The sequence below is a fragment of the Microcebus murinus genome, chromosome 1, assembly GCF_040939455.1.
Source record: "Microcebus murinus isolate Inina chromosome 1, M.murinus_Inina_mat1.0, whole genome shotgun sequence".
Lineage (NCBI taxonomy): Eukaryota > Metazoa > Chordata > Mammalia > Primates > Cheirogaleidae > Microcebus > Microcebus murinus.
In genome coordinates this window covers 5,847,971-6,136,328 of record NC_134104.1, presented here as the reverse complement: position 1 = coordinate 6,136,328, position 288,358 = coordinate 5,847,971, and the positions used below count along the sequence as shown (strand labels likewise).

The 288,358-nt window shown below is 42.7% G+C and overlaps 2 protein-coding genes, 2 non-coding genes and 1 pseudogene across 6 annotated transcripts; 3 read left to right on the top strand and 2 right to left on the bottom strand.

Moving 5' to 3' along the window:
- Positions 1-136,972: 136,972 nt before the first annotated feature.
- Positions 136,973-145,551, bottom strand: PSMG1 (proteasome assembly chaperone 1). Of its 2 annotated transcripts, none has more exons than XM_012781776.2 (7): positions 145,350-145,551; positions 144,416-144,522; positions 143,382-143,533; positions 142,635-142,697; positions 140,409-140,607; positions 139,388-139,524; positions 136,973-137,184 (listed from the first exon to the last, which is right to left on the bottom strand). In XM_012781776.2, exons 1-7 carry the CDS (start codon positions 145,481-145,483, stop codon positions 137,110-137,112), a joined length of 867 nt encoding a protein of 288 aa, XP_012637230.2. In that variant the 5' UTR covers positions 145,484-145,551; the 3' UTR covers positions 136,973-137,109. The 2 variants fall into 2 exon arrangements, with proteins under 2 accessions (XP_012637230.2, XP_020140348.1); XM_020284759.2 differs by lacking the exon at positions 145,350-145,551 and adding an exon at positions 145,194-145,216.
- Positions 145,552-145,961: 410 nt separating this feature from the next.
- On the bottom strand, positions 145,962-273,522 carry BRWD1 (bromodomain and WD repeat domain containing 1). Of its 2 annotated transcripts, XM_076000182.1 has the most exons (42): positions 273,351-273,522; positions 273,182-273,240; positions 273,023-273,052; positions 272,845-272,904; positions 263,748-263,898; positions 261,566-261,664; positions 261,051-261,211; positions 259,684-259,905; positions 250,365-250,465; positions 248,708-248,778; positions 247,403-247,503; positions 246,292-246,332; positions 245,208-245,306; positions 241,662-241,812; positions 241,215-241,349; positions 236,921-237,049; positions 236,520-236,745; positions 231,637-231,822; positions 225,719-225,902; positions 221,980-222,073; positions 219,356-219,487; positions 207,167-207,261; positions 203,847-204,036; positions 202,311-202,436; positions 202,101-202,208; positions 199,028-199,152; positions 198,276-198,358; positions 195,016-195,127; positions 194,097-194,158; positions 185,608-185,763; positions 185,274-185,394; positions 184,266-184,391; positions 179,790-179,862; positions 178,803-178,844; positions 175,805-175,951; positions 174,636-174,788; positions 168,357-168,523; positions 165,188-165,414; positions 162,858-163,025; positions 161,719-162,618; positions 159,048-159,965; positions 145,962-149,388 (listed from the first exon to the last, which is right to left on the bottom strand). In XM_076000182.1, exons 1-42 carry the CDS (start codon positions 273,397-273,399, stop codon positions 148,997-148,999), a joined length of 6,972 nt encoding a protein of 2,323 aa, XP_075856297.1. In that variant the 5' UTR covers positions 273,400-273,522; the 3' UTR covers positions 145,962-148,996. The 2 variants fall into 2 exon arrangements, with proteins under 2 accessions (XP_075856297.1, XP_075856299.1); XM_076000184.1 differs by lacking the exon at positions 145,962-149,388 and having other exon boundaries at positions 151,977-159,965.
- LOC142875441 (uncharacterized) lies at positions 195,622-195,769 on the top strand (annotated as a pseudogene).
- LOC142875344 (U7 small nuclear RNA) lies at positions 212,654-212,715 on the top strand. Its single transcript, XR_012922730.1, has one exon. It is a non-coding gene; the product is annotated as a U7 small nuclear RNA (small nuclear RNA).
- LOC142875381 (U7 small nuclear RNA) lies at positions 258,342-258,400 on the top strand. Its single transcript, XR_012922754.1, has one exon. It is a non-coding gene; the product is annotated as a U7 small nuclear RNA (small nuclear RNA).
- Positions 273,523-288,358: the final 14,836 nt, after the last annotated feature.

Below are 288,358 nucleotides of genomic sequence, written 5' to 3'. Positions count from 1 at the left end.
CCGGTAGAGGGGAGGCAACTGACACCCGGGAGGCTTGGGCAGGTGGGGCTCGGGTCCCAGCTCCCCTTCCCACCCCCATCCCTCAGCTCTTTCTGTGGGGCTAAGTATCCGGCTCTTCCCTAGAAACCAACGCCAACAGCCAAGACCCTCCCGTCCACGGAATACCCCAGCTTCTTCCACAGCTAAAGAGCTCCTGATGTAGTAGGACATAGTGACTTAAATTTGTTTCCATTTATTTAGATGTGGCATCTAAAATGTCCAAAAAATGTGCACTGGGGGGCATGGTAGGGTGGGATGCAGGGATGTCAAGCTTGACTTTGTCCCTACTCGGGGCCCCACTGCAATGCTCCCTGGGGTCTACTGAAGCTGGAAGAGACCCGTTCCTGCAACGTCCGCAGCCCCCCTTCCCCAGAGACTCAGCCTTGCACGGAATGCTCAGCAGCCAGTTTTCCAGTCTTGGGTTGCTGAGTGCTCTGCCGCCAGAGTGACGTGAGTCTCTCTCCTGGAAGTCCCTGCAGCCGGGGTCAGAGGTCCTGGGTTTTATCATATGGGACAAGCCCATGGGTTCCTCGGCCAGAGTTTGCCCCTGGGCATAGGGAGAGGGTCACAGCTCACAGGGCAGCCCTGTGACTGCCGATGGGGACAAGTGCAGTGAGAGGTCTCCACCAGGGCCACACCCCATGCCACCCTTCCTTATCCCGAGTTAGCAGAAGGAACCAAACGCCTGTGGAGATACACTCAACGGGTCAGATGCCAGCCCTCCCAGCACAAGTGTCTTTGCGAAGGGAAACCCGAAGAGCAGCTTGGGCTACAGATCACTCGGAAGACACATGGCCCCGTGTGGTCGAACAGGTTCAAGATTCCAATTTGACGAACAGAGTCAGGTTATGAAGGCTGCTCCTGTTTTCCCACTGGGTTTGGTCAAACAGCGGGTCCCCCTCTTCCCTCCTGCCTCCCCCCGTGGCGAAAGGATGCCATCGGTCGTGCACTTTCTGTGTCCTCGCTCCCGCCAGCCCTGCGCCTTCCAGGGAATCCTCCTGCCCTTCGGCAAGATGACACCCGATGAAGAAAAAGAATACCGAGTCCATCCGGGCAGCACGCGTCTGTCTGCACAGCGCAGCCAGCTGTCCCCAGGGGACCTCTCACCTCCCTCTGCACTTGGAACGCTTCTTTTTTTAACCTCAGCTAAAGATAGGAGCCAGCCAGCAGAACAGAATAACAGGAAAGCTCACCCCGAGCCCTGGAACCTCCCACCCTGTCCCACCCAGCGTCCAGCTTCCGCCTTCCTCCGCCAGGATCCTGACGGCCTGGCCCGCCCACGGAAGGCTCTGCAGTTCCCAGCAGCAGATGGCAAAGGCTCAGAGCCTCCTGCCGGAGCACAGCTGGCCCCAGCGGCGTCACACCTGCGGGGCCTGGGCCAGCGGGACCGCACGGGCCATGGCGCTCAACCAAGAAGAGCCCAGGCGTGTGTGTACTTCCTCGCCACCCTGGAGGGCGTCCGAAGAACTCGAACCGTTTCTGCTTTAGGGTCACGTTTCCTACACAGGTTGCATTCCATGGGCTGCACATTTTCAAGAAAAATGTTTCAAGTTTATATTTTCACTTTAACGACAATGTAAATATTAAAAAGTATTTTAACCTTCGTAAATCCACAATTGCAAGTTTCGTAGAATAAGACTCACTCGGTGTTTGGACAAATGAGAGGCAATTCATGATTTCTTTTCCCTTTAAACGGGATCTAAGAGTTACCCAAGGTCGGAGGGGAAAAGAGAAGAGCAGTACGAGAATATGATCGCTAACCCGGCGGTTCTCAAGGTGTGTTCCCCGGACCAGCAGCAGCAGCACCACCTGGGAATTTGTTAGACGTGCAGATTCCCAGGCCCCACCCAGATCCTCTGATTCAGAAAACCTGAAATCTGTGTTTGAGCAAGGCCTCCAGGGGATTCTGATACAACTTAAGCCCGAGAGCGGCTGCAATCTAGTGAGTATTCCAACTGTTATGCTAGAACCTGGAGCGCTAGCATCTCTTACCACGTATTTTTAATTGAACCTGGAGCATTTCTGCACACACTTTCACCCGCCACCCGTTTCACTTTGGAATGGGTCCCTTTTGACCAGTCGCATAAAGCCTGGGATCCCAGGAGAGGCTTCGACACAACCCCTGGTGATGCTACAGGTGGTGGTGACTTAGTCACAGGGCTTGGGTCGTTCCCGGGGCACTTCCTAAACACCAGGCACTGTGCAAATTCATGTAATCCTCCCGACTACCTCTGAGACTTAAAATCACAAACCAAAAAAAAAAAAACAACAAAAACCTACTCTTATCATTTCACACATGAGAAAACTGAGGCCACAGAGGTTGAGCAACTTGCCCAAGCTCACATGGCCATTGGAGACAGAGTTGGAGCTGGAGTTCACGCTGCCCGGTCCCCTTGCCTGCATGATGTTGAACCCACCGGAAAGAACCATAGTCTGGGACGCTTTCTAGACTAGGACAGACACCGCTATTTCAGGGCACTTCAGAGACAATTAAGTCCGATCCCCTCGTCTCCCGGATGAAGCTACGAAGGCCTCGGGGTGCAAGGCGATGGCACAGGGTGTCCTGCCAGGACATGCCCTGGGGTCTACTGTGTTTCTCACTTAGAAAGCCACAGGTCCTGGCTGCCAAAGGAGGGACGGGGCATAGGTCATCGGCCCACAAGGACTTCGTTCCACTTCAAAAGCTTTTGCAGTTCCCGAAATGTCAGAATTACAGCCCAGACTTGCTGAGAACAAAAGGCTTTTGAATTCCAATTAATAATGAGCCAAATCAGTATCTTCGTTGGAAGGAGCACATTTTAGCAGGAATAAGGCAAGCTCTAATAAATCAGCCTTTTCAAGGAAGTCATGACTTTTCCCGGCGTGTCAGATCAAAGAGGATTCCTGCTCTTACGGTTAGAGACTGTGCCTGCTCCCTGTCAGGCCAGGATCGAGCTGTCCCCCCTGGGAACCCGTCGTTTTTTTTTTCTTCTGTCTTCCTCTGCCACCTTTTACTTTTGTTTCTCCAGGTGCTCTCTGTCCCCCCACCTGACTCCTGCCTCTGCACACCTTCTGCTTTTACAAGGGGTGAGTTTCCACTTTTTTCTTTCTGGAATATTCTAACACAATGGGTGTCTGTGCCTCTCCCTGTGTCCAGGACTAGTTTTGAGCTCTAACCATCTTCACAGGTCTGCCCACGTTTCCTTAACAAAACGTACCTGTGAGTGAAAGGCCCCATTTGTGCCCGCCTTGGCTTCACAGACGGTCGTCTCTCCTTGTGTGACCACAGAGTGGCTGCCAGCAAGACATTTGTTTTTCCCAAAACACTTGGACTCCGGGGGTCCAGCCCCTCTGGCGCTGCTGGGGTCATGGCTAACAATACCCGGTGTTGTGCACCCTCCCACACACGGCGAGGTGCCTGCTGCCAGCAGCGTCCCTGCGCCCCAAGAGGCCGTGCAAACTCCCCGGGTCGCAAGACAATGTCGAATTCAGGAGCATAATGCGCTCACTGAGTAGCCTCAGGGCTTCCCGTCCTGGAGCAGCCACAGACCCGGGGCGAGAAAGCCCAGAATTACGACAAGGGGTCCAGGAACTCAGATGACAAGCAAGCATTTATCGTCTGAAAGCCGAATAAGTCTGATTGACTGAGTTGCAATCGTATATAGATGCTATTGGCAAGACCCAAATGCCTTAAAAAAAAAAAATCTGGGAATTTATAAAGCCTTTTTGACACTAGCTGTTTTCTCGATTGAAAATATCAAACTCTCCCATGGAGAGTTTCAGATGTGTTGACGTCACTAAGGACCCCCACTCCAAACACTGGGAGCCCCGGGTCCAGGCAGTCGGTGACCCCAACAGGTAAAGGTGTGGGGGGCCACCCCGGCAGGGCTCTCTAGGGGAGGGGGCTTCGGGTTTGGCCCCTGCACAGGGAGCGGGGGTGGGAACAGGACTTGGATGCTGGGTGGCAAGTGGGAGAGGCCTGTGTTCCCCAAAGGGAAGTGCCTGAGGAAAGGTGTGCAGGAAGACACAGCCCGACCTTGGCTCTCGTTTGTTCTCTCTTGCATTTTCTATTAGCATCTGAGGACCAGAAAAGGGCATTGTTCTAGCTGCATGCGTGGGCAGAGAGCTGAGTGAAGGCGGCTTCCCCTCACCGTCCCCCCAGGCCTGGCTCACGTCCCACCTGGCCGGCCCAGATGGGCCAGTTGCAAATACAGCCCTGGAGCCCAACGTCACCTCCGAACACAGCATGGAGGAGGACAGCCATGCACCCGGGCTCAGAGTGCAGACTGATCCCAGCCCAGTCAAGCCCACGCACACTAAGGGAAGCAGACCTGCTGTGTGCAGCTCCCATTGTGTTTTTGGGGGTGGGAGGCAGAGATTTGGAAAGGAAGGTGAATGACCTAAAATGCAGCAGACAGACTTACATTTGCACAAGCTATGGCAACATGCTGGGAAGGACTTCTTTTTGCTGTGAAAGCATTTTGATCCCATAAATAAAACGGTGCAGTCCCGATTGCTGCAGTCCCAATTGCTGACTGCCAAGATGAGACAGGTTGCTGAGAGGCCCACTCCGTGCACCCCCAAAATAAGAATATTCTCCTGAAATATTCAGATGTAGAGACTGGCCGTCGGGGGCCGGAGGGGGCTCTGCTGCTGGAGGCAGAAGCCAGTCCAGGCTGGGCCCTGTGCCCTCATTCCCGGCACAGCCTCTGCCTGTGGGGCAGTTGGGACAAGCCGGTGCTGTGCCAGGCTCCGGCCTTTGTCCGCCCCGACCTTGCAGCCAGGGCCTCCCCCAGCTCCAAGGCCCAGTGACACTGGCAGTCACCTCACCGCCGGGCGGCCCGCTTGACACCCAGGCCACTTTGGGCTCTGCTGTTCCAGGAGTTCCTGAACTGACACCCCTCATCCTTCAGACTCCATGGATCCCTCGGCCACTGCATGCCTGTCAGTGGCCCCGGCCCGGGGGTGGCCGCCGGGGCAGGTGTTAAACAGGATGGAGCCACTTGGACAGATCTCATGGGGGTGAGTCTGCCAGAGAGACGCTGAGCAGTTACACACATGGCTATTTAGTGACAACTGGTATCAGCGCTACCAAGGCAAAGAGTGCTGAGCTGCAGGAAGACAATGGTGGCTGGGCTGGGGCATGGGAGAACACACAGGGCCGTCCTTCTGGAACATTCTGATGGGCATGCCACATGTGCTTCAAGTTTGCTCTGGCAGCCCCTGGAAAATGGGTGGGAAGGAGCCAGGACGGGCACCAGGAGGACACTGAGGCACTCTGCAGCTGTCCAGGTGAGCGGCAAGGACCGGCTGGCCCTGGGGGCGCCATGGAGGCTGAGCCCGGAGCACAGAAGCTGTCAGTGGAGGGGGAGGAAGGGGAGTGCGTTGTCAGGGGCCCCAGAGAAATAGAATGAATAGGGGACATACGGATGAACAAAGAGATCCATTATAAGGAATTGGCTTGCACGAAATCACAAGCTCTGCAGCGGGCAGACTGGGCACCCAGGAGGGCCGGTGGAGCAGCCGCGGTCTGAGCCCAGAGGCCTGAGGACCGGGAGCGCCCGTGGCGTAAGCTCCAGTCTGGAAGCTGAGGCTCGAGACCCGGGAAGAGCCCCTGTTTCATTTTGAGTCCAAAGGCAGAGACATGCCAATCCCCAGCTCACAGGCCAGCAGGCAGGAGGAATTCTCTCTCCCTCGGGGGAGGCCAGGCCTTCGACTGATTGAGGGAGGCCCACCCTCACCAGGGAGGGCCATGTGCTCTGCTCAGTCTAGTGAGTCAAACATTAAATCCATCCGGAAACACCCTGACGGAAACACCCAGAACAATGGTAAGCCAAATGTCTGGGCACCCCGAGGCCCAGGCAAGTTGACGTGGAACGAGCCATCGAGGGAGAGACGGAGTGCTGAGCAGCAGGGCCCTGCACCCGGGAAGGGGGGCGGGACTGCGCAGATGGTCTGGCACGTCCAGTCTGGCACACAGGCGTGGGGCTCAGACCAGGGGACGAGCAAGGCAAAGCTGGGGCGGCAGCACAGGTGTGTCGAGGTTTGGGGGGCCCCGGACGATCCTGAGCTCCCCGAAGGAAAGAGAGGCCGGAGCTCGAGGCACGCCTGGCACTGGGCCCTGAGGAGCTGGGGACCCCACCGCAGGGAGTCTGAGCAGACGGGAGGGGGCTGATGGCGAAGATGCCTGAGCAGACTGGGCGGGGTTGGCCCAGGTGGCCACAGCCTCCCCTGGGGACCCTGCGCCTGCCCACCTGCCTGCCGACCCCTCCCCCATCAGCCTGTCCACTCGGCAGGACAGTCCTAAGGGGTAGCGAGAGCCGGCACGGCCGCGTGGCAGGTCCGCCTCTCCAGCTGCCTGTCAGCCCCGGGCCTCCCCAGACTCAGTCTAAGGCAAAGCAAACTGACGTCCTCTATAAGATGTGCCTGTGAGGCAACGCAACTCGCGGCGTACGGCAAATCCCCCAGCAGCGTCCGTGCATCCGGTGAGCGTGCCCGGCCAGGCCCTCAGCCACAGGAACCCCGAGCCTGTGGCATTGATGCAGCGCCGGCACGAGGGGCTCCTGCTTTGCGAGCCGCTCCACAGGGAGTTTAGGTGACACGCCTGCTGCAGCCTCACCCCACACACACTCACACACACTCACACTCACACATTCACGCACACTCGTGCACACTATGCACACTCTCATCAACGTCCACAGTCTCACTCTGACGCTCATGAGCACACACATATGCACTCCCACGCACGCACTTGCACACACGCTCACGCTCACACACTCATGCACACTCGTGCACACTATGCACACTCTCACCAGCGTCCACAGTCTCACTCTGACGCTCATGAGCACACACATACGCACTCCCATGCACACACTTGCACACACGCTCACGCTCACACACTCATGCACACTCGTGCACACTATGCACACTCTCACCAGCGTCCACAGTCTCACTCTGATGCTCATGAACACACACATATGCACTCCCATGCACGCACTTGCACACACGCTCACGCTCACGCTCACACACTCGTGCACACTATGCACACTCTCATCAACATCCACAGTCTCACTCTGACGCTCATGAGCACACACATACGCACTCCCACGCACGCACTTGCACACACGCTCACGCTCACACACTCATGCACACTCGTGCACACTATGCACACTCTCACCAGCGTCCACAGTCTCACTCTGACGCTCATGAGCACACACATACGCACTCCCACGCACGCACTTGCACACACGCTCACGCTCACACACTCATGCACACTCGTGCACACTATGCACACTCTCACCAGCATCCACAGTCTCACTCTGACGCTCATGAGCACACACATATGCACTCCCACGCATGCACTTGCACACACGCTCACGCTCACACACTCATGCACACTCATGCACACTATGCACACTCTCACCAGCGTCCACAGTCTCACTCTGATGCTCATGAACACACACATATGCACTCCCACGCACGCACTTGCACACTCGCTCACGCACATGCACACAGGTACACAATCTCAAACACTCACGCTCACACACAAACACTCACGCTCACACCCACCCTCATGCACACGTACACAGTACACACATATGTTCTCAAGTGCACATTCACATGCTCACTCATATACTCAAGCTCAGTACACACATGCACACACTCACATACATACACATACACTCACATGCACGCACACCCACCCTCATGCACGTGCACACAGTACACACATACATTCTCTCAAATACACATTCACATGCTCACTCATATACTCAAGCTCAGTACCCATGTGTACACACCCACATGCATGTGTATGTATGTCTACATGCACATACACTCACATGTGCACACACACACTCTCTCCTTGCATCTTCGTCTTTTCTGGCCGCACCTGCCACTCCTCACTCAGCCCCTTTAGTCTGAGCGCATGTCTGGAGGAGCAGGGCCTCCCCTGGGCACAGGTCCGGGGGCCGAGCCACCAGGAGACGGCTGAGATGACCCTTCAGAAGCAGCGGTGGTGCCACACCGGCCTTATAAGAAATCACATGGGCAGCCACCAAGCTACAGACAAAGAAGGGAAGGCTCTGCACACTCTTGTGGTTTTTACTTTTCTGGAACGTTTACTTTGCACATTTTTAAGTCGTTACATGACGCTACATTCGTAAGCAAAGTGCACTCAGCACTTTGCTGAGGGTTTCTGCACTATGAAGTCCACTGAGTGTTACTAAGTACATTCTTCCTCCTTGAATGAAATTGTCCTTCTTCTCCCAGTTAGGTTTCCTCATCAGAACCATTTCCTTCCCTACTCGGAGACTTTCCACTAAGGATCCAATTTATCTGTCAATAAATTACGCAGATTCGCAATCCAGCAGTCTGCTTGCTTCCTTCCAACATTTGGAATGAGCTACTTCCTGGTCTACTTCCCGTCTCTCTCACATTTACTGGATCTTATTTTGGGGGATTAACCAGTTGCCTAAACCCACAAGCATCTCTCAATTGGGTTCGCTATGGCTTCTTTTTTGAACATCAACAAATAAACACACATACACACAAATCATGTTAAGGTGAATGTTTTACCCAATGGCAGAAACCTGTGTTACTCATCAAAACTTTGAGATGGCCAGGTTCCCGGGACCTAGATCTTCCTACACAAAGTAGCAGAGCAGCTGATCAAACAAGAGTCAGACAAGCACGTCTCACTGTGGGATCAATCAATGGTGTAGGGGCTGGACGTGGACCCAATCATTCACCTTTCCCCTTTGTTCCCCAGTTTAAAAAACAACAAATATCTGTGAACAACCACCTGGGGTTTCCTGAAAGGTTCTCTCATTGTTGATGTGAGGGTTTGTCTTTGTTTTTATTTCATGTGCCTAAAGAGAAGTGAGCCAATCTCAAGAGAATGTACCCCCAATGGGAGCACCTGCCCAAGAACGTTACGGGGAGGAATAAATGCATAGGTAGGGCTACGGGTTCCTAGGGACGGACGCTCGGTAAGTATAGTACAGGCCACATGATTATCAGCGTGAGAGTGATGACGACTATGTGACCACTGGTGACTACAGCATTAATTTCCAAACAAAGATAATAACAGGCTAACAAGTTAAAGGGGGGCAAGCGTGGCTTGCCTGAGAATGCTTTGTCATCCCACCAAATCAACACTCGATGCAACTTCTTGACTTTTCAAAGTCTGCTAGCTTCAAGATGCTTTCCCTGCCTTTCTTCCAACACCTGCCACCTAATCCCAGGCAAAATTATCTGTGGAGGGTTTATCCCATCAATATATGTGTAAGTCATTTCAGGACGTTAAGTTTATTAAGCTTAAAAATACTGTTTTTCCAGAAAGGCGGGTCAATACAAAAAATACCATCGCAGGAAAAAGAATCCCGTGGTCCAGGGCAGAGGCTAGGAAACTTTTTCTGTCAGGGCTGAATAGCACATATTTTCAGCTTTGTGGACCATTCGGTCTTTCTTGCAACTACTCAACTCTGCCATCGTAGTGCACAAAAGAGCAGTAGAAGTAAATGAATGAGCATGGGTGTTGTCTTAGTCTACTTTCTGTTGCTTAGAACCAAATACCTGAAACTGAGTAATTTATAAAGAAAAGAAATTTTTTTTACAGTGGTGGAGGCTGAGAAGTCCCAGGTTAAGGGGGTATGTCTGGAGGGAGCCTTCTTGCTGGTGGCATTCTCTGCAGAGTCCCGAGGTGGGCACAGGGCCCCAGGTGGCAAGGTGGGAGAGAAAGCTAGCTCAGATCTCTCTTTCTCTTCTTAGAAAGCCAACAGTTCCCCTTCAGTGATGGCCTATTCATCCCTTAATCCATGAATGGATTAATCCCAATCACCTCTTAAGGGTTCTGGCTCTCAAAACTGCCACATTGGGGTTGAAGTCTCAACATGAGTTTTGGAGGTGACATTAGCAAGAGAACTCCAATAAAACTGTGTTTATGGATGCTAAAATTTAAATATCATATAATTTTAATGGGCCATTATGAAAATTTGTAGAAACTCTAAACGAAGCAATATTAAGATAAAAATCCTGGTGAATTACCCATGTATTCTAGAAGACTCAAATCAGGAACACAGAGGGACATGGAGGGCCAGCGCTTGGCACCGAGTAAGGCCGAGTCCCTGCCCCCTGCCCAGGTGGCACCCAGCTTCAGCAGTGATCTCGGCTCACGGGGGACCCCTTGTCTCCAGCGGATCCTGGTCCCTGGTCAGGAGAAAACCGCAGCCTTTCTGATCCTCCAGGCCTGGCTGGGGCAGGACAAAGGCTGGGCTCGACTCCCAGATACATTCCTCTCTGCTGTCCTGCAGAGTGCTAACCGCCCACAATGAGCAAATGACAATAATCAAGGACAGTTGCGCAAAACCTGTGACTGAGGTAGCAATCCTTCACCCTCGAATTGCAAGGCCTTTCCTAAATATTAATTAGAGGCCACCCCAGCCACCTTAGCCAGGGCAGGGCGCTCCCACTTTAGAGATGGGGAAAACCGAGGCACAGAGCGGCCCATTTCTTTACTCCATTACTCGAGACAAACGTGCACATTTTAACCAGTTTACTTTAAATCTCGTACATCATCGATAAGGGGCTAGTTAATTAAATCGTTAAGCCCCTTTGAGGAATGGTAGGTAGTTGTAAAAGTTCATGTTTTCGAAGACATGGGAAAATGCTTATTATGGGATTTTAAATGAAAATAAAAAGGATGGAGGCTGCATTCGTAGAGGATTCTCAGTCGGGTGTGAAAATGTGGGTGCCTGTCTGCGTGGCTGTGGGTATCCGAGTGTCGAAACCGGACCGGCATGTGAACATGGGTTAGCAGTTTGGGGCAGAATTCATATGACATTCTAGATTTCCCTTTGCACTTTTCTGTCATTTCTAGATTTTCAGCAGTAATCATTTGATCTTTTATAATAAGGAAAAAGATAAAGGTTTTAAATAATTTTACAGATTTTTTTAAATTTAAAAAATAAAGATATTTTAAAAGACTTTTCTATTCTTTTTTAAGTCAGCCCCGCTAGTGCTCCCATATCAACTCTTCAAATGCACATGGGATGTTGACTTTGCAATCCTCTTCTCGAAGTGACAACAATGCCCCATCGCCTTTACTCGACGTTTGTGGCGATCTGCCAAGCAGGACCCCGTGGGTGGGACTCTGGTCAGTCGCCAGCTCCCTGGAGAGTTTGCAAACGCCCAGCAAGGCCTGGAGACGCAGCTGGGGCCAAACCCCAGGTCTCAGCAGACACCGTGCAGAAGGGGCCCAGGACCACCCACGGGCCCTGCTTGGAGCCCATGGAGTGACCTTTGGTGGCTGAAACGGCCATGTGTGCCAAGTGCCTCCTCTCGGCCCACCCAGTGCTCTGGTGTCAGGGAGAGGGGAGACAGGACAGCCCCAACCAACATCAAAGACATGGCAACTGCCTGGTGACATCCTGTCCAGCCAGCCGGGGGTGTCAGTGCGAGGCTGGACCCCGCTTCCTGCTGCGAAGGCAGCTGCCGTCCTCTTGCCTTCGAGGTGGGGCGGGGGCGACAGGCTCGCACCAGCCTGCAAACACCACTCTGCAGCCTCTAGCATCCACCCACGAACAAAACGGCAACCGACGGCAGGAGGCAACACTGAAACCCACAGGCAGTGTGGAAGGACGTTTGCCCACTCGCAAGTTTTACCCACCGCACCTGGAAAGGAAAGAGCCATGTCCCCCCTGAATCGCGTTTGGATTTGCCCCCAGGTGCTCCGGCTGTTGGCCACTGCAAGGCGCAGGGACAGGGAGCCAGGGAGGCCCCGCGCTGCTCAGCACCTCTGAGCACAGGCTGACTGTCTCTGGGCAATCCAGGGAATGTGGGCGCACTGGGGTGGGGTGGAGGACAGCAGTTCACGCTGGGCAAGAGCAGCGGCCTCGACTCGTTTCTGGCTTTTGACTCTGCAAAGAAATCCGGGCATGTTTGATTTATCTTCGTGGGTATCGGAGACTCGGAGCACCGCCTCCTGCTGCCCGTCACTGCTCCTGCAGGGCCGTGGCACGTCTCGCAGGGAACCTTGCACAAAAGTCCCGTCTTCACTGAGCTGTGCGTGGACCGCAGTTTCGGGTGGGAGCGAGGGTGCCTGGGGCCGAGGAAGGCTGGGTGGGCGGGGGCTGGGGTGCTGGTGGAAGGGGGCAAGGTGGTGGGCAACCCCCTTACAGGACCCTCCAGGGCAGAAGAGCTGTGGGAGCCGGGGCCTGGGTGCAAAAGGGGGGACCGGCCAGGCGACCCCTGAGGCAGCCCTGAACACACCTGCAGGGAGGGAGGAGGAGGGAAGGGACAGACCTGGGGCCGCCCTGCCGAGGGCTGAGCTGGCAAGGGAGCAGACCAGGAAGGAAGCCAGGTCTGAGGGTCCGGGGGGTCCCACCCTCTTAGCTGCCTCCAAAAATTCCCCGGACTCCCTTCCCCCTCCCGCCCGGCCTGCCAGGGTTTATTAACAGTGTCCTGTGTGAAGCTGCAAACAGGAGAACACCAAGAGACACCAAGAGGCTTGCTGGGGAGAACCCCGCATTTTGAGGGAAAATGAAGATCTGCAGGACGGTGGAGAGGAATGTGGGGTCCCCCCGTCCAGCCCTCCTTTTCCCAGGCTGTGCCGAGCCCAAGAGCCTCCCAAGGGCCGCTCCAGCCCCTCACACCTGGCTCGTCTTCCTGGTAGTGCTGGTTCTTTCCTCCACCCCATCTGCCTTCCCCAGGACCCGCCAGGGCCCCGCCTGCAGCTCGGCTGATGGAAGCGGCGGTTTGGCTCAGAGAGCCCCCGTCCCACCCCAGGAGCCCCCACCCCGGAATTCAGCCAGGACTCCGTGGTCAGACCCATCTGCATCCTACCCACCCCGTCCCCAAAATGGGCTGAAAGGGCCCAAGCGGAGAAAGCAAGGTCCGGCCTCCCAGCTGGACAGGCATGTCCGGTCACCGGGGGAGGACGTCAGTAATAGCATCTATTGGTATTAATCCCACAGACAGGTGACAGGGACAGAGCGCAGAGTTGGGAATCTGGGAGGCTCGGCTTCCCAGCCCCCGTTCTGACTCTTGTCACTGCGCAACACACGATCCAGCCTCCATTTCCTCGTTGATCAAAACGTGTTGATGAAATACCTTGGAAATTCATTGCAACTGTAGAATCAAAGACATGATGATGACAGCAGGCCATGTGCCCTCAAGAACTGCTTCCTGGGCAAATGCACGCTCCCGCTCTGTTAGCCATGTGCTCCCCTCCCCCTCCTACCCCCAGCCTCCCAGAGGGGGCTGGGTGAGTGTCTGGTGGGGCTGAGGCCGGTCACCGAGCTGGGAGCGGGTGAGCCACACCCCCGCCAGGGCCCCTGTCCTGCGTCCCAGTCTATCAGGTACATGAGAGAGAAACCTCTAAGTGCTAATCTACAGGTGCCTGAGAGGAGAATATAAGTCATAGGCCAGAGATACAGAAATGTCTTTTCCAGGGAGAGACAAGCCACGGCAGCCCCCTCCGGGGCCTTAACACCTCCTTCCTGCCCCTACGGTGCCTGGTGCTGTCGGAGGATTTAACCTAACAGCCCAGCCAAGACGGTCAACTCGGCTCAAAGTCAGTCCAGGGAGAGAAACTGACCAAAGAAGAGGGGGAAGCCGGGGGAAGAAAAATCATCTTTTTGTGCCACCAGAGAACACCCACGAACATGACGATGATGCCACGAACCAGGCGGTGAAGATGAGCCGAAGTGGCGGCATGAATCCAGTCCCGGCTGAATCAGCCACGTGGAAACAATGGTGCAGATTCCCCCCAGCCTCAGAAGATCAAGGCTTTGGGCCATGAAGGCCACCTCCACAGTGAGCTGCACGCTCCCGGGCTCCAGTGTCAGGAACAAAAATGACAGCCCAGAGTTACTGAGGTGCGGCGGTTCCAAGGCCCATCCCAGGGTTAATTAATGCATGCCTGCATGCCTGAGTGTCGACACTCCGGCTGAACTCCGAACGTGGGCACTGAGGACACGTGGCCAAACGCGGAGGAGGAACGTGAGGCTGCCCACGCGGCCACCGAGAGCTGGAGGAGGGGACGTCTTTGGATTCCATTCCTCCAGAGAAGACTGCGCCGGCCCGGGCTGGGGGAAGGCCAAGGCCCCTGCCCACGGTAGCCCATGCAAGGCTAAATAAAGCACAGCCACGGCCCCTCCTCTCAACCCCAGCTCAAACCCCCCGGACACAGGGCTGAGCCGGGCTGGGTCCCTGGTCAGCATGACGTCTTCCTAAGATATGAGTTTGTGTGTCGTGCTTGCGAGAATACAGACTTGGAGTCTTGGTTAGTCTCCGAGGGCTGCCACAGCAAAATGTCACAAACCGCGGGGCTTAAAACCACAGAAATTGATAGTCTCGCAGCTCTGGAGGCCAGGAGTCCCAATCCCAGGTGTCAGCAAGGCCGTGCTCCCTCTGAGACGGGGTGGAGTCCTCCCTGTCCTCTGCCAGCTGCCAGAATGCCCGTCTATCCTTGGCGCTGCTTGGCTTGCAGCTGCCCCACTCTGGTCTCCACCGTGACACTCCCTGTGTGTCCGTCTGCCGGTGACATTTTCCTCTCTAGATCCAGTCGTGTGAGATTAGAGCCCCAACGACCTCATCTTCACTTGATTACATCTGCAAAGACCCTATCTCCAAGTAAGGGCTCTTTCACAGGTACCAGGGCTTAGAACTTGACATATCTTTTTTTTTGGGGGGGGGGGACACAGTTCAGCCCACGACAAATTCCTAATCCTTTGGACTCAAAAGAAACAAAACATCACAGCTCAAACACGTTTACAAAATCACCATTATTGCTTATAAATATATGGAAATAATCTGAAGGTGCATGATTTGGAGCTCTTATTTATTAAACTATTATGGAGGGCTGGGCGTGGCTCACACCTGTAATCCTAGCACTCTGGGAGGCCGAGGCTGGCGGATCGCTCAAGGTAATGAGTTCGAAACCAGCCTGAGCGAGACCCCGTCTCTACTAAAAAAATAGAAAGAAATGAATCGGCCAACTAAAAATATATAGAAAAAAATTAGCCGGGCATGGTGGCGCATGCCTGTAGTCCCAGCTACTCGGGAGGTTGAGGCAGGAGGATCGCTTGAGCCCAGGAGTTTGAGGTTGCTATGAGCTAGGCTGACTCCATGGCATTCTAGCCTGGGCAACACGGTGAGACTCTGTCTCAAAAAATAAATAAACAAACAAACTATTATGGAGTCATTAAAAATGATTCCTGATTATGACAAGATGTGACAAGATGACAAAATATTTCTAAAAGTGTGAAGCGATACCTATGGTGACAATCATGTGAAAATACATGTCGTGTGAAGGGTGAGTTCTGGGAGGACAGAGGAAACCACCGTGCTGGAGGTGAGGGACTGTGGGCAATTTTTCTCTTTGCGTTTTATCTTAAACTTCCCTTTATTTAATATATTTCTACACTGGAAAGAACGGGGGGAGAGACAGGTTAGAGTCACCTCTAACCCTCGCCAGCCGCAAGATGTGGGGAAGGCGTTTAATGCCTGCACTCGGTTTCCTAACAGCACGCTGGGTGGAACGTGTGTCCCTCTGCCTCCGAGAGTGGCCGGGGCCTCCCGCAGTCAATGTGACGCAGGGATCTGCAGCCCCGGGTGACTGTGACGTCGGAGCGTGTGATTAGAAGACTCGGATGAGTTTCTGTCGCTCTGCGACCAGTCAATATTTCTGTCAGTAAGGAAGAGGAAGAAGAGGAGGAGTCAGTGCTATAAAGAATGAAAAATTAAAGTGAGTTCAACTGGCAGACACGGGTGTCATGGGCAGAAACTTCCAGAAGTTTGGTTCAGTGTCACATAGTGTCCCTGCCACAGGCTCAACTGTAAGTCTTCGAGCTGCCCCCAGATCTCCAAGAAGAGCCGCACTTTCCGGGCACAATTTCACTGGTCACCAAGTCCCACCGCGCTGGAACCCGCAGAGCCTCCCCGCTCTCGTCACCCACACGTGACCCACGGGTTCCACGCTGCCCCGAGGAGCGTCCGCTCCAGGGAGGCACGCCGCCGGGGGCAGGGCAGGTCGCAGGACCAGAGTCCCTGCTCTCTGGGCACCTGTCAGCGTGGGGGAGACTGACGGTCAGCAGAAAAAACGTTCCAGGTGTGTCCGGGGCCATGGACGCTCAGAAGGAAAGACGAGGCAGGACGGGAGCCCAGAGCCGGGAGACCTCTCCGAGGAGGAGATGTCTGGACAAGACGCCAGGCAGTGAGGACACCAACATCCTCGTGCTGGGCAGAAGAAGACATCATCCGGAGGGTCAGTGAGCACAAACAGGACAGCACAGGACGTAGAAATCACTGAGCACTGGAGGGCCCTGGGGAGGGTTCGTGGAGGGGAGGCAGACAAGTAGGAGGGGATCGGTAGGAAAATGTGGCAAAAGGCAGGTGAACTAGACACTCACACTAGCAACTGTAAACATGTAGAGTAGGTATCACCGATTTCTGAGTTCTTCATATGAGCCAGGTGCTGTACTAGGCTTAGAATTTACCACCCTCTGTCCTCGAAGTCACCTCCCTGAGGCAGTATCGTCCCCGTCTTGCAAACCAGAGAACTGGGGTTCCTGGAGGCCAAGCCACTTGCCTGAGGCCACCGGGTCAGGAAGAGGAAGATGCAGGACTGCAGCCAGCATGGTGACTCCAAAGCCAGTGCTCCTGCTCCCTTCCTTCCTGGCACGCTCGTAAGGACGTCCATGCTTAAAGTCAAGGCAGAGAGGCACTTGCACTATGGCTGGATGGAGTGAGAGGTACGTCATCACTGCCCCCGGGGAGTGACAGAGCAGGGGAGTCTGACAAATACGGTCTCTGTCTTAGAACTCTGCAAAGATGCCCTTCTGCGGCTGGCTGCCAGGCCATGGAGGTAGAAGAAGGGTGAGTCATACACACCGGGTCAGAGAGAGCTGCAGCTCCTGCCTATGGCAGAGAGGTGCCCCAACAGAGAAACCTGGGGCAGAGACTTCCGTCCAGGAAGACTGGAGGAAGACAAAGGAAATGGTCACCTCATCCCCTAGTCACCTGTCCCCGGGGCCACCACCTCTAAACCACCCCTGGTGCCCACAACTTCATCCATTCCTTCCTTGTGAATCCACAGGTGTCCCGGGCATGCTTCCGTGCAGCGCTTCAGAGCCCCGGCTTTAGGGCCAGAAAGTCTGAGGCTCCCAGCCAGGATTTGCCACCCTTGAGCAATCTGATAAATCTCCCTACTTCAGTTTCTGGAAAACTTCTGGGGGTTGGGGGAGGGAGATAATGCAGAAATGCGTACAGAAAAAAAGGGAATGAAGCAGACCTGGAGAAAACTTGCCGGCCTGGAACAGGGAATGGACATGTCTGCTGGGCAAGGCCACCCACACACGATGACCAGTTACCCTGAACTCTGAGTCACAGATTAGAATTCGGGCAGGTCTGGGCATTAGAACGCAACTCAAAGGTGTTGAGCTGGGTTTCCGGGGAAAGCGAGCCCAGCAGACGTAGACTCTTTGTGTGAGATTTTTTTAGGGACCCTCCCTGCACTGCTGTACCTCCTGCCCACCAGCCCTGGGCTCACAGTGACTGAAGGGCTCTGCTCAGTGGTGCAAGACCAGCCCCGTGTGTTCTGAGGTCTTCGTATCCACTAGCAGCCGTAGCTTCTGCAGCAGTCTCTGCGCTCCTTCCCGGTAGCAAGCCACAGCGAGGGCGAGCCCAGAGTCAGACACAGACGCAGCTGCAGCCAGTGACAACGTCCGTGCTCGTACGTGGACAGCCACGGCCCCTGGGTGTCTGCATTATGCAGGATTTTAAACTCTTGCTGGCTTATTTAGTAATTTTTTGAATTCTGTATGATTGTGTTCCATTTGAAATAAGAAAAAATTCTTTAAAAATAATTTTTTTAAAAAAAAAAAAAAAGGAAGTTAAGAAAGAACATAAAAGAACCCGGAAGGCAGTAATTACCAAACCATACTACTGGGTTCACGGACTCACAGGCGTCTCACCCGCAAAACACCTGAGGTTTTCTTTGTTTGCTAAATTGTGGAGCTTTTGCTAACAAAACGCAGAAGCACACTGTAGGCGAGACATTGACATGAAGGCCTTTCAGGGCCCTGAAGACACAGAGCCTAGTCAGCTCCCCTCTGTCTACCGAAGGAGGCTTTGCTGGGCTCTTTGGTTTAAAATAACCCAGTGGATGGCACTTAATTTCGGAAACTGTTCTCAGCACATGGTTTCCCAGCAGGACAGAGAAAGCAATCGCCGCGGAGGCAGGGGGAGCCGGGGCCTGGTGGCCTCCGTTCGGCCGCAGCCTGTGGTCACTTCTGAACTGTGCCCCGACCTGCTGGTCCTCATGAGAACAGTGGCCGGTCACACCCGCTCCAGGTGGTTACAGGAAGCTCAGCCCCTTCCAGATGCCACTTCCCAGTCAACCCTCATTTAAAAGAAAGAGAGCACAGAACACAAACGTGCTCCGGGGGGGACGGGGACGTTCCGCCAAGCTCAGCCACAGGTCATCGCTGCCCGGCTCCTGGAGATGACAGAGAAAGAGCACAACAAGAGAACTAACAGTAAGCTCTGCTCTGCCCTGCTCAGGCCCCGCCTTCCTGGTAGCGACTCCTGCCTCTTCTGTTGCTCGCCTGCAGGGCAGCCACCTCCAGCCACCTCCCCCGGCCCCCTGCCCTGCCTCACGCGGGGCCCACACTGAATCTTTTACGGAGCGAGTCCGGTGGGAACAGCCCGATGTCCATCACCTGGTGAACGGATACATGAGCAAAGTATGGCCTATCCGGGCACGGACTGTTCTGCAGCCCTGAGAAAGGGTGAGGTGCGAACACGCGCCAGGACGCCCATGAACTTGGAAAACACTCCGCTGAGTGAAAGAAGCCGGCCACAAAAGACCACGCGCTGCAGGATCCCTTCACATGAAACGCCCACAGCAGGCAAATCCACAGCGACGGAAAGAACTCTAGATGGCTGGTCGCTAAGGGCCGGGGGAGGGAGACGTGGCCGCTCACGGGTTAGGAGGTTCTGTCCGGGGCTGATGGAAATGTTCTGGAATTAGAAAGTGGTGACGGCTGCACCACATTGTGAATATACTAAAAAACCAGTGAATTACACGCTTTAAAATGATTAAAGTGGTGAGTTTTATTGTATGTGCCTTTTATCTCAATTTTTTTAAAAGATTATAATTCAGACCATGACATTACGCAGCCTAAAATCCACCAGCCCAGATGGGCTCCCCATCTCACCCCAAAGCCTCAGCGGGTGGGTTCCCTCCCCGGCCACCTGCCTGCCAGGTCCCCTGTGCCCACAGCGTTCCAGCCTCCTTCCCCATCCCTGACCTGCCCACGTACGCCGCTGCCCCAGGGCCTTGGCACGAGACGTTCCCTTCTCTGGAAACCTCCTCTGGTCTGCCGTGGCTGCCTTGTCCATCGGGCCACCCCTTCCCTCACCTCCTGGGCTGAAACGCCTCCCACCCCAGGCCCGTCGCTCTCTCTCCTTGCCCGCTTTCTTTTCTCTCGGCACCAGCCCTGCTGAAGTCCTCCGCTCGTCTCCCCGACAGGTGTGTGGAGCAGGGCCCAGGTCTGCTCTGCCACCGCAGTGTCCTAGGTGCCCAGAGCAGTGCCCAGTGTGGATGGACCCAGTAACACAGTGCTACTGACTAATAAATACAAAATCTATTAATGTATTGATTTTTAGTGTCAATAGTACCAAGCAACCTAGTCTGCACCACCTTCTCCGAGAGAGCCACAGACACGAGGTTAGAGGGGCTCGGGTGAATGAGCGGCTGTTTCCTCCTGGGCCCGAGGGTGGAGGCAGGGCAGGGTAGAAGCAACGCCACGTGGCTGGTGTCACCAGGCTAAGGCAGGGGACAAGGGCCACCTCGCTCACATGGGCAGCAACATGGGGGAGCGGCCCTTCCCTGCACACCCTCGCTGGGCCTGGCTGTGATCAGCTTTAGGATGACTTGCCGATGTATTGGGTGAAAGTGGCATTTTGTACTAATTAACACTTCTTGGCTGGTAAAGTTGACTTTTCTGTTCACTGAAGCATCATTTACTATACAAAAAAAAAAGAAAGAAAACAACCTAAAAATCCAACAATGGTAAATTTGTTATATCAATTATCTGATGTGATATTATATGATAAATAAGGTCAATTAAAATTATTTTCATCAAAATGACTTTAGTTACAATCACTTTTTTCACAGTTGAATTTCACCATGAGTTAAAAAGTGCAAAATACAAAACACATCCTCTACGTTAGCCCAACTTAGTAACGCTATAAAAACATGGACACACCACAGGGGGAAAAAAAAAACAGGAAGAAAATAGGCCAAAATGTTAACAATGGCAGAGTAGCTGGAGATTTTTATTTTCTTCTTTACACTTCTCTGAACTTTCCATTTGCTTCACAATGCATTTCTGATTTTTCTACTCAGAAAAAGGCACTGTGGGGTTTGTGGCTGTTGCTGTTTAGTTTGGCAGCCAGTTTTGTTTTTAAAAGAAAAATGGAGTCGGGGCAGAGCAGCACTGCCCATTTATAGGGTGTCTGGGGAGACTCCCGGGAGTGGGGTCCCTTTTATTCTTGTCTGCATGCTAGGAACAGAGACATATTAATATTTTTACTTCTATTTTAACATCACCCTGTGCCGGCCTGGAGGTTGGAACTAGCTCGACGGTGTCCGGTTTGTTCCAGTGTGGCAGGCACGTCCCTCTCCACCCCCACTGCGACTTGGAGTCGCTTTTGTCTGTTGCAAGCTCTCCGTCAGCTGCATGTCCGAAACGGCTCACTCACAGGGCAGTTCGTGACGCCCAAGTGAGATGGCTCTTCAGCGTCGTTGCTTGACTGGGAAATCTTAACACTCACAGGAGTCGAGCCAGCTGTCTGTCTGTACCTTCTGAGTCCTTAGAATGTGCCAAGCACACAGGCGGAGAAACAGTGTAGGTGTAGCTGCGGGCGAAACGCACAGGCCTGAGTGAATCAGCACCGGCTCATGCCCTCTGTGTGACCTTGGGCAAGGTACCGAACCTCTCTGTGCTTTGGACTGCTCAGCTCCCAAACAGAACAGACAACCTGCCGCATAGCTGTGGTGAGGGTAAAATCATTGAACACCGTAAAGTGCTCAGAACTTGGCCCGTTCTGAGTGCCACCAAGGGTCAGCGCCCGCCATTGCCTTGTCTTGATGACTGTCTGTATCATCGTTATTATCCCCATTTCCCGGCAGTGGGAAGGGAGGCTCACGTCTGTCTGATTCCAGAACCCCTGTCTTCCCCTCTCCACTCAGCCTCTACCAGTGACACCCTGGGGGTGGCCCCGGTGTGACATTGTCCAACTCCACACCTTCCCCACCACCCCCTTTCTTCCTTTTCTCTCTCCCAGCCCCGCCCCCCTTTTCCATCTGTAAACCAGAACACTAAGATGCAGGGAAAGTCAATAATGAACAAACGTCACCCACCTGCCAATTTGTGCCTCCAGCTAATTTGTGACCTCGCTCGGAATTCCCCACGGGTGTGCTTAACAGCGAACCCCACGCCTGGCCTCAGCATCTCACGCTGGAGGCTGAATCCTCGCCACGACATCCTTCTGGATTTAAAAGGGGATTAGAAAATAACACCCAGACAATGGCATAGTATTCAGCAATAAAAAGGGATGAGCCATCAAGCCATGAAAAGACGTGGAGGAACCTTGAATGCATACTGCTGGATGACAGAAAAGTCTACAGTCCACGTGCTGTTCCAACCATATGACATTCTGGGAAAAACAAAACTATTGAGACAGTAAAAAACAAAAAATTCTGTGGTTGTCAGAGGCTGGGGAGGAAGGAGGGAAGAGAGGATAAGTGGACGCTGGGATAGCTAGGACAGTGGAACTATTCCGTGTGATGCTATTAATCATTAATGTACTATTTATATAATGGTGGCTACATGTCACTATGTATGTGGCAAAGCCCATAGAACATACAAACACAAAGGATGAGCCCCAATGTAAGCTAGAGACTTCAGTTAGTAATATCGTACCAATACTGGCTTGTCAATTGTCACAAATGTGCCACACCAATGCGAGACGTTCCTAACAGGGGAAAGTGGGAGCAGAGCAGGGAAGGAGTAGGACAGTACAGAGGAACTTTCTGTACCCTCCATTTGGTTTCTCTGCAAACCTGAAACTTCTGGAAAAAAAAGTAAAAAGTCTATTAATTTAAGTATGCATATATAGTAATTATAAAATCTACCCCCCAAATGATGCAGTATGCATACAGCACTATTGTATATGTTAAAATGAATAAGCTAAATATGTCAATGCCACCAACTGGATTCGCAGCCCATAATATGCATGACTGTACACTGAGAACAAAGGCTTTGAAAATTCAGACCGCAGGGGTCTGAACTAGGATTTCTGGCATAGATTAAGGGAGGCTATTCATCTTCAAACATGCACGGACAGGACGAGCAAAAATATTCAGTAAAATAAAAAAAAAAAAGAAGATAAATTTCAAAAGGAAAAATTCCATTGAAAGTTGAGTTAAAATCAAACCTCTCTGCACCATCGTTCTTGACCTCCCTAATGAAATAGAAAGAGCAAAACAGGGGTGAACCCCAGGCGGTGGCCAGGGGGTGGCCTGCCATTCCCCTGGGGCATTTCTGCTTGAATAGACGCACTTGCTTACTAATATATCTTCTCTTAGACTGAGGATGATGCCTCAGTAAAATACAGAATCACATTCTCAAAACTAAAGCTACCTCCAGGTGAAAATGTAAATGCTTGCCTACTATGTCCTTTGAAATTAAAACTCCTCACACATCCCAAGAAAAATAGAAGGGCGTCTTCCCTGGCGGCTCTGTAGAACACACTAAAGGTTCTACTTCAATTCCAACCTAAACACAGTATCCACTTACAATCACTGAAGCCATTTAAACACTAAACATCCGCAGTCAAAGAACACGATGGAGCCAAGTTTGACTCACCTTACCTGGGGGCTCGGTTTCTCTGACTCCGAGGCCCCTCCTACGCCAAGAACAAACATCTCATTCCAGGAAGATTATAAGCCAATCATCAGACAACTTTTACAAAAGTGCCCCTGAGCAGACAGCCTTTATAGAAACCCAATCTATAAAAGTGTTTTTATTTTATTATTTATTTGCTTATTTTGAGACAGAGTCTCACTCTTTTGCCCTGGCTAGAGTGCAGTGGCATCATCATAGCTCACTGCAACCTCCAACTCCTGGGCTCAAGCAATCCTCCTGCCTCAGCCTCCTGAGTAGCTGGGACTACAAGCACACGCCACTACACCCGGCTAATTTTTCTATTTTTAATACAGGTGGGATCTTGCTCTTGCCCGATCCGGTCTTGAACTCCTGTGTTCAAGTGATCCTCCCACCTCGGCCTCCCAGAGTGCTAGGATTACAGGTGTGAGCCACCGCATCCAGACCCCCATGGAGTATTTTTATAATAAAAGGAAATAAAATTTGAGAATAGCACACTTCTGTTTTAAAATACATTCAACCTGATAGGTTCTTTTTTTAAAAAAAGCTATAGTGGAATTCTGGTTCTAGGCACAACAAGGTAAGTGAAGAATGGCTGCGTAATTTGGGGGCCCTTTGCAAAATGAAAATGCAGCACCCCCTGTTCAATAAGGAAGAGGTTCAAGGCAGCAACAGCAGAGCACCGAGCCAAGCGTTGGGCCCTTCTTTTTTTTTTTTTTGAGACAGAGTCTCGCTTTGTTGCCCAGGCTAGAGTGAGTGCCGTGGCGTCAGCCTAGCTCACAGCAACCTCAAACTCCTGGGCTCAAGTGATCCTGCTGCCTCAGCCTCCCGGGTAGCTGGGACTACAGGCATGCGCCACCATGCCCGGCTAATTTTTTTTTTATATATATATCAGTTGGCCAATTAATTTCTTTCTATTTTTATAGTAGAGACGGGGTCTCGCTCTTGCTCAGGCTGGTTTTGAACTCCTGACCTTGAGCAATCCGCCCGCCTCGGCCTCCCAAGAGCTAGGATTACAGGCGTGAGCCACAGCGCCCGGCCTGCGTTGGGCCCTTCTGAGTACAGGGTCCTGAAGGCCCAAACAGGTGGACACCGAGGACAGGTAGCCTTGGACTCACCCTCGGGTTTTCGTTTGCTGCTTGTGGGCGCAAGACAGCTGCTGACTCGGAGCAGCGTTGCAGGTGTCTGTGTCGTCTTGTCCCCCGTCTCGCTCTTCAACGATTCTGTTACCCGAGGTCAACTAGTCCCAAAATATTAAGACATTTTGAGAGAGAGAACACATTCATGTAACTTTTATTCCAGTATGTTATAATTATTCTATTTTATGATTAGTTCTTATTATGAATCTCTTGCTGTGCCTAATTTACAAATGAAGCTTTATCATAGGCATGTATGAATAGAAAAAAAGCACAGCAGGTACGGGGTTCAGTACTATCTGTGGTTTCAGGAGTCCCCTGCGGGTCTCGGAACGTGTCCCCTCGGATAAGGGGACTACCGTACTTGAGAAAAAGAAAGTGCATGAGGGAAGATGTCAAACTTTTATCTCCTCATTAATTAAACTAAAACTTTGGCATACATTCACTATGTAATAGCACAAGAATCATGTTTTTTAAAGCATTTTGAAAATGATGCTTTTTTTTCATTAACCAACACTCTTCTCTCCTGTTATGTTCGAGATGTCTCCAAACCCATGTCCATACCTCACCTGCATTTAAAAAGCCACTGTGTAGCTTCTCTACCCATTGTTAACTGAACAGGGTCCCAGAGACCTGCAGCCAGCCAAGCCACCCCGAGGAAGCTAAACAGAACCTCCTTCTTGCAGAGTTCTTAATTAGGGGCACCTTGGGGGCCAACCCAATGGATTTGCACAATCGGGTACTCTCTCAAGGAGTCTTCACAGCACATGAAACCCTTCCAAAGAAAACCATTAAAATTCCACCCTCTATCCAACATTTCTGAACACTTGGTCTCTCTGTTCCGCTCCTGAGAACCCAGCCAAAGAGACGAAACACGAATCGACATAGGTTTGCTTTGCTGAGCCAAAGAGTGAGGACTCTGGTTGGCGCCTCTCTGCATTTATCCTAATGATGTGGTCATTAAGTGCGACATTTGTTAAAACTAAAAAGTCATTAAGCACAGTGGCGGGACTGCCCTGGTTTACGGCGGGGCTGTTCCCTGTCTAGAAAAATGAAGGGGCGTGAATAAAAAGGACGTGGCTTGCTTTCTGTCTGGGTTTTATTTCCTTTTTATTAGTTTATTTTAAATGTATTTCATGTTTAGACAGGTAATACATTTACATGGCATCAAAAGGTGTAAGAAGGTGCACATCTGAGCATGTCCCTCCTGTCCCCATTCCATAGTCAAGTTATTCCCACCCATGGCCCATAGGTTTCCGGTCTCAGTAGATGGTTTTATATTCTTCAAAGGTTATTACACAAATACCAGCGAATAGACACTCTCACCACTACCGGCCCTTTTTACACAAAGGGTAGCACACTATGAACCCTGTCCTGTGCCTTCCTTTTTGACTTAACACTTCTTAGAAATCTCCCATCGTTGGCACATAAAGGCCACACTCCTTGTCTATTTCAGCCTATTGTATTCCATTGTATGGAAGGTCCCTGATATACTTAACCAGCCTTCTCCGAGAGGACAGTTACATTGTTGCCAACATTGTGCAATTACAAAATTACCCAAATCTGCTCCTCAAGTGATACCTGCTCACCAGCGCCTAGCACAGTGCCCGGGGAGGCCATCAAAAGGATGAATAAATGACATGCAATAGTGCAGGGCCCTCACGAATGGGGTCTCAGCTGTGACAAGCAGATTTCCAGCAGGTAGCACACAGTGTTCACTCCACACAAGCTTAAGCTAGAGATTTTTCCCATGATACAAGAATGGATGGGGACCACAGGTACCACAAGATCACAGCAATCGGGACAATTAAGGGGCTCACCAGCACCTTTAAATTCCACTAACATTTTATGCTTTTTACTGGAAACCCTTTGTTGCATCAAGAGGCAGCAACTTGCAAAGGATAAACTAATTTTAGCGAGAGAAAGCACCTAGCAAATGCCTATCCCATAGGAAGTGCTCAGGTAAGTCATAGCTAAAGATCAATGAGCCAGCCACCTCCTGCTTCCTGCAGTCAACGAGAGAGCAATAAAAAAAAACAAACTCAAAAGATACAAACAAACATGCAAATTAAAGTGCAATGCCTGCAGCCCGCCACCAAGTTTCCCTACCTCCGATTTCTAGGTTAATGCTCTAAAATCTCAGCCAGACATCTCTTCCCATCTCTGTCAGTTTTGGACATTATAAATATTTTATCCCAGTCTAGGGTGGGAAACCTTTTAATGTTGGAGGCCACACACATTAACTCAGCTGTAATGAAATAAGGCCAAATTCAAGAAGCTTCAATTAAATATAATTTAAAATATACATTATTTTGTAAAACTCTAACTACCATGTACTTAATAATTTCAAGAAATGAAAACTGTTTGTTAATTTTAAAGTTAACTAACCTGTTAATGACTTTGTTGTGTCTGCTTTTTGTTGGAAAGCATTTGAATATTTGGTTGTAGTGTGGAGGTCCCCGGTTTCAGTTGATCTTCTAGATCAGTATCAGCCATCTGTGACCTTAAGGGCGTCTTGATTTGGGTTGGGTAGGAGAATGTAGAGTCCCAGCAATAAGTGCTAGCATTTTTCAGGCATGTTGCCAAAGGTGTAAGTATTCTACTGCAGTTTTCCATATTTCAATATTGATCCCTTTGTGACTACTTTATTCACTTTAATGTCCTCAAGGTTTGTCCATGTGTCAGAACTCCCTTCCTATTTAAGGCTGAATAATATTCCACTGTGTGGACATACTGCGTCATTTTTATTCATTCATCCGTTGATGGACACCTTCCGGCGACTGTGACGCTGCTGTGCACAATGGTGGACGAGTACCTGTCCACATTCCAGACACTCCTCCTGGCACCTGTCCCTGGTCTCAGCCCTGGGGCTTCTCCCCATATTTGTGTGATGTTCTCTAGTGACACTGATTTCTGGACATCTCACCTAGGTCTCAAGAATACCAGTGCTGACTTTGTGCCCTTTCCACACCCCTCTGTGCTTAACTGAGAAGGTGACTATTCCAGAAAAATTTCAGAACAATTCTCTGGAGAAGCCTTAGGGCTCTGGCATCTGGGAAGGGGACCTAGGTCTCCTCTTCCTGAGCAAGTGAACAATATTTCAAGGAGAGAAGTTCAGACAACACAACCCCCCACCTGAGTGTCCCAGGGAAGCCATTGCTTGTGTTTTTTGCCAGACAATATTTTGGGGACCTGTGTTAGTAGGACACAGCATTTTTCCTGGAAGTTATTAGCAGGTGTAGTGCAATACAAACATCAGGTAATAGCGTCCCACTCTATAAACTATCTGTGTGTGCACATGCGTGCGTATATGTTTCAGTAACATAGACTAATACCCAGCAGCATGAGTAGAGGGAACAACCCAGAGTTTCCTAGACCCAAAGTCAGACAACTTCTAAGCAAGGGATCTCCATGCAAGCCTGGGCCACCAGGCCACAAGGCCAACCCTCTAGGGACCACGGGTCCCAAGACTGAGCTCAATGCTCCTCTAACTGGGCAATTCACACCCTCCCCTGGGCATGGGTCAGGATACTGCACCACATATTCCCGGAGCAAAGATTTGACTTGGAGACCTAGGGATCGGGGTAAAAGATGGTGGGGGGAGCAAAGAGTCACGTGTTTAACTGGCAATCTCCCTGGAGGTGAGCAGGGAAGGGAGGGGAGGAAGGAGCTATGGAGTAAAGGAAGAAGAGCCAAACCCCCTTGTCCCAGGAGGCAGGGTTTCCACCCGCAGCTGGCCCTGGGAAGCAGAGACACTTCCGCTTAGAGCCAGGTGAGGAGTTTTGATGAGTGCATTGGGCTGGACACACTAATTACTGAGACGAGACTGAGGGGAAGGGGCACCCAGAGAATTTCTGATGATCTGAAAGTAACCGGCAGAGCCATGGAACCTGCCCTGATTTCGATCCAGCTGTCGGGGCAGAAGAGCCCGTCTTATGGTACAAGATGCAGAAAAGACTCCAGTGGCTTCCCTGTAACCTGCGAGTCCTCTCATTCATGGTGGCAGCTCTGGGCCCGCAGGCTGGTGGACAGGCTGTCTGGAGGCAACCAGGGAAACCCTGCAAGGTGGGGCATTCAGAGAACTGGCCCCCGCTGGGCCTCTGCACTAAGCCGCGGTGATTTAGCCTCTGGTCCTAGGTAGGCTGGAGTGGTGAAAAGACGATGATCCTGCGCTGGAATGTTTCTCAAAGTTGTTCTCACGTGGCCAAAGTGCACTCACACATGGCGTTGCCAGATAAAATACAGGACACCCAGTTAAAGTTGAATTTTAGATAACCAATGACTAATTTTTTTAGCATAAATGTGTCCCACATATTGCAAGAGACATACCTATACAAAAAAATTAGTCGTTGGTTCTCTGAAATTCAAATTTAACTAGGCAGCCTGTATTTTTCTACAGCTTAATTGAGATATATATAATTTACATACCATACAATTCATTCATTTAAAGTGTACAATTCAAGGGTTTTTAGTATATTCACAAAGTTATGCAGCCAACACCACAATCGATTATAGAACATTTCCATCACTCCCAAAAGGATGCCTACAAGTAGTCACTTCCCATTTCCTACGCCCAGCCCCACTAATCCACTTTCTGTCTCTGTGGAGCGGCCTACTCTGCATATTTTATATTAATGGGAGCATACAATATATATTCTTCTAGGAGTGGCTTCTTCGATTTAGCTTAATTTTTTTCAAGGTACATCCATGTTGTGATATGTATCAGTTCTTCATTCTTTTGTACTGCCAAATAATACTCCATTGTATGGAGTATTTTATTTTATTTATCAGTTAGTGAATGTCAGTTAGTGAACATTTGGGTTGTTTCCACTTTTTGGGTATTATGAATAATGCTGCTATAAACGTCTGCACAAGTTTGTAGACATATGTTTTCATTTCTCTTAGATATTACATATTATACCTAGAAGAATACTTGCTGGGTGGTATGGTAACTCTGTTTGACATTTTGAGAAACTGCCAACCTGTTTTCCATATCGCCTGCACTACTTTTATAATAATCTCTCAAGCAATGTACACGAGTTCCAATTTCTTCATGTCATCACTACAATTATTAGTTTCTTTTTTTTTTTTTTTTCTTTAGTTATAGCCATCCTGGTGGTGTGAAGTGGTATCTCCTTGTGGTTTTGAATTTGCATTTCTCTCATGGCTAAGGAGCATCTTTTCATGAGCTTATTGGCCATTTGTGTATCTTCTTTGAAGAAATACCTATGCAGATCCTTTGCCTATTTCTTAATTGGGTTGTTTATTTTTTTTATTACTGATTCTTAAGGGTTTTTTTAAAATACATTCTGAACACTAGACCATTATCAGGTATCTGACTTGCAAATATTTTCTCCCATTCTGTGGGCTGCCTTTTCACTTTCTTCATGGTGCCCTTTGAAACACAAAACATTTCCATTTTGGTGAAGTTTAATTTATGTATTTGTTGTTGTTGTTGCTCATGTTTTTGGTGTCTGATCTAAGAAGGCTTTTGATAACCCCCGGTCACAAAGATTTACTCCTATGTTTTCTTCTAAGTGTTTTATAGCTTTCGCTGTTATATTTAGGTGTTTCATCAATTTTAAAATGGGGGGGGGAGGAGATTCAACTTCATTCTTTTGCATGTGGGTATCTACCTGCCCAGCACCATTTTTTCACCCATCCTGTATTTTCCTTTGTGAAACCTGACAATGCTGGTCAGAGGTTTAGCAACTGGAACAGGGTAGGGGCCCTGTATTCCTCAGTGGTTAGAGTTGATCTTTTCCAGGAAAGGAGTTCATTTCCTTCTTTCCTTTAAGCAAGAAGTTACATCTTTCTTCAACTCTTGGCCTTAAACCCTGAGTGGGGTCTGGAGAGGAGAGACCACTGCCCTCAGCCCCCAGCAGCACGTGAGGACGATGGTAGAGCTGTCAACTCTGCAAAGTTGATGTGGTCCTTGCTGGGTCCAGCTCTTGGCCAGGATTTTATTATCTGCACTCCTCTGTCATTCCAGTTCAAGTCTGGAGCTCTAACTCCACAGCCACTGAAACTCACGAATGTTCCTTCTTCCTGCAACCAAGCCCCAGACCCAGGTCTCTTACAAGGTTTCCATGTTAAGGTGCGTACTTTTCGGAGCTGGCCAGCACCAGAAGGCCTCTCTTCTGCCCAAGCCCTCTGAAAACTGCCAGTGGCCACCACCACCTCAGTTCCCCAAAATCCTCTTCCAGTCTGGAGGCCACGGCCCAAGTGCACCATGGATTCTGCCTGTGACAGCCTACAGAGACCCTTGCTGGACGGTGTTCCCCGGAGCTGTGCTGAGGCTGCTCGACACAACGGCTCTCTGTGCCAATTCCCAGCCCCGGGAGCCCCTGCTGTCCCCCGGCCCGGCGTTCGGCCCAGAAGCCAGCGAGGTGATGACTTTAAGGCTCAGACCCGACATGGCACTTAACATTCTTCTAAGCCCATGAAGTCACTTCTCCAGACCTGCTCAGCCGTCTCTGCACGATGACTTACTCATTAGCAGGAGTGAGTAATGCCTGAATGCACCGCTGGGGTTTCCCGCAGAGCCCTGCCGGGTACGAGGACACGGAACAAACTTGCCTGCAGAGCTGAGCGGGGCGAGCGCCAACGACGCCTCTGAGTCTCTTGATTCATAGGTACGAGTCACGAGTGGACACCTCTGCCGGGCTCACCCGCCACAGCGGGGGCTGGGCGGCGACCAGCACGTTTCCGAAGGATTTGGGTCAACGGAAGCCTCCGCGTCTCCTAATGACCCTCTGGGATGAAGGCAGAGAACTAAGAACAGATCCACTTCTCCACTAAAGACCGATACTTTTTTCTACCTTAACAGTGGAAAACACGCCATTGCACTTCAGCTTTATGAATGACATTTTTAGACCCCAGTTTTGTCCTACCATGTGTATCCTTCAAGATTCTATCAGAGGCCGGGCGCGGTGACTCACGCCTGTAATCGGATCGCTCGAGGTCAGGAGTTCAAAACCAGCCTGAGCAGGAGCGAGAACCTGTCTGTACTAAAAACAGAAAAAAATTAATTGACCAACTAAAAATATATATAGAAAAACTTAGCTGGGCATGGTGGTGCATGCCTGTAGTCCCAGCTACTCAGGAGGCTGAGGCAGGAGGATTGCTTGAGCCCAGGAGTCTGAGGTTGCTGTGAGCTAGGCTGACGCCACGGCACTCACTCTAGCCTGGGCAACAAAGTGAGACTCTGTCTCAAAATAAATAAATAAATAAATATAAAATATATAGAAAAAATTAGTCGGGAATGGTGGCATGTGCCTGTAGTTCCAGCTACTCGGGAGGCTGAGACAGGAGGATCACTTGAGCCCAGGAGTTTGAGGTTGCTGTGAGCTAGGCTGACGCCACGGCACTCTAGCCCAGGCAACAGAGTGAGACTCTGTCTCAAATAAAAATAAAAGATTATATCAGAGACACAGATCAGTGTATGTACATATACACTGAGATATATATATATAAATATATATATATATATATGTGCACACCCACACATTACTATAATGTGTATAAATATAGTACAAATACACATAATATATTTTATAAATATATATCAAATGTATATATATAAAGAGAGAGAGAGAGATTGATCGATTTCAAGGGACTGCCCAGCGACATGGTTGTGAGGTCGCCGGGCAGGAGCCGGCGCTCTGGTCCCCAGGTGGAAACTCCTCCCACAGGGAAGCCTCAGCTTTGCCCTTAAGGCCTTGCAGCCAAGTGTTGGGGCCACCCAGGTTAAGAAGGGTCATCATCTCATTTACTTAAACTCAACCAATCACAGGTGTTCACACCTACAAACGCCTCCCTAGTAACACGGAGACCAGGGTCTGGCTCGGGCAAGTAACTGGCTGCGGTAGCCTGGCCAAGCTGACACCTAAAAGTAACCGTCCTGCCCCGAAACGCTTCTCTGTCGTGTGGTGCGGTGCGGCAGCGCTGGTATTTTCCAGTCAAGGAAGCTGAGACACCCACACGGGGTGAGGAACCTGCTAACTGACCCAGGGTCACACAGACAGAAAAGGGTGAACTTGGGGGACTTGACGGGGTTACGAGCCAGAGCCCTGGACCAAACCCGCAGAGATCTCAGAACTGACTCAAGGGTCCTCAGACTGGGGCCAAGTGTCAGCTCCCGAACGTCTCCAGTGATCCCACCTGTCTCAGATCTCCCCTTCCCACCCGCCGCCCAGTTCTGATCCCATCTGTCCTTGCTGAGAAACCCGCCCCCCTGGTCCCCACAGTGCCTGCTGGAGAAAGCCCACGTACCTGTGCGTGCAGCGACACCCTTCGCCTTGGCCCTGGCCTGCCTCCCCAGCCCCTCTGCTGCTGAAGTTGGGCCCCCTTGACTGAGGCAGTGACACGCCAGCACAGGTGCCGGCCCCACACACTCCAGCTCTGCCGTGTCTCAGTGCCTTTGCACATGCTGTTCTGGCTTTGATCTCCTGGAACTCCTAATTTATCCTCAAAACCCACCCCAAGCACCACTGCTCTTGAGTAGCCCCCAGACTCTCTCTCTCCATCCTCCAAGTCTTTTCACCCAAACTTAGCCCCATGTGGGGTACAACAGGTGCCCCGCCTTTGTGCTCCACTAACCCATCCCTCTGTCCATTCTCTTCTTACCGCAGCGTCATAGAACTTTGCTTTTAGACTCAATAAGCTATTAAGAAGCATATCAGTGCCCCTTTATTAATATTTTTGTGGGGAGAAAGCTACTACAGACCAGGAATTGGCAAACTACAGCCCGCAGACCAAATCCAGCCCACCACCTGTTTTTGTCAATAAAGTTTTATTGGAACACAGCCACAGCCATTCCTTTAAATAGTGTCTATAGCTGTTCTCATGCTGGAATGGCAGGCGTGGGCGGTTGCCCAGACGGCCAGCAAAGCCTACAAAACCGACTGTCTGGCTCTTTACAGAGCAAGTCTGCCAGCCCCTGCTACGGACTCCCCGTGGAGAAGGCGCTTCTCCTGCCGTGCTCAGGAGCCGCCGGCAGGGCAGCGTGCACTGTAATTCTGAAACTCCTTGCACCGAGGGAGTTAGTAAGCGCTGTGGGGTTTCAAGGTCTGCTCACTGACACGTCCCCAATCCCGGCCGCTGTCAGCAGGCGTCTGCCCGGGAAGCAGCCGGTGCTCGTGGCGATAACCCCGGAGGCAGAGCCCGGGCTCAGGGAGCATCCCAAGGTCTCTGAAAGTCTGTGCAGTATGGTCAAACCGCTGGCTCGGTTCTTACTGACTTCTGGGCCTCCGGGAAACTCTAGAGAAAACGCTGCACTGACCTGGAGGCTCTGTCTTAAAGACTTTGAGATTGTTGAAAATCTGATGACGAACCAGGTGCATGACTGTTTCCTGGTGCTTGATGCTCTGCAGAGGGAGGCTAGGTGCTCACTGCTGAGAGAGAGATCCGTCCACAGAGGGTCGAGGAAGAAATGCCCAAACTCCTTTTTCCTCTCCCGTCTTCAGAGGCTCGAGTGTCTGGAGTGGACGTGCCAGGCCCTGGGCTTGTCTCTGTCTTGGTTCTCCCTCCAGAAACCACAGGCCCACAGTGACAGTAGCCAGAATCCAAACACAGAGCCGTGGAGGCATCATTTCCCCCACCGGAAGGGGCTCTTCTTCCCAGAAGACTCAGTAACTCCAGTCATCACAAGTCAGAGCAAGAGCCCCAGGGGAAGGATTCTTCTGGATGCCATCTCAATGCGATTGTAGTTGAATCCCGACTTACTAAGGTTCCAGCGGTGGCACGGAGCCACGATGGCAGAGGGTGGATCCGAATAGAGAACTCAGCACCCCCAGGGCTGAGAGACTGGGTGACATCCTCCACTGAACACGTCCACGTCAGTATCTGCCCTGTCCAGGTGTGCAACTGTCATCAAATAGCCGTGTGCCACAGTGCAGATCCCATTTATTTCCAACTATCTACTTCCCTGGGAGGGGGCGCAGCCCTCACCTCCCAGCCGACCCAAGACAGTGTCCCCAGGATTTCAAATTATTTGCAGAGCCGGTCTCTATCCATCACACGGATGCCCTCTGCTCCGAAGCTTCGCGCGAGGCAATCTGGCAAAAACCACACACTGCTCAAGAGTAGCAGGAAAGATTCCATCTTCCCCCTCCCCAAGGAAAACCAGAAATGACACTTGTTTTGCCCAAGACACCCATTCCAGAGGGGTTACAAAGGACCCAGAGAGATTTCTCATCAAAGGGATTCAAGACAATGGCAATTTACAGCAGGACTGAAATTGCAACTGCAGGAATAACCGATCTGCTGTTCAGAACTGTTTAATTGCCTTGGCTGCTCTCTACCCTTGCTTCCAGTAATTTTATTATTGTTGTTTTAGTTGTTTGGTGTTTCTTTTTTTTAATTTTTTTTTGGAAAATGTGTCAGTGTGTTTGCAGCAGTTGTCATGGAGAACTGGCATCGTAGGGACTTCCTGGAGAAAAACTACTTCAAAGGCTCATGTCCTCAAGACATGCACACACACACACACACACACACACGAGAATTTTGCAGGAGAAAAAGGAAGGAACTTCGAGGACAAAAATATTGTGATATGATGTGCAAATTCATTTCCTTCCTTGGCACTCATTTGGGTCCTTACCATCTGCCATCACCTACGAATTATTGGCTTTTATTACAATGTTATGATTATACATGACAGCAAAGACAAAACTTTAACAAATTGACAAAGCATAATTAACACAGCCGATAAGTGATTGAGAAACAGCTGCAAACAAAAGCTCTAATGAGTGAGGAGAGGCACCAGAGAGCACGTCAACTTGCAAGTGTTTGGAAACATCTGTGTGCCGAGACCGTCTGTCAGCTCAAAGGCACAGGCTAATTACCAACATCAAGAGACCTTCCGCAACTTCTAAGCAGTTCTAGAGAGAATGATTACTGCCTAATCCACAAAGTCACTCAACGAGGACATAAAAATTCCACAGTGGGTATTAAGACGAAGCATTCTGCCTTTTGCACACAGAGATACACGCATAAAACATTCAACACTGTTTCCTTCAACCGTGAGGACCATCTATCTACTTGAAATCAGGTGAAAAACGCACCGTATGCAAAGGCACAGTGAACAAAATGCACCAAGACGCCACGCTGTAGAAGGGAATGTCAGCCGTGCTCCAAGACGCTGAGACCTAAATTAGCGAAATCACTCTTCAAAAAGTTTGAGAAAGAGGGTGCATTCATTGCAAAAGCCATTTGTTCTCTCTGACGTGAGGGGGCTTTGAGGAAAGACATCTAATAGCAGATGAAGGATCAGAAGGGGAAAATCAAACAATCATGTTGGCGAAGCATCCATCCCTTCTCGGGTCTCTCTGACATTTGCGGGAAATGCCTGGCCGTCCTCTTTTCACCCCATTTCCACCCATCCACCCCTGGGCAGGGGACACGCGTCACCGGCAGGTTGCAATCTCTGCTTTGGGGACCCCCTTCGCTTCCATCCCTTCCCTTCCCATCTCGTCCCACCGTCCCTGCCTGTTGCCTAACCTCCTTTCTCATTTCGCTTTCAGTTTTTTCTCTTTCCTTCCTTTCAGATGCTGCTTGAACATTTCTTCTTTTTGATATTCTCCTTTTAGAAATTTTAGAACATTTGCCTTTGAAGTCCCATCTGCAATTATTTTCCCTCCTCATTAAGTTCCGAGTCCCACTGGAAAGCCGAGAGGGAGAAGCAAGGGGGAGGAGCAAAGAATATTAAAGAGGAAGTGGGGGCAGCAAGAACACAGCCAGGAAAATCGAGCTCATGCAAGCTTCCCAGATTGCATGCCTCAAGTTGAAGTGAGGCAATGTGGAAAGCCACAGACACCTTGCAAAGGAAAGAAAAACCCTTTGCTCCCAACACAGGGAGGGGTTGGGTTTTATGGAGCCTCGGTGCACCTGCGTGCTAATGTAACTGCTCCTTCCCCGCCTGTCCCCATGCCTGTAGTCCCAGTTACTCGGGAGGCTGAGGCAGGAGGATTGCTTGAGCCCAGGAGTTTGAGGTTGCTGTGAGCTAGGCTGATGCCACGGCACTCACTCTAGCCTGGGCAACAAAGCGAGACTCTGTCTCAAAAAAAAAAAAAAAAAAAAAAAAAAAAAAAAAATACTCAGCACCGTGGAGGACGATGGGCAGCACAATGGCTTCTGGCTCCACTTCAGCCTTGCCTGGAAATCTCCCCAGAGACTGTCCAGCCCCCGCCCCTGCCCCTGCCCCTGCCCACCCCCAGACACCCATTGCCCCTCTTGTCCATCCTGCAAACACAGGTGTTCAGGAGCACTGGGCAGTCACCACCACGAGGGGCGGCTTCCCAGTGGGCCCTTCTCTCCTTGCCAGGTGTCTCGTTGCTGCTGCTAGAACAGGTTACCACAAACGTGGTGGCTTAAAACAACACAGATTTTTTATCTTGCAGTTCTGGAGGTCAGAAATCGGAAATGAGGAACGCTGTCAGCAGGGCTGGTTCTTTCTGGAAGTTCCAGGGGAAGAGCTGTTTCCTTGCCTTCTCCAGCTTTCTAGAAGCTTCCTGCACGCCACGGCTCCCTCCCCGATCTTCAACGCCAGCAAAAACAGAATCACAGCAACATGAGTTGGCACTCGAGGAAATTATTTTTCGGATGGCTGGTATTTCCGTGCACATAATAACAGTTTCCATTACAGTGGAGAGAGTTGAGGGAGGCCCTTAGTTTCTGATTTGGGCAGCTGAGGGTACGTGATATCCTTCACCGAGACAGGGACGTGGGGGAGAAGGGGCTTGACGGGAGTAGATCACAATAATAGCGAGCATTTACTCGTTTGTTCATTCACAAATACTGACTGAGGATTCTAGGTTCCAGGAAGTGAGTAGACAGTAGAGAACAAGGCAGATAAAATCTCTGACCCAGAAGTCTCATGTCTTCTGCCCGTGGTGACCGGCACGTGGGCCCCAGCGTGGACCATGCTGGCCCATCAGCACAGGCTGTCCTGGGGCACAGGCCTCGGGAAGTCCACTGACGGCCACGGGAGCCCAGAGACGGGGCTCGGAGAAGCAGGACTGCCCGGGAACAAGGCACGGTCGCCCGCAGCTCGGCCGCCGTCACTCCCGGTGTTTTCTCACGGCACTCACTGCCCGCCCAGCCCAGCCCCTGCCTCCAGACCCCGAGAGGGCTGGAGAACCTTTGGCATTCCACACCAGAAGTTTGGCTGCCTATACGGGGAAGCTTGTGACCAGTGTGCCCTCGTTGAACCACCACCTGCCCCCCGCCACGCTGAATTTAAAGACACCTCGCTCAGAAGTGGCTCAAACCGACTTCCAGTGTGCCCAAACTGGAGGAAGATGCAACTGATGTAACACATTTGGGGACTGTCGTGAGGTTCAGGCAGCAGAGTCTGTCACCCCATGGAGGAACCGGTCAGCAAGGCTGGAGAACAAAGCCCTCGTTCCTGGGTCAAGTGGACATACCCAGCCCTCGTCCTCACAACGGGAGCAGCTGGTACAGGGTGACCTGCTCTGTCCTCATGTGGGTCAGGGCACCCCAGCTCTGCCGGAGACAGGGACACACTGGTGTCAGCACGTGCAGAACTGCCGTCATCTGAGGGCGCTACCCACCCCTGTGCTCGGCGTCCACACTGTGGTTATTTAACTCCCTGCACAGGGGGACCTCACTTTCCTAATGAGCCTGAGTCCCTTGGGGGCCTGGCCAGTGCGGCCACTTCCCAGACCACAGCACTGGTCAGACAGAAGGGGTCATGAATTCCCAGGCGAGGGGCTCGGCTCTCCTTGTCCCCGTCACCTGTCCCTCCCCAGAGCCTGGGGAGCCTGCAGGGCCACGGCCCTCCTCTAAGAGGGTCCTCATGACTGAGTTTATACAACTCCACCCCTGGCCACCCCCAGGCAGGCATGAAGGCTGACCAGTGCCCAGGAGACCCTGGCATGAGACCATGGCCCACAGGCACACAGGTGCGGGGGAGGAACGGCGGCTGCTTGGATCCTGTCCCTGCAGAAGGAATCTGAGACGCTCGGACAGGCACCTGCCATAGGGCAAGCAGAGCTGAGTGGCGCATGGTGTGGGCAGGAGCTACGCGGCCGCAGGGCCCAGCAGGGATCCTCGTGAGTGTTCACTCCTTGCTCACGCCTGAGGCAGAGGACGCTCTGAGCCGCAGCCCCAAAGCGGTGAGCCCAAGGCGGGCCGGGCTTCCAGAGGTGGAGAAGGCAGGGAGGCCAAAGCAAGTGCTCGGCCCCCAAGAGCTGCCAGCTTCCGGGACAAGAAGATCGGGGATCTGGAGAGGCCACATGCCAGCATGATCATCCCGCTCTCCACGAGACCTGGCTGAATCTCTCCCGCCGAGAGTTCCTGACCATCAGCCCCTGCTGGGCCACAGCAACGAGCAGCTGCCTGGCCTCACCCTTCATCCAGCCCAGCCCTCCCTGCCTTCTCTGTCCAGCGCCCGGGCCCTCACTTTCCCCAGGCGTGACTTGGACAGCAGTGTCCTCGTCCCATGAAGCTGTGCTCCAACCCACCTCCCCAGAGCCATTTCACGTTGCTCCACTCCCTTCCTTCCCTGTCCCCAAGCATGTGGCACCAGCGGCAGTCGGGGCAGCCACAAGGGGAGCTGGCTGTGTGGACAAGCAGCAGGGCTGCAGGCTGGAGTGTCACAAATCACGCACGGTGGCATCCAGCTTCTACCCGCAGAGCCAGTCAACAACGGCAACCAAGAGCCAGCAGGTGTGATGCCCAGAGACAAAAACAAATGGCAGGAAGAACCGTGGGAGCAAAACAGAGTAAGCCAGCATCCACAGGGGTATGAAGGAATTTGGAGTCTTCCGAGCACGAACAAGTGAGGAGTCATTTCTGTCTTGCACCAGCTACCTTAAAATATTGTAACAGGTGTGTTCAGAAAGAGTGGAGAGCCACAGACACGAGTGCTGCCGGTGAGCCTTAAGTGCCATGCCCACCTGTGGAGCCAAGGATCAAGTGATGGGTGTGGCCAGATTGTGGGCTGCAATGGCGTCATGCTCCAATAGTGAGATACTGACTCCAGCAGATGGTGGGACGATGGGAAGTGTGTATGAACAGTAGAATAAACCGTCTATTGGCCCTGTAGATATTAGCCAGGAGTGAGAGGATATTGCTTCAAATCAGATGCTGCAGAAGAGGTCAGGAGAAGGAAGAGGAGCTGATTTCAGTATTGCTCATAATAGAGAACCAGAGACCATAGGCAAAAAAAGAAAGAAGAAAGAAAGAAAAGAAAGAAAAGAAAGAAAAGAAAGAAAAGAAAGAAAGAAAGAAAGAAAGAAAGAAGAAAGAAAGAAAGAAAGAAAGAAAGAAAGAAAGAAAGAAAGAAAGAAAGAAAGAAAGAAAGAAAGAAAGAAAGAAAGAAAGAAAGAGGAGAGTAATGGCGTTATACATAAGTATTAATAAAAAGGTAACCATTGGAACAAAAGTGTAAATTTTGTGGTGAATTAAAGACAGCCGTATATTCTTTTACTCCTTCCATCGACAGACGGGATCTAATTTCCATCTCCTCAAATCTCAGGCTGGCCTGAGTGACCTGCTCAACCAATACAATGCGGTAGACGTGACATGCTGGGACTTCTGAGGTTAGGTCATACAAAGTCTTGCACTGCTGTGTGGCCTCTTTGGGCCCGTGCTCCAGGAGCCCTGAGTTGCCGTGGAGAAGTCCAACCGCTCTGCAGGTTCTCTGCTTGAGTCCCAGGTGAACCTCACCTTCCAGCAGCCACTTCCGGTAACCAGACAGGGGAGCAAAGCCACTGGAACCCTCAAAACCCACCTACTCACCAGCTGAATATCACTAAGTGACCTCTGTCCATGACTCCTGGAGCAGAAGAATCACCCGCCAACCCCTGCCCAATTGCCTGGCTCAGAAAATAGTCCATCAGGATGAGTTCATGATGTGTTTTATCTCGAAAGGAAATATATGCTCTCTTTAAAAATATATATACTGTCCACAGAAAAGGCCTGGAAATACACAATCACCCCAGCAGCACTGAGCATCTACAGTGCAGCCGTGGCCTCTAAGCACCATCTGTCACCAAAAAAAAAAAACAAGGCCGCTTGGAGGAGTGGCTGATTCCAGATCTGAACAGGAAACACACAAGACGAATCTAAAATTTTGTTATCCAGAAATCAAAGCAGCTACCGAAAATTACCAGGGACATGTCAAGTGAAATGGAGAGTTCATATGAATAGACTCTTACCAAAGATGGTGCAATTTGATTAAATCCGTAAGTTCACAATGATATTAAAAGGCTTATTGGTCACAATTGGGAGATACTGTAGCAACGGAGCACACCCCTGCTTTGAAACTGACAAAGAGAAAGGATCCGGCATTTCCTGTGCTTTGCCTTCACAACACGGACTGCGGGGTAGCAAGAGAATTGACGAGGAAACGGATTCCAATTAGCCAACAAAGAAGGAATGATCTCGTGCCGCATTTTGAGACTCCTGACTAATTTCTGTATCCAGGCGATGGTAATCACAAGAAAAAAAGAGAGAACCTGAGATGAAGCACTTGCCCCGATGGAGGCTCGACACCACCTGTGAGGTTGTCGTGACCCTCCCCAAAATTTGAACCTGAATCTGATCACACCTCTAGCTCTAACTACTAAATTATAGGAAAAAGGAAGGCTGGAGAAACATGTGAGACAAAATCATGGGGACTGAGTCGGCAATACATACACGGATAGGAAATCACAAGGCAAATGCATCGGTTTCTTCAATGAGTAAATGACAGGTCAATACGAGAGAGACGTAGGAACCAATCTAAATGAACCACCCTTGTCTGGATCCAAATTCAAACACGCCATCAAAAAATTCATAAGACAAGTGGGGAAATGTAAACACTGACTAGTTATTTCGTGATATTAAAAAAATACTGTTTTTACATGAGATAATGGTATTGTGGTTGTTTTTAAGTTCTTCATTTTTCATTATCTTTTAGTTACATATTGAACTGTTTAGAGATAAAAACTATATGATCCTTGAAAAAATGCTTCAAAATAATTGAAGGGGTAGAGATTAAAGGGTTAGAAAAAGCAAGATTGGTCACGTATTGATAATTTGTCAGGCTGGGTAGTCAGTACATCGAGTTCATGATAAACTACTCTGTAATTTAGTATATGTTTTTTGTTTTTGTTTTTGCTTTTTTGGTCTTCTTAAATACCTCAGGATCATTGAGTAGGTATATGATTTTATTTTATTTTATTTCCATAATAAAAGAGGTTTTTTAAATCATGCTTACAGATAATTTTCTGTGACACAGAAAATTCTTATGATATAATATTAAGTAGATAAAGGCAGGAAAAATATCAATAAAGTAAGATCCAAGCTATGGAAATCAATATGTTCTATGCCAAAATGTTCGCAGTAGCTATTTTGGGTGGTGGGATTATTATGGTTAAATTTAATTCTTTACATTTTAATTTTCCAACTTTCCACAATGGGCATATATGACTTGCGTAATTAGGAAAAGCATGTATTTATTTTAATTTTTAAGAGTAGATGAACTACGAGCCATTTGAAATAATACTCTTGGGTCTTGAGCGATATGTTGAGGTGGCATTCTCTCAGGAAGGGCTGGTGCCATCCGTGGTCATCTCAGCACCTAGAATTCACATCAGGCACAAGATGGTGAGTTAACCTGAGGTGCCACATCATGGAACGAAGGATGGATTTATTTTCGATTCCAAAGTTCCATTAAGTACTACCGAAGGAATGAAAAAGAGCCCAATCATTTCACATACTTGCCTCTCCGGATATCCCCAAAGGAACAGAGCCTGGCAGATGATTATTATTAGGTAATAGATTGTTCTAGAAACTTCTGTGCCAGGGATGACTTGGGCATTTTACCTTTTTTGTTGTGGTGAAAGACATGACCCAGGGGATTCCACACATTCCTCTCACGCCTTTCCCCGCGGGAAAGCAGACGTGTGGTCCTCAGCCTGGGTGGGACTGCCTGCAGGCGGCGGTCTGGGCAGGTCTTTCCTCAGAGACCCAGAGCCCGGCCACCGCCTAGCAGCAGGGAGTTTATTTTCCAGTGGAGCGTTTGCACAGAAGGGGTTTTTATGCCAGTGCCTTCTGAGGGAGCTTTTCTAAAAATCATATAAAACGAATGTCAATACGGATCCGAGCAAGGCTTATGTTACCCATCAGCCTAGAAAGTTCCGGAAGGGTTCAAAATGTTAAGGCAGCTGTCATCTTCAGGTATTTTCTACTCTACGGAGTCATTTACACCCTGGGAGGATCAGGCTGGATAGCTTTCTCCACAATCTCTTGGATTTCTTCGTGGGTTTGTTTTATTTTGTTGTTTCTCTTTCTGCTGTTCTGCCTGAGGGTGATTTGACCTTTCTGGTAAAATCTTAATTGGGAATTTCTTGGATTTCCTGCTGGGAGGTTATCACCCCGACATCTCCATATCGCATCCGCACATGTGCCTCATTTCCAGCATTTGTACCTCATTCCTTCACTCCCCGGCGGCTCTCCAATGTCTTCTCCATCTCAGCGAACACCCTCCGGGGCCGTGGGCTTCGTCTCATCCGTGGGAAAACACAGACACCAAGAGGACTTGCTCAGGAGCGAGGCCACCCCGGCCCGTACCCCAGGCTGGGCCCCCTGGGCGCCCACACTCACACTCCACGTGGACGTCTAAGGAGGCCCCTGCTAAGACACTCCCCGTCCCCACCAGGCTTTGTCCCCAGCCACAGGCATGTCCGCTGTGGCCACGTCTGCCCCCGAGATCAGCAAGGGAGGGGGTCAAAGTCACAGCACTCGGACTGACTTTCAGAGAAATTTCACAAGACAGAATTGCAATGTGCAGGGGTCCAGTACGTGGAAATCTAAACTCGCCCGTGCAGGGGAGAAGAGCTAACCGTCCAGTGGAAGAAGGAACAGTGTCGTCGCTCTGCAGCAAAGCAGAAGAAAAACTTAGGCGACCTCCCTGACTGAGCCAGACATGACGGATGCCTCCTGCCTCAAGGTGAGGGCCGAACAGGTGATCCCTGCAACAGAGCTGCTCAGAATGCACCCGATCATCTGAGTGAAACGCAGGTGCTGATTCAGCAGGTCTGCCAGGGCCTGAGACTCTGTGTTTTAACGACTCCCAGCCGCTGTGGACGCCGCTGGTCCTCACGGCCCACGTTTGAGTGGCAACAGTTTAGGGCCAAGCTCTCCGGTATAGTGGCTGCTGGCTATTCGAATGTGGCTAGACGGAATTAAAGTGTGCTATAAGCATAAAATGCGTGCAAGATTTCAAAGGCTTAGCATGAAACAAAGACTATAAAATGGTTCATTAGTAATTTTTATTCAATATATTGAATATATGGTGGGATGATGTGGATATATGGGGCTACATAAGCTACATTGTCAAAATTAATTTCACTATTAATTTCTAAATTAATTTCTACTTTCTTAAACAGGATTACAAGAAAATTTTACATTGCAAAAGTGCTCCGTATCTTTCCTGGGCAGTGCTGATCCACAGGACTCCCCAAGCTTTAAGGCTACGCTTCTGGTGAGTGCTCTTAAAGACCACTTTAGACATTTGCCTCCTCCTTGAAAATACACACAATTTATCAGCCTGCCAGGAAGGTCATGTCTGCCTACCTCTTCTCACTAGGAGGTAGCAAGAACTGATGAAAACCAAATATTTACCTCTCACAAATTGTCCCACACCATGGTCAAGACGTCCTTTGAATATTGTCATGGGTGCTTTTGGTTTAACATAGTCAATTCTGGGTATGGGAGGCCCATCCTTGTTAAAATGACCATCAAGTCCATTCAACATAATATTATCTTGAGACTGACTATCACTCTAGTTTCTTTTTTCTTTTCTTTTCTATTTCAGCATATTATGAGGGTACAAATGTTTAGGTTATATATATAGCCCTTGCCCCACCCAAGTCAGAGCTTCAAGTGTGTCCATCCCCCAGACAGTGCACATCTCACTCATTACGTGTGTATATACCCATCCCCTCCTCCGCCCTCCCACCCGCCCGACACCTGATGAATGTTATTCCTATATGTGCACTTAGGTGTTGATCAGTTAAAACCAATTTGATGGGCACTCTATAAAAAAGACATCCGCACTCGAATGTTTATAGCAGCACAATTCACCCCAGTTTCTGATAAAAGCAGCAAGTGTGGTTGGACCACCCCAGGCTGGTGGTTCACTTGGTCAACGCCACCCAGTAGGCATTTTTTCCCTAATGATCCTTTCTTCTGTCTCTGGCAGTTGAAAACGTCTTTCTCATTAGCAGACATTTCTGAAATAGAAGCGTTATTTGTTCAAGGCTTCAAGACTGAGGCAAATATTTGTTATAAGGCTCCAAAGGATTTTGCAAATAATTTCCATCCAAGATTTCCAATGCCAAAGGCTGCTTGTGTAACATTTGTGCAAAATGCGTGGGCTGCTCCCAGGAAGCTAGCATTTCGGGAAATATTTACTTTGCAGAAGTAAGCATGCATGTTTGCCACTGCGTTTGAAAACTTCCACATGTCTGTGCAACAGTTGGAGGGTCAAGTAAACATTCCATGGATGGCCCTGGCCTCTCCACGCCTGTTCCTCTGCTGAGCTGCCCTCTTGTGACCTGACACCTCTCTGTTTACTGGGCTGCCACCTCTTTGAATAGTCATCAGTTAAGACTAATTACGCAAAGGTCGGGTAGAGTTGGGTTCCCCGGCTCTCTAAACGTGACCACCGCACAGCGCTGAAGAACAGAAAGCCCTGAGCAGTCCTGGGACTATGTTATGGGTTGAATTGTGTCCCCCAGAAAAGATATGTTGAAGTCCTAACCTCTACTATCCAAGACTGTGGCCTGATTTGGACAGAGGGTCTTTAGAGAGTTAATCAAGTTAAAAATGGAATAATTGGGACCCTCAACCAATATGACTGGTGTCCTTATAAAAAGGGAAAATTTGGACACAGACACAAATGAAAGAAGAACTATGTAAGGAGACATAGAGAACCAGCACGAATGGAATTTGAGGCTCCCTGAAGCAGGGAGAGAGGTCTGGAACAGACCCTTCCCCTGTACCATCAGTGAGAACAGGGCTCTGCAGACACCTTGAATTCACTCTGCCCCCCAGAACAGTGAGAGAACACGTCTCTGGTGTTCTAATCCCCCAGTTTGTGGCACTTTGTTATAGCAGCCCCAGGACACTAATACAAACTCGAATTCTGATGTTCTCATGACTGGTTCACTTGCCATCACTTGACACGTCAGCCCACCTTGGTATCCCAATCTGTGTCCATGATCTGGAGATGACCAACGGTAGTCTCAGTGTCTTAAGAATGCATTCGGTGTAGGTTGCCTGATTTATTGCAGAAAAACAGAGGATGCCCAGTTCAAGTTGAATTTCAGATAAACAACACATAAAATTTTTAGTGTAAGTATGTCCCAAATATTTACCTAAAATTCCACTTGAACGGGGCATCCTGTGCTTTACCTGGCAACCCTAGATAGACAGCATCCTTGAAATACTTTAAGCTCCCTGGAAAAGACGAGGATTTGATGCCACGAGGCAGGCTGGGAGAATTTCCATGAGGCTGGGCCAAAAGATAGAGTTTCTTGCTCGGCATCAGATCACTTCTGCTCCCAGGATGAGGGGCAGAAACGTAATTGCCCTAGTAGAAAGCTTGTTTCTGGCATTTTCTAGGCAGGTAAAACATTTGTTGTTGCCATGCGCCTAATACCTATGTTGTAGTTCAAAATGTAGCATCCATCTTCATGCACGCCCATGACTGAAATGAGGACAACCCTCCTAGACCATTCAGAACCGACAGGCCAGCTTCAGGGGCACACGATGTGCAGCCACACGGGGCCTTGCACTCTGAAGGACCCCACGTTCCATTCAAAATTCTCTGTCACCACGCTGAAATTCCTAATAAGTTTTCAGCAAGGGGTTCTGCATTTTTGTTGTGCACATCGGCCCCTCAAATGATGTAGCCGGTCCTAGGACACGTGTTCTTCGTAACATGCAAACTGCTGCATAAAATGCTTGCATCGCTGAAAAATGATAGGTCCGTCGGTCTTTTCTTTGCTGAGCTCACTTCTAGCAACTCGGGCCCTTTGGCCTGGCACCTCTTCTCAGCCACATGCTGGTGTTTCCTGCACTGCTCTCATGTAATCAGTGTCTGGCTGGGTCCGGAGATTGTTTTTGATTCTGTCTGTGTGCACTGTATGAGCTGTTGTCTGGATCCTCTTCCAACTTGGCTTCGGGAACGCCCAGTGTCGAATCTGCTGCCTTTGGCTCCACAGGACTAGGGTTTTTAAAGGACAGTTGTTGCTCGTAGCAACGTGAAGGCTGGGTGGAGATTTTCCTGAAACCGCCTTGAACCACCCTATTTGGGGTATCTGATTTCACTCCGGCAACTGGCTCTCAAGCTGTGTTTGTGTGGAACCAAATCTCTGCCATCAGCTACTTTTATTGTCTAATCTCCATTTTTCCCTCCATTTTCACACACAGGCTTTGGCTTCCTTTCCCCTCCTTTGAGGCTTTCCTTCTAAATGTCCTTGTTTGTGTCACATGCATGCTTTTCCTTGTTCTCTTCCTGGTTTTGACCCTCCTAGTATCCCACCAGGCCCCTCGCTGACCCACCTTTTTGCTCAGGTCTCTCTGCAAGGAAGATAAAGCAAAAGATGAAATTCAGATTCATTTTGCTGCTCGTTAATGTCCCTTTTAAAGGTCCTGACAAGGGCGCTGAAGCCAACAGCTAGGGGGAGAAATTTCAAAGGTTCCATTCCACTTCTCCACCAACCACTTCAGCAATCACACCACCCAAAGAGCATCAAGAGAGAAGTACAGATTTCTGTCCGGCTGGCTGTCGCTGCTCTGTGACTTAGGGTAAAACACTTAACCTCTCAGGGTCTTGGTTTCCTCATCCATAAAGTAAGAGTGTTAGATTACACAATGACCTCATATGAATCTGTAATTTGAACATCAGAGTTAGAACCATTAACTATCCCACAAAGCACAGCAGGCATTTTGCAAATCAGAGTCTCACGATCGATCTGTATTAATCAGCAATTGCTGTGATAATGCCACATAACAAATAATCCCAAATCTTGCAGCTTAGAATAACAAACATGTATTTCTTCTCCACTCTGTCTCTGCAGGTTGGCTGGGGCAACTCTGCTCTGGGCTGCAAACCAGATCTGATGGGCTCCATACATCTCTCTTTCTTAGGCCAGGCTCACCTGCCAGCTGCTTATGGGGCATGTTCTTCTCATGGCAAATGGCAGGTACACAAGAAGCCAGGCTAACCACACAAGCACACACATGGCCTCTGCCTGTCTAACATTAACTCACATGCTGTCAGCCAAAGCAAGTCATGGGCCACGTCTAACACCTACGGGGGCAGGAAAAGCATCCCACCCCAGGGAAGCCATGGCAAGGGCCAGAAGGAAAGAAGAACTGTGGGGGGAAAAAACACTACTCTCCACCACATCTAGGCTCTCCAAACCTTCTACATTTTTTATAATTAAGATGAAATCCATGTAATGTAAAATTAACCACTTTCAGTTGAACAATTCAGTGGTATTCACCACCTCTGCCTAGTTCCTAGTTCCAAAACATTTTCAGCACCCCCAAATAAAACCCCATACCTATTAGGCAGTCACTCCCTATTCTCTTTCCCACATCTCCCACCGTGACCCCTGGCAACCACTAATCTGCCTTCTATCTCTTTAAATTTCCTTATTCTAGATATTTTAGATAAACGACTTATTGTATGTTTTTGAGGGTCAACCATGTCGTAGCGTGTGTCAGAGCTTTAATGGTCCCACGTACGGATGGACTGCATTTTGCTTGCCCATCCTTCCGCTGGCGGGCATCTGGGCTGCGTCCACTTTTACCTAGCGCGCATAACGCTGCTCTGAACCTTTGTGAACAACTACCGGTACTTGTTGAGCACTGGTTTTCAATTCTCTTGGGCACACACCTAGGAATGGAATTACTGCACATCCTCGTCATAATATCAGCTCATTTTTTTCAGCCTATACCCTGGACCTTTCTACTGTGGATCAAGGGTAAGCAAACTTTTCCTGTAAACGAATAGATAGTAAATATTTTAGGCTTTGTGAGCCATGTGGTCTCTGTTGCAACTACTCCACTCTGCCCTTGTAGCATGAAGCAACCACAGACAACCCTTTAACAAGCTTACTGTGCTCCAGTAAAAGCTCGTTTACAAAAACACGCGACAGGCCAGCTTTGGCCCGCAGGCTGCAGCTTGCAAACCCCAGCTCTAGGACAAGCCCAGGAGGGTGTAGCCTCTTCCCAATGCTCCACGGCACAGCGGCTGCCCCTCCTCCAGCCCAGCTTCTACCGCCAGAGAGGATGAGAAGGGAAACAGACGTAGCTGATGGCAGAGGGGAACTGAGGCACTACCTTTAAAACACCCTGATTATGAAATATGTGAAACACCAGGATGTGCTTCTGCTGCGATCGCCTGAGTGGGGCTCTCTGTTGATTTTTAGGAAAGTTAGGTGGGTTTGAGAATGAAAGGCTGAGGAACACTCTGACCAATCCCTCAGTGTCCTTTCTAATATTCACCCTTTCTGAGATTTATCAGGGGAGAAAAGTCACTCAAGTCAAAAGCTAATTCATCTAACAAGCATGGACTGAGCCCTTACTGTATGCAGGCACTATGCTAAATCCTGGTCATTCAAAGCGATGCATTCTGAGAGGTTTTCTTGCGAAAGCTGGCTTGGATGCCTCCAATAATGGGGAGCTCGTTACCTGTACAGGGCAGCCTACCTCATAGCCGGACAGTGCTTTGCTTCCTCAGAGATGCCTAAGCCTCACCAGCATGATTATAGACCTCCCTCCAACCAGTCAAATAGTAACAGGCATCCCCCCACCATACACAGGTACAAAGAGAACAGGCAAGGAAACAGTAATCAAAGGAACGATGACTGCAGCTTTTATCATTCCTGGCATTTCTAAAAAGCAAAACAAAATCAATTGTACATCCAATGGCATCTTCAAAAGTTCCCAAACTTGGGCAAAGTTGACAACCAAATCCTAAGGAGCCGCTTCCCACTAAGAAGAGCATGTCAGGAAAGGGCATGATCAGAACTCTTCACTTAAACCAATGAGAGAGGGGACGGCACAAGATTAGCAACGCAGGCCTCGGGGCCAGGCAGTGCTGGGTTTTAGCTGCGGGACCTGGGTGTGTCATTTCGCACAGGAGGCAGTTTCCTCAAGTGTAAAACCAGGTTCTGACAGTACCGGGTTCACAGGGCGGCTACGAGACAGGATAAGACATGGCATCTTAGTGGCCGCCCAGAGCCAGCTACGAGCTGTTAGTAAGCCCACGCTTCCCCACCTGGCTGCTGTCTTGCAGCTAGATGGGAGACAGTGCAGGCCCGGGCCGAGGAAACCCCACGGAGACTGCTCAGAGGAGCCGTAGGAAGGGGCTAGGGATTAGGTTAAAAGAAAAAAGAAACAGAGGCTGGAAGAATGGAGACAGGCCGACGTCGGGGCCAGGAGAACAGGGGAGGAAGCCCACTGAGGCACCCGAATGCAGAAGCCACCGGAGACAGGCCACCTCGCCCCACCCGACCCTGCGAGAGCCTCCGAGAAACTACTCGGCTGTAGCGGCAGCAGGCGTCGCCTCCCCCCGCCCACGCCTGCAAGACCCTGTTCCCAAGCTGCAGTCTGTTTATAATGTCGCAACCCGGTAATAAGTTATGAAATCCACTCAGACGGCCACAGCCAGCAAGTGATAAGATGAAACTTGAACAGAACAGAACAGAACAGGTCAGTCTACAGCATAGGTAGGGGAAGTGCTGAATTGTGTTAAACCTTTTCAGTAATGCACACATGCACACACCTGCACGTGTCATCTATAGATGGATATAGGCGTACGTACATACACTGGAATCAAGTGTCAGCGTGCGGCAGGCACGGTGTAAGTGAAGAGTATTGTTTGGATAGACCTTTCTATTACAGGTTTATATTCACGCATATATGTTTAGACAATGTATATACACATACATTCATACATGCATAAGTATATATGTATATACATATTTTGCTAAACTGTTTCTGGTTTTACATATATGTCTACACACACGCACAACAGGAAATGGGTGTCTTGCTGTGAGTTACCGTGAGGAGGTTTGAAGGCCTCTGTCTACCCCATCCTTCGGGAACAGCTGTGGGGGTGGGGTCCCGCAGCCACTGAGGGGGAGAGCCTGTGGTCCCATCTTGTCCCACTGTGCTGCCAGGGAGGGCGGGCAGGGCAGGAGCAGCCCAAGGCAGAGCCGATCAGCAAGTGCTTTCCCCATGGAGAGCAATGGGATGTTAACTTATTTCCTGAAGAGACAAGGGCATGAAATTAGTTCTCAAGGTAACAATTAAATTCTAATTAAACCAATTAAAAAATGTGAAAAGAGGGCTGTAACAGGTACCAACCAGCGCTTCTTCGCACCCATGAGATTTTCTACATCCCCTCTGCAAAAGTTAGAAGCCAGGCTTGTGCCCAAGAAAGTTCTGCACTTTCATGGCACTGAGTCAGAAGCTCAGGAAGCAAAGATTAGAACAGCCATGCCAGCACAGCTCACAGCACAACGGAGGGGGTTTCAAACTGCAACAAATCCTGTGACATATCACCCCAGAGAATACAATCCTTATTTTACAATACTTAGACAGAGGTCCCAAAACATTTACTTTAAAAATGCAATCTATAAAACAGTTCTAGTCACCAAACAGCTTGTTAGAGCAAAATATCTGGGCCACAGGATCCCAGATAGACTCCATGGCTGGCCCGAGTGTGGTCAGGAAAGTGGGGTCCAGGGAGGGTGGCACCGAAGATGCCCTCTCAATTCCAGTCCAGCCATCATGCTGGCAGTTTTGTGGTTTGACTCTTTATATCCTTTTTTTTGAGGGTCTCGATTTTTCCCCAAGTCGCAACATCCTTTTAAGTTAATTGTTAAGAAAATAAAAATTGCCAGGGTTCCATGTCCCCCTGAAGGTCAGGCTTGGAGCCTCTGCCTCCCCGGGGCCAAGCGTCCCTCTCCTTTGCTTGTCCATGAGGAAGAGGAGAAGAGCACAGCACAGGTGTGGGACGCCGAGCAGACACCCCTTGCAAGGGAGCTGTCATTCCAGCATCTTACTCAGGCGTCCACAGACCTCCAAAGGGGCTCAAGTCAGAGGGTCTGGAACTTGCAGAGGGAAAAAATGACATTTTTTTAAAGTTCATTAATCTCTAGCTGAAAATTAGTATTCACTTCCATCATGAACGTACACAGCCACCACAGAAGCAGGGACACTGCCTGACACTAGGTCATCCATCAGAAATCACAGACACTTTCACAAAACATCACATTTTCCCCCAGAAATCTCAGGATAGTGTTTACGTCCAACACTACGCTGAAATTAGAGTGCTTATCAGAACAGTTACTAGGTCTTTCCACAAAATGCACAATGTTTTTTTTTAATACCTGGATAACCGTGTGTCAGTGTAATTGATTTCCTTTGTAATCCAGAGTGTTTTATTTGTACATTTAAAAATACTCTCCTAACAAGGAGTCCACAGAGCTCATGGCTCAGCCTAAGCGGAAGCTGGGGACACACGGAGCTGAGGACACACACAGGGGACCCCAAACCGAGGCCACCCACATGCACTATGGGGGAGGGGTGCAGAGTCTTAGGGAGGCTGTGGGGAGAGGGCTTTCCATCAAAATTTTCACCACATTCCTACTTTATGATAACTACACTGACTCGAAGCCCTTCTGTGGAGCCGAGATGGCTGGTTATAAATATGTTTTATTCCCACGCAACAGTTTACAAACAGCATGCAAGCCACCGCGCTAGAACCCCGTAACTGCCAGGCTGGCAAGCTGGGTATGCTGCCACTTTTTAAACAACAAAGCTGAACTCAAATAAATGCAATGCCTTGCCCAGAGTCACTCAACCCATCTGCCGGTGGCAGAGCGCAGTGTGGCGCCTGCCTTCCCAAGGCAAGTCCCTGCACGGCTGCCTGTGCACCTGCTCGGCCCACGCATGCGCTCTGTGCTGGCCCCGCCAGCCCCGCCTCCCACACCCCCTTCCTCCGCCCCCAGCTCCTGCCCAGCCCCTGGGTCTGAGCTTAGGTGCGTGGGACGGCGTGTGGCAATCAAATGTGCACTTGCTTATTGGCCTGCGAGTCCCTCTGCGCCTCACAAACTTTGAGTGCCATACCCCCATCCGCTGCCCGAGTGCCACTGCTGAGAGTACCGTGGCAGGCCACATAAGGGAGAACAGTAGCACCAGAGATAATGCTGTGATGGAAGCGCCCACGCCAGCCACCCACACCCTCCACAATACCTGTAAAAATGTATGTCAAAGGTCATGAAGCACCCCACTGGCTGCTGGGGTTAGAGTCCCGTTGCTGCTTCATACATAATGAGTGAGATGTGCACCATCTGGAGGATGGTCATGCTGGAAACTCAGACTTGTGGGGGGAGGGGGGAATGGGCATTTATTGAAACCTTAAAATCTGTACCCCCATAATATGCCAAAATAAAAAAAAATGTTAAACAAAAAAATAATAATAATAAAATCCAATGCCCTGAGAGGCAGGGCTCCGGCCCCTGGCCCCTGTCACAGGGCAGGGCCACGTTGGTGATGGTAACCTTCCTAGGGAGCCAGCTTCATGCTCAAGAATCCTCTCAGATTTCCCTGCATGGGGAGTAGGAAAGACATTTCCCCCCATTTTACAGACTCAGAAACTGAGAGACTCCACCAGGAGCCAGCCCAGCACCTGGTCCCCATCCTGAGCTCACCCACCCTGACCTCTTGGTTCTGTATAGGACAGAGAGAGCTCACAGGCTCCATGGCTTCTGGATGAATCGATCATACTTCCTCGCTGTTCCACAGCCCCTAAACAGGGCCCCTGAGCAAAAACGGCCCTTTGCCCCCTTCCCTTGTCCTCTGACCTCTTAAATCTCCCTCTAGTTTCTGGGACTTCTCTTGGGGGAGGGGGGAATCTCCCCACACTACCCGTCACAGAATTGCATGGGGTGGAGCTGAGCATTTTTGCTTAGGATGCAAGGTACTGGTTAAACTGCACTGTGTTTTGCAAGCTTGGGTGTTTCGCATCAGTCTAGCTCCTGACAGTGTGGGGGCGGGGCGGGGTGGAGGTGGCGTGACTCACTGCAGCAAGTTGCACAAGCCTCGTTCACGCAAGACGAGTATTAAGGAGCACGTATTCGAATAAGCATCTGCACCTCATCAGCCCTTGGATAGCATCTCTGCTTTCTTGGGAGATCAGAGGTAAGGATCCAAAATGCTACAAACAGGCTCCATGAGTCTCCTTGCAAGGAAAGAGTCCACAGCAGCTAAAAGTTGGTGGGACATGGGACAGGGGACATTGTGAGGTTCAGGACCTGGCCCTGTTGAGCTTGAGCAAGGCCAAAATTTTCCTGACAACTGCTGGGTGTTTCCACAGTCGAGAATACCAAATGGTATGGGCAGCCTGCTAGGAGCCAAGCAAAACACAGTGGACAATGGGCGCTTATTGGACCCACACTAGTGGCTGCACTGCTGAGTGGCCAGGCCTGGCAGTGGGAGGTGGAACAGACACTTGCTCCCTGGGGAAGGAGTAGCCCCACTCCCACCTTCTCTCCACCTGGCCAGTGTCCCTAACATGCTCAATTCAAGTGTCACCAGGAGAGCTTGCTGAGAAAATAGGTTCCGGACCTTGCCCCACAGTTCCAGAATCCAGCTTCCCAGTGGGATGGTCTGAGAACCCACCCCACATGCCCACGGCCCTCAAACATTGATATGTATCCAAATTCCCAGGGACACTTTTCAGAATGCCTGCACTTCCCAAGTCCGTGGCAGGTTTGCTGAATCAGAACCTCTAGAAACTAGGCCCTGATGATTGTCAAGCCTCCAGAGTTTGAGATCCCATCTTGCATGAGTGGCTTTCAAAGTGTGATCCTCAGACAAGCCACACCAGCATCACCTGGGATCTTGTTAGACATGCACATTCTCGGGCCCCACCCAGACCTGCTGAGTCAGAGACTCTGCGCGTGGGGCCCCGCCCGCCAGGTAAGAACCACTGGCATAGACTGCGAGCCTCCCAAGGCCATGGACTTGTCCTGGCCATAGTCGGCACTGGGGCTCTCCCTGGCTCCTAAGAGAAGTGAGAGAATGTTCCTTGCTGCTCACAGCCCAGGAGAGCCCACCGGGCCTGGAGTGAGCTGTGTACTCTCTCCAGCAAACACACCAGCTCCTTGCACAGTGTATCTGCAGGGCAGGCTGCTGCGTGGGGAGGGAGCAGGCCTCGCTCTCTGTTTTGCTTGCTTCTTGCAGACTACAATTTGGTCCATCTTGCTCTGCAGCTGCTAAAACACTGCTGAGCCTTGTGCATTTAGCCTTGGAGTCCCAGGAATGCGAAATTCAGTGCTGGGTGTGCTTTCTGTGCTAGTTTGAAGCGTAAAATAAATACCCCACTCCTCCCGCATGCACAGGATGGCTAACTCTAGTGAGGCTCTGAGCAAAATTGGTGATGCCCTTTAAGTTGACTTGGACGCCTGCATATCTGCTCCAGGCTGACTTGTTGACTGATAACCAGTGCACGCGTGGAGCCCTGCAGGGCTTTGCCTCCCCTCCTCCCACCCTTCCCCTCCCCTCCCCACCCAGCGCTGCGTCCCTCACCCATGACACGTGTCCAGACCTCGCCAGCCCGGCTGACCGTCTGCGCTCCAGACATGCAGAAGCTGCTGCCTTCAGTGAGGCTTTGGCACTTTGGGGCTCTCTTGAAGCTTTGTCACATTTCCCCACTACGAATGCCAGGCTGATGAGGCCACGGTCAATATTTATTGTTTTATTTTCCTTCCCTCAAATTGCTCAGCACCCAAGAGAGTTTTTTTTTTCATCATTAAGGTGCTCAGTAAGTGTTTGTGGGGGGACCGTGTAAAAGGCCGATCATGGGAAGCCCATGGCCACTGTCTCTGGTGAGGGGCTCTGGCTCTACGGGCCCTCCAGGGTGCTGCCAGGTCAGCTGGGCATTTGTCCTGCCACCTGGGAGGGGGGCTCTGCGTCCTTTACAGACACAGGAAGGCAGCAGTGTCCCCGGAAACCGTGCCTCACAGCTGACCTGCTCCAAGGGGTTCGTGCAGGCCCCTCCCACCAGCTCTGTTCAAGGAATAACAAGCACCTGGCTGTGGCACCAACAGGCCCGGGTTCAAGTCCCAGCTTCACCACTCAATATTAATATCAATATAACCACTAACCTTTGGGCAGCCTCAGCCACTCCCCTCCTCTGGCCCACTCTGGGGGAATCTGGCTCTGCCCATTTCTCTCCGTCCTGCGCTCCCAGGAGGAGAACTGGAGGTGGGAGGGTCAGGCAGAAAGAGCTTCCTCACAGCCAGAGGGAGGCGTTGGGAGGTCAGGAGAGGCAGCGATCGGAGAGTGCGGGCAAATCAGAACGCCAGAGAAAAGGGGAAACAAGGAGGCCTGCCGGGAATTATAAATCGGAGCCCCTTAATGTCTTTCCAGAGGCACAAATAGAGGACAGAATTTCCTTTCCATTGATCTTTGATGACCAATCGGTGCTTCTGAAATGCGATGACTCTCTGGGACAGTCAAGGCCTCGATACGGTTACAGTGTTGACCGTGAGCCTGTCCTGGTGGTGGAGCTAGCTGTCACATGCAGTCACCCCTGAGATAGGCTCTGTTGTCATAACCGCCTCACCGGTGGGGAGAGCCCGGCACAGAGAGGCTAGGAAACTGCTCTAGGCCCCACAGCGGGTCGTGGCGAAGCTGAGAGTAGACCCCCCACCCCCACCACGGTCGGTGCTGTCAGACACTTTAGTCCTGTCTTTACCCAGAGGCCTGCAGCCCCGAGCCGGCCCCTCCCCGTGCAGGGGTTCAGCCAGGCCCTCACCCGTAAAAGCGATCCAGACCCCAAAGCACGAGGCGCCAGCCTTGGACCCTGACGCCCACGTTGACATCAGAGGCGCAATTCTGTCCCCCCAAGGGGCCAGCGGGGGGTCTGAGCCGGGGCTCGGGGACAGAGCCGCTGCGGGCTCTCCACCGGGCCAGCCTGCAGAATGGAAACTGGACGGGGGCTCCGCAGGCCCAGGGGCCCGCCGGCCGGAGGGTCTGCGATTAATTAAGACAGGAGGGAGCTCTGAATGCCCCTTTTGTGCCTCAAAAGCTCCCTGTTGGAACCCAGCTGACAACGCCAGCAGAACTGGCTTCATGGCTTCTCACGGGAAACCGGCAGCACGCGGAGGACTGAAGAAGCGCTTTGTTCGGCCCCGCGCGTGAGCTCCAGCGATCCGGATTACAAGGCATGGCCTCGCCCCGGCCAAGGCTGCCCAGGTGTGGAGCAGCCAGAAACAACACGGCACAGCTGGGGCCGGGGCAGCGTGGCCACGGCGGCTCTCGAGTGGGCTTCGCTTACCGAAAAAGACAGGCCCCCCACCCCCGTCAGAGCAGGGCCAGACCAGACCCTGGGCGCAAACCTCACTCAACCCTCCCCCAGGTGCACGGCCACCGGGCCAGTCTCGGGCTAAATTCTGCTGTCGTATAAAAGGCGACAGAAAACACAAATGTGGCTTTGCAGCCTGCAGCCCCGAAGACTCCCCGTGCCAGGAGCCCAGCCCCGGGACTTCAATGCCATTGCCGTCGGGATTTGTGAGACCTGCCCGGGGCTCGTGCGTTGGATGGAGTCCCCCACGGGAAGATACGTCCACCCGCCCCTCAGAGCGTGGCTCGATTTGGCATAAGGGCCTTTGTAGGCGTCACTAAGATACGGATCTCTGGATGAGGCTAGGCTGGGTCAGGGTGGGCCCTAAATCCAAAGACGAGTGTCCTACTTGGGGACAGGAGAGGAGCAGGCAGGGAGGGGCCCTGTGAAGGTGGGGGCAGAGATTGGAGCGATGCCGGCACGAGACAAGGACGCCTGGGATGGTGGGGCCGCCAGACGCCACGCAGAGGCCTGGAGCAGCTTCTCCATCACGGCCCCCAGCAGAACCGCCCCTGCCGACACCTGGAATTCAGCCTCCAGGACGGTGGGAGAATACACTTCCGTGCCCTGAGCCACCCAGTTTGAGGGGCTTCGTTTCAGCAACCCCAGGAAACACCAGGTGGACGAGGGTGGGCGCTAATCCACTCCGACTGGTGTCCTCGTACGAAGAGGGGATGAGGACACAGACACGCACAGAGGGACGACCACCTGAGGACACAGGGATAAGACGGCATCTACAAGCCAAGGAGAGAGGAGGCCTCAGGAGGAACCGGCCCTGCCAACACTGTGAGCTTGGACTTCCAGCTCCCGGACCTGTGAGGAGACACACGGCTATTGTCTACGCTCCAGCCTGTGGTGTTGTTATAGCAGCCTGGACAGACTCACGCACACTTAGTGCTTGTCATGGGTTATATTATCTGATTCTCGTGGCAATTTATAAATCATGGTATTATTCTTTTTTTTTTTTTTTTTTTTTTTTTTTTTGACACAGAGTCTCACTCTGTTGCCCGGGCGGGAGTGCAGTGGCGTCAGCCTAGATCACAGCAACCTCAGACTCCTGGGCTCAATCAATCCTCCTGCCTCAATCTCCCGAGTAGCTGGGACTACAGGCATGCGCCACCATGCCCGGCTGATTTTTTCTATATATTTTTAGTTGGCCAATTAATTCCTTTCTATTTTTAGTAGAGACGGAGTCTCACTCTTACTCAGGCTGGTTTTGAACTCCTGACCTCGAGCGATCCGCCCATTGGCGTATTTTAATTAAGAAAAGATACCTTCACTTACAAGGGGGACTAGATTCTAGTTACCATTAATAACAACAATACTACCAACACTTTATATTAAAATAGGCTAGTTTTCAGCATTTTTGCCACAATTCAGGCTCAGGAAAGTCTCTACTCTGTCTCTGTAAACCAGGGATGACACCTGCAGCCTCCCGAGCCACAGGGAGAACAAAATAAGTCACCAACACAGAGCACAGGCACAGTGTCACCAAGTAGGTGCTCAGTTAAAGACCACAATGATAATGTGCCCAAGGTTTTAGCACCAATTACAGACAAAGTCAGGACCAGTCCCCTGGATTCTAGAACTTTCTGTACTGAGCACAACACGTACTATACCCCACCCTTTTTAGGAAGTTGATTCATGAATTCAAACACAGCCAGGCTCAGGCAGACAAACACCATGTCCTTTCCCCTCTCTCAGCCCCAGCCCCTGGACACTGACCACCCCCACTCTGCTACCCCTCCTTCCCCCTACCCTGCCTGGACAGGGGGAGCCAAGGGAGGGCAGTTTCCCCGGCTTCTGGCTGGCTCCCAGGCCATAGATGGGACTCCTAAATGTTGGTTGAATTATTTCATGAATGAGCAACTACCCCGGCTGATTACTATGGAGGTTCGGTTTTTATTTTAATTTCTGTGTCACATAGTTAGTATTGCCGGTGAGAAACAAAAGCCTCCTTCATAGATTAAAACACCAATAGATCTTCTAGGGCTAAGTAAATACTCATCCGTGAACACGAGATGAGCCTCGTTTATAGCGGTAAAAATCGCTGTATGAACAACAAGAGGCTGAATGTATAGACCGAAGATAAAAATTAATTCCATACATTAAAAAAGTAAGTCACATTGAGGTAATAGTAGAGCAAAAGATTTTAACCTAGAAAGATGTTCACAGTAAATTGGTTACAAAGTTATGTACTCAAGGGTCCCTTCCAGTAGAAAAAGATCCGCCCCAAATCCTTACCGGTCTGGCAGAGAGTAATGTTGGTGTTTTTCCGTTCCATCAATCTGTATTTTCTACGATGAACAAACGCTCACCCTTCCCTAAGAAAACAGCTTTCTTTAAATAAAGTTAAAGACAATAAAATTCTCCCCACCGTCATTTGCTGGGCCCCTGGGCTCCCCAGGGGCCTGTCAGGGGAGGGGACCTGGAGCCCAACAGTAGTCAAAAGGCCAGCCCCATCTCTGGGGTCCACGTTTGAAGCGCAGCCTTGACCAAGAAGCCAAAGGACAGCCACGCCCCTGGCTGCACTTCCGTCCAGACCCAGGTCACCTGGCGTGTCCCGCCCGTCACGCTGCAGGGGCATCGCCCTCTGGCCCAGAAGGCAGTGCCCACCGGGGTCACTGCAATTCCCCGTGACCCAGTGGGGCCAGGTGTTGTCACCTGATCCACCTGCAGAGTCCTGGGAGAAGGCTGAGGGGTTGGGAGTGGAGACCGGCAACAGGGGCAAAGGCTTTCTATACACCAGGCGCCTGGTCTCTTGTGGCCGCTCGGTGACTCCTCAGAAGAACGTCTTCGAATGCATGAACTAAAACTCCTGGGGTTCCACGGGCAATCCGTGACACCGAAACACGCGGTGTCACCAGAGCAGCGCTGGCGTTTCTGACGTAGGAAGACGCGGGTCATTTCACCACACTGACTAGCCAGAGCCAGCAGTGAGCCTGGTGAGGGGGCATTTTGAGGTAGGATTTCTAGAAATCCTGGACACCATGTGGCGTTGGCAGGGGTTCCTGGCATGGGTGCGTGGCAGGTGCTGATGGTGTCGCTGTGTGGTGCTTGCCCTCCGTGGACCGGTGCGCTAAGGTCAGTGAGAGGTTAGAGTTCAATGAAAAAGAAGCTGTGCCTTGTCCCCGTGCATGATCAAGGGCCTTGAACTCGCTCACCCAGGAGGGGAGCCAGAGCCCGGTGTACCTCCTCGCCTTCTTCCTGCCTCCTGTCCCCACACGGGCTGGCATTCCTCCGAGGCCTGGCTGGACACACACACACGGACCCAGGCGGAGACTCCCAGCCAGGTACTGGGTGCCGGGCTGTGGGGACACACCTTCACGTCACATCGCCTATGAAACGTCACCATGAGACAGTGGTGGCTAAACCGTAGCCCGGTGCAGTCGGCGTCTTGCACAGAGATGTCCCCCGTCTGCGCCCCACAGCCGGCTCAGATGAGGCGACGCAGACCTTCTTAGCCATGCGGGGGCCCGGCAGGTGCCGCCTGCTGCCTTCTCCTCCCCGCGCCGGCCACGGTGGCAACAAAGGAGCAGCCCACCTTCCCGGTAACCCGAGAAAAACCTCGGGCGCTGTCCCCAGGAAGGAAGAAACTGCCCGTATATGGAAGGAAGGGCACCTCCCCACTCCCATGGGCACAGCCCGGGTGTGGAAAGTGGGCAGCGTCCGCTCCGGACGTCCAGCTTCCCTGGGAGGGAGGGGCCCACCCTGGGGACGAGGCTGTGGGAAGGGGCGGCCCATCTCGGGGGGACCTGGGGTGACAGAAATGGCAGGCGCCGGCCTTGAACTAAACTGGGTGAGCAAAGCCACGGCTTCATTCGAAGTCGCGTACGAGGCCCGGCACTCTCCCAGCTTCCCTTCGAAGTTCGTTGGGCCTCGGGTCGTTCCCACCCCCAGCCCCAGCTCTTGTGCAGGGAAACAGTTTGTCAGGGAGTCGTGTCAAACACAGAGCAAAAGGCAAACCCTACCCCCAAGGAACTGAAGATGACTCCTTATTTCCTCATTTCATTCTTAAAAAAAAAAAAAAAAAAAAAAATCTCCATCTCCTGCCGAGCACTGTTCCTATTTTAGAAGGCTGGCTGGGGACAAGTCACATTTCTCGAAGCAGTGTCTGTTCTTTTCTTGAATGGAATTGTTTTGCTTGTTTGTTTCACTTCCTCTTTGGGGACACCAGGGAACAGGAGGGCCCCTTTCCTGGTATCAGAAGTGCGTCAGTTCGAGTATGAGTAGATGAAAAGTGAAGGGGTAGGAGACTGGCGTGGCTGGTTGACCAGTTGCATCTGCAGTGGGATTTGGGGAACTCTGCCTCACCAGCAAACTCACCATTGTTTGCTTCTGCATCATTTTCCAACGTGTCCCCAGAATGGGAATGAGTCTCTCGAGAGGCGTCCGTGTGCCCGGCAGTGGGAACAGAGAAGCCAAGAACACAGGGGGTCTCCGGTGGCTCCGTGGCCTGGAGACATGCACAGGCTCATCCTCAGGCCGAGGGAAGAGCAGGAACAGTCTCCCATCAGTGGCGGACGAGGGTCCCAGGCCACGCCAGCCCGCCAAGCCTCATGGCCTCGCCGTGGCCAGGCTGTGCACGACGGCGGACAGACGAGAGAGCTCGGCACAGCCGTCACAGCCCTGCGCCCTCTCTGCGCCCACGGGGCTGTGGCACCTTCCCAAGGCTTTGGGTGCGGCAATGAAGTCAGCCCATGAAGAGGACCACATCTGGTCCGTTAGTTTATAAAATCTCAACACAATTCCAAAATAGATTTAGCAGAAAAACTTGATGTCACCAGACGTAAATGACATAGATTTCTTCCCTGTCCCGGGGCGTGCCAACAGAAGGGCCACAGACATGGCCGCAGAGCGGGCAGATGAGAGAGTCGCCTCCCAGGGAGCTCTGCGTGACGCACCCCCCCCCCACGCTCTGTCGCCACGCAGCCTGCAATGCTCGGGATTTCACGCAGAACCACAAATGGCCCTCCTGGCATCTGTCGCCTTCTTTTTCCAGAATGGCGCCGACCTCTAATCCTCCCTCACCAAGGCCTTGTAATTGGGCCTTAGAATCTGTCCCCTTTGACGTCTTCCCAAGCCCCCTCCGCTCTCCGCGGTGGAACAGGCACAGTTCACGTCAACTATTCCAAAAAGCCGGGCACTCCCTGCTCTGACCGCCGGAGCTTCCCTGGCAGGCGATCTGCCACTGCGTGTTCTCCTCCTCGGCACCCGTCTCTAAAGAGGCCGAGGGTGCGTGCACTCAGGACCCGGGACTCTCGTGCGTGCAGCGAAGGGCAGAGTGAGGACCAGCAAAGAGGCCGAGAGAAGACCCGGCAGCCCCGCCCCTTCCTGGGTGCCGTGGGCAAGGTGGGCTGTCACTTTGCTTTCTCTCTGGGCTGTTGACATTGAAGGAGATCACAGACTAAAGCACAGGCTGCTCTTTCTGGCCCAAGGCAGGACTCAGTCACCGTCAGTTGCCCCCAAAGCCGAGCACTAGCATCAGCCCAGGGCCCGCTCACGGCATGAGAACCAAGAGCCCCGCCAGACGCCGGACGGGTGAGCGTGCCGTTGCAGGGGCCCTGCTCTCCCGGGAGAGCCACTCTGAGAGCTCTTCTGGGCCAGACCTGAGGCTGTTGACATTTGAGCCAACTGCAAAAACGTAACCGCAGACCTTGGTCGCCTGAGAAGCCACTGTCTTCTCCAGGCGGCAGAACCACACACGAGTCCTCCTGGAGTGTGTCTAGAGCCTTCAAAGTCTTGCTCTGTGCAGAGGCTGCCAACAAAAATGTGTCCCCACACACACATACGGAGTGGACTTCAGAGAGAGGTAACTTGATGCACGGACCACCGGCTGGGGAGCCACAGCGCATAAAATGAGAGGTTCAAGAGACGCATGGTGAAAAGTGCCCACGGGGAAATTGCGACGTTGAATATTTAAATTGCAAAGGATTCGAAGCCCAGATAAATAACGTGAGCTAATATCAGCCAAGGAAAGTGTGATTCGCTCAGTGAAAATAGGCGAATAGTTCACATCGATGCTCATAAACAGGCCTTTTTAAGAATTTCTCCCCAAGGAAGAAACTTGGGGGATGGTTCTCTGTGTGGCCCACAAAGTCAGGAGACAGCAGCTGATTGAAGTCTCCAGGCCTCCAGCAGGCAGAGACTGTCCCGGGGGTCCGGGGAGGCCCCGCAGCAGAGCCCACCCGGGTCTCGGGAGCTGGGCCACCTGCCGCTTCTGATGTGACAGCTGAAACTCCCAGGTATTTCGTTTCTGGCGCAGCCTTCACCTACTGTGTTTTGTTTTTTTGAGACAGAGTCTCACTCTATTGCCCCAGCTAGAGTGCCATGGTGTCAGCCTGGCTCACAGCAACCTCAGACTCCTGGGCTCAAGCCAACCTCCTGCCTCAGCCTCCCGAGTAGCTGGGACTACAAGCATATGCCACCACGCCCGGCCCACCTACTGTGTTTTGAAAGTGAACTTTTGGTTTTGGTTTCTCAAAACTCTGCGGGAGAATCCCACCCCGAAACCCATTTGTTCCTCCAGGTGACACGTGTCGGACACCTGTCACCTGTACTTGTGTGCACCAGAGAGAGGAAGGGAGAGGAAGGCCCTGCTGCCTCTGGAAGCCGGGCAGGGCCAGGACGCCAGGCGGAGGCACAGGCCAAGGGCCCCCAGTGCTTCCAGAGGAGGAGGGGACTGCGCTGGGTGGCCAGAGAGCGAGCTGTGGTCTGCCAGTGAGTGCGGCTGCTCTGCGGCTGAGCGGGCCGTGGGGTATTCCGGGTGGACAGCGCAGCGCAGACCATGAAGAGGCGGCTGTACAGACGGGTGTGTCCAGAAAACCCCCGGGGCCTCGTTAGCTGGAACCTGGGAACGATGTGCGCAGACAGTGGAGCGGGGGCCCTGCAGACTGGGGGCCGATCTCGGGGCTGTGTGTGCCGGGCCAGGGGGTGAGTCCCAGCTGGGTGACAGTGGGAGCCCCTGAGCTCTTGGAGTGTGTTTACCAGCCATGGGGCTGAGCCCACCTTCCTGGCGGAGGCCCTGGGCTGTGAAAGGGAATTTCGGAAAAGTCAGGTCAAGTCTTGGCCCTGAGGAGGCCGTGCTCATGCACAGAGGACCTGGGTGCTGGGCAGGTCCTCCCCTCCCTGGAGCGGGCAGGAGATGGAGCCCTGCCTCCAGTCCCCATGCGGCCTGGCCGTTGTGTTCAACATCAAGACGGTTAAAGCCTTTCTCCTGGCCGGGCGAGGTGGCTCACTCCTGTAATCCTAGCACTCTGGGAGGCCGAGGCAGGTGGATGGCTCAAGGTCAGGAGTTCAAAACTAGCCTGAGCAAGAGCAAGACCCTGTCTCTACTAAAAATAGAAAGAAATTAATTGGCCAACTAAAAATATATAGAAAATTAGCCGGGCATGGTGGCGCATGCCTGTAGTCCCAGCTACTCTGGAGGCTGAGGCAGGAGGATGGCTTGAGCCCAGGAGTCTGAGGTTGCTGTGAGCTGGGCTGATGCCACGGCACTCTAGCCCGGGTAAGAGTGAGACTCTGTCTCAAAAAAAAAAAAAAAGAAAAGAGCCTTTCTCCTGCTGCTGCTTTCGGCTGACTCCCCCCTCCTTTCTCTCCCCACAGCCTGCCTCCCCGGCCCCCTCCTGCTCTCCGCTGGCCCTGCGCCCTCCTTCCTCCCCTGCAGCGCCTCCCCTGCTCTGCCCCCCCCCCCCCCCCCCCCGTGCCACTTCCTCTGCCCGTGTCTTTCAACTCGAAGTTCCTCAGGTCAGTTCATGCCTCCATCACGGCCCGGAATCCTGTCACCCCGGCCAGCCGCGTGTGCTTTTGCAGAAGATGACCTTTGGCAAAAAAAAATAAAATAACAATTTGTTCCTTTTCCTGTGGCCTTAGCACCACATCAGGGAAGCGAGAAACACAGCTGGGCAGCGAAGTGGAAGTGGACGGAGAGGGGCTCGGACAATACTGGCAGGGCCGGAGCCGTCAGTGTCGGGCACGACTGAGCCACGCTCCGTCCTGGCGACGGTGGCCCGCGCTGCGGGGCTGGGAGACACGTCCCCCTGGAGATGGTCTCCCCCGTCCGTCCGGTGGGTCAGGACAGTCGCTGTTAGGCCTCCGCAGCAAAGCAGCGCCCTCCAGTGCTGCTCTTCCCGCCCCGAGCCAGGAGGCCTGGCCCAGGCCGACGCTGCGGGTGTGGCTTCTCCAATGGGGCACTGCAGGCCAGGGTCCGCTCTGCCAAGCGCTGATGAAAGAATCGCCATGGCTGCAGAACAAAGCCAATAAAAAGGCAGCTGCCCTGTGCCCGCAGTGGCAGCACTCCTCCCGCTAATGAGGACTCCTGCCACCGCGGCGTCCCATCTGCATCTGTTTCTCATCAGAGGCAGAAGCGTCGGCCCGTTTCCACCGGGGCCGGCTGGTCACTGCGCCTGGGATCAGAGCTGTCAGGAACGCCCGGCCGCCTCTCCTCCTGCTAATTACGGTGGCCGCGCTGGCCAGGCCGGGCCGGCCCCTGCACCCCGGGGTGACCGTCTAACAGGGCGCCGTCTGGAGACCTTCCTCCGCCACCTACCTACACCAGGGCGCGGGAGTCAGAGTGTGTGTGACATTGCACTGCCCTCCGAAAAGTCGGGTCACGCTGAAAAGTCCCCCGCACGTTGATTTGCGACGTGACGGTGACCCTCGGTCCAAAACCTGTCTCCCTCTGAAAGCTGCAGGGAGATCAAAAGAGGCGGAGTGACAGGCTGGGCTTCCCCTTTAATGCAGGGGCGAAAAGGAGAGCTTCTCGGAGGGGGGCGGGGGGGGGCGAGCAGGTCGCCAGCACGTGCGCAGCGTGGCAGGAAACTTTTCAGTCCCGATTTGGCCTGTCTGCGCCAGGAAGCCCGACTCTGGATCGTGTCGTGGCATCCTTGCACCACTGCCCCCACTCAGGTTCTCGGAAACCTGCAGATGCTTGTGCGTGGTGGGGACCAGCGTCACTGACCAGAGGCCAGCGCGGCCCACGTTAGCCCCAGAGTGGCCTTGGGCTCCCAGCCGCAGGCCCCGCTAATGACTCCTGGTGGCGGCCGACCCAGCGGCACACAGCGAGGCATTGTGAGTCAGTGACCCCTAGGAAAAGGACGGGGTCAAAAGTCAGCCCAAGAGGAAATTTGGCCCCAGCAGCCGAGGACGCCCATCTCTGTCTCCAGGAAACTCACATCTAACAACTCAGATATTAGTGCCGTGACCCCTGCGTGCCGCTTAACCTCTGAACTTATCAAATGACACCAGCAAACACTCAGAGCCACTTACTCCTAGGTTACCCGGGGGAGGCTAAAAGAGGAAAAGCGAGAGAAGGAATAGAAGGATCTCGGTGGACATTTTGTGGGCATATTTAGTTGTTTTTAGCATCTTTACAGCCTCAAGACTGTCATTATGGTCACAGATGGCTTTGCCTTTAGCTGTTCAATAAATAAAAGGGCTTTTTAAAAAAAAAATTTTTTTTAATCTCTTTTAAGCTTCATTTCAATTATCTTAGGGGAAAACGTCTCTATTGCATTGACCTGCCCTTTTAAAATAGATTAATTGACCGTGACAAAGTTTTCAACGTTAGGCTCAGCATTCACAGAACACGTAATCCTAACCACGGCCAATGCTGGCTCTCTGAAAAGGGGCATGACATTCCCAGAGGCTCCCAGGATTTGCCAGCACACGTCTTTCTTCCACAGGGAAGGGAGCAGCAGTCTGCCTCCTGCAAAGAACTGTTTTCCTCAGGAGCCCGGGGATTCGCGGGCACCCAGGTGCGCCCATCGGGAGGAAGTGCCCTGTCTCTCTCTCAGTGTGTAGGATAACTTGGAACTCGTTCACTGCCTACAGCACCTACAAGAGCCAAGCTTTCCCTCATCTGTTCCTTCTTCATTCATTGATGCCTCCAGCAATATTTGAGGGCTCGCTCTTGGCCAAGCACGGTGGCAAGTGTTCTGAATACGGTGGTGACCACAACCAAGTCGCTGCCCTCCTGGAGCTCACGGTCTAGTGACAGAGACCAAATCACATTTAAATATACATGTAATAAGGCCGGGCACGGTGGCTCATGCCTATAATCCTAGCACTCTGGGAGGCCGAGGCGGGCGGATTGTTCGAGGTCAGGAGTTCAAAACCAGTCTGAGCAAGAGCGAGACCCTGTCTCTACTATAAATAGAAAGAAATTAATTGGCCAACTAATATATATAGAAAAAATCAGCCAGGCATGGTGGTGCATGCCTGTAGTCCCAGTTACTCGGGAGGCTGAGGCAGGAGGATCTCTTGAGCCCAGGAGTTTGAGGTTGCTGTGAGCTAGGCTGATGCCATGGCACTCACTCTAGCCTGGGCAACAAAGTGAGACTCTGTCTCAATAAATAAATAAATAAATATGTAATAAATATCACATCAGGTAGCAGAGAAAAATAACGCCATGAAAGGAGAAAGAGAGAGCCATGGACAGGGTGACGAGGGTTCTTCGGGTGATCAGAGAAAACGTCTCTGAGAGGTGACATTTGAACAGACACCTGAATAAAGGAAGGGAAGAAGCCAAATAAATATCTTGGGAAGAATTTTCTAGACAGAGGGAGCTGCAGTCCTGACTTCAAAATAAGCTTGTGGGTGTTCAAGAAACATCCAATCAAGAAAGCTAGAGTGAAAGAATAAGGTAGAGGCTGGTGATAAGAGGAACTGAAAAGATAGAGCCAGGTTATGTAGTCTACGTTGGCCACTGTTAGGCAGTCAGATTTGATTTTTGGTGTTTTCAGGTTTTCCCTTTGTCTTTGGTGATCTGCTTTTACTGTGATACTGCTAGATGTGATTCTCTTCATACTTGTCTTGCGTGGGGTTCAGAGTCCTTCTGAAATATGTGGTTTGATGTCTGTCATCAAGTTTTTCAGTCATTATCCCTTCAAATATTACTTCTGTCTCAATTTCTGCTTTCTCTCTTTCTGGAACTTCAAATATTTGCTTGTTAGACCTTTACACTGCATCCTTATGTCTCTGACTCATTTCTGCTTTCTTCTATCTGTGCTTCCTTCTGGGTATTTTTCTTGTTCCAGTTCACTAATTTTCTCTTCATCTGTGTCTAATCCGTATTAATCCTTGGAGTCTTAATTAGGTATTATATTTTTCATTTCTAAAATTTTCTTTTGATTCTCTTTTATACTTTCTAGTTCTCTGCCAAAATCCCCAACTTATGTTTATTTCCTTAACTATATTAAGCATAATTATTTTAAATACACTATTCTGAGTACCTGTTGGCTTGTTTTTTTGGAGTTTTTTTCTGTTTTGCCTTTAAATCTCTCTCTCTTTCTCTCTCCACTCCATATCATTGTCTCGTCTCCTCATGCACCAGGTTATTTTGATTGAGTGACAGACACTGTACATGAAATACATAAAGATCTCAGAGGATGTTACTTTTTTCCCAGAGAAATTAAATTTACTATGGGCACTAGCAATGCCCAGTCTCAATCCCATCTGGGATTGGAACAAATCAAAGCTGGGCTTCATGTATTGTGAGGGCCAGACTATTTCTGGTCAAGCCTATTTCAGTCTGGCTTACTCCCAGGCTGTAGCTCTGCGTGGTTTCCCCAGCCCAAATACTGAGAGCGCTGGAAGGAGGAGAGTCCAAAACCTCCAGCTCCTTGCAGCCCCTGACAGACAGCTGCCGTCTGTCCTGTCACCTCTGTGGTCCACCAACCTCCGCCAGCTTCTCACTCTCTTGGCTGCCTGTCCTGAAGGAGGGTACCCAGGGGAAATGACTGCCAGCGCCGGCTCACCTTTCTTTATTTTATTTCACTCCCGGATCTTGTCCCTAAAATTCCTCAATTGCCTTGTTAACTATCTAATGCCTTCAGATAGTGCACATTTTCTTCATTTTTAGCAGTTCTCAGGAGGAGGGTTGGCTTTTATTCTCTGCGTATAGGAGAATTGCTTATAAAAATAACCCAGATTCTCCACCCTCCCTCTGTCTATACACATACACGCACGCACACGCACGTACACATTATTTATAGTCGGGGCTCACAGAAAGATATTTCCGTCTACGGTGCTTTGGAATGGCAAGCACTTTTGAATGAAAGGAAATCAGAAGGCCCTAGAAGCTGCCTCACAGCAAAGACTTTCTAACCTTCTCTTGTTTCTTCCCTTCCCCCAGCTGCAGGGAAGAGCTTTCTCTAGAATTTCTTCGTCTGGGGACATTTCTTGCTAAAATAAATGCAGTTGTCTTAAACTCCTTCCCTAGGAATCTCATCAAATAACCAAGAAAGATTAACCACAAGAGAAGAGACCGAAATTCATCACCACACCCGGCTAGACTTTTCTTCTACTGTTCTGCTGAGACTGTAGCTACGTAGTGAGACAACCTTTGCTCACCGTGCGGTTCCACCCCGCCCCTTCCCGTAACTTCCCCACAATCTATTGTTTGTCCTTCAGCCCCATTCGGTGTCCAGAGAAAATCATTTGCAAACCATTGTCTGGGCGTCAGGCCCACTGATTTCCCCCTAAAAAAAAATCACTGACTACCCTTCTCAAATTGCCTGCAGCTCCCCGCTCCCCTCTCCCGTGGGAGCAGGGTGCATGAGCTGCAGCCGTCTGGCGTCTCTTTGCATCTCATGTTTGTGTGGCTCGCAAGTGTGTGCGTGTTGGTGATGTGTGCGCCTTTCTCCTGTCACTCTGCTGTCGGCTCGTTTCAGGGACACTTCAGAGCACAGAGAGGAAGTTTTCCTCTTCAGCCCTGCATTATAAATTAGACCTGTGCTCTGTTTTAATAGCGTGGTATGCGCCTTAGAAGGTGTTCGGTATGCACACAATTAAATGGCTGGAAGGATGGGGAAAATGAGTAAATCTAAATACTCCCAACACCGCAGGCCAGGAGCAGCGGGAGCTAATGGCCGTGGGGCAGGATTGAGGGCAGGAGAAGTGGTGGATCCTGAATGCACTTTGAAGGTGGAGTTGAGAATGCACTTTGAACGCGGATCTGGAGTGTAAAGGCAAAGGGAGGGTCAAGGACAGATCCTGCATCATGACCAGCCTGGATGGGCATCAAGAGTGTGTTGCCCGCCGTGGACAGACCCACAGACCCTGGGACCCAAGTTAGCAGCCTGGGACCACCAGAGGTCCCTTCCACCTCAGAGTTGGGACTCCCCAGCGACATGGCAGAAGGCACTTACCGCGCAAGGGGGCAGGACTGTTTTTCAAGGGGAAAAGTTAGGCATCTCCCTCTAGCTGAAGTTGAACCCATAAAGAAAGTTGTGTGAATTTAAATTCCAGCTTTTCCAAAAACCTCACTTGAATTCCTCCCACCACTTCCAAACTGCACCCCCAGTGGCAGCGTTAGTGCCTCTGGGCCAAGATTTCCCAATGTGGCTTCTTCAGAATACCCAGCCTGCAAGTGAATACACACTTGTAGTGAGGAAGGAGGGATGGGAGGAAGAGGAGGAGGAGGAGAAGGTGGAGGAGGAGGAGAAGGAGGAGGAGGAGGAAAGGAGGAGGAGGAGGAAAGGAGGAGGAAGAAGAAGAAGAAGGAGGAGGAGGAGGAGGAGAGGGAGAAGGGAGAAGGGAGTAGAAGAAGAAGAAGAAAAGGAAGAGTCTCATGACCAAGTTTGGGCAATGCCACAACAAACAGCATGAACCTGTTGAACATGATTCTCTCCTGCAGGCCTTCTCGGTGCCTTTATATGCTATTGTACACTGCAACTCTCTAACTACGATACAGGGTATGGAGCAGTCCCTGAAATTATTTTCTCTGAATGCCTCTTAACCGCTCATAAACTAATTTTGTTCTACTGAGAAGTTCAGGAGATACTGTTCTAAACTAGGGGTTAACAATTATAGTCCACAGGCTAAATTCAGCTTGCCGCATCTTCCGTATGTCTAGCAAGCCAAGAATACCTGTAACATTTTTTAATGATTGGGAAAATTCAAATGAAAAACATTATATAAAATTCAAATGTCAGGGTCCCTAAATGAGTTTTATTAGAATATATCTGTCTTAGTCAGCTCAGTCTACCATAACAGCATACCATAGGCTGGACGATTCAACCAACAAACATTTATTTCTCACGGTCCTAGAGGCTGGAGGTTGGAGCTCAGGGTGCCGGCGAGGTCGGGGCCTGGTGAGGGCTCTTTTCCTGGCTTGCGGACGGCCGCCTTCTTGCTGTGTGCTCCCACGGCAGAGAGAGAGAACGACCTCTGGTCTCTCCATCTCCTCACAAGGTCACTAGCCCCACCCTGGGAGCTCCACGGTCATGGCCTCATCTAGACCTAATTATCTCCCAAAGGCCCTTCCTTCAAAGCCATCATGCTGGCGGTTAGGGTTTCAACGTCAGGATTTTGAGGGGACACGTGGAGTTCATAGCAACAGCTGTGATCACTCCGGTACGTATCGCCTAGGGCTGCTGTCGAGCTTCAACGAGTAGCAGAGTTGAGTGGCTGCAGCAGACACCATGTGGCCTCCAAGGCCTAAAATATTTACAGTCTGGCTCTTGGCAGAAAATGTTTGCCCACCTCGCTCCAGACTTCCCCCCACACACACACTACGGCATTGGATTGTGCGCGCCCTCATTCTGAATTTCTTCACTGCTAACCCTTATCTCCTCAGCTCTGTTCACGGCCCCGCCGGCAGGAGCCAGCCGCGCCCCGTGAGTTTCTGTCTGTGGCAGAACCAGGAGCCGTTCCGAGCACAAGACGGTGCTCAAACGTCCCTGCAGTGGCTTCCTTGCCAGGCATCCGGGATTTGTTAGGAGGGGGCATTTTTCAAGCAAGGTCACCAGGAGACATGTGGAGAGTGACAGCTTTGAGGGGAAACAAAGCCACTCTATGCTAATCAAGACAAGCAAGAACAGTTTGTGGCCTGGAGAACACCCGGCACTGAGTGTACGTCGGCCCCTACGCAGACGGGGCCTTGACCGTTTCTCTTTTAGGAAAGAAATTTAAACTACGCTATTGAATCATGTGATATTGATATATTAGCTGATATATTAGCTTCATATATAATATTGATATATTAGCTTCAGAGCATTCAACACTGTCAACTAGGAATCATCGTCACACCCGAGAATGCAGTTGATTTGAAAGTTAAGTGAGAGCAATCGAAGGTGATAATAGAAATAAAAACCGCTTTGTCGATGGTTAAGGTGCTGTAACAGCAACTTACGCAAGGCCCATCTTCACACTGGCTCGGGGCGTGTATAAAAAGGGAGGCCCACAAACCACACGCCTAGATATTTAACAGTCATAAATCAAGCTAGCAAACTGTTCGGTTGTGTCTACCTTGGTAAATACACCTTATAGCAACCTGGAAACCCCAGTTTGAAGGCAGAGGTCTTGGGTTCCCAGGACAGCGCAGGAATCTGGTGGCTTGGGAGGAGGTGGCCCTTGTCCACTAGCCGGCATCCCACCCCCTACTTTCTCCCTTTCTCCTCCCCCCACCCAGCTCTGTCCCGCCTCCTAAGACTTCTCACAGGCACCTGTGGGCGTCCAGCTCTCCAAACTCCAAATCCCACCCCCCTCCTCACACACGGCCACCCCATGGCCACCCCCGGGCCTAAGGGTGCACAGCTCGCTGCAGCTTTGCCCATAGGAGGGCAGACCCCGGGGAGAAGCAGGCTTGGGACCACCGGGTGGGAGTCCCACAGTCCCAGCTACCAGGAGTGCGGGCTGGAAGGGAGGGGTGGGGCATGTCCCCTCAGCCCCACAGACTCCTGACCCCACGGGAAGCCAAGGCAGGGACTTTATTGTCCAGGCCTCAGGGCAGGACCGACTGTGACATGAGGGACAGCTGTTTTCATTAGCAGTAATCAGAATGGCAGCCACAGCTACCGCTGAGTGCTCCGTGTCTGCCAGCCACACGTTCACATGTGCCTTACACTTGGTATTTTACTTAACGACAAAGTCTTCCCTCAACTGCGCTGTCAGGTGGGACTTTTGTTTGCATCTCAGCAGGGCTGTCCCTTGAAGGCCAGCTCTCACTGCGGGGACTTCTTAAGTTCCTCGGCACACGGGGACCGAGCAGAGGAGCCTCAGCTCGTAGGGATTGTCCCTGGGGTAGGAGGGCTCCCTTCCACGGGGAGGACCCAGCGTGGCTGGGAGACATTAGAAACTCAGCACCTGCCTTGTCTAACCACAGAGAAGGGAGCGCAAGAGCCAGTGAAAACCTGGTTCAGGTGTGGCCCGCCCTTGAAGGCTGGGGTGCAGGGCCTTTAGAACCCTCCGGAAATATATCCAGGAGCCTAGAACATCAGGGCCAGCAGGCTGCCCTCCCAGGCATCACGTAGAGGAAGTTGGAGGCCCCAAGGAAAACCCCAGCCCTCAGCTTAGAAAAGGAAGAGGAAGAAGAAGGGAGTACCTCGCAGGTGTGAGCTAGGTGAGCCTGGGGAAGGGACCGCCCTGGCCTGTGTGCCACATGCAGGGGACCCGGTGCCCCAGTGAGGGACCATGGGTAGGGTGAGCGTGCAGGTGGGCTTGGGAGAAACCTGGGCAGCAGCTGCAGTATCTAGAAAAGTTTTCCTCCCTGATGAAGAGAGGCATGTGAAGAGAGAGAGGTCTGCCTGAAAAAGGGGTTGAGTATGGAGTGATGGCTGGAGCGGCAGCAGCCTTCTTCCAACCAGGAGACAACAAACCTACAGAGCGCCCATCCCAAAGAGGCGGCCAAGCAGAAAGAGGGAAGGGACCCTGGTCCTTGATGACACTCCTGGGCCATCAAACCCCAGAAGTGCTTGTTTTTTGTTTTTTTCTTTTTCTTTTTTTTTTTTTTTTTTGCTGTTTAAGTCTTTTTGCTGGAATTCTCCATGGCTCTCCACCAAAGCTTCAGAATGAAAATGAACCCTTTCCTGCTCAAATGTGGAAAGTTTCTGTTTTGCAAAAGCAAAGGCTTAACACCTTTGCTTTTCCTGGAGAAGGCAAAGGGAAGGCAGGCAGACCCCCTATAACCACCAGCATGTTTGTGAGAAGAAATTGCTTAAGTAGGAACTGTTCTTAGGAGAGAAAAAAAAAAATACTTGAAAGTATTTGATAAAATAAAGGCCAGCTGGTTTAGCAGCAGTTTTGACGGAGGCGGCAAGAGACAGGCAGTGAAGAAACGAGGAAAGTGAACATGAGGGTGCACCCCCGGGGTCAGGACACCCCTGAACCAAGTGCGTTGGAGACTCAGTTTCCCTTCGGAGCCCCGGGACCAACGTGCTGAGGGAGCCCAGGCAAGCCCAGTAAGCTCTCGGCTGCAAAGGTTTCATCTCCAAATTAGGATCAATTACAAAACCTGTCCTGTCTACAGCACGTGAGTAAATATAACGCGACAAAAGAAAAAAGGTTTCTCAGAGCCTGTGGACGTGGAACTACTAATTGATAATTTGCACAAACAATCCCAATCTGTGCCCAAGGGCCGTGGGTGTTAATGCACAAAACCGCTTTGGTGAGAAGGATGAGAGGAATGAGGAAGGCTTCCCGCTGCTTCCTGGGCACAGGCCGGACTCCGTTTCCCAGCGCCCCCTGGCAGCTGAGCGTGGCCGTGTGGCCAAGCGCCTGTCCGTGGAAGGGGGTGAGGGCAAGAAACCACATCCAGGCTGGCCCGTCAGAGGCTGCGCAGAATCCCCTTTCCTTCCTTCCTTCCTTCCTTCCTCCATCCCCCGGCTGGCAGCGAGGCAGCCCGAGGTCCTGGGGCACCACGGTGGCAGCAGGGGCCACCTTGCCAGAGGAGAGATGCATTCGCACCTTGTAAACCTCCCAAAGGGGGGCACGGCCTGTTCTAGCAGTGGGCATCGCCTTAACTATTTCAGGCTTCAGAACAGTATTGTCTGTGCCCCAACACCTAACGACGTTTTTAGTTAAATAATAATAACCACAACTAATATTTACTGGGGACACATGAGTTCCCAGCTACTGGCCAAGAACTTTACCGGGGTCATAGTATTGAAATGTCACGAACCCTCCTCCCCGCCCCGGGACGCAGGTATGTGCTGTGGGTATCACGGCTGCCTGTCCACACCCATCCAGATCCTTCCAGTGGGGTTGCAGTCCTCTGGCCAGGATGGACTCGACCCTCCCCCTAGCACCAAAGACGGACCCCGATTGCGTCAAAGGTGGGCAGCACGTGCCCTAGGGCAGTTCACCCAGAACCAAGCTCAGGAGCTCTGCCTGCGACGGGGGAGGAAGTGCCCAGTCTCTCCCCGAACACTAACAAGCGTGCGCGAAGCCTGCGTGCTCTTGGCTGTCATCTTGCGACCCGGAGGGAGGCCGACCTGAGCACAGAGCCGACTCGCGAAGCTGGTCGGGGCAGAGTCCAAAGAACCACCGAGAAACAGAACCCGAGCCCGGTACGATGACACCTCGATCCCAGTCTGGCAGAAGCAGGTGGCATTTAGCAAACATTCCGAGTGCTCACCTAGTGCATCAGTCTGCCAGGACTGCCTCGGCCAAGCGCCACTGACCAGGGGGGTTAAGCAACAGACATTCACTTTCTCACCGCCATGGAGGCTGGAAGTCCTTGCGGTTAGATTGGAGCCGCATGGCTGGGTCTGGCCAGTGAACTCTGCGTGGGAGTGGCGTGTGTCACCTCTTGGCTGAAGCAGGTACGAGCCTGCCACGCCCCCCCCTCTGCCCCACCCAGGACGCTGTTGGTAGCCAGGTGTTGCGAGGGGGGGCAGGCACCTGGATCTCGGCGTCAGGAGTGGAGCAGAGCCCCACCCGGCTGCCACAGATTTTTGGCGAGCAACAGGTGTACGTTGTGCTGTTCTGCCCCCCTGCTATGGGTGCCCGTAACCCTGCTTAATACCGCCTCCCTGGCCCTAAATTCAGGACTCCTAGATTGCCACGGCCAGTAAAATCTCATTATTGTTTAAGCCAGATAAATATGGGTTTGCTTTTTTTTGTTACTTGCAGCTGAAAGCAACCCAACTCATATACCACTGTCACGCGTTTAAAATTTAGAAACTGAGGTTCAGTAAGGTAGGGTGATTTGCTCAAGCAAGTCACCCAGCTAAGATGGGACAAAACTGAGCTTCCTACTATCTCTGATGCTATGTGTCACAATGCTCCGAATCATTTGGGACGCACATTAAAAATGCAGATTAGCTGGCTCCATGAATACTGATCAACCCGTCTCAGGATAAGGCCCCAGGCCTGTGTGTTGTCACAAGCTCCCGGGGACCCCTGTCCACTCGAGGTTGAGCAGCTGTGGTCTACAACTCAAAACTCTCAGGGGACACAGTGTCATATGTGGGGAACCGGGTAAGACAAATCCATTCCAAGTTCAGACACCAGCCAGCTGGCTGCTATCCATGCCACAGTGTGTTTGCTGTGTTTATAAACACGGTTGAGAAAAAGGTCACCAAACTTCATAGCCCGTGGTCGTTGAAGTAAACAGGGATCCTCTCCGCGGGGCTTTATTTTTATCTTTCCCATCAAGAGGGCAGCAATCTTAGTTGTAACCACCGATGGCAGCTTTCATGCTGGATTTTGTCTCATAGCCCCCACGTCATAAAATCCGTGTTGAATCAGAAATCAGCTCATCCAGAAAATATCCTATACGTCATACAGAGATGCAGAAGACAAAATGCATTGCCCACGAACCAGAGTTTGTGGGTGTTAGGCACGTGGCTGATGAGCAGGACAGGCGTGGGTGGGTTGCAGTTGCGACAGGCAAACCCACGCCACCCCCGGGACTGACAACGTAAGTTAAGCTAGAGGCACTCGGCAATTGCGGAATTTAAAAATAAGTAAATAAACAAAGAATGCATTAGTACAGCCAACTCTCTTGCCATGCACCATCTCAGACTTTTCAGGAAGACAGACGGGTGGGGGAGAAACAGCAAGGCTGATTCATTTCATCTTGGGTCTGTCTTGCTTTGCTGTCCAAATAATACAAGCTGGACTTACAGGCTGTACAAGAGCTTGGAAAGGGAAGGGAAGAAAGAAACACCCTTGGACAGAACTTCAGCGGCCAAGCTGATGTGCTGAGCCATGTGCGTGTCTTTGTGTGGGCTGAAATCTATTTTCTGTGGGTTCGATGGATCGTTATAGCACCCAGCGTTTTCCAAAACACGTCAGGCAAGGTTACCGCAGCAATTAAGCTGTCTGCCATCTGCAAGAGGCTTGGCTGAAGGTTTGCTGAAGTTAAACATATTTTGCAAAGAAAAAATTAAGACTTTCGATGTTTGGCCTATCAGTCACGCTCAACAACATTAGGCCTTGGAGACTCTTAAGGGAGAATTATCCTCCCTCCAGGAGTAGTTTGGCATGGGCAAGCCGAAGCTTCAGAGCCCAGGAGCAACACCACTTCTAAAGTAACGTGCTCCCTGAGAAACGCTGCACCTCATCTTGGAGTTGGCAGAGTTAAAAGTTGGCTGAGAAATTCAGCCAAGCAATCGAGATTAACACTTTTTATCACCTTCCCAAATGGCAAGTTATCTTCAAAAACGCAGACCTGAGGATGTTAACTGAATGTCACATTCCTGCCCCATGGTTTCTTTAAAGCAAATAAGTGTCAAAAATGATAACAGTAAAACTTATGGTTTAGAATTCTGACGAGTGTCTGCAAAGCCTTGTATTTTCTCAGCCAGATTTCCCGGCGGAACCAAAGCTTTCAGGAGAAAGGAGAAGGAGGACGGGTTGTCTGTCTTCTGACCGCACGTGTGCCTGGAAACCTCATGATTATTTCCAGTTGCCCGGCGTTAGCCTAGAGCTACTGCTTAGTCTTCCTTGAGAAAAAAAGATTCCAGGAAACAAAAAGCATAGTTAAAGGGGCAGGAGATTAATGTGTCTTCCTCATTTCTCTCCAGGAACGAATGCTGGGAGGGTTTTCTCATCTTAAAGCAGTGGTGTGCTGGCAAACCAGCTCTCTGAGAGGAAAAACAAAATCCTCATTTGCAGCATTTGCCAATTTCTGAGGTGTAAATATTCCCACCACGGCCGATTTCAAGCTCTCGATCCGTTTAACAACCAGATTGCAAAACTCCTGAGTATTCAGCAGTCATTTCTCAGAAGCCAGCTTCAGCTCGCCACTCTCTGCAAGAGAGTTATCATTTTTGCCCATGATGTGTATTATTCATCCTGTAGATAGGTAGGTAGGTAGATAGATAAACTTTCCCAGGCACTGATAAAATTCCAAGAGAAAAGACAGACCACAGAAGAGAGCCATGCCATTCAGAATCTTACAATTTAGCAAGAGGGAAAACACACAGTAAAGTTCTCTAAGAACACAGATGCAGAGAGCTCTCTTTTTATATTATATCAATTTGGAAAATTCTCTTCCCCTCTGGACACAATCTTTTAAGACAGCCCAGGGCGGGCAACCAAGACGGTGCCAGGTGTTGAAACCACATAGAACTGGGACAGTGTGGGAGCCGGGCACTCGGTGTGGGCTAGAGTTAGGGATGGACGGGACAGTTCTTTACCAACCCACGACAGTGACACTGGAGTAGGGGTTAGGAGTTACCTTTTGCTCCAAAGACTAAAAACTAGATCTGTTGGGTGTAAAACATTAGGAAGCATATTTCTGTTCAAAATAATGGAAAACTTTCTTAAAAAACAAATTTTGCTATCAGAGGAGATAAGACCATAACAATAATAATAATAATAACCTCTTACAACACTTGCATCAGTTTGTATTATTCACGCCTATTCTTTTGTGCAAGTCTCCCAAAGACTTCCTGATATAGGTATTAGCTACCCCTTTATAGATGAGGAAACCCAGGCTCAGGGAAGTCACACACAGAAGCAGGACTCAAACCGGGTCTCCTGATTCAAGTGTTTGTTTCTAACTCTCCCGAATGATTTTGGAACGTGCCACGTCGAAAGATGAACGGCTGGTTAAGGGAATGGATGTGCGTTCTCCTGCCAGCAGTCCCCGGGCCAGGCACCACCCCAGGCACTGGGCCAGGGCTCTGAACACGACCCAGGACCCCATTCTGTTCCACTTTAGATTTCTGGATAGGAGCACAATGTGAACAAAAAGTGAGTTCTCCTGCAGGTGGTCATATTGACCTATCTAATTTCTGAGGGCGACACTAAAAGGCAATAATAGATGCTAAGGGAGTTCCACAGACCACCTTGAACATACTACTGCAGGCACAGGGAGGAACAGATGAGTCCACCAGAGATGGCTTGGACCCCATTTATCCCACTCTTGGGAAAATGGCATGGCAAATACTCTATATATTGAGCCGCAATTCAATTCCAAAAATGAAAGTATTATTCATCAAAGATCATATGACATAGTGCTGAGGGGAGTGATGATTTCTTCTCTGGGGGTTATTAAGGGTCATGGAAGATTCAGAAGTGCCCAGAGCAAGGTAGATGTTCTCCAATACGCACGGGTCCACCACAGCCCCCTCAGCCACCTGCCGCCCAAGGTCTGCACTTAACCCGGGACTCGGGGAGGCCATTGACACGGGATGGCTTCTCAGGAACACGATCACTTTGCAGCTAGAAATTGCAATCTGCAAACCATAAAATCCGAAAAGGAGAAGACCTTTCAGGATATGGGGCAGATGTTAGATCTTTTCTGGGTTGCCCCTGAACCCAAGACGCACCAGCTCAGCCATGAATTCATTTGCACGGCTCCCTCCTTCCCTCCCCACACTGCCGTCCCCCGAGTGATGGGAGGCACAGCTCCTCGTGAGGGGGCATTCCAGGCCAGCAGTGATGCTGCAAAGCTTTGCTACCTCGATGCAGCCCCCGGCCAGGGAGCTGTCGCTGCGGACACCGCGCCTTGGACGTGGCCTCCTGGTGGGGCTTGCATCTGCCAGCCCACCCCCGGACTGTGGGCAGCATCTCAAGGGTTAACTGTCCCGTGAGCATCTTATGCGCTCAAAGACACAGACGTGTTACCCTGCAGCTCCGGGAGCTGCGGGCCCTTCGAGAGTGGAGAATGAAACCTCGCTGCGAAGGTATTGAACAGCCTCCAAGTTGCACAGCAGGAACCAACACGGAAAACCAGAGTGTTGTCTGTGCACACTCTGTGTGAACCCGCAGCCGGCTCCTGGGGGTAAATCAGAAACCCACGCCGCACTTTGCCCCGGACAAGGGTTTCCATCTCTTGCGATTTGGGCATCCGGAGATGACCCCTGCGAGGCCTTTCTCACTCGGGAAGACAGAGGGGCAGGAACGCGCCCTCCCACAGAGAATCAGAACCGCCCAGGGTCCTGGGCTGTGCACCGTCACGCTGGGCAGGAGGGGACCTGCAATGCATCCTGTACGGGCTGCGGCTCCGCCATCCACACGTCCCCTGAGGGCGGAGGGCCGGCGTCTCCCCCTCGGCAGTGCTAACCTGGGCAGGCTGCGCAGGAGAGAACGGCCCCTCTTGGATGACTGGGCTGCAGAACTTCAAGGGTGTAAAAACTTTGGGTGGTGACTGGAGACCCCAGCATGTCCCAGGACCTTGCAACACAAAGCTCACCCTGCCAGGCAGCCCCCGAAGGTCCTCGTCTCTCCACACGTGGCCCACGGGGCCCCACTGTGGCCAGCTCCTTTGTAGAGCTTTTTTTTGGGGGGGGGGCAGAGTCTCACTTTGTTGTCCAGGCTAGAGTAAGTGCCATGGCGTCAGCCTAGCTCACAGCAACCTCAAACTCCTGGGCTCAAGCGATCCTCCTGCCTCAGCCTCCCGAGTAGCTGGGACTACAGGCATGCGCCACCATGCCCGGCTAATTTTTTCTATATATATATATTAGTTGGCCAATTCATTTCTTTCTATTTATAGTAGAGATGGGGTCTCACTCTTGCTCAGGCTGGTTTTGAACTCCTGACCTCAAGCAATCCGCCCGCCTCGGCCTCCCAGAGTGCTAGGATTACAGGCGTGAGCCACCCCCGCGCCCAGCCCTTCCTAGATCTTTGAACTCAGATTCTCATGTTAGGACAGAGCCGTGGAGTCAGGAGCCACAGTTAACAGGCTTCCCTAGCCCCAGGCCCTATGCCACCTGGGGGTCACACCAGCCTTGCAGCTCATCCTGCGTGAGAAAGACCCTGACCCCCGCCTGTCCTGCCTCCCCGCAGCACCACAGGATGAGCCAGGTCCAAAAGGGGAGTCCAGACTCCTGTGGCTTCTCCGCATTCACATGGGCCCTCCCTAAGCATCCAAGCACATTTCGGAGCAAGGCCTGGAATTCTCGATTTGTTGGTAAAATGGAGCACTAGTGGAGCCTGCCAAGGACGCACCCACGCAGGTGAAGCAGGTGATAGCGGAAGTGGACAGATCTGACAGACCAGCTGTGAGGAGCCCAGGGGTGCCGCTGGGGCTGCGAGGAGCAGGTGGGGGAAGGTCACAGGCCAGGTCTCAGTGGGGGCAGGGAAGGCCGATTCTCCCCCAGGAGCAGCCAGGTCACTTGGAATCGGGGGCTGGCAGACATTTCCGGTTCCCTGTCACACCTGCATTGCTCAGCCGAGGACCATGAGCTGGACAGGACACTCAAGGTACTCGGGACCCCGTCAAATGGAGGGCGCAGAAGAAACAGCTGCTATGCACACCCACAGCCAGGGAGCCGGGGTGCAGCATCCCAGGCAGCCCTGTGTGGACGGCAGGTGTCGGAGCCCGCCGGGGTGACTCCAGGCAGCTCTGGAGCCAGGCTGGTGGAGCCCTGAGCAAAGCCTGCCGTTCCTAGCCGTGCCCCAGGCAAGTGGCGGGAAGGTGGCTTCCCAGCGAAGAGAAGTGCCTGGAAGGCAGGGGCGATGGGGAGAGAGGGCTGGGGCCCTATCAACACTGGAACCTTCTGTCTTCCTGCATCAGGCCCTGAAGGACCCCAAGTCAGGCCCAGCCTTTTACCCCAGCCCTAGGGAGACAACGCCAGCCAAACTCCCTGAGCGGCCCGGTGGGGTGGCGGGGGAGCCCACGGGAGAGCCTCTGAGGGGCACAGTCCCTAGTGAAGAGAGGAAACACCGTGGAAACAAGCTTCTCCAGAATAAATAGAGCTAAAATGGGGGCAAAAAAAACCCTCATAATGCACATAAGTGACACCCCAGGGAGGTAAAGGAGGATCTTGGAAACACCAGGCGGAGGCAAACGGAGAGAAGAAAGGATGGCCGATGGCAGGTGTGACACAGGATTGCGGATGGGCGGGCTGAGGAGAGGACAGACTGGGCTGAGGAGTGACTCCGGCCTGGGGTCGGGAAGGCAGGAGAGACAGAGAGGGTGGAGCAGTCGGGTGCTGTGGGGAACAGGTGCTGCAGGGAACAGGTGCTGCGGGGAACAGTGGACAGATCCGGGGAACAGGTGCTGCAGGGAACAGGTGCTGCGGGGAGCAGTGGACAGATCCAGGGAACAGGTGCTGCGGGGAACAGTGGACAGATCCAGGGAACAGGTGCTGCGGGGAACAGTGGACAGATCCGGGGAACAGGTACTGCAGGGAACAGGTGCTGCGGGGAACAGGTGCTGCAGGGAACAGGTGCTGCGGGGAACAGGTGCTGCAGGGAACAGGTGCTGCGGGGAACAGGTGCTGCGGGGAAGAGTGGACAGATCCAGGGAACAGGTGCTGCGGGGAACAGTGGACAGATCCAGGGAACAGGTGCTGCGGGGAACAGTGGACAGATCCGGGGAACAGTAGACAGATCCGGGGAACAGGTGCTGCGGGGAACAGTGGACAGATCCGGGGAACAGGTGCTGCAGGGAACAGGTGCTGCGGGGAACAGTGGACAGATCCGGGGAACAGTAGACAGATCCGGGGAACAGGTGCTGCGGGGAACAGTGGACAGATCCGGGGAACAGGTGCTGCGGGGAACAGTGGACAGATCTGGGGAACAGGTGCTGCGGGGAACAGGTGCTGCGGGGAACAGTGGACAGATCCAGGGAACAGGTGCTGCGGGGAACAGTGGACAGATCCAGGGAACAGGTGCTGCAGGGAACAGGTGCTGCGGGGAACAGTGGACAGATCCGGGGAACAGGTGCTGCAGGGGAAGGAAGAGGGACGTGGAAAGGGTGCAGGGGAGAAATTGCTCAAGAAACTAGTGAAAGTCTCACAAATTTTTTTAAAAGACATACATGTGTAAATCCTCAGATTACAGGATTCATGGAGTGCTGCCTAAGGAAGACTAAAACCCACGCCAGCTAGACAGTAGTGAGAAGATAAGAATTAGGAATAAAAACTAGGCGACCTACTGTGTTAGTTTACTGCGGCTGCCCTGACAAGGGGCAGTCCCAGAGGTGGGGGACGTAAGACCACAGAGACTTGTTCTGTCACAGTCCTGGAGGACACAGACCCCAAATCAAGGTGTCAGCAGCATCATGTGCTCTGAAGGCCGCAGAGTGTGTCCTGCCTCTCTCGCAGCGATCCTTGGCTTGTAGACGCCCCACTCCACTCCCGCCCCCATCCTCACGCGGCCTCCTCCCCCCATGTGTCTGTCTCCACGTCTCTCCTCCTCTTCTGTAAGGACACCAGTCACATCGGATTAGGGACCCACCCTCCCCCAGCATGACCTCACTTTTAACTAATTACATCTGTGATGACCCTATTTCCAAATAAGGTCACATTCCGAGGTAACAGAGATTAGGACGTCAACATCTTCAACCCACAATACCTACAAAAGAACAAAAACAAGATTTTTTATCATTCCATAGGACCCAAGAAAACTATGGAGTAATCGTTTAAATATTTTGAAAGACAAGCATTTTTAACCTAAAAGAATGGATCTAATTTATTATTTAGCATAAGGAAGTAATATTTCCATGCTCATATATATTAATATAATGGTTTCAATGAATTTGCGGAACAAGTTCTTGACTCTGGCAGGAGGAAAAAAAATAAATTCATGAAAAAGATGTAAGAATCAATATAAAATTTAGCAAAAAAAAAAATTTTGGCCGGGCACGGTGGCTCACGCCTGTGATCCTAGCACTCTGGGAGGCTGAGGCGGGCAGATTGCTCGAGGTCAGGAGTTCAAAACCAGCCTGAGCAAGAGCCAGACCCCTGTCTCTACTATAAATAGAAAGAAATTAATTGGCCAACTAATATATAGAAAAAATTAGCCGGGCATGGTTGTGGCATGCCTGTAGTCCCAGCTACTCGGGAGGCTGAGGCAGGAGGATGGCTTGAGCCCAAGAGTTTGAGATTGCTGTGAGCTAGGCTGACGCCACGGCACTCACTCTATCCTGGGCAACAGAGTGAGACTCTGTCTCAAAAATAAAATAAAATAAATTATTTTTTGTTTTCAAAATTAACAATGAGTCAAAAATATTAGGTTTCTGGCGGGGCGTCAAGATGACTGACTAGACGTATCTGGTGCTCGCCTCCTCCACAAAGAGCCAAAACTGTGAGCAGATAATGACATTGTGAGCAGATAATGAATAGATCAACTAAGTGAGAATGCTGGAATTCAACAGAGAAGTGACAGGACATACCTAAAGCAAGGAAGGACAGAGAAACAAGGCCACCTTCTTGGCTGGGATCAGCTGAGAGCCCCAGGAGGGTCCCTAATGTGGGAAAGCATAAGTGAGTGACCCCCAGTAGTCCACATTCCCACCACGGACTCCTGCGCCCTCTCCACGAGAAAGCCCCTAGACCCCCGCAGTCCCAAGACTAGCAGAGAGAGCTGCCTGGAGCTCACACGCTGGCAGTGCTGCAGAGGGGAGCTCACTCTGCGTCCCACACACCCCAGCCCTAAGCAGCTACAGCAAGGTGCCACATCGAGAGCCCAACCCCCACCAGACTGCATCAGCCCTGGGGCCCAACAGCTGCACCTCCACATCTCTGGAGCCCCTTGTGGACATTCCCCACCCACAGCCACTGCAGGGACTGGCTGCTGCTGCCGGGGCTGAAGCACAAGCCACTGGCAAAGTCCCTTGCTGCCCTGAGCAGTGAAGCCACTCTGCATTGTCACTTGCCCTGAGGACAAACTCCCCTGCCTGCAGCAGCCACTGGGACTGAAGCCCAAGCAGAGGGTATGCTCCCTGGGTACCTGCATATGGCTGTTGCCACTGAAAGCAACCTGGCCCTCCCCAGCAGCAGGGCCACAGCTCAGCCACTGCCACCCCACCCAAGCATTTCACCTTGGGCCTGGAGATTACCCCACCCTGCCTACCCCAACCTGTGTACCTGCATGCACAACAATGGGGCCTGAGGACCACCTAGCCTAGTCCACCACCATTGGCACCTGGGCACTTTTCCTGTAGGCCTGAGATCAAGCCCACCCAACCTGTTGCTACCACTATGGGTGGCACCCACCCACGTGCACCACCTGTGGGCTGGGGAGTGACCTGTCCAGCCCATCACAGCCACTGCCAACAGCAACATGGGTCACTTGGGAGGTAGAGGTTTGTCCTGCCACTGTACTGCCATCGCCCATGCCATGCCTGCTGCCTAAGGGCCTGAGAACCTGCCCACCTGCCAGGCCTACCACTACCACTACTAGCACGTAAGAAGGCCACCTGAAGACCCAAAAAGCAGGCCATCTGACCCTGCTAACACTGGTGGAAGCATGTACCATCCTGGGCCCCAAGGAAAGGCATGCTTGGCCCACTGCTGCCACCACTGGGACCCAAGGACTAGCCCACCTGGCCACCCCATCCCCAGCAAAACTTCACCTCTAATAACCACGCCCTTGGCCAATGAGGGAACCACAGACATCATTGATGCTGCTTACGGCTGAAGAAGTCACACACGGAGTACACTACTGCACACACCCAGAACTGGAAACCCAAGTGCCCTACTCACACAACGCCATAGCTACACCTTCAGGAAAAAGTGTTCCCCTGTAAAAGTAAATTCAAAAAATTGGGAGAAGTGACTGTTACATCAGATGTGCAGATATCAACATAAAGACAGAAGAAACATGAAAAAGCAAGGAAATATGTTACTGTCAAAGGAATATAATAACTCTCCAGCAACAGATTTCAATCTAAAAGAATTTTATGAAATTCCAGAAAAAGAATTTAAAATAATGATTTTAAGAAAACTAAATGAGATACAAGAGAATACAGAAAAACATTACAAAGAAATAAGAATCACAATTCAGGATACGAACAAGAAGTTGACCAAAGAAATAGATATCATGAAAAATAACAAAACAAAAATTATGGAACTGAAGAATTCATTAAATGAAATACAAAATACATTTGAAAGCTTCAACAATAGACTAGATCAAGCAGAAGAAAGAATTTCTGAACTTGAAGACAGGTTTTTTGAAATAACCCAGTCAGACAAAAATAAAGAAAAAAGAATAAAAAATAATGAGCAAAGCTCACATGACATTGTGACACCACAAGGGACAAAATATTCAAATTTTTGGTATCCCAAAGGGTGAAGAGAAAACAGAAGTGATAGAAAACCTATTTAATGAAACAATAGCTAAAAATTTTCCAAATCTAGCAAGAGATGTAGACATCCAGATACAGGAAACTCAGAGATCCCCAAACTGATGTAATGCAAATTGGTCTTCTCCACAGCACATAATAGTCAAACCATCAAAAGTCAAAGAAAGAATTCTAAAAACAGCAAGAGAAAAGCATCTAGTCCCTTGTAAGGGAACTTCAACTTGACTAACAGTGAATTTCTTAGCAGAAACCTTACAGCCAGGAGAGAATGGGATGATATATTCAAAGTGCTGAAATAAAAAACAAAACTGTGAGCCAAAAAATATTATACCCAGCAAATATGCCCTTCATAAATGAAGAAGAAAAAAAACTTTTCCAAGACAACCAAAAGCCACAGGAATTCATCACTACTAGACTGACCCTATAAGAAACACTTACAGGATTGCTACCCCTGCAACTGAAAGGATAATATCTACCATCATTAAAACACATAAAAGTATAAAACCCACAGGCCAAGCAAACACACAAGAAAGAGAAAAGACCTAAGTGTTACCACTACAGAAAAGTCACCAAACCACAATGATAAACAATAACAGAAAGAAAGGTACAAAAGATATACAAAATAACTGGAAATCAATTAATTAAATGACAAGAAAATGTCTTCTGTATGACTATGACATTTAAAAACATTTCATCTAACAGCTACAAACTTTACTTCTTCATTTATGAAGGGAATCTTTGCTGGGTATAGTACTTTTGTCTGACAGTTTTTTTTTTTTCTTTCACGTATCAATAACATTGATAGTAAATGAATTAAATTTTCCATGTAAAAGATACAGACTGGCTGCGAGAATTTTGTTAAATGACCCAACTATGTACTGCCTACGAGAAACTCATTTCACCTGTAAATACACATATAGACTGAAATAAAGGAAAGGAAAAACATTCTTTGCAAAAGGAAACCGAAGGTGAGCAGGAGTAGCTCTACATATATCAGTCAAAATCAATAAAAAGAGACAAAAAGGGTAATTTTCTAATGATAAAGAGATCAATTCTAAAAGATAACAATTCTAAACACATGTGCACCCAACACTGGAGCACCCAGATAGATACATAAGGCAAATATTATTAGATATAAAGGGAGAGATAGACATTAAAATGATAATAGTTAGGGACTTAAACACCCCACTCTCAGCATTAGATAGATTATCTAGATGGAAAACTAACAAAGAAACATTGGATTTAAACTGGACTTTAGACCAAATGGATCTAACAGACATTTACAGATCATTTAACCCAAAAGCTACAGAATACACATTCTCATTAGCATGTGAATCATCCTCTAGGATAGACCACATGTTAAGGCACAAAACAATTTTTAATAATCAAAATCATACCAAGTATATTCTCAGACCACGGTGGAATAAAACTAGAAATCAATACCAAGAGGAACTTTGGAAACTGTGCAAATACATAGAAATTAAACAACATAATCCTGAATGGACTGCTGGGTCATGAAAGAAATTAAGATAGAAATCAAAAAATGTCTTGAAACAAATGAAAATGGAAACACAACATATAAAAACCTGTGGAATACAGCAAAAGCAGTAATATGAGGGAAGTTTATAGCAATAAATACCTACATCAAAAAAGTAAAAATTATTTTGAATAAACCATCCAACGATGCACCTCAAAGAACTAGAAAAGCCAGAACAAACCAAACTCAAAATTAGAAGAAGAAAAGAAATAATAAAGATCAGAGCAAAATTAAATGAAATAGAAACTAAAAAACAATGCAAAGTGTCAATAAAATAAAAAGTTGGGATTTTTTGAAAAGATAAACAAAATCAATAAACTACTATATAGATTAACCAAGAAAAAAACAAAGAGAAGACCCAAATAAATGAAATCAGAAATAAAAAGGAGACATTACAACCAACACCACAGAAACACAAAAGATCATCAGAGACTATTATAAAAACTGGATGCTGACAAATTGGAAAACCTACAGAAAATTGATAAATTCTTGGACACATACAACCAAGATTGAATCCGGAAAAAGTAGAAAACCTGAACAGACCAATCATGAATAATGAGATTGAGTCAGTAATAAAAAGTCTCCCAACAAAGAGAAGTCCAGGATTGGATGAATTCACTGCCAAATTTAACCAAAATTTCAAAGAAGAACTAACTGAATTCTAAAACTATTTCAACAATCAAAGAAGAGGGAATTCTCCCTAACTCATTCTATGAGGCCAGCATTATCCTGATAACAAAACCAGACAAGGATGCAACAAAAAAGAAAACTACAGGCCAATATCCCCAATGAACATAAATGCAAAAACCCTCAACAAAATGCTATTAATAACAAATCAAATCTAACTGTACATCAAAAAGATAATACATCATGATTGAGTGGGATTTATACCAGGGATGCAAGGATGGTTCAACATAAGCAAATCAATAAACATAATATATCACATCAACAGAATAAAGGGCAAAAATCATAGAATCATCTCAATAGATGCAGAAAAACCATTCCATAAAATTCAACATCCCTTCATGATAAAGACTCTCAACAAACTAGGCATGGAAGGAACACAACTCAGCATAGTAAAGGCCGTATAGGACAAGCCCACAGCTATCAACATAGCTGTGGGGAAACCTGTTTCTCAAAGAACTGGAACAAGACAAGGATGCTCACTTTCACCTCTCCTATTCAACATAGTGCCTGGAAGTCTTAGCCAGAGCAATCAGGCAAGAGAATGAAATAAAAGGCATCCAGATTGGAAAAGAGAAAGTCAAATTGTCCCTCTTTGCAGATTGTATCTAGAAAAAACCTAAAGAATCCACCAAAAAAAACTCTTAGAACTGAGGAAAAAATTAAATAAAGTTGCAGGATACAAAGTCAACAAACAAAAATCAGCAACATTTTGGTAGAGCAATTTTAAAAAGCTGAGAAAGAAATCAAGAAGACAATCCCATTTATAATAGCTAGCCCAAAAAAAAAAAACTAATAATAAATTTAACCAAGGAGGTAAAAGATCTCTACAAGAAAAACTATAAACCGCTAATGAAGAAATTGAAGAGGACATAAACAAATGGAAAGACATCTCATGCTTATGGATTGGAAGAATTAATACCATTAAAATGACCATACAGCCCAAAGCAACCTACAGATTTGATGCAATCCCTATCAAAATACTAACATCATATTTCACAGAAGAAACAATCCAAAAATTCACATGGATCCAAAAAAGAGCCCAAATAGCCAAAGCAATCATGAGAAAAAAGAACAAAGCTGGAGGCATCACACTACCTGACTTCAAAACACATTACAAGGCTATTATAACCAAAACAGCATCATATTGGTATATTAATAAAAACAGACACATAGACCAATGGAAGAGAATAGAGAACCCAGAAATAAATCACATATTTACAGCCAACTGACTTTAGACAAAGGCATCAGGAACATACACTGGGAAAAGGACGCCCTCTTCAATAAATAGTGCTGAGAAAATTGTATATCCATATGAAGAATAATGAAACTGGGCCCCTTGTCTCTTGCCATATAAAAAAAATCAACTAAAAATGATTAAATACTTAAACACAGGACCCAAACTATAAACCTACTAGAAGAAAACATAGCGAACACACTTCAGGACATTGGGCTAGGCAAAGGTTTTACCGACAATACCCCCAAAACAGACAACTAAAACCAAAATAGACAAATGAGACTGTACTAAACAGTTTCTGCATAGCAGAGGAAACACAGAGTGAAGAGACAGCCTGTCAAATGGGAGAAACTATTTTCAAACTATTCATCTGACAAAGGTCTTATATCTAGCATATACAAGGAACACAAACAACTCAATAATGAAAAAAAAAATAATCCCATTAAAAAGTGAACAAAGGACATGAATAGACCATTCTCAAAATAAGACATACAAATAACCAACAAGTATATGAAAAAATGCTCAATATCACCAATCATCAGGGAAATGCAAATCAAAACTACAATGCGATATCACCCTACCCCAATTAGAATGGCTACTATTAAAAAGACAAAAATGAAGAACAAAAATGACAAGAATGTGGAAACAAGATAAAATTAGTACAGCTGCTATGGAAAACAGTATGGAGATTTTTCAAAAAGCTAAACGTAGGCTGGCACTACACCTTACACCAGTAATTCTAACATTTTGGGAGGCCAAAGCAAGAGTATCACTTGAGACCAGGACATCAAGACCAGTCAGAGCAACATAGTGAGACCCTATCTCTACAAAAAGTAGAAAAATTAGCCAGGTATGGTGGCATGTACCCATAGTCCCAGCTCCTCTGGTGGCTGAGACAGGAGGGTCAGTTGGGCCCAGGAGTTTGAGGTCGTAGTGAACTGTGATGACACGATTGCACTCTGACCCAGGCAACCGAGGGAGACCCTATCTCAAAAACAAAGGAAACAAACAAACAAAAAAATAGAACAACCAAAAATGATCCCGCACTCTCACTACTAGGCATTTATCCAGAGGAAATCACTATATATCAAAGGGATACCTGCTCTTCCATGTTTTCCACAGCACTATTCACAATACCACAGATACGGAATCAACCTAAATGTCCATCGACAGACAAACAGGTAAAGAAAATGTGATACATACACACAATTGCGTACTGTTCAGCCATAAAAAAAGAATGTAATCATGTCAGTTGCAGCAACATCAATGGAAACGAGTTAATTATGTTAAGTGAATAATCCAGGCACCAAAAGACAAATATCACACCTTTTCACCATATATGGGAGCTAGAAATGTTGACCGTATGGATCTAGAGAGCAGAATGATAGATATCAGAGGCTGGGAAGGGAATAAAGAGGTTGGTTAATGGGTACGAACATACATAAGCAGAAGGAATAAGTTCTGATGTTCGATAGCAGAGTAGCATGACTACGGTTAACAGTGTATTGCATACAAAATAGCTGGACAAGAGGACTGGAAATATTCCCAACACATAGAAATGATAAATACTCGAGGTGATAGACACTGAAAATACTCTGCCTTGATCCTTACACAGTCTGTGCATGTAATAAAATATCACACGTGCTCTATAAATACATAGAAATATCATGTATCAATAAAGTGTGAGTGTGTGTGTTCCTCATGTTTTAGGTCAAGTTCTGCAGAAGCAGAGCCTGAGGCAAGGATTCTTGTGGAAGGGATTTAGGGCAGTGATGGGACACCAGTAGTGTCCAGTACCAGAAATGAACCCCAGGTGAAAACCGTGGTGAGCAGGTAGAGACGGTTTAGGGGGAGGAAGTAGGGAAAGGCAAGAAAGAGAGAGAGAACAGAGGGAGAGGAAAGAATGCTGAGATTCTTGTCCCATTCAGAAAAAGCACAACTGTAGTAATAAACTTTAAAGAAAAAAGCATGCAGAGGCAGGGAGGCTTACTAAATTAAGGGCGATGAGCACAGGATTCAACCAAGGAGAATGCCTAACTTCCAGACCAGCTGACGCAGGATGGTCTGAGTCAGTCCTGGGCGGGGACCTCCTAATCCTTTGTCAAGGTGGGGCCGGGAGCTCTGCTCCAGGGCATGTGTGGAGGCTGTGTAAAGCCAGGCAGAGCACACCCTCCCCGAGGGACCGCGTGGGACTGTAGACACTCGGGCTGGCCTGCGCCCCACCCATGGTCGAGCGTGGCCAAGGCAACCCCTTGTTCATCGGCTGTCCTATGCCAGAGGACCACCCTGAGCAACAGTCACCAAAGGCCCACGAGTTCTGTAAGGACATTCACTTGAATGCTCCCTAAGACTTGGTCGTTTTCTAACAGAAGCCTTAAATGTATTCATGCTCTTAGACTCAACAATCCTACTTCCAGCAATTTTTTCTAAGGAAACAATCACAGAGGTGCTCAAAGATTTACGTGCGTGGAGTTGCACTGTAACGGTATTTATAATATTAAAATGAAACCAGCCTATGTGTTCAATAGAAGGAACTTGCTTACGTATGCAGTGGTGGATCGTGTGGGGAGGAAGAGATGGTCGGGGCGGGTGACAGAAAGGGACCAGCCTGGCCAACCCTGGAAACCTACAGAGGGGCCCAGCAGGTGAGGGTGTCCATCCTTGGCTCAGTGGCCAATAATGTCCCCTTTTACCAGCCCTGTGAGTCCCCTAGACAAATTCAGTTCAATCTTCTCTCTGCAAAATGGGGACAAAAGTCATACCCCACCCCCCCAGCTCCAGGCCTGTCTCTCCCATTGACTGAAGCTACAAAACCAGAGAAGAATTTACGGACCAGCTCCTTGGGAGCCCTGAAAGTAAACGGCAACAGAGGGGTGATGGGAGAGAAAGATCAGAACTCAAGGGGCCACGGCACCAGCGGGGGGCTTGTCATTCCCCTCTCCCGCCAGTGGCCTGAACTCAAGCAGCCCAAACCCCAGAAGGGCTGGCCATGAGGACAGAGAGCTGCAGGAGCAGAGAAAGCGGCCTCATAACGCTTAGAGAAAAGGAGAGACAGGTTTTCTTTTCCTTTTTTTCTTTTCTCCCTACTCTCTGGCCAGTCCCCAAGCAATCCCATGTCCCTGGCAGCAAGCAGCTGGGGGCTGCAGGAGCCTCACACCCCAGGACTGGGAGAGGCAGGGGCGTCAAGCCATGCTCACCCCAGAGCTTTGCAGAGGCTGTTCCCCCTCCTAGAATGCCCTTCCCCAATCTCCCAGCGGCTCCCTCCTGTCTTCATCAGGTCCCTATGTAGATGCACATTGTTGGAGAAGACGTCCCTGCCATCTTCTCTAAAAACAAAGTCACTACCCACTGCCACCTGCCTACCTGAAAGATTCTCAGCTCCGGGTGTTCTGAGAGTCACCTGGAGTTTTCACAACATCCACACCTGGAGTTTGGTTCGACTGATCCCAAATGGGCCCTGGCTTGGTTCTGAAGCTCCACAGGTGGCTCCAACCTGCATTCAGGTTGCCTTATGGGCACTCATCGCCACTTGCCACAGGCTATTATAAGGTCGTACTTGTTTATAACCTGTCTTCCCCACCCAAATGTGAGCTCCTTGAAGACAATACCCGTGTCTATCTTGTTCTCTGCAGCCCCACGGCCTAAAAGAGGGTCTGGTACCCAGCAGACATTCAATAAATTACATGTATTGTTGGGATTTTTAAATAAGCATTAATTGATTTTATAATAAAAAGTTATTCTGAAATAAATATTTTAATCTCAAATTAGCAACAATAATTAAAATAATAAAATCTAATATTCAAGAGTCACTGGGAAACATGGATTTCTATATCCCACATGATGCTACAAATATAATCTTTGTGTTTAGCAAAGTGGCAACATGCAATGAAAGTATAAAGGTATTCACGCTATGCTAGGACCTCAATGACATAATCTAAAACAAGGAAAAGAGAGTGTGTGAAATGCTACAGTAGCTGGTTTTTAGGGCAGTGACACTACTCTGTATGATAGTGTAATGGTGGATTATATATTTATCAAAACCCATAGAATGTACCACACAAAGAGTGAATTAAAGACTGAATTCACAAAGAGTGAATTACAGCCCCTACTGTAAATTAGGGACTTTAATTAGTAGTAGTGTATCAATATTGGCTCATCAATTGTAACAAGTGTACCACACTCTTCTTGCAAGGTCTCAATGATGGATTAACAAGGGAGAATATGGGAACTTTGTACTTTCCACTGTTTTTCTGCAAACCTATTAATAAATGTGCTCTAAATAATAATGTCTATGAATTAATTAAAAAAAAAAAATCTAAGCCACAGCACTATTTGTAACTGTGACCAGCTAGAAATAAGTTGAGAACTGAATGTTAGGAGGAATGATGAGGGAACTACTAAGATGGAATAATGATGTTGACTTTGCAGAATATATGACAATTTTTTAAATCTCATGCATACTGACTCTCAGCGACTCTAAAACCCCAAGGAAGGTGGGATTAACACCCCCTCATTCACAAAGGAGCAGCAGCCTCAGCTGAAGTGATGGGAGGGGACGGGACGGTCCCCTGTTGGTCTCCACTGGCTCAGGGACTCAGACCAGGTGTCCTGTCTCCAAGTCAATGAGATCTGTCCACCCCATCACCTTGTATGCAAAAAAGCACCTAAGTGGATTGTGCTGCTACATGGAGAAGAATATAGCACTGAATTAATTATGAGAAATAAATAAAGCTCCAGGACTGAAGGAGAATATTTAAACTAAGGTCCATTTGCCGGTTGTCATGACTGTTATAAAGTTGGCCAAGTTTAGAACAATTACCTTTTAAAGACCAAAGCCAGGGTCCAGGATGGCATTTTTACTAGTGCTGAAATGCCTCGAATTTTCAGCAACTTCTGTGCTGTCTTTTCTATCCACATGGGTCTGGACAACAGGCAGAGGGGCAGGGTCCCAACTCTGAAATTCTTCTGCGGGTGTCGTCCCTCCCTCAGCGTGAGCACTGCCCCTCCAGCCGGCATTGCCGCACCAGTGAATAAGGGATGATGACGACAGTTTGCCAGAAAAGGGCTCTTTAAAAATGACTTTGGACCGGGCGTGGTGGCTCACACCTGTAATCCCAGCACTCTGGGAGGCCAGGGCAGGAAGATTGCATGAGGCCAGGAGTTTGAGACCAGCCTGAGCAAGAGCTACATCCTGTCTCTACAAAAACTGGAAAAATAGGCCAGGTGTGGCGGCACATGACTGTAGTCCCAGCTACTCGGGAGGCTGAGGCAGGATCTCTGGAGCCCAGGAGTTGGAGGTTGCTGTGAGCTATGATGATGGCATGGTACTCTACCCAGAGTGATAGAGTGAGACTCTGTTGAAAGAAAGAGAGAGAGAGAAGGAAGGAAAGGGAAAGGAAAAGGGGAAGGGGAAGGGGAAGGGGAAGGAAAGGAAAGGAAAGGAAAGGAAAGGAAAGGAAAGGAAAGGAAAGGAAAGGAAAGGAAAGGAAAGGAAAGGAAAGGAAAGGAAAGGAAAGGAAAGGAAAGGAAAGGAAAGAGGGAGGGAGGGAGGGAGGGAGGGAGGGAAGGAAGGAAGGAAGGAAGGAAGGAAGGAAGGAAGGAAGGAAGGAAGGAAGGAAGGAAGGAAGGAAGGAAGGAAGGAAGGAAGGAAGGAAGGAAGGAAGGAAGGAAGGAAGGAAGAAGTCTGCTCCGGGAGCGGGCCACGGCCTCCCGCGCCCCATCCCCAACACACATGCACACGACACATATACATGCACACACGGTGCGTCTTTCCCGTCCCTGGCCCTGAGACCCTCCGGCACCCAAGCAGGACCCGGCCTGGCGAGCAGTCGCCGGTGACTGCGCCGCGCGGTGCGCTCTGAGAGGCGGGGCCCTCGAACCTCAACCTCAGGGCTCCGAGCCCAGGCTTCGGTGTCGCCAAGGGTACGGAGGGCGGGGACCCAGGACCCCGTAACGTCCGAGGGAGGCGCCCATTGCTCATGAGGACTTGGGCAGCTGGGGCGCGGTGCTGGCGGGGTCCCCACGACACCCGGAAGCGCTCAGGGTTCCCCTGCGACTTTGACCCTCTGCTGGGAGCGCGAACCGGCTCGTCACTTGGGGAAACTACCGGGCACACTGTCTATGCAGCTGGAGCACGCGCGGCCCCGGCACAGCCAGCCCCTCCGCCCCTGGCATGTCCCCAACACGCATGCGTGCGTAAAGACCCCTGCCCGCCCCGCTTGCTGAAATGAGAGCCTGGAGGACCCCAGCCCCCCCCCTCCCCACATCGCAGGTGGTCCCACGCTCTCTAGAGCGGCTGTCTTCACCAGGGATGACTGCGCCCCCCAGGGCTCAAATGGCAATTTGGAGACACTGTTGGCTGGCGAAACTGGGGGAGGGGCGTGCTGGCATCTGGTGGGTGGAGGTCAGGGGTGCTGTTCGCCACCCTACGGCGGCGCACAGGACGGCCCCTACCTGGCCCCTAATGTCAATAGCAGTGAAGTTGAGAAATTCTGCTCAACCATGGAACAGTGGGTGCAAATTATTACTACTTTAAAATAAGTGGGCATTTTAACTAAAGATCTGGAATAAAAAAACAACTCTACTAAAGGAGAACTAGGTCATAATGTAGATGCATTCATCCCGTGTTTAAGAGGGCAAAGCTTGCCTAGTTAGTGAAAACGGCAAAGAATGAACCCATGCACTTCCCCGGCTGTTGCTGCACCTTTTGCTACTTCCGTTCTCAGCCTGGGGGGCGGGCTGCCCTGTCTCCTGCTAACACCCTCCTTTCTCCAACCGCCCTTCCTTCATGGACTTGGGAGTGCACCCAAATCCAACGTTTTTACGCAGAACCACTGAGAGATTTAAAAAATACATTTCTGCTCATTCTTTTCTCCCCTAAAGATAATGTCTTATTTAATGTTCATTTTATCCAAGTGGGTAATTTAATTATTTTTAACTGTAAGATTGGTGGCTCATATTAAGGCCAACAGCATAGTCAAAATGAACTAGTGATATGATCTGTGATAATGAACATTAGCTGTGAAAATTGTTTGTGGACCTACAAGCTACTCAACACAGATTGATTGAGCGCTGACTTCGCGGTAGCTGGAATTTATTGAATGTCATGGGAGGTACAGTCAGTACAAGAGAAGGACTCTATATATTCATTGTTTGCCAAATGCTTACTAGACTGTTGCTCTATTTGTTGTTCTGGAAACTCTGAAGACTGTTTTACCAACTGCTTTACATGTTGCTTAGATTCGTTCAAATGCAATGCAACTAAATTTTAGATTTTACTCTCGCTGCTCTGCTCTTAAAGAAGTGTTATACTTTGGAAAACAGAGTTTTATAAAAGAAAGCAAAACGCAACAGCTCAAAACATCACAGCAGAAACCAACATAAGTAATCAATATATTCCTCAGTGGCTGCCCCCCCCCGAGTAATTTTGGAAATCAACATTGAAGGAAATATGATCAATAATTTTTTGCTTTAAATTTAAAAAGATATGTACATCATAAACTAAAAATTCCAAACAGTACCAGAAGGTATATGATAAAAAAAAAAAAAAACTTGGCTTCCCTCTCATCTGATTTCCTAATCTCTGTATTGTCAACAGTTTTGTGTGTGTTCTTTCAAAAATTCCTCATGCATATAACAAACAAGTGTACACATTTTTATAAATTATAGTTGTGCTACGTAAACATCAGTTTTAGAAGTTGCTTTTCATGCCTTTTTTATTGTGAAAAAATACACACGACATAAAATCTATCATCTTAACTATTTTTAAGTGTACGGGTCAGTGGTATTAACTATAGTCGTATAGTAGTATAGTCATCACCACTATCCATTTCCAGAACCTTTTTCATCCTGCAAAAGAGAAACTCCATACCCATTAAACAATAACTCCCCAAACCCTACTTTCTCCAGCTCTGGCAACCACGATTCCTTCTGTCTCTATGAGTTGACAACCCTACCTGGTGTATGTGGAATCATGCAGATGTGTCTGTTTTGGACTGGCTTGTTTCACCCCGAATAATGTCCTCAAGGTTCATCCATGCTGTAGTGTGTGTCAGAACTTCCTTCATTTTTAAGGTTGAATAAGATTCCATTTTATGTATCAGGGAACTTCAGAAGTTCATGGAAAACTGGAATCAAAAGATAAAAATAAAAAATAGAAACTTTATTTCTCAACATAAGCTCCATCAAGATCAAGACATTTTGCGAGAGATGATACCATTTGGCCCATTTGATAGCCATTGGGTCCATCCATAAAGAACTGAGAGTCCTGGGAAATTAACCACGTCAATATAGTCTTCCTTACATTATTAACTAAAGAAAAAATGGGTACTTGTCACCGATTTTTTGAGATTAGAAAACAAAAAGAGGTCAGAAGGAGCCAACTGGGGACTGTCAGGTGGATGCCTAATGGTCTCGCATCAAAACTCTTGCACAATTGCCCTCGTTTGATGACAGGAATGAGCAGGAGCATTGCCATGGTGGAAAAAGACTCTCTGATGAAGCTTTGCTGAGAGTGTTTCTTCTAAAGCTTCAGCTAATTTTCTAAAAACACTCAGAATAAGTAGACGTTCTTGTTCTTTGGCCCTCCAGAAAGTCAACTAGCAAAAACCCTTGAGCATCCCAAAGAACTGTTGCCATCACTTTTGCTCTTGACTCATCCACTTTTGCTTTGACTGGACATTTCCACCTCTTGGTAGCCATTACTTTGATTGTGTTATGTCTTCAGGGTTGTGCTGGTGAAACCATGTTTTATCTTCTGTTAAAATTTTTCAAATAAATGCTTCAGAATCTTGATCCCACTTGTTTTAAATTTTCATGGAGAGCTCTGCTCTTGTCTGCAACTGATTAAGGCATAACAGTTTGGGCAGCCATTGAGTGGAAAATCTACTCAACTTTAGTTTTTCATTCAGAATTGTGTAAACTGCACCAGTTGAGATGCCTTTTGTGCTGTTGATTCTGCTGTTAATCATAGGCCCTCTTCAATTAGGGCATGAACAAGATTAGTTTTTTCCTGGCAAACTGATATGGATAATCTGCTGGTGTGGGCTTCATCTTCAACATCCTTTTGCCTCTCTTAAAATGAGCAATCTATTTGTAAACTGCTGATTTCTTCGGGGAATTATTCATATGTTTCATTCAATGTTTCCTAAAGCATCAATAATTTCAGTATTCTTCCACCAAAGCTTCACCATAAATTTGATGTTTATTCTTGCTTCAATTTTAGCAGGATTCATGTTGCTCTCATAGGAGTTATTTTCTGACTTCTTATCCCCCTTAGTGCCCCAAACTAGATCCTGTTCAGACACGTTATTATAAGTTAGTGGGAGTTTATTTTGGTGCGAAAAACTTTTAAAATCAATGCATAGTCATTTCATGATATACATTTCCCATGAATTTTTTGAAGTCCTCTCACATATAAACACATTTTGCTTATCCAATTCATCATTGATGGGCACGTGGGTTGCTTCCACCTTTTGGCTATTGTGAATAATGCTGCTATGAACATGGCTGTACAAATATCTCTTCTTTGTCTTCTTTCGGATATATACCCAGAAGTGGAATTGCTGGATGATATGGTAATTTAATGTTTAATTCTTAGAAACTGCCATACTGTTTTCCACAGCATTTGTACCATTTTACATTCCCACCAACAGTAGCTAAGGGTTCCAATTCCTCCACATCCTCACCAACACTTGTTATTGTCTATTTTTTTAATAGTAGCCATCCTAATGGATATGTGGTGGTATCTCATTGTGGTTTTGATTTCTATTTCCCTAATGATTACTAATGTCAAGCATCTTTTCATGTGCTTACTGGTCATTTGTACATCTTTTTTAGAGAAATGCCTATTCACGTCCTTTGCCCATTTTTGAATTGGGTTGTTTGGATGTTTGTTGTTGAGTTTTAGGAGTTCTCTATACACTCTGGATATTAATCTCTTATCAGATATGTGATTTGTGAATATTTTCTCACATTCTGGGGGTTGCCTTTTTACTCTTTTGACAGTGTCTTTTTGATCCACAAAATTATTCATTCTCATGAAGTCCAATTTGCCTATTTTTTTCTTTTGTTGCCTGTGCTTTTCATGCCATGTCCAAGAAATCATCACCAAATCCAATGACTTATGTTTTCTTCTGAGAGTTTAACAGAAGTTTTATTGGATCTTTGATCCAATTTGAGTTAACTTTTGTGTATCGTGTTAGGTAAGGGTCCAACTCCATTCTTTTGAGTGTGGAGATCCAGTTTTCCCAGCACCATTTTTTTGTTATTAGCACCACACTCTAACCGACTGAGCTAAGTGGCCACACTCAGCACCATTTTTTGAAAAGACTGTTCCTTCCCCATTGTCTTGTTGCTCTGTTCCCATTGTCTTGTTGCACATGTAAGGGCATGTGCACAATTGCCTCATTCTTTTCATGGCTTCATAGTATTCCATCATCTCTTTTCAACCAGTTCCCTGGTAAAGCCCCAAATTTCCTTCTGCTTTGTTGATTACTGTGAATAATGCTGGAGTGTACACTCTTATTTATGTATGTGTGTATGTTTGTATGCACACACATATCCACATGTGTGCACATGTGTGAGCATATCTGTGCCACAAATTCCTACCACTAAAATCTCTAGCTCAAAAGATAGAATCATCTAAATCACCACCAGCTAATTCTTTTGCATTTTTAAAATAAAAATTCATTGTAATAAAATTTAAACAGTCAAGAGAGATTTTAAATGAAAAGTGAAGATACTCTTCACTCCAGCCCAATACTTCACTCATCGGTGAATAGACCCTGGAAATTCGCTTCCAGAAGAAAAATGGTTATGCATATACTCAAATACATGTAATTGTATGTTTTTACTTTCACACGAGTAAGCAGACTACAGACATTGCTATATGCCCAGCATATATTTTAGTACTCTGCTTGTTTCATGTGTGTATATGTGTCTTTCAGAACTTTCAGTTACCCAAAATTACATTTCTACCACAGAATTGTGTATGAAAAGGAAAGTTTCTTTACACCAGTGCCATCACTGGGGGTCATCAACATTTCAACATTGCAAATTAGATAGGTAAAAATTATATGTATCAAAGAAGATAGGTGTTACTTTATTTAATATGGTGGAACAACTTTTTATCTTTTTAGTAGCCATTTATAATTATTTTCTTGTAAAGAGAGAGTCCTTATTTATGCTTTCATGATATGAGTCTAATAAATTAAAAAGAACAAGAAAAAAAGAGTCCTTATTTTTCTTTTGCCCATTTTTATTAGGTTGGTTTTCTTCTCTTCTTGAATTGTATGTTTTATTTCTTGAGGAAATTAGTTAAGCTAGCTGCTGTAACAAAAAGACCCCACAGTAGGCCGGGCACTGTGGCTCACGCCTGTAATCCTAGCTCTTGGGAGGCCGAGGCGGGCGGATTGCTCAAGGTCAGGTGTTCAAAACCAGCCTGAGCGAGACCCCGTCTCTACTATAAATAGAAAGGAATTAATTGGCCAACTGATATATATATAAAAAATTAGCCGGGCATGGTGGCACATGCCTGTAGTCCCAGCTACCCGGGAGGCTGAGGCAGAAGGATCACTCGAGCCCAGGAGATTGAGGTTGCTGTGAGCTAGGCTGACGCCACGGCACTCACTCTAGCCCGGGCAACAAAGTGAGACTCTGTCTCAAAAAAAAAAAAAAAAAAAAAAAAAAAAAAAAAAGACCCCACAGTAGCTCAGTGTCTTAAATGATATAGATGGTGGTTTCTCTCATCTATAATACTCCGAGGTGGCTGGGAGCAGTGGCTCACGCCTGTAAGCCTAGCACTCTGGGAGGCTGAGGCGGGCGGATCGCACGAGGTCAGGAGTTTGAAACTAGCCTGAGCAAGAGCAAGACCCTGTCTCTACTATATATAGAAAGAAATTAATTGGCCAACTAATATATATAGAAAAAATTAGCCGGGCATGGTGGCGCATGCCTATAATCCCCGCTACTCGGGAGGCTAAGGCAGGAGGATCGCTTGAGCCCAGGAGTTTGAGGTTGCTGTGAGCTAGGCTGACACCACGGCACTCACTCTAGCCTGGACAACAAAGTGAGACTCTGTCTCAAAAAAAAAAAAAAAAAAATACTCTGAGGTGGATGTCCCAGGGAGGCAGCAGGTGGCTCTGCCACACGTGGCCACACACACATGGTGAACCAAAATTACATTCGGGTACCCAGGTCCTTTCCATCTTGTTTCTCCCCATGACCTAAGACATTGTTCTCCCCAACGTCAACACTGGGGTTCAGGCACGTCTGAGTTCTGCCATGGTGAAGGGGAAGGAGCGTGGGCAGGAGGCATCCTCTCTCAGACCCCTGGCCCAGAAGGGACCCACATCACTCTGTTCACAGCCTGTGGATTAGAACTTAGCCAAATGCCACATCTCACTGCCAGGAAGGCCAAGAGACGCAACGTAGGTGGGCTGTGGATTAGCTGTCTGTTCTGCCTCATGGTATTAGCACTAACTTATGGCTTAAAACTAAACATTTCTTATCTCACAGTCTCCGTGGACCAGGAACTGGGCCTGGCTGAACTGGATCCTTTGCTCGTCTGCGGTTGAGGTGCCGGCCAGGGCTGCCGCCTCATCTGAGGCTCCGCTGGGAAAGGATCCGTCAGATTGTTGGCAGAACTCAGCTTCGCACAGTTGTTGCATTGAAGGCTTCAGAGTGGTGCCTGATTGTCCATCAGAAGGTCCCCTCAGCTCCTAGAAGCCGCCCTCAGTTCCTTGCCCTGTGGGGTTTCCCCAAAGCCAAGAGAGGAGAGAGAAGCCCCAGCAAGGTGCATGCTGCAACCCTATGCACATCATAATCACAATCACAAAGTCATGCAAATTCTGCAAGCTCTGCCACGCTGGGTCGGTTGGAAGTCACATGCCCCACCCATACTCGTGGGAAGGAAGCTATTCAAGGGTATGAACACCAGGGTTTGTGGGGGCCACCCAAGAATTCTATTTAGGCCTCCCCAAAATTCCATTACAACTGAAGAAAGAAAATAGATTTCAGGGGACCGCTAAGCTATCAGTCTCCGCCATAATGTGCTGCAAGCGGAACACATTACGGTATGTTCGTAGGGGTGGAAAATTGCCAGATTGAAGAGTGGCTTCATATTTTAACTCGATTGTTGCTTTGTGGTTGGGTATTTTACATTTGCTTATGGTATTCTTGGCTTACAAAAGCTTTCAATTCGTCCGAAGTCAAATTTATCAATATTATCCTTTACAGCTTCCGGACTTTGTTATGATTTATGGCATTTCGTAAAAAACCAAGATTAGATAAAATTCCTTCCACGTTGTCTCCTAAAGTAACTCACATTATTATGGCCAAGCATCCCATTTTTTCAAACATTTTCTTCACTGCCAGGGTAATTTGTTTATATAAACTACTTTACCGCTGACTTGCTTGGAAGCTATTTGTTCACAATTTTGCTAATCAGTGACTTTTTAAGGGGAAGAAGTGGGATTTCAGCAAATTATTTCACCCTCTAATATACAATTCTTAGTACAGCTCTAAAGTAAGCAATAAAATTTCACAGAAAGCTGTTTTTTGATGCAAAATCAGCATCACTCACATGTAGTCAATGATACAGTTTCTTCCAGCTCTTGTGACCTTTCCTATACAGGGGACAAATTTTTGTGGTCTCAGGTGTTGACCCTCAGAGGTCACTCTGCTGCTGACTGCCTGTCTACTTTCACATAGAAAACTGTGATCGTGCCTACGAGATGTGTTCACCTACAGCTGCCTGCCTCTCAAACAAAGGCTAAATTTCTGGGAAATCCCAAAGAAACAGAGCACCGGCTCATCCTTCAGCAGATATTCAGTGCCCCCCTGCCCTAGGCAAAGCACTCAATGCAAAACGGGTACCTGCTAGCAAAAAAAAAGAAACTTTGAAAATTGCCACCAGTAAAGGCAACCCATGTTTTAGTTCTACAGATTTTACATTTGTGACTCTATTCCAGGATTTAGCATCAAGACCTTCAGACATGGGCAGCTAGGGCCCTGGTGGCTGGGCTAGAGGGGAAAAAAGATGGTAGGAAGGGACCAGCCCAAGCATCTGTGTATCTGCAACATTTTCTGAATCTGCAATACCCGGTGTTCTGACAGAACTGATGTCTGTAAGTGCGTGTGTAGCAGACACAGATGTCTGTCGGTAGATGCAGACGTGTGAGGGATGCAGCAAGTGTGTGCATTGTGCCATCGCTGGGCTGAATTTCAACTACGATCTTCCACTTTCAACGGCGAAAGCCAGAGCTCAGTGCACTTGCCCGAGCTGCAGCTGAGCGGCAGGGCACGTGTGCATCAGTCTAGTCTTGGGGACAGCCTGAGGCGGGCCGAGGGGGTCGAGATCCACGCTTGCCCCTCTGAGGTGACCTCATTGCCGGCGTTCACTACCCACCTCGAAGCCCCGGGGCTCCCAGGTGCTCTCTCTGCGTGCGCCGCCGACGTTCCGCTCACGTCTGCCCCAGCCAGGGTCTGTGCACTGCTGTTCTTCCTGACGCCCCCAAGAACTGGGCTGCAGACTCCAGTTCCTTCTCTTTCTGCTGTCTTGTCCCTTCCCCGAGACAACCAAAGTCTACCTAGGCGAGGGTGAAAGGGAAAGCATGGAGTCAGCGTTTCTGAAAGATACCCCGACACCTGCCCTGGGCTGGGGGCTACTGGGAGGTTCAGACTCAAGAAGCGAATTGGGCCAATCAGCCTCAGCCAATCACAACGCAGGACGCGCCTCCCTACAAAGGGAGCTACGAAGTGCCCCCCTCCCACGTGCTGCAAGGCTGGGCAAGCCCCGATCTAGACAGACAGGGTTAAAGTAGCTCTCGAGAGACACCAAACGCGTATTGTCTGACTTACAGTACGGGCTCGTGTTAACAAAGCCGTAGCCAAAACCCTACTGGTTATTCCTGTTTCTCTCACAAACCAGCCCAGGCTCTGTTTCCTTCGAGCTCCTCGTTCCACCGCAGTTGTGGCTGCAGGCCCTCTGGGGAAGGAAGGAGAAGGGAAGGGGCCTGACCCCTGGGAGGGCAGGACTCTAAGGTGGTGTGACTGCTTCCCTCCCCGGGGCCACACCTGGGAGGGCAGCTGGGGAAGGTAGTCCTCGTGTTGCCCAAAACCAGGGCTGCTATTGCTACAGAAAATGGGACAAATGGAGATTAAAGGACAATCGGTGACGTTCTTATACAATCTGTACCATTCATATGGCAGTTAACCTTACACGGCCTCTTCCTCCTAATCCGGCCCCGGAATCTCCTCTACACCCCAACGTGACAGCTCAGGTGACAGTAGCCACCTTTACCTTTCCTGCAGCTTGTAATGTTGTTTCTTCCCATGAAACTGGTCTTTGTATTGAGCTCGGTGGCCAACAGACACCTGCCATTACCTGCCCAACACGCACTCAACGCACACACACACATTAACACGCACACACATTAACAACACACGCTTCTCTGCTAGCAGACCCCCACGTGGTCCAAGGCAGCGGAGGGGAAGCCCCCACCCAGTGCTGGGCCCTGATTGGTCCAGACCAGGTGTGGCCGATCCTTTCCCCTCTGCCACCCAGAGGTGGCCGCGCCAGCAGTCAGTGCTGGCCAGAGAGCTGCGGCGGACATTCCCTGCAGGGCCCTTCCAGGAAGCCCTTTGCTTTCTCACCACGAAGGGCACCGTGGCTGGCAGCACCCTCTCCTGCACTGTCCCCTCCCACCCCGGGAGAAGGCAGCTGCCCCCGGGGGCCGAACCGAAAGAGCCACAGAGCCGGGTCCTTGACGACCTGGTGGAGCCCCACTCAGGGCTTCCTGACAAATCCGACTATTCGATTATTTGGTGCTAAAAACGAAATGAGCTATCAAGCCATAAAAAGACATGGAGGAGCCTTAAATGCATACTGCTAAGTGAAAGGAGCCAGTCTGAAAGGCTACATACTGTATGATTCCAACTCCATGACATTCAGGAAAAGGGAAAACTTTGGTGACAGTAGAAAGGTCGGTGGTATCCACCGGTTGGGGGAGGGAGGGATGAATAGGCACAGAAGATTTTTAGGCAGTGAAGCTATTCTGCAGGATACCATGATGGTGGACTGTCATTATACATTTGTCCAGACCAATAAAATGTGCAAGACCAAGAGTGACCGTAATGTGCATTAGGCACGGCAGGCTGACAGTGAGGTGTCAGCGTATGTTCGAGTGTGACACATGTACCCTCTGGTGGGGAATGTTGAGGGGAATGTTGAGGGGAGGCTGGCCGCAGGTAGAGGACATATGGGAAATCTCTGCACCTTCTGCTCAATTTTGCTGTGAACCTAAAACTTCTCTAAAAAATAAAGTCTATTCATTTAAAATATGTACATGACTATTCGTGGCTATTTGTTTCTGCCTCTGCAGTCAGGTATCTGTGTGATGCCTGCAACCAAACGTGCTTCCAACAGACAATCTGCAATCCGCCTTCCAGCACCTTCTCTTCCACCACCGTTGCAAACTCACAGAAACGTCCAATTGCCTTCCCAGGGGGAAAATCCGGGGGGGAAAGCACCCGAGTCCACGAGCACCACGGCTCCTGGTGGCCCAGCACTGCCTGCACGGCACGGCCCACGGCAGGCCTGGCTTTTGTGGAGCGGGCAGTCAGCTCGGTCCCCGCCAGGCGGCTCCCGCCTACGAGTGCCCGTGTGACCGAGATGACCCTGGGTCCTCTCCAGGCCGGCAGTCGTCCACCACCACCGAGTCACAGTGGGGTTGGCTATGTGGCCGTCGGTCCTGGAGGGCAGGACTCCGTGGGGCCTCAGGGCGTGATGCCGGGCCTGCCCCCGTGGAGGAATTCCCTCCGCGTTTCTTGGAAAGAAAAGCCAAGACACACCTCGAAGCCCCCGTGGAACTCTCACCTGGCCAGTCGGCGCGCCTTGACTCCAGTGGTCTCTTCTTGGAGACCACATTCGGTCTCCTGGACTCCAGCTCCCAGCTGTCCCGGGGCCTCCGTGGCCTCAGCCCGAAGGGAAGCGCCAGAGATCCCGAGAGCACCGTCCAGGTCGGCAGGGGCTGCAGCAGAGCCCGCCTCAGGAGGCGCCTGCTGGGAGCTCTGGACAGGCCAGGACAGCGAGCGTCCAGAGAGGGCAGCCCCTTCCCGGGTGGCTGTCCGTCATCCCGAGCGTGGGCCACATGTGGAAACCACTTCTGGGGAGGGGAGGCGGGACTCTGGAAACGAAGCCTCGGCAGGGGCTCCGGCCACCCACCCAAGAAGGGAGGCCGAGTGGACGGGCCCACAGCCGGCACGGCCGTGGGGGAGGAAGACGCTCAGCTTGCCGGCAGCTGCAGCGAGACTCCTTCTAAAGGGACGGTGGAGAAGCCCGGGCACTTGCGGTGTCCATAGATGTAGTGACGCCAGGAGAGACCGGGAACACCAGTATGGAGAGGATGTGGCAGGGCCCAGAGCACCGAGGCCTGAATTTGGAACTCGCAGGGGTGGACACGGAAAATCAGGAGTGTGATCTCCGAGAGCCCTCAGTCAGCGGTCCCTTTAACTGGTGACAGTCTCCGCTCCAAAGAAACTGAGGCAACCAACCATCTGGAGCTCCTGATTCAGTAGGTTTCCCCGCAGACGGGTTCCCCTCGAGGGAACAAAACCTCCCGAATCTTAATATTATTACTATCTGCAGGGCTGAATGTTCTAGCACTGCTGACAAGAACAGCATCTTCCAGGGAAGAAGGATTGCTTTTTTTTTTTTTAATGTTTGGTAGTAACTATGATAGCCAGAGTCTCATAAAAATTGTGAAAGAAAAAAAAAATCCTTAAAAATATATATTTTTAAAACAGCAGACATTTTTAAAGGCTGATGCATACAGATTTCTTTGATAGGTTTTTTTAATTGCTTAAGGGTCTTTGTAGGGAAAAGAACAGAGAGTAGTATTTACACACACACTTTATTTAGAAGAGCAAGTTATAACTGCAGGTTATAGACCAGCAGCAGCAAAGAATCTTTGTTGAACAATACTGCCCCCTTGTGAGCAATCGTTGCTTAACTCTTCCTCTAAGTGTAGCTGATCGCACATTCTGATATACAACTTGTGTGCTTTGCACCCCTTTAACACTTGCATTCCAGAGGGAAGCGTGCATATGCCATATGACCTCTGAGTAAGAAGAAAGTTGACTTAAGGGAATTGTCATCAAGTATTCACGATGGAGTTCACAGCAGGACTTAAGAAAATGTGGGCCGCTGATGGGTGAAGAAAGCTTCACTTCCATCCCAGTTTTTTCACTATTCCCCATGAATAAGTGAACTGCAAACGTCCAAGGGAGTTTAACGTGTAAATTCCTCCCAGCCCATGTAACTGACCTGCTGAATTTTTTGCAGTAACAAGAGACTGCTGTTCAAAATATTCCCAGTGACTTTTAAGACTGTCTATAAAGACAAGCCCACACTGGTCATTTCTGCCCTGTTTATGGGGTGTAATCATTGGCACCATCCCACACTGCCTTAGTCCTGATCTTCATCAAATATTTACCCAAAAGCATCTGCTAGATGCCAAGTTGCAGGCTGGGTACTCCATGCCCCGGCTACTCAGCCCCGAGCTCCTCCCACCCACAGCAGCTGCAGTACCTGGGGTGGTGTTGGAAATGCAAAATCTCAGCCCCACCCCAGCCCCACCTGGTTTGAATCTGCATTTTGACAAAATCCACACAAGATGCACATTAAAGTCTGAGAAGCTCTGTGCTGGTTCTCAGCCTTGAGCGAGCATCGGAATGACCTGGAGTGTGGGCTGACTCGCAGATTGCTCGGCCCCACCCGGAGTGTCTGATCCCATGGGTCCAGTGCATGTGTCTAACAGCTGCCCAGATGACACCGTGCAGCTCATCCATGTGGGATGGGCGCTTGGTCTATGTGCACAGCATTAAGGAAAAGTCACTCTCTTTGTTTGGACATCCGTATGGAAAAAAATCCAATGTCTCTATGTCAACAACATCAAAATCCAATTCTGAGTGAATTACAGATATGAAGGTAAAGTCATAATGGGTCTAACAATAACATACAAGGAAATCTTCATGACCTTGGGAGTCGGGAGAAATTTCTAGAACAGGTCACAAAACATCCGTCACAAAAGGAAATAATTGATAGGTTGATTACGTTAAAATTGAGAACTTCTGTTTGTCAAAAGATGGAATTAAGAGAATGAAAAGACTAAAGATAGTGGGAGAGTCTATCTGTAACCCATATAACCGACCAAGTACACATATCCAGAATATATAAATAATTCCTACAAATCAATAAGAAAAATATCCCCAAAAAGATCTTTTTAATGAGATAAAGACTTGAAAAGACCCTTTACAAAAGAGGATATTCAAATGGTCAATAAATATACAAAGGAGTTCAACCTCATAAGTCATCAAAAAATTATAAATTTAAACCACAAAAATGACATATCATTAGAAACACACCAGAATGGCTGAGAGTGCAGAGTGATAGTACCAAGTAGTGACAAAGTTGGGGGCAACTGGAACTCTCAGGCCCAGCTGGTGAGAATGTAAATTAACACACCATCTCAAAAGGCCAGATGATGGGCAGGCACCATGGCTCACGCCTGTAATCCTAGCACTCTGGGAGGCCAAGGCAGGAGGATTGCTTGAGCTCAGGAGTTCGAGATTAGCCTGAGCAAGAGCGAGACCCCCGTCTCTACTATAAACAGAAAGAAATTAGCCAAACAACTAAAAATAAAAATAAATTATCCAGGCATGGTGGTACGTGCCTTTAGTCCCAGCTACTCGGGAGGCTGAGGCAGGAGGATTGCTTGAGCCCAGGAGTTTGAGGTTGCTGCGAGCCAGGCTGACTCCACGGCACTCTAGCCTGGGCAACAGAGTGAGACTCTGTCTCCAAAAAAATAAAAAGAGGCTAGATGACCATACATACATATCCCACAACCCAATAAGTCCATTTCTAGGTATATCACCAACAGAAATGTGTATATAAATACATTAGTTCACAATGGCATTGTTCTTAGTACCCCAAAACTTGAAACAAGCCAAATGTGTACCAGTAGACCGTGGATAAATTGTGGTATATTCATTCAGTAGAATACAATGACAACAATGAGTGAGTTACTGTTACACATACAGCATGAATCAATCTCCCAAATACATATTGATTAGGTCAAAGAAATCAAACATACTAGGCCATTCCCATTAGATAAAGTCCAAGAACCAGTAACACTAATCTACAGAATCAAGATGGTGTTCTCAGAGGGGAGGAGGAGGAGGAGTGACCAGAGCTGGCATAGAAAAGTGTCTCACCATTTTGGGACAATGTTTTGTCCCTTTTTGTCTTGGGTGGTGGTTATGAGAATGTGTCACTTTGTGGTTATTCACTGAGCCGTATACTTTTTTTTTTTCAGTATATTACGGGGGTACAAATGTTTAGTTTACATATATTGCCTTTGCCCCACCTGAGTCAGAACTTCAAGCGTGCCCATACCCCAGACTGTGCACACTGCACCCATTAGGTGTGAATATACCCATCTCCTCCTCCCCCTTCCATCTGCCCGACGCTCGAAGAACGTTACTACTGTATGTGCCCTTAAGTGTTGGTCAGTTAAGTCAGTTAATACCACTTTGCTGGTGAGCACATGTGGTGCTTGTTTTCCATTATTGGGATACTTCACTTAGCAGAATGGGCTCCAGCTCCATTCAGGATAGTACAAGAGGTGCTGGATCACCATTGTTGTTTGAGCCGTATAGTTGTGATCCATGCCCTTGTTTGTATGTGGCAGCTCCGGCCACTTCTGCCCCAAGCTGTGTTCTCCTCCTCAGGATGGCTAAAAGAAGACTTTCGTGAAGGTCAGATTCTGTGCTTTGTGAAAGAGAAGACTCTGTTGTGTACGTAAGTACTCTGGCTTTTAAATCCTAAAATCTCTCCTGGGGCTTCCCCACAAAGTGCCTGGTATTTACCTCTCTCCTGGCTGCGCTAATGAAGACTATCTAGATTTGTACGACAGGTGCATATGGTAATTAAGTACAGACAAACTCACAAAAGCACCGGAAATCAAAAATAGACTTTTCCAATACAGTCAGAATTAAAATCCCTCTTTAATGAAAAAAAAATCTTTCTAAAGAGACAACAGAAAACTCAAACTGATAAAAATGTAGAATGCCTTCACAAATTGTTTGGGAATCAGATCACTACATGACCTGGTTATTCCCATTTCAAGAGTAGGAAAACAGAGGTTAAAAAAAAAAAAAAACACCAGGGCTTAAATGCTACTTGCAAGTGGCTGGCATCAAAGCCTCCCATCCACACCCCAGGCAAACGTCACCTGTCACCGCAGCCTGCGCCTTCAGCCTGCAGGACCCGGCATCCGCAGCCCGAGTGACACGGCAGGTAGCCCCGGGGCAAAGAGGCTCAATCTTCCACCAGAGGAGCTTCCCTGCCACAGGGCTGGGTGAGCTGCTCCGGGTTTTCTCTTGAGAACACACTGTTTGCAGCATTGACGGGTATCACTGTGCCGGAGCGACCTGGTCCCTTTCTACCTGCCCGGAGAAACACAGAAATGTTCATGTTTCACATCTGGACCCCTCAGAGCCTCCTGGCTTCCAACCAGCTAGGAGGAGACCCGGGCGTCTTCGGGGAGTGAGGGGAAGGTAACAGAGGGCAAGTGAGCCCAGAGAGGGTGCAATCATCGCCGTCACCCTCGTCACCCTCGGTTCTCTGCCAGAACCCGGGAATCCAGGAAGGCAGGAAGACTCAGGACTAGCTGAACCCAAGTTCGAATCCTGATCCTGCCACTCGCTAGCTGGTGATGGGTAAATTACTCCCCTGATCTGCAGTTTTCTCAACCATATGGAGTTTTCTCTCCATAGCTTGGAGACTTGTTCTGCGTATTAAATATATCTGGAACGTCTAGAGCTTGGCTCACGGTAGACACTCCATTGGAGCAGGTCTTTTTCCCACTCTCTGGTGACAAAGCAAGCAAACCGACAACCACCAGCAGTTCTGAGAGTCGCAACATCTCTTTCAGGATCCTTCCAAGCTCAGAACCCTGCCCCCTCTACCCTTATTCCACACACCCATAATGACTGCTGCAGCCCTGCCTGCTGTCTGTCCTGAAACTGGTAGAACTTTCTGGAATCCTGGACATGTTCTATATCTGCACTGTCCAAAAGCCACATGGGGCCACTGGGCACTTGAAACATGGTGACAGCCACGAAGGAACTGAATTTCTAACTTAATTCTACGCAATGTGAGTGTAACTGGGCACATACGACCAGTGGCCACTACACCGGACAGCTCGGTCCCAGAGACCTTGGCTTACAAACGCACGGTCCCCGGCAAGGACCAGACTCGTTCCAAGCAGGGGCGGCCCGTCGCTAATTAAATTAAGCAGCCCAAGAGCTGCTGGCAGGATCACATGGGCAGTATCCAGAGCGACGGCCACACGAAATGCCAGCGCCTGGGCTGGGATTGTGGAGCTAAGACAAATATTTGTCTTACGCTTGTACAGAGTAAGCAATCCTGATCGAACACAAACACAAGTCCCAGCTGAGCCCTTTTTCTTTGTCAGGTAATCGTGTCTAAGTCATTTTTGTTTCTCTCTTCATTGTTTCATACCTCACGTGCCCACCCCGCACCCCACACACACGCACGCACACAAGCGAAACCCTGTGCACTTAGTACTCGGGTGTGCCAGCCCCCAACACCTGCTCTTCCCTGGCGGCCAAGTCCCACGGTGAGTGCTCCAGCCTGGAGTTGCCGAGGAGAGCCCGCTCACGGTTGGCGAGCTCGGGGAGAGTCTGGTTGCGCTGCTTCCTTCTCCAGACCCACAGCTCCTGTGGCCTTCGGGGGGGCTTGCCCAGGGGCGGGTCTGCGTCTCGGGGACTAGAGATTTTATTTTCTTTAAGACCAGCCAGTTACTGGCTACAAAACAGAAGGCTCAAACTCCAAACCGTCGGTGCGTTCGGCAAATCTTGCGAGCCGAGCACGCGTGGACACTGTTCCAGGTAGTGGCATAGACACTGTTCCAGGCGGAGAGTGCTCAAGCACGAAACCAGCACAGACCGAGGCTTCACTTTTATGAACCTTCGTTCTTGGGGAAGGAGAGGGACAGACAGATAAACAAATAGTGGATTCGAGGCACCGATTAGAGTTAGGACAGAAAATAAAGCGGGCAAGGTGACAGAGGATGGCTGGGTGGAGTGGGGTCTCAGGCTGCTCGGGCTGCCGTGATAAAATGCCCTAGACCGGGTGGCTGAACCAGCAGACGTGCATTGTCTCACAGTTTCTGGAGGCCAAAGTCCAAGATCAAGGTGCTGTCAGGGCTGGTGTCCTTTGAGGCCTCTGTCCTTGGCTGGCAGACGGCCACCCTCTTGCTCTCTCTGTGTTTTCTTCTTCTTTCTTCTTTTCTTCTTTCTTTCTTTCTTCTTCATCTTCCTTCTTCTTTCTTCTTCTTCTTCTTCTTCTTCTTCTTCTTCTTCTTCTTTCTTCTTCTTCTTCTTCTTCTTCTTCTTCTTCTTCTTCTTCTTCTTCTTTCTTCTTTCTTCTTCTTCTTCTCTTCTTCCTTCTTCTTCTTCTTCTTCTTCTTCTTCTTCTTCTTCTTTCTTCTTCTTCTTCTTCCTCTTCTTCTTCTTCTTCTTCTTCTTCTTTTTTCTCTTCTTCTTCTTCTTTTCTTCTTCTTTTTCTTTCTTCTTCTTCTTCTTCTTTCTTCTTCTTCTTCTTCTTCTTCTTCTTCTTCTTCTTCTTCTTCTTCTTCTTCTTCTTCTTCTTCTTCTTCTTCTTTCTTCTTCTTCTTCTTCTTCTTTCTTCTTCTTCTTCTTCTTCTCTTCTTCTTCTTCTTCTTTTCTTCTTCTTTCTTCTTCTTCTTCTTCTTCTTCTTCTTCTTCTTCTTCTTCTTCTTCTTCTTCTTCTTCTTCTTCTTCTTCTTCTTCTTCTTCTTCTTCTTTCTTCTTCTTCTTCTTCTTCTTCTTCTTCTTCTTCTTCTTCTTCTTCTTCTTCTTCTTCTTCTTCTTCTTCTTCTTCTTCTTCTTCTTCTCTTCTTCTTCTTCTTCTTCTTCTTCTTCTTCTTCTTCTTCTTCTTCTTCTTCTTCTTCTTCTTCTTCTTCTTCTTCTTCTTCTTCTTCTTCTTCTTCTTCTTCTTCTTCTTCTTCTTCTTCTTCTTCTTCTTCCTTCTTCTTCTTCATCTTCTTCTTCTTTCTTCTTCTTCTTCTTCTTCTTCTTCTTCTTCTTCTTCTTCTTCTTCTTCTTCTTCTTCTTCTTCTTCTTCTTCTTCTTCTTCTTCTTCTTCTTCTTCTTCTTCTTCTTCTTCTTCTTCTTCTTCTTCTTCTTCTTCTTCTTCTTCTTCTTTCTTCTTCTTCTTCTTCTTCTTCTTCTTCTTCTTCTTCTTCTTCTTCTTCTTCTTCTTCTTCTTCTTCTTCTTCTTCTTCTTTCTTCTTCTTCTTCTTCTTCTTCTTCTTCTTCTTCTTCTTCTTTCTTCTTCTTCTTCTTCTTCTTCTTCTTTCTTCTTCTTCTTCTTCTTCTTCTTCTTCTTCTTCTTCTTCCTCTTCTTCTTCTTCTTCTTCTTCCTTCTTCTTCTTTTCCTTCTTCTTCTTCTTCTTCTTCTTCTTCTTTTCTTCTTCTTCTTCTTCTTCTTCTTCTTCTTCTTCTTCTTCTTCTTCTTCTTCTTCTTCTTTCTTCTTTCTTCTTCTTCTTCTTCTTCTTCTTCTTCTTCTTCGACAGATTCTCACTCTGTCACCCAGGCTAGAGTGACGTGGTGTCATCACAGCTCACAGCAACCTCACACTCCTGGGCTTAAGCAATCCTCCTTCCTCAGCCTCCCAAGTAGCTGGGACTACAGGCATGTGCCATCATGCCCGGCTAATTTTTTCTATATATTTTAGTTGGCCAATTAATTTCTTTCTATTTTAGTAGAGATGAGGGTCTCGCTCTTGCTCAGGCTGGTTTTGAACTCCTGACCTCAAGCCATCCTCCCGCCTCGGCCTCCCAGAGTGCTAGGATTACAGGCGTGAGCCACCGTGCCCGGCCCCTCTTCCTCTTCTTATGAGGACACCGGGCACAGCGCAGGGAGCCCACCCCCGCGCCTCTTGTAACTCGATCGCCCCCCTTAGAGGCCCCATCTCCAAATGTGGCCACCTTCTGATGTGCTGGGCGCTGGGTTTCCAACACACGGATTCTTCCCACCATGGCAGGTTTGTTAGGTAGCAAGTGTTTTAGACGGTGTGCGAAGAGGAGGGGCACGTCAGGGCGCCATGGACCGAGGAAGGGAAGAGGTCAGGCTGATTTCTGACCTGGACGTCCTGCAAGTAACGTAAGAACAGAAAGAGCCAAGCACTTGCTGGTGGCGTTTGTCGGCTGAGTCCCTGAAGCCAATTTGTTCTGTACCTGGAGGGAGATGGGTGAGCCACAGCCCAGTGCCAGGGAGCAGAAAGTCGGAAGGGGGAGGGGCTCCTCCGCCACTGGGGAGGGCACGCACAGGACACAGGACACGGCCTCCTTCACCTTTGCCAGCTCTCGGCCTAAGGAAACCCGAGTGGCCCTGAGCAGTGAGTGCCGCCCTTGGTTAAGTTTCCTTATGAAACGCTTCACTCTAGCAGCCAGCACTAGCCGTCCGAGAAAGGTGCAACTTCCAGATGCACCAAAGAAAGACCTAGAACGCTGCGGGGAGAGCCAGAGAAGCACCAGAGGGAGCACAGAGAAAGCCGGTCTTTGCTAAGGCAGGGCAACCTCGCCCCCGAGGGGGGAGGGACACCATGGTGGAGCCCAACGGGCATCTGTCTCCCCAGGCGCCCGGAAGGGCAGCCCAGAGGAGGTGCCTGGGGGACCCCCGCCCCAGTGGGGAGAAAGGAAGCGTCAGGCCTCTGTGCTTACCTTTGGGGAAGAGGTGGTGGAGAAGACGACAAGCAACCAGATACAGCTGGGGACTCCAAAACCCCAGGGGGCTAAAGCCAAACTGTCGTCCTCGCGATGTCCCCGCTGTGGGCGAGGCAGGAAGCACAAAAGGCTGCTCAGAGTTACCAGGTGCAGGAGAAACTGTTGTGTTCCTGGACATCCACGCCCTTTCCCTCCTCCAGGGCTGGGGTGGGCAAGCCCGCCCCGCTGTCCTTGGCACGGGGGAGGCGTGAGTCTGGCCCGCTGGCAGAGCAGCAGGAGGGCGAGGGCGGAAGGGGCGCCCAGCTGTCTGCAGAACCTCGTCCCTGGCGCCTCTTCCCGACCCCTCGCCCCTGGGAGCTGCCCCCCACGGTTCCTGCTTCCACCCCAGTGAGTTGTTTGGGCCAATGCGACAAGAGTGTGTCAGAAGCAGAAATCGAAACAAATTTTCAAATTTTTTCCCTTGGGCTTGCCCTGTTTTGTGGCTGGTGTCGCTTCTCCTGCTCCGTGTCACTGCCCGAGGCTGGCCTCTGGAGGGGAGGCAGCGGGGCGAGGCCCGGCCAGCCCTGCAAAGGCCCGAAGGCCCGGGTGAGCCGGCATCCTAGACCCGCCAGCCCCGGCCCAGGAAGTCCACAGAATCGTGGGAAACAATAAGTATGTCTTGTTTGAAGGTTTGGGGTGGTTTATTGAGCAGCAGATTCTAATGCAGCCATAAAAACGCCCTGCACAGCCTCCCACGTTTGCTCCTTCCCCACCCGCAGGGAAGGAGCTCCAGGACCTAGAGGACGGAGGAGCTGAGAAAACGGAAGGAGCCCGGTCCCCGAGTGACCGCGTAGAGCAGAGTGTCCCCTCCCCCTCCCCCACCCACATGGGAATGTGACATGGACAAGCAGTAACTTTGCACTGGGTTGGGGGTTGGGCTGGAATTTGAGGGGCCTTTGCTGTAGCGGCCAGCCTATCTTGACTCATGCACCACCCACGTTCTAGAAGCTGCAATCTGCCAACACACTTGTAGAAGGCGCTGCCCCGCCAGGCCACAGGCCCCGGCAGCCAGCGAGGGGGAGTCCCCAACCTCCAGACCTGCCTCCGAGTCACCTCTGTGTCACCCTGGCACACTCCTCCATCCACTGCTGCAATGCGTGTTGGTCGCCAATGACTGCCAGTCGCACGGTGCCAGCGGCCAAGACTAGCACGGTCCCTGTCCTTGAGGCATCTGTTTGCAGTCTAGGAGGGGACTGAGGCGGGAGGACATGCACTAGGCAAATGACCCCACTGAAGGCTCCAGGAGGAGGAGGAGGCCGGATCCCTTTTGCACACAGTTGCATCCCCAGCCCCTGCCCGGTGAGAGGCACAAAACAGGATTCAATAAATTGTCACCGAATGAATAAACCGAGACCAATACTTAATTACACGTGGTGATATGTGCTTTGAGGGCAAGTCTAGAGAGCCGGGGAGCACTGCAGGAGGGGATCAGAGCCATGTCTCTGGGCCAAAGGAGAGAGAAGGAGGGAAGGGGAGAAGGAGACAGTGGACAGGGGGCGAGGGGATGTCCGGGCACAGGAAGTGGCAGGGACAGCGGCCCTGAGGTCAGAGGGCCCAGGAGACCCACAGTGAGGGCAGGGGTGTGGTAGGATGGCGGGAGCCGTGGGCAGGATCTAGTACACAGGTCCTGCAGGCCAGGCTAGATTGATTTTTTAGCAGCTTTATTGAGGTATAATCTTTATTGAGGTAAAAAAATTTACACACTTTGATAAATTATTCAGTGAGTTTTCATAACTGTATACTCCACTGCCATGCAACCACCAACACAACCAAGCTTTAGAACACTTCGGTTCCCCCCCCAAATTTCTCTGACGCCTTTTGCATTCAGTCCAGACCCCCACCCGACCCGAGGGACAGCAGGTTGCCTTCTGTCTCTGCAGTTCAGCCTTTTCTAGAATTGCATAAAAATGGATCCAAACAGCGCGTAGTCATTCGGGTCCGGCTTCTTTCACTCGGCATGATCACTTTTTAGATCCATCCGCGTCATTGCACATATCAGCAATCTGTTCCCTTCCTGTAGCTGAGTCGTAGCCCGTTGTATGGATGTGCAGCACCTTGTTCGTGTATGTCAGTTAACTGACATTTGGGCTGTTTGCGTTCCTGGCCACTATGAATAACGCAGCCATGAGCATTCATGTGCATGTCTTTCTGTAGACGTATGTTTTTGGTTCTTTCGGATACATACCTAGAAGTGGAATAGCACTGGTCATAGGGTAAGTTTAACGACATAGGAAACTACAAAAATGTTTTTCTGATCATTCTGCATTCCCGCCAGCAATATTCAAAGGTTCTGGTTGCCCCACATGTTTGCCAAGGCTTAGTATTTTAATTCATTTTAATTTTAGCTATCCTACTAGGTCTGTAGCAGTTTCTCACTTGTGGTTTTAATTTGCATTTACGAAAGACCAATGATGTCGAGCATCTTGTCATGTGTTTACTGGACATTCATATATCTTGTTTTGTGAAGTGTCTTTTCAAACTATTTCTCTAATTTTTGAGACAGGGTCTTGCACTGTCCCAGGCTAAAGTGCAGTGGCAGGATCACAGTTTGCTGCAACCTCAAACTCCTGGATTCAAGCAATCCCCCCACCTCAGCCTCCCAAGTATCTAGGACTACAGGCATGTGCCACCATACCTGGCCAATTTTTAAATGTTTTTTGGAGAGACAGTGTCTCACTCTTCCTCAGGCTGGTCTCAAACTCCTGGCCTCAAGTAAGCCTCACACTTCGGCCTCCCAGAGTGCTAGGATTTATAGGTGTGAGCCACCGTGCCCAGTCTATTTCTCCATTTATATTGGATTATTTTTCTTCTTATTATTATTGAGCTGTAAAAACTTGCCTTTTTATTTTTTGCTTTTGAAGTCTAATGTATCCATTGTTTTCTTTTAGGGTTCATGCTTTTTATAACCTATCCAAAATAATCTCAGCTTACCTCAAGATCACAAAGATTTTGTCCTGTGTTTTCTTCTTGAAGGTTTATGGCTTTATCTCTTATGTATAATATGTTTAGTTCTATAATCCATTTTGAATTTATTTTTATGCATGATGTGTGATATGGATAAAAGTTTATTTTTTCCCACATGGATGTCTGGTTATTCCAGTACCATTTATTGAAAAGACTACCATTTTTCCATTGAATTACCAACATATAGAAATACAATTAATTTGTATATCGATCTTGTATCATTTGTATATGATCTTGTACAGCCTTGCTACGTTCACTCATTAATCCTAGTAGCCCTTTTGTAGATACATTAGGAATTTCCACATACATCATTCTGTCATCCACTAACAGAGACAATTTTACTGCTTCCTCTCCAATCCATGTGTGTTTCTTTCTCTCTTGCTTTATTACACTAGCCAGGACATCCACTACGATGTCAAGTAGAAGTGGCAACAGTGGACATTTTTGCTTTATTACCGATCTTAGGGGGAAAACATTCAGCCTTTTGTCATTACATTTTGTGTTAGACACAGCTTTTGCCTAGATGCTTTTTACCAAGTTGAGGCATCTACCTTCTACTGCTCATTTGCTGAGAGTGTTTTATCATAAATAGATGTTGAATATTATCAAATACATTTTCTGCATCTATTAAGAGGATCACGTGTGTTTTTCTCCCTTCGTTTTATTGATATGGTATGTTGCATTAATTTTTTATTCCTGGGATATACCTCACTGGGCTATTGTATATTATCCTTTTTATATATTTGTATATCGCTAATATTTTGTTAGGAGTTTTTGCATTATGTTTGTCTTAGTCCATTCAGGTTGCTACAACTAAATAACTTAAACTGGATAATCTGTAAACAGCAGAAATTTATTGCTCACAGTACTGGAGGCTGGGAAGTCCAAGGTCAAGGCACAGCGGATTCGCTTCAGTGTCCGGAGAGCACCCATTCCTCATAGATGGTGCTTTCTACGTGTCCTCAGATGGCAACAGGGGAAAAGACTCCTTAAAGTCTCTTTTATAAGGGCACTAATTCCACTCACAAGGGCTCCACCCTCATGACCTAGTCACCTCTTAAAGGCTCCATCTCCTTCTGGGGGATGGTCACGCTGGAAACTCAGACTTGTGGGGGGAGGAGGTAAGGGCATTTTTTGAAACCTTAAAATTTGTACCCCCATGATATGCCAAAATAAAAAAAAAAGGCTCCATCTCTTAATACCCATACATTGGAGATTAGATTTCAACACATCAACTCTGGAGAGATGCAAACATTCAGACCATAGCAATGCTCATGAGGGACGTCGAGTTGCAGTTTTTTTTTTTTAATTGTGATATCTTTGTCTGAATTTTTTATCAAGATAATACTAACATGAGTTGGGAATTTTCCTTCCTCCTCAGTTTCCTTAAAGATTTTGGTGGGATTAGTATTACTTCTTCCTTAAGCGCCTGGTAGGATTCACAAGTAAAATTCTCTGGACTTGGACTCTTCTTTGTGGGAAGCTTTTTAAATACTAATTCAACTTTTTAAAATTTTTATAGGGTTATTCATATTTATATTTCTTCATGGATTCTATTTTCTACTTATCCTTCAATAAATTTTGGTAATTTGTGTGTTCAAAATTTGTCCATTTGATCTAGATTGTCAAGTGTATAGGCACAAAGTTGTTCATAGTATTTTCTGATTATTCACGTAATGCTTATAACATCTGTGGTGATGTTTCCTCTTTCATTCCAAATAGATAATTTGCATCTTCTTTTTTATTGACCAGACCAAACTTTTGTCAGTTTTATTGATTTTTGCAAAGAATCAGCTTTGGCTTCATTTATTTTTTGCTATTGTTTTTCCACTATATATTTTATTGATTTCCATGCTGATCTTTATAAGTGTTATCGCCCTTCTATTTGCTATGCATTTAATTTTCTTTTCCCTTTTGGCTTTCTAATACGGAAGTCTAGTGCAATGATTTTAAACCTGTCTTTTTTTATAACGTAACCATTAAATTTCACCTCTAACCACTGCTCTAGTTACATCCCACAAATTTGAATGTTTTCATTTTTATTGACATATTTTCTAATTTCCCTTCTGATCTCTTCTTTAACTTGTAAGTCAAATGTGTTGTTTAATTTCTTCACATTTTAGAATGTCTCATATTTTTGTCTATCTTAGATTTCTAAGTTATTTCCATTGCCATTAAAAAGCATGCTCTGGGTTGGGCGTGGTGGCTCATGCCTGTAATCCTAGCATTAGGCCGAGGTGGGTGGATCCCTCAAGGTCAGGAGTTCGAAACAAGCCTGAGCAGGAGCGAGACCCTGTCTCTATTAAAAATAGAAAGAAATTAATCGGCCAACTAAAAATACATAGAAAAAATTAGCCAGGCATGGTGGTGCATGCCTGTAGTCGCAGCTACTCGGGAGGCTGAGACAGCAGGATCACTTGAGCCCAGGAGTGTGAGGTTGCTATGAGCTAGGCTGATGCCACGGCACTCTAGTCCAGGCAACAGAGTAAGACTCTGTCTCAAAAAAAAAAAAAAAAAGGCATGCGCTGTGTGATTTCAACCTTTGTAAATGTACTATCAACCAGCATATAGTTTATTTTGTGAACATTACATGTACATTAAAAAAAAAAATAGGTATTCGACTGTTGTTGAAGTGTTCTATAGACATCAATTACATCAAGATGGCCAACAGTGCTATTCAAGTTTCCTATATAATTATTGTGCCTACTTCTTCTATCAATTACTGAGAGAAAGATATTGAAGTCTTCAACTATAATTGTTGATTTTTCTATTTTTTTTTTCAATGCTGTAAGCTTTTACTTCATGTACTTTGCAGTCCTCTTACTAGGTACGAATGCATTTACAATATTTCATTTCTTTCTGCTGTGTTGACTCTTTCATCATTATGAAATGTTCCTCTTTGTCTCGACTAATATTCTTCTTTGTTGTTGTTGTGAACCTAAGTCCTATTCACTGTTTTTATTTTATCTTACTTTATTATTTTTAATTGACAAATAATTGTATATATTTATGGTGCGCACCATGATGGTTTGGTATATGCATTGTGGAATGGCTAACTCAATCTAATTAACACATCCATAACCTCACATACTTACCATTTTTTTTGTGGTGAGATCGTTTCAATCTACTCTCTTAGCAATCCTCAAGTGTGTAATACACTGTTATTAACTATAGTCACCATGCTGTACAATGAATTTTTTCTTTCATCTAACTGAAAAGTGTATCCTTTGACCAAAATCCACGCCCCCCAAGACACACACCACTTTACTCTCTGCTTCTCTGAATGCCACTTTGTCAGATTCCAGATATAAGTGAGATCATGTGGTAGTTGTCTTTCTGGGCCTGGTTTATTTCACTAATGATAACGTCCTTCAAGTCTCTCCATGTTGTCACAAATGACAGGATTTCTTTCTTTTCATGGCTAAATAGTATTCCGTTGTGTATACATACTACTTTTTCTTTATCCATCCATCGGCTGTGGACACTGAGGTTGAGCCCCTGTCCTGGCCACTGTGGACAGAGCTGCAGAGAGCGTGGGGGTGCGGGGCTCTCTCTGACGTGCTGGCCCCTTTCCTTTGGGCGTATCTGCAGACAGACTCACGGGGACGATGCCTAATGGAGCCGGGGGGTGAAGGCCACCGCAGAGACTCTCCACTAGGGCGATGTCTAGTGGAGTGGGGAGAGGAACGTCCCCACCAAGACCCCAGAACAGCAGAGCCACCAGCAGGCAACTTCAGCCTGGGAGACTCACAGGCACAGGACTCCCAGGGGCTTTGGGTGAGTGTCCTTTGGCCACAAGATGAAGGGGACTGGGGGCAGGGGAGGTGCCCAGTGTAGAGATGGGCCAGCATCGCCACCAGTGCCACAGCCCAACGAAGAACGCTCCAGACCACAGTTTCAGGCTGAAGGAAGAAGAGAGACTCTTTGCCTTTCAAAGAGCTCCCGCACCTCTCCAAACCTCTGTATTTATTGCAGAGAAAGGCAGGCAAGGTCGAAGCAAAGAACATACAGAGAGAATATACAGATAAAATCTCTGGTGCCAGTAAACACATTATTCTAAAGGAATCTAGTTAGTGATATGCTACATATCCATATTGATCTTGGGATTCCTTGTGACTCCTTAAGGCTATGAACAAAAGGGCAGGGGCCCAAGATCAGTCACAGCCCCTGCATTCCAAAGCCTGCTGTGTGCAGCCAAGTCCTGTTTGCAGGACGGCCAGATTTCCACCTTTCTCACAGTCCCTTTACCCAGGCCTTTGTGCCTTTTCTAATATCCTCTATGCCCAGGCTGATGAAAAGGCCAGTGTAGTGAGGAGGTCAGGGAATGAGGAGGGGAAGCCACATGGAAGTGATAAAAATAAAACTCTCTACGATGGGCTAGGCGAGAAGCGCGCTCAGGTACGTAGGAGGCGCTGGCACAGGTGAGTCAGGATTGTGTCATGCACCTCTACAGAATGTTCTTCCTCCTGGACTGTTCTTCCTTCCTCTCTCTACAGGGGAACAGAGGACCAGAGAGAGGACAGTGGCTTCAAGGAGTGGCAGGACTAAAAGATGGCTGTAGATTTCTAGGACAGGAGAGAAGCAGGCATGCTGGCTGACAAAGGACAGAGTCCTATAGAGAGAAACAGGCCAGGTGCAGTGGCTCGCTCTGCAGAAGGATTGCTTGGCCGAGGCAGGAGGACTGCTTGAGCCCAGGAGTGTGAGGTTGCTGTGAGCTAGGCTGACACCACAGCACTCTAGCCCAGGTGACAGAGTGAGACTCCTTCTCAAAAAAAAAAAAAAAAAAATCCTATGGAGAAAAACAGAATGAAGATTTGGTCAAAAATCTAAACAGGTCATGAATCACAAAGTAGAAATGCTTCGGGGGTTAGAAAGAACACACCATTTTTTAAGCAATAAGGATTTCATCTCTTAAAAGTCCAAATATCTCTGTGAACTTGCAATGATAGTTGCATATTTTTAATCCTTTTCTCAGAATATCTTTAACGCTCACTGCAGCCATGAGCATTCAGATGGAAATTGCTGTATTTCCTTTGAAATCAGTATGCTTTGAGCTATTTTGGTAGCCGTCGTGTTTAATACCAGCTTCACAATGTACGGATGTAAATATATGAATAGCCTCACATTTTCCTACTAACACGTTGACCAGATGGCCACGTTACTAATACGTGGTGTAACCCAGCACTGCGGCCATCTGAGAACATGGACCCAACCTCTGGGCATCACCAGCAGTGCCTGGGGGCCGGCAGCCACAGGGCAACCTGAGAAGCTGGTTGTTTGTTACAAACCTCAAAGCCCCACACTTGACCCAATGGAGACACCCCCTATTCAGAGCACTTGCAAATCAAGACCACCATGGTGGAACTCAGAGGCCAGCAGTGGCCCATGGCCTGGTGAGAAGGCCTTGGAGGTGCCCCAAGCCCTGCCTAGCCCACAGGTCCCACCACAGGCCGGCTCTGGCCCAGTCCCCAGGGCCTGTGCCTAGTAGACAGGGTGGGCCAGGGCCTCTGTCCGGGTGTAGTAGCTCTTGAAGTTGGAGTCATCATGGGACCATGAAAGAAACTCAACCTCTTCTGGGACAAGCCCAAAACCCATCTGAAAGGCCAGGCCTGCCTAAAGGCAGGGGTTTCTCTTGGCCGGCTGGACTGGCACAAAGCATTCTCCATGGGAGTTATCAGCCAGGCCTAGCAGGTGAGACCATCTGGATTCCAGCGTGGTGAAAGGGCTGGACACTCTATGTGCCCTGCGACAGTGCCTGGCACTTGGCAACTCCTGGCTGGGCCTCAGCTCAGTCAGAGAGGAGCTGACACCCCAGAAGACAGGCTTCCAAATGCCAATTTGCTGTCAAAAGCACCGTTCTGCGGCCAGTTCTCCAGCTTCCGTTGTATCCTACTCTTAACCAAACAACAGCCAAGATCCTTGGTCTAATGTGCACTGAGCCACGACCCAAATGACCTGGAACTTCCTTGCCATTCCACCTGAGTGCAGAACCTAGAGCCTTGCTCTGCCAAGCCTTGCAGGCCAAGCCGCTTGCCCGGTTTTTAAATCAGCACAGTAGGAAACAGGTTCTTGACAAAGACTCTTGAATTCAGACAAAAGGGATAAGTGTCTGGAGAGCCAGGCAAAAAATTCACAGGACCTGTGATCAGGACACACCCGCAGAACTTGGACAGATCGTAAGTCAGCAGCCTCATCTGACGCCAGTCTGGCTGGCCTGGCTCCAACTGGCCTGGCAAAGTCTGGCCCCTGTGCCACGCCTGTCCGCAGTGACTCGAGATGCTGAGACCAGCCAAGGCAGGGAGTCTTGTCCTGTGGGGCCGTCTCCCTTCCCTGTAAGGCTGTGCCCAGTCTCCGGGGTCCCCAACGTTTCTGTTCCTTCTGGGTGATTCCAGCTGTGAGGGCCCCAGAACCTTGGCATTCCCTGTGCTCTCAGGCCGGAGAAGACCCCATGTGTGTGCAGACCACCTCCCCGGAGAGTCACACCAGCCTCGGTATGTGACCGAGGTCGGAGCAGCCAGCTGGCCCTGCAGGCTCGCACGAAAAGCAGAACGTGGCCACACAGACCTGGGTCTACATCCACTCCTCTCTGGCGGTCTGACCCTGTTATATTTAATAATATATAAATATTATTATATACGTGCAGGAGCCTCGATGTCCTTGTTTATAAAACAGGCCTCATTTCTAGGCCTATTTTAAGAATGATATTGAAGGGGGCAGAATGTGCCATCCCAAAATATGCCACTTTGGCATAAGGAGTATTTTTGAGCTAAAGGCACTTAAAAAAACAGCAGGTGCAAGAAAGGCCGTGTGACCCCCCAGCCCCCACCCCACACACTCGATCGCTTTTCTTCCTAAACACAGGAGACAACTCCTGTGGGAAAGGCATCCTCCCTGCACCCGGAGGAGAGAAACATTCTTATCACCAGGGATGGGGAGTCCAGGCCAAGAGAGCTCTGCACAGACTTTGTTAAAATAACTCTTCTCAAAAAAAAAAAAAGAAAAATAACTCTTCTCTTCCTTTGGTCTCCCCACTTATCTTAGTTACTTTTTCACAATTGCCTCTTTGTTCAGCCACGTAAATAAATAAGCACGTGGCTTTGGCCACTTCTCTGTGTCTTCGCTTTCCAGTGGGGGCTCCGTACACGTAGAACCCTGTGCTTTCTCCTGTAGGTTGATCCTTCTTATGCCAATTTAATTCCCAGGCCAGCCAGGGACCCCAAGAGGTCAGAGGTAACGTTCTGCCTGCCTGCCTGCAGTATGAGATGACAAATCCCAAACCGTGGGGACACAGCGTCCAGTGCACCGTGGGGTCGTAACAGCCATCGGTTGCCGTCCCTTCTGGCTAATCGCAGCGGCTCCCTCCTAGGACGGGATGCAGGCGACAGGGACTCACTAACGCACCACAAGTGGCAGTGAAGACGCGGGAAGGAGAGGGAGGTTCGCTTGTGTTGTTTGTTCTTTTTCCAAATAAGCAAAACTGGCATTCCTGGCCGTCGAAGTCATCGTTTCCTGCACCTAACTATATTGGACCGGCTTCGCTGCCAGCCTTCCACTGCCACTCTCTTACAGGTCTGTCACAGCGCAGCCAGAGTCAGCACAGACAAGCCTCCAGGTGACGCCGGTGGCTTTTATGAGCCGTGTTCGCAGTAAGCAAAAGGACAGGACTCTCTTCTCCCCTCATCTGCCTTTCAAAGGTGCTAATGAGCAGCAACCTTGCCCTGGAATTCTGCTGGCGATAAAATATAATACGTGGAGTGTGCTGAGACAGGCTTCTCCTTGCAGTTGTAACGGAGTGTGTTTAAGCAGCACCAGAAAGTTCCTGAGTTAAATAGGTCACCAGACAGAGGCCGGTGCTATCTGTCATGTCCGAAAACACTTGTGGTAATCACATTTGATGTGATGGGAGTGGACCGCAAATTGGATAACCAGCACTGGGGTATTCTAAAATCAGCTTATTAATTCAAGAAGCTACACAGAGTCAGACGCAAGGCACGCAAATCGAGTTCCTTCTGCTACCAAAGGCTCCCGACCCAGTCCGATCCATCGGAGATTTTCCTGAAGCCTGACTGACCAGGCAGGCCCAGTGGGAGCCCGTCCTTCCTCCCTAGGAAACCAGAATCCCAGGCCACCGTCGATGTGCTCCTTCTCCTTCTCCTTCTGTCTTTTTCCACATCCTCCTCTTTTCTGCCCTTCTCCCAGCCCAGACTAAGACTGCGAGACTGAACACAATTCAGAGATGAATCTCCATTGGCCCGAAAAGGAGGACAGTAAGAAAGTAAAGGTAACCATTTCTCTCATGCATCTTGTGCTTCTGTAACAGAATACCTGAGACTGGTAACTTACAATGCACAGCAATTGTGGGTGTGCGGCTGGGGCCGGGGAACCCCAGCACTGGCGGGGGAAGAGGTGGCCTCGTGGGCGGCAGCTGGGCTGGAGCGCCACTTCGAAGCGCTGGAACACATGGTCTGACCTGTGGTCAGATGGTCACCTGGCCTGTTACAATGACCAGGCTCAGCAGGGTGGCAAGGATAAGGCCCACATGCCAGAGGACCACGTCAACATCCACGGGGGCACAAATGCTGGGGTATTTGGCCTCCAGATGGGAAGCCAGAAGAATGCAGATTCCTGCGAGATGGGAAAACCATCCGTGTTTGTGCAGAAGGCCTGGATATTTGCACTCCAAGATTACAGGACAAACAGCCACTGTGGGCCCACGGTCGTGTGGAGGCCACGCCAACCCCTGAGCAGCCCTTGATGATGACCCATCAAAGTGGGTGAGGCATTCCCACCAGGGACTTGAGCCGTCTATGCTGGGGGCAGGCACGAGTATGCTGCACCCACCAGGCCCCACAAGCAGGTCTTTAGGGACAGCAGCCTGCCCAAGTTGTCCTACACGAGCGGTACCGAGATGACGACAGCGATCTGGAGCTGGGCATGCTGGCAGAGTGGCCACAGGCATGGCCTCGGGGTCTCTGCTCTGGGTCTTCTAGAGCCCTCCAGATCACGCTGTGCATACCTTCTCATAACCTGTGTGCAGTGACGTGATTTTCAGGGCATTTGTGTATGTGACCACTGAGATGGGTTCCAACTGTGCTGCTCAGCTAAAACACGGACTCTGGGGTCACTGGCTCGTTCCAAGGGTTTCCTTAATGGAACTCTCAGAATACCCCATTTGAACACATCTGTTTTGAAAGGCATTTCCTTTTCAGAGCTAGGTATAGTGCTTGAGGGATAATTTACTTTTACATTATGCCCATAATACAGTGATGTCTGAGTAAGTGAGTGAATAGGGCAAGAAAAACTGCAGCTTCTTTTGGATTAACTTTCAAACCTCAGACCAGAATGGGCCACATGTCACCTTCAGAGTGATGGGCTGGTCGGCCCCCGGACAGCTTCCCTGGGGCAGAGGTGTGACAGCCCCAGACCCGCCCTCTGGGGTACAAAAAAGATGTTTCAGAAACTTGCGTAACTGTGGCTGCTTTTTCTCGTGTTATTCTCGTATGTTTTGGGTAGTGGTACTTGGAAAACATCCCAAATTAGAAATTGATTTGAGCCTCATAGTTTTCATAAAGATTGCATTGAATCTGTACATTGCTTTGGGCTGCATGATCATTTTAACAATATTAATTCTTCCAATGCATGCACGTGGGATGTCTGTTTGTTTGTGTCCTCTTCAATTTCTTTTATCAATGTTTTGTAGCTTTCCTCATAGAGATCTTTCACCTCCTTGGTTAAATTTATTACGAAACTGGTTTTTTGGTGTTTGTTTTTTTTTTTTTTTTTTTTGGTAGCTATTGTAAATGGGATTGTCTTCTTAATTTCTTTCTTAGCTTTTTATTATTGCTGTACAGAAATACTACTGATTTTTGTATGTTGACTTTGTATCCTGCAACTTATTGAATTTGTTCACTAGTTCTAAGAGATTTTTGGTGGATTCTTTAGGTTTTTCTAGATACAAGATCATATCATCTACAAAGAGGGACAATTTGACTTCCTCTTTTCCAATCTGGATGCCTTTTATTTCATTGTCTTGCCCGATTGCTCTGGCTATGACTTCCAGCACTATGTTGAATAGGAGGGGTGAAAGTGAGCATCCTTGTCTTGTTCCAGTGCTTAGAGGAATAGCTTTTCTCCATTCAGTATGATGAGTTTGTCCTATGCGGCTTTTATGAGGCTGAGGTGTGTTCCTTCTATGCCTAGTTTGCTGGGAGTCTTTATCATGAAGGGATGTTGAATTTTATCTAATGCTTTTTTTGGTCCACTGAAATGATCCTATGGTTTTTGTCCTTGATTCTGTTGACGTGATATATCACATTTATTGATTTGCCTATGTTGAACAATCTTTGCATCCCATATAAATTCCACTTGATCATGTCATATTATCTTTTGATGTGGTGTTGGATTTTTGTTTACTAGTATTTTGTTGAGGATTTTTGCATCTATGTTTATCAGGGATATTGGCCGGTAGATTTTATTGTTGTTGTTGTATCCTTGTCTGGTTTTTGGTATCAGGGTAATGCTGGCCTCATAGAATGAGGAAAAATTGCCTTCTCTTCAATTTTCTGCAATAGTTTGAGGAGGGTTGGTATTAGTTCCTCTTTATATGTTTGGTAGAATTTGGCAGGTGAATCTCTCTGGTCCTGGGCTTCCCTTTTTGGGGAGGATTTCTATTACTAGTTCAATCTCATTACTCGTCACCGATCTGTTCAGAGTTTCTTTTTTCTTCCTGTTTCAATTTTGGTAGGTTGTATGTGTCCAATAATTTATTGATTTTCTCTAGGTTTTCCAATTTGTCAGCATCTAGTTTCCATAATAGTCTCTGATGATCTTTTTTTTTTTTTTTTATTTTTTTTTTTTTTTTTTTTTGTTTTTTCTTTTTTTTTACTAGATGGGAAGATCAATCTGATGATCTTTTGTATTTCTGTAGTACCCGTTGTAATGTCTCCTTTTTCATTCCTGATTTGTTTATTGGGGTCTTTCTTCTTTTCCTGGTTAGTCTAGCTAGTGGTTTATCAATTTTATTTATCTTTTTGAAGAACAAACTTTTCATTTCATCGATCCAGTTTTTGGTTGGTTGGTTGGTGTTTTTTTGTTTCTAGTTTGTTAAGTTCTGCTCTGATCTTTCTTTCCTTCTGCTAATTTTGGGTTTGGTTTGTTCTTGCTTTTCCTGTTCCTTGAGGGGCATCATTAGAGTGTTTATTTGAAATCTTTCTACTTTTTTTGGTTGTAGGCATCTATTGCTATAAACTTCCCTCATAACACTGCATTTATTCTATCCCTCAGTTTTAGTATGTTGTGCTTCCATCTTAATTTCTTCATTGACCCAATGGTCATTCTGGAACATGTTTAATTTTCATGTATTTGTATAGTTTCCAAAGGTCCTCTTGGTATTTTTTTCTAGTTTTATTCCACTGTGGTCTGAGAAGATAGCTGATACGATTTCAATTTTATTTTTAATTTGTTGAGACTTGTTCTGTCTTCTAATATATGCTCTATCATGGAGAATATTCCTGGGCTGATGAAAAAAAACATGTTTTCTTCAGTTATTGGATAAAATGTTCTGTAAATGTTTGTTAGGTCCATTTGGTCTAAAGTCCAGTTTAGGCCAAGTGTGGTGACTCCTGCCTGTAATTCCAGCCCTTAGGGTGGGTAAGGCAGGAGGCTCGCTTGAGACCAGGAGTTAAAGACCAGCCTGGGCAACATAGCAAGACCTCATCTCTACAAAAAAAAAAAAAAAATGTAAAAATTAGATGGGTGTGGTGGCATGTGCCTATAAGCCTAATTAGTGCGGAGGCTGAGGGAGGAAGATGCTTAAGCCCAGGAGTTTGAAGTTGCAGTGAGTATGACTGCACCACTGCACCCCAGCCTGGATGACAGAGTAAGACCCTGTCTCAAAAAAAAATAAAGTCCAGTTTAAATCCAATTCGGTGTTTTTGATTTTCTCTCTAGATGATCCATCTAATACTGAGAGTAGGGTGTTGAAGTCCCCACGCTATTTTTGTATTAGAGTCTATCTCTTCAGATCTAGTAATATTTGCTTTTTGAATCTGGATGCTCCAGTGTTGAGTATATATATATTTAGATTATTTCCTCTTGATAGCTTGATCTCTTTATCTAATATATCTTTATATAATGACCTTGTTTGTCTCTTTTTGCTGTTTTTGGCTTAAAGTCTGTTTTATCTGACACAAGGAAAGCTACTCCTGTTCATTTTTGATGTTTCCGTTTGCATACTTGCACAGAGTATATTTCTTTGGCCTTAAAATTCAAATGTCTAGCTTCTTATGTCTTCACATTCATTCTCACAACTGATGTACTCTTTTCACATACAGACTCATATCTTTCTTCACTTAGAAAGAATCTTTGTTCTTTATAATTAATTTCTGATTTTGTTTGTTCTTGCTTTTCCTTTTTCTTGAGGTGTATCATTAGATTGTTTATTTGAAATCTACTTTTTTGATGTAGGCATCTATTGCTATAAACTGTAGACACCACTCAGCCTCTTTCAACAGCAACCCGTCGCTGCCCAATGGGCTCATGAACAAAGTGGCCGTGGTGGCAGGGATGGAGGTTACACATGGGCTCAGCAACATGGACTTCCACTCTCCAAGGCCACCACAGCTGACCTGGCTGTGGCCACAGCTGAGTGCCCGATCTGCCAGCAGCAGAGACCACCCTGAGTCCCTGATGTGGCACCGTTCCCTGGAGTGATCAAACAGCCACCTGGTGGCAGGTTGATTACACTGGGCGGCTCCATCACAGAAGTGGCAGCATTTTGTATTACTGGAATAGGAACTATGAACACAGGTTTGCCTTCCCTGCACCCAACGCTTCTGCTGGAACTACCATCCGTGGACTCACGGAATGCCTCATCCACCATCACAGTATTCCACACAGCATCGCTTCTGACCAAGGAACTCACTTCCCAGCCAAAGAAGTGCAGCGGGGCCCACGCTCATGGAATTCACTGCTCTGACCATGTTCCCCACTGTCCTGCAGCTTTTGGCTTGATGGAACAGTGGAATGGCCTTTTGAAGATCCAGTTGCAGATCCTCAGCCAGCTAGCTGAGGATACTTTGCAGGGCTGGGCCAAGGTTCTCCAGGAGGCTGCCTGTGCTCTGAATCAGCATCCAGCATGTGGTGCTGTTTCTCCGACAGCCAAGATGTGCAGGTCCAGGAATCAAGGGGTAGAAATGGGAGTGGCACCACTCACCGTCACCCCTAGTGACCCACTAACAAAATTTTGTTTCCTGTTCCTGTGACTTTATGCTCTGCTGGCCTAAAGGTCTTCATTCCAACGGGAAGAATGCTTTCACCAGGAGACACGGTTCCATTAAACTAGAAATTAAGATTGCTGTGGTATATGTACACCATGGAGTACTATTCAGCTTTAAGAGACACCTAGCACCTCTTGTATTTTCCTGGATAGAGCTGGAACCCATTCTACTAAGTGAACTATCTCAAGAATGGAAAAACCAGCACCACATGTACTCACCAGCAAATTGGTATTAACTGATCAACACCTAAGTGGACATATAGGAGTAACATTTATCGGGTGTCAGGTGGGTGGGCAATATACGTAACCTTAACATTTGTACCCCCATAATATGCTGAAATTTTAAAAAATGAAAAAAAAAAAGAGAAAATTGTAATCCTAAAAAAAAAAAAAAAAGATTGCCACCCAATCACTTTGGGCTCCTCGTGCCTGAGTCAACTGGCAAAGTAGGGAGTCGTGGTGTTGGCTGGTGACGGATCCTGACTACCCAGGGGACGCCGGATGCTGCCCCCTGGTGGAGGTCAGGAAGAGCACGTCTGGAATACAGGAGATCCCTCAAGGTGTCTGTCAGTATTACCATGTACTGTGGTTAAGATCAGTGGAAAACCACAACACAATCCAGGCAGGACTATGAATGACCCAGCCTGGGACACTTAAGGAATGAAAGCCTGGATCACCCCACCGGGTAAAGAACCACAACCAGCTGAGGTGCTTGCTGAAGGCAAAGGGAACACAGACTAGTTAGCAGAAGGTTGTTGTAAGTGCCAGCTACGACCACATGACCAGTTACAGAAATGAGGACTGTGCTCATCATGAGTGGCTCCTATTGTGTTAATAAGCTTCTGTGTATATATACAAGGCCCACATATTTGGTTCCTTTTATTCCTTTATCATGTAACAGAAGATTGACTTTATATCAGCATTTAAGTATTGTTAATTGTACATCATGGTATTTAAGTTATGGGATATCAGAAGAGTACCCATCACCAAGGACGTGACCTCTTTTTGGAAAGAGATTAGTGCATTTTCAGTTGTACTAAATGCACTAGTTGTATCACGTTAGGTGAAACTATGACATTGTTGCCTCTATTTGGAGATTAAGTATGGTTTAAGGAGATGCATATGGGTGCCAGATGACAAAGGGATACCTAGAGAGCTGGCAAAGCATTACTTCTGGGTGTGACTCTGAAGGCGTTTCCAGAGGAAATCAGCATGAGTCGATGGACTGAGTGGGGAGATTCTCCCTCAATGTTGGCAGGCACCGTCCATCAACTGGGGGCCTGGACAGAATGGTAAAGTGGAAGCTGGGAGCCGTGGCAGGTGCCTGTAGTCCCAGTCACTCGGGAGGCTGAAGCAGGATCACCTGAGCCTAGGTGTTCAAGGCCAGCCTGGGCAAAAGATGAGACCCATCTTTAAAAAAGAAGAAGACAAAGACAAAGGAGGAAGAGGAGGAAGGAAGGAGGAAAGAGGCAGAAGAAGGAAGAAAAGGAAGAAAGAAGAAAAAGAAAGAAGAGGTAGGAAGAAAAGAAAAACAAGGTGGAGAAAAGCTGAATTCTCTCTCCTGTAGCTGGCACATCCTTCCTCTCCTGCCCTTGGACATCAGAACTCCAGGCTCTCCAGCCGTCACTCAAGACTTAACACCAGTGACCCATCTCCACTCCCCTCTTTCTCCCTGGGCTCTTGGGCCTTCAGCCTAGAACTGACAGTTACACCATCAGCTTCCCTGGTTCTGCGGCTTTTGGACTTGGACTGAGGCACGCTACTGGCAACCCAGGGTCTCCAGCTTGCAGACGACCTGTTGTGGGACTTTTCAGCCTCCGTAACCGTGTAAGCCAATTTCCCTAGTCATGTATACAGATAGATAATACAGTCACGCATGGCTTACCAACAGGGGTACAGTCTGAGAAATGCGTCGTTAGGTAATTTTGCCATTGTGCAAACATCACAGAGTGTACTCACACAAACCCAGATGGCACAGCCCACAACACACCTAGGCTGTATGGTACAGCCTATTGCTCCTGGGCTACAAACCCTGAACAGCATGGTACTGTACTGAGTACTAAAGGCAACTGTAACACTACACTAAGTATTTGTGTATCCAAACATGTCTAAATGTAGAAAAAATGCAGTAAACATACAGTATAAAAGATGATAAATGGTATGCCAGTATAGGGGACTTACCATGAACAGAACCTGCAGGACTGGAAGTTGCTCTGGGTGAGACAGTGAGTAGTGAGTGAACGTGAAGGCCCAGGATACTACAGTACACTACTGCAGACTTTATCAATGCTTTATACTTAGGCTATACTACATTTTAAAAATATTTTATTAACCTTAGATTCCTGTAACTTTTTTACTTTCAAATTTTTTGAACCTTTTGACTCTTTTGTAGTATAACTTAGCCTAAAACACACATTGCAGGCCAGGCGGTAGCAGTGGGGGCCCAAAGAGGGAGGATCACTTGAGGTCCGGAGTTCCAGACCAGCGTAAGCAAGTGCAAGACCCTGTTTCTACTAAAAATAGAAAAATTAGTCAGGTGTGGTGGCGCATGCCTGTAGTCCCAGCTACTTGGGAGTCTGAGGCAGGAGGATGGCTTATGCCCAGGAGTTTGAGGTTGCTGTGAGCTAGGGTGACGCCATGGCACTCTAGCCCAGGTGACACAGTAAGACTCTTGTCTCAAAATAAACAACAATAAAAAAATATACATTGTACAGCTGTACAAAAATGTTTTTTTCTTTGTTTCATTATTCTATAAAAGCCTTTCTCTAAAAAAATGCTTAAGAACATTTTGTTAAAAACTAAGATACAAACACACACATTAGCCAGGCCTACACAGGGTCAGGATCAGTATCAGTCTTCCACCTCCACACTTGGTCCCACTGGAAGGTCTTCAGGGGTAATAACACATGGAGCTGTCATCTCCTATGATGATAATGCCGTCTTCTGGATACCTCCTGAAGGACCTGTCTGCGGCTGTTAAACAGCTCGCTTTATACACACACACACACACACACACACACACACACACGAGATGTGTATAAGTAGAGGAGATGTACTTTTAAATGATAAAAAGTAAATACATAGGTCAATAGCATAGCTGTTTACCATTGCTGTCAAGTATTACATACAGTACATAATTGCATGTGCTGTATTCCTGTGGGACTGGCAGTGCAGGTTCGCCTACACCAGCACCACCACACACGTAATGTGCTGTGCTGTGACCTCATCATGGCCACAGTAAGGTGATAGTGATCTTCAGCTCCATTATAATCTCACGGGACCACTGTCTACCTGCACTCTGCTGGCGTGTGGCACATGACTGTATATATCCTACTGGTTCTCCCTGGAGAACCCTAACACGTTGGGTGCACACTGTCTCATTGTTTGTTATCTATTTCCGTCCTTCTGCGTCTTAAGACGTCATCTCAAGTTAGTCCTCTACACAGTGGCTTTGTACTATTTATATATATATGGAGAAACAGAGAGAGGGAGAAACATTCTGGACTGCCACAAAATGCTAATTTTAATTCTAAAGTTGAAGTTTTGCTTCTTTCAAAATCCCTCTTTTCTATGCAGTTTTAAAAATTTCCTTTCAGCTAGCTTATCTCATACATCCTCATTATTTACTTTTGGAAAAATCAAGCATTCCTAATTTGTTTTAAATATCTGTTTCCTATAATAATATTTCTCAATAAAATGTTCTTCCTCTGTATTTTTAATGTGTCTCTATCCTTTACGCTGCTAGTTCTCAGGTATTCCCTTTTAAATAAGAAAACTGTCCAAGCCTGACGTTCACCCATAAAAAGGATGTGAGTTCACCCTAGCTCTCTCTGAAGTCTACTAGCTCCCCACCCTCCCCACCTCCCCCACTCTCACTCCCAACACTGAGGGCTATTGACACACACACCCTCTGCCAAGTTTCTGGTATCCTGGTTTTTTTTTAGAAACAGGGTCTCACTATGTTGCCCAGGCTGGACTTGAACTCCTGGACTCAAGCAATCCTCCCGCCTCAGCCTCCAAGTAGCTGGGACTGCAGGCATGTGCTTTCGCATCCAGCTTAGTAACCTAGCTGTAATGAGGCTCTGCTTCCGTAATGTGCTGCCTGCCTCCTACCACAAGAGGTTTATCCTCGACAGTCTGAGCAACTGTGATTCTTTCCTTACCAAAATGATGAAAAGCTACAATGCCCAGAGTTAGCTGCTTCCACAGTTTTCCCAAGATTATTCCTGATGAGAAACTTCTCTGCAGCTACTTCCACTCCTCGCCGCTTCCCGAAGCCGAGATGCACGCTTCTGAGGGCAGCACGAGGAAGCACTAGAGAACACAGCTCCGGGGCGGCCAAAGCAGCGCCTGCTGCTCCCGATTTCCGCGTCGCCAAGTCTGCGTCTTTGAGATGAGGTATACGAAGGTGTGAACGTGGAAATACCATCCTGCTTCTTCAAAAGCATCTTTATATTTTTATTCTCGTAACAACCCAACAAAGCAAGCAGAGAGCATCTTCTTCATTAAGCAAGTGAAAAACTGAAACCCAAGAAAAGTAGAGGGAAGTGACATTTACTACACACTTATGTGAAATAACCACCCAGTGAGCGAAGTATTGTCTCTAGCATTACCTGCAATTTACAGACGAGAAAACCAGTGCTCAGGGAGCTTTAAGGCATCTGCCCAACGTCACATGGCCCATAAGCACTGACCTGAGATTTGACCACAGTCTGCTCTTCCAACACCACTCTCCCTTCCTCGCCACGCTCACCGTCGGGACAGGAGGGGCTCTACCTCCAGCTGGGGCCCGGTCCCAGGTCTTACACTTGCTCAGGGCTCTGCAAACACACTTCTGAACGGACACGAACTTTTGTAATGAGGGAAATGCTTTGATTTCTGCCACTGGTTATGTTCACAAATGCACCATGCACAAGACTTCCAAAACTTGACTGTGCAAAGGAAACCAAGTTTACTCAAGAAGGAGTCAGAAAACAAGAGTATCCCTTATACCAGTTCCAAGCACTACCAAGAAAATATAAATGGATAAGTTGTCTAAATCTATGACTCAATAACTAAAAAGGGGAAAAAAGAAAGCAGCACACAGATAAGACATATTTCTCAACTTTGCCATTTTAAAATTTATTTTAACAAATGCAGTCTAGTGTGTGGTTTTGTGAAGTACTGTGGATGCATTTACATTGCTAATGGTAAGACTTACTGCAATAGAACAGGTCATAACCCATACAGCTAACCCTGCAAGAGAGCCCTGGGAAAGTCTGGTGAAGAGACTGGCTGCCAGATACTACTAAAAAGTGAGACCACACAAATCTCTTTTTGTTTCATCTTGAGCAAATATACAACTTTGTTACCTTGTCCTCAATTTTTACCCTCAAAACAAAAAACTGTAGAACTCCTAAAATATCCAGAAACTTTCCATATATTTAGAATCACCAACAGGTCAATGAACATTTATACCTAATTAACTATACTTTGCCTTATTAATACATCTTGTTGATAACTGTAGCTTTTCAAAAATGTAACGTATTACCTTAAAATATTCAAATACAATACCCCCACCTAGTGGATAAGAGAAAAATGTGTAGTTTATTTCAGTTGTGAACAATACCACCATAAATAAATGAATTCAAACTACAATTAACTTTTTACAAGTTTATTCTATTTTGTCACCCACAAAATATACCCCCCCCCAAAGAAGTAACCTACAAAACAGTGCACATTGCTCCCCTTAAAGGAACGGACAGGTAACATACATCATGAAAAATTCTTTGGGATCACGTATAGATGTTACTCTGAATCTCATTTGTTGTCATCAATTTCTTCAGTATTTCTGTGCTCTGGGGGATATTCTGGAGAAAGAGAAAAAAGTGAATAATACAGTGAGAACAAGAATTCAGGTAGAGGCAACGTGCACGCCCCAATCCCCGCCTCTCGAGACTTAAAGAAGACAGTACCAGTGGAACAAGTGCAGCCGTTCCTTTCCTCTTTCAAACAAAAGCCAAGGAGGTAACACGTGTCAGCGCGCCTTGCCTTGCCCAAAACCCTCTGACAGGGCCCCCTAACCCAGCTCATGTCCCCCACGCGATCCCTTCCTCCCTTCTCAATCACACCACACTCCTCACGGCTCACCTCAAACCTCCCACTCTGTGCTCACTGCTTCCCTCTCCACATCTAACATGGGTCCGTCTTTCAAATCTAGCTGAACTGCCACTTTCTCCGAGAAGCCGTCCCTTAAGTTAACCTCTTGCTCCCCTTGCTGTCACGCAGCGTGGTGCTCTTTACACAGCACTGCGGCCACCAGCACCACCTCCCAGCCACGAGCTGACTCAGCCCTGGGCGCCCCACCGTGCCATCCTGTAGGAGACACTCAAGGTCATTCCCCATTGCTCAACAAACAAATGGACACAATCGATGAACTAGCTCAGGATAATGGATCTGGTCATTAAGAAAACAGCACTTTACAGAACAACCATCTCTCCCTCCCATAAATAATCTTTAAAGCAAGAGATGAAAACAGTAAAAATGTTATTTACATTTCCCCTTCAAAGGATATTCATAAAAACTGAAAGTTTCCTTAAACCCTATATGACACGTGATTTATCATTCGCAGAATAAGTTCAAAGGTTTACAAAGCACCTGTGTGCTGAGCGTGGTCCTAGAGCAGTGAACAAGACAGCCCCAGCCCTGCCTTCAGGGCACTGGCTGCTAAATTAAGCAGGATGAGCCAATAGGCTAACCGATGTAAGCAAACAAAACTATTAGTTCATACTATGAAAGGGATGCTAAACAAAAATAATTCAACGTGTCAGAAAGATTATCCCTGACTCTAGCAAATTTGAAAGAAATGCCTGAGGTATACTAAATCCGAGAGTTTTACTCTTCAGTAATTCAACAAACAGTTGCTGAGGCCTTTCTTCTACATGCCAGGTATGTGGTGAACTCGGGATACCAAAATAAAAAAACATGGTCCATTACCAAAAGGAGCTGAAAATCTCCTTAAATTAGTAAGAAACTAATTTATGAGACCTGTGAAATAAGCTAACTCCTATAAAACTATTAAAAGTCTTCTTAACACTGATGATCATCCCAGAATAAAACAGGGATGTTATAACCTCTTTCCTTGTTATAACCTCTTTCCTTTAAAGAAGCAGTCCTTAAACTAGGGGCTGTGAACTTTCGGAAAACCTTAGAAAAAGTAGGGGAGTCCCTAAACTACCTGAAATTACAGGCAAAATTTTGTGTTGGATGTGTTCTAATTTTTCTAGAAAAGAATCGTATAGATATAAACTAAGGGCAGGAAACAGGTTCTTTATGTAATTCTCCCATCTTTACACTTCTAGTCCCCTGCAAACTTAGGTAAATTTTTTTTTTTTTTTGAGACAGAGTCTTCCTTTGTTGCCCAGGCTAGAGTGAGTGCCATGGCGTCAGCCTAGCTCACAGCAATCTCAAACTCCTGGGCTCAGGCAATCCTGCTGCCTCAGCCTCCCGAGTAGCTGGGACTACAGGCATGCGCCACCAAGCATGCCCAGCTAATTTTTTCTGTCAATTAATTTCTTTCTATTTATAGTAGAGACGGGGTCTCCCTCTTGCTCAGGCTGGTTTTGAACTCCTGACCTCAAGCAATCCGCCCACCTCAGCCTCCCAGAGTGCTAGGATTACAGGCATGAGCCACCAAGCCCGGCCAAACTTAGGTAAATAAATGTTACAATAATTTCATCCATACTATACTCAAAAATGCCTTTTCAAAAATTATAACCTTCCAAATTAGTTACAGAAACTTCTTGAACCATCTGTCCACACAGACATTTGAGATTTAATTGTACTGCATTAATCTATTATACAAGAACAGAACATTTGTTTTCTGTCAAGTTATGGAAGTATATGCGGAAGAGACATCACAATCAAATTCAAACTGCCAGATTAGGAAGCTTTAGTTTGAAAAAAAGGATGTCCAAGTGTTGTTTATGGTTCAAGTTATCACCATACGTTTATGTTTGTTATTACATTCGTTACAGTAACTCAACTATTAATTTAAATGAGTTAAAACCTTACCTTAACCAAACCTTTCAAGGTTCTGGAAGAAAGTATAGGCTTAAAAGCTTCAACTGTAATTAGGTCTAATTTCATCACATCAGTATAACACAAGTACAGAACTGCAGGGATCTTCCATACTTGGCAATAACTCAGAACTATGGATATACAAAAAAAAAAAAAAAAAAAAAAACCACTTAAGTTTTCTATTACATGATTTTTAAATTAAATACCTTTAAATAATAAAGTCTGCTTTTGAAAATAGTCATCTGTTGCCTCTTTTAAGCGAGGAATTTACTGCCATTTTGAACCAATTATAATGTATATTTTCTTTCAGAGCCAATTTATTTTCCTAATAATCTCTTGCTTTTGCAAACATTATATTTATTTTGCATATCCTGAACATACTGTGGAGACAATTTTAAGTAGCTGAAAGATTAAAGTTTTACTGACTATAATAAACATAGTCAATATATGTAAATAATAAATAAATATATAATGCACCATGTAAAATATTTAGCCACTTCTCACTCTAGTAAACTTAACATTAAAGGCAAGAAAAAAAGTATTAATATAACACAGTAACACTGAAAAATAAATGGCAATCTATTTTTCACTTGATGGTAGGGTATAATTAGTGACAGTAATAAAAAAAATTAAACCAATTATCAACATTCAGAACGTTTCATTTTGATAATTAAAACATATTTTACCAACTTGTCACATATCAACAATTTACATCTAACACTGACTTGCATTTTGAGTTATCAAAGACCAAAAAGAAACAGTGCAACTCTGAAGCATAACAGTTAAGAAACCTGAGCTGCTCATAAGATAACTGTGTATCTGGAAAATTTTAAAACTCAAACCAAACACACTGTACTTGTAACTACAGACACTGAGGATTAAGAGCAATATATTGATATCAATCATCATTAACAAACTATCAAAAGAGATCAAAAAGATCTCTGATAATGAAAGTAGTAAGTATCAATAAAGCAGTAACAAGATATACTGTAAATGTTATGAATTTCAATACCACCTGCTGCAGGAAGATCATGCACGATATTTGGTTGTTCTAGCAGTGAACAACATACAGGGTCTTTGAAATTTTGTGTTTTCAGGGCTTTCAGGAAAGGAGAAGGAAGGCTGCCCGTAGATTCTGAGGTTTTATAGTCAGTAACATGGCGAGACGTGAGAATAGTTATCTGCATGTTCTTCCTTGGACAAGAGCCAAAAACCTAACACAAAATTGATTTCAAATTAAAAAAACATACAATGTTGTTACAGAATGGAAACATTCCTCTAGTCACCCACCTCACACCCCAGACAGTAAGACTACATGCTGCAGGCTGAGAGTGTGCCATGGAGAAACAGAACATATCCTTTGCTGCCCTGACCTGGGTCTGACCTCGGTCCTGCTTTCTGGTTGAGTGACCTTTCCGAAGTCTGGGAACCAAGGTCAGCACCACCTACTTAAAGGGCCTGCCAAGTGAGGTAAATGAAGTCACAAGAGCACCAGAGCAGTGGCTACAGGACTACTGTCCAGAGGAAATGTGTCACCACTACCCACCCAACATCCACTTCCTCTCCCACCCACCAAAGACACCTGAAAAAGGATTCCTGTGAAACTTACTTTTTGAGTTACCACCAACTATATGCAAGTTTCAATCACTCTAGACCTCAATGTCCTCTTCTATAACTTGAAGAGTCTGGATTTGATAGATTTCCAAGAACCCTTTTACCTTTTAATAAAATCTAAGGGGATGGCCGGGCGCAGTGGCTTACACCTGTAATCCTAGCACTCTGGGAGGCTGAGGCAGGTGGATCACTCGAGGTCAGGAGTTTGAAACCAGCCTGAGCAAGAGTGAGACCCTGTCTCTACTATAAATAAAAATAAATTAATTGGCCAGCTAAAAATATATAGAAAAAAAATTAGCCGAGCATGGTGGCGCACGTCTGTAGGCCCAGCTACTTGGGAGGGTGAGGCAGGAGGATCACTTCAGCCCAGGAGTTGGAGGTTGCAGTGAGCTAGGCTAATGCCAAGGCACTCTAGCCTGGGCAACAGAATGAGACTCTGTCTCAAAAAAAAAAAGAAAGAAATATAACATTACTCACAAAACCTATTTTTCTCCTTATAAAACTTATAGTGTGAATCCACAATACTTGAGAACTCTGTTAGATTGTGTGTAATTATCAGGATTATGTGACTGACATGACTAAAAACATCACGGGGACCCAAAGAGTACCCCTAAGGGAAAAAATGCTGACTAACAATTTTGTTTTGGAAATACATAATTTTACATTTTTTCAAGTCTAGAATACATGTTTGTTTGTTCCACAGCACAAAACTATTTTTGGCATAACAGTCATGCTACATAAATTAAAAAAACAGCAACTTCCAAACCTTAGAGCTGACCCGCCCCCCAGAAAATTATAGAGATACAGTGAATATAAAACCATGTATATAATTATAGGATGGTTCACAGATCTTCTTAACTCATTTAGTGAAATGCATTTAATAACTTTTAGTAAATGTTTCCAAGTGTGCCAACTTGTTTAAAATAGGCATATACCAAATTTCTTATTTCAAATGAATTTTATTATCTATATAAAAATACAGCTATGATTTACAATGAGATGCTGCTAAGAAGCAAATAAGACCTCAAGGGTCTGCCTCATTTAAAAATAATATGCTACTGCTCAAATTATTATTTTTCTCTAAAATTCCTAGTCAATTTAAAATTTTATTTTACCCAATAAAAATTTGTTTTATTGGGTACATACTATGTGCACAATTTTCCCCCAAAATGAAGACTCAATCTATTCATGTCTAAAGCTAAGAAAAATGAATGTAATATTCTGGAGCCTGGAGCGAGCAGCACACCTATGCCACGCCTCCTCTCCCGGTGTGTCTGCCCACCTGCATCGTCATCACTGTGGGTTTTTACCCTTGGCTGTGACGTTGTTCGGTTCCATGTGGGAAGCTTGTATGTCTTTCAAACAAAATAGTAAAGTGAGTGGGAAGAATCCAACAGTGTTTCATACTTCTGTGACCTACAACCTTTAGCACAATGCTGATTGTATTTGTTAGGTTGAACATGTTAAATAAGTTCTTGTATTCTTTAATTCCATAACAAACTCCTATGACGGTTTTAAGAAAAAAAAAATTCCTTTCCCACATCACTGTTTGACTATATAGGTTTAAGTGAACCCTTAAAAAAACACAAATCCTGTAGTGTAGCATTCACAGGTGTTCATTTCTTACCTTTTCCAGCCACTGATACTGTTGATCTTCAGCAACGTAGCAACTGCACTGACAAAGGAAAACCTGGAAAGTCAAATTCCAAGTTTTTTGTCAAGTCAAATAAATTTTATACACACCCTAAAGTGCCAGCATACCTGGATCATGTGAATCCTAATATAACATTTATACAATATAAAATATTATACAATACTTATTTTCCTAACTCTGCTATTGGCCTTTTTATTTCTTTTTACAATTTAAAAGTCAAGCCACTACTGGCAATTATTATCAGAATAAAGTGCACATCGACAGAGCAACCAAGAGATTTGGCATATGAGATCCTGAGTATACTACTGGTAGATACTAGGTTAAGTGATGTTGAACCACTTCGGTACGGCGCTCACCAGCCTCGAAACCTTGCCCACAGCTGGCACTCATAGTCTGCACGATAGTTTGTGCGGTGCAATAATGACAAATCCATTTTGCTCTTATGTGATGAGGAAAGCTTCAAAGCACTGAAAGATTGTTTTACTTTACAGGCAGCTTTACTTGTAATGCAAATCAGAATAGGTAACATATATATATGTATGTTTTCATTATGTTATTTTTAAATGTTCACAGTTTTATTGATAAAGAAAAATTAGAAAAGTCACATCACAGCTGTCAGCTAAAGTCGCCCTTCGCGTTCATCTGTGGTTATCGACTATAGTCGACACTGGTACCAAAGTGGTTAAATTACTACTTTTCAAACATACAAGTTCTACCTACCGAAGGATTGGATTTTAGATGATAAAACACACAAAAAGCCTCTGCAGGGGACAGATGTATAGCGTCAGTTGTTCTACACCATTCATTCCAGAGTTTAGCACAACCAACTTCTTCCCAGACTCCTGAATTCATAACAAATGATGATAAAAATGCTGTGGAAAAAAAATGCACATTAAGTTAGTGGTTGGCTCTATAAGCTGCATTTTCTATTCAATAAAAAGTAAACTCAAGTTACTCTAGTATTTTAGAACTAAAAGTGTCATTCAAGACCCTCTACCTAATATCACCTTTTGCAGAAAAAGAAACTGAGGCCCTCAAGGGCCCTCATTCCCCTAAAAATATAAAGGTCTATGGGTGCACTCGGGCATGTACATTGTTGTAGCTGAACTCTATATACTGTTTTAACTTTAACCCACCAAGTGAATTAATATATGCAAAGACCTCAGAAATTAAGTGCTCAAAAATACTGGTGATTATTATTATTATTAATGGAGTTCTCATTATGTTATCAAAGAAGTCTAATAACTCACAAACATCTAAGTAAACCTGGATACCTCAACACACTAAAATAGTTCTTTTGAGTTGCAAATTCCTGAAGCCAAGAACATTTTCCTTAAATCTTATTTTTTAAGCTTCTTGAAAAGATGGTACAACATGATCAGGAGATATATTTTACTCAGAAACAAAGTTACTCTACTGTGACTTCTTTTTTTATTGGTTTTTTTTTGTTTGTTTGTTTTTTGGTCTCTGAATCATTGTTTTGTTTTTTTTTCCAAAGTATTGCAAGGGTACAAATATTTTTGGTTACATGGATCATTTTTATAACGCTTGAGTCATGGTTAGAAGTGTGCCTGTCACCCAGATAGTGTTCGTGGAAGCCATTAGGTAGGCTTTTGCCCATTTCCTTCTCCCTCCTGGTTTGTAACTTCTTTTTTAAAGTAATAAACACTTGAGATTTTTTATGAGGGAAGGAAATAATGACTTCATATTTTTTTCTTTCAACAAAATGTCTAGTCTTCTGCATCTTCACTTACCTACTGCATTATTTCCTATAGCAATTATAAACTTGGAGCAAGGATATTTTTCTAGCAGAGAAACTTCCAAAGATGTTTTTGTCTGTCTTCGAAGGAGCCGCACCTCCCTAACACAAGAAACAAGACGTTTGAAACTAAAGCAACTTAAATATGATTAGCACTATATTATGACAAAAGGGCTCTATGGGTATGATTCTGTATTAGGTAAGACACCCACTTTAAATTTATGAAGAACATAATTACAATCCTTAAAAAAAATGGATTCAGGCAATGATTACCAACAGATAAAACTAGAGTAATTAGATTTCTCATTTCATGCACAGCAGCCCCCCCCTTCCTCTTTTATCCCTGCTGACAGACTGGTTGTCCGGCCCTGTGTCCCAGTCTGGATTTGTGTGACAGCTTCCTTGTGGTGTCATTTAACATGCGTCCATCATCTGCATGTCCTGGAAAAGAATGTTCATTTTGGAGGCCTGGTCACATTCACATCCAGGATTTGGTCGGCAAGAAACGCTCTGAAGTGGTGCTTTCTGTTTCTCATTGCATTTCGTGCCCGGTGGGATGCTGAGAGTGACTGATGAGCGGGTCGGGTGACTCAGTTCCCCAGGGACTCCGCACGCAAGTTGAAACCAGGACTCCGGGCGTGCTACAGGACGCCTTGGAGGCAGTGTCTCTAAAGGACAATCTGAACCCAGCCCCCCACACACAGCGGCTTCAGCCCCGCGCCCCCACCGAGACACTACTAGCAGAGGGGCGAGCACGCGCACACCGGACACACCTAGGGGTGGCGCCGACGCCGCGAGGATGCGCGGGGAGCGGGGCCGCGCAGCTTCCTCGGCCGCGGGCTCCGTGGAGGCCGCCGAGCCCACGCGCTGCGCTCCGGCGGGAGGCCGGGCGTCGCGGGCGCTCGGCTTCCCGCGGCCAGATGCCTCACCTCTTCCGAGCCAGCTGCCGGCGGACCTCCCTGTCCTCGGGCGTCTCCCGCCTCCCCTCCTCCTCCTCGTCCTCGTCCTCCGTCCCGGCTCGGCACGGCGCCTTGACCACCTCTCCGAAGAACGTGGCCGCCATGGCCTCCCCGGGACCCGCCCGCCCCAACCGCGGCGCCGGGGGACTGCGCACGCGCCCCTGGGCGGGGCCACGCCCCCCGCACCTCCTCCAGCGCGCCCCGCCCATAGTACAGCCACGCCCCCCGCGCAGCCTGCGCGCGCCGCCAAGCCCCCGCCGCGCCAGCCCCCCGCGGCCGCGGAACCCCAGCGCCTTTTCTCCCGCGGCGTGAGCCCCGCGGGGAGAGCGAGACACAGGCGGACTGCGGGCTAGAAGGGCAGGAAGCGAGCTGGAGGGCGGGTCCCGTAGGTGCCGGGCGGGGCCTCCTATCCCTGCAGGTAACTGACCCGGGAAGCGGAGGGACTGACCACCTTCTCCCCAAGTCTGGAGCGCCTCGGAAACAGCACAAACCGCAGGCCTCTCCCGCCTTCTCTCCATTTCCCTTTTCCTTCTTTACGAGTGACGGGGTGAACTCTGCACTTAAGCACCTTCAAACACCGACGGCCCAGGTAGGCGGCGGCCCTGGGGCACTGCCGAGGGCTCGCAGGCCGCGGGGCGCAGGGGCCAGGCGTGTCCTGGGGACCGAGGACTCGGTGCGGAGGAACGGGGCAGAAGAAATACAGTGCTTCGTGGTGGTATGAAACTGAGACCTTTACTCTGGCAATAGGAATTCACATTTCAAAGGCTGATGATTGTCAAGCTTATCTAAAAAACATTTTTATGAGAATGTAAAAATAGTTTGCTCTTTTTTAAACTTGGCCATTTGTAATACAAAGACGTTTTTAAGTAGCCTTTCATTAATAAGTATGTGATAGTTTCTGATTGGTTTTCTTTAAAATATGTTGGAAGACAAGAGTTCAAGGAGCACTATCCCAAGCAAGAGAAAAAGGGGAAAACTACCATAAACTTTACTGAAAATGAAAATAACCAGTACTGCAACGAGAAAAGAAAAGAGTTTCCTATTTAGTTGTGCTGAAATACACAGCAGTGCCTGCCTTTTGGGACCCTGTCAGTAGTCGCAAAGGAGAATTCTATTACGGGGTCAGAGGGAGCCTCTTGAGATTTGGGGAATAAAAAGCCTCAGAGTTGCTAGAAACATCTTGTTTTAAGACGTGGAGAAATAATGATCCACAAAATCACTTACATAAAATCAGTATTTACCGATTTTACATATCTATTGCAAAAAAAAAAATGGGTTTGGGTTTTGAAGCAAAATTTGAACATTTACGAATAAACAAATTAAGACCAAATTGCTAGCCTGTAAGAGCTTAGGAAACTTCGGGTATCCTTAATGAGACAGAACATACAAGATTAACGATATGATATTTTAAAACTACGTGAGGACTCCCGGGTTAATTAGTCTAATATAACTTAATTGCAGAATAAAAAGGTTGTTTGGCCACCACTTATCTTAGTCCTTTTGTTAAATAATTTGTCATTTTTACCAATAAGATCTTCAATTTGATTTCAGTTCCAGTATGAAGAAATATTTTCTGCAAAGCTGATTAAAATTATAGTAAATAGTAGGTAATAATACATTTGGCCATGATTTAAATTCTGTATACATTTCAGAGACAACAGTTTTACAAGAATGTTAAATTTTAAACAAATGCTTATTTCATGCAGTTACAATAAATTTAGGCCAGGCACTTAGAAAAATAAAGGCAAATATATATTCAAATAGTAAGCCAGAAAAGGGATTCCATTATGAAAAACTGATGATACAATTGCAAATACTAACAGAAAGTAAGCCCACCACGGTAAATTATAAATTCAAAGCTTAAATTCTTTCATTACACTGAAATTGCCAAAAAAACTTTGCATAAAGTAGTCTTCACTGAGACTTAAATATTTTCACTTTATGGTATTTGCTGATATACCGAACAAGAAATTTCTGTTGTAAATTTAGAACTGGAAATAAATTTAAGCATTTCATTAGAACTCAAAAATCAAACCTCATGCACCTAAAAGTAATAGTTTATTAGGAATTCTTCCCTTTCTCACCTGTACTAGTAACACAAGATACTGGGGAGCAGTAGTTCAGATGAAAGTATACTACAAAGAGAGCAAGAGACACAGACTCTGTAAATTAGAATATTCTGGCTTATGCTACAAAAAAAAGAAAAAAACATTCACACAAATAAGGCCTTTTTAAAAACAGACATGCAACCACACACAAATTTGTCAAGTAATCTAGACACTTGGTCCATCTATATAACCAAAAAATATGCATTAGACTTAATAAAAAAGGAATAGAAACCTCTAGGTTTCTATAGTTTACTTTTTCAGATTTATACATGCAAATCATATATTAATATTCACAGATTTTAAATGGGAAAACAACTTCTATTTTTTCCAATAACATGTTACTATGTTATAAAGATTTGACAGTACATTCATTTCATCTGGTAATCTTAATTTCAACACATACCTATTAACAAATTAAACCCCATTGCAAATAAATTCTTTATTGTACCATGACCAGATTTTCTAATCCTAGCAAAGGCCACAATGAAATGGACCAGACATGCTGCCATTAAAGTATGTTGGGATGAAACTAAATTTGCTCAAAGTGTTCAACTTTTAAGGTGCTATAAAGAAATGAGAGGATTTCACTGTATCATCTAAAAATATGACTGTTTTGATCTTAAGTTATACTTTCTAAGACCTGCCTCTTAATGAGGCACATTTTGGCATTTCTGTAAATGCTATGTAAAAGTAGAAATAAGGAAAAGCTGTCCCATTCATATCTTTCATAGAAAAATATATATTCCCTGAATTAGTCATATCAAGTGGTCATCATTCAGTATGAATTCCAGTATTATAAACAAAATAAGACATTAATGGACTTCCTCTAATTGCCCATTTTCAACACTACTTCAGAACTCAATAATCAACATCCCCATCCTTGAATCCCCTGGTCCTTCTAGTTTAAATTTTTTTGACGTTTGGGATGTGAATTATAGGGACTGGATCTGGATAAAATTTTTGCTTCACTCAAAAGTCAAAATAGGCTCACTGTACTTCCTTTGAAAATATGCCCAAATTATTTTTTCCTTCTGATTTCAGTAATGAAACCATAGTCATGATGCTAAATTTTTATACTCTAATGGAGAACCCTTAAAATTACCATCAGGTTGAGACTTTAACATTTTTTCAGTCCTTGGCGTTTTTCCTACATACCCTGTACACTTCCGATTATTTTCTTCCTCTAAGGAATCAAGAGATTTCTTCAACACCCTTACTTTCTGAAAAGAAATAGTAATCTTATAGCAAGCCATGTGACCTTTCTTTCCACCTCTCCAACTACAGGCTCCACAATCTATTTCCTCCTCAGAATCCCCTGTAGTGCTGTCTGTACAAGAGCTGATGGGGAGAAAGCCTTCCTCCCACTTTGACCCACTGGATTATGGCTTTTAGAAAATTCCTTGAAAGATGCCAATAAGGAATTGACTTTAGAGCTAGGAGCAGAATGCAACTGCCAGTTTACTTGTGGCCTGATTGTTTTCAGACACCACTTCTACATTCTCATAGTCACTATTGTGCTTTTTCTTTCCAGGAACTGAACCGTCTTAAAAAAAGCATTTTGGTATTAATATCTTCTAGCTCTTTTTCACTTTCAGAATTTACAGTTGTATCATCCTCTTTATAAACATTCAGTAATTTTTTCTTAGCCGCAGCAGAAGCATTTCGATGGGGCAGTTTTCTGCTACTCTTCCTAATCCAGACATTTTCTGGTCCTGAAATCGTTTCTTTTAGATTACTCATTATCTTTATTTTATTTGCAGCAACAGTAGCACATCTGCGGGGAACTCTCCCAGGTACCATTTTTGCTTTCAGAGTTTCACTAGGCATTTGCACTGCATCCTTCTCATTATGCATACATGTTCTCATTTTTGTATTGGGTTCACTGTCTCTAGGAACAGATTCTGAAAAATGAGTGAAAGTTCATGTAAATGCAAAAATCTTGTAACACAAGATTTTACTACTACATTCCTCAATAACACTCATATTCCTAAATTTTAAAAAAACATAGCTAAATTAAAAAACATAAGTGATAATACTAAAGCTTTTTGACATTGATATAACCTTACATTTCCTTATCTATAATCTATAATAACTGTCCCTTAAAACAGCAGATTTGTAAGAATGGGATTAAAAATCCCTTCAGCATCATAAAACCACTCATCTAAAACCACATTAAAATCCAAATTTTTAAAATAGAACCACATATGCTTTAAATTTTTGGTATCATTTCTAACCCTCTACTTTGAAATATTTAACAGAAGTCCTGAAATAATTTCTTTAGAAACTAAACATGAAGAAAATGCTACCATGACTGATGACACAGCATCAGCTCTGGCTTCAAAAGATCCTTAAGGTTTTAATTCCAAGACCAGTATTTCTTTTATTCCAAAAATTGGTAATTCGTAGACATAAAGAATGTGTAAGTTGATTTTATATAACTGAAATGTGACATCTTAGATTTGTTGCTTCAATTATTTCAGTATTTTTATGACTAATTATTAAATCTTAATTTTGTTGTTATTCAAATATTTTCTGACCTAGCTATGTGCCACACACAGGATTAGGATAAAGATTCTAAAAGTAATTATACCTGTATACATATTAGTTGCTTTAAGGAACTAAAAAATACAGAGTGCTATGAGACTATGTACTGGAAACCTAACCAAGCAGCCTAAGGGATCAAGGCAGGCTTCCCTTGAGGAAGTGTTATTTTAGAGCTAACAATTATGAAGGGATTTGCCAGCCAAAAGACAGAACAAAAAGCACTCTGGAGAGGTTAAGTCTCCTTCGTGCAGACTGAGGCGGTTTTCAGAGGGTGGTCTGAGATCACACTGGAGTTGTGCAGAGGAACCTCATGATGCCAGACCTACTATTGCACGTTTACCAAACTTAGGAAAGCTCAAATATTTTTATTTTTGCCAATGTCTCAAAGCCAGATTTTCAAGTTGCATAAACAAGTCTAATTAGTACTCTTCTAGACAGAAGTGGCATTTCTTGTATGCATCTGAAGTTCACTAGCCCCTGAACTTTAGGTATTATCTGTTGACAAGCTAGTCTTGCAGCCAAGGAGAGCCAAATTATCTAAAACTGCCTTGGTACACAATAGTCTTGATATGAGAGTGTAAGATTCTACCTCAAGTTTCCAGGCATGTTTCAGTCAATAAGGACAGGCTGTAGATCACTAAAACAACCACAAGTGATAGTCTTGCATCCACATTAGACTTCTGAGGACTCCACCATATTCTTTTCTTTACTGCTAAGTATTAGAAAATATGGGCTTTTTTGGTCAGGTACTATCAAGAACAGTTATTCTGTAGCAATGAACTACCAACTACCAACCTTAGTTTTTTCTTTTGGAGATGTTAACCCTTCTGTTACACCAAGCTGATGAAAGGGCAAATGAAAGTACAAGTAAAAATTGCTTCTGTGGACATGTTCATGTAGCCTGAATTACAAGGAAGTCCTCTACCCTCACAATGAATGCCCTTCAGATTTTCCCTTAAGTCTGTGAAATTTAGCCTTCTCTAAGAGCTCTCTTCAAAATAGGTTAGAAAATACTACTCTCAGAGCAACTCAACACACCATCAGTCCTTTTTACCAGTTAACTTATGTGACTCACATGCTTTTGCAGTGAAATTCTAAGGACACCATGTTTTGTTCAGTGTAAGTCACCAGGCATTGTAAATGGCATTTTAGTAAGCTAAGATGATCATCATAGCTTACTCCCATGCAGCATGCCCTTCTCACCTCCCTGTGGGAAAGAAGTGGCTTACAATGTCTGCCACTTCAAAGGCTTTTATTTCCTTAGGAATTTAAAAACCACGAACTAGTACCTCCAACAAATCAACTCTATATCCAAATAAATCTTTTAACATATTCAATCAATGTTAGGCAAATGCTAGAATATAAATTAATATACTACAAAAAGTAAATGAAATTATTTTAAATATATAGTAAAAATAAGGTGAAATTTGTAATTCACTATAGCATGAGAATTAACTATTATCTACTATCTGCACTGTTTGCATGTTGAGAAAACATTAGACAACCAGTTTATCCCCAACAATATATCCATCCAGTTGGATCGTATAAATAAAATCCTATTTCAACTAAACATTTGTAACAAAATGATTTAAGTTGAGGCAATTATAGAAGTACCTATACTGACAATCTAGTAATACTAGCTCCAAGACATTTTAATGTTTATTTGTAACCTAGAATAAAGGAAAAGTTAAGATTCTGCCGAAAAAAAACTAAAAAAAGGTTTTAAAAAATATTTTTTAAAGGAAATTTGAACTTCAAATAAAGAACTACGCTCAGAGGGAGAATTTGAAAATAATTTTGCATACATTGATTCCAACCTGATAAAGCTGTATCTTTTAAGTCTTATGTGGTATATTAGTAAAACAGGAATTTCACAGAATCCTAAAGATAGGAACAAACTGAGGAAGACAGAAGAGTGACTGTGGGGAATTAAAAAAATACATACTTTTAAGTCAGTGTTAATTTTATTACTGAAAATTTGGCAAATTATAAAGTGCTTTATTCTCCTTGAGAAAACTACAAACAGTTTTTAGAAATATATACAGGATAATTCAGAGAAGGCAAATGTGTTAGGGTACAAGCTTAAGAACTTTGGAGGATGCTGCTCTAACAATACATTTGTTAACGGTGTCATTTAATACTAAGTAGTCAGTACAATCCCACAAATCCTACTTTCCTGGTGGTCTTCTGTCAGTCACATGTTTTGGGAAAGTCACTGAATGCTTAAGGCATTGTTGCTTTCCTGTAAATGATTCCTATTTAGGTATGGCAAAAACACATCAGTAGTGTAAGAATTTCCATCCGTAGTAGCACTCCATTGACAGTTTACCTGAATGACCGCTTTCAATTAGAACTCACAGATATCTTTGTGTGTTCTAAAATGGTCTGTGTGAATAGAAACTTCCGATACAGTTATGATTCAAAACATTAATCTCTAATTTCTACATTTTAAGGATTACTTATATTCCAGTTATGGTATTTCATCATACAGAACTGTTTTCTTAAGTCCAAAAACTTCACATCATTCCTATAGAAGCATGGAAATTTTTAAATCTGATCTTTATTTTTTTAAATTGAAGCATTTAAAGCAAATTTGAGAATGAGAAAATAATGTCTACAAATGAAAATGTACTGTTTCACACTCTTTTGAAGTCTTGACATTACTGGTTGCTGTGGTTGATGGATAAATCAAATCCACAGAGTGGGTAAACCTTTTAGTTGAAAATTATAACCTCCCTTGAGCAAGCCTTTTAATCAGAACTGGTCCAGAGATATAGCCTCTTTTCTGTGTCTGCCCTTCACTGAAGGGGCAGTAAAACGATCCCAAAACTCAGAAAGCAAATAGCATTTATCAACGATGGTCATTCTCCTAAAACACAAATTCCTGATAGGATCCCATAAACTGGAGAATGGCCATATAAAAAAATGGTTTCTGTAACTCAGCAGGTTTTTAAATACTTTTCTATTTTCTAGGGGAAGCAGGTAACATTGTAGTCTTAACTTCTATGGCAGCATCAAGTCAAGAAACTGTCAGAAATAATTCAGCAATCTAGAATTGTTCTTCTCTAGTTTAGTCATTTTTAGGGTTTAATTTACAAGATGGGCATCATACAACCTGGAAATTTTTTGTTTTGTAATTACAGCTAATCTAGCTCATCACAAATACAGTGTTCTCTAATCCCTAGAAAATAATTGGTAAGTCATTCCTACGATTCTCAAAAGATTTATGATGGCTATTACCAATTATTTTATAAAAATCTAGTAAAAACTTTATGAAATATGAATTCAAGTACCTACGCTTACCTGCTTAACTTTTTATGAGAGCTCTCAGCATTTCACACTAAATGTAGGCAAAATAGAGTAATAGAAGTAAATAGGTTTTCAATCTATTTTTTTTTGAGAGAGAGTCTCTGTCACCTGGGCTAGAGTGCCATGGCATCAGCCTAGCTCACAGCAACCTCAAACTCTTGGGCTCAAGCAATCCTTCTGCCTCAGCCTCCCAAGTAGCTGAGACTATAGGCATGCACCACCATGCCCGGCTAATTTTTTCTATATATTTTTAGTTGGCCAATTAATTTCTTTCTATTTTTAGTAGAGACCGGGTCTCACTCTTATCTTACTCAGGCTGGTTTCAAACTGCTGACCTTGAGCGATCCTCCTGCCTTGGCCTCCCGGAGTGCTAGGATTACAGGCATGAGTCAATCTACCTTATTAATGAAAAGAGGCAGGGTCTACAGACCACCTAATGACAAACCCCTTTTTTCAAGCAACGTCACTTAAGTTCCCCCAGCTCATATTTACACCTTGCATCCCTGTGGTCCACCTGCACAAGAAGAAATTACCAATGGGGAACTACTTAGGACAAGAGGTAAAGATGAGTTGCAAGGGTAATTGACAGCATAATGCAGACCTTATGGAATTAACCAGCTAGAACGTATTTAGCTTGGAGTGTTTTTTTTTTTTAAAGCCTTTTGCTAGTTAAGAGGACAATACTAAATTTTTTATGTTCTACCATTTGAGTTAGTAATTGACTAAAAACAGGTTCCTAGATGAATGAGTTAATTTAGAACATTAAAGATCTTATGTTGGAGTGGAGAATTAAAGATTTGCTTTTCTGACAGGCTTCTATAATGACATGGTTGGAGTTTTATAGGTGAACTGAATGTGTAGGTACAGTCCAAGGACTCAGCCACACTCGGAAATTTACCTTCAATATATTAAAAATTAAACAGTCCTTTAACTTTTAACCACTGTTCAAAAAAAGGTAATTCCTAAATTATTTACCTTGTAGAACAAAGAATATGGCTGCTATTGTCCATATATTTTCTAACTGATCATCTCATTTCAATTAGTTCAGTTAGATTACTTCTTCTCTTTGGTAGTCCAAATTTCTATTTAAGAGTTTTAATCAATGATAAAACTTACCTTAAAGTTGACTTAAGAACTAAAATGTGACCAAAAAATATACTGTAGCATGGGTAATTAAATTCAATGAAACTATCCTTTTTGCCATCCTTAAGAAACAGTTGTATATTTACATGCTTTCTGCAGATTTGTAGGATCCAAATGTTGTGACTCTACCCCCAACCCCGTTCATCAAATCTAGAAAAGCAAACCTTGAGCACATGCCAATTAGGAATCTTGATTATTTTTCTACCTATTTAACAATATAATAGGAATCACCTTGACAGATTATTAAAAAGACTGGTAAAAATCTCTTCAGGATCACCATGTATCCTCAGGCAACATTTGTAATTTAAGAGCTTTAAAAACTTTCTTAAAATTTAAGACAACACAGCCCCCAGCATGACATTCTTTATTCTTTAGTCCTTTCTATTCACCATTTGAGCTATTAAGTAGAATTAACATTTACTAATCTAGTTGGCTTCCAAATTCTTTCCACAATGCTCCATTTTCTCCCTAGCTTTGACAAATGTATTTGGTTTGGTCCTTATGTTCCCAAATACTAGGATAAGAGACAGACTCAAACTGTTAAGGGTTTCTTAGGGTTTCTGCTTTAGGTATTCCCCAATATCCACAGCAGAAGTTCAGAGGTATAACTTCAAAAATAATTAACATGTGAAAAGCTTTTCTATACATTGTTGCACTCCATCATACTAGAATAACTGAACTATTGTTTCCATACAATGTAAGAAAAATACAGTATTTGGTGATAACTACAAAATGCCTGATATAGTAAATATTTTGACTTATTGATGAAAATAATGGAGCTGGTTGTTTCAGCTATAAAAGGGCAAAGCAAAAAGACCTTTTTCTAGCCACTTAAATGTTACTTGAAAATTCAATAAATACGTTATAAAGGAAAACAGAATATTGTATGCACCTTTAGCGATGTTCTTGCAGTCTAATATACAAACCTCTAGGGTTTTTTTTTTTTTAGTTGGTGTAATCAAATTCAACTTATACTGATAGAAGAGATTAAAATCCTTCCAATGTAGTTTTTAATACCATACATTGAGGTTAACAAATTCTGTTCTGATTACTCTAAAGAGAAAATGTCTAGAAGAGAGACAGGGAATGTAATGTGTACCCAGTGTTGGAATTTTCACTGCAGAGGTCAATGAGTGCAAAGGGCTTAGTGATACATCTTAATTTATGGACAGTAATACCATCAGATAATGTTTTTATTGGGTTTTTTATATCCCTGTTTTCAATTTGCGCTTTTAAGGTTTTGTACAGTGCCTTTTCTTAAGACTAAGTCCCTTTCCTCCATCTTCTTATAAAAGCAATTCCTTTTTAGGTACAACTTTCTAATGTTTGGAAGAAATCTTTCTATTGTAATTTGGAAGTTGTGAATAACTGCTGTATCATTCTTTCCAAGGATCACTAAATTGAGAAATGACTTAATCTGAGATTTTCCACTTAAAATAAAAGGCAGGAGGGTAGGGAGAAGGGGGGACAATGACCACCCTAGGAATTATCTGAATATGGGATAAACTTTTCCTTTTATTCATAAGTTATTTCACAGTGTCAATATACCCCTTTTAAATAAGTAGGACATGAAAAAAGTGCTTTTTAAATCTCATCTTCTAAATGTTGCAGTCTTTTTTCCTTAATATGTTTGGTATTAATATTATAAAATTAGTCTTTCAAAGGAAGCAAAAATCATATCTGAATACTTCAAACCTTTTCTTGGAAATCATAAATGAATAAATTCATAGGATTCTGGACATATACAACCACAGGAAACAAAAAAGTAGAAATTTTTTTCATATACACCATTAAGTTGAACTTCAAGTGCAATGGAAAGCTATAGCACTGATTCCCGGATCAGTTCACATTCAATTTATAACCCTTTGTCTTTCTCTCAAGAAAAATACAAACTAATCCTAAACATTAAAGTACACCTGTGCATTAAATCCCTGTTCATTTCGCATAAAGTAGAAAGAAAGTCAAACATGTTCTAGTGCTCAATGTAAACATTGTTAACTATTAATGATTTATTAATTTTCCTTAAAGGTACTTAGGAGTGTGTCACATATTCAAAGTTAACCTTAGGAATAGCACCATAACCAAAAAAACCCATAAAAATTATTTTCTCCATAATCCCTTAGTTTTATTTCAGAACTTGAGGAGCTAATATTGTCAGTTATGCTTTTAAAGTCACCAGGCCCATTGTTGCTTCTTCTGATGAAACCAAATCTGATTAAACCAAAACACTGCTTCTATACACAAGGGTCTAACCATTTTAGATTAAAATAAAAATTAGTAATTGGTTGATCAATCAATGGCCAGTTAATTCAGTCCAAAGCATGAGAAAAGTCCTATTAATAAAGCCTAAACTGTCAAAGTATCAGTTTGCCAAAAGAATTTATGTACTTATTAAACATATTCCCTATTTACTTATGGATTTTTTTGGTACTTTTTTTGCAGATGATGGTAAACATGGAGTTAATAACCCTGAGAACAGATTATAAAACAAAGAAACTGAAGAAGAGTTTAAATAAATTAATGTATCTGACATCTATCACCAGTTCTTAAAATTAGGGAAGTAAAAGGCATCCTATTAATTTTTTCAGGTCCATAGTAGAAGACATTTATCAGAAATCAATCTGTCTACTATACACTTAACATAAGCTTTGAGAAGAAAAGCATCATGGTTCTGAAGTGGTGATGGCTCTCTAAGCCACCACATGAGAGACAGGTAACTCACCTATCTCAATTGGTAATGTCCAAAACATCCTTCCCCCTACATCAGAGTAGAAAGAAAAAGTACCTCCTACCATGTCAAATGGAATAGATAACTAAAAAGTAGGAACACTTAAGAACACACTCTGACAGTGATACCAGAGTTTGATGCTTTTCCTTATCTGCTACCTCAAGGATTCACAGGAGAAAAGGGTTAATTTTGTTTGAAACCAAACACAATTAGGGCCAATAAATAACTTAAAGGCAGGAGTATTATAATATACCCCTTACCTACTAAATATGTAAACCATTTGAATCAAGTCCATCTTGAGGCACAAACAAGCTAGGAATGGCCACCTACGCTGGAGTAGCATAACCTACAAAGTATTTGGCTAGAAAGTAAATACACTATAGTATTTGATGTGGTAAAGTTTCACTTTAAATGGATCCCAAAATTATTTTCCCACAAAACATGACAGTTTCTTATATTTAGACTAGAGGTCACTAATAAAGATTCACTTAGTTGCCCCAGCAAAGAATGCTTAGGATTGCACATGGCAGCAGTAAATTAAAACAAAGAGATGGAGAATGACATTTAACTATTATCCTATATAGGTAAGATTTGCAATTGCACTCTTTTAACAAAACTCAACTCTACAATTTCAATACAGATGGGGAAATCTACATATTAACTTAAATATTCTTTTAGCCCTGTATACTCAAAGAACACACTTTCCCTAAATCTAAGGCACACAAACTCCTCTATTTCACAGAGTAAAATCAAGGAAGGGCAAGATTTTGGTTAAATCCCTTATAATGGAAACCAGGAGATCATGGACAGAAAAAAAAATTACATGGCATTTTGTTAGTGCACAATTTAAGAGAGAAGGCTATGACTATGCTCTCGCCTTAGAGGTTTAAAATATGCACTCAAACATTAAAAATAATTGACCAGAACTTTATAAATTCAAGTTTATAAAATAAAATCATGTTTTCCTTAAAAAGAAAGAAAAAGAAAAAGACTCAACAGCATTTGGAAAGAAAACTGGAAACCATTTCAATGAAAATGACCAAATCTGGTATAATGCATTCTACTCAAGTAGCCAGGGAAAGGGGAACAAAGTGGTAGGTACCTTGCCTACTAATCATGGTTACACCTTCCATGATTATAATGTCAGTATGCACATAATATTTATGAAGAATCTGTAAACATAGCTTGTGAAATTGTTATACTACTATAGGACAGGGGTTAGAAACTACCACCTCTTGACAAATTCAGAAAATAACTGCATGACACTTGCTACCATGAAAGTAATGCTCATTGGTTTTGCTAACCAGGATGTCTAGTGTTTTAACATATTTCAAACTCTTGCTATATGTAGTCAAATACTGTCAAAATAGGTCTGCCCCCAAAATGAAGCATATTTTGGCACCTGTGCTGAATGCTGCTTCAAAGACCAGCAAGTGCAAATAAAAATAACAGTCATGATTTAGTCACATTCATAACTTTTCATAGAAAAATATAAATATATTCCCTGAATTGTAAGACAAAAAAATAATTTCAACAGCCAGCTTTCACCATAAATTCCAGTCCATTTCCTCTCAAATGAACTGGCTTTCCCTCAAGGTCATAAGGTGCAATCATTGAAATCTAACACATTTTCTAAGCTTCTATCATCATCACCATCATGGTATCTCACAGTCCTTCTACCCTGATTTCTTGTTTTTATTTTTGAACGTCGAAGAACTCTTTTAGACTTTGCATAGTCCAAATCCTCCCAGTCATTATCATCCACACTTAACCTAGGACGTTTGCTTTGTCTTTGACGTCTCACAGTTTTAGATACGTTAGCTGTAAAAGTTTTACCTTTTCTAACTACTTTTGCTTTTCCTTTCGTTTTTCTCCTTTTGACTTTTGTATTATCAGTACAGTCAATATCTGATTCAGTAACAGATTCCAAATCTGATAATTTGGGACTAGTGTCAGGTCCAAACTTTGAACTCCCAGTTGTTTCAGAAATTTTCACATTTTCCAATTCAGGATGCAGTCTCTTCCTTTTTGTTTCCATTTCTGCTCCTTCCTGTGAATCATGAATCACTTTTGTCTTACTGAAAGGAGCCTTTCCATAGGTCCTGAGTCTTCTGCCATTCCACCTACGCAGCCCATAATTCAGCTCCTCTTCAAAGTTACTCTCTGCAGTAGCTTTTTGTGTCAAAGTTGACTCAGAAGAAAATTTTCTACCAGTCTCACTCCCTGGAATATGGCTTTTTGAATCTTCCTCTGAAGACCCAATAGAGGAATTTTTCGTTTTAGAAGGTACATTAGTTTTGTGACTATTGCTATGCCCATGCTTGTGTTCTGAATTCAACACACCTTCAGAGTCTGAGTCTCCATGTAAAGACTGACTAATATTTTTTGTACTACCTTCTGAGTCAGCTTCAACTGCCTTACCTTCACAGACATACTGTTCATTTGGCACTTCACAGTTTACATCTCCCTCACAATCACTTAGTATCTTTTTAGCTGTGACAGAAGCAAAACGAATGGTTTTTTTCCTTCTGTTTTTGCTTCTAGTGCACATGTTTTCTAAACTGACATCTTCTATATCACTCATAAGCTTCATCTTATTGGCAGCTGTAGTTGCACATCTTCGAGTAATCCTTAGGAGACCTGTTTTAGCTTTTGATGATTTCTTTACCACCTTTGAATTGCTGTCTGAGTCACTGGAACAGACCCTTTTCCTGGAAACTTTTCTGCTTTGTCCATTGTCTTGGGAAGTAGAATCTAAAAATTAAGAGTAGTCTTCATTTAATCTTTAATATAAAAGTGAATCTAAAGGAATTAAAAATGTTCAACATTTGAAACAACTGAAAACCAAAATTCTTACTAACTTGGAGAAGGTGTGGCAGTAAATGGGGTAGTCCACATCTCTTAATACAGTCATGTGTTGCTTAATGAGATCCATTCTGAGAAATGTGTCATTAGACGACTTTATCTTATGCAAGCATCATAGAGTGTACTTATGCAAACTTAGGTGGTATAACCCACTACATACACCAAGGCTGTATGGTATAACCTATTACTTCTACGTTACAAACCTGTACAGCATGTAACTATACTGAATACTGTAGGCAACTGTGACACAACGGCATTTGTGTATCTAAACATATCCAAACACAGAAAAGGTAATGCACTGCACCATGACTTTATGGCAGCTACATCACTAGGCAATAGGAATTTTTCAGCTCTATTATAATCGTATGGGACCACCACTGTTATTATGCACCACATGACTGTACTTAAAGTAGTGACTTTCGATCTCAGCACCATTCACGAGACCCCCACATTCCCATCTTTAACATCCCATTCCCTTGACACCTATTCACATTGGCATTGATAGACTAAACTCTGTTTACCACTGCACTAACACGCAAACTAGTCATTTAACACTCAGCCTCCTTTAACCTCTCCCTAACTCCACAGTTCCAATTATATGATTACTTTTAAGCTTAGCTTTAGCTGCCTTCTGTTCTTTATAGGGTTTTTTTTTTAGTTGTTGTTGTTTTTTTTTGTTTTGTTTTGTTTTTGAGATAGAATCTCACTCTGTCACCTGGGCTAGAGTGCCATGGTGTTAGCCTAGCTCACAGTGACCTCATATTCCTGGGCTCAAGCGATCTTCGTGCCTCAGCCTACCAAGTAGCTGGGTCTACAGGCCTACGCCACCATGCATGGCTAATTTTTTCTATATATTTTTAGTTGTACAGATAATTTCTTTCTATTTTTAGTAGAGACAGGGTCTCGCTCTTGCTCAGGCTGGTCTCAAACTCCTGACCTCAAGCGATCCTCCCACCTTGGCCTCCCAGAGTGCTGGAATTACAGGTGTGAGCCACCATGCCTGGCAGCTCTTTAGCATTTTTTAATCAATCCCTATTTATAAGGAGTACAATCTTAATTCAACAAATTATTTCACCACTTTGTGCTCCAGTTATTATGTATGAAATGGATAATGATAATAACAGTACCTAACTCAGAAAAGATATGAAAACTAAACTGGTTAATAATGTAAAGCATTTTTAAAAACTTCCTGATAAACAGAAAAGCTCAGTAACAGTTCTGTTAACTGCTGTTATTTACATTACTTACCACATTCTTTTTAACCAGTCCTACTCTTTCTTTCCTCTTTTCAAGCTGTCAACACCATAGCTTATAAATGTGTTTGTCTCACTATTCTCAAGCCCATAATCCAATACAATATTCCCATTACTAATACAAGAACTAAAAATTCTAATGGAAGCAATTATTAAGGACAAGATTGCCTATTAGATTAGGTCAATAAAACTAAAGTGCACTCAATGAACAGTTATGCATGCACATAAGAATGTAAGGGATGAACAGAGAAAGCAAACAGAGAATACATGGAGTAAAGAGAAACAGGTAGGAAAGGTAAGTTTAAAGGGAATAAAACAATCGATGTATGAAACAGGGAAAAAGAACAGTGAGATTAAATCAGTGAACCAAGGTAAATGTTTTAAATTACCTTTCATAAAATTATTTGGTTTTTCTTTTGTTTTGTCATCATCTGACTCTAAATCAGTCTCAGATACATGACCTGAGAAGCCCGGGGACACAGCAATAGGGTCACACTTCAGATTTCCTAAAATTGGGATCATTTCCATTTTATGAGATCTATCTTCTTCTCTATCTTGTTCTTCAGATTCAGAGTCTTCCGAATCACTCAAGATCTTTGCTTTTTTAAAGAAATTGGCATTCTTGTGAAGTGTATTGTATTTCCTACCACCACATTTTCCTGGTTGAGAATCCACTTCCTCTGAGATGCTCTCTGTCTTAAGTTTCTGCCCAGACGTTGATGGGCCAGCAGTTCTGTTATGTTCATCATCTGAATCGTGACTTTTAAAGTCTTCCTCAGAAGACTCTATTTTAAGAAATTTTGTTTTAGAAGTTGCTGGGGCATGGGACTTAGAACCATTAGCATGCCAGTTTTTCCGGGCTACCCGCAAATCACTTTCTGATTCTGAATCTCCATTTTCAGATTCACTGACAATATTCTGGGTAGCATGGGAATTGGACACTGGCGATGGTTTATCTTCATCTTTTAGTTCTTCTTCAATTTCTGATTTTAAACTCTGATCATCTTCAGAATTGTGTAATAACTTTTTTCTAGCTACAGCAGAAGCATTGCGGTGAGGCAGCTTCCGACCAGAGCAGACACTTTCAGAGCTAGAATTCTCTTCTACATCGCTCATCAGTTTTATCTTATTGGCAGCTGCAGCAGCACACTTCCGTAGGACTTTTCGGTTATTTCCAGCTCTGGCTTTTAAGATTTCACCTGTCTCTAATGAATTGTTATCAGAGTCACTTAAATAGATTCTCTTTCGAGTAGCTTTTCTGCCACATCCATTTTCTAAAGAAACAGGACCTAGAAATAAAGAAACAGTAAGATTTAAAAGGTTTTCCTTATTTCAACATTTTTTAGAGACTATCATTTTAGTGATTTTTCTTACTTTTTAATGCCAACACTGATTTCCTTTCTAAATCTAAAAAGCCGAAAGGACATTAATTATATGTAGATGGCATTAAGTCAATAATCCATTCAATGTTTAACTTTTGGATCCTTGTGATATACTATTCCTCCAAAGGTACCACTAAGTCTCTTACCAGTTTTTCTTTGAGCAGCTCTAGTTCTGGTCACCCTGAGACTGCTGCTTCTGGACAGCCCACTACGTAAGGAGGATTCACGAGCTCTTGAGCTCTCTTTGCTTTCCTCTGAACTATTTGAAGCTGAAGATGATGGAGAGGTAGCTAAGGAATCTTCCATTTCACTTTCTAAGAAAAAAAATGTGTAAACAGTTAATTATATATATTCTCCTATCTTTACACACATAAGCAAACACTTACTTCATAACATTATATTAAAATACTAAGAATGTATTTTTGTAAAACTATTCCACAAAAACACTGATAAAATTATTGGCACAAAAACAATAGGGCCAGGCATGGTGGCTTGCACCTGTAATCCTAATGCTTAGGGAGGCCAAGGCAAGAGGTTCACTCGAGGCCAGGAGTTCAAGACTAGCCTGGGCAACAAAGTGAGACCCCAACTTTACAAAAAAAATTTTTTTTAATTAGCTGGGAATGGTGGTATGTGCCTCTAGTCCCAGCTACTCCGGAAGCTGAGGCAGGAGGATAATTTAAGGCTAGGAGTTCAGGGTTACGGCAAGCTATGATCACACTGCTCTACTCTAGTCTGGGTGACAGAGCAAGACCCAAAAAAAGGGGGGGGATGTACATAATCAGCATTCCAAATGAAGTTTCTGTTCATATTTCTAAAAATAAATTATCCTGGACTAGATTCAGAAAACACTGTTTATATATCTTATAAACAAACTTTCATTTAAAAATTTAATTACCCACACTATCTACCTCTTTCTGTGATATCAGACAGGTATTTCATATTGAAAAGACACAATCATTTGAAGTCTGCCATTTCAGAAGACATATTTTTAGGTCTTTCTCTAGTAAGCCCTTCCTAACAGCATAGCTGTATTATATCTCATACATACATTCAGCTCAAGAAAGGTCATTTCTATGTGTTATGCACACACATGGGGGGCGGGGGGAGAAAATGATATAAGGAAATAATTTAAATAATAAAGGTGGTTTTCCTTTCTATTCTACTTCATGACTGCATGCCCCAGTGTTAGCACAAGATGGGAAACCTAAATTTTCTATTCTTTCATCCAGAAATGCCTATCACCCATTAAAATTTTCATCAAATTCATGAGGAACATATTATTAAAAGACCAAAAGTTTTGTCCATAATCAACCCAACTCTACGTTAAAGAAAAGTGGCTGTGTTAGAAAGATATCGGAAACCAAACTGTGTTTCTTCCTTTGAAATTGTTCTGCTGTTTGCCCACCTCAGCTACTCCTACTCAATTCCACCACCCATCACACCTTGACTCCGTTTTAGACTCTTCCCCTCCCCTGCACATCACTGCTAAATTGAACAGAATTCATCATGTGACTCATTCATTTAACAAGTAACCCAAAATTAAGTTAACCAAACTCTTCTACAAGGCTTGACAGTCTCTGAACTGGCTACATTCTGTTTGATTTTATTCTTTGTATCATTCCCCAAAATGCAGTCTTTTCTTATGCACAAAGTGCATCCTTCTTTCCTTCAGTGCTTTTTCTCACAGTTGCTACCATGCTTGAAAAGCTTGCCCTCTACCTACAGTCCCATTTTTAACTCCTCCAGCATACTCCAATTGAACATTTTCTGCTATAAATGCATCCCTTAAGATAATGTATAATTCTAATGTGGCACGCATTCAGCTTACTTATCTGGCCTTCTCCATAGCAATTTATCACAGCTCACTTCCATTCCAAACTTTTATCTGTGAGTATATTTTTCAATATTATCAATACCACTGAATTAATCCAAATATTGCATAATATAAGGCATGAAAAACATTAAATTATAATAGTAACTAGCATACTATTGTGTACTATATTAAAATCACTAAAAGCAATACAGAAGTATAGAAATACCACAGCCTTATTTATACAATGTTAACGAGGGGTCAGAACCAGCTACAGTTATGCTACCAAATGGCAATGGCATGAAGTTTGGAATTTACTAGGTCATCAACCTTGAACTTACATGATTATCAATACTTTTTTAAATTTAAAGACATACAAAAATGTCAAATTTTGCAAAGTGTGATGAATATATTAATATGATTGAAAATTTGAACAATTCAAATGTGCATAACATGTGGATGTACCATTTGCAGAGCACAGTACTTATCAATCATATTCTAACTCTTCCTGTTTTTTACTTTTGTCTCTTCCATTAAATTTGAAGTTCCTTTAGTATCAAGGCCATGTCTGGATTTATGTTGCTCATCTAAATCCATACTAACTGGCCATGTTACAACATTTGGGTGCTCAACAGCTGAGTAACATAATGTTCCACTTCTCACCAGATAATGTAGAACCATTTGTTACAGTTGTAGGTCTATTTCTTCTCATTCTTTCTGAGGATCCTGCTGAATCTGAAGAGTCACCAGAAGTGACACCTGAAGAGATACCGGCACCTGTCTTGTGGGCTGCAGAATAAGCCACCCTACTTGAAGTAGACTGGGTAGGAGAACCTACCAAGTCAGGGATTGCTTTTGTCTGAGATTTTAACCGCTTCTTCTTCATATTTCTGGTCAAAAATATGAACAAAGAAACAGTATTTAATAAAACATAAAGGTAACTGGTTCACAGAGAATGTATAAATAAAAGTATATTATTTCTTAATCTGAGAATAATTTTATGATCAAGATATTTAAATATTCACTACTACATTCTGGCATTGATTACTATTATTTCCTTACTCTACATTTACATAAACATAGTTATATTCAAATTTGAAGTAACAAATGATCCAAATAACAGTTACAGAAACTCATTTAAATACCTTAGGTTCTTAGGATTAAAAGCTAAGTGGAACCAACACTTATGTAATGCAGGCATTCATTCATACCATGAATTTGAGCCTCAATAGGACCCAACTTTCTCTCTAGTCTCTTATTTATATGTCCCTAAAGACGGCATAAGATTAAAAGGAGAACCCAACAAAATCTGAACAGAGAGAAAAGGTTTAAAAAGACAATAGAACTAGTTTTTTCTCCAAGACCAGACTGTATACACCTAAACACACCAGTTCCCCATGGCTGGCCTCTGAACCATGGATTATGGAAAAGAAGAGTGAAAGTTGAAGGCAAGTTACAAATCTAGGTAATTTTTGTGTTGAGATAATACTATTTTCCTTTAAAACAAAAAGGAAAGTGTCCTTTTAAGGGGTATCTAGACATTAGAGCTTAAAAATAATCACAATTCTTTAAAGCATAATTCTTTATGTAAAGAAATTTCAAAAACTTTTAGTGCCATTAATATCAAAGAAGAGCATATAAGTAAATACAAAAAGAAAAATACATATTTATACTTATCATAAACTTGATTTTTAACAGCCAACAAAGTGGTGCTATCTTAAGAATAAAAGCTTTTCCTTTTTATCCTATGTCCTTCTAAAATGTTATACTTTTCCTTGTTAAAAAGAGAAAGGGGCTTTTATCATAATAAAAAAAAATTGAAAACCTACACAAAATAGACAAACCCAAACTGAGAGTCATTTTAAAAATGAATGACTCACACTCATCAAAAATGTCAGTCAGGGCCAGGAGCAGTGGCTCACATCTGTAATCCTAACTCCCTGGAAGGCCGAGGCGGAACATTGCTCAAGGTCAGGAGTTCAAAACCAGCCTGAGCAAGAGCAAGACCGGGTCTCTACTATAAATAGAAAGAAATTAATTGGCCAACTAATATATATAGAAAAAATTAGCCGGGCATGGTGGCGCATGCCTGTAGTCCCAGCTACTCAGGAGGCTGAGGCAGTAGGATTGCTTAAGCCCAGGAGTTTGAGGTTGCTGTGAGCTAGGCTGATGCCACAGCACTCACTCTAGCCTGGGCAACAAAGTAAGACTCTGTCTCAAAAAAAAAAAAAAAAAAAAGTCAGGAACACAAAGAAATGATTGAAAAATATATTCCAGATTAAAAGAGACTAAACAGACATAACAGCTAAATGGAATGCAAGATCTTTAATTGGATCTCGATTAGAAAAAAAATTTGCCCTAATGACATTATTGAATCAACTGTAGAAATATAAATAAGGTATTAGCAAATCACACAAAGTATTTAGAGCCACAGGGGCATGTTATCAAAAACATACTTTCTAGTGATTCAAAAGAAAAAAAACATGCAATAGAGAAAATATTAAAGCAACAATAAAGAAAATATGGCGTAAGTGAATAGCTGTTGAATGAATCTAGGTCAAGAGTATAAAGGAGTTCTCTGAATTTATTCTTGCAACTTTTTGTAATTCTGAAATTATTCCAAAATTAGAAGTTTAAAAAAAAGAGGTGAGGGAAGACTCACATATTACTTTGTAAGTAATGTATGTATTTGAATTACAAGTTGCAAAGCAGCTGAAGAGAACTAAGTAATTTACCTAATGGGTATGTTTTCTGTCTCAATGTGGCTCTGTTGTTCTAAGTATTGGGAGGTGAGGGAGGAATCAGGAATTTAGCAAATCCTTTCATCCAATAGGCAAAAATAAAACTGGCAAATATAACACTTTAGAACTCTAGAAATTACCCCAAAGGCACATAACAAATTCACAAGTGACTATTCAAGAAAAACTACTGCACTTAGGTAAAAACAGTAGAGTCTATGGCATATTAACGTGGGGCTGCTCCCGGTAATCAAGTTAACACAACTCCTCTCAATTCCCTGGGCATGACACCAGTGAGGAGGTGGGGCTGGCCTGATGTGGGAGCACCACAGAAAAGCTGCATGTCCAGAGGCATTGCAAATAGTAGTGACTGCTGGCAATCCAGCAAAGCCAAAAGGACAGCTGTCTAAAGCTGCGATACTGTGGGAGCAAGCAAGAGTTCAGCCAAAATTTAAAAGGGAGATCTAGGAAATGAGATAGCATTAGGAATCTGAAAAGCTCCATCATTTCTTGGGGGTTTGGAAGGATGCACACACATTCAAGAAGACCAGTTATCTACCAATCCTGGGCTGACCTTGACACCCTTATTTCTGATTAAATATAAAGAGAAAGTTGAAAGCTAAGGTAGACTTATACTACCCTAACTTTAAAGTTTTTTCCATCTGACACACTGACCCCTAAGCCATGCTGACCACTAAGCTATGCTCATTGACCCAATGAAGACATCTAAGAAGCCAGACTTGAAAATAAAGTGACATCATAAGATAACTTAAATCTACACTTTTACATCTAGTGGACATTTTCCATAATACAATCAAAATGTTTAAAGGCTATACACAGTAATAACTTTACTGTCTACATTAAAAAGCCATTTCTTATACAAAAGACAAATGATACTTTAATCCTTGATAATTACACACCAATGCAACAGTTCTATATTCATAGAAATGCTTTAAGCTATAAAAACCTATACTAGTCTTTTCTTAATATACAGTACACTAAAAAGTAAGAATTTTTAGCATAATACATCAAAGAACTATCACAAATTTAAATTTTTAAAAAACTGCACACAAAGCTTGCGATAACCAATTCACCTGAGACCTTTGTTAGCCTGACTAACACCTTTACGATTTTGCCGTTGCCTGAACCTCTGGCTTCTTCGAAGTTTTTCATTGTATTTTTGACCAATTTTAAAATCAGAAGAGATTTTCTTCATTTTTTCTTCAAATAAGGCAGACAATCTCAAGGTCATGCTATAAATCTGCAAAGATATAAAAGCAAAACTAGAATTACAAAATAGCTGTGTAAGTATTTAAAAACAATAACTTTAGTCACTGAGATTACTTGCAATATGTTATATCACAGCTGTTGCCTATTTTTTCTATTTCCAACTCCTTCCCCTCAGTGACATTTGCAAGAAATAGGAAGTATCAAATACACACCTCTCAGATGATAAGAAAGTAATTTTAAGCAAGGAACTCTTTAGGATCTAGAATTCAGCACTTATGTCTATATGGCAGTGTATCTCAATTGTTGGCTTTTTTTTTTTTTCCATTTTGACATCTATGTACAAATCCAAAAATGTCCCTCCCTCCTCAAGTCAGATGGGAAGTTGGTTAACTTTAAGGCTGCTATTTAGGCAGCAAAAGTGCAGTGTCTCTTGGGACAAGGGAACAAAAGCACTTTTATACCAGTCTATTTGCAATGTGACTGCCTTTGATGCCACCACCTAACTGTAAAGATGAGTTACAAACAAATGAATGCCTGTATCCAGTAGAAGAAAATATATCCTAGAACTTTAATGCGTATGAAAGATTATTTGTTTTAACAATTTTTATAATTAAATAACATCTTATCTGTGTAAGTACTACTATAAATAACTTTTGGTACAGCTATGTATTTATAGAAGTACCCTATACTCCTCTACAATCATTCCTGAAAATAAGTGCAAAAGTCTAATAATGTTCAAAAGTATCAGTCTTGTGTATGACAGTGAATGGGGAAGACACCTAAACACCAGAGAACTTTAAAAAAAGTATGATATATGACTTTCCTACATGCTTCTCATTCGCACACACACAAAAATGTGTAATTTATCATACTCAATCTTAAATGATTTGACAATTATATCCAATATTTTATTTATACATATATAAATTTTATTTTCTTTCAAAACTGAACACTAGCTTAAGTCACAAGCTTAATCATTAGTCACCCTAACAAGATAATTTCTTATTTCAATCATATTAAGTTTGAAACTTCTAGTTATCTCATGTATCATTTTTCATGTATTTTCTCAGTTTCCACATAAAATTCAGTAATACATTTTAATTGAAAATACACAAGATTTAACAAATCTGGTGTTAAAACTGACAACCAGTTCCTCAACATGAGAAAGGGCATTTATGAAAAACCAAGGCTAACACCATACACAATAGTGGAAGATTGTTCCTCTAAGATTAGAAATGAAACAGGATGCCCGAATTCACCACTATTACTCAATACTGTACTTTAAGTTCTAGCCAGCAGAATTAGGCAAGATTGAAAAGAAGTCAAACAATCTCTATTCACAGAAGACATATTTTATATAAATAGAAACTCCCAAAGAATCCACAATAAAGTTACCAGACGTAATAAATGAACTCAGCAAAATCAAAGTATATAAGATCAACATGCAAAAATCAGTTATGTTTGTATATATCAGCAATGAACAGACAAGGAAATTTATTTATTTATTATTTATTTATTTATAGACAAAGTCTCACTTTCTTGCCCAGGTTAGAGTGCCGTGGAGTCAGCCTAGCTCACAGGAACCTCAGACTCCTGGACTCAAGCGATCCTCCTGCCTCAGCCTCCCGAGTAGCTGGGACTACAGGCTTGTGCTGCCATGCCCAGCTAATTTTTTCTATATATTTTTAGTTGGCCACTTAATTTCTTTCTATTTTTAGTAGAGACAGGGTCTTGCGTTTGCTCAGGCTGGTTTCAAACTCCTGACCTTGAATGATCCTCCCGCCTCGGCCTCCCAGAAAGCTAGGATTACAGGTGTGAGCCACCGTGCCCGGCCCAGAGAAACGAATTTAAAAAGCAATTCTATTTGTAACAGCATCTAAAATAATAAAAAAAACTGGGAATAAATTTAACCAAGGAGGTGTAAAACTTGTATACTGATACTACAAAACATTGCTAGAAGAAATTAAAGAAGACCTAAATAAATGTAAACACATCCCATGTTCAGATGGGAAGATTGAATATTGTCAAGATGTTAATACTACCCTACCCAAAGCACTCTACACAGTCACTGCAATCCCAACAAAATTCCAACAGCCTTCTCTGCAGAAATGGAAAATCCTCAAATTCATAATGAACTGCAAGGGACTGAGTAGCCAAAACTAAAAAAGAACAAAGCTAGATGATTCACATTTGCTAGTTTCAAAACTTACTGTAAAGCTACAGTAAGCCAAACTATGTTACTGGCACGCAGACATACACACATACAGAGAGAGATATATAAAAATATATACTAATGGAATAGAATTGAGAGTTCAGAAAAACTCATAATTTTCAACAAAGGTACCAAGTTTATTTAATGGAGAAAGAATACTCTCTTCAAAAGATGGCTGTGAAAGAACTGGATTCTACATATAAAAGAATGGTTGGGCTCCCTACCTCACCCCACATACAAATACTAGCTCAAAATGCATCAACAACTTAAATATAAGAGTTAAACCATAAAACTCTTAAAACACATGGGATAGGCCGGGCACGGTGGCTCACGCCTGTAATCCTAGCACTCTGGGAGGCTGAGGCAGGCGGAACGCTCAAGGTCAGGAGTTCAAAACCAGCCTGAGCAAGAGCGAGACTGCGTCTCTACTGTAAATAGAAAGAAATTAATTGGCCAACTAATATATATAGAAAAAATGATCTGGGCATGGTGATGCATGCCTGTAGTCCAGCTACTCAGGAGGCTAAGGCAGCAGGACTGCTTGAGCCCAGGAGTTTGAGGTTGCTATGAGCTAGGCTGACGCCATGGCACTCACTCTAGCCTGGGGAACAAAGTGAGACTGTCTCAAAAAAAAAAAAGAAAAAAAGAAAAGAAAAAACACATGGGATAAATCTTCATGATGTTGGATTTGGCAATGGATTCTTAAGATATGAATCCAAAAGCATGAGAAACACGGCTGGGCGTGGTGGCTCACGCCTATAACCCTAGCACTCTGGGAGGCCAAGGCCGGCAGACTGTTTGAACTCAGGAGTTCAAGACCAGCCTAAGCAAGAGCGAGACCCCGTCTCTACAAAAAAAAAAAAAAAAAAAATTAGAAAGAAATTAGCTAGACAATTTATATATATATAAAAATAAAATTAACCAGGTATGGTGGTGCATGCCGGCAGTCCCAGCTACTCGGGAGGCTAAGGCAAAAGGATCTTGAGCCCAGGAGTTTGAGGTTGCTGTGAGCACTCCAGCCCGGGCAAGAGTGAGACTCTGTCTCAAAAACAAAACAAAACAAAAAAACCATGAGAAACAAAAGAAAAACACAGATTAACTGGACTTCACCAAAATGAAAATCTTTTGTACAAAGGACATTACCAACAAAGTGAAAAGTCTACCTAAAGGATGGGAGAAAATACTGGAAATCATGTATCTGATAAGGGTTTAATATCCAGATTATGTAAAGAACTGTAACTTAACAAAAAAATAAAGAGTCCAATTTAAAAATGAGCAGAGGACTTGAATAGACATTTCTCAAAAGAAGATATACAAATGGCCAATAAGCACATGAAAAGATGGTAAACATCTTTAGGGTACCAACTGTATTTTCTGTATTCTTGATATTTTAGCATTTGGAGACTTGATCTTGGATGGATGACTAGCATTCCCAGAACAAGCTAATCCTTAGAGAAAGCAAATGACTCAACTGTATACTTGTGATGTACAAAAATCAATGAATCCAGAACCCATGTCCCCTCTTTGCCATTTATCAAATTCTCATACAACAAGCCAATATTCATTCCTCCAGCCCTAAAGTACCCCAGAGCTAGGTACCAAAACACTAGAAACTACCCCTACAGCCAAAAGCCTGCTGAAATTATTCAAACTAGCCACAGCTAAACTGCTTACTCTGCCCTGCTTTGTTTTGCCGTCCCATGAAAATCCAATATAGTCTCTGGGGCCATGCACTACCCTGTTCTCCCCTCTGTCTCCTGTCAGACCCTGGTCCTTCCCCACTTTTCCCTGTGTGGTGTACCATGCCTCCTGTTTCTAGGGTTCTGTAAATATAAACTTGTTCATGACAGCCATTTCTGTATCTGCATGTCTTATCATTCCTGATCAAAACAAATCCCAGGTGCAATTTTTAATACAATAAGTTATCTGAAAATCAAAACACAATGAAACAACACCTCACACTTCCTAGGATGGCTACAATTTAAAAGAAAAAAATCTCTAAAAACAGAAGTGTTGGTGAGGATGTGAAGAAAATGGAACCCTCATACATTGCCAGTGGGAATGTAAAATGGTGTAGCCATATGGAAAACAGCGTAGTGGTTCCTGGAAAAGCTAAGCATAGAATTATCCAATGACCCAGAAATTCTACTCTTATGTACACACCCAAGGGAATTGACAGCAAGGATTCTGACAGATATTTGTATTCCAAAATTCACTATGGCATTATTCCTAATGGCCAAACAGTGGAAACACAACCCAACCTGTTCATCAAACAGATGAATAAATGTGTTATACACCCACACACTGGAGTATTATTCAGCCATCAAAAGGAATAAATTTCTGATATATGCTACAAAATGCACAGGCCTTAAAGGCATATGTTAAATGAAATAAACTAGACACAAAAGGCAAATACAATATGATCTATATGTTTGTATCTAGAACAGGCAAATTCGTATAGGCAAAAAGTAGGCTAGAGGTTACCAAAGGCTGGAGGAAAAGAGAGAAAATAGAGAATTATTGACAAATGGTTTCAGAGTTTCTGCTTAGGGTGATAAAATTTCAGAGATCTTGTGAACGTAATTAATGCCACTGAATTACACACTTAAAAATGGTTAAAATGGCAAATGTTGTGTTATATATATTTAACCACAATTTTGCACTTTGATAATATAACATAAACTGCTGAATTGTACATTTTAAATGATGAATTGTGTTTCTTAAGGGGGATGAAGGGCAGACATGAGTGAAATTTACTTTCTCTCTGAAAACAAAGATACAGTCTTAAAAATGGTGAAAATGACAAAAACTCAAGCCTGGAAAAATGTTAGAATTGAATGTTAAACTGACCCAACAAGCAATTTGGATATAAAATGCAACAAAAGAATTCTCAAATTGAGACTAGACATAGTAATGCAGGAGTAGTCTAATATGAAGTAACGAGGATGAAGTGGAGGTAAGGCAAGATAGTTAATTAGCAGTAACAGTCACTGATTGTAAACACAAAAAATGCTGTAAGATATCAAGTGTTTTACTTTAGATCTTATTGTTTTAAATACCCAACACAACAGTGTAATGTTTGTGAAAATTCACTCAGAATATGACATATAAACTTCCACATGTTTACTATACCTCCATCAAGCTTTGAACAGTTGTCCAACATTTAACATTTTAACAAAAATTTAGTAATGTTCTATTTGTGATCTTACATAATCAGATAGCTCATGTGCTGCTTCTTTGGATTCAAAATATTAGCATGCCATCAGTAGTCTCACTTCCACTTCAGATTTCCATTTTATTAATTATTTATTAGTTTATTTTTTATTTAGTTTTTAGAGACAAGGTCCCACTCTGTCACCCAGGCTAGAGTGCAGTGGTTCACTGTAACCTCAAACTCCTGAGCTCAAGCAATCTATCCACCTAAGCCTCCTGAGAGGTGGGGACTACAGGAACACACCACATCTGGCTAATTTTTGTATTTTTATTTTTTGTAGAGAGAGGGTCTGGCCTTCAAGTGAACCATCCCTTTTGGCCTTTGAAAGTGCTGGGATTACAAGCTGGAACCACTATGCCCAGCCTTTTATTACTTTTAATATTCTTCCTATCTCTATCAATGTTTCTAAGTCAATTTTTTAAGATCCCTACATGTATAACACAGAGACTTTTATTCTATGTAGCAAATTTGTTTAGTTTCTACTGGTACCCTTATTCCCACCAATTTTCATTTGCTCATAAAACTTCCAGAGATTATGATAAACATCAATTGTTTTAAGGTAAAAACTGAAGATATCTAGACAGCAGCAGAAGCTCTATTCTTTATAGTAGTTGTTTTACTTTATCACTTATCTTTAATGATCCCACCTCTGCAGCAAGTAGAGAATCACCTACACAAATCAGGCACACTTTTCTTGTAAACCACTTAAGAAATTACCTTTGATCTTTTGTTTGGTGTATATGCTTTTGCATTGCTAAATATCAACCGGATGTCTTTGCAAAATTCCAAAGGGCTGTCATAATTTCCCACATCTAGAGTTTCCCTTACTGTTCCAAAATCCATTGGGGTATCTATAATATCTCGGTAGTCCTAGGTTTTAAAAACAATATAATTACTTCACAGATTCATTTCCTGCATTTAGAAATATAAATGCATTCAATCTCTAATACATTTGAAATGATAGAAGAGAGAAAAGGTTAGAAGGATCTTAAGATTCATTAATAATATTTAAAAAGAGGTACAGACACAAAAGCAAGATAGAAATATACCAATGTTAATGTCTATATCTTGATACTGGGACATGAGATGGATTTTATTTATTTCCTGAGTTACACTCTTTTGTAATTTCCAAGCTTCCTACAGTAAATCTGTGCTGTTAGAATCTTTTTCTTTTTTTTAGGTCATCTTCCAATTCTCTTATTTAAGAAGTAAAAACAGATACTTTTATCCACTTCATAGTTTTCCTGGTGCTGGGCCTATTTAGATAATAGAGATCTACGTAGAACCTTCCTATTACACGACAATGTTTATATATATATATATTTTTTTTGGAGACAGAGTCTCACTTTGTTGCCCAGGCTGGAGTGAGTGCTGTGGCATCAGCCTAGCTCATAGCAACCTCAATCTCCTGGGCTCAAGCAATCCTCCTGCCTCAGCCTCCCAAGTAGCTGGGACTACAGGCATGTGGCACCATGCCCTATTAACTTTTTTTCTATATATTTTTAGTTGGCCAATTAATTTCTTTCTATTTTTTTTAGTAGAGATGGGGTCTCGCTCTTGCTCAGGCTGGTTTCGAACTCCTGACCTTGGGCAATCCGCCCGCCTCGGCCTCGCAGAGTGCTAGGATTACAGGTGTGAGCCACTGCGCCCAGCCACACAATAATGTTTAACTATGTCTAAATTCTTAAATGAGTTAAGGGTGTCTGTAAACTCAAGAAAACCATGTAAAACAACATTTCTACAGCTAACTGTAGAGACAAAAAGAGAAAAGAAGTTAAAATAAAGCTTATAGATCTTACTCTTTAAAGCTTAATTTAAATACCTCGACCCCAATATCCTCGCCACAAAACAAGAAAAGCCCCAAACATTCAACAATGAAAACTTACTGGATATTCAACCAAATCAACAGGTTGTCTAAACGGTTCAGAATCTTCACACTGAAAAATTAAGTTCACTAGTTCCTTACACTGTTTCTTCCAGTTGCTTTCAGCACAGTTGGTAGCTCTGCTGCTCCTATTTTTCCAATCATGGACCTAAAAATACATTCACAATAGTTAAAGTGTTTTCAGTCTTAGAAAAAAAATCACAATGGTATATGACTATAGTAAAATGCAACTGAGCTATCGTCTTCTGTGTTGTGTGCCATAAGAACTGTGACTGCAGTTAGAAAAATCAACTTTTCTGTAAAAACCCAATAATGGCATATATGTTGCTCAACACATTTTTCCAGAAATAAAATTTTATAACTAGCCATATATCACACTTTGATATAACCTACCAATTTCAGAAAAATCACAGAGTTAACTATGAAAAGGATGCTCTAGAAAGAGCACATTAACCAGTGAAAGGCTATTCCATAACCTCTCTCCAAGTTCAAAAAATTTGTTTTTAACAAATATGAAGTATATTTCATAATGTGACAGGCAGTAAAATGGACAGGCAGTAAAATGGACCAACCAAAAATGTCCACATTATAATCCTCACAACCTATGACTCTTTTACCCTCTATGGGAAAAGATGCTTTGCAGACGTAATTAAGATTATAGACCTTGAGGCTGGAGATTATCCTAGATAACTGCACCGGCCCAATGTAACCACAAAGGTCATTGTAAGAAGGAAGCAGAAGAGTCACAGTCATAGACAGATTGTGAGAAGCTATGCTGTTGGCTTGAAAATGGAAGAAGGGGACCTGTAGCCAAGAAAGGAGACAGCTTCTAGAAGCTGGAAAACACAAAGAACTCTTCTTCGCTAGAGTTTCCAGCCATGCAAAAACCATGGTTTAGGTCCAGTAGGACCCATGCAAACTTCTAATTACAGAACTGTGAGGTAATACATTTTTATAATTTAAGCAACTAAATCTGTCATTTGCTAGAGCAGAAACATCAAACATATTAAAAACCTGGGGGCTGGGTGAGGTGGCTCCCACCTGTAATCCTAGCACTCTGGGAGGCAGAGGCTGGTGGATTGCTCAAGGTCAGGAGCTCCAAACTAGCCTGAGCAAGAGCAAGACCCTGTCTCTACTAATAATAGAAAGAAATTAATTGGTCAACTAAAAATATAGAGAAAAAATTAGCCGGGCATGGTGGCACATGCTTGTAGTCCCAGCTATTCGGGAGGCTGAGGCAGAAGGATTACTTGAGCCCAGGAGTTTGAGGCTGCTGTGAGCTAGGCTGACGTCATGGCACTCTAGCCCAGGCAACATAGTGAGACTCTGTCTCCAAAAAAGAAAAACTTGGGAGTCTGCTTAGAAATAAAATTATATGAAAATGACAAATCAGATTAGACTATTTCAGGCCTAACTTTTCAATGTTATTTGGGGCAAGCACATGGTAAAAATTATTTGATAAAAAGCTTAAATTTGGCCAGACACAGTGGTTTATGCCTGTAATCCTAGCACTGTGGGAGGCTGAGGTGGGCGCATTGCTCAAGGTCAGGATTTCAAAACCAGCCTGAGCAAGAAGAGCGAGACCCCGTCTCTACTATAAATAGAAAGAAATTAATTGGCCAACTAATATATATAGGAAAAATTAGCCAGGCATGGTGGTGCATGCCTGTAGTCCCAGCTACTCAGGAGGCTGAGGCAGAAGGATTGGTTGAGCCCAGGAGTTTGAGGTTGCTGTGAGCTAGGCTAACGCCATGGCACTCACTCTAGCCTGGGCAACAAAACAAGAAACTGTCTCAAGAAAACAAACAAACAAACAAACAAAAAAAAAAAAAACCCCGCTTAAATTTTAAAAGCATTTGGATGATATTTAAAATTACCTGGGTTAATATTTTAAGCATTTTCACATTAATAAACAACCTTTACTTTTTTTTTTTTTTTTTTTTTTTTTTGAGACAGAGTCTCACTCTGTTGTCCCAGCTAGAGTGCTGTGGCGTCAGCCTAGTTCACAACAACCTCAAACTCCTGGGCTCAAGCCAGGCCTCAGCCTTCCAAATAGCTGAGACTATGGGCATGCGCCACCATGCCCGGCTAATTCTTTCTATTTTTGGTAGAGACGAGGTGTCACTCTTGCTCAGGCTGGTCTCGAACTCCGGAGTTCAAATGATCCACGCGCCTTGGCCTCCCAGAGTGCTAGGATTATGAGCCACCACGCCTGGCCTAACCTTTACTTTAACTTCAAGGGCTGCTGATGACACCCCATGATAAATACCCAATTTGCTAAACTTTTTTACATACATTCTTCTCCTTCAACACCTCAACCTCATCTCCCAACAAATCCTCATTTTTTAAAAAAAGTTCAATCACTAAACCCTGGGTTTAGTGATCCCTTTTAAAGTTCTCATCATTTTCCCTTCCTCTCTATTGCAAACATCCTGTATTAGGTTCCCATCCTTCACTCCACATTCTTACAATGAACTTCTAACTTATCTCCTTTAATAGGTATTACCTTCTTATCCTTCAAATTCTTTTTATCTATTTTGGCCATGCAATTGACTTTAAATTTAAATGAAACCCTTGGATTTCAACATTACCATAATCTACCCCTAACACAACAGCCAGACATAACCATTTTTCTAAATCCAATATCCAACCTGTATGCTATAAGTCAGTACCCTTACTAACCCATGGATGTGCCATACTTTCCTACTTTTTCTTATCTTTGCTTTAATATCCCCTCTTTTTTTTTTTTTAAACCCTGAGTCCCTTTCAGGGCTTATCCCCCATTTTTTAATGGTCTCTTATTCACTCCATCTCACAGAGAATACAGTTCAAATCCCAACTCTTCCACTAAAACTTTCAAGCAATTTCCCCCATTTCTCTTATAAAATATTCAAAATCTGTATCAGTATAACTTTGCAAAGACAAAACCTGAAATCTTAACTTGATTTTAAAACAAAGAACAAGCAAACCACAAAAGTCAATCATGCATAATAACTTACTCTCCTTCTTCCAGAAGATGTTTTAGGAAGATCGCTATCATCCTAGGAATAAAATCAGAGCACCTTAACTATTTATTCTCATTAGAAATGCAATACTCTTAATAAAAAAAAAAATATCAAAGACATCTGATCCTATTACAGTTATAACATATTAACAAAAACTCCAAAGACAGACTCTATCAGATGGATCTTTGTGGTACCCAGGCTTCAAAAAACCAACCATTCTTAATAATCCTTTACATTCCCTAAGAACATGCATTAATTGCAAAATTCAAAATTTAGGGATAAAAAAACATTTTGTGCATTTCCTAAATAGAAAAACTGTGTTTTACCTCTATCCATAAAACTCCAGAAACCCATAGTCTCCTATAGTTCTTGGACATTTTCTTATTCCCTAAATCATTTATTAGTATATCCATTTTTATTCTAATATGTTAAGGAAAAAAAATCTATAATAAGAGTTTGTAGAAATTAACACTATATTGTCTCTAAAGAACATCTTTGCTCCAACTTCCTACCACAGACTACTTCTGTATGAAGTAAAATTGCACCACACCATTGCTATAGATGCCCATGAACTTACATTCCAGCACCATCTTAAGTGAAGGAGATTAGGGCACTTTGAGAATGGTCAAGTTCACTAGTCTTTAATTATGATTAAACCCAACACTCAAATATTGGTTTTACCAAAACATTTCCAAGGTCTTTTTTATAGTACACCTTTCACTAGCTAAAATTTGAAAAGAGAATATATTCCGCACCTAAAGTTATTCATTTAGATATATTTTAATTGATATCAATTATTGGCTAAAACTTATTTCACTGATCATCTAGAAAATTCAAAAAATTGTATTTTTATCAAATGCCCTATTTTCATAGTTGATTGCAATATAGCAAGAATTGATATTAGGTAACATCTTCTACTTCACTTTTTAAATTACCATTTGAAATTAACAAAAACAACTGTAAAATCAACAAATGTCATACCAAATCCTCAGCATTCTGCTCGTCGTTTTCAGACGTGTTAGAAAGTTCGGAGATATTTGTACAATGTTGATTCCTAAAAAACAAATTTTCACTTTAATAGCATGCAGATGTTGCCAAGGATATTGCCAAGGATTCAAATTAAACATTAAAATACAAACCGTTTCTCAACTTATACATACCTAATTTCAAACATAGGAATACTAGGTTTTGACCCAATCCTCTGTGTAAACAACCAGCTATATTAAGTGCTGATATAGAATCTTAAAGGTTTTTCTTTTTTTTAAAGTTATTTATGTACAGAAATTAAGCTGGTAATCCAGAAATCACATATGTATGGCCTCAACTGGATGAATATATGGATGAGCTTTTCTAAGTATCATCACTAGTAATATTCATACAATAAGTACCAGGAAAACGGTTGACTTAAGACAAAAGAGAACACAAAAAAACAAGGAACAAATTAAAAGAAAATAATATCTTAACCTCACTATATACACAAGAGAAAAAAGAATGCTGAGTAGGAACATATAGTAAAGGAGACAAAAATGGACATGTGATTTTCCTGAAGTAGAAAAGAAGGTGATTCTGGGGAGGAGATAACTTAAATCTAAGTCCCCAAGACTTACGACAGAATCAACCCAAGAAATTTTACAGGAATCATTTATTCCTCAGTTTTTAGCTAGATGTTGAAAATGATGGGACTGTTTATAAATTATTTCCTCTAATATAGAATTCTTTCAAAGAATTTTTACTGCTATATGAGAAGGGCATTTAAGACCATACAGCAAAACTCATTAATGTTAAAGGAAATTCAAACTAAGTAATTTGTCCAAAGTCCCAAAGAATGTTCACTAGAACAGATTAGACCAGAATGTAGGTCTCGATTTCCAGGTCAGTTTTCATTCTATGATTCCAAATTGATTTAATGCAAAAATCTATGGAATATTCGCATATGTAAAAACACTTTCACATGACATAAAACAAACCCCAAAGGCTTCTACCAAGAGTCTCCTGGAATTGATAAATAAATTCAGCAGAGTCTCAAGTTCAAAATCAATGTACACAAAATCAGTAGCATTCCTATGCACCAATAACAGTCAAGCTGACAGTCAAATCAAAGACTTAATACCAGCCAGGCACAGTGGCTCACATTTGTATTCCTAGCACTCTGGGAGGCCAAGGCGGGAGGACTGCTCAAGGTCAGGAGTTCAAAACCAGCCTGAGCAAGAGTGAGACCCTGTCTCTACTAAAAATAGAAAGAAATTAATTGGCCAACTAAAAAATATATATATATATATATATATAAAAATTAGCCGAGCATGGCGGCACATGCCTGTAGTCCCAGCTACTTGGAGGCTGAGGCAGAAGGATTGCTTGAGCCCAGGAGTTTGAGGTTGCTATGAGCTAGGCTGATGCCATGGCACTCTAGCCCGGGCAACAGAGTGAGACTCTGTCTCAAAAAAAAAAAAGATTCAATACCATTCACAATAGCTACACAGACAATAAAATATCTAGGAATACACTTAAGGAGGTGAAAGATCTCTACAAAGAGAACCACGAAACACTGAGGAAAAAAATCAGAGACAATACAAACGGATAAACGTATCATGCTCATGGATTGGTAGAATCAACATTGTTAAAAAATCCATGCTACCCAAAGTGATTTACAGAGTCCCCATTTACGCAATCCCCATTAAAATACCAACATCATATTTCACAGATCTAGAAAAAATAACTTCATGCTTCATTTGGAACCAGAAAAGAGCCTGAATAGCCAAAGCAGTCTAAGCAAAAGTAATAAATCTGGACGCATCACCTTACCAGACTTCAAACTATACTACAAGGCAATAGTAACCAAAACAGCACTGTATTTGGCACAAATACAGAAACATAGACCAATGGAACAGAGAACCCAAATATAAAACCATCCACATACAGGCAACTGACATCTGACAAAGCAGGCAAAAAAGCCCCCTATTCAGTAAATGGTGCTGGGAAAATTGGATAGCCACATGTAGAAGAAACAGGATCACTATCACCACTCACACAAATTAATTCAAGATGGATAAAAGACTTAAATGTTAGGCATGAAATCATAAGAATTCTAGAAGAAAATGTTGGAAAAACTCTAAAATTCTAGACAACAGCCTAGGCAAAGAATTTATAAAGACCCCAATGGCAATCACAGCAACAACAAAAACAAATATATAGGACTTGATTAAAACGTTTCTGCACAGCTAAGGGAATTATCAACAGAGCAAACAGACAATCTACACAACAGGAGAAAATATCTGCAAGCTACACATCCAGAAACGGGCTCATAGCCAGAATCTACAAAGAACTCAAGCAAATCAGCAAAAACAGCCCCAACAAAATGTAGGCAAAAGACATGAACAGAAGTTTGTAGAAAGAAGATAGACAAATGGCTAATAAACATATGAAAAAAATGCTGAATGTCACTAATTATCAGGGAGTTGCAAATTAAAACTACAATGAGATATCACCTTACCCGTTAGAATGGCTTGTATTAAAAAGCCCAAAAGCAATACATGCTGGCATGGATTCGGAGAGAAAGAAATGCTTATACACCCTTGGTGGAACTACAAACTAGTACAACCTCTACGGAAAACAGTATGGAGATTCCTCAAAGAATTAAAAGCAGACTTACCATTTGATCCAACAATCCCACTAGTGAGTATTTACCCAAAGGAAAAGATGTCATTTTACCAAAAAGACACCTGCACTTGAATGTTCATTGCAACACAACTCACAACTGCAAAGATGTGGAATCAACCCAAGTACTCATCAATTCATTAAGTGGATTAACAAAATGTGGTATGTGAATACTATGGAATACTATGATGAATACAACAATGAAGGATGAATTAAGGCCTTTACAATTTGGATGGAACTGGAGATCAATATCCTAAGTGAAGTATCTAAAGAATGGAAAAACAAACATTACATGTACTCTATTAAATTGGAACTACTGATGAGCACACACACAGAGAAAGAAGTAAAACTCAGTTGAAATTAAGCAGGGAGGAGGGGAATGGGGGGATGGGAGAAAACCTACTTAACAGGTACAATGAACACTATCTGGGTGATGAGCACACTTATACCCCTGATTTAAGAATTACAAAAGTGACCCATGTAACCAAAAGCATCTGTACCCTCATAATATTTTGAAATTTAAATTAAAAAAAAAAAACCATAAAAAGTAGACTAAAACTAAATCTAATCATGAGAAAATATCAGACAAACCCAAATTAAGTGTATACTCTATAAAGTAAGTAAACAACATTCACAGAAATGATGAGGTCCTAAAAGAAAAGAAAAGACTGAAGAAAAAAATTGAAGCAGACTAAGAAAATACTAAATACAATGAGGATTCTGGATTGCATTCTGAAACATTAAAAGAATACTGCTAGGCCGGTGGCTCACGCCTGTAATCCTAGCATTCTAGGGGGCCGAGGCGGGCGAATTGCTAGAGGTCAGGAGTTCAAAACCAGCCTGAGCAAGAGTAAGACCCCGTCTCCACTATAAATAAAAAGAAATTAATTGGCCAACTAATATATATAGAAAAAATTAGCCGGGCATGGTGGCGCATGCCTGTAGTCCCAGCTACTCTGGAGGCTGAGGCAGCAGGATTGCTTTAGCCCAGGAGCTTGAGGTTGCTATGAGCTAGGCTGACGCTATGGCACTCACTCTAGCCTGGGCAACAAAGTGAGACTCTGTCTTAAAAAAAAAAAAATACTGCTGTAAAAACTAGTGAAATTCAGGCTGGGTATGATGGCTCACGCCTATAATCCTAGCACTCTGGGAGGCCAAGGCATGGGCAGATCATTTGAGTTCCATAGTTCAGAGACCAGCCTTAGCAAGAGCAAGACCCCGTCTCTACTGAAAAAAAAATAGAAAGAAATTAGCCAGACAACTAAAAAATATATAGAAAACATTAGGTGGGCATGGTGGTGCATGCCTGTAGTCCTAGCTACTCAGGATGCTGAGGGAGTAGGATTGCTTGAGCCAGGAGATTGGGGTTGCTGTGAGCTAGGCCAACACCATGACACTCTAGTCAGGGCAATAAAGTGAAACTCTCTCCAAAAAAAAAAAAAAACCAACTAGTGAAATTCAAATAAATTCTACATTTGACTTAGTCAATAGTATTGTACTGAAATTAATTTGAACATTTTGTTAAGTATACCATAGTTATGTATAATGTTAACCTAAGGGAAGACGAGATGAAGAGCACATGGCAACTCTCTGTAGTACAAAATTATTTCAAAATTTAAAAAAGCTAAAAAACTAAATTGTTCAATTTCCCATTTCTTTACTGAAATTATAATCATAAACATGCAAAAATGTCATCTAAAGTGAAAGTACATAATTCAGAGAATAAAAAGTAAAAACTAGATGGTTAAGAACACAATATGAAAAGTGACTTTTACGTAACATCTATGATATGAGATCACTTACTTGATAAATTTTAAAAGTTGGTCAGTTATCTTTTTAGCTGATCTTGCAATTACACTCTCAGGTTCATTAAATGTTCTCGCATTATGTTCTATATATCTGACTTCCCAAATTAATGCAGACAGTCTCCTTTCAAAATAAAGTAAGCAATTTAGGGCTTAGAAACTGGAGAGACAGAAAAGTAATTTAAAAAAACCCAACTCGGCATATGAATTAAACCAGCATAACCTTAATTACACCCTAACTGCAAAGTTATAAGGAATAACCTTCTAATGCTATCAACTTGATCAGTCATAAGCAACTATATTAGATGCTGAATTGCAGAAAATAAATTAGAAACCAAAATTTTAACAAATCACTAAATCATATACAGAAAACCAACAAAGCAATCATCCCTTTTCAAATTGCCTTTGAAATTGTTGAAACTCAATGAAGAAAACATGTTAAATACAGTATCATCAACCTGAGTCAAGTTTACTGTCAACTGGCAAAGTGGTTTCTGATTTGAATGTACATTCTAGCATTTCATTAGCTAAATTACATCAATAATGTGGACTAGAGATCTTTGTAATGGTAATTTCTTACAGTAGTTGAATTATAAAAAATAAAACACCATCAACGGCTATAAAAATCATAAAAGATAGTAAGTTTTATAGTTATGAGTGCTCTAGAAGCCAAAGATAAAAAGTTAACACCTGTAAGAAATCTTTCATCGAAGGCCAGAGTCCAATTAACTAATTAAATATTATTTTTAAATGAAAGTTAAATAGGAATTTTAACATTCAAATAAAAAACAAATGCAGTTATCTAACTACTTAAACATGATATTGGATATTATGCCTGGCTTGACCCACACCTACTCATAGGTATCTAACATAATTTCTAAATGAAAGAGGAGAAATAAATAGAAAACAATGTTAATCAGCCCCCAACTCTACCACCTCTTTCTTCACCTTAGTTGATCTGGCCAAATAGCTTTTAAACTATTTCAGAAAGCAGGTTTCTACTAACCTGTAAAATCGATTAACAAGTCTCATTCGAATTGTGTAAAGATCAGTTGGATAAGCTACCACAGTACAGTACTTTGGATAGGTGCATAGATCAACTGGGCCTGCAAAAGCTGCTGCTATATCTGTTAGGGAAGACAGACAAGTTTTTAATCAATAAATCCATTAGCTCTAAGTGATACTTCTCTACAAATCATTCATAAGATGTAACTACATTTAACATTATAGACTAAACCAAAAAGTAGATACAAAGTGTGGAAAAGAACACAACCTCCATCATGTACCATTTTAAAATACTTTTATGAAATACTTGAAACTGTTCACCCTAAAAAACTTACCAAGATTCAAAAGTTGATCTATCCCACTAATAATTCGGTCACATTCTTCATCTCTTGATTTCTGACCCCACTCACCATCTTGGGGTTTATAAAGCAATTTCTCCAGCTCATCCGATGTGACAGAAATACTAGCCCCTAATTCTTCAGGTGGATCAACTATGGATCCCAACAAAATGAACAGAAAAGAGGGAGAAAAACATCAATTAAAAAAAAACAAATGTATATTGTTCAATTTTCAAAGCTTATAAAACAGGTTACCTCCACCGTCTAAAATAGAGTTAAAATTTGCAATACTTATAAAGTTATTGAGATTACCAAATTACTTAAATTCAAGTACAATCTACTTATACTAATAAAATTAAAAATAGGATGCAATTATCACAGTTTCAGTCTATTTCTTCAACGAGGCAAACAAAACACAGAGAGGCCTCTGAAAATAAATTGAATTTGACAATATTAAAGATTCTAAACTTATATATGCCTAAAAATTAATTTTTAAAACGACAAAGGTGGCCGGGCACAGTGGCTCACGCCTATAATCCTAGCACTCTGGGAGGTCACGGTGGGCAGATCATTTGAGCTCAGGAGTTCGAGACCAGCCTGAACAAGAGCGAGACCCCATCTCTACTAAAAATAGAAAGAAATTGGCCAACTAAAAATATATAGAAAAGATTTGCCAAGCATGGTGGCGCATGCCTGTAGTCCCAGCTACTCGGGAGGCTAAAGCAGGAGGATCGCCTGAACCCAGGAGTTTGAGGCTGCTGTGAGCTAGGCTGACACCATGGCACTCTAGCCTGGGCAACAGAGTGAGACTGTCATTCATTCATACATACACACATACATGAATGAAGAAAAGAAAAAAGGAAAAGGGAAAAGGGAAAGGGGAAAGGGAAAAGGAGAAAATAATCCCACCATGACAAATGTCTAATTTCCTTAATTTTAAAGGAGCACAAATGAAGTAGGGAGGAGTTTTTTAAAACTCCTAGAACAAAGAAGCAAATCTGAGGTAGCTCTAAATATTTTAGCTTACCATGTAACAGTTTCAATATACAGTTAAGGAATATCATCTGCGTGTGTGTTGGCTATCAGGTTAACTCAGCATGTTTCCAATGGGAGAGAAGGGCATCGGGAAGGGCATCATAATAACAACTTAGAAATTAAATGAGTGAGGGAATGCTCATGGGAGCTTTTTCTCTAAAAATACATCAGCTAAAATTCCTACAAGCACACATTTTATATAGTGCCAGTTGCTTAATTTTTTGTAAATGTTCTTAACTTCAACAGCTTTTTCGAACTATTACATTATTATATATCACATTAGAACTTAGTTTTCATAGGTATTCTTACTTTTAACTAAGAAACAGAAAATTTTTTAAGCATGGATGGAAATGATTCCTATAAGCTTAAAATTCACGTTCTTGCAAAAAGAAGTGATTTCAATTTTAATTTCTGCACTAACATAAAATAAATGGGAGAGCAAAGATATCCCACAGCTATTACAAACCAAAATTTTTATATTTTTACACATTATTCCAGAGTTACACTTTTAATATTTTATCTAATCAAAAGAAACAGCAAAGAGGCTGTGTGAGCAGGCAACAAAACAAAGTGTCTAAAAAACACTGGTTTGTCAAAGCCAGAATCTGAATTCAAAATCATATCTACACCACCTAAACATGACACTGGGCAAGTTTTTAACCTATATCTCAATTTAAATACCTGCAAAATAAAGATAGTACAAGTTTCTACCTCACAGGTTTGTGGAGAGAATTTACTTACACGTATGGCACTCAGAACAGTGCCATAGTGTAGAATATACATAGTGTAGAATACACAGTGCCTAGTGTAGAAAAAAGTGCTCAGTAGTTAACTAGGGTATTTTTGTTTGTTTGTTTCTGAACAAGACCAAGCAACAAGGACTGCATGTATCATGCAGGTTGAAGCAACCAAAAAATAAATAAATAAAAAGCAGACAAAATATATAAAACAATGACGTTTAAAATACTGAACACTAGGCAAAGGACAGGCACTCTACAGAGAATAAAAATAAATGAAGTGAGCCCTGCAACTACACCAGCTTGCCTCAAGAGAGTAGCCAGGCCCTGATACAGAAAAAAGAAACCACGTGGGACTAGACAAATTACCTGAGGTGAAGACAGAACTTAAGAGTCCATGGAGAACCAGGAAGCTAGAGTTCACAGAACAAAGCACAGGAGAGAAGAAAACTGCAAAGGGGTCCCCCCCCTCAAGTATTTTGTTGAATACTGATTAGCCCATGTGTATGAAAAAAATGACAGGAAGCCAGGAAAAGAAGCAAATGAAAATTACAGATAAAAAAAGGCTTGGTGCTCAAAGGGGCCAGGAACCATGTCTATTCCTACCAGCCAGGCTGGAAAGCTTCATGATTCATAGAGCACTGGATAAACAACATAAAAAGGTTTTGTCTCAGAAGTGGGGAATAATTAGCTCTAGGCTGAGGAATGTTCCAAACCCACCACACATATCTTAAAAGTATAAAATTGTTACCAACAAACTGAACTGTGTCAGAGAACAAAGTTTATAAATACTTACAGGAATACAAAAATATACACCACTCAATAAGGCAAAATTCACAGTCTAAGTTAAAAATTAGTTCCTGCAAATCATACCAGGCAGAAAAATAAATTAAAAATTACAAGGCATATGAAAAATCAGGAAATTCATACCCACAGTGAGAAATGATAATTCAACCAAATACAACTGGCAAAGGTTTTAGAAACAGCAGAAAAGACATAAACATAGTTATATTCTACATGTCCATAAAATAAATTATACATGGAAGATACATTAAAGGAACACCCAAATTCAACCTTTGGACATGAAAATAATGTGTGAGGTGAAAACTACACTGGATGGCAATAAAAGCCAATCAGACGTTCCAAAAGTAAACTTGAAGACACAGCAACAGAAACTATCCAAAATGAAACAGTGAACAAAGAAAAACAAAGAAAGCCCACAGACACAGAAATGAAAGAACAAAATTATGATATATAAAAGTAACAAATAACCCAATTAAAAAAATAAAGGATTTGAATAAACATTTCTCCAAACATACAGAAATGACCAATAAGCAAATGAAAAGATGCACAATACCATTAGCCATCAGAGAAATGCAAATCAAAACCATAAGATAACATTTCACAAATACTAGGAGGGTATAATTTTTAAAAATACACAAGTGCTGTCCAGGATGTAGAGTAATTGGAACTCACATATAAACACTGCTGTTGGGAATGTACAATGGCACAGGTGCTTTCTGAAAAACTGTCACTTCCTCGAAAGGTTAAACATACCAAGTTACCATGTGATCCTGTAATGCCATTCCTACATATATACTGAAGAAAAATAAACACCTGTACATGATGTTCACAGCAGCATTAATCATAGCCAAATGTTCTATTTTTAGTTTTCTTTTTTTTTTTTTTGAGACAGAGTCTCGCTTTGTTGTCCAGGCTAGAGTGAGTGCCGTGGCGTCAGCCTAGCTCACAGCAACCTCACACTCCTGGGCTCCAGCGATCCTTCTGCCTCAGCCTCCCGAGTAGCTGGGACTACAGGCATGCGCCACCATGCCCGGCTAATTTTTTATATATATATCAGTTGGCCAATTAATTTCTTTCTATTTATAGTAGAGACAGGGTTTCGCTCTTGCTCAGGCTGGTTTCGAACTCCTGACCCTGAGCAATCCGCCCGCCTCGGCCTCCCAAGAGCTAGGATTACAGGCGTGAGCCACAGCGCCCGGCCCTATTTTTAGTTTTCTGAGGAACCTCCATACAGTTCTCCATAGTGGTTGTAATATGTTATACTCCCACCAAATGTTTACAAGGGTTCCACTTTCTCCACATCCTCACCAGCGTTCATTATTGCCTGTCTTTCTGATAAAAGCCATTTTAACTGGGGTGAAATGGTATCTCACTATAGTTTTGATTTGCATTTCTCTGATGACTAATGATGTAAAATAAGCATCTTTTCATATACCTGAGCCATTTTTATGTCTTCTTTTGACAAATCTCTATGCAGATCCTTTGCACATTTTCAATCATATTAGTTTTTTTCCTATTGAGTTGTTAGAGTTCCCTATATATTCTGTTTATTAATCCTTTGTCAGATAGTTTGCAAATATTTTCTCCCATTTTGTGAGTTGTCACTTCACTTTACTGTTTGTTTCCTTTGCTGTGCAGAAGCTTTTTAGCTTGATGTGATCCCATTTGTCCAATTTTGCTTTAGTTGCCTGTGCTTTGGGGGTATTACTCAAGAAATCATTGCCCAGACCAATGTGCTGAAGCATTTCCTTAATGTTTTCTTTTAGTAGTTTCATAGTTTCAGTTCTTAGATTTAAATCTTTAATCCATTTTGATTTGATTTTTGTATATAGCAAGAGATATGAGTCTAGTTTCATTCTTCTGCACATCCCTCTGCTGGGTGTATATCCAAAAGAGGGGAAATCAGTATATCGAAAAGATATCTGCACTCCCATATTTATTGCACCACTATTCATAACAGCCAAGACACAGAATCAACCTAAGTGTCCATCAATGTATGAATCCATAAAGAAATTGTGGTACATATACACAATAGATATTTACATAGCTATAAAAAAAGAATGAAATCCTGCCATTTGCAATGACGAATGGAACTGGAGAACATTATGTTAAGTGAAATAAGCCATGCACAGACTGACAAATTTCACATGTTCTCACTCTTATGTGGGAGTTAAATATTAAAAACAACTGATCTCATGGGACTGTAAGTAGAATGACGGTCACCAGAGGCTGGAAATGGTATTAGACAGAGAAGGATAAAGTGGAGATGGTTAATGGGTACAAAAATATATTTAGATAGAATGAACAATATTTGATAGCATAACAAAATGACTATAATCAACAATAAGTCAGGACATATTTTAAAATAACTAAAAGAGTAGAAATGGAAATGTTTTTAACACCAAGAAATGATAAATGTGATAAATGCCTGAGGTACTAGATACCCTAATTACCCTGATTTAATTCATACTGTATGCCTGTATCTAAACATCACATGTACCCTATTAAAGATATACAACTATTATGTACCCATAAGAAATAAACCTTAAATTAAAAAACCAAAAAAACAAATGTCCAACTACTGAATGGATAAAGTGTGGTATTATCCATACAATGGAATATTATTCATCCATAAGAAGAAATACCCTGGTTTCTAAATACCATTCTCCAATAAAACAGACCATGGCTCCATGAAAAACTGCCTGATTATACAGCCAGAGTGAGGAAAGCACAAGGTGAGCCTTGAACACCAGAAAGTAAGGAAATACTCAAAAGTGATGAAAAGAACATAGGGGACATAGGGAACAACTTGAAGGGGCTCCCAACAGCCAATTCTGTGATAATGTAGCAATAAAATAAATAATAACAGCAACTGAATATATTCTTATATTTTACAAAAATGTGAGTACATATTAATATAAACAAACAGAAGAGATGCAAATTATAGTAAAATTCCAACTAACACATGTAAAAGAAACAATGAAAACAAAAAATTATTATTTGGCAAACACTATAGTATTTAATAATTATTTCAGGAGAAAATCACGAACAGATGCTAAAACTAATGAGTAGAAATGAGAAAAAGGATTATTTGCAGCATATAAATACATCCTAATAAGACCAAAATGACAAAGAAAAAAGTATATAGTTTTATAGGGAAGAAACCTGATACCACCTAAATCAAATAATTACCATTAACACCCAGTAACCGGACAAATCGGTATTATGTGGCTCCTAAAACGATGTACGCACTGAAAAAGACACACATCACTTTTCTGACACTCTTGCCAAGAATGCAAAACCTGGATTTAATCAAGAGGAACCATCAAACAAACCCAAAACAATAAAAATTCTACAAAATAACTGCCCAGCAATTTTCAAAAGTGTCATGGTCGTGAAAGAAAGAAAATCCAAGGAATCTCAAATTAAAAGAGACTAAGACAACATGGCAATTAAATCCAAAATGTAAATGGCCTTTAGTGAAACAACACACAAAATTTGAATAAACCCTATAGATTAGGAAATGATACTGTTATCAGTGATAACCTACTGATTTTGATAACTGAATTGTGCTAGCTAAGAAATGTAGACAGCTGGAAATTTCTTTGTAATATTTTTGTAACATTTTATAAATCTGAAATTATTTCAAAATGAAGTTTTGTTTGTTTTTTTGAGACAGGATCTTACTCTGTAACCACTCAGGCCTCATCATAGCTCACTGCAACCTCCAATTCCTGGGGTCAAGCCATCCCCCTGCCTCCGCCTCCCAAGTAGCTGAGATTATAGGCGCATGCCACCACACCCAGCTAATTTTTCTATTTTTTGTAGAGATGAGGTTCTCAGTCTAGTCTCAAACTCCTGACCTCAAGCGATCCTTCCACCTTGGCCTCCCAAAGTGATAGGATTAAAGGTGTGAGCCACCACACCCAGCATGAAAATGAAATCCTTAAAAGTACAATAAAAATTGGAAATGAAGAGCACATATTTAAAAAATAAGACACAATATCTTCAGTCAAGTCTGGGAAAAAAAAAAAAAAAGACACAATACAAATACTAAGATTTTCTTGAAAATGTTAAATAAAAGGGAAAAAACATCATAGGAGAAAATAAACTTCTTGATCTAAAATCTGACAGGTGAAATTAATACTTTATTGTTATTTTAATATACATTTCCTTGACTATTAATACAAATGAGCCTCTCTATTTTTCTGCCTGCTCGTATCTTTTGATAATTATTCTAAAGGTTTATTGGTCTCATTAAGATGTAAGAACTCTTTTTAAAAGTGTTCTCATTGGTTTGTGATATCCTTTACAGTTAAGTAGCTGTAAACCTCAGTTAAAATCACTGGCTAGAGCCAGATGGTTTGAATTAGGACAGAATGAGAGCTCCTATCCTTTCTAGATGTATTACTTAGACAAGTCACTTAAAACCTGAGCTTTAGTTTCTTCGTCTATAAATCTCATAATAAAGCCTCAACCTCAAAGTAAGATTAAATGAGTTGATACACATAAAGTTCTTAGAGCGAGACCTCAAAAAAATGTTAGCTTTTACTTCTGTAATTAATATATGCTTTATACACTGCAAAACGTCTTTCCATATGGCGGGGTACTACCACATACGTAAGTTGTAACACTCAAAAGAAAATCGAACAGTCATTGGTGACTTTCTAGAGTGCCATTATTGAAAAAAAATATTCTAAAAATAAAGCTATACAATAGTTGATGGAGATATGACAGAGAATAAAACATAAAGGAAAGGCCGGGCGCTGTGGCTCACGCCTGTAATCCTAGCTCTTGGGAGGCCGAGGCGGGCGGATTGCTCAAGGTCAGGAGTTCAAAACCAGCCTGAGCAAGAGCGAGACCCCGTCTCTACTATAAATAGAAAGAAATTAATTGGCCAACTGATATATATATAAAAAAAAATTAGCCGGGCATGGTGGCGCATGCCTGTAGTCCCAGCTACTCGGGAGGCTGAGGCAGGAGGATCGCTTGAGCCCAGGAGTTTGAGGTTGCTGTGAGCTAGGCTGACGCCACGGCACTCACTCTAGCCTGGACAACAAAGTGAGACTCTGTCTCAAAAAAAAAAAAAAAAAAAAAAAAAAAACAAAGGAAAAAGTCTTGGCCTCTGGGACAGACACAGTAAAATCTCACAGAGGAAAAATTTCACGTCTCAAAATGGTGGGATTGCAGAATGAGATGTGTTTTTATGTTTTTTTAAGTTGAATAAATACTAATGACAAAAGAAAGTTGAGTACTGAAAAACTGGAGGCAAGAGACAGATATACAGCACCTTTTCAAAAAATTTAGCAAGAGGAAAATAATTCAGTTGGTTGAACATTCAATAAGCTAAATGAAAGGTACAAGAGACATATTCAAACTTGGCTGCAGAAGGAAGGAGAAAACTAAAAGCACTGTAAGAAATGAGCTAAGGCTAAATACCAGGTCCTTCAGAATTTAACAGCAATGGGGTAGCAACCACCAAAGGAAGGGGTGACTGCCACATAGTCTTCTATCTCTCACAAGAAAAGAACAGACAATCCATAGTAAGACAAGTTGAGGTAAAGCAGAAGATAGAAGTGAAATTATATCTTGAAGGAACAAGGATAATACCGTAAGAATGAGAAAAAGGAAGTGGCAGCTACATAAAGGAGGTCAGTAAGAGTTTAAGCCAGGGTTACAAGAGAAAGGATAGCAGGCTACTAAGATATAGCCAGAATCAAACTACAATCTGAGGTCAAGACTTAAAAGAACCAATACATTTAATGCTATTGTCTTCTTTCAGTAAAACTTAAGTTACTTTATTAATTTGAATATTTTATCAAAGAATACAAATGTGCTCTATGTGCATTACCAAAATAAAAAATTAAAAACATAAACATAAAATAGTTTCATTATTTAACAAATATATACCATTATCAGGAATTGGTTCCATGTCCCATGGGCTAAGTTTTTCGATCTCAGTATTATCCCACCTGTTTAAAAAAAAAAAAAAAAACCCTGGTTAGCCTTTCATAAAAACAAATTGTGGATAATAGCTAGGAATCTATTATGAAAGTAAACAGAAAGGTACAAAATGTGGGCTGGGTGCAGTGGTTCACGCCTATAATCCTAGCACTCTGGGAGGCTGAGGCAGGAGGATCATTTTAGCTCAGGAGTTCAAGACCAGCTTGAGCAAGAGCGAGACACCGTCTCTATCAAAAATAGAAAAAATTAGCCAGGCATGGTGGCACATGCCTATAGTCCTAGCTCCTCAGGAGGCTGAGGCAGGAGGATCACTTGAGTCCAGAAGTTTGAGGTTGCTGTGAGCTAGGCTGAGTGATGCCACACTGCACTCTAGCCGGGGCAACTGAGTGAGACTCGGTTTCAAAAAAAAGAAAGATACAAAATGTGAAAATTAACCTCATTGTAACAATAAAATTTTAACTATTAACAATAAATTTTTTAAGAAGGACACAATATTAAATGTAAAATGCCAAAATGCATTAGAAGAACAAAAGCAGTAATGCCTGTGCCCAAAGTAAAAAAATAACTCAAAGACAAAGTATGAAGGCCTTGAATGCCACCACAGTCACAGCTGACAGTATCAGTTAAAGGAAATATTAGAAAGCTACAGAAATAGGCCCAGGGAAGCAGAGAGAACCTCAACCAAGGAGAGTACTAGTGAAGAGAGGAAACAAACAGCTGCATGTCTGAGAAACATTTCAGAAATCAGATTGGCATGACTTAATGACAGATAAAACAGTGTCTGTTAGAAACCTGAAACTTATTCATACAACAACCCGCCACACTGAATTAGTTACAGACGATTAGTTTTCATCTGTATACAAACCTAACAATGTAACACTGGAAATGACTATCAGGATACTGTGGTTGATACGGCTCTTGACTTAACACTGTTCCAAACCACCAAGCATCATCAATAATAGAGCGGAATCTGTCACCTACAAGAGAAATGATCAAGTCTAAGGCATCTACTTGCTAACATTTATAAACATTTTTTTAATGTACAAAATACCATGATACAGATAAAACAGAAGTAAATTGCTTTACAACTTGGGATACCAAAAATAAAAGAAATCAAAGCCTATTTTTATCTTAAAACAAGCCATTCTTCCATACTTCAGCAATCTTCAATGATAAAAAAGATTGTTACTTTCAGCAATTTACTAAAGATATATAGTCATACAACATAATAGGATAAAGTAGGTTATAACCAGACTTGTTTAATGGATTCAAAAGTCTGCTCTAAAATAAGCCATATTACATTTTACAACATGAAGCAAAGAACAAAGTTTAACAAAATCCAAAAGTAACTTACAACAATGGGTGCTATAAATATATACTGCCTAATAAGTATATTAAATATATAACTTATGAAATACATAACATTATCTGAATAAAACAAAATTATGAAAGTTACTATGATTAAAAATAATTATAGATTAAAGTCTAAAGTTATTATGTAAATATCTCCACATAAAAGAGTGTTCTACATAGTGTCCCATGCCAGAGCAAACTGTAGCCCCGAACCATTGCCTGGCCTGTGCCCATAGGCTCCTGGCACTGAAGTGGGTTGCACAGTGGAAAAAGAAAAAGAAAAAAAAAAAAGAGTGTTCTAATTCTTAAGATCACATATTAAAAATCAGGTCTAAACAAATACTCAAAAAAAATATATATTATTTAAAAGAATTAAATAAACACCCACATATCCCACTATCTTGTCATAATAAAAGGCAGGCAAGCAGATCTTAGGAGGGCTTCTAGACAAACCAAGAAAAACATGGAATGAAAAATTTAACTAATTTCAGTGGTTTTAGGTTATATGGATTCCTAAATGTATTCTACAACTATATCTAACACTTCAACTGGTGAAAAAAACTGCATTTGATCTGTTTTACATATATTAAAAAAGACAGGCCGGGCGCTGTGGCTCACGCCTGTAATCCTAGCTCTTGGGAGGCCGAGGCGGGCGGATTGCTCAAGGTCAGGAGTTCGAAACCAGCCTGAGCAAGAGTGAGACCCCGTCTCTACTATAAATAGAAAGAAATTAATTGGCCAACTGATATATCTATAAAAAATTAGCCGGGCATGGTGGCGCATGCCTGTAGTCCCAGCTACCCGGGAGGCTGAGGCAGAAGGATCACTCGAGCCCAGGAGTTTGAGGTTGCTGTGAGCTAGGCTGACGCCACGGCACTCACTCTAGCCTGGGCAACAAAGCGAGACTCTGTCTCAAAAAAAAAAAAAAAAAAGACAGACTGCTGTAATAACCATGTCTCTTTCTTCCCAACCATCCCATCATTTTCAAACCAAAATCAACCAAAGCAAACAATAAAGTCACCTATCCAGCATTAATGATTCTCTGGTGCAGATCAACAGTTTTACAGAGATAATATAAATCAAAACTAAAGCTATAATTTATCTTGAAGAATATTTATACCATAAAATACCAGTGAACAGTCTTAATTAGATAAATTATGCTTAAAATGGAGTCTTTAAAAGTTTGAAAAAAATAATGCCACAATTACTAGACCTTCATGTTTTGAGGGCCTTAAATTTTCAAATTTATGTTCACACAACTTTTATGTATATTTTACTTCAAAATCACTAGAAACCAAAAGCCCCTGAAAGAAATCTTTCTAAGGAGAATATTAGAGCTGGAAACTTATAATTTGAGATAATTCACACCATGATTTTGTCCAATTCTCTAATACAAATAAGCTTATTTATACATAAACATTAAAACTGAATGTAATCATAATAAATTATTGTAATTTTAAAAATTGACTGCTCTAGTTTTGAAGCCTAATACAAAAGCATGTTTAGAAGAGAGCCAGTCTTTGATACGAAAACTTTTTTTCTTCCCAATTTATCTAATACTAGAAGATAATTTCAGTTTAGATAAAAATATTTTAGTGTAAGACCAACTATTAAATAAAAAGGAGCCTTAAAAAATTAGTTTCCTGCCCGTCAATTCATGAATGGATAACTAAAATGTGGTATATACTCACAATGGAATATTACTCAATCCTAAGAAACGATAATGAACTAGCACTGTTTATGCTATCTTGGATTAAGGATAAGCCTGTAATACAAAGCGAGATGACACAAGACCTGGAAAACGGGCTACACATCTACTCGCCATCAAATTGGTACTGACAGCCTAAATCTATGGTGTTCAAATAATTGTAGTGTTCAACAGGGATCTGGGGGGGAGACCCACATCTTAAGGATGTGATGAGCATTGCAGGGGGGAAAGGATTACCTCTATCCCTTTTTAGGGAGAGGCAAAGAAATACACTGTAACCAAAATGTATAAAAAAAAATTTTGTTAATGGGAGGTGAACAGGAAGGAAGGTGAACAGGAAGGGGAAGGGTACGCACTTTCATGGTGGGTGCAGGGCGCACCACTTGAAGACTGGACACGCCTGTAGCTCTGGCAGGGTGGGGTGGGGTGGGGGGCAAGGGCAATTATATCCTGAGATTAATGACCTATATACAACTCTAAAGAAGTGAGGAGGTAATTTCTTATTTTCTGTCCATCCACACTTCACATGGTTATAAAAAAAAAAAAAGGATAAGTGTATGTGAATTTTTTATTTCTTAAAAAAAGTTTCCTCAAGTCTTCTAAGTCTGGGTTGTTACTATAACAAAGTAAAATATTTTGGTATTCCAGAAGATTATCAGTGTGAAATCTGAAATTTACCTATTTGTAGGTAAATCAACCTTCTGATTATTTTAGATCCTAGGATAATTATATAAATTATACCAGTGTTACATTAAAGATAATTATATATAATTTAGCATGGGGAAGACTGAAATAAAATAAGTCTACTCTAGCTTATAATCAGTGAGTGAAAATCTTTTCCAAATGTCATGAACTGTAAGAACAGAAGAAAAGTTGCTTGACTAGAAAGTCTACCTTGAATCAGTTAAGAACCATTCACTAAACAAAATATAATTTATAGGTGATTTAATATTTCTTTCCAGAATTTACATGTTTGTATACAACATAATTAAGAGTGTCACAACCAAAAATTTAGACCAATAAAAGGTGAGATTAAGGCTATATAAAACTCAGTAAGGACTTACAAGACTGCCAATTCCTCTGTCTTGCTTCATCATAAAATTGACGCAATACAAGAAAGTCAATAACATCTGGCATATCATGATATCTAAACAAAAATTTAAAAATTATTAAATTCCCCACATAGTAGCAGTTATAGTCTAGAGTAACACTATACAAAAGAAACAGGAATTACATATGTAACTTTTAATTTTCAACCAGCTATATTTTAAAAAGTAAAAACAAACCAGAATATTTCAATAGTGTATTTTAACTTAATATATCCTAAATATTATTTCAATATGTAATCTAATACAGAATGAGATATATATTTTTCTTCATATCAAGTCTTCAAAGTGCAGTCTGTACATTTACAACCTATTCAATTTGAATTAGCCAAATTTCAAGTGCTCAACAGCCACATCTGGATAGTGGCTACCATACCAGACAGCACAAGTGCAACAAATTATTAATTCCAAAAATCTTCTCAAAGACAAAAGCAGAAACAATTTTGCCTATAAGTCAGAATTCTCCACCCATGAAGTGGCATGCCAAACTCTATAAAACAGACTTCCCATGCCCAACTGTAGCTGTAACACACCTCTTCTTACTTCTGGAGGATTCTCACCCCCATTAGAAGCTAAACCCACACCCTTAAGTTGACCATAGTGCTCTACTAGCTACCCTGCAGCTAAATGGGAAGGACATGCCAATCATTAAATCAGAAAGATGGAAGATCTAAATTTAAAAAAGTTCCATCTAAAAAAGTAATACATACCTAATAGAGAAAGATTTATCCGTAAGTTTTCCAGTCGCTGGATCTATAAATGCTAATTTGAGGCAACAGAGCGTAGGGGGCCCAACCTCGTAACGTATTCCAACTATTTTGACCAATTCTTGATCCTTTAACAGAGATATTTTAAAAAGAATAAATGGTTGAAATATTAAAACACAGCAATTCCTCAACACTATAATTCTCCACATATTGCTAAATTAAGCAAACTCATACTTTAAGGCTTCCAAACCAGCAGACTATTTTTATTTACTATTAATTATAATCATTGTTGCTAACGTTAATCTCTACATCTTTTGGAAGACATATTTAATACAGTTTCTAATATAAGGAATATATTCACTTTAGACAGTCAGTATACTCACTTTAGAAAATACACCACAAAAATGTAAGAATGAAAATAAAAAACCATCGAAAACAAAAAGTTACTGATCAGGCTCAATATATCTAAAGACAAACCACTATTAACAATCTAATAGGTTTCCTTCTGGCTTTCTTCTCTTCATATAGACAATTTCTAGTTATAATTTTATACTATGTAATCAAAATGTTTAAACATTTTGCTTATTCATAAATATTCCCAAAAACTTGATATTTAACTTCTGCTAAATACATTCAATAATGAATAATATTTGCTGAGAATCTCCCCTGAGCTGTGACTTATTCTAGGCAGTAGGGATAGGACAGCAAACAGGAGAAAGTCCCTACCTGGATGGAGTATCCATCAAATGTATTTGCACAATCAACCTGTACCCCCCTAATATCAGTTTCCTTGATACTAAGAATACAATAGATTATTCAACCATTTATTCACTGAATATGTGATTATTATAATGTACCAAAGTGATAAGTACAGTCAATTCGGTTTGCGGCAGTCATGTTCTACAAAGTCACCTAAAACACTGCATACTCAAATAGGTGCCATCCAGGGATGAGGAACCTCCAGCCTTTCTGATTTCAAGATTGTTCTTTTTTAAGCACCAGAGGAGGCAAAATAAAGCTTCATCTTTCTCTGCTGCACCCTTTTAACAAAAGTATTTGTTCCGTAAAATTTGGATTCAGTCAAAGACCACACTTAAGGACCTAGAAGGCCACATATGACCTTGCAGCTGCAGGTTTCCCACCCTTTCTCAGTTTTATGTGTGTTTCTGTTTAAAAGCACCTCATTTAGTTAATATATGTTGTTGATTGATAAACATTGAACTTACATCCACTATAATTCATACTAAAATTAAGCTTTTCTAACACATATATGTTCTCCCTAAGGCACAACACAGCCTTCCTGCACTTAGGAACACTAGGACAGCACTTTAGGACTAGGGCCCATTTTAAACAGCAAAGTCACTAACAAAAAGCACAAAAATGGGAAGCGTGGCACAAAATAGACCACAAAAAGGACATTTGTCTGCTGTGTGAGAGATGAAATTAGAAGGCACAGTGCCACCTTGTACCTCAACTAGAAACGTAATCATTAGGTAGCTCAGATTTTCCACTGCTCGGTACATGTCCCGGAATGACTGACCAAAGAGCTCCAAATATTGATATGGGGAACTTACAGCAAGTAGGTGGTTCGCAAATACAGAATCCATGAATAACAAGAATTGACTGTACCTAGGTACACAGCAGTTTAGTGGAAACAGACATAAATAAAACTTAAAATGTATATTAAGCCAAATTCATAGAAGCAGAGCCACTAAGTTGAATGTGTTAAGAACAGTTATCTTTGTTAAAATAATTAGTGTTTTTTACATTCAAGTTATTAAAAGTATCAAAAATGTATAAACTAAAAGAAAATAAAAATCATTTGTAATCACCATTGGTATTTTTCTTTTGCTTGACTACTACTGCCTTTAAAATTTTGCTATCATAACCCGAACATCACATTCCATTTGTCATCTTACATTGTGAAAATGTATCCATCATTCATTCAATAAATATTTTAACAGCCTCAATTACAATGTAAGCTCTACATAATAGGTTGTATTAATGCACAATGATCAGATTCATTCACTACTGCAGGGTATTTGGGGTTTTTCCCCCAATTTTTGTTTTCAAAAACAGTGAGATGGAACTGCCTGCCATACTCATATTTACAAGCATTTCTGTTTACTTCCTAAATTACCAGAAATAAAATAATAGGAGTAAAAGTTCTAAATATTTTTCGGTTTCAATTCCTATCACCAAACACATCCCATCTTCTATCTATCTGTCTATATCTATCTATCTATTTAATTATTTAAAGGCTGGTCAAGTGAAGCAGTGGGAGCGGAGAAGGAATCTAACTGGTTGTGATCAATCAGTTGTAAACACCACGGACCTCAAACCAACCCCCATCCCCATTTTGAATAACTGTTAATAAATCAAAAGCTTGCTACTTGCTAAAATGTGGCATTTTCTTTCTTGAACTAAAACAAAACAAAATTATAAAATTGGTTAAGTATTGGGAAGGTAAAATTATTTCCTCATTTTATTATGCATGAGGTTAAACCTTTGTTTCAAATTTTATTTCTTCTTTTGAAAACTTGTCTTGGATATATAAACTTTTTAAAGATGAATAATGTATGTTGTCAAGCTGTCTTCCCCCGATTCTACATAATTACATTTAACATTTTACATACCAATCAGCAACATACAAATTCTGCCCACTGACAAACAAGCCACCCCACTGAATCTTAAGGCTTGGTTATAGCAGAAATTTTTTTTTAGTATTTTATTTTTAATTATTATGGATACATAATAGTTGAATATATTTACAGGGTACATGTGATAATTTGATACAGGCATATAATATGTATTCATCAAATCAGGGTAATTGGGGTATCCATCACCTCAGGTTATTTGTCATTTCTTTGTGTTAGAAACACCCCAAATCTACTTCTATTACTTATTTTAAAATATACCCATATTGTTGATTATAGTCACTTTGTTGTGTAGAAATGTTTTTAAGTAGGAAAGAGACTAATGAAAGATAATTCCAGTAGATTTTTAAATAGATTTATCAATAAATTAAATACATGTATGCTAATGTTTAATGATTTAATAATACAATCAATCCTACCCTAAGATCCATTTTTCTCCACGGTTCCTTGTTAGGGTTCAGTTCATAAATGTTATTTCTTCTGACGGCCTCAATATAAGCTTCATGACCCTGTCGAAAATATATTACCTACAAAAAGGAAGTATACATTTAAAAATTAAAAGAAAGCTAAGGAGCAATATAAATTTTGCTTTGTATTCCATAAATGTTTCTAAATTTTATTATTTTCACCTCATCACCCATTTGAGGAACAAAAGGAGACTTTCGAAGTGTAGTGTCAGTAATCCAAACTGGAGGATGAAATTCATATAAATGCTCCATATTTGCGAGCTCTGTTGGAGTCACCCTCCGCAAATTCTGCCAAGAGGAAAAGAACAGTTTGTTAGACTGGAAAGGGGCAGTATGCACAGTTTGAATGAGAAACAAAAGAAACTTCACCATTCAGAATGACTATTATTTGGTGTGTCCATTTAATGATTAGTTTTTAAACAGCATATATATTTGTTTCCTTAAAATACATGGGAATATATCACTTCTTAAAGAATTATAAATCTACCTAGCACTTCCTTAGCATCATCACCTGAATTCCTAATAGATTCTTCATGCCATTTTACATCAAATGGTGGGGAGCTAATAGCCAACCAACAACCTCTTTCACGCACGGTCTGTTCTGCCAAGATTCCGCTCTAAGTCTGGCCACAGGCTAATTATCACAAGGAGTTTCCTCTTGATTTGAAGTTTTAAGACTAGTGATTTTAAAATATGGCCACAAATTCTTTGATACTTTTCTCCTCTTTAAGAAGTGGAAGTTAAGTTTTCTCCTCTCAAGTGTGGGCTGGACTTAGTGACTCACTTCGACCGAATATAATACAGAAGATGAGACAATGTGCCACCTTAAGACTAGGCCATAGACATTATGACTTATCCCTTGCCACTCTGCTAGATCATTCACTCTGAGCAAAGTCATAAGGACACTCATGCAGCCAGCCCTAAGGAGAGGCCATATAGCAAGGAACTGAGTCCAAAGGCCACATCAATAAGCTTGGGAAGAATACCATCCAACCCCATCAAAATGTCAGATGACTGCAACCCAAGTCAACATGACTATAACCACATGAGCCACAATCACCCAACTAATCAGCTCCCAAATTCCTAATCCACCAAAATATGAAATATTATTTAATAATAAATATTTGTTATTTATTAAGTGTTCTAGTGTGCACTTAAGCTTTAGGGTGATTTGTTACACAGGTAATACTCAGGTTACATAAGTAAATAAATACAAAGACTTGACATCTTTAAAAAATAACTATCTGCATGAAATGAACACATAGAATATACATACAATAATGGAATAGGGATGATACTACAATCATGAAGACAGAACATGTAAAATGAAAATGGTAAACATCATAATAGACAAAACAGAAAGAAAGCACCTTAAAATGCCTTGAAGTCTATTTTGGAGTTTAAATTGACTGGAGAAAATAAGAGTTATGGTAAGATTCTGAGCAAAATAGTTTTCCCTTTAAGATTTAGAAAGGTGTTAACTGTCGAGCACACTATTTAGAACAGTGGAAGTAAACAAGTGTTAATAATAAAGTAGCTTTTCCAAACATGAATTCACTTTTTACATTTGACTCCTACTGACAAAACATTGTTAATAAAGAAATATTCTAATTTTCGAAGATTTCTAGTTACTAAATATGGAAAACGATGTTGCTATAAAAGTACAAGCACTTTTTTTAAAAAATATACTTTTCTTACCTCTTTTTTAGGCTTACTTTCTTTCTTCCTCTTTCGTCTTCTTTTTGGAGGAGATAAATTCTCAGTAGATATTTCATCTTCTGAACTACTACAAAATCTAGTAACTCGTCGACGACATGACATTCGTAAAGGAGGCTGCAAATTGATACCGGCATCAGCTGTCCAATCAGAATATCTAGATGAAGAGTCACTAGAAAAGGAGAATGCTTTAAGCTGTATGTAACTAGAATATAAGCAATAATAGCAAGGCAATCAAACAAACTTGAGAGGGAAGGAAGATCCCAGGAAGATTTAATTTGAACATTCTGCCTTCACTACCAAAGAATACTTAAATGACTGAAGATCATGACAGAGATCGAGAGAAAACAAAATCTTCACTGACATTGGAAATTAGGAAAGGATGCAAAAAAATTTTTTTTAATTACAGTACAGATGAGATCTGATGGAAGACAACTAAGGAAACAAAGCGCAGTTATGGCAACAGTAGAGATCATACAAAACTGTAAGAGTAGGACCCACTACCACCACCATGTTGTAAGAGAGGGAGGTAAAAGTAAGAATCTTAACTGGAATCACAAGCCATTAATGAATACACTGAGAAGCCCAAAGGAAGCAGTACCACATGAAATAGAAAGCTATAAATGGTCAGTTTCTTCCCAAGAGGAGGGACTCTTCCTGATATGATACAAATCCATGAAAGAGACACACTCTGGAATAAAAGCAGAGTTAAGGAAGAAACTAGATATAGAAAACTAGTCCCTGGCCCACTATTAGCTTCAACACACACAGAAAAGAAAGAAAAAGGTCTCTACTGGGGCCATCCTTGTCTGAACGTTAACCATATACCTCTCTATCACTATAAAACACAAACACAAAAAAATAATTTTAGGCCGGGAGCGGTGGCTCAAGCCTGTAATCCTAGCACTTTGGGAGGCCAAGGCGGGAGGACTACTTGAGCACAGGGAGTTCGAGATCAGTCTGAGCAAGATCGAGACCCCATCTCTAGTGCCTGTAGTTCCAGCTACTCGGGAGGCTAAGGTAGGAGGATCGCTTAAACCCAGGAGTTGGAAGTTGCTGTGAGCTAGGCTGACACTATGGCACTCTAGCCCAGGCAAAAGAATGAGACTCTGTCTCAAAAAATAATAATAATAATTCTAAAAGGTGTTTATTATTAGGTTATTAAGTATGAAATGTCCAATTTCCTTAAGTACTAAGTTTGACAGTTGATAGTTCTGACATTTCACTGGTTTTTTGTTTTTTTTTAATTGTGAAGATACATCATCATTCTTTCAAAAGCACATTTTGGCTTGTAATTATTTTTCAAATTTTATTTCATAGCATTTTTGTGAAACCGTGGATAAGCCAAATATGCATATTATTTTTAAATATGAGTTCTGTTGTGGAACCAGTGCAGTGCAGACAGTTCAAAATATCAACAAAGGGTTTGGGAAGGATGTGGCTAATGAATGCACATCAATGGTTTGAGAAGTTCCATTCCGGTGATTTTAATCTTGAAAATGAGCCATGTGGGTGACCTGAGACCAAGGTGGATAATGATGAGCTGAAAGCTACAGTGGAAGAAACTCCACTCAACCTACAAATGATTTAGCAGCAAGGTTTGAAGTTATTATTCAAACAATACTGGACCATTTGAAACAAGGGATGGGTACTACATGAACTGAACAAGTTTCAGAAGATATCCCATTTCAAACCTTGCTTTTCTTTGCTGTCAGGACATAAAGGCGAACCACTTCTATACTGTATTGTTACATGTGATGAAAAATGGATTACAAGAATTCCGCACAATGGCTGGATAAAGATGAAGTGCCAAAACACAGACCAAAACTGAATATTCATGAAAAAAACCTAATGATGTCTGTTTGGTGGGTCAGTGCTGGTATTCTTCATTACCATTTCATGAAACCTGGTCAATGGATTACAGTAGATGTCTACTGAAATCACTTCGATGAAATGATGAGAATGCTTGTGATTAAGCAGCTGAGATTGGTCAATAGAGACAGGGGAACCTCTTCTAAGACCACAGGTCGCAGAAAACAATTCTGCTCAAACTAGAGCACAGCTGGACTTGGAAACTCTCCAACTCTCATCCACCATATTCACCAGACCTTGCATCAGCTGACTACCACTTCTTCCAGGCTTTGGACTTCTTGAAACGAAAAATATTCAATTCTCAACAAACTGTGGAAAACCACCTTGATGACTTCATCACTTGCTCTCCAGGCTTCTTCACTGCTAGCATAAGCAAACTACCATTAAGGTGGCAAAACTGTGTTGACAGTTTAGGCACATACTTTGATTAATTGTACTGCTTCTTGTCTGAGATATAATAAACATTTGATTAAAAACCAGACATTTCACTTTTAATGACCTAATATAAAAAGAGCTGTTTATAAAATTACGAGAGCATCTGATTTGTATAAATAAAATTCAAGAAAAGTTGAATGAGAAGACAATGAAAGTAAAATAGTGGTTACCAGGAGTTGGAGAAATGGTGAAAAAGAAATTATTTAATGGGCATAGAATTCCAGTTTTGCAAGATGAACAAGGTTCTGGAGATTGGTTACACAACAGTGTGGATGTACCTAACACTACTGAATTGCACATGTAAAAATGGTTAAGATATTTTTGTTATGTATATTTCACAATAAAAATTTTTTTAAAAAGAAAATGAAAACCACCATGTTCCTTAAAAAAAAAAAAACTCCAGCTCCTTATCATAATGAAGTAAAAGAAGACAAGAAAGAAGGCAGAGAATACAGGACAGTGGTTTGGACTAAGATGATATCAATGAAAACAAGAAGATAATTTGAGCGATATTTAGGAGGGAGAATTTCCTAGATACAGCTATGGATAGGTTGCACAAACAGAAGAGAGATGTATGTCCAGGTTTCTAGCTTTAATGTATGCCAAGATGAAGGTGGCATGTAGATGAGAAGATGAGAAAAAGAGGTTGAAATTTGGATCCCAAAACTAAAAACCTGTAACACATGCAATAACAACAAATATACTGATTGTTTTACCACATACACTTTGCATATTACTCTTTTCAAGTGTAGCCCAAGACTAAATTGATATTTTTAGTATGCATATTTAATATTGCTGAGTCAAATTCTTAAAGTCAACTAAAAATTCCCAAAATACTTCCATAGGAGCAGCTGTTAATACAGTTTTCTTCTCCTTTTAAGTGTATTAAAAACTCAACGCTAATACGTTCCATACTGGCAAACTCTTTCAAGTATGGTTCAACCCCAGGCTATGATTAAAATGTTTAAAAGACCAAAACAATTAAAAATAGATACCTGGAACTTTCACTGTAACTTTCACTTTTTCTATCACTTTTCCATTCATCTTCTTCAGAAGAACAAGAACCTTCACTCTGATCACAGGAAGTTTCCTAATTTGTGTGGAAGAGGGGAAAAATTTTGATTTCTGAAGTTAAATAACATATCAAAAAAAGCTTTACATAATCATCCCAATTATAAGACTAAATCATCTAAAAAAAATAAGTATAACAATCAGTAAAAATATGTCATAAACTGAAAAGAAAAAGCAAACTTCGCTATGTCCTTTTTCTTATCAAGGCGTAAGACAAAAGAAAACATCTGCCGGACTTAACATTACCACTATCCACAAAGAAAGTGATATAATAAGGCCATTTTGAATGAAGTTAGTAAAAAGTCAATGTAAGTGTTCTGTGTTTGGGATTTTAACTGTTATAATAGGTGTGCGCAGTGCCATTTGCTGGGTTAATTTTCAGTTCCCTATGGCATATGATGGTTGAGTATCTTTTCATATGATTATGTGCCATCTGTATAATCTTCTTTGGTGAGGTATCTGTTAGTTCTTTTGCCCATTTTTAAATTGGTTGCTTTCTCAGTGCTGAATTTTTAGAGTTCTCTGTATATACAGAATTCAAGTCCTTTATCAGATAAGAGGCTTACAAATATTTTCTCCCAGCTTGTGGACTATCTTCTCATTTTCTTAACAGTATCTTTCCCACAGCAGTTTTTAATTTCAGTGTAGTCTAAATTACCGATTTTGTTCTATGATGTTTGTGCTTTTGGTTTTTTATCTAAGAAGTCACTGCCACACACAAAGACTTTACCCATTGCTATCTTCTAGAAATTTTATGATTTTTCTATCTCATATTAAGTTTACAATCTATTTTTAATTCATTTTTATAAAACATTAGTGTCTAGACTTCTTTTTTTGAATGTGACTATCCAGTTATTCCAATACCACTTGCTTAAAAGAATATGCTCTGTCCAAAGGAGTTGTCTTTGCTACTTTGCCAAAGATCATTTGACTATATTTTTATTGGTCTATTTTTGTGCTCTGGATGTTGTTTCACTGATCTATTTGTCTACTCTTTCAACAATACCACCACCACCTTGAAAACTGCAAATTTACAATAAGCTTTAATGCCAGATAGTGTCAAGTCTTTCAACTTCATTGTCCTTCATTCTCCGTGTTGGCTACAGTGAGTCTTTTTCTTCTACATATAAACTTTAAAAATCAGTTTGTCAGTATACACAAATTTAATTTGCTGAAACCTTGACTGGGATTGTACTGAATCTATAGATGATGCTGGAAAGAACTGACAAGGATGTGAATCATAGGAACTCTCCTTCATTACTAATGGGAATGCGAAATGGTACAGCAACTTCTGAAACCAGTTTGGCAGTTCCTTACAAACCTAAACATAAGTTTATCATGTGATCCAGCAGTCACAGTCCTTGATCTTTACTCAAATGAACTGAAAAAATTGTGTCTGCATAAAACCTACACACAGATGTTTATACCTTTATTCATAATTGTCAAAACTTGGAAGCAACCAACATGTCCTTCAGTAGATGAACTGATAAACTATGCTACATCCAGACAATGGAATATTATTCCGTGCTAAAAAGCAATGAGCTATCAAGTCATGAGAAGGCATGTAGGAGACTTAAATGTATATTGCTAAATGAAAGAAGCCAATGTGAAAAGGTTACATACTATATGATTCCAACTATATAATATTCTAGAAAAGGCAAAACTATGGAGACAATAAAAAGATGAGTGATTGCCAGGGGTTGAGGCTGCTGTGAGTTAGGCTGATGCCACAGCACTCTAGCCCAGGGAACAGAGTGAGACTCTGTCTCAAAAAAAATAAAAAAATAAAAATAAAGTAAATAAATAAAATAAAATAAAAATAAAAAAACAAGGTCAGGAGTTCAAGATCAAAAACTGATACACCAAACCTCAAGTAAATATCTATCTTTGCTTACTTAAACAAGCAAAATCAAAGTCAACATATTCCTTTAAAATGTTTATCAAAATGTGAATCAATGCTATTCTAGGGATACAGATTCCCAGGCTTACCCTTCCAGACCTACTAAACAGAAAGCTGCTTTTTATTCTCAAAACGGACTTAAAAAAAAAAAAAACCTCACATTAATAAAGAAACTCTTTCTTAAAAGCTACTACCTAGAAATTAAGCAGTCTATGAAATGTTTTATCTGTATTATCTCAACTCTCAAAACACTTCTACGAACAGAGGTAGGGTTAACATGAAGCTAATAAAACAAGTTTCAGAAGTTCTCAATTTCACTTGCTACCCAAGTCTGTGCAAGTTTGTAATTCTGAGTTATTTTTCTTATAGAAGGTCTCTGAAATCATAACATATTCCAAACCCACAAAAGCTAGATCCACCCTCCCCCTATGGGTTTTGTATTGTTTCCCAAGTCCCTATCTTCCCACTACTACCTCTTCAAATATAGCAAAACCCAAAGCGAAGAAATGTCAAGTAATATGCTTAGCGTCACAGGAAATTAACTGCAAGAACTGGAATTAGAAATCAGAGCTAATTGGCCGGGCGCAGTGGCTCACGCCTGTAATCTTAGCACTCTGGGAGGCCGAGGCAGGTGGATTGCTCGAGGTCAGGAGTTCGAAACCACCCTGAGCAAGAGCGAGACCCCATCTCTAAATAGAAAGGAATTAATTAACCAACTAACATATATATATAGAAAAAAATTAGCCGGGCATGGTGGTGCCTGCCTGTAGTCCCAGCTACTCGGAAGGCCAAGGCAGCAGGATTGCTTGAGCCCAGGAGTTTGAGGTTGCTGTGAGCTAGGCTGTGAGCTAGGTGTCGAGACTCTGTCTCAAAAAAAGAAAGAAAGAAAAGGAAGAAAAGGAAGAAAAGGAAGAAAAGGAAGAAAAGGAAGAAAAGGAAGAAAAGGAAGAAAAGGAAGAAAAGGAAGAAAAGGAAGAAAAGGAAGAAAAGGAAGAAAAGGAAGAAAAGGAAGAAAGGAAGAAAGGAAGAAAGGAAGAAAGGAAGAAAGGAAGAAAGGAAGAAAGGAAGAAAGGAAGAAAGGAAGAAAGGAAGAAAGGAAGAAAGGAAGAAAGGAAGAAAGGAAGAAAGGAAGAAAGGAAGAAAGGAAGAAAGGAAGAAAGGAAGAAAGGAAGAAAGGAAGAAAGGAAGAAAGGAAGAAAGGAAGAAAGGAAGAAAGAAAGAAAGAAAGAAAGAAAGAAAGAAAGAAAGAAAGAAAGAAAGAAAGAAAGAAAGAAAGAAAGAAAGAAAGAAAGAAAGAAAGAAAGAAAGAAATCAGGGCTAACTTTACAGCCCATATTTTTTCTAAACCAAAATAAACCCACACACACCCATTTCCCCATCTCTGCAACAGCATAGGAGAACAAATTCATACCACTGTAGGTCGAGAAACAATCTACCACAACACAAAATTATGATTTTAAAAGCTCGAGTGGATTTAATATTCTACATTATCAATGTTTGTTCAAATACAGTAGTACCCCTTATCCACTGGGGGGATACGTTCCAAGACCCCCAGCGGATGCCTGAAACCATGGAGAGTAAAAAGCTATGTACATAAGATCTTTCTTTCTGTACATACATAGATATGATAAAGTTTAATTTGTTAATTACACACAGAAAGAGATTAACAATAATTTTTAAAATGGGATAATTATATCATAATAAGTTACATGAATGTGGTATCATTCTCAAAATATCTTATTATACTACACTCACTCTTCTTGTGATGTCAATCTGATAACAAATAGGGATAGCATATACAGCATGAATAATACACTAGGCAAAGGGATGACTCCTGTCCCAGGCAGGACAAAGTGGGGCAGTGTGAGATTTCATCATGCTACTAAGAATGGTGTACAACTTAAAACTAATTGTTTATTTCTGAAATTTACCATTTAAAATTTATAGAACGCACCTGGCCAGGGGTAAATGAAACCACAGAAAGCAAAACTATGGAAAGCAAAACTGTGAATAAGAAGGGACTACTGTATTTTTTAAAGTTTTTTAAAGGTCTTTCTTAACTGAAACTACAATTAATAGATACAAAAAGAAAAATCGTAAAATTAACACTACTGAGGATTTCTTTAAAAAACTATGGACAATCATTCCTGATTTTTATAAAACAGCCCTCAAGAAAACAGACATTAGTTGAAATTTCCCTAGAATAAAATACAAAGACCTAAATTAAAGCATCTCACTATGAAAATGGTAGAGACATCTCTATGAACAACAGAAATATAATCCACTATATCCCACTACAACTCAATATTATACTGGAAGTATTTTTTTTTTTTTTTTTTTTAATTTTTTTTTTTTTTTGAGACAGAGTCTCGCTTTGTTGCCCAGGCTAGAGTGAGTGCCGTGGCATCAGCCTAGCTCACAGCAACCTCAATCTCCTGGGCTCAAGCAATCCTGCTGCCTCAGCCTCCCGAGTAGCTGGGACTACAGGCACGCGCCACCATGCCCGGCTGATTTTATATATATATATATTAGTTGGTCAATTAATTTCTTTCTATTTTTATAGTAGAGACAGGGTCTCGCTCAGGCTGGTTTTGAACTCCTGACCTTGAGCAATCCGCCCGCCTCGGCCTCCCAGAGTGCTAGGATTACAAGCGTGAGCCACCACGCCCGGCCTTATACTGGAAGTATTAATACAATTAGACAAGTGATATCCATTAGAGATATAAAAATTATGAGAAATAGCAAAACTTTATTTATAAATAAGAATATCATCTGAAAAGCCTCAGAGAAATAAAATTAAGTCAAAAAATCAGTAAGATAAAAGATATAAACTATACTGTGAAATAAACCAAAAATAAAAGGACAAACATTGTGTAATTCCACTTATATGAGGAACCTAGAATTGACAAATTCAAAGACAAAAAGTAGAAGAGAGGATAGCAGGGGCTGGGGGAAGGGTATGGAGTTTCTATTGAATGATGAAAAAAGTTCTAGAATTGTTTAGTGGTGATATAGTTGCATGATATTGTGAATGCCATTAATACCAATGAATTATACACCTAAAATTGATTAAAATAATAAATTTTATTTTATGTATATTTTACCACTGACAAAGATTCTCTCCCTGACCAACATCTAGCCAGGTTCCTGTGAGCTCTCTTCTCAATTAGACCTCAATCTTGGTCTACAAAGACTTGAACAAACACTAACATAGTTCCTAACAGCTCAAGGCCACATTCCAAAAGTGACCCTCTCTACCCTCCCCCACGCCTACCTGAAAAAACTCAAGGCTGCCTAAAGAACTCACAGTTTGCTCTGGCCAACACCTGGGGTTAAGGTCTCTCTCTCCCAGTCTCCATAGGAAGACAGAACCCTAACATCAAAAATTACCAGCTAGCAGACACAGGTATCCTAACTGCAGTTACACTGACACTTTGTAATCTGTCACAGCACAGACCATACTGAGCTCCCACTTACTTCCCCTCTCATTCTCCCTTTAAAACATCCACTGTAGTGTTACAGCTCTTTTAGAATTTGTCTAGCAGGTTTTCTAGTCCTTACCAGAAGACCTCAAAAAATTTTTTCAAAATAGAAATAAATAAAACACCCTCTGTGTAACAAAACTTCAGTTCACACTGGACTCTTTAAAATCTGATCTTACCACTTTACCTACTGCCTTTGTATATGATCACATTTAATAAACACCCCCCTCCCCAAATTTAAAAACTACACTAAGATACAAATAGATTGGCAAAAACTACAAAGTATTTAGAAAGTGCAACAACACTGTGCTAAGTGGTACAAAAACAGGTACTTGCATACACTAATAATGGTAGTAATGCAAGTGGGAATTCTCTTGTAAGAGGAAAATTTATCAACATCTTATAAAACTCATATGCATTTATCTTTTGACCCAGCAATTCCATTTCAAGAAATGTACCCCCAAATTATACTTCCAACAGTACAAAAATACACATACAAAAGATTATTGGTTGTAGTATTATTTATAATGAAAACACTGGAAACAACCTTATATGCCCATAACCAGGAGACTGGTTAAATAAACTTTATTATAATCATGCAATTAAGTACTACATAACTCTTTAAAAATTGAAGATGGTCTTCATGAACTCATATAGAGTGATTTCAAAGGTTTTTTGTGGTTTTTTTTGAAACAGAGTCTCACTCTGTTGCCCAGGCTAGAGTGCCATGGTGTCAGCCTAGCTCAGAGCAGCCTCAAACTTCTGGGCTCACCTGATCCTCCTGCCTCAACCACCCGAGTAGCTGGGACTACAGGCCTGCGCCACCATGCCTGGCTAATTTTTTCTATGTATTTTTAGTTTTACAGCTAATTTCTTTCCATTTTTTGTAAAGACGGGGTTCTCACTCTTGCTCAGGCTGGTCTCAAACTCCTGACCTCAAGCCATCCTCCCACGTTGGCCTCCCAGAGTGCTAAAATTACAGGCCAGAGCCACCATGCCTGGCGAGAGTGAGAGAGAGTGAGAGAGAGTGAGAGAGAGTGAGAGAGAGTGAGAGTGAGAGTGAGAGTGAGAGTGAGAGTGAGAGTGAGAGTGAGAGTGAGAGAGAGAGAGAGAGAGAGAGAGAGAGAGAGAGAGAATAATTTTTTTTTTTAGTTGTCCAGCTAATTTCTATTTTTTTAGTAGAGACGGGGTCTCGCTCTTGCTTAGGCTGGTCTTGAACTCCTGAGCTCCAACAATCCACCCACCTCAGCCTCCCAGAGTGCTAGGATTACAGGCATGAGCCATGCCCAGCCTTCAAAGCTACTTTGAGTAAAAAAAAGCCAAGTACAAAAGAACATCTACAGTATGCTATATTTTGTGTAAGAAAGAAGAGATAATAAAATAGACATGTATATGACTTAATATATAAAAAAACACAGGTAGGATAAATCAGAAATTAGTTTCCTAGAGAGCATGGGTGGGAATGGAATGGGGGAAAAGAATGAGACAGAAGAAATGGTAAGAGAAAATGCTACTTCCTTACATTGTAGATTAATTCTGACCTTTGGCAGAGAGCTGTGTTAACAATTCACAAAGGCAGGGAATAAAGGACAATTAAAAAACAAATGAAATCAACAAGAGTAACAACTACCAAATCTGGGGGTTGGGGGCAGAGAATTATAAAATGGAATAAAAGAGAATTAGATTAAACCAACTGGATTCCAAATTAATAACCTAACCACACTGAAGGGAGAAAAAGAACTCACTAGAGTAACTTTTAACCAGAGTATTTAGACTAAATATCATTTGGTTAAAGACAAAAAAGAAGTATAAATAACTAAATTCTAGATAGTAAGGTTTTTAACCATAGAGATACAGATAAGTAAATCTGGAGCTATTTTCTGTGTAAACTAGAATTAATCAAGTTAAGTATATACAAAAGCCAGGTTTCTCTTTGTAGATGGGATGTAAAAAAAAGTTTGGTATCAGACTAAAATTGGAGGTATCAACATAAAGTCAGGCATAACAATGATATACAGACAAGAAAAAATGTATGTATAAAATATGTATATACAGGCATATCTCGTTTTATGGTTCGTTTCAGATACTGTGCTTTTTACAAGTTAAAGTTTTGTGACAATCATGCATGAAGCAAGTTTATTAATGCCATCTTTCCAACAGCATGTGCTCACTTCATATCTCTGTATCACACCTTGGTAATTTTCACAATATTTCAAACTTTTTTATTATTATATCTGTTACAATGATTTGTGATCATTAACCTTTATGTTACTATTCTAATTGTTTTGGGTGCCACCAAACTCATATAAGGTAATGAACTTAATAAATATCATGTGTGTTCTGAGTGTTCTATCAGCTAGTCACTCCCATTCTCTCTTCCACTCCTTGGGTCTCCTTATTCCTTAAGACACAACAATATTGAAATGAGGCCAAGTAATAACTCTACAGTAGCCTCTAAATGTTCGAGTGAAAGGAATAGTCACCTGCCTCTCACTGTAAATCAAAACCTATAAATAATAAAGCTTACTGAGGACAGCATCTTGAAAGCCAAGACAGGCCAGAAACTAGGCCTCTTATGCTAAAAACTTGTCCAAGTTGTGAATGCAAAAGAAAAGTTCAAGGAAATTAAAAGTGCTACTCTAGTTAATACGTGACTGATAAGAAAGCAAAACAGCCTTATTGCTAAAATGAACAAAGTTGTAGTGGTCTGAATAGAATATTAAACCAGCCACAACATTCCCTTAAGCCAAATCCTAATTCAAGGAAAGACCCTAACTCTCTTCATTTCTACAAAGGCTGAGAGAGGGGAGGAAGCTGCAGAAGGAAAGCTGGAAGCTAGCAGAAGTTGGTTCATGAGGTTTAAGGAAAGAAACTACTTCCATAACATAAAAGTGCAAGGTAAAGAAGCAAGTGCTGATGGAGAAGCTGCAGCAAATTATGTAGAAGGTCTAGTTAAGATCAGTGAGGAAGGTGGTTACACTAAACAATGTTTTAATGCAAATGAAACACAGCCTTCCATTCGAAGAAAATGCCATCCAGGATTTTGACAGCTAGAAAGAAGTCAATACCTGGCTTCAAAGTTTCAGAGGACAAGCTGATTCTCTTGTTACAGACTAATGCAGCTGGTGACTTTAAGTTGAAGCCAGCATTCTGAAAATCCTAGGGATGTTAAGAATCATGCTAACTCTACTCTGCCTATGCTGTATAAATGTAACAACAAAGGCTGGAGGACAGTACAACTGCTACAACATGGTCTGCTGTGTAAGTTAAGCCCACTGTTGAAACCTACCACTCAGAAAAAAATTCCTTTCCAAATATTATTCACTCAATGACAATACACCTAGTCATACTTGTTGGAAGCAGTTGAAAGCTGAGAGATACAACAGCCATCTGAGTGATAAGAGTTTGAAAAACACTCAGTGGCCAAACAGCTATATATCCATCTACCTATGTAACTCCCACCATCTGAGACAGAGGGGCTGAGACTTAAAGCAGAAACTGATGAGACTGAGCTTTAACCACTTCCGTACGAGTGTCGACTATAGTTGATAGCCACAGATGAACACGCACAACAACTTTAGCCGACAGCTGTGATATGAAGGTGCACAGCCGAGCGTTGACTTTAGCCAACAGGCGTGATGACTTTTCTAATTTTTCATATATCAAAATAAAATTGTGAACATTTAAAAATAACATAATAAAAACATACATGTATATGTTACCTATTCTGATTAACATTACAAGTAAAGCTGCCTGTAAAGTAAAACAAACTTTCAGTGCTTTCAAGCTTTCCTCATCACACAAGAGCAAAACAGATTCATTGCCAATGCACAGCACAAACTATCGTGTGGACTATGAGTGCCAGCTGTGGGCAAGGTTTCCTGGCCGGTGAGCACCGTACAGAAGTGGTTTTAAGGTAACAAGTTACCAGCATTCTGACTCCCAGTTTAACTTACCTGACACAGGAACTGGGAGGGAAATTAAATAATATATACCTTATCATCCTATTCTAAGGGTCTGAGTAAAGTTTACCATAAATTGTCTCAACTCATTAAGAAAGGTTTAAAATATGTTCAAAACACCAAATAATGTAAAAGCAGTCTCTTTACATAAAATAGTTTAAGTGACAGTCTGATAACAGCAGCTAACATTACTATGTTTAATCATTACTGTAAACATTTTCCATAATTAACTAAATTAATTGTCGAAACCTTGGAGGGACATCCTACTACACAGGCAGAGGAACAGAGACTGAGAAACTTGCCATAGTAGAAGAATCTGGATTTAAACTCAAACCCCATACTTAACTACTACCCTAATGCCTCATAAAGCAATTAAGTGACCTTTTCAGCCATGATGACCACCTCATTCCCCAAAACATTACTCAATCAGTAAATATTAGTATTCTAATATTAAACATTAAATGTTCTTTTCTAAAAAAAATATCGGTTACTGCCCAACAAAAAAATCAAAATAAAGACCAATAACTTACATGTGATTATTAAAAGATTATCAAAGGAGTCAGACAAAGACTTCTTTCAGATACAACAGCAAAAGCATAAGCTATGAAGGGAATAAAAATAAAGTGGACTTCACCAAAATTTAAAACTTTTATGCTTCAAAAGACACCATTCAAAGAAATGAAAACATAACTTACAGAATGGGAGAAAATATCTGCAAGTCACATATCCTGATAAAGGAATTTGACCCAGAATATATAAAGAATTCTTACAGTAATAAAAAGACAAAAAAATCAAAGTCAAAAACAGGCAACAACAGGCCGGGCGCGGTGGCTCACGCCTGTAATCCTAGCTCTCTGGGAGGCCGAGGCGGGTGGATTGCTCGAGGTCAGGAGTTCAAAACCAGCCTGAGCAAGAGCGAGACCCCGTCTCTACTATAAATAGAAAGAAACTAATTGGCCAACTAATATATATAGAAAAAATTAGCCGGGCATGGTGGCTCATGCCTGTAGTCCCAGCTACTTGGGAGGCTGAGACAGAAGGATCCCTTGAGCCCAGGAGATTGAGGTTGCTGTGAGCTAGGCTGACGCCACGGCACTCACTCTAGCCTAGGCAACAAAGCGAAACTCTGTCTAAAAAAAAAAAAAAAAAAAAAAAAAAAAAAACAGGCAACAGATTTGAGCAGACATTTCTCCAAAGATACACATGTTAAATAAGCACGTGAAAACCCATTCAACATTATCGGTCATTAGGGAAATGCAAATCAAAACCTCATGATATCACTTCATGTCAACTACGGTCAATTAAATAAAAAGGACAGACAATAACAAGCATTGGTGAGTATGGAGAGAAACCATAACTCTCATACATTATTGGTGGTAATATATAACGGCAGAACCTGTTTGGGAAAAAGGCTGGCAACTCCTCAAACTGTTAAGTTTACCAACTGTTTAAGAGTTACCATATGACCCAGCAAATCGTCTCCTAGGTATATGCCCAAAACAAATGAAAACATATGTCTAAACAAAAATCTGTATATAAATGTTGATAAACAGCATTATTCATAATAGCCAAAAAGTGGAAACAACATAAATGTCCATCATTTATAAATGGATAAATATAAACAAAATGTGGTATATCCATACAATGGAGTGTTAATGGGTAATAAAAGAATGAAATATTGATACATGCTACACATGGACGAAACTTGAAAACATTATGCTATATAAATGAAGCCAGTCACAAAATCATACAGTATGATCCCATTCACATGAAATGTCCAGAACAAGCAAATGCAGACAGAAAGCATATTAAGTAGTTGCAAGGGGCTAGGGAAGAGGGAGATAATAGTCAATCACTATAACTAGGTATTCCATTTCTTTTAGGAGGCAAAGAAAATGTTCTGAAATTGAATAGTGGCGACAATGACACAACTCTTATCGATACACTATAGGTTGAGAATCTTATCCAAAACACTTGGGACCAGAAATGCTTTGTATTTCAGAATTTTTTTTTCAGGTTTTGTAATATTTGCATTTATACTTATCAGTTTAGCATCTAAAATCTGAAAATCCAAAATCTGAAATGCTCCAAATGAGCATTTCATTTGACTTTCATTGTCTGCTTTGTAAAAGTTTAAGATTTTGAACCATTTCAAATTTCAGATTTAGGATGCTCCATCTGTCAAACCACTGGATTGTATACAAGTGTGTGTGAATATGTCAACAAAATCGTTTAAGGGTTGCTTAAAAAACCAAAATATGAAAATTTCATTTTTTTTTCTTTCTTTCTTTTTTAAAAATACAGTGAAGAGGCCGGACGTGGTGGCTCATGCCTGTAATCCTAGCACTCTGGGAGGCCGAGGCGAGCGGATTGCTCGAGGTCAGGAGTTTGAAACCAGCCTGAGCGAGACTCCGTCTCTACCAAAAATACAAAGAAATTAATTGACGAACTAAAAATATATACACAAAAAATGAGCCGGGCATGGTGGCACATGCCTGTAGTCCCAGCTACTGGGGAAGCTGAGGCAGTAGAATTGCTTGAGCCCAGGAGATTGAGGTTGCTGTGAGCTGGGCTGAAGCCACGGCACTCACTCTAGCCTGGGCAACAAAGTGAGACTCTGTCTCAAAAAAATAAAATACAGTGAAGAGAAAATTTCATCTTAATCACTGTAAAATACTGTATTTACATATAAATTTGGGGTATGTACAAAAAAAGAATTAGACAAATTTGTTTAAGATTATCTTATACATTTTATAGTAGTATACTCACATGTCTTACAGAGCTTGAAGACTCATTTCCAGAAGATAACTCACGCTGGCTGAGATTTCTTCTACCATAATTTGGATATTTACGCCTACATGTCCTCTGTCTAGACTGTGACACCAAAACTGCAGAATCCGACTGAAACATAAACACACAAATAAAAATCAACACCTAAATAAGAACAAAATGGGCATTATATCTAGTTTCCAAAAGGTTTTAAGGAAAAAAATAAAGGTTTGTTTAAAAAAAAAAAAAGTCCTTGAAAAAAATGACATTTTTGCCATATACTTTTATTTCAAGTTTGGTATTTTTACTTTTAAGGTCCTTAAGAAGATATGTGAGGCCGGGCGCGATGGCTCACGCCTGTAATCCTAGCTCTCTGGGAGGCCGAGGCGGGCGGATTGCTCAAGGTCAGGAGTTCAAAACCAGCCTGAGCAAGAGCGAGACCCCGTCTCTACTATAAATAGAAAGAAATTAATTGGCCAACTGATATATATGTAAAAAATTAGCCGGGCATGGTGGCGCATGCCTGTAGTCCCAGCTACTCGGGAGGCTGAGGCAGAAGGATCGCTCGAGCCCAGGAGTTTGAGGTTGCTGTGAGCTAGGCTGACGCCACGGCACTCACTCTAGCCTGGGCAACAAAGTGAGACTCTGTCTCAAAAAAAAAAAAAAGAAGATATGTGAAGAGGCATCTTACATAAGCATTCTCCAAACTATGGTGTAAAGTGGTTTACTATGAAATGAGAAAAAATAACCTGAAAAGGATGTCACTTTGAAAAAGTAAATCTCAGAAATGAAAATTATGTATTCATATGATGCTGTAAACAATCGCAAGGACTATATCACTATCCATATAGAGGTACACAGAAATATCAGAAATAATCCCAAATATTAAACAATTATTCTGAGGTTTGAAATTTTTAGATAATCTATTGTCAGTACTTTCCAGTTCTGCTCATATTTCTTACATCATATTTTTATTAAAACAGACTAACCTTTCAAAATAAGCCAAATAACTACATTGGTTTTAATTTTTTAAACAGGCAGGTCATTCCCCAAACACCAAAGTCATATGTGAAGTTCCCAATGAAAGCACACAGTTCTTGAACTGATGCACAAATCAATTTTCATGAGTGCCATCTGTTTGATGAACACTAGTCTGTTTTGGAATTTCAACACTATCATTGTCTGATGTTAAAAGAAATTCAACTTCCCTTAATTTATCATTGCTGATTTCAGCAAAAACTCATTAATGAGTTTCATGAATGATAACAGGTAAACATAGGTGGGTCAACACTTTCACTATGAACAAGAAAATCTGGCAAAACATATTTTTAACAAATCAGTATATACCTTAAAAGGCTAGAAGAATTACAGGACCAAGTCAGGAAAAAGATGGTAATTTTTTTAAAACCCTACAATTTCATCCTAGAAGAGGAAGCTAAAAAATTTATCAAGTAACCAAGAAATGATAGACTAACTCCTGAGTTAGGCTTACAAAAACTACAATTCACAGATGTCTATATGTAGAAGAATCCCCCACAGGCTTCAGTTACCTAAAGGGCTATAACTCAGACTTGCAGGTGAACCATAGATAGAACAGTAATCCACGGAACTAATGCCCATTCTTGGTGGATAAGGCAAGGCAGGCTTGAGAGTGGCCCTAGCAGCCTGCCAGAAGCAAGTATAAATCTTCTGTGGAGACGAAATGCCATCCTATCTGCTTTTCTAACTTTGAACATCCAATCAAAAAACAGACAACAAAGAAAACGTGGTTTTAAAAAATGAGAAAAATCAACAGGCATGGCCGGGCACGGTGGCTCACGCCTATAATCCTAGCACTCTGGGAGGCCGAGGAGGGCGGATTGTTCGAGGTCAGGAGTTCGAAACCAGCCTGAGCAAGAGCAAGACCTCATCTCTACTATAAATAGAAAGAAATTAATTGGCCAACTAATATATGTAGAAAAAATTAGCCGGGCATGGTGGCGCATGCTTATAGTCCCAGCTACTCGGGAGGCTGAGGCAGGAAGATTGCTTGGGCCCAGGAGTTTAAGGTTGCTGTGAGCTAGGCTGACGCCACAGCACTCACTCTAGCCTGGACAACAAAGCCAGACTCTGTCTCAAAAAAAAAAAAAAAAAAAAAATCAACAGGCAATGGTAAGTGGTCCACAGGAAAGCATGACATTAAAAAAATGAAATTACCAGACCTCAGTTTTCAAAATAACTATAGCTAATTTTTAAGTAATTATTAATAAAACAAGAACTTTAGCGGAAATTGGAAACTTCCTTCTTCCCCTGCCAAAAAAAAAAAACAAATGAAAATTCAGAACCAAAAAAATATAGTAACTAAGAACTCAACAGCACTGTTAGGCAACAGGCAATTAATTTCCCTCAAGTTTTCAAACTACTCCCTCCTAACATCTGTACACTCTTCAGTCTACCTATTTTAAGTCCAAAACAAAAGACTTTTTTTTTTTTTTTGGTTTCCACTTCTGTGTGACAAAACAAAAGACTTTAAGCAAAAAATATTCTATTTCAGAAGGAAACTACTCATATTTTTGTAAATCAGAAAGAAAATTCTAAATTTCAATTTAATTTCTAATTTAATAAGTAAACAGAATTTAGGTTACCTTTTGTGAGAGCTGGAGAAACTTCCTTTTTCTTCCTATTACATAAAGATTTCTTTCTTCTTCACCTTTCTCTAATCGGAAGTCTTCCAGCTTCCTACAAATTTAAACACCCATTTATATTAGTTACTGAATTGATGGATGACTAAAGGCTATAAGGAATAAAAATTAATCATGATTCTAGGACTTTTAAGTTAATATACTAAATCAATACACAAAATTCCTAAAGATAAAGCAAAATGTTAAAAATTAAATATAAAAAATTCACATATCCATATGAATATAAATAATCTCAGAGACAACTAGAACGTCCTCATGTTTGACAAAAATCAATTCATTCATCTGTATTCTGACTGGCCCTATTAGAACCAATTCAAATAGGATCTCCCATATTAGCTTCTCAAAACATCCCCATGTTTTCCAATCCAAGACAATTCTTTTCTCTAAAGAAAAAATAAGAACAGAATCCATCTTCTCTAAGCTTATTCAAATTACATATTTTATAATTTATAGAAAACAAGAATGACAATGCTACTAGTTTTTCTAATCACCTATATTTCACTCACTATACAACAGAAAGATAATGTTACTGTAACCAATTTCAAAACAAGGGACCTGCCACCATGAAGAAGGAAACCAAAGATCATTTTTCTTTTCCATGAAAAAGACTGAATGTCCCTTCTCTCCAATTTGATTATTAAAAACACATGGCTTTGTTTTTGTTTACTTTAACATACCAAAGGAAAAATTTCTAATACTGACATCTTGGCCACACACCAAGATATAACTGAACATTCAACAAAATATAAAAGCAAATGCTGTAAGGATAAAAACTGATTTCTAAGAAAACCACTTTTTTTCTTCAAGGTACACCTGGTAGCCCACACTCCGATTACAGTGGAACTTTATTTCACAGGGGATTTTCTAAATCACAGTCATCCCTTCACAAGTTGTCAACTTCACCATTTCCATGTGTGTTTAAGGAAATGTATAATGACGTTTTTAACTTGCAGCCAAATGAAAGTCCTGCTTGCTATCTGTATGCTTCCCTTTGTTTTGACAATGAAATACTGTATACAATTCGTTCTTAATCAATAAAGTACAGGAACACTCAACATTAAGTGTCATTTTCAACTGTGTGCAATTCTACTCCTAATGAGTTGGCCAACTAAGAAAAGTAGTGTTACAAAAGGTCATAGAGTATATATAAATTCTACTGTTATTGAACCAAGACAAATTACATTCCTGAACATTAGCCCCAAAAAGAATTACTTCTACTGGTAAGCATTATGACCCTACAGTGCAGAGCTGTAAGCATTATGCAGCTCTGCATAGTAAGGTCATTTATCTTCACATTTTTATCTATTACCTAAATTTCTCACAATGGACACATAATACTTTTATAGTCAGAAAACAAATTTTTAAATTCTATTGATCCATATCAAACGGCACCTTAGTATACAATTACGCAAAATTTAGCTTTGTTTCCACTATGGGGACTATTGCCAAGGGCACTGATCACATTTCAATGGGTATCTCCTTTATAAAATCCAATGCGAGGTTTATTTTAAAATACAATGCTAGAAAGAGTTAGGCTTTTCTTTGTGAAAATTATATTATGGCAGAGAGCTGACTCATAAAATCCATTCTCCTTTTCATCCTTATAAACAGAATCCCAATTCTTAACTAGGTTCTTTACTGCCCCAAACAGAAACTGTTAACCTAGTCTCATTAGCTTAGTATGGCCAAACAACAACATTCTGGTCAATGGGTTATAAGCAGAAACACCATGCAGCTGCTTAAAAGAAGTTCCCATGACTAGAAATGTCCTTTTTGCCACCTGCCATAAATCTCAACCTACATCATAAATATGTGATGGCTATAGCTTCAGCAACTATCCTGGACTATGGAGTGACTTTCAGATTAGAAGCCAAGCAAATTCAAAGATGGAGATCAAAAACACAGAAGCCTAAGTTCCTGATTAACTGTTGAACCATGAGTCCAGCCTTGAACTATCTATTTCCAGTCTTCCTTTAGATAAGAAAATAAATCCTTGTGTGCTTAAGAAATTATTCTTCAGGTATTTCTCTCCTGATACTCATTTGCTTCCCTTGGTTCTGACAATGAAAAGTACCCCAAAATGATACTTTGAGTTCTAATGACCATGAAACTCAGACACAAATTTAAGGCTTACTTATAGCATGCTATATAAACAATAGTGATTTTCTGTATCTTTCTCATCATAATTCCAGATTTTGGCTTTTCACAATTTTATTGTGTACTTATAAAACTTTCTCAAATTCACCAAACAATATGTAAGAACTATCCAATACATTAATTGACCAATCACTGAAACTCTTCTGGCTAAACACATAAATTTACAAAATTATCTTCAAGATATTAGTTATTCTGAGACACAAACTTGACAGAATACTAAAACATTTTGGATATCACTGAAAAAAGTATTTGCTGCTTCCATTTCAATGTTAATACAAAATCAGTACATTACAACTCAGTGAAAAAGATCCTACTGCCCACACTGTAATTATGAAATATCATTTCTCACTGAAAAATAATAGTGCTAATTCCAGGTCTAGGTCAAAACATTTACAAGATGAGCTATAACACCTTAGGATGCCTGATAGTAAGGATGCTATGAAGACTACTGCAGTCATTTCGAAAAGACTGAGGAGTTTCTGGGCTTCTCCTAGCCAGAGAAAAGACAATTTTAACATCAATAAGGAGTATCTTACCAAGCCTAGTTCTATGGATTAAAAAAAAAAGGAATATCAGAAATACGTTAAATCCCAGCAACATGATTTATACAATGAAAAACAAATTGGTCATATCTGAAGAATAAAACAAAACAGAGTTAAACACTGATTTCTAAAACTTAATGAATCTAGGCATTAAGCATCAATGGCTGCTAATACCAAAAAAATCAAAACTAGGTATTTTGAGTGCCTTCTAAAAGAATTATACCACTTACAAAAGTCTTGCAAAAAACCGAAAACATCTAATATTTGAGACAACTGGAAATTTAAACATGGACCGAGTGGGCGCCATGTAATCCCTGCACTTTGGGAAGACTACACGGTAGGATAAATTGAAGTCAGGAATTCAAGACCAGTCTGAGAAATTTAGCAAGACACCATTTCTAAAAAGAAATTTTAAAAATGAGTCAGATGTAGTGCCATACGCCTGTTGTCACAGCTACTCAGGAGGCTAAGACAGGAGGATTGCATGAACCCTGGAGTTTGGGGTTACAGTGAGCTACGATGACTCCATTGCACTGTAGCTCAGGTGACATAGCAAGACCCTATCTAAAAAAATTAAAAAATAAAAATGAACATAGGCTGGATATTTGGTTATACTGAGGAACAGTTTATTTTAGGGTATGGTAATGGCACTGTAGTATATTTTAAAGCAATTCTGTATCTTCTAAAAATACATACTAAAATACTAATGTAGGAAACATGTCTGCAATTTCCTTCAAAATAATACTGAAAGAAAAATGGGTATCTGTATAGATGAAACAAGACTGGCTCTGAAAAAATTTGCCAAAGTGAAAAAGAGAATTTTGAAAATTTCCCTACCATAATTAAAATAGATTCCCACACATTACTAAAATATATTTATGTGATTCTTTCACATAATTAATGGAGAAAAGGATGTATAAATAACAACATGAATATATTTTCATAGACAGAATAACAATATAAATAGATATCCTAAAACAAACCTAAATATGCCTAGCGGTACCTCTGGTACAACCACTCTTCGTTTCCAAGCCTGCAGGTCACGCTCTGTAGCAATCTGACTACGTGGGGCATTCTGATGCATTTGACGAACACCTTCAACTTGTCCACTACGACGCAGACCAATATTTGGAGGGGACTGGATGTCTAAGCTGAGTCTTCTAAAACCTAGGAGAAAATTATCAAGAAATAATTCTAAAATAATCTCGAACTAATAAAATACATTAGCACGTAATAGGCATGCATTGCTCCTACTAAGATACATACCAAAAATAAATAAAAGAAGGATTTACTAAACAAACTTTGTCAGGAAAACCTTAACATGACTAAGTTCAAAATGCAGAACAATGGACAAATATTAACTACTAAATCTCAATTTCAATTTTTAGACTTTCTGAAATTGTAAAATGTACAAGCATTTTCCATTATATGTGCATTCCTGAAAACCTTGCCTTCTTCAAAACTGCATACTTAAAAAATGTCTTTTGAAAAAATCAGCAGTGAAGACAGAGTCCTCAGAGCGAAGTGGTTTCACAACAAAAACTTTTACAACATTAATTGTGAGGCCAGGTGCAGTGGCTCACACCTCTATTCCTAGCACTCTGGGAGCTTGAGGCCAGAAGTTTGAGACCAGCCTGAGCAAGACTGTCCCTCCACCCAGCCAAAAAAATAGAAAAAAATTAGCTGGGCGTGGTGATGCAAGCCTCTAGTCCCAGCTACTCTGGAGGCTGAGGCACAAAGATCACGTGAACCCCAATAGTTTTAACATTATCGTGAGCTGGGATGATACCACTGCACTCTAGCCTGTGTGACACAGCGAGAGATTGTCTCAAAAAAAGATAATCTGAGCCATCAGGCAGGCAGCTGCCAAAGTGGATATTAAAAATTCACACAAATGAAATATTGGGAGGAAATGCTAGCAGCTCTTAAACCAGAGCTGGGTGAATGGCTTAAGAGGCAATGCAGGAAACATCAAAGCTCTGAGCCTGAGGGGCTACCGTTATGGAGGTTACATAACCTCCCATGAGCTGGTAACCACTGGGGAAGAAGTCCTAGGCAAAATGTTTTCTTAAAATATTTGTGAAAGACCTCCTGCTACTAAAGCAGCAAGAAAAACTGAGGGCTATATCCCTTCCTGTGGGAAACTATCTAATTCTACTCTAGCTATGCCAGCTCTTCTTGCCTAGGGAAAAATCCCCGAGTAAACACAACTTCTGTATTCTTCAATGTACTGCATTCTGTTTATCCATCATGTGGACCAATCTGCATTACACAAGACACTATGCTTCACCAACTAAAAACAGCATTAAATGCCCATTATTAATGCAAACATTTATATGAAAATACTGTATACTGATGTTGAAGAAACATTTTTTGAACTGAGAAATAAATTTAACTACCCAAGTCATGGTGTTATTCTCCAAAGTGAAGAACACATGCACAAGGTTATTAATCACAACATTGTTTATAACAGCAAAGTATAAGAAATAACCTAAATGCCCATAAACAAATTACAGTAGTTACTCTACACAGTCGAGTACTATAAAACTATAAAAAGGATCAGGAGTAACACTATGAATTCACATGGATTGATTCCTAAAATATGTTAACGGAAGAAAGCAAGGTGCAGAAGAATGCAGCTCGTGCCTCTTGCTAGGAGACACTGAGGACACAATAGTAACTACTCAACATTCCTGCCTACCATGTTTAACCTGAATCCAATCATGAGGAAACAATCAGCCAAATCCAAATTAAGGGAAATCCATCCTGTGAAACAACAGGCCTGAATCCTTCCAAAGTACCAGTGCTAGGAGGTAACTTTCTAGATTAAAAGAGACATAATAATTAAATACAATAACAGGGCTTGACTGAATCCTAAATTTTAAAAACAGCCATGAAGAAGGACAATATTGGGACAACTGCAGAAATGTTACTAAGAACTCTAAATTAGACGGCATTATTGTATCAACATAAAGTTTGTTTAGTGCCATCATTGTATTATGGTTATGAAAGAGGATGTCCCCCCTACTTGAAAGATACAGGAGCATTAAAGTAGAAACATTAAGGTAGAAATCGTCATAAGTCTTCAACTTATTCTCAAATGCTTCAGAAAAAAACATACAGAAACATGCACCCACACACATACAAAGAGATAAAGCAAAAGTATCAAAATAATAAATCTAGTTAAAGAATATGTGAGTGTTCACTATATTATTCCTCCAACCTTCCTACAGGAATAATTACTTTCAAGACAAACACTGGAAAAACTAAATTCTTATAAGTTTTAGAGAAAAAAAAAATCCTCAAATAGCTATTAGATTTTACAGTCCTAGTCAATAGACTAGGATAGTCAATAGACTAGCATAACTTCAATAAGAATTTTTTAAATTCATCTTTTAGATAGTTAACTTTGATGACCCAAAAACTCCAGCCAGCCGAAGTGAAAGCAATTAAGCAAAAAGTAAATTCAATTTTACAAGTAAAAGATTTTCATGACCAATTAATAAAGAATATCTGTGTACCATTCCATAAAGTTCAGACAAAAGTAACCTTAGAAACATGAAAATTATCGTCTGTGTTTTAGCAATATAACTTGAAAAAACTTCCCTCCACAGACACCTAGAAATGCATGTATAACAAATACACTTTTAAATGAATAAGGAAATGTGTAAATCATGTTAGGCTAGAAACAAAGATGAAGCTGAACAAGAAAATCATAAACTGAACCTGCAGCAACCTGTCAAAGTTGCCCAAATCAGTAACACAGGGCTTGAGTTTTATCGTCCACATAGAAAGACCTTAGACCTGTCAAGCACACTAAATAAAGAGCCCACCATCCTCACCTACAAGAAAACCCCAAATTCTTGCTGTGGTACATCCTAAACGAAATTCTAATCCACCTATTAGCAAAAGATGAATGGCCAACTCTTCTACCTCAGCTTGAATTCAGATAAGAGGGGGAAATCTTTCCTAGCAATTCACAAACATGGGACTGTACCTCAAATTGATTGAGGAGCTAAAAATTAGATTACCCATGTGGTCCAAAAACTACAAAAATGGTTAAGTTATAGAAAGAATTGGTTCTTGCAGGACCCACATATCATAATACTGTATTCCACGAAGGTTACCCTGTGTGTAGTAACCATGTGTCTTTGGAGTAGCCTGATTTTTATATCATTTTTTTCTTTTCAATAAAGGCAATTTGTCAGATATTTAATTCATTGTTCTATAAAGCTTCTTACAAAAGTAAAAATATTTTACTATAAAAAGGAATCAGGTTGGTAATATCCAACAAACCATCTGGAAAGGTAAGTTCTCAACTTTGGCTGCACATCATTCCCACTGATAATTTCCTCCTGAAACTAAGGCTATAATCCAAAATAACACAGTGATACATAACAATAGACATGACAATACAGGATTAGGTGTCCCAAAAAACTTCAAATAAGAAATGTGATAAACACAGTAAAATAAATAGAAAGAAAAAAGAAAAAATATAAATGTAGCTTATTACAATGATTTAAAACAAATAAAAGAGGACCGTGTGTGACCCAGTAAGAGAATGTCGTAAACAGTTTATTGACATTTCTGTGTACCTGTCCAAAATCAGTCAATATATAAAAGAAAAAAGTAAAACTTAAAGCATTAGACACTTATTTAAAAAAAAAAAAAAAGGAATAGGGCAGACAGGGACCTGAAGAAACCATCCAAAGAACACTGAGTGATAAAGAGCCAGGAAATAAGTAGGCAAATATATTTTAATAGTTTCCTTCTCCAGATAAAGACACACATTCCCTGGCCATGAATTAATTTATTCAAAGTAGACTTCTGTAAATTATTTTCCCGCTAGTGGCGATTAGAAAACAAGAATTAAGAGACAACATAGTGAGCCTGAGCAAGAGCAAGACCACATCACTACTAAAAACATAAAAAATTGGCTGGGTGTGGTGGCATACACCCACAGCCCCAGCTACCTGGGAGGCTAAGGCAGGAGGATTGCTTGAGCCCAGGAGTTTGAGGTTGCTGTGAGCTAGGCTAACGCCACAGCAACTCTACCCAGGACAACAGAGCAAGACTCTTGTCACAAAAAGTAAAAAGAAAACAGTCAACATAAAAGAAAAGGCAAATTGTCCCATAAGGAAGTAGAAACATTTGGTCAAAATGATTTTTTAACACAGATATAGACATTTAAATTAGTGGCTAACTGCCCCAAGCAGGTTTGAGATGGCAGGGACTGCCTTTGCGGCAAGGAATGTCTTTGTGGCACTGCTGGGATTTTATGGCATTGTCTCTAATCTTCAGTAGACATTTACCTTCCCAGGGTAGGTTCTCATTTACATAACAATCAATACATTGATTGTTATGTAAATGAGAGTATTTATTTACTCTAAATAATTTAGTATTTAACATTATTTATCACTCTAAATATTTAGTATTTAGTATTTATTACTCTAAATAATTTAGAGTAAATAATTTTACTCTAAATTATTTCCTCTACCTATTTCTACACTGCTCTATCAAGGCCTAGCACTGAAAATTCTCTTCAAGCCTTTTGATTTTGTAAGAAAAATTCCACTCCACCCAGTTCAGGTTTTCAAAAATGAGAAATGTCAAAGGAATGCTACAACTAAGTTTTCCTTTAAAAATAACACTTTCCACTCTGAGAGGCCAAGGTAGGTGGATCACTCAAGGTCAGGAGTTCGAAACCAGCCAGAGCAAGAGTGAGACCGGGGCCAGGCGCGGTGGCTCACGCCTGTAATCCTAGCACTTTGGGAGGCCGAGACGGGTGGATTGCTCAAGGTCAGGAGTTCAAAACCAGCCTGAGCAAGAGCAAGACCCCGTCTCTACTATAAATAGAAAGAAATTAATTGGCCAACTGATATATATATAAAATTAGCCGGGCATGGTGGCGCATGCCTGTAGTCCCAGCTACTTGGGAGGCTGAGGCAGGAAGATTGCTTGAGCCCAGGAATTTGAGGTTGCTGTGAGCCAGGCTGACGCCACGGCACTCACTCTAGCCTGGGCAACAGAGTGAGACTCTGTCTCAAAAAAAAAAAAAAAAGAGTGAGACCCTATCTCTACTAAAAACAGAAAGAAATTAATTGGCCAACTAAAAACATATAGAAAAAATTATCCAGATATAGTGGCGAATGCCTGTAGTCCCAGCTACTCAGGAAGGTGAGACAGAAGGATTTCTTGAGCCTAGGACTTTGAGGTTGCTATGAGCTAGGCTGATGCCATGGCACTCTAGCCAGGGCAACAGAGTGAGAACTCTTGTCTCAAAAAAAAACCACTTTGGGGCCGGGCGCTGTGGCTCACGCCTGTAATCCTAGCTCTTGGGAGGCCGAGGCGGGCGGATTGCTCAAGGTCAGGAGTTCAAAACCAGCCTGAGCGAGACCCCGTCTCTACTATAAATAGAAAGAAATTAATTGGCCAACTGATATATATATAAAAAATTAGCCGGGCATGGTGGCGCATGCCTGTAGTCCCAGCTACCCGGGAGGCTGAGGCAGAAGGATCACTCGAGCCCAGGAGATTGAGGTTGCTGTGAGCTAGGCTGACGCCACGGCACTCACTCTAGCCCGGGCAACAAAGTGAGACTCTGTCTCCAAAAAAAAAAAAAAAAACCACTTTGTTATTTGCTACTGTTTAAGACAATTTTGTAAATACTCTTTTAGAGCAAAAAAGGTTTCAGCAGCCTTTGATAGCACTTGAAACTCAAACGCCTATTTGTTACTACATCATCTTTACACCTAATATACCTACCTTCATTATTACTGAAATTGTAAAAATATATTGCTTACTTAAGTTTCTCATACTGCATGTACCTGACAAAGATTTCATTTACTCTTGAATTTCAGTGCAGCCACATTAAAGTAAAATATTTCTCATAGTTTAGTACCTCTTCGGGGTGTTTCTTCTCCATTTGCAAGTCCACTTGGAACAGTATCCTGATCTGCTCCCATTCTCTGATCTTGCTGCTGCTGCAACTGTCTTATCATTCCATCAAGAATACTAGACTCTGGGCTTTGGTCACCATTATCATTGGTTTGTAGACTTATAATTTGTTCGATTACCTCTCCATCACCTACAAATTCAATTAATGAATATATAATCATTATATGAGCTGAAAATAAAAAAAGTTTTCATTAGACTACAATTAAAAACACACTAAAAACTGGCAGAATTCCCATTTTCAAAAAACAAACAATTAAAAAGATACCCTAGTCCAGGTACTTTTAAATTTTTAATTAAAAAGATACCCTAGTCCTCAAACTTTTTAAACAGGGAGCCAGTTCACTGTCCCTCAGACCGTTGGAGAGTGCACAGGCTACTAAGGGGGGGTGGGGGGGAGGGCTGGATAAATGTGCTAGGTGGCCGCATTTGACCCAAGGGCCATAGTTTGAGGACACCTGCCATAGGCCAAGTGAGTTGGCTCACACCTATAATAATCCTAGCACTCTTGGAGGCCTAAGAGGGAGGACTGCTTGAGGTCAGGAGTTTGAGACCAGCTTGAGCAAGAGTGAGACACTGTCCTTACTAAAAATAGAAAAAATTAGCCAGGTGTGTTGGCACACACCTGTAGTCCCAGCTACTCAGGAGGCTGAGGCAGGAGGACTGCTTGAACCCAGGAGTTTGACGATGCTGTGAGCTAGGCTGATGCCACTAGCCCAGGTGACAGAGCAAGATTCTGTCTCAAAAAAAAAGAATGCCCTATACCCCCATAACTAATTAAATCAGATAAGAGATTCAAAGCAAACAACATCCTTCTGTATCCTTCCTTTATGCACGCAAGTGTTTACTGTAACACAATTCACAACTGCAAAGATGTGGAATCAACCCAAGTGCCCCATTAATATATTAGTGGATTAATAAAATGTGGTACATGTATACTACGGAGTACCACTCCAGAGGGAGGGAGGAAACCCAGACTCTGAAATCCCTGGAAGTGAAGCATGGAAACACATTTCTATAAAATTTTACTACACTGTTTCACACTAATGCCCTTCATTTATTTATCTCAAATTCATGACCTCAAACACTCCTCTGGCCTCTGCCTCTCGGAGCGCTAGGATTACAGGTGTGAACCACTACGCCCAGCCTGCCCCTTATTTATTTATACTCAATGTATTTCTCTAAAATTTTATTTCGCAGGTCTCTGACTGGAATAGATCAACTGTGGGGGATTTCTGATGTAGAGAAAAGCAGTGACTTAATTTCTTATCTACTATCTTAAGGAAAGAGAGAGATAAAGATCTTTTAAGCTTTCAACAAAAGCCAACTCTAGTTCTCCTATTACCAAAAGCTTGGCATTTGTCCACCAGGCTGAATCAGAAGAATAAGGACAAGTGTTTTTAGGGAGGAGGAAAGAGATTTATTACCTTTGCTGGCAAAGGAAGAAAAAAGACAGACTATCATCTCAAAATCCAAGTTTTTCCTGAACACAGGCAGAAATACAGAGCTTTTAAAGGGAGGGTTCTCACCTTCAGTTACAGTGGTTAACTATTCTAATTGTCCCATCTCTACCAAAGACAAAGCCTGTGAATTCTGCCACCACCCACCTGATGGGGCTGGCACCACCTGGGTAAGAACAAAGGCCTTCTCCCTACTCCTCCCTACCACTGGCCTAAGGCAAGGATGCAGGTTTCAGTTCTCCGAAGAGTTATTTTCCCCCCAGGCTAGTTCCTCTTACAATATGAAACACTAAAAAATACCATGTTTCCCAAAAATAAGACAGGGTCTTATATTTATTTTTCCTCAAGAAGACACCCTAGGGCTTATTTTCAGGGGATGTGTTCTTTTCCCCTCAAAGCCTCAGCTTGCAGCACACACAGGATGGCCGGGACCTGACAGGGGGAGCCAACCTTGGTGGGGCTGCCCCCACCATTCCGGTCACCTCTGGGATAGTAGCTGTCACAATGGGGCACATGAGAAGGGCTGCTCCTCTTCTTTATGGCTCCACTATGAAATGCATGGGTTGTGCAGATATGCTACATAGCCACGCCCATCGCTTGGTCTTATTTTCGGGGTAGGGCTTACATTGTACAAATGCTTAGAAATCCTGCTAGGGCTTATTTTATGGGTAGGTCTTATTTTAGGGGAAACACGGTAATCACTCCCAAAAGGCAGAAAAAGAAAGGAAAATGTACCAAGAACAGAACTGATAAAGAGAAAACAAATGGTAGATTCAAACCTTATCACACTAACAATATTAAATGTAAAGGGTCTACAAACTCCAATTAAAAGACAAGTTATCAGATTTGATATGCTGGCTATAAGAAACCTATTTTAAATATAAAGATACAGATAGGTTAGAAGGACTGAAAAAGACATACCATGCCAACAATAACAAAAAAAAGTTGGACTGGTTGTATTAATATGAAATAAAATAGTCTTTAAAACAAAAAATATTTCCAAGTTATAGAGAAAGATTTCATAATGATCAAATAATCAAGTCATCAAGAGGACATATAATCCAAAATGTGTAAACATCTAATGACTTTTAAAATAAAGTAAAAATTGACAGAACTGAAGACAAATTCTGTCTACGGCCACACCACCCTGAACGCGCCCAATCTCGTCTGAAGACAAATTCTACACTAGAGATGCGTATTTCAACCTTCATAATAGTCCCAAACTGGAAATATGCCAAATGTCCTTTACCTGTCGGTAAATGAATAAACAAATAATGATATATATCAATACATCCACTACCAATCAATAAACAGGGGCAAACTACTGCTACATGCAACAACATGAACAACTCTAAAAAGTACCATGCTTAGCCAAAGAAGCCAAGGACACAAAAGACTATATATTGAATGATTCTATTTATTATAAAATTCCCTTAAAGGAAAAAATTAAAGTGGCAGAAAATAGACAAGTAGTTACAAGGGATTGGGAAAAGGGAGAGGACTGACTCCAAACAAGCCCTGGGATCTTTTGGGGGCCAGTAGAAATGTTTTATATCTTGATTACTGTGGTAGTTACATTGTTCAACATTTGTCAAAATGCATTTGAACTGTATACTTAAAATTGGTGAATTCAGTTATAAATAAACTATACTTCAATAAAACTAATTAAAAGTAAACATTTGAAATAGTAAACATGTAGTGATTTACATTAAGCTTTAACCTTAAATATAGTTGGTAATTTAATTGCAGTAAACTAAACCTCATCCAAACAAAATAGCACTTTTTCTTTGCTTAATATCTGCAGAGAGAAATACTGCAACTACACTGCTATTAACACAAACAAAAAACTCTGCACTTGGCTAGCACAAAGAAAATACAACACAAGCCTAGAACATCTTGAACCAGGAAATGAAGGAAGTGACTGAAAATTAATAAGGACTTCAGAAAGGACAGCTTGAAGAGGCTCTCAGAGTCAAACCGAAGGAAAATAAGAGCTGCAAAACAATGACAGTAATGAATTATAACCCACTATATAACCACCCGTGAGTCTACTAAAACTTAATGAACCACATCAATAAATAAATATAAGATGAGTAATGGACAGTCCTATGCAGTGTTATCTGGTGGAGTGCTATGAAGTTAGAAAATAACCATTTTACAACCTTCACAGTAATAACCAGTTCAGATAAAAATCAATGGATCCTAAAGTTTATGTATGGGTAAAGTTTGACAAGGAACAAGGTCTTTTTTTTTTTTTTTTTTTGAGACAGAGTCTCACTTTGTTGCCCACGCTAGAGTGAGTGCCATGGCATCAGCCTAGCTCACAGCAACCTCAAACTCCTGGGCTCAAGCAATCCTACTGCCTCAGCCTCCCAAGTAGCTGGGACTACAGGCATGCGCCACTATGCCCGGGTCATTTTTTCTATATATATTAGTTGGCCAATTAATTTCTTTCTATTTATAGTAGAGATGGGGTCTCGCTCTTGCTCAGGCTGATTTCGAACTCCTGACCTTGAGCAATCTGCCCGCCTCAGCCTCCCAGAGAGCTAGGATTATAGGCATGAGCCACCATGCCCGGCCTGAGAACAAGGTCTTTACATATCTCCCCACAAATTACAAAAAGAGAAAAATAGTAACTTTATAGTGAATAAACTTAGCAAACACCACACTAACCAAGTGTTCAAAGAAAACATTACCAATAATTGGACAAACTATAATCATAATTGGACAAACTACAGTCATAAACATCCTGATGTGATGCTCTAGAAAGACTAGAACATCATTTATGTTGTTTTCTGTCAAAATGCATAACCTGAATCTAATCAAGAGGAACTAGACAAACCCAAATTTAAGCAACATTTAAAATTCCTGGCGTATAATCTTAGAGAGAGAATGATGTGGCTCACACCTATAATCCTAGCACTCTGGGAGGCCAAGGCGGGCAGATTGCTCGAGGTCAGGAGTTCGAAACCAGCCTGAGCAAGAGCGAGACCCCATCTCTACTATAAATAGAAAGAAATTAATTGGCCAACTAATATATATAGAAAAAATTAGCCCAGCATGGTGGCGCATGCCTGTAGTCTCAGCTACTCAGGAGGCTGAAGCAGGAGAATTGCTTCAGCCCAGGAGTTTGAGGTTGCTGTGAGCTAGGCTGATGCCACGGCACTCACCCTAGCCTGGGCAACAAAGCCAGACTCTGTCTCAAAAAAACAAAACAAACAAACACACACACACACAAAAAAAACAGAAAGAGAATGATAACAGGTATTGCATAATATTGACAATTGGTACATCTAACAGTATGGGAATTCTTTGTATTACTCTGAAGTTTTCAAATAAAAAAGTTAAAAAGAAAAAAAATTACACTTACTTGTTGCCACATAGCCTAGCTGAGGAACCAAATGTTCATCTGCAGAATTTTCTCGACCTGGTACTAATCTCTGATACTTAGTTGGATGAGGATTTCCATCTACATCCACCAAGAATGGTGGAGGCATAAGATGAGGAGCCTGCTGAGTTTGCTCATCTAAGACATAATTATTAGAATCTCTAATCAGTGGTCGATAGTCAGTATGGAAGAACATCTGGTCTGGAATCTAGAAAAGTGAAGTTCACAGGGTAACATGTTGAGGTTTGTACATGTGGAAGAAAATAAATATTAAACAGTTAAAATTAGAAGAAGAGGAAATCAAATCAGTACAGCTAAAATATTTCCAAAACATAGTTTATAACTATATATGTTCCGTGCTACAAGAAAGTATTTAAAATGACCTTTTCATATGGTTTGCTGCATCCGAAACCAAATATCAGAAGGTGCCCATGAGAATCGGTACAGGCAAAATGCTGTCCATCCTGTGAAAACTTACAGTCAAACACAGCTCCATGTCCCTGTCCTTCAATCTAGGAAACCCAGAGAGAAACAAGTTAGGACCAATTCTGTGCAAGTGCTCTTGCTATATAAACTTTTTTAATGTGGGTACATGTGACAATATAACCCTTCTGGAAAAAAAATTTAAGACAAATTTTGCACTAAGCATATACATCAACTAATATTATCAGAAAACAAAGTTCATTCTAGATATACTAGCCTAGATAAAAAAATCTTGAAAGATCTTCTAAGCATTACTTCTCCACATATGAAGGCTAATAAACCAATCCAAAGTGAAGTCTTTCTTTACTTCTTACAAGTGAGCGACAAGCAATTTCATAAACTTTTGTTTTAATACATTATAAAAGGATAATAATCTAGTATATAAATGATTGAAGATTAACAAAGTTTGGTATTCATGAATTAAAATCAACACTTTTCTGGAATTTAAGGAGAGCTCTATTTCAACTCACTACACTTAGACGACTGACCACCATGCATAATTGGACAATGCTGCCAAATCTCAAGGGTACACATATGTAAATGCTAGCAGCTACAGCTATCCTACTTCAAACCACCACAGATTTCAGGAAGGATGTTTTCTAACTGTATCATGTTATCTTAAATAGTTTACTTTTAAACTGTTTTATTCTTCCTTTTAAACAGATTTAATATTATCAATTTATAGTTAAGTTAGTTATTGGGTTAACTCTGCAGTGAAAAGCTGTCCATATTTGTTGTCTGGACCTTTAACTTTCCAATAACTAAACTTTAAGATACGTGTGTTCGGTGCTGAAAAAAATCAATCATTCATTCAGTAATTACCAAAACAAATTCACATCAATGTTCAAATGAGTAATTGCTTGAAAAGTGACACTTCACTATTGCTGTACTACACATAAATGGATGCCAATTAGCAAACATGGAAAAAATAAAGTTAATGGGATATTCAGGTACTGGTGAATAAGATATGAATATAAATTTGTATTCCTCCATAACATGTATATTTTTTTCCCTCCAATTGATCATTAAAACATGGGAATACAGACTTATCCACATGGTCCTTCCAGGAGCCACTTCTGCTGTACCTGCACCATTGTACCACTTTGCACTCCTGGCCTAAGGCCTCCAGTCATAATAAAGCAGAGGCAGGTGGGGAGGGGGTAGCAAGAGACCAAAGCTGGCAAGCTGAAGATCATACATCATCCATGTGGACCTAACTCCAACGACAGCTTTTCTAAGGATACTTGCTAAGAACAACATTCACCCAAGTGGACAATCCTATCTAAGCAAAGCAAGCCAGACTTGGGTTTTTACCTGAAGTTTGAAGAGTCCTATACAATGATTCCTGACAAAATGCAACCTGCAACTGTGCCTGGAGAACAATTCAATGTCACATTAAAGTTTATTATTTAGAAAATACTGTTTCTGTTAGTAATTGACAATCCTGTGTAGTATGTTTAGAAAAAGAGAATTAAAATGCTCTCAGCTGAGCAGTAAAGGTGAGGAGAACTCAGTAAACAAGGCCAATTTTTGGTGTCTGACTGGAAATAAGATCATTATTGCCCACTTGAGACTTTTTTTCAGATTATTCTTTGGCTTAGAGGTTGTTCACCTTACATTCTGCTTAAAGCCTAAATTAAGGTGGTTCTTTGTTTTGGTAAGTTAAATTCAGGATGTAATATTCTTACTGAGTTTTAAAGGATAGTTAAGGTAATGGATGTTTCCTATAAATTTTATGACCATAGAAAAATTATACAATATTCATTTCTTTTCCCAATAAATTGAATACACACAGATGCAGCTTTCAGAGATGGCTACTTAAGTATTTGTAGCTTGGTGATGGCTAAACAAAATGTTTTAGAGTGCATCTAATCTTAATAAATATTTTAAACGGTTAAAAAACTGTCCAGAATGAACATATTAAAAATTTTAAGGTTAAAAAAACACACATATGAACAACATGGATTAGGATGGTCTTCAATCAAAGGTCTAAGAACCACTCATCTATAGGCTGCTAGTATACTGCCTCAAAAACTAATTACACTTTGAATAGAACGCAATATAAACTGTGAAGAGTTAATTTCACAAAACCTATCTCACATATAAAGCCTTAACAATGTTAAAACTATTTTACACAGTAATTCCTTCAGAATTAACCTAAGGAAATAATCACGCACAAGGATATCTAAAGTGTTATTGCGTGCATATTTTACAAACCACTTAAATAATCAATCATAGGAAATTATATAAGTTACTTTCTTCTGAGACAGGTTGAATTTATACTCAAAAATATATTTGTAAATTCTTTAAAAATATTTAAGTATTTCAAAAAAGGATTTTACATAAAATTAAAAAATCATAAAACTATGTTCAAGGATGCATACTAATAAATATGAAAAGAATGAAGCAATTAGAATATCTTCAATGGATGCAAATATTTGTGGATAAAAAGTTAATGAGCCAAAACAAACAAACAAAAAAAAATAGCAATACACCTTCAGTCCAAAACAAAACAAAAAAAAAAAGTTAATGAGAAACAAAATATTTATAGTCTAAAAAGAGCTACTGAAAATAATAATTTAAAAGAGAAAAAATACTTACAGTAGAAAGATCTGGCAGAAGCCACCTTAACAAAATATTTAAAATTATCACTACCAATAGTGGGGCAAATAAGTATCGTGTACCTCACAATATGATGGAGGACACAATATCATTTGTTTTACTACACCAAAAAAATGTCAAACGGAATCTATCATCAAGAAATATCAGACAAGCCAGTGGCGGTGGCTTATACCTGTAATCCCAGCACTTTGGGAGGCCAAAGTGGGAGAACTGCTTGAGGCCAGGAGGTTGAGACCAGACTGAGCAACACAGCAAGATCTATATCTACAAAAATCAAAAAAAATTAGCTGAGTGTCGTGGGGAGCACCTTTAGTCCCAGCTACTTGGGAGACTGAGGCAGGAGGATAGCCTGAGCCCAGGAGTTTTGAGATTACAGTGAGCAGTTACAAAGACCTAGGACTGCATCACAACATTCCAGAGCCTGGCCAACAGAGCAAGACCCCATATTGATTAAAAAAAAAAAAAAAAAAAAAAGGAAATATCTGACAAAACAGAGGAACATTCTGTGACATTACTTGCCTATGCTCACCAAAAGTTGATGGGCGGCCAGACATGGTGGCTCACGCCTGTAATCCTAGGATTCTGGAAGGCTGAGGAGTGAGGATTGCTTGAGCTCAAGATTTCAAGACCAGCCTGAGCAAGACAGAGACCCCATCTCTATTAAAAATAGAAAAATTAGCCAGGTGCCATTGTGCACGCCTGTGCCTATAGTCTCAACTATTCAGGAGGCTGTAACAGGAGGATTACTTGAGCCCAGGAAGTTCGAGGTTGCAGTGTGCTATCCTGACGCCACTGCACTCTACCTGGGGCAACAGAGCAAGACTCTGTCTCAAAAAAAAAAAAAAGTTGATGGACAACAAAGGAAAAAATGCCTGAATGCTGTTGACAATTAAAGAAAACTAGAGATACATAATCACTTAATGCAATGAATTAGCTTTAACTGGATCCTGGTCCAAGGAGCAAAATATACCCATAAAGACATCACTGCAACAATTGACAAAATTTAAATATAGATCTGGAATAGACAGCACATTTTATCAATGTTAAATTTGCTGATTAATAACTATAATTGTGGTTATGTAAGAGAAATTCTAAAAATGTATACTAGGATCCTAACTTGGTTCTAAAATATCTATGTGCCAAAAGAAAACTGGCTAAAAAAATCCAATGATGTTTAATCTCTACATCAACCACCCAGGGATGTTTATTGAATAATACTCCATTACTGAATATTATTTTGCTAATCATTATGTTTTATATTTTTATTATTAAATTTCAATAAATTCAAATAGTGACAAAACTGCTTGTATAATTACCATAATTTTGTCAATTTAAGTACACAGCATACCAAACGCTGAACAGCTAACTTTTGAAAAACTTTCCCTCATAAACCAGTTACACAAAACTTTCATTTATGTATGTACACAAAATTATCAGGTATTTATTAGGCTTTGAGTATCCTGATTTATAGAAATACGAACTGTCAAAACATGCAAATCAGTATCTGGCTAAACCTTATAATCCAAATACTCTAATGCAAGCACGCATAAAGAGATACTTCACATCACTTACCATATTAAAATAATGTTTCATCTTGGTGCCTTTTGTAATATCCCATATAAATATGCTGCCATCATGTCCTGCAGACAACATAATTCTGGAATCAAAGGGATGTGTCTCCAAAACAAATACTTCATCAGCATGTCCCTTTATTCAACAAAGTCATAACATTAAGGAGGGTTTACAATTTAAAACCACATACTATCACAGCATATAAGGTCTTTAAAAAATCTATTAATGACAATAATTTATACATTTTTATATATAAAAATGTCTAGTCATTCAATGATTTAAGTGAAAGAAACTTATTCAGGATATTAATTTCATAGCTTCAAAAATAAGACTGTATGTAGTATACAAAAAATCTGATTTGTCATATCGTATAGAAATTACCTACCTAAGCCAATGATGTTTTCTGGAAGAAAGAAAAAAGAAAAAAAAAAAAAAGAAATTACCTACCAACAAGTTATGAAGAAGTTGTCCAGTATAAGAATTCCATACTTTAAGGACATGATCATTCACAGCTGTAACGACGATGCTATCATTCTGATTCCAAGCTATCATTGTTACTTTGGGTTTCATAAATCTTTCCTCTTCTGAAGATAAGTCCCTAACAAAAAAAATACACGATGTGTGTGCAAACTCATTTGGATGGTAAGCTATACAATGTATATAATATCTCATTACAGATACAAAAATAAAGAAATCCAATTCATGTGCCTATTTCATCAACCCTTTGGAGGGTTCATCACATCTGACCCGTAACAGATTATCTAGAAAAACATCAGGGAAAATCATAAGGGGGAGAGGATAATTTAGAAGCAGTTCAGAGACTGAGGAAGGGCAAATTTTAGGACACCACTGCTGCTTATGAAAGCAAAGCTTTTTCTTCCTACCACTTTTCTATTATTCCCTTCTCCTGACCCCAATCCTATTGCTACCACTTACTTTCAACTGTTTCTTTCCAGAGAATGAAAAAAAATTTTAGGAAAACAAAAAACATGATTCACCTTCATATACCCAATGTTTAGAAAAATACCTGACACACTCAAATTGTTGAACTATAAATAAGACTGTACACATCTGTTTACATAACCTCCCTACACACTATTCCTGTGGGCCACTTGGCAAGAATGGTCTTGGATACACATGTCTGCAATGTTTTGTATGCTTTATAAAACTGATACGCAAAGTTTCTCTGTAAGGCCGGGCGCTGTGGCTCACGCCTGTAATCCTAGCTCTTGGGAGGCCGAGGCGGGCGGATTGCTCAAGGTCAGGAGTTCAAAACCAGCCTGAGCGAGACCCCGTCTCTACTATAAATAGAAAGAAATTAATTGGCCAACGGATATATATATATAAAAAATTAGCCGGGCATGGTGGCGCATGCCTGTAGTCCCAGCTACCCGGGAGGCTGAGGCAGAAGGATCACTCGAGCCCAGGAGTTTGAGGTTGCTGTGAGCTAGGCTGACGCCACGGCACTCACTCTAGCCCGGGCAACAAAGTGAGACTCTGTCTCAAAAAAAAAAAAAAAAAAAGTTTCTCTGTAAACTAGTCAATAGTGAACAGAGGGTAGAGAAAGGCCTAATTGGTTCTGAAATCACATAACACATTTCAAGAAATTGTAAGCATCTAACATTTTAATTAACAAAAAACAGCTATATGTAGTAAGTGCTATATAACAGCTACCAATGGAACATAAAAGAATAATTCCAATAAGATTGGTTGGAGACGGAGCAGGACAGAGAATAATATTAAGAGGTAAAATGGAAAAGGCTAAGACTCCACTCTTCACTTTAAACTAAAAGGCTTTCCTAATTAATAACTCTGAAATTACTAACAGACATATTGCATTTCATCGAGTTTATTAGCCTAGATTAGAGCACTAAAACAAATGTATCTATCAATTCTTACACACAGAAGATTCTGCTTTTCAAGATTCAAAATTAGCTTTTCCCTTTTTTTTTGAGACAGAGTCTCTCACTCTGTTACCCAGGCTACAGTGCAGTGCTGCAATTATAGCTCCCTGCAACCTCAAACTCATGGGCTCAAGTGAGCCTCTTGCTTCAGTTTCCCAAGTAGCTAGGACTACAGTGTACACCAACATATTCAGCAATTTTTTTGTATTTTTGCAGAGACAGAGTCTCACTATTTTGCTCAGGTTGGTCTCAAACTCCTGGCCTCAAGCAATCCTCCTGCCTCAGCCACGCAAAGTGCTAGGATTACACCATACCCAGCTGAAAACAGTAAAACTTTAAATAGAAAAGATTATTACCATCATGCACAAAATTACAGGAAAAGTTCTATGAATAGAGTATGATAACTAAGCAGTTTTGTCAGTCTCACTTTTAAAACTCTTTGTTCATTCTGACATTTCTTCCTATTTAGCCAAATAATTGTTCATAGGTGAATATGACCTCAAATTATCTTCACACCCTTTTCTCCTTATTTCAACTAAACAAGAACAGTATTCATTTTCACAATGAGACATAACATTTTTACGTAATGGTAAAGTTTTTTAAATTTGTTTATACACAAGGATTATCAACTTTCCAGTATATATTTCTCCTCATTCTCTACTACAGATAATTCTACAAAAATATTAAGATCAAATTTATTTTGAAAACTCTGTAAGAATCGTTTGAGCTACAGCAAAGAATATTAAGTCAATTTCTATTACTGAAAACAAAGTAGACATGACTCTCAAAAGACAAAATGTGAAACAACATTTCTCAGAAAAATTGATGCAAAAAAAGTAGAACATTAAACTTTGGAAATAAACTCTAAAGTAAAATTTATGACTTTAGGTTTGTCTTACAGTGTAACTAAAGTATTAACAGTATTTGTGGCCGGGCGCTGTGGCTCACGCCTGTAATCCTAGCTCTTGGGAGGCCGAGGCGGGCGGATTGCTCAAGGTCAGGAGTTCAAAACCAGCCTGAGCAAGAGCGAGACCCCGTCTCTACTATAAACAGAAAGAAATTAATTGGCCAACTGATATATATATAAAAAATTAGCCAGGCATGGTGGCGCATGCCTGTAGTCCCAGCTACCCGGGAGGCTGAGGCAGACGGATCACTCGAGCCCAGGAGTTTGAGGTTGCTGTGAGCTAGGACGCCACGGCACTCACTCTAGCCTGGGCAACAAAGCGAGACTCTGTCTCAAAAAAAAAAAAAAAACAGTATTTGTAACAGGCAAAAGAACACTGAACTGTCTACTCTATGCAAAACAGTTCACTAGACACTTTTATCATATATTTTTAAAATCAAATAGTTTCATTTCTCAGATAATGAAACAAATTAAGAATATTAAATGATGTTCTCAAAACTATATAGCTATGAACAATATAAGTGGTATTTGAGCCAAGGTCTGACTCCAAATTATGTATTCTTTCTACTATCTATACTGCCTCCCAGTATACACAAACCAAAAAAATAACGTGCTACTTATCTCAAAGCAGCTCAAAATACACTTCAAACTTTGGTGGGGTGGGCACTGAGAAAGATGCCTTCAAAACCATTTTACAAGCCAAAATTTTAGCATGCAAAATTCCCATTAGAGCTCAATTTTCTTTTGAAATCTTAACAATAAAATGTGTTTCCTTACTTTATTCTCTGGTATTAGCTCCAAAGTACCTTTTAAAAATGTCAAAAATCCTATCTACAGAAAAGTAAAATTTCCCACTTGACATGAGTTAATTTTGTAATTTTTTTTAATTATAGGTTTTAAATGCAACTACTCCGAAGAAGGTCAATGCTTTGAGCAACAATATTAATAGGATAAGTATATGTTTTTCTCTGCCACATAATTATATTACATAAGGATAACTTCTTTCAGACATATGGGATGTAAGTACTTGTTTATCAATTATGCAGTAGGTAGCCATTCACTTAGACCATAGCACTTCATAACAGGAATATAATCCCCTCAGCAAAATACCCAACGACAAAGAGAGAAAGACAAACACAGAAACCAAGCATCTATGATGCACTTATAATAATCTCAACTTACCCTGAGATTCTGGTAGCCATATCCAATAAAATGCTTCTCCATTCTAACTGCTCAAATCTCCAAATCCGTGCTGTTCCATCTCTGCTACCACTTAGGAACCTTTAAACATTCAGAAAAAGTTCTTATATTCACATACTTGTCACCAAACTCTACAATTAAAATCACACATGCAAAATAATTTTTAATGTAGCTGTCCTGAAAACAGGTGTATCTACAGGTGTAAATTCTAAAGACAAGTAGGTATTTAGGACATATGTGGATAGAAAAAATCTGGTTTGCTATGATTTGCCTGGCCCTATGAAATAAAACACACTTCAAACTCAATCAATAGCTTTGCAAACAACTGAATTTTGAGAAGACAATGTAAAAGAAGTCCCTGGAGAAGGGGAAAAACAGGAAAAATTTTTATTTAATGTTTGGGAAAATAAAAGTTCCATTTAAACAACTTAATTCTTAACACAAATTAATTTATAATCTATTAACAAATTAAGGTGTCAAAAACTACAGTTTAGGAAAGTTACCTGATACAATGGGGACAAGGAATAAAGATATAATTTAAGTAATAATTTGTTGCAGCATACATCACAGTGGTTGATCATGTTTTTAAACTACTCAAACATAGGAAATTTCATCATCATAATTTTTTTTAGTAAATCAGACACCTGGCCAAAGAAAAATTACTTTTGGTCACAGAAGCCTGCAGAAACTACAATTCTAGAAATTTACATTTCATGTGTTTCCCTCCTACCCCAGAGACTTTTCATTCAATTAATATATTTACTACTAAATACCTGGAATATACACAGTAACAGTGTATTATATTATTTTTAAATAATATAGAGTTTATTTTAAATGTTCAACCACGAAAAAATAAATATGTGAGGTGATGAGTATGTTGGTTTGATTTATTCATTCCATAATGTAAACATATAACAAATACACCATTGTAACCCATAAATATATTTAATTATCAATTAAAAGTGAAATAAAATATAAAGAGAAAATAATATATACAAAGTGATATATTAGCCCTACTAATATGTAGCATTTTTATTTGCCTAAAAACACACAAACATACACTTACCGATCACCATTGTTAGAAAATTGGATGCTATCTACTTTATCCTAAAGGGGGCAAAAGCAAATACAAAAGTCATCACCTTTACAAATTCGTATGGTTTATAAATTTAAAACAAAAAACAGTATTAGTGCTAGAAGCACATGTGCTTTAGCAAGCAAGATCTGCACTTGGGTTGCTTAGCACTGTCAATCAACATGTTTTGTAGTTTTAATTGCAAAGACTCTCAACTATGAACCTAAAAAGATTACTTAAGATACAGCTCTCTATTCAAAGATAGGTAACATCCATTAGAAAAAAAAGCCTTGTTTCTAAAATTAAAGCTGTATTTATAGTTACATCTATTTAAAATGCGTTGTGTGAAAAGGAAATGTGTGCAAAGTGATCAAAATATAAAGATCTTAAAGCAGCTGAAAACAAGCATTTTCATTTGATGATTATTTCTGTACAAAAAAGTATTTTAAATGATTTGAATCTATGTTTATCAAATAACTTCTGGATCTGCACTGGCTTCCCTAAAACTCCCTATAGAGGAAAAGATGATCTGACCCCTGACGAATATTCCAGAATACTGAGAGTTATCTATCTTACTATACATTAATAAAACAGCATTCTTATTTCATAAGCTTGGTTAGGATAAGTAGGCCCACCTGAAACTAACCCACCAACATCAACTGTCATAATCAAGATTTTAGACTTAAAGCTATTAAAAAATAACCACTATAAAATATTAACACTCTCAAGATATTATTCTGAATTGTCAATGAAATCCCTCCCCTTTAAATGCAATTCCTCCTATGCTTAAGTTAAAATTAAAATAGAATTAACAAAAACCATATTGCACCTAGACATTTTCATTTTATAAATATACAAAACTCTTAATTTTAACATTTTAACTATTGAATTCAGCAAAAATTTAAAAGACCATCACAATCAACTCAGAAATGCAATGATTTAAAATTTCAAAATATAATAAAACCATATCAAAACATCTTTTAAAATTCATCTAACAGAAAAATGAAAAATAAAATTAGAACCAATAACAATTCCCCTTAGCAATAATAATAGGTAAAGTATTAATAAACAATCTACAAATTTTAAAAACGTGGATGCTTACAGTGTGGCTTTCAAGTTCTGCGATCTTTTCAGGTGCTTCAAAACCCAAAAAGTACATTCTGATTACATGATCAGTACTACCTGTGGCTAAAAACATACCACCTGAAATAAAAATGTTAAAGTTTAAACATCCAGTTTACAACAAACATATGAACAAATCAAATTTCTATATATATATATTTTTTTTTGAGACAGACAGAGTCTCGCTTTGTTGCCCAGGCTAGAGTGAGTGCTGTGGCATCAGCCTAGCTCACAGCAACCTCAAACTCCTGGGCTCAAGCAATCCTACTGCCTCAGCCTCCCAAGTGGCTGGGACTACAGGCATGCGCCACCATGCCCGGCTCATTTTTTCTATATATATTAGTTGGTCAATTAATTTCTTTCTATTTATAGTAGAGATGAGGTCTCGCTCTTGCTCAGGCTGGTTTCGAACTCATGACCTCGAGCAATCCACCCGCCTCGGCCTCCCAGAGAGCTAGGATTATTAGGCATGAGCCACCGCGCCCAGCCTCTATATAAAAATATAGAAAAAATAAGATCCCTTATTCCAAAACTAAGTTTATGTCCAAAGATCAATGTTCTAACTTACTATATAGCTTATAAAACTATATTTGCAGCTTTAATAAAAAAATTAATTCAACCTGGAAATGTTCACAATCTCCCTCTATATTAAGAATGGCAAGGTAAGTGTCACTTAAGTGCCAGTGCTCAAAAAAATACTTTAGCAAAAGGGATTCTGCTTTCTAAAGAACTTTACATACCTAACGCTAGCTATAAAAAATAAAATACTCTCGTTGAAGTTTTCAGACTTTTATGGTGGAAAAGTTTTTGACCTATGCTAAAGAAAGAAAGGTTACTACACAAGTTCAGTGAAAATAAAAAGGATGACAATAAAAAATGTCTGCAAAAAGAAGAAAGAAGGGAGAATAATTTCACTAAGATAATACATGTGGAAAGCAAATTTAAACTACCAAAAATAAGCAGTTTAGCCTGTTAAAAGGAAATCACAGCTTTGGAACATACACATGGGGCACATGCCATAGAAATTGCTCATGTAGACCTCTTAAGTCTCCTTTTTGCCAGCTATCTCTTACATCACTAACTTTGATTACTGTTAGGAATCAGAGAAAGGCAGAATCAAAGACAGAAAGAAAAAGGCTAACTAAATGAACATAATGTATAAACCTAATGATATGAACATCAGAAGTAATTTATCACCTATCTAATAAAGGTTCTTAGCAATAAAGTGGTCATTTAATAAATGTTAAAATAAAACTAAGAAAAAATTTATTAAAGAAGTTCTTACCAACACTAAAAGAAGAACAAAGCATTTGAACGCCTGGCCTAGGCTTTTCAGTAAACTTCAGGGGACGCGGACTTGAAAAAAAGAAGATGTTGCTTTAAAATACATTTGTTTACCACATTAACACAGTTTACAATATTGGTTTTAATCTAGCATATTTAAATATTATTATCTTTTTTTTTCTTAAGATATGGGTAGGGCATTGCTATATTGCCCAGGCTACACTCAAAGTCCTGGACTCAAGGAATCCTCCTACCTCAGCTTCCCGAGTAGTTGGGGACCACAGGCATGCCATGCCTGGCTACACCTTATTGTATACCAAATTATTTCCACATATGCTATTATGTCTGAATGGATTTTAGAAAACACTATCCAATCCCAATCTTCATGCCAATCCTACTACACAGAAAGCACAGGCCTACTAACCCCATTCTTTTGAGTGAGGTAACTAAAGCTCAGAGTCTAAGTGAACCTAAGAACAAGGTTGCAGAGCAGGATATAGAATTACCAGTGATTATAGCACTGTCCAACAGAAATGGAATGTAAGCCACATATGTAACTTTAAATAGTAGCCACATTTTTAAAAAGGATGAAGAGAAAATTAACTTTATTGCATTTAACCTAATATATCCAAAATCCCATATAACATTTAAATTTTTTGTTTTTTTTTTTTTTTTTTTTTTTGAGACAGAGTCTCGCTTTGTTTTCCAGGCTAGAGTGAGTGCCGTGGCATCAGCCTAGCTCACAGCAACCTCAAACTCCTGGGCTCAAGCGATCCTCCTGCCTCAGCCTCCCGAGTAGCTGGGACTACAGGCATGCGCCACCATGCCCGGCTAATTTTTTTATATATATATCAGTTGGCCAATTAATTTCTTTCTATTTATAGTAGAGACGGGGTCTCGCTCTTGCTCAGGCTGGTTTTGAACTCCTGACCTTGAGCAATCCGCCCGCCTCGGCCTCCCAAGAGCTAGGATTACAGGCGTGAGCCACAGCGCCCGGCCAACATTTAAATATTAACACAATTTTAAAGAGATACTTTAGAGTCTTTCTTTCATATTAAATCTTTGAAAATTTCCAGTATATATTTGACACATAATGCAACACAACTCAATTTTCATCAAAAATACTTGATGTACATTCAGATTTCCTAAAACTTACTGTTGAAATTTCATATACTCAAGTTGTTCAAAACATAAAAATTTTTTAATAACTAAATCAAGTATCAATTTTAAAATTTAAATTAACAATTCAGTTCCTCAACTGCACTAGTCATATCTGAAGTGCTCAACAGTCACATGTGGCTAGTGGCTGCCCATATTGGACAGCACAGGTCTATAATCCAGGTCTCAAATGTTCCTGCCTGAATTTCCAATTATATTCCTTACTGTGCATTTCCAACATTTTAAAAAATGTCTCACTTTGATTTCACAAAGCTGCACTAAGATAGAAAAGCTATGCTTCTTTTACCTATCCAACTATCTATATAATAAATTGCAAATAGTCAATAGTCAACATAGCACATATGCTGTATGTAATAAAAATTAAGTTCAAAAATAAAAATGAAACCACAACACATGTCTTTTTAATCAAACCTCATTTCATTAGACTAAATCCTAACTACATTAAAGAAGAAACTTCTTATATAATTAAAGTCACTTACCTAAATTTCAGGGATTCTAAATCCCACTGCCAAAAGCAAACTGTCCCATCAGCGCCAGTGGAAACCATGTATCTCTGAGAGCCTTTGGCCATTGGGCTAAACTAAAAAATAATAATATAGACAATTCAATATCTAGAGCTTCTACTTAAGTTATAGTTTCAGTTTTAGTTTTCCAAAGTTTACTTTAACTGACACTCTAAGAAAATAAAATATAAGAAATCCAAAATATAGATAATACTATAGTGAAAAATCATAACTCTCTATGTTAATTTATATATAATACAATCTCAATAAGACTATTTTCAGAACAAACAAGATTAGCCAGAAAAACTTTCGCAAAGCAAAGATCTAGTCCTATTAGATATTAAAGCACATCACAGAGCCTTAACTATTAAAACTATCAAGAACAGGTACATTGACAGAATGACCAATGGAAAAAATCTAAAAATGGACCCTATTACAAGACTTAAGTAGGATAAAGACATTATCTCAAATCCGTTGGGGAGACAATGGATCACTGCATAAATGGTACTGCAACAACTATGCTTATGGGGGAAAGGTAAATCCATTCTTTAGGATAAATTCCAAATGGATCAATGATTTAAATATTTAAAAAACAAAACCATGAAAGTATTATAAAAAATATAAGAATTATATTGTAACTTCAGAACAGGGCTATAATTTCTACTTAATAAAGTGCCAAGTGTGCTAAACAAACAAAGTAGAGAAAGGAAGACTAATTAGGTTCACAGACATCCAGAAAGACTTAAAAGATGGATACAAAAATACAAGGGATACAAGAAAAACACACTAAGCAAAGGAATAATACGAGCTTAAGTTCAAAAGTCAGAGGAAAAATGGTATGTGACAGAAACAGAAAGACCAATATGAGGGAAGTTGTGGGAAAATGGGTTAAATGGGTAGAGAATCTAGATGTAATAACAGCAAGGGGTAACTGTACTTTTCAAGTAAACACCAAAAGCAGCCAAAGGTTTGTCTGACAGCAACATACAATACTGACTGAAAGAGAATAGGTAAGATGTAAGAAAGAGCAAAGATGAAATCAAATTAATCTAAAAAGCAAGAACCTTAACTGGATGGCAGTGCCTCCCTCTTCTCCCCAGAATGAGGAGGAAAGGCAATGACAAAGCAACAAAACTGACTGTTGAGACATTCAAGAAAAAGGAGCTTAGAAAACAAAGACTAATTCATAGTAGTGCCATTAACAGAAGGAAGAGTTATTATAGAAAAAAATGAAAGACTGTTTTTTTAAATGTTGAAAGTGATCGTTTACATCTAAATAGATATGTTCCAGAACATGGCCTAAACACTGGGTTTTGTATAATATCTCATCAGAAGTAACAAGAAAAAGAAATATATTGAAGTTATATTAATGACTGGATAGTCTTATTAATTAAAATTAAAACACCATGGTAAAATTTGTGAATATGCAGAGTACTTTAAGAATTCTAAATATAACTATCTACGAAAGAACATTTCTACATTAAGTCACCTGTGTCCAAATCAAATTCCCAGATATACAAGTAGTTGTATATTTTCATCCCACTTATATCTTTGTCTATTCCTGGGTCGATACCAGACTGTTTTCTTAATAGCTTTAAAGCATTTTAAAATACATAACACAGCTACACAATTTTTCTTATTTTTGCCATCTGTGCTTATTTTTCTCTTCTAAATAAGTTTGGTGGTTAGCTTAATTCCATTAAAACAAAACAACTGAGATATCAAATGTAAATACACTGATTCTATAGCATAATTAGGAAAGATTTTACATGTCTACAATATTGAATCTTCTGATTCAGGAATACAGTAAGCATTTTCACTTATGGTGACTATTCCCTACCCCGATCAAAATTTCAATCATTATTTTTAAGACCTTTCTCCATATATATTTTTCACATCGCCTGTTTATTCCTATATGTTTGAAGGATTTTGTTGTTATTGTGAATTGTATTTTTTCTGCCATTGTATTTATTAATTGGTTATTGATAGTGTATAGGAAACCTTTCTTTGGTTGTTTTAGCACATACGTGCTTTAGCCATTTTACTAAGCACTCAGCAGTTCTAACAGGCGTTCTGTTTTGATTTTTTTAAAGACTAGGTTACAGATGTGAGCCACCTCACCTGGCTACTCAAACAGGTTTTAATGGAATTCATTAGTGTAGCCTCTAAGTTTTCTTTTAAGAGATTTTTTTTTAGTACCCCAAAAGAATTATTTTTTAATTTATTCTTGTTTTGTTTTTGAGACACAGTCTCACTTTGTTGCCTGGACTAGAGTGAGTGTCACGGCGTCAGCCTAGCTCACAGCAACCTCAAACTCCTGGGCTCAAGCGATCCTTCTGCCTTAGCCTCCCAAGTAGCTGGGACTACAGGCATAAGCCACTGTGCCTGGCTCATTTTTTCTATATATATTAGTTGGCCAATTAATTTATTTCTATTTATAGTAGAGATGGGGTCTCACTCTTGCTCAGGCTGGTTTTGAACTCCTGACTCTCGGCCTCCCAGAGTGCTAGGATTACAGGCATAAGCTACCATGCCCTGCCTATTTTTTATTTTTGAGATGAGGTTGCACTCTATCACCCAAGCTGGAGTGCAGTATAATCATAGCAATCTTGAATGCCTGGACTTAAAGGATCCTCCAGCTTCAGCCTCCCAAGTAGCTAAGGCATGCACCACAAAGCCCAGTTAATTTTATTTTTGAAGAGATTGTGGGGCAGGATCTAGCTATGTTGCTCAGGCTGGTCTCGAACTCCTGGCCTCAAGCAATCCTCTTGCTTCAGCCTCCCAAACCACTGGGATTTTAGTAGTGAGCCATCACAATAGCCCAAAAGCCATTTTAACCTTTCAATGTTTCTGTGGTGCTGAGGAAGCACCACTTCCTGAAATATAGTATCACTGAAATACATCCAAGTTTTATTCCTATATGTTTGAAGGATTTTGTTGTTATTGTGAATTGTATTTTTTCTGCCATTGTATTTATTAATTGGTTGTTGATAGTGTATAGGAAACCTTTCTTTGGTTGTTTTAGCACATGCGTCCCCTCAAAGCCATTCATCAATGACTGTAATATACACTTTGAGATATTAAAAATAAGAGTCTATTATTTAATACAGATGGATTGACTGACTCCTGCATCAAGGACCTAGTAAGAACTATGATTTCTCAAAGTCCCCTTTGGCCTTATGATTTTGTGCTGCAATCTTACATGTCTACCTCCAAAGTCAAAATAGTTTTCTTAAGCTCTACACATTATGAATAACTAGTATTTAACACATGTTCAGGAGCTTAATGTCTACTATTACAAGTTGTTCAGTGGCAAAATAAAGAGTCTTTAATGTATGCTGATCCTCTATTTTGCCATTAAAGAATGTATCATTTGTTTCCTTTGGATATATACCCATTAATGGGACTGTTGGATCATATGTAGTTCTGTTTTTAATTTTCTGAAGAACTTCCATGCTGTTTTCCATGATGGCTGTACTCATCTACACTTCCACCAAGAGTATATAAGAGTTCCCCTTTCTCCACATCCTCAACAGCATTTGTTTATCTTTTACATAATAGCCATTCTAAAGTGAAGTGATATCTCACTGTGGTTTCATTTCCATTTCCCTGATGATTAGTGATGTTGAGCATATTTTCATGTATCTGTTGGACATTTGTACACCTTTTAAGAGTACCTGAGATTACATGTGTGAGCCACTGCACCGGGTTCTTGAATGTTTTCTTTTATACATGTCTATGCAGGTCTTTTGCCCATTTTTTAACTGTACTATTTGCTTCTTTTGCTATTTTCTTGTATGTATTCTGGATATTAACCCCTTGTCATACAGAGTTTACAAATACTTTCTTCCATTCTGTAGGCTCTCTCTCTTCACTCCTTTGCTGTGCAAAAACTTTTCAGCTTGATATAATCCCATTTGTCAATTTTTGCTTTTGTTACCTATGCTTTCTGGTATGTATCCAAAGGAAATAATAAAATCAGTATGTCAAAGAGAAGCACCACCATGTTTGCTGCGACACTATTCACAATAGCCAACCTTGTTAATGTTTACATGGTAGTTTTTTCCATCATTTACTTTTAATATCCTTTACCTTAAAATGATTTTTTAACTAAGTCTGAAACCATTTAATGCACTTACAAATAATGTAATTATTTGACATCTGATGATATCTTAGTATTGTCTTAGTACTATTCTCACTTGCTGCTTCCCTCTTCTTTTTTTTTTTTTTTGAGATAGAGTCTTGCTTTGTTGCCCAGGCTAGAGTGCCGTGGCATCAGCCTAGCTCAGAGCAACCTCAAACTCCTGGGCTCAAGCAATCCTACTGCCTCAGCCTCCCGAGTAGCTGGGACTGCAGGCATGTGCCACCATGCCCAGCTAATTTTTTCTATATATATTAGTTGGCCAATTAATTTGTTTCTATTTATAGTAGAGACGGGGTCTCACTCTTGCTCAGGCTGGTTTCGAACTCCTGACCTTGAGCAATGTTCCCGCCTCGGCCTCCCAGAGTGCTAGGATTACAGGCGTGAGCCACCATGCCCAGCCTGCTGCTTCCCTTTTCCTGCCACCTTTTTTACTTTATTAGTTTGTATTTCCCAACTCTATTAGCTTGGCAGTTATGCATTCATTCTCTTCCTATTCTTTTGGCTATTATTGTAAAGACTACAAAATGTATCTTTATCTTAAAGTCTAACATAAATCTGTATTTTCCACTTGTCAAACAATGCAAAGATGTAAGAATATTAAAGTTACCTCCTCCTGATATACATGCTATCGTTGTTTCTTAAATTCCATACATATTTTAAAATGTATAGTGTACTTACAAAACAGTCAATGTTTACTTCCATTTACTCATATATATACTTAAAAAAAAATTTTTTTTCATTCCTTCTTGCATCTCAGAGCTTCCACCTGGGATCACATTCCCTCTCTGCCTAAAGAATACCACTTACAATTCCTTTTAATGCTATTCCATGTCTAAGAAATATCTAAAAATGCATCTATTTTATGTTCATTCTTCAATATTTTCAATAGGTTCAGAATTTTGATTAGCAGTCATTTTCTTTTTTGAAACAGAGTCTTATTCTGTTACTCAAGCTGGCATGCAGTGGCATCATCATAGCTCACTGCAACCTCAAACTTCTGGGCTCAAGTGATCCTCCTGCCTCAGCTTTCCAAGTTGCTGGGACTACAAGTATATACCACAACATTCAGCTAATTTTTCTATTTTTTGTAGAGACAGGGTCTCACTCTTGCTCAGGCTGGTCTCAAACTCCTGGTCTCAAGCAATCCTCCTGCCTCAGCCTACCAGACTGCTAGGATTACAGGTGTGAGCCACTGCACCCAGACTGGCAATCATTTTCTATTAGCACTTTAAAATTATTACTCCTTTGGTAATCAACTTCCATTATGTCTATTAAGAAACTAGCAATCAGTCTTATTACATCTCTATTTTTCCCTCTGGCTGCCAAGATGTATTTGTTTTAAAAGTTTTTTTCTGATACTTTAATACTTGTAGTTTTCTGTGTATATGTTGCTTAGAGCTCTTTGTGCTTCTTGAATCTATGGCTTTATGTCTTCAGCACACCGTGCAAAATTCTTAGATATTAGAATACTTCAACTGTAATGTTTGCTTCATTCTCTTCTACTCTTCAGAAACTCTAATTACACACATGGTATATATTTTCAGCATATCCTAGCTTTCAAGCTCCTTTCTATATATTCCAATCACTTCTATCTGTGTTTCAATCTATTTATTTTCTTCTGACCTCATTCCAGTTCACTAATTCTCTCTTTAATTTCTTCAGTTGTGTCCACATGCTGTTAAAATCACTCACTGAATTCTTAAATTCAGTTATATATTTCAGTTTCAGGCTTTCCTTTTTACTAACTCTCAGTTCTCTGCTGAAATCAACTTTACTTCTTTTAATTAACTAAACTTATTAAGCACAGATATTTCCAAGATAATCTGGAACATCCATTGTCTGCACCCTCTATTTCTATCATCTGTTGTTTCTCCTGGTCACGTTTGTTTCCTTCTGTATATGTGAATGTCAATATATAGAGAAAAGTATAAAGAATTTGAGCCTGTAGATGTTATCTTCCTCTAACATAACTTCTGCTTCTAGCCTGCAACTAGATCAAGGGCACCAGCAATCGTAGATGTACCTGTTCCACAAGAATTAAGATGATTTGAAGCTCAGCTTCAGTTTCTGTGAAGGTAGATTTCTGGTTTACCCTTACTCTTAGGATAAAACTCTTCTGGTTCCTAATCTCAAAACAAGGGTACTTTTATCAAGACCTCTAACTTCCTAGAATAAGCTCTAAACTCCATTTTTATCCTCCCACAACCCCATGAATTTCTGCAAAGTGTTGCTAAGTATCTCCACCATCACCTCTGAAATTGGCAAATGCCTCCAAACAAAAGTTCCTCTTTTCTAGGCTTTCCTTATCTACCAGACCATGAAAACTCAATTCTTCATTCTACTGGTACCTTGGCTACTTATTCACCTTTGTCAACCTTTTCTAGCTGTTCTTAAAACGGAAAATTAGTCCAACCAACCTATGCATTATGTCTTTCATTCCTGAGGAATGTTCACTTGCTATTCTTGTAGATGGATAAAAGGTTCTACTGCTGGTTGTAACCTGGCTATGCTTTATTCCTAACATTTTCAGAATGTAAATTATATTAAGTGACATTTTATAATGGTATCCCTGAGAAAGGTACATATTAAAATACTAAGTGATTACTTATTAAGTGGTAATAACATTACCATGATCAATAGTAATATTGATTAATATTAAGTGGTAAGATTAGGAAGCCCTTTTTTATTTGATATTAACTATTATCAAATATTTCTATAAGCAATATTATTTATACCTTTTAAAAATTGAAAAAAACATGATCATAATTTAAAAATAGCTTCTATGTTCCAGTAACAACAGAGAAAAGTACATAAAAAAGATTAAGAACTAAAATCATGTATTTGTTTGACTTTGAACCTAAAACTACTAATAAGCAAAACTGAATCTTCTGATACTATAAAAATTAACTACCACCCAAGTATATTTTTCAGATATAATCAGTAGATCATAAATGCATGTGGGCCCCTACTACCAAAAGAATCATTTCAGGGAAGACGAGAACTCCACTTTCACACTAAAGAATCCCACAATGGATTTAAAACAGATATCCTCTCAAACTATCACAAATTTTCTTATTTGCTATTATTTTGTATAAGGTCATATCAAATTACAAAATGCTAAATGTGATATCTAGCTAGGATTTGAATTAATTTTCAAACTATGAAACCTTCCACAGAATGACATACTTAACTAAAAATAAATGGGAAAGTCAAAAAACTTGCTTAAACTTTCAAAATAAAACACTATCTCAATTATAACTTATCATATGAAAAATAACTATTCAATCTCTATTCTTTTACCAGAACAGTTGAGAAAAGTCACCTTTTATCATAAAACTTTGCATCAATCTAGAGACCACTAACATACAGCCTGGATAAATACGCACATGAAAATTGAACCAACACAATGGTTTTAACCAAATTTTAAATGGAGGCACCAACGTGCCTTAAAAAAGCCTTACAGGGCCAGGTGCGGTGGCTCACACCTGTAATCCTAGCACTTTGGGAAGCCAAGGCAAGAAGATCGCTCAAGGTCAGGAGTTCAAAACCAGCAAGAGTGAGACCCCATCTCTACTAAAAACAAAAAGAAATTAATTGGCCAACTAAAAATATATAGAAAAAAAAAATTAGCCGGGCACGGTGGCGCATGCCTATAGTCCCAGCTACCTGGGAGGTTGAGGCAGAAAGATTGCTTGAGCCCAGGAGCCTGAGGTTGCTGTGAGCTAGGCTTACAGCCATGGCACTCTAGCACAGGCAACAGAGTAAGACTCTGTCAACAACAACAACAACAACAACAACAAAAACCCTTACAGTGTTACAGCTCTTTTAGAATTTGTCTAGGTTTTCCAGTCCTTACTGGAAGACCCCCCACCACCACCAAAAAAAAAGCCTTACAAATCATCTAACAATTTACTTCAACCTGACAAAAATGTAATTTTCAAAAAATTACAGAATAGCACTATTTTCAGTACCTAGGGAACTAATAAACCTAAGCTGGTGATCATCATTGGGTACACAGACACCAGCAGACATGTCTCCTGAGGAAAGAACTTAGCCTAAATGTGATCAATTCTCTAGATCAGTGATCCTGAAAGCACAGTCCACAGAACAGCAGCACCTGAAAACCTGTTCTAAATGCAAACTCTCAGGCCCTACATCAGAGGTTTTGAATCAGAATCTTTGGGGGTGGTGCCTAACAATCTGTTTTAAGCAAGCCCTCCAAATGATTCTCATGCACATTAAAGAAAACTACTGCTCCAGATTCCAACAATCAACCTAATGGAAATAAAAAGGAACATGTCAAACTACTCTACAAGGATCCAACTGGCAACATCTGGGAAATCTCTGCAGATAACCTAGTTCCTTCAACAAAGAAACTACAAAATAATTTTTTTTGTAACTGCATAGGGCAATGAAATTTATGCTTTAAGTTGCTTTTAATCTATATCAGCCAACAAGTAAGGCGCAGGCTTTGTTTTGTTCCTAATTCAAACAAACTAAAATGCCATTTACAAGACAACTAGAAATTTGAACATCAACAAATAGTGTGATAACAGTGATGTAGTTGTTTTAAAAATGAATCCTTATCTCGTTTAGATATTCATACTGAAATATTTGCAGAAGAAATAAAATGAACTCTAAGATTTGCTTTAGGTACCAGAAGAGATGGTTAAAAAAGAATTGGCCATTGTTAGGGAGATAGGGGTTCATTATATTATTATGCCTACTCCACTTCTTGTGAAAATATTTTTTTTTAATATTTTGGTAAATTTAATCAACTTATCAAAATCCACAAGGTTTTCCTTTTTTTTTTTTTTTGGCCACTGCCACCCTCTCCCCTCTCAGAATCCACAAGTTTTAAAGTTGAACAATATTAATAATTAATCTATCACCAGTTTATAATTGAGACCCAGTTCAACCATAAACCTCAAAGAATAAACCTTCATATAAAGCTTTACTGCATTAAATATTTATTACATAACCCTTCCATGATATGTAGAAATATGATTGATTCTATTTTTTCCTGATTACCTAAACTTAAAATAGATCATATATAATTACTAAGCACCTTACTATTTCTCAATTCCAAAGAGAAAGTTTTAAATGAATAGGCAATAATACATAAATGCGCCCACTAAGGTAGAAGTTTACCTGTAAAGATGTGATTGATCCCGTGTGTCCTTGGAGCACAGCAACTGGGGCACAAGTTCTCAAGCACCACACTCTAATGATTTTATCACAGCTACCTGCAGCAATCATCGTATTCTCATAGTTTACTGCCATGTCTGAAATTTCTGCAGAATGACCTCTTAATGTAGATAATAGGCGGCCATTATGTGTTGACCAAATCTTTACCAAACAGTCATCTGAACCCTAAGAAAAAATACACCCCAAATTTAAATGTTAGTATAGCAAGTCTTTTTTTTAAATTTTTTTTAATATTATAATTTTACTTTTTTTTCCCTTTCAAACTTTAGTACAATAGCAAGTCTTTTAAATCACTTAAACAATACCTTTACATGCCAAACTCTTTCCAATTACTCTATAATTGTACAGTAAATCATGAATCTTATAGCCAGAACACTTACAGAATAACAGTATTTTTCTTCAAAGCAAACCTATATAAAGATACTGTCAAGTTATCATTACTAAGGCTCAGACCACACTGTAAATACTATTTTCCCCAAAATTCTCTATCAAGTAATAAGTCCAACTAAAAAGCTCATGGCTTGCCCATATCAATTAATGATACTTAAATGTTAGTTTAGTTCATATCAAGCTAAATAATTTGATGAGTGTTGGCAAAGATCTAAATTTCACAGGCTGAGAAAAAGACTAAGTGGCAATCCTAAAAACAAGGAGAAAATGGTGGGAAAAGCACCCTCGTTTTAAATAACCCAGCCACAGAGTCTCAGCCAGCACGCACTCATTCAATATTTGAATATCATCTGAATCTCACAACTGCAAAATGAAAATTAAACTTCTCACCCAATGTTTTTCCTTAAAACATTAAAATGGTAAATTAAATTACAAGTATTTTCATATAGTTTTATAATAATTACTTATACACTAAAAGGTTATTTTACAATGAATCCATCTGCCTGAATCAGTGATTAATCAGTATGATATGAATCACCTGTAGAGATTTGAGTTTATAAAGGTTTTTTATTTTGGGGGGGGTTGTAGTTAATACACAGACTTTAATTATAAAATAATCTAATTCAGTAAGTCTAGAATGTGCTACAGAGGAAATAATAGGTATGTATATTTTTAAGCAGCCTTAAGAACCACTACATAAGTCAATGTCTCTCAAAATAGCACACACTCCTCTATTTACAGCTGAACCACCTGGAATATACTAAAAATACAAATTCATGGGTACAACACCAGATCTACTGAGTCAAAATCCCTGAGAATGGGAAACAGAACCTCCATGTTTTTGAAGATTTCCTAGATGATTCTAAAGCACACTAAAGTGCTCCAGATGACATCAAATTGAGTTTAAAATGTTAACTCACTGTAAAGATTCTATGTCCTGTCCTATCAAATGCTACACAGTAAACAGCAGATAGATGTCCGAGAATCCTTCTGTGCATTTTTATATGCTGATACATAGTTCCTGGAAATGCTGTGCTAAAAGTGGAACACCCTGTGAGTTGCTTTCCTCGATGTATCTCCACTAGGAAATAAAAACAATGAAAATGGTTAAGGGGAAGCCAATATGTAAAAAGCTAAGAAACACTCCAAAACAATTTCTAGAGGATCACAAAAATCTATGTTCAAGAAACCCTAAGGACACAAGTTTCTTCTCACATCTCTTCTTCTATATTTGCTAATACTGACTTCTTACCACAATAAGAATGTTTTTTAATTTTACTTTTAGTAATTATTTTTAAAATTTTGAAATTTGATACTTATTTACTAAACACCAACACTACCAGTATTTCCTTTTAAATTTTGATACAGCATCTATAAAGTTTGTCAAAAACTTAAAAGAATGGTTTTGGGTATCTCAAAGGCCAACCTCACTTACCAAGATTTGGTGGGGAACCATAATTCACTGGCATTTCAGGAGGTCTTCCTCTATGAAGAGCAGCAAAGGCAGAGCCCTTCCAAACTGTGTGCCTGCAGTCTTTAAAATGAATTTTAGATACACATAAAATCTTGAAAGTTAACCCCAAGAAAGATTTTATAGAATACTTACGTATATTGTAATAAACTGTTTATTCAAAGTTTTACCAACTAATATACTTTAACAGAAAAGCCCTGGAGGTTTATTAGACTATTTCCGAAGGAAAAAAATTTTAAGACATCTCAAATACAGCAGCAACAACAACTAACATTTGTGTAGCACTTTACAATTCACAAAGTGCTTTCAACATACATTATTCTCATTAAATCCTCACAACAACCCTGTGAGGTAGGTATTTTTGCCAATTTACAAGTGAGGTAACTGAGGCTCAAAGATTCCTGGACCTTTAAAGAGATCCACAGCAAATGACTGGTAAAGATGTACTATAATATCAGATCTTTTAACTCAAGTCCCATTTAATGCCAAATGAGTCTTTATTTTTCAATGTAGAATATACCATACAATGTTAAAGATAAAAGGTCTCACAACTGATCCAATTTTTCAAAAATGGAAACTTTTATAAGGAAAAATTTAATTTGATTTATATTAAAATTACTGACAAATAATTTAACTTGTTTGGTTTTAAAATTAATTTGACCAATACTGCCCTGACTTTAGTTCCCTTAGGAAGTATTGACAAATTAAAATCAAATAACTTTCCCTTTGTTTTAGGATCAGAGATAATCCTTTATCGAAAAGCACATATGTAGGATCTGTGTAGGAAGTAGGACACTACTTCTAAAGTCCCATCCCCTCCTTGACCTACCCAGCAAATGCACTAAGAAAAACTGTCTGCCCTCCTCTATAGGAGGTATCAGCAGAACACAGGCTATGGGCAGTCATGCTGTGCTAGAAATTAGCTTCTTCATAACTGAAAGAGAAGGGAGGGAAGGCATCATACTAAACCTCTACTGAGCCTCGGGTGCCCCAAACTAACAGGCATATTGCGTTTTACATGAATGGATTCATTACCACTATCATGACCAAAGAACAGTTACAAGGCATCCTATCATCTTGTGGCACTAGTACAAAACAAAGAGAGAAATATGGCCCCTACCCTAGAGCAGCTTGCTGAAATCTCTTCTAAGGTCTGCCAGTTCTAAAGCAGTGCTCATCACAAAACGACACTGAGCTTGACACAAGAAAACAAGAGAAAACAGCCTACCCAAGTAACTACTATACAACCACCTAAAATAGAATTACAAAATGAATAGGACACAGAAGAAGGAAGAATATAAATAGTTTCCTGATTAGAGCCAGTGTGGCATGGCTGTAGAGCACTAAGAAACAACTAAAGCTGACAAACCAGTCTGGCATGGACCAAAAGGGAGAGTTGTTCTTTCTCAATTAAGCTTTATACTGGTGGTGCATCTGAGAGGTAGCATCACATCAGCAATAGCTCATAACAAAAAGTAATCATGGGATGAACTTGACGTATGCTCAGGATCAGAAAAACCAACAATCTTGCCCATTAGCAGTTTAGCCACAAGTATACATAGATCATATCACATACATATACTTAGTCTAAGTCATTTATACCAAGCTAACAGAAAATAGCAATTCCAAACATTTTGCTAGCACATAACTTTGCAAAAAAAAATTAAATTACTGAATAAAAGTACCATGCAATTTTACATTTTGGTGCTTGTTTTCAAGCTGCTACCAAATTTAGAAAATCACTTCCCTTTATAACAAAGGGCTTTCAGAATCTAAAATCAAATTAAATACTTCTAGCATTTAAAGAGTTTATTAGACACATACAATTACATTCAATGAAGTTTGAGTGAGCTACAAAATGGAAAATTAGGAACTCACATTGATAAAACCTCAAACACATCTCAGAATAAATTCAAGCTTTTTAGCTTAACATCTATATCTTTATCAATTTTTTAAATGCAGAAGGACCCATTAAACACTTATGTAATAAAATTCAATGTTCTATGCTAAATGAAGAGAATTTTATAGTCCACAGCATGATTATAGTTACATATCACCTTTCTTCCACAATGCTTACATTACTTCACAAGTATAATAATTATTAAGCTATTAATACAAAGCAGAACACTTCTTCAAATTAAGGTACCTTTTGCTGTACGTAGCAAAGACTGCCTTCCTGCACCAAGTAAAGAAGTAACTCTTGAAATACTGGGTGGAATTTCTTTATCCAACATAGGACCGATGCGCTGGCAGATTTGCAACAGATGATCAGGAGCCACATGCTTATTGGACAATACCTAGTTGGAGAGCAAGTTTTAATAACAACACTGTTTACAATAACATCAAAAAAATTCAATACTTAGGGATAAATCTGACAAAACATGGCATACACACTGAAAACTATAAAAGACGCTAACAAATTTCAAAAGACTTAAAAATAACAGTAAGTTGATCTATAGATTCAAAACCATACCAATTCAACCTCCAGCAGGAATTTTTGTAGAAATTGATAATTTTATTCTAAAATTTATATGCAAATGAACCAGAAAAGCCAAAGCAGCTTTCAAAAAGAATAAAGTTGCAAGGCTAACAGTATCTGATTTCAAGAACTGTTATGAAGCTATAGTTCACTTGGTAACTGGGCTGTAAAAAACTTAAAGCCATTGCAATAAAAACAGCATGTCAAATTCAGATGCTGCCCTCAAAAAAAAAAAATAAATAAAAGAATTAAAAAAAAAAAAAAAGAAATTAAAAAAAAAAAACAAAAAACAGCATGGTACTGGTATAAAGACAAAGAAATCAATGAAACAAAGTGTCCAGAAACAGACCTACACATACACAAGACAACTGATTTTTGACAAAGCTGAAAAGGCAGTTCAGTGAAGAAAAGATAGTCTTTTCAACCAATGGTTCTGGATCAACTGGATATCCAAATATAAAAAAAATAAATTTTGACCCATACCTCCCACCATAAACAAAAATTATCTCAAGATGAGTCACACATAACCTGAAACCATAAAACTCCTTAAAATTGGAGAAAATCTTTATAACCTAGGGTTAGGGAAAAATTTCTAATATGAATTCAAAAGCACAATCCACAAAAGAACTGATAAACTGGACTTCATCAAAACTAAAAACTTCTGTTTTTCAAAAAGCACTGTTAAGCCAAAATAAACAACAAAAAAAAAAAACTGAAAAAAAAAAAAAAGCACTGTTAAGAGAATTAAAAGACAGCTTCAGACTGTGAGAAAATATTTGCAAAACATGTATGTGATGAAGGACTTATATTCAGATTATGTAAGAACTCTCAAAACTCAGTAATTTTTTCTAATTTTTTAAATGGACACAAGATTTGAACACTTCAAAGAAGATAATACAGATGGTTAAAAAAAAATGAAAAGATCAAGATTAGTAGTTAGTGAAATACTAATTAAAACTGTAATGAGATACCATTATACACCTATTAGAAAGGATAAAACTTAAAAAACTGATCAGACCAAGGTTGGAAGAATTTGGAGAAACTGATGATGGGAATGCAAAACAGTACCACCACTTTGGAAAACAGGTCAGTTTCTTAAAAAATTACCCATATACCTTCCATATAATTCAGCTATTCAATTCCTAGGTATTTATCCATGAAAAATTATACCACATGTCCATATAAAGGTTTGTACATGAACATTCTTAGCAACTTTCTTTTCAAAATAGCCCGAAAGTGAATAGAACCCAAATGTCCATTAACGGGTTAATGACATTACAGTACATCTATACAATGGAATACTACTCAGCAATAAAGAAATGAACTATTGATAACATGCAACAACACAAATGTATCTTAAACTATTATGCTAAAAGAAGGCAGAAAAAGAGAATACACTATATGGTTTCACCTATATTAAACTCTAGAAAATGCAAACTAACATAGTCACAGAGAGCAGGTAAGAGGTTGAGGGGGTTTATGCGGAAAAGCAGAAGGAATTACAAAACGGCAAAAGGAAACTTTTGGGGGAGTGACACACATGTTCACTATCTTCATTGTGCTGATGGGTTCACAGGTATAAGATGTCAACATTTATCAACACTTTAAATATGTACATATTATTGTACTCCAATTATAACTCAACAAACCACAAAAATGCAACAGGTACTCTGTGAATATGCTCAACATTACCTGATGTGTTTATCTGCTATAAACTTTAATGCTGCAAATCCAGGACACTTCAAACATAATGTTACCAGCATTTGCGGAATGACAAACATCACTGTGCAGGACTACCTAGCACATTCAGGTCATACAGTAACTGCTATGGTCTGAGTTTTTGATCCCTCCAAATTTCATATTGAAATATAATCCCCAGTGTTGACGGTGGAGCCTAATGAGAGGTGTTGTACCATAGAGATTGATCCCTCATGAATGGCCTGGTGCAATCCTCACCATAATGAGTTCCTGTGCTCTATTAGCTCCCACAAGAGCTGGTTGTTAAAAAAGAACCACACCACACACCCTGTCTCTTACTACTTTTCTCCAGACATGATCTCTGCACATGCTGGCTCTGCTTTGCGTTCCGCCATGAGTGGAAGCAGCCTGAAGCCCTCACCAAAATCAGGTACTGGTGCCATGCTTCTTATACAATCTTACAGAACCCTGAGCCAAATAAACCTCTTTTCTTATAAAGTACCCTGCTTCAAGTATTCCTTTATAGCAACACAAATGTATCTTCTGAACCTGTTTAGTAAAAAAGAAAAAAAAATGTATGTGTATATATATATATATATATATATATATATATATATATATATATATATGGCAACACAAACTAAGCCAGTATCCCTGGCTCCCATCTAATGCCAGCGGTACTCCTCCCAAGGCACTGTGGTAACAACAATGCCCCACGTTTTCAAACTCCCTAAGAAACACTGCTCCAAAGAAACTCTGAAACATAATCACAGACCTCACTTTGTGCTCTTAATAATGAATCCAAATGTAAAATAAGACTAGATCCAATATAAAAATTTTGTTCATAAATTCTGGTGACAGAAGAAGGCTAGATAAAATACCTTCAACTTTCCAATCTGACTTAAGTTTCCCACCTCTGGCAGACATTCCAACTCAAAAGATAAATCAAAACTGAGGACAATTGGGCCCAGTGGTGCATGCCTGTAGTCCTAGCTACTTTGGAAGCTGAGGAAGAAGGATCACTTGAGTCCAGGAGTTTGAGTGTAGCCCAGGCAATACAGCAAGATTCCGTCTCTAAAAAATCCTTAAAATAGTCCTCAAAAATCAAAAATTTCTTAATATTTTGGGGTTTTGTCTTTCGTTTTTGTTTTTTTTTTTAGATAGGGTCTTGCTTTGTCACTGGGGCTAGAGTACACTGGCATCATCATAGCTCACTGCAACCTCAAACTCCTGGGCTAATGTTTCTATATTTTGTAGAAACCAGGTCTTGCTATTGTTCAGGCTACTCTAGAACTTCTGGGCTCAAGCGATCCTCCTGCCTCAGCCTCTCAAAGTGCTAGGATTACAGGCAGGAACCACCACAGCCAAACCAAATTTCTTAATATTAAATAGTACTGTGTGCTTTAAAGCATCAATATGTAAAAGTCTAAAACTTTTTGTAGATTATCAGCTCAGCACAGTCAGTACTAGAAGGGAAAGGGAGATGGGAGAAACCAGGAAAATTCCAACATAAAAAGAAAAATCATTAACACCTAAGAATTTGTCAGCAATACAAATCTGAAAGCAAAAACCATCACTAAATTAATTACACTAATTGACCTAAACAATTTATTTGAAACATTTAAATATTTAAATAAAATAAATTATAGAAATGGCAAGATAGCTTCAATAAGGAGAAAATCACTTTTCTGTAACCTAACAGATTTCATTAAGACTTCTACTATTCAGGTGGATGAAGAACTTCCAGTTAATATAATTAAGTTCTGAGGTTATACAACAAGGGTATCTGGCAACAGAGACTTGTTTTTGAAGATCAGATATTAAAATGTTTTGATGAAAAGAACTTCTCTAGATAGAAATTACAGATCCCTAGAGGAAATAAATCAGCTACCTTTAGGATGAAAATTCAGTCTTCAGTCTCACTGTGAAAATTAAATAGTAATAGGATTAACTGCACGTGGGGAACAAAGTTATAAAAGAGGTTTTTGTTTTAAATGGGTAAATAAGTAGCCTTACTATTTTTAAAAAAAGGCTCAATCTAAGAATTCAAGTAATATTTCTGGCAATGCACCCAAGTTCCAAGTCTTGGCCCATAATCTTCTATCATAACTTGGTTCCTTAATCCTGTAGAGTACTGAAGATGGTAATACTGTTCCTTCCCTTGGTTTGGGGAGTTAATTCACAACCCAAGGCAGCTGACAAATAAGCAAAAATAAAGAAAGTATGAGTAACACTCACACAGTTATATTTACTCTGATACAGTAACAAGTTTTGTAATTACTGAGCTTTTATGTTTGATAGAGTATAAAAATTACAAAAAAAATTGAAATAAGTCCTTAGATCATGTTTAGATTTGTCTAAGTTTACCCTGTTAAAGTGATTAAAATAACATACTTGTAAATGTAATTATAAAATGCCAATGGAAATTTGATTACATGGTATTACATATGTTAAGATTAAATTTTCCACTCTGGGAGGCCGAGGCGGGCGGATTGATCGAGGTCAGGAGTTCGAAACCAGCCTGAGCAAGAGCGAGACCCCTACTAAAAAATATAAAGAAATTAACTGGACAACTAAAAATATATATAAAAAATTAGCTGGGCATGGTAGCACATGCCTGTAGTCCCAGCTACTCGGGAGGCTGAGGTACCAAGATTGCTTGAGCCCAGGAGTTTGAGGTTGCTATGAGCTAGGCTGACCCCAGGGCACTCACTCTAGCCTGGGCAACAAAGTGAGACTCTATCTCAAAAAAAAAAAAAAAAAGATTAAGTTTTCAATTATTAAACATTAATCAAACAATAATACCAAATATGCTTGTTTCTATAAACATTACTAGATTTATAAATAAGACTTATAATTTAAAGTTTAAGAAAACTACTTATAACTCTAATTAGAAAGCCAAATGCTGACTTCAATATAAACATTTAAACAACATTTGTGTGAGGCTATTCCTCACACAAAAGGCCTACTGAAACAAAACTTAATGACAATGAGTTCCCTAATGATATACTACAATATAAGATCTTCTGATTTTTTTCCCCTGGTTAACAAAGACCCTGGCCTACAAAAAGGTTATCACATCATTTACCTTTTTTTTTTTTTTTTTTTGAGACCAGAGTCTCACTCGTCACCGTGGTAGAGTACAGACATCATCATAGCTCACTGCAACCTCAAACTCCTGGGATCAAACGATCCTCCTGCCTCAGGCTCCTGGCTAATTTTTCTGTTTCTCCTAGGGACAAGTCTTGGGTCTCGTTCTTGCTCAGGCTGGTCTCAAACTCCAGAGCTCAAACAATTCTCCAGCCTCAGCTTCCTGGAATGCTAGGATTACAAGTGGGAGCCACAACGCCCAGCCTAACTATTGTCTCTTAATCTCTTTCCCCTTTTAAATAAGCCCCTCCTTTATAAACCTAGTCCTTCCTAATCTCATGCCTAATTCTGTAGTTCTATTTCCTTCATCCTTTTTCTTCCCAATCTATGTACATGAAGATTACAAGTAAATTCTATGGATTCAAAGGCCCACTATTGCAGGGTTAGGTATTAAGATATAACTAGTCTCAATACTTCTAAGAAACCAAAGTACCAAAGATACTTTTGGCCCCAAATACATTGGAATAAGAGCACAATCACAAGTCTAAGATAAATTGTAGCTTTGTAAATGCCAACATTACAATCACCTGAAAAGCTTTTTAAAAATACTGATGTCAGTCCTACCACAAAGATTCTGATTTAACTGGTTTGGGGCATGCTTCAGACATCCAGATTTTATAAGGTTCCCCAGATTATTCTAATCTAGGGATGAGCATCACTAAGAAGAATAAATTAACAAGAGGAAACAGACAAATCCAGAATGTGAAAAATTCTACAGGACAAATGACTCAGTCTTCAGTAAATCAATGGTACAGAAACAAAACAACTATTCAAGATAAAAAGAGATTTAAGATATAATCTATTCAATGCATGGACCTTGTTCTAAAGATCAACTCACACTAAATGTAAATGCAAGGAACAAAAAGCAAATATGAATAGGGATTCTGTGATACTAGAACTTGGTAGAAGCAGCAGTCATTTTTTAGAGCTGCACGCTGAATATGTTAGTGATGAAATGCAATGTCTAAAATTTACATTAAAATATTCCAGTACATTAACCAGTAAAATAAATGGCTATCTGGAATTTCTTAAAAACAATGAGGGAAGAGGACGAATGCAACATTCTTTGATAATTACTGAGGAAGGAGGCTGGAAAATGGGTACCCGGCGGGTAGATCATTATGCTATTATTCTGCTTGAAGATTTCCATTGATAGTTTTTTAAAATAAGAAAAAAATTATATACCTCAAATACAAATCAAAGTAAATATAGCAAATTCATAACATATTCAAAATGCAAATTTGTTCATAGTATATAGGGATTCATTATATTGCGTTCCCTTGTGTACATTTGGAATACTTACTAATATTAAAGAAAAAGGCGGGGTGTCGGTGGCTTATGCCAGTAATCCCAGCACTCTGGGAGGCCAAGGAGGGAGGATGGCTCAAGGTCAGGAGTTCGAAACCAGCCTAAGCAAGAGCGAGACCCTGTCTCTACTAAAAATAGGAAGAAATTAATTGTCCAACTAAAAATCTGTAGAAAAAATTAGCCAGGCATGGTGGCACATGCCTGTAGTCCCAGCTACTCAGGAGGCTGAGGCAGAAAGATTGCTTAAGCCCAGGAGTGTGAGGTTGCTGTGAGCTAGGCTGATGCCAAGGCACTCTAGCCTGGGCAACAGAGTGAGACTCTGTCTCAAAAAAGAAAATATGTATATATATTAAAGAAAAAAGATGACTTTGGAGGTCTAGAAGCTACAGATATACCCTTAACAAAAGAATTATCCTCTACACAGGCTTATTGTCAACCGTTGAGTGCTGGGCTAGAAAGAAGAGGAAGGTAAGGTAGGAAGAAGATACCCATCAGACAGAACAAATCAGGCAAAGAGAGATGATATATCACAGCCAAATCAAAGTCACATGTCAAACAAGTCAAGTGATTTCAAACAAGAGTATTTTTTTTTTTTTTTTTGAGACAGAGTCTCGCTTTCTTGCCTAGGCTAGAGTGAGTGCCATGGCGTCAGCCTAGCTCACAGCAACCTCAAACTCCTGGGCTCAAGCAATCCTCCTGCCTCAGCCTCCCGAGTAGCTGGGACTACAGGCACGAGCCACCATGCCCGGCTGATTTTTATATTATATATATTAGTTAGCCAATTAGTTCCCTTCTATTTTTATGGTAGAGACGGGGTCTCGCTCAGGCTGGTTTTGAACTCCTGACCTTGAGCAATCCGCCCGCCTCGGCCTCCCAGAGTGCTAGGATTACAGGCGTGAGCCACCGCGCCTGGCCAAACAAGAGTATTTTTAAGTAGAGATTTAAGCAATTCTCCTAACAAAAACAGGCCAGGGCGGTGGCTCACATCTGTAATCCTAGAACTCTGGGATGCCTTAGAACCTTGAGAGGCTGAGATGGGAGGATCATGTGAGGCCAGGAGTCTGAGTTTACACTGAACTATGATCACAAAACTACATTCTAGCTGGGGCAAGAGTGAGACCCTGTCTCCAAAACAAAAAAAACAAAAAAAAAAAAATGTCAAAATACCCCATTCAAGAAAACAAACTCTGACTTCATCAAAATTTTCAGAATTCACTGGTCTGAAAATACTTACTTTATTCTTAGAGACAGGGTATCGCTCTGTCACCCAGTCACCACAGGCTAGAACTCCTGGGCTTAGCCTTAAGCCTCCAGCGTTGCCTTCCAAGTAGCTGTGACTACAGGTACACACCACTACACTTGGCCAGTTTTCCTATTTTTGTAGCAAAGGAATCTCCCCCCTACGTTCCCCAGGCTGATCTCCAACTCCTGGCCTCAAGCAATACTTCTAACTTTGCCTCCCAGAGTCCTGGGATTACAAGCGTGACCCACCACGTCTGGCCAGAAAATAATCACTCTGAATTGTTTACTTCAAACTCCAATAGGGTAAATATTAAGACTCCTTATTATTTTCACTAGGCTTTAAGTGTTAACACTTAACTGTTGATATAGATGACAAGTTCCTTGGTTTACACTTTTTAAAGAATGGTAATAATATTCTACCATCTTCTGTCTACAAGTCTTAGAACCTTGGCATGACATCACTCAGAAGCTTTTCTTTTCCAGCTGTTTTCCTTATACAAGATGCTGAATATGGCCTGGCAACTAAAGAAAATCTTTGTCCTGATAAGCAAACTGGTGAAAACATTTTCCTGTACAATGTTTTATTCCAGTAAAGACAAATGAATCCTTACAACTTACATAACTGTGGATATAACCGAATTATATATTGTGAGAGCAACTAAACAGGTTCACAAAGAGAAGTGAAATCCATGTTAATAGTGCCCAAAAAACCAGACCTGCCTATTTAAAGCCTGTATTAAGTTATATACACCAAGACAAAACTCTTCAAAATAAATCAACTTTCTAAGGCAAATTTTCGACAAATGTTGTGCTGCACAGAGCAGCAAAAGCATTCGAATGGCATAATCACAAAGCAGCAAGATTTTCATTATGTAGCTGAGGAAAAACGGGAAAAAATAAAGGCTGAACACGCAGGAACATTTCTCCACCTTCAGAGACCAATGGTTCTATTCCTAGGGAACAAGTGGCGAAAGAACGGGGCGGGGCAGAAGAGAAGCGACCAATCAGAGCTCGGGTTACACAGCTGGCCGTGGGGAAAGAGGCGATGAGACCGCCTCGCGGAATGGCCGGCCGCCGCTCCCCACACACCCCATAGGCGGCCGCACCTGGAGACCCACCCCCGCCGGGGGACCTCCGCGCGCGGCGCCCCCACCCCGCCCCGCGCCGCCCCGCGCAGGCTGTTTCCTGCCAAAACAAACCCGGTCACCTCAAAAACAAAACAAACCCTCCAGGGGGGGAGGCCGCCCCCGGGCGCGGCTCCCGCCCTCCGGCGGCCGGGCCGGCGTCCCCGCGCGGGGTCGGGGTCGGGGTCGGGGCCGGGGGCGGGCGCACGGGGACGCGGGCAGGAAACGTGTCCAATGCTCACCAATTCCTCGTAGCTCCTGTTGTGCTCGTTGCCCTCCCAGTCCAGCCTCTTCGGCAACAGCTGGAAAGACACGAAAGGCACACGAGTGACCACCGCTGCGGCGCGGGGGTGGGGGCGCGGGCTTGCATCCCTCGGGGCAAGGTCGGGGGGACGCGGGGGAGGGCGCGCGGGGACAGACCTGGTACTGCTCCAGCTCCTGCACCAGCACCTGCAGCCGAGAGACGCGCGGTCAGCGGAGGGTCGGGCTCGGGGCGCGCCCGCTGCGTCCCCGCCCTCCGCCCCGGACCCCCGGCGGGGGGAAGCGAGGCCGCCGCGGCCGCCCCGGGCCCGCACTCACCTGGGCCGCTCTCCGACACGGGCCCGCCGATAGGTACCGGGCGATGAGGAAGTACAGCTCTGCGGGAAGACGGGGAGAGTCGGGTCAAGACCGGGTGCGGAGGGGACGGGCCGAGGCGCCGGCGACCCCGGGGACGCCGGGGTGGGGGTGGCGCGGCCGCGCGTCTTACCCGACTCGATGAGGGGCACCGGGCGTCGGGCGGACGAGGGCTCCGCCATGGCTGGGGGCGGGAGCTGGGAGCGGGCGAGCGAAGCGTGTAGGCCGCGCCGAGGCCTGACCGGGCCGGCGTCCCCTCTCCTCAGGCGCGCGCCGCCGCCGCCATGCCGTGCGCGCCGCCAGGTCCCGACGCCTCCGCGGGGAGGAAGTAGTCCTTCCGCGGGAGAGAGAAAGTAATCCCTCCGCGGAGGGGCGTGGGGGCAAGACGCCCAGCGCAACGCGAGGCCCGACGGTCGCACCCCGTTCAGGAAAGCGAGCTCCTGCCGCCTCTCCTCTGTCTAAGGGCGCGGAATGTGGCGGCGGGGCAAAGGCCTGGGCCCGGGGCTGCGGCGGCGAGTGGGGGAGGGGAGCGCGCGTGGCCCGGGATCCCTGCGCGCGGTGAGGCGGCCCCGGCCTTTGTGAGGCGGCGGCGCGGCGGCGGAGTGGGGGGTGGGCGCCGGGCCGCGACGCGGAACCGCGGGGGCCACGGGACGCGCGGCGAGGTTGCCCGCTCCAGGCCCTGGGAAGAGACACTTGATGGACGGTCATCCGGGGTCAGCGTGTTTGCTGCCCACGAAAGATCACTCGCTGCGAGGACGCGAAAAACTCAACGCTGAGCATCTGCCCGCCGCGCGACTCCCAGAGAGGAACGTCCCGGGTCGGCCCTCCCGGCCCAGGACGGGGAATGCGGGCGGCGCGGGGCCCCTCCGAGCCCGGGGTCCGCCAGCACCGACCCTCGGTGGCTCGGAGCTGGCGGCAGTCGTAACTGAGACTCGGCGTCACTGAAGAAGAGTGAATAAGTGACACGGAGCCGCAGTCCCCAGAACCCAGCGGTCTCCTAGAGGGAAGGGGTTAGCCAAAACGCGGCGTGTCGCCCGGGTGTGCTGCCCGGGAGGACGGCCCGGAGCTGGCCGTGCCCAGCCGGCTTCGTCGAGGGCTGGTTAGGAAAAGAGGCAGTGCAGGCCCTTCCAAAGCAGAAAAGCAGGTTACTTGGAACCACGTGTAATTAGGATTCTCATGGAAGACAGTAGGATTTCAAGTTAGAGGTGTGGACACGAGCAAAAAAAAAAATCCCCTTAATTGCCTGGCTAGGCTTCTGACCTTACTGCATTCATTCCCTTAGCACCTCCAGTGTGCCCTGTTCGGAGCCCTAAAGTACAGCAGTGAGCAGAGCAAATACCCTGCCCGCATGGCGTGCACATTGACAGCCTAATTAATTCGTAATCATAGTAGTAACCTCCGCGGCATACAGAGGTTGGATGTAGTGGTTTATATAAGGCTCTGGGGCAAGACTCACTGCCTGGACTTTGTCCTGTCATGTGTGACCTTGCGTAAGTCACTTAACCCCTGGGTCTCAATTTTCATCACCTATAAATTGTAATAGTATTTGTACCCACAGCCTGGGCAGCGTTGTGAGACTCCATGTCTACAAAAAGTTTGAAAATTAGCCTGGCCTGGCAGTGCGTGCTCCTAGTCCCAACCACTCAGGTAGCAGAGGCAGGAGGATCCCTTGAGCCCAGGAGTACAAGGCTGCTGTGAACTATGATGAAAGCCACTGCAGTCTAGCCCTTTTTGAGTAGGGGATTCTGTCTCAAAAAAAAAAAAAAAAAAATTTGTGCCCACATCACAGGGTTGTAAGGATTTAATGAGTTAGTATTTGTTCCTAGCATATAGTAAGCACCATATACGAGCTGGCTTTTATTATACCAAATAGCAAAAGCTTGGGCTACTACATCAGTAAGCCTGTTTTTACATTTAATTAAACAAACAGTATCAAGTGATGATAAAAAGATGGAATAAGCCACAGCTTTGCCATCAAAGGCTTAAGAGTTTTCTAGGGAAAACAGATGTAAGCAAATAATGACAAGATTTAAGGGAGAGATAAAAGGGAGATCAACTTGCCTGTGAAAGGGGAAAATATTAAAGAAGTTTGGACTAATCCAGACTACAGTGTGTGGAAAGGAATTTCAAGCACATGAACAACGAAGGGCCAAGACATGAATATAATTTAAAAAGTTTAAGAAACTCCAATTTAGTATGACTACTTGGAGTGACTGAAGAGAATGAGACCATTAAGTCAGAAGTTGACACTGGGAGCATTTGAAGGATCTTAAGCCAGAAAGGATCCATTTTCACATTAGGATGGATTTTAGAAGGTTAAGACCAGGAGGCAGGAAAGTCACTTAGTAGACCCCTGAAACAGAAAAGAAATGAAGATGGGGCCAGGCACGGTGGCTTACGCCTGTAATCCTAGCTCTCTGGGAGTCTGAGGCAGGAGGATTGCTCGAGGTCAGGAGTTTGAAACCAGCCTGAGCAAGAGAGAGACCCATCTCTACTATAAATAGAAAGAAATTAATTGGCCAACTAATAAATATAGAAAAAATTAGCCAGGCATGGTGGCGCATGCCTGTAGTCTCAGCTACTTGGGAGGCTGAGGCAGAAGGATTGCTTGAGCCTGGAGTTTGAGGTTGCTGTGAGCTAGGCTGATGCCACGGTACTTACTCTAGCCTAGGCAACAAAGAGAGACTGTCTCAAAAAAAAAAAAAAAAAAAAGAAATGAAGACCACTACTTAAGGTAGTGGTTATAAGGATGAAGAGGAGGAGACAAGTTTAGAAATATATGGGTCTCTCTATCTTGTGTTGAAGGGGAAATATAGAAAAAAAGAAGAAGAAATATGTGGGACATTAAATCAGCAAGATGAAGTTGGGGTGAAATAAGGAACAGTCACAAAAATCTCAAATTTGGGCCTTAGTAGGTTAAGGTTGTACCACCCACTGAGACAGGGCATACAGCTGTAGCTAAATTGTCAAGATGGATAATTGCTTAAAACTACATTATTTGAAGTTATAATGTACATATTCTTGTAGAGCAGCAATCGGATACTGTAATATCACCAAATTACAAAAACATAAAGATGGGAGAATTTAAACTCTCAAAAAAAGGCAGTTGTGTATTTTATTTTGGTTGGTTGGTTGGGTTTTTCAAGACAAAGCATTGCTCTACTGCCAGTACTGTGCTGTCAGCCTAGCTCACAGCAACCTCAGGTTCAAGTGATCCTCCTGCCTCAGTCTGTTCTCCCGAGTAGCTAGAACTACAGGTGTGTGCCATGACACCCAGCTAATTTTTTCTATTTTTAGTAAAGACAAGGTCTTGCTGTTGCCAGGCTGGTCTTGAGCGCCTGATCTCAAGCAGTCCTCCCGCCTCAGCCTCCCAGAGTGCTATGATTACTGGCTTGAGCCACCATGACCAGCCTCATTTTGTAACAGTATCATAAAGTAAAAAAGAAAAAAAGCTCCCGAAAAATATAAGAATTTATATCCCAAGCACTATTCATTGTCTGAAGTTACAAATCTGGTACTGGTAGCATGGTAACCATTATAAGAGATCAGAAATGATGACATGAGTTTTCCTTTGCAAGAGCCCTGGTAGTCTTTTTACAATTTACTCTGATATCCATGACAGATATTCTTTCTATATTTTAAATAGAGACAAAGAATTCTAACATGAAGCAGAATATCTTCCCCATTCAACTCCCAAATGAGAGACCCAGATGTGACTCTCAGATATGCCTACCAGAAAGAAGAAAGGGGAATGTACCATCCAGCAGCAACTCAATTGTAGGTACCATGTTTCCCCAAAAATAAGACAGGTCTTATATTTATTTTTCCTCAAGAAGACACCCTAGGGCCTATTTTCAGGGGATGTGTTATTTTTAAGTACAGTACAACAATCTACATTTATTCAAATATAGTTAAGTCGTCTTCCTCTGGAACATCATCATAACTCTCCAAACCCCAAATTCCATCCTGAATTTCTTGCAACTCTATTTCCTTTAGAACTATTGGTCCCAATCTCTCATGTTGAGCAATAGAGCTCTCATGGGGCAGATGACAAGGGCTGCTCGTCTTCTTTACCACTCCATGATGAAATGCATGGATTGTACAGATACACTGCGTAGCTACGCCCATCACTAGGTCTTATTTTTGGGGTAGGGCTTCTATTGCACAAATGCTTAGAAATCCTGCTAGGGCTTATTTTTGGGGAAACATGGTACCAGCCAGAACTGGTTGCCAAACAAAATAAGAATCATGTATGTATCCCTTACACAGTTGAATCCAGGCCATTCCAAATGTACACAGTGAAGTTTGCTTTTGAGTACATTGAAATAACTTGTGTTTCACCACAGGAAAAACTATATGGTAAGCAAGGGTTGGAAAATCTTAACAGCTGGTGACAGTAAGCTATAGTGTTGTCACCCCTCTCCACTATAGACTTGCATCTTCAAGGGCATTATGACGTCCCAACCCCTGGCAAGCAATCCCTTGCTTTTAGGTACCATCAATATGCTCACTTCCCAATGAGTAAAGCTGAGGCCCAAAGAGTACAGCGCAAGGGCACATTGCTAATAAGTGGCAGTCAGACTGCAAACACAGTACTTCCTTAGACTGACCATAAGTACTGCAAAGTTCTTTATCCTTTCACTACATTTTACAAGGAAAGAAAACAAGGCCTGAAAAGTAGGAGACTTACACAAGATAACGCAGCTAGTGCATTAGAGAGCTGCCATTTAAAAGTACATGCAGGCCGGGCGTGGTGGCTCACGCCTGTAATCCTAGCTCTCTGGGAGGCCGAGGCGGGCGGATTGCTCGAGGTCAGGAGTTCGAAACCAGCCTGAACAAGAGCGAGACCCCGTCTCTACTATAAAAATAGAAAGAAATTAATTGGCCAACTAATATATATATATATATATAAAAAAAATTAGCTGGGCATGGTGGCGCATGCCTGTAGTCCCAGCTACTCGGGAGGCTGAGGCAGAAGGATTGCTTGAGCCAGGAGATTGAGGTTGCTGTGAGCTAGGCTGACTCCATGGCACTCACTCTAGCTTAGGCAACAAAGCGAGACTCTGTCTCAAAAAAAAAAAAAAGTACATGCAGCCAGGCGTGGTGGCTCACGCCTGTAATCCTAGCACTCTAGGAGGCGGAGGCAGGCAGATTGCTCGAGGCTGGGAGTTCAAAACCAGCCTCAGCGAGACCCTGTCTCTACTAAAAATAGAAAGAAATTAATTGACCAACTAAAAATATATATACAAAAATATTAGCCGGGCATGGTGGCACATGCTGCAGTCCCAGCTACTCGGCAGGCTGAGGCAGGAGGATCGCTTGAGCCCAGGAGATTGAGGTTGCTGTGAGCTAGGCTGACACTACGGCACTCACTCTAGCCTGGGCAACAAAGTGAGACTCTGCCTCAAAAAAAAAAAAAAAGTACATGCATGTCCAGGCACAGTGGCTTATGCTTGTAATCCTAGCACTCTGGAAGGCCAAGGCAGGAGGATCGCTCGAGGTCAACACCAGACTGAGCAAGAGCGAGACCCCATCTCTACTATAAATAGAAAGAAATTGGCTGGTCCGAAGGTAGTGAGTTATCTCACGTGATTGTTCACAGTCAGTTACAGATTGAACTCCTTGTTCTACTACTTTCCCCCCTCCTCACTACTGCACTTGACTAGCCTTAAAAAAAAAAAAAAAAAGAAAGAAATTAATTGGCCAACTAATATATATAGAAAAAATTAGCTGGGCATAGTGGCACATGCCTGTAGTCCCAGCTCCTCAGGAGGCTGAGGCAGGAGGATTGCTTGAGCCCAGGAGATTGAGGTTGCTGTGAGCTAGGCTGACACCATGGCACTCACAAAGTGAGACTCTGTCTCAGAAAAAAAAAAAAAGTACATGCATGACCTCATCTATCACAGGCAACTCTGAGATTCTGTTATTCTCATTTTAAGAATGACAAAACTAAGGCTTTAAAAGTTTAAGAATTTACCTAAGAATGGAAAGCCTTTTTTAAAAAGAGAAAAAGAATTCAGTGGAAACTTCCAGGTCACCACTTAGAAGGCCTAAAAGCATTAAATGTGAAAAGCATATCTGGAAAGTGTCAGCAAACAAGTCTGGTTCCAACAAGTCAACCGTAAGATTGTGGTCAAAAATGTATAAGATTAAAGAGTAGATAAGGGTGGGGGAGGGAGGGAAAAAGTAGGTTAGGGTCAATTTTGAAAGACTGAAAACATAAGGAAATCTGTGAGCAGTGGAGATGGTACAAAGAAAATTAGATAACATAATTCAAAGACTAACATTAATTGAAATTTATGTTAACTGAATTTAGGTTCATTCAGCAGGCACAAAGTGGGCGATGTTGGACCTCCACAAACTGAATCAGTACATGGAGTTGAAATTAAGCGGCCATAAAAACTGGGATCATTTCATTCATTGAACAAAAAAATGCATTGACGGTGTTCCCTAAGGCAGGTACCCCATGATAAACACTGGCTCCTGGGCTTCTGTTGGACAAATTCTGTAGAAATAGAGTTAACATCTTGAGAGATTTTTTGAGAACTTTGAAAGAAAACATGAATGAAGATATCTGATCTTTTTTTTTTTTTTTCTCTTTAACTGATGTCTGTGATTATATTAAAGGTTTTGTTTTTTGTTTGTTTGTTTGTTTGTTTTTTGAGACAGAGTCTCACTTTGTTGCCCAGGCTAGAGTGAGTGCCGTGGCGTCAGCCTGGCTCACAGCAACCTCAATCTCCGGGGCTCAGCGATCCTACTGCCTCAGCCTCCCGAGTAGCTGGGACTACAGGCATGTGCCACCATGCCCGGCTAATTTTTTGTATATATATTTTTAGTTGGTCAATTAATTTCTTTCTATTTTTGGTAGAGATGGGGAGATATCTGATCTTTTGATAAGCTCTCAGCCACTAGTAGATCTTGCATCTAATTCCTCAGGCCCCTCCTCAGTCTACTGGTGACGGTGTCTTTCCCACAGGACCTTTTTTTCCCCCTTAAGTCTGTCCCAGCCAGCTGTCCCTTCAGTGCTACCTCTCCCTGCCTCCCTCCACAAACTGTTTCCACATTTATCTCTTCCCTCTGCAGCTTCTGCCTCTCCCTCGTCATCGGCTTGTCCCCGTTTGCTCCCCGCTTGCAGGCATTGGCCCTTGTCTGTCTCCAATCTTACCAGTTCTTAACTTGGAAATGTTTCTCACGGCATTAGAGAAAACACGATGTGGTTGGACAAGACTCTGGGGACGTAGGAGCTGCTATCAGAATGTGTCTGTGTTTGGACACTGGAGTTGGGCAACCTCTCTGCTCAGTAGCTTTTTGATCGTTTGTTTAATCTTTAAATTGAGGGTGACAGCTAATAGATAACATTTTACTGGGTGTTTTCATAACCTAGACACTGTGCTAAACCATTTATATGTACTATTTAATGTTCATGAGATAACCTAGAGCAACTCATATACAAGTTGTTTTGAGCATTTCCAGAGAGAATGCCTGTAAAGCTCTTTGAAGAATGCCCGGCTCTCAACATGATGCCATTAGATAAAAATGATTCTTTTTCTTTCCATTCCCAGTTACTTCAGGACCTCAGTCATCAAAGAGCCTCCTTAAAGGTCCACCTGACTCCACCCGTAATTAATCCTACCACTACTGTTGAATTTCTTTAAGTACAACCTAGCATATTACTTCTCCATCCAGGCCATTCTCATTCCCTGTCATCTCAAACCCAAACTGCCTGGCTTTGCTTTTAAAGCTGTGTGGGACATTCTGCTCTCCACCCTGCTCCACGCCTAGGAAAGCTGACTGTGCACATTGCCCTTGCGTTTCTGATAGGACGCATGTAGTGGGAGGCCCCAGCAGGAACTGGAGGGTGGGAGAAGAGTGAGGCTGGGGTTTGCGTTGTCCAGCTCCCTTTCTGCCAAGCCACAGCTTGGTGGTGGCTGCTGTTCGTGTGGGATAACCTCTCTCCATCTAGCAACCCTCTCTGGGTTTTACCCTGTCGCCCTGCCCTTAAGGACTTGGGTTTCTCTTCCAGTCAGATAAGAAGGATTGAGCCGGGCACAGTGGCTCACGCCTGTAATCCTAGCACTCTGGGAGGCCAAGGTGGGTGGATTGCTCAAGGTCAGGGGTTCAAAACCAGCCTGAGCAAGACCCCGTCTCTACTATAAATAAAAAGAAATTAATTGGCCAACTAATATATATAGAAAAAATTAGCAGGGCATGGTGGCACATGCCTGTTGTCCCAGCTACTCGGGAGGCTGAGGCAGAAGAACCACCTGAGCCCAGGAGTTGAGGTTGCTGTGAGCTAGGCTGACGCCATGGCACTCACTCTAGCCTGGGCAACAGAGTGAGACTCTGTCTCCAAAAAAAAGATGAGAAGGATTGGAGGGGGCCCAGGGTACTTCACCATTCCCTGCTGATTTATTTTAACTCTGCCCACACCCTTATAAATTGTACCGTCATTAACTCTCCTTGATTATTCCAACTAATTATGCGTTCTGTTTTCTTCCAGAAATGTAATAGATACTAAAGCTCTTCTTAAGTGACACCTAAGCTCTCCAACGCCTGCGGCTGTCCAGAACACCCTCTTTCCAGTTCTCTTATCTTGTCCTCTAGCTTGAAAGGATCCTAAACTACCTCCTTCACAAAACCTTTCCTGAGTCACTGAGTCACTCAGGCCCTTGTTAATCTCTTTTGAAAAAGCTTAGAGTCATTTCTTTTATATCACACATGCAGACTGTCAGTAAACTATCTAAAGAGCTTACCTTCAAATTATATTTAGAATCTAAGCCCTCCTCATCTGGATAACAATAACCAGCTCCTAAATATTTCCTGCTTTTACCTTCATCATGTTATCATCCCTTCTCAACAGGCAGCTGGAGGTATCCTGTTAAAACCGAAGTCAGGGCCAGGTGTGGTGGCTCATGCCTGTAATCCTAGCACTCTGGGAGGCCGAGGTGGGTGGATCGCTCAAGGTCAGGAGTCCGAAACCAGGCTGAGCAAGAGTGAGACCCCCCCATCTCTACTAAAAAATAGAAAGAAATGAATTGGCCAACTAAAAATATATGCAAAGAGTTAGCCGGGCATGGTGGCGCATGCCTGTAGTCCCAGCTACCTGGGAGGCTGAGGCAGAAGGATCGCTTGAGCCCAGGAGTTTGAGGTTGCTGTGAGCTAGGCTGATGCCATGGCACTCTAGTCCGGGCAACAGAGTGACACTCTGTCTCAAAAAAAAACCCGAATGATACAAAACAAAAAAAAAAAACAACAAAAAAAAAAAACCCGAAGTCAGATCTGTCCCTCCCTCGAAATCTTCCAATGGCTCCCATCTGACCCAGAGGAGAGCCCAAGTCCCCACATGATCTGGCCCCTCTAGCTTTTCTAACCCCTTGTCTTCCTGTTCTCCCCTTCTCACGCTCTGCTCCAGCCATGTTCCCCAGACACACCAGCATACTGCTGCCTCGGGGCATTTGTACTTGCTGTTCCTTCTGCAAGGATGCTTCTCCCCTAGAAAAACTTTGTAGCTCCTTCAAGTATTGGCTCAAATGTCACATTTTCAGTGGTGCCTTCTGTAACTACCCTAAATAAAATTAAAACTTACCCTCACTCTGAAACTTCATTTCCCTTTTTTTCTCCTACTTTATTTTCTTCCATTGCACTTTTGACCTTACAATCTACTGTGAAACTTGCCCATTTATTTTGTTTATTGTCTATCTCCTCCCATTTTATGAAGGAAGGCAGAGATTTACATGTTTTGATACTGCTATCAAAACCTATTATGAACCTGTTATGTGGACCTATTATGAAGCCTGACATACATACGTACAGTAGGCATGCGATAAATATTTATTGGATGTTTAATGAAAAATTGCTCAACCAGACAGTCCATCAAATATGAGATAGTTATGCTCTCAACATTCACTCATCAATCTTTTGGCCGAGTGGCAGTTAGATCCAAAGACAATCCACAAAAACCTTTTGGCCCCGTAACATACCTGGAGACCCAGACCGTATGGTGGCCCATGGGATAAGGGCCTTGTGGCTCCTCTCAAAGGCATCGGCGGGGAGTCAGCATCTTGAGAGAGGAAGGGCAGGTGGGAAGAGAACATTTTTAGGAGCAGCAGTGGAGGCTGCTCTAGGGAATCCCGGATCCCAGAGCTATAGGGATGGGCACCCTGCGATGCATTTCCCCGGGGGACTTCGTACGGCATCTGCTAGCTTCCTGGCCAAATGGTGCCCTGTGCCCTCTGTGGCCAACCCGCTTCCCCCCACTGTCATCAGGCTCTATGACAGACCTGACCCCCACCAGAAGAGAACACACACCCCCGGCCTCCCAGCCTCTCCTCCCTCAAGCAGGCTTAGCACCCTATGGTTTCTTCAGGGTCTCACTGGTCCCAAAGATGTGGAGACAAATAAAACTGGCCTCACCTGCCCACAGGTGAACCTTTGGACCCACATTCATGGAGGAGAAGATCCCAGCAGGCCCAAGAGGACATCCAAAGAGTAACACAAGAATGGAGAGAAATTCTAAGTGGGGAAGATGGGGGAGCTCAAAGGTCACTGGTTCACCCCATGGGGAGATGTTCCCACTGTGGCTGTCTGAATTATGCATCAGGTAAATGCAAGCAGGTGCCTAAGGCAAGGATGCGCAAAGTCTGGTGATGACATTTGACACCTATTTGCAGTAATTACTCTCCCCTTTGCAACATGGAGAAAGCTTCTTGCTCTCTCTTTTTCACTTATGGGCAAGTCTGGCCTAAAGCAGGATAAAGCAACCCACAGTCTAACACAGAACTATCTTAATATTTAAAAATTAGGCCTGGACATGGTGGCTCACATCTGTAATCCCAATGCTTTGGGAGGTTGAGGCAGGAATATCATTGAGGCCAGGAGTTCAAGAGCAGCCTAGGCAACACAGGGAGACCCTGTCTCTTTTAAAAAAAAAAATTATATATATAGATATATATATCTAGGTGTGGTAGCACATACCTGTAGTCCCAACTACTAAGGAGGCTAAGGCAGGAGGAGTTCAAGCCTGATGTGAGCTATGAGCATGCCACTGCACTCCAACCTCAGTGACAAAGCAAGACCCTGTCTCTAAAAAAAAATAAAAAAATTAAAGCCACTAAATGTATAAGATGTGAATATTTGTAATGAAAGGAGATTAAGATGATTTTTGACTTGAGAATCCAGAATCTCAAATCTTGTCAACCAGCTATTACCTCCCTCAAGGCCAGCAAGGAAAGTACATGCATGGAAGACATTGGCTACAAGGGGTGCTTTATTAGCCCTGAGCCCATCCCCGAGTGATCTAAGCTCTGTAGCATGGGGAATTACTTGTTCAGGCCGAGAAGTCTCCAGAGACTAAGACCAAACCAACTAAGAAGTGGTGAAGCAGAGCAGGGGGCGCAAGGTTCCAATAGCTGGAGTGTGCACCCAAGCCTTGGAGAAGCCCGTCCCTGTCAAGTCTAGGGCTTCTGGAACTCCTATGTCCCGCACAGGTCTCCAGCTACATGAGAGCCAAAGAATTGAGGAATTTCTCTCCCCATAGAATCCAACCTGTCCTCTGGAAGAACCACGCTTTGTGTTTGGTTGGACATGGGCTAGTAGTGTGTTTCCAACAGGCCTTTAAGACAACAGAGACCAACATATTGACCGCCAGTGTACGCATGTTACTTAACCAGAGGAGTTAACAAAACATAATTCATGTAATCATAGGTAGTGAAGATTATCACAAAATGGGTATGTTCATTTATAATTTTTAGGTGGATTAATTTTCCATGACAACAACTAAATGATATAATTTCCTACAACAAACCTACAAGGCAAGCTTTGCCAAAATGTAACCTTGCAAAGGTTACATATTCCACAGAATTTCATTCTAAAGCCTTTTCAGAAAGTAGGCCATAACAGAACATATTCTTCACAGTGAAGAAACAATTCAGAAGCTCAATTTCATGCTGAAAAGATATATAATATAGAGAGACTTATCTTGACCCAGATCATGGTCCCACCTGGCTAATGCTTTCTAATTGGTAACTTTGGAATTACTATAGCATAAATTCTTCAGCTGGGCAGGTGTCTCATGCCTGTAATCCTAGCACTCTGGGAGGCCAAAGTGGGAGGATTGCTTGAGGCCAGGAGTTCAAGACCAGCCTGAGCAAGAATGAGACCCCCCTGACCAAGCATGGTGGCTCATGCCTGTAATCCTAGCACTCTGGGAGGCCAGGTGGGATGATCGTTTGACCTCAGGAGTTCGAGAACAGCCTGAGCAAGAGCAAGACCCCGTCTCTACCAAACATAGAAAAAATTAGCCAGGCATGGTGATGTATGCCTGTAGTCCCAGCTACTCGGGAGGCTGAGACAGGAGGATCGCTTGAGCCCAGGAGTTTGAGGTTGCTGTGAGCTAGGCTGATTCCATGGCACTCTAGCTGGGGCAACAGAGTGAGACTCTGTCTCAAAAAAAAAAAAAAAAGAGCGAGAGAATAAGACCCCCATCTCTACAAAAAATAAGAAAATTTGCCAGGTGGAGTGGCATGTCCCTATACTCTGAGCTACTTGGGAGGCTGAGGCAAGAGGATCACTTGAGTCCAGGAGTGTGAGGTTGCACTGACCTATGATCACGTCACTGTACTCTATCTTGAGCAACAGAGCAAGACCCTGTCTCAAAACAAAAATATATGTGTGTATATATGTATATATATATTCTTCACCTTTCTATCTTTTTTTTTTTTTTTTTTTTTGAGACAGAGTCTCACTCTGTTACCTGGGCTAGAGTGCTGTAATGTCAGCCTAGCTCACAGCAACCTCAAACTCCTGGGCTCAGGTGATTCTCCTGCCTCAGCCTCCCAGAGTGCTAGGATTACAGGCGTGAGCCACCACACCCAGCCTAAATTCTTCATCTTTCTATCTTATCTTTATAACAAAGAGTAATGACCAGCCCACTACTTTGAATTATCCTCACTCTTACAATTTTGCCTGGTTGTCTCAACAAGATCGGGCTGGATTGACAGGTAACTATAAACTTTGTTCAACAGCAAGGAACCCAGATGTAGACTTTGACAGTCACACAAAGCAGGAGCTACATATTCTACCTATTATCTCCCAGCCAAACAGGTTTCCAGGGCCTCCTGAATCCCCACAGAAACCCAAGGCTGTAGCGTATTCTACCTACCCACATCCAACAAAGATTCCATCAGGAGGCAGAAGCTCTTTTTTTGGCCATTCTCCTGGAGTTTGGGTTCCAGCTCCTCCTCCTCCTCTCCTTCCTCACCCTTCTCCTTTGGATGGGGTCTGTCCATATTGCCCAGCTTGGAGTGTGGTGGCTATTCACAAGTACACGCTGCGGCCTGGAACTCCTGGCCTCAAGCAATCCCCCAACCTCAGCCTCCCAAATAGCTGAGACTGCACGCTCATGCCACCACACCAGGCTCTTGGCATTGTGTAGCCTCCTGGACACTCTGTCCCACCTGATACCTCTAGAGGTTTCATCATCCTGCTACCAAGTACAAAACACTCCATTTATCCAGCAATGCAGCCACTTCGGTGTAGCCACTTTAACACACTATTTGGGACGTTATGTCACAGCCTAAAACAGACCTAAAGTAGATGTATTCATCTGATCCTGAGCCTCAGCTGGTACTGAGCTTGCCCCACCGCCAGTTCCTGGGGCATGGGGCAGGCAGGGAGCAGGAGTGGCAGTATAACGAGGTGGGGAACAAGGAGAAGGAGCAGGCTCAGGAATGGGAGGATGAGAATGGAGCAGGATAGTGGTTACCCTTGGGATGGGGGTGGGGTTGAACGGGGCTTCTGGAGTTCTGGTTATGTTCTGTTTTTTCATCTGAGATGTATTCACTTGGCAGACAAACCTCACATAACAGGAGAAAGGGCATACATCATTCTACGCAAAGTGACTGCTCTTTTTCTGAAAAACCTTTGTGGTTTGGTCTACATCACAAAGTCTCTACTTTCTCTTAAAGTTATAATCATCATACTTTTTAATTTTAATTTTGAAATAATTTTAAACTTGCAGAAAAGTTAGTTCAAGAATAGCAAAGAAAAGGCCAGGCGCGGTGGCTCACGCGGTGGCTCCTAGAACTCTGGGAGGCCGAGGCTGGAGGATCGCTCAAGATAGGCCAGGAGTTTGAAACCAGCCTGAGCAAGAGCGAGACCCCATCTCTACTAAAAATAGAAAAGAAATTAATTGGCCAACTAAACATATATAGAAAAAATTAGCCGGGCGTGGTGGCGCATGCCTGTAGTCCCAGCTACTCAGGAGGCTGAGGCAGGAGGATTGCTTGAACCCAGGAGTTTGAGGTTGCTGTGAGCTAGGCTGATGCCATGGCACTCTAGCCAGTGAGACTCTGTCACCAAAAAAAAAAAAAAAAAATAGCAAAAAGAACCCCTATGTACCCTTTAACCCAGTTCTCCAACCGTTAAACATTGTACCACATTTGCCTTATGAGTGTGCTCATGTATGTGTGCATGTGCACACTTGTGTCATTTCTTCTGCACTTGTATGCCATGTACTCTAAGGAAGGGCTTCACTTCTCTCCCACTGGTTGGTTGGTTTGCTTGCTTATATCAGTACAAATTCATGGGTTCCAATTTTTTTTTTTTTTTTTTTGAGACAGAGTCTCGCTTTGTTGCCCAGGCTAGAGTGAGTGCCGTGGCGTCAGCCTAGCTCACAGCAACCTCAAACTCCTGGGCTCGAGCGATCCTGCTGCCTCAGCCTCCCGAGTAGCTGGGACTACAGGCCTGCGCCACCATGCCCGGCTAATTTTTTATATACATATCAGTTGGCCAATTAATTTCTTTCTATTTATAGTAGAGACGGGGTCTCGCTCTTGCTCAGGCTGGTTTTGAACTCCTGACCTTGAGCAATCCGCCCGCCTCGGCCTCCCAGAGAGCTAGGATTACAGGCATGAGCCACCGCACCCGGCCTGGGTTCCAATTTTTTCATGGGATCCTAGTCCATGACAGACAATGTGGAAAGCTGGTGGGCAGTCCCTTACCAAAGCTGAGCAAGTGCATACTCTGCGACCTCACAGTCCACTTCTCAGGTATGGACATGACAGAGCTGCATACACATGTTTGCCAAAAGACACATACGTGCAAGTATGTTACTAGCAGAGCTACTTATAATAGCCCCAAACT

Excerpts from the sequence above, each read along its gene's own strand:
- BRWD1 (XM_076000182.1), bottom strand. The coding sequence starts at position 273,399 with ATGGCGGAGCCCTCGTCCGCCCGACGCCCGGTGCCCCTCATCGAGTCG. Across the intron at positions 237,050-241,214 it reads TGAAACATTATTTTAATATG|ATTGAAGGACAGGGACATGG; the intron begins GTAAGTGATGTG and ends TGGGTTTCCTAG. Across the intron at positions 219,488-221,979 it reads TTCTCCAGCTCTCACAAAAG|TCGGATTCTGCAGTTTTGGT; the intron begins GTAACCTAAATT and ends TTTATGTTTCAG.
- PSMG1 (XM_012781776.2), bottom strand. The coding sequence starts at position 145,483 with ATGGCGGCCACGTTCTTCGGAGAGGTGGTCAAGGCGCCGTGCCGAGCC. Across the intron at positions 140,608-142,634 it reads AGTATCAGTGGCTGGAAAAG|GTTTTTGGCTCTTGTCCAAG; the intron begins GTAAGAAATGAA and ends ATTTTGTGTTAG. Across the intron at positions 137,185-139,387 it reads CCTTGAAAGGTTTGGTTAAG|AATATCCCCCAGAGCACAGA; the intron begins GTAAGGTTTTAA and ends CTCTTTCTCCAG.